Raw genomic sequence first — 288,358 nt, forward strand, 5'->3', positions numbered from 1 at the left:
AAAGTAATGGAGAGAGTCACTCTCAGCAGTTGCTAATGGCAGCTAATCCATTAGAGGAGGGGAAGTAAAGAAGTGTCTCATCCAACTGATACAGGAAAGAGCTTTTGAAGAGTTAGATCATAATTGTCCAGACTCGAATCTGGCTATGATGGTGCATTTAGCTCCCCTAATCTAATAAGAAGAGCCATGGGATCCTTAGTAACCATGTGAGTGGTTAGGAATTTGGTTTGATGTCTTGTCCAAAAGAAGTTAAAAAAAAAAGGAAAAGGAAGGAAGATGTGGGTACCTGCCAGTGCATGACTAAATCAGTTGCGTTCATTGCATGTTTTCTTACTTTCTCAGGGGCACCTGCTCAGGATCCTTTTCATTGTCACAATTTTTCTGCTGACCAAGCTGCAGAATTATTATCAGCACACTTGCAGATGGCTTACTTGAAGGTGGCTGATAAATCCTGAGCAGAGATTTAATTGGACACTTGGATAACACAGCCCTTCTGCACATCACTTGTATTTATTATCTTGATTGCAACTGCATTGTGACATCAGTTCCCAACAAGAGACTTTTCTTGCTGGACATAGTGAGGTTTTCTGGGTGCTGGTCTTCCATGGAGGAGGGTCTGAGTGGGTGTTAAGACATGTTGTGCTTTATGGTGTTTGGGAGCGATGAGCAGCTCTGGGAACTGTGTATGCTTCTGTCCTTGAGGCTCGGTCCCAGCTGACCTGTAGGCAGCTGGCTATGTTGAGCTATCTGGTTCTCACTGGGTTGAAGGCTCCCATGTGCTCCAACAAACCCCCATCCCCAAAACACATTGCACAAAGACGGCCCCTACCCAAAGTATCTAGAGTTGCAGTGAAGTGGAAGGGGCGACAGATGGTCCAAAAAATGGTGGGAGGGGAAGAAGAAAGAAACAATAAGCACCTCTATTTCTGGAGGCAGCTGCTGGCCTGGGTGGTGGTGGCAGCCCCTGTGTTAACCATGATGCACCATAAGCTTCCACTGTCGGATTTGCAAAAGCAATCTGCCTCAGGCTTCCCGCATTTACTGCTCTTTACAGGCACCAGATTGTTTCACTTTTTGTGGGTTTCCCCTAAGCTGCTTAATGTTCAACTGCACCTATTTTTTTAAAGCGTGGAAAAGCATTGCTGTTTGCTGAGAAGGGCTGAGAGAGGATCTCATCCTCCTCACCACTTGAAATTTCATGAAGTCCCTTTCCATAGCCATGTTTTTTTTCCTCTATCCCGTAGGAAGAATTACATTGCGATAATGTTAAGACTGAGTGCTGATGCAGGCTGAAATCGGGAATCACTGAAGTTAAAGCTGTGTACACTGTCTTAATGCTGCTTCTCTGTGGGTAGTCTTTGGCTACACAGCCTGGTAGGACAGCATTTCTATTTTGCCCCTGCCCCCCAGGTAATCAGTCGGTTCCCTACCACCTTTAATAATGGCAGTTAATTTTTCAGGCCCTCAGAAGTGGTGACATGTAGTGGCAAGTACATGACAAGTAGTGACATGCTACTTTGTATGTCTATTCTAGAGAAATGCATATTGACCGTTGGGTTAACTGTGCTATTAAGAAGGAAATCCATGGCTTAGGGGTTATCTACATTTATAAATGTTTTGTAACTTCCATGTGACCAAGTGCCTCAACCCAGGAAGTATTGTGGATATTATTTGGGCTTTTTATGGTACTTATACTGGACGTTATTTCTTGCAGGATGAGGACCAGAAATGACATTTGAAATATCACAAGTATCTAAGAATGGTACCAAACTAATTTCCTTTCACACTTAGTACTTTTTTTTTAAATAATGAGAATTTGTTAATTAACAGACTCAATGGCCCAGTCCTACTATGTGCTCCAACACACATTTGTCTCTGAATGTGAGACTTGATTTTTTTTCTTATAAGCTTAGATTTAAGCAGTACAAATACTAGGCTAGGTTAAAAATGTCAACTGTTTTCCAGAGAAAATTTCTCTGCCCACGCAGGAAAAAATACCTTTGTAACTTCCAATGTAAAAAAATGAAAACATCTTGCAGGGTAATTTACGTTTAGGCTAATGCCCCTCCTTCTTTTTTTTGTATAAAAAGTGTGACCAGTTCTATGTACTTTGACAAAATACATAACATGAAAGCAACTAAGTAATCTGCAAGTATCCCTCTCTTTACTTGTCTTTATAGTAGCAAGGTAGTTTCAAATGCTCTATAGTGACTTCAGTTCTTCTGTTTCCAGCTTCTGAATATTAACTAAATCATTGCCATTTCCTACAGCTTTTCCTGTATACTTTGGTACCTGTCATGTCAAGCAGCATGAAATCCATTGCTTGCATGCCATATGTGGGGTTCAACTTTACACCTCTGTGGAGAAGAGGAGCATGGTTTCTCCAGTACCTCAGAGATTAAAATACTTTTTCTTACTCCTAGGAAATCAGAAAAACATTTCTCTGAATAAATGACACATTTGCAATCTTAGCTAAATGTACGAATAATCTGGGATTTTCCTCAAGGTGGAATACATTTATATTCTTCACACATGTAAGGTTGTACTGTGTTTGCTGTAGGAAATGACTTTTTTACCCTTGGTGGCATTCATGGAGATAAGAGGCTCAATTTTGTTATACAAGTAGCCTAAGAAGAAAAATCATCCATTCTGTGTATTACCAAAAGGGGGGAGTGTGGTGTGTATTTTACTTGTTTCTGAAAAAAAGCTGAATAGTGATTTTTCCACCCCCTCTGTGTGTGCTTATAAAGCACATTATTGTGATGAGAAATAGTTAATCAGTGCTCCTCTCTAACTGACCCTGACCATGACCTTAGATTTAAGTCAGGAGCAACTCCGTTTGAGTCAGCACTACTATCTGAACTTAAAAGGAATTAGAAAACAACAAAACAAAACACAACCAAAAAACCTTCCTTCTTCTGATTTTTAAAAGAAGGTGTTGATTTTATTGTGATTTCAGTTCCAAAGCTCATGGGGTGCTTTGGAAACTGGGGGCTTCACAGCCTGTTAACTGTTTACTTGTGTCTTTTGTTTTGTTTGCATTTTTTTCCCTATAATAATGGCAGTGGTGGGAGGACCTGCAAAAATCTTTCTATGAAATTTAAAATTTTCACTAAAATCTTCATCAGTATTTCAGTAAAACTTAAAAAATATTCTCTCTGTTTGGCATTTCTCCTGGTGAGACCAGACATGGACAAACTTCCCTTGACAGTGAGGCTTGCCCTTGGTATTAGTATGGGAAGAGTCAGTCTCAGGGGTGAAGGGGCTGGAAGGGCTCTGTGCTGCTTGTAGGGTGCCTGCCCCACGAGAGAGCCTGCTCCAGCTGAACCCTCCATCATAGCTTACTAAAAACTGGTGAGCCTATGATAAATAATTAAAAAAGTAAAAGGTAAATGGATGTGTCTGCTGTTCTGCAGTGAGACGCGTTGTAAATCTGCTGCCTACAATGAGATGTTGGTAAACTCTGCTTGCCTGCCTTACCTTTGAATATGCTATGGGAAAAGTCACATGAATAATATTTAAAAATCTGCCTTGCCCTCAATCAACAGCGCAAAATGGCCATTTCATCTTTGGGACTTACACTTACTGAGTTGCTTAAAAATGGCAATTCATAAGTTCTGATAATGTCATATTTGTGTAATATTGTGCACATTTTGTGAAATGCTGTGCTTTAAAATTCCACAGTAACTGCTCCCAGTGATGTTAGTGCAGTGTATGAAGATCACTGTGGTTTTGCTGTGGTGATTTGGGTTTTTTTGTTTGTATGTTTGTTTTTAAACTATATCTTAATTGGAACTATTTATTTGCCAGAAGTCTTTCTCTTTTTAACATCACGTGCCATAAAAGTTAAAAGTAGATTTTACAGCTATAGAAAACTATACGTGTTATACTTTCAATTGCCACAGAGTGGCAGTGTTTTAGAAAATTTTATTCAAGTCTGCTGACAATATTGAACCCCAGCAGTGGGCTGATGGTGGAGGGTTACCCTGTAACCCTCTCCCTATTCTACATAATTCAGTGTGGCAGGGACAAGCACCCGTGTCAAGAGGCAGGAGGAATCCCCTAAGATGCTGGGGCAGAGAATTGCAGTGGTTGAGGGTGGGGATAGGATAGAGGGATTTCATTATATTTTTAAAAATTCTCATCATCTTTTTAATTGCATGGGAGAAACCAGCATTGCTGCTCTCTGAGCTCTTCATGTTCTTTTCCTTTTCTCACACATTTACATCCAAATATTCTGTAATGCAAAAATAATATATCATATTAAGGTTCTGAATTGCAATAGGGCTGTTTAACGTCTTCCAAAATTATTGTCTATGCTTGACAAGTAAAGTAATAATCTAGATTCACACAGATACTGTCTTAACCTCTCAGTGGACTGGGCCATCATGCCTGTTTGAAGCTTCACTCAGATAAATGCGTGTGAAGGAATACATGCCAACATAATTTCTCAGATCTGATATATTTGAAAAAGACCAGAGATAGGGCACAGCCAAAACCCTGGATCCCACTAGCTTCAAGCTTAGTCAGATTCTTGTAGCTCAGGCAGCTATTTCAATATTTCCTCAGCATCCAGATTCCCTTACAGAATTATTGAATATTTAAATGCTAAGGTAAAAAAATAAAATTAATGAGTTGGATTTTGGCTCGTCACTGGGATTATGTTTTGACATTATGCCCTGTAATTGTTGAATGTCAGTTGTATACCAGCTCCTTGATGGTGAGTACAAAGGAACAGGAAATCCAGGTTTATGGAAACATAATATTTAGGAAAAGTTGTAACTGATTAGTACACACTGCTGCTCCATGTAATGACATACATTGTGGATGTATAAAATCAAAGGTAGCCTTTCCTTTTCCCTGGATCTGGTTCCTCTTCCCTCCTCTTTTGCCTAACTTTGAGGTGGAGCTCTCGGGCTCTGCAAACACACCTGCCCTGGCCTCACACTCTCCATCAGGTAAAGGGTCTCAATACATACTGGTCCGGACCCTGGGATAACTAAGCAAATTGTTGGGTATGAAATGGAGCCCTAAAGGGAGACTAATAAAGTGTGAAGGTACTGAGCCTGTCTATGTGTACAGGAGTAGTTGCTGATGCATTTTGTCCCCTGCAGAACTGCTGTGGAGTAACACAGGCAAAAAAAGGAGAGGGTGAGGTGTGGCATTAGCAAGTGCTGCTGTGTGGCTAGCAGTGCTTCTGCCTCCATAAGAGAAGTAAAAACAAAGTTCAGGAGAACTGCACTGAAGCTTTTTTCCAGCCGTATTCCTCCACTTCTCTACTGTAATAAATAAGGGAATAAAGGATTAGAGGACTTCAAACTTGTTTTCAGTGGTGTGGAAGATTATGCTCAATGCTTAGCTTTATTTTAACCCACCAACAAGGTCCAGGGGGACATTATGGCTACAGCTGTGAGAAGATTTATACTGTCATTGTCAATTTTTGTAGCACTTGAATAGGTTGTACATCCCTACACTGGTGTATTTTTGTTCCCTCTGTATCAAGTAGTCCGGTGTACATCCTTGCCCCATCCCTCTAATTTCAGAAGCACATCTCTGAATGTCCCTCCCAACCCACGGACTAACCTGAGAAATAGGAATTAATAGACATGTCCCACCAATTCAATGATACTCTTTTTAAATCTTACCAAGTTTGCGCAGACATACTTTAGCAGCTATTAGTTTCCAATGACATTCCTATTCCTGAGGGGATCTTAAATTCAGTGAAGGGTTTTCCTTACTCACTGTAGAATATTAAGCAATAGAGTTATCTTTGATACCAATTTAATTAATTCTGCTGCAAGACACTAATTTATTCAGAAGGCTACCACTGATATTACACGCGCACTGTATTGCTTATAGCTAGTCTAATTTAATGTGCTGCACTTGTATTGATTTTTACTTTAGCAAAATACAGTCAGGCAATAATGCATGGATTTGGAAAAGCTTTATAGTTCATAAACATTGGCACATTCATATTTGACTTTGTCAGCAAAGGAAAATTAGATCAAACAAGGTGCAATGATGCATTTGTTGCTTTGGGAGCCTCTAGTTCAGAACTTGACATTGATAAACTGTTATAATTAATTCTCTCCATTTAATGACATGGTATACGTTATCAGCAAAAGTAAGCTTTGATGTCAACATATTATATTGACCATCTTCCTATATTAATTAGAACGTGCCTTGATGGAGTGTTTCCTTATATACGACCAAAAGGGAAATGTAGTGAATTTTGCTTATGTGCCTAACCAACAACTTGCTTACCCAGAGTCAGAGAATGTTTTTCAGTGATAAAGCAGAAGGAACTGGGAAAGTGAACTTCTTGGCTCTATTCCTGGATTTGTTATTGAGTGAGGCAAGTCATTAAACACAGTTTGACTCCAGCTTACCTATCTGTTTAATGGAGATAGTAATATTTCCCTGTTACAGAGAAAGATTTTAAGGCTTAATTAATTAATTTTGTGGAGCTCTTTGCCATACTCAAATGAAAGTCAAAATATTGCTTGGCATAGGTTAAAGTGTATGAAAACAAAGTGTAATCTGATAGTGCTTTAATTTTATGCATTTTTACTGACAATTAAAATAATTTGATTGCACTGATGCTAACATTCAAATACTTCAGGGTTATTGGAGAGCTCGTACTAAAAATGAGTGCCGTAATAGTTTACAGACTTGCATGTAAAATGCTAAGAATAGCTGGTTACCAACAGTGTTCTCATTTGATGATTTTATTTTGCTTTACAAGTGCAGAGAAAGTGCCAGAAAAATCAAAAATTGCAGGCTGTTTTGACATTAACAAACACTAATAAATGGTACTCAGTGGAGCTGCAGAATGATTAAGTAGGTCAGCTTACTTAAAAGAATAGGAAAAAAAATAAGGCTAAAACAGGGGTTCAAATGGGTAGAAAGCATGAAATCCACAAAAGACAGCAGTATTTGTACAGCTGCGCCCAGGTAATGCACTGGTAACCACCAAAGAGAAATACTGTTAATGAAAAACAGACAGTCTGGCAAAAGAGGGTATCTAAGATATGTGTGTTGGATTCCTACAGCACTGTATATAGGGAGGAGCGGCAAAAGCAAGTACTTTATCAGCTGATGGTGATTGATCTCGAGACCTCAAACTACTATGCTTCTGCTCTCTGCCTGGTGCCACATCAGGCTGTTGCAATGCCCGTGTCTCATTTGAAATCTGGAGGACTTGAATGTGTTGCTACCAGTCAAGGGTTTTGCTTACCCCTCAGGCTAGCTGCCAGACTCTTGCTTGATCACGTTTTTTGGATGAGGACTCTGTAATAATAAGCATCAACTTAAATGTCCACCTGTGTGTATTCTGCATGGATAATGATCTTAGCAGTAAGTTTTTAATTCGTTTCCATTACTCTTTGATCTCCTTTCTTAAAAATATTTTCCAATATTATTAATTCCATTCCAGTGAAAAGAACACAACTATCTTTGGTTTCTTCGATGATGACTGTGCTTGTGAGACTCTTGGAAGAAAACAGGCATTTTCAGGCTCAGTTGAGTCTTTGTGGCTACACAGTCCAGCATTTTTTTTTCCTATCATTGCAACAACGAACTTGTTACCAGCACAGTAACCAGCTTCTCCTTTCTGATTCCTGTTGTGCTGACTACTTGAATCAATGTTGCACCTTAAAATGATGAGATACCTTGATTCAGGTTGGATGGATCAGTGCCATGAGGATCATAGACAGAAATCTTGCAGATAAGTCTCCGAGTCATAGAATGCACTGAAAATTATCCTGAAAATCTGCGTTTTCTGTGTTTTCATCTGGGTATTGTCTGTCTTTTCAGTTTCATCCTCTTTTCCACAGGAATTTCAGTTGACCTCATTATGGTTTTTTTTCTGGCACAGTCAGATTTTTGTAATAAAATGTGTTGCCATATATAACAGGATCCCATTTCTCATCTCTGTCAAATGTAATTACTTTGATGGCAATGCATTCAAATCCACCTTGATATTAGAACATCACTTGTTTCACTCAGTGATGGGACAGAAACTGAAGAGTTTTTTTAATATGCATCCTTTCACAAGGGCTTTCATGGTCAAACATTTGCAACAAGGCTTACTTAAATTTGTGTCTCACTATTCTGAACTCCAGCATCTATCTGTACCTTTCTGTTAACCGTTTATGTGTGTTACTGAAATCATGGAGTCCTCTTAATTTCAAGCTGTCCAAGGTCAACAAGCTCCCCAGGTTAGAAGCAGACCTGAACGAAATTCCTGGAAGCAAATATCTAACGAGACTTGTTGAGGAGGTGTGTTGGGCTGCCCAAGACAGGACGGGTTGAAAACAAGTGTGAACCCCAAAGCTAAAGTATTCTTGGCACATATGTGAATTATTTTCAGCCTGACCTTGTCAATTCCATGGACCGAGTTCTTAAGCCTTTTATGCTGAATAAATGGTATTTTCTCCTATAAATTATTCCATTGACTTGAGTAGATGTTTGTTACAGGAATGCAATGCTCTAACCGAGTAAGCTGTTGTCATAAAGCAGTCACAGCACTTTTCACATTTCAAATGGGGGATTTCGCATTTTCACTTCCTTTGCTGAATAAAAGATGTAAGGTATATCAGATCTCATGAGCATCACCCTTTATTAGTTGCTTCTGGTTACACTCAAGTTCTGAGAATTACTTGTACCAAGGTGCCTTTGTTTTCAGTGTTTTTTAGCCCCATGTGTGTATTTGGGTCATGTCAGCGAGCAGTCTACTTCAGAGGGGCTGTTCCCATGCACAGCCTGCGTAAAGCTCGACATTTAATTATTGCAGCTGAAACTATTATGCTTGTAAACACATTACCTCTGTCAAAGTCCCCATAATGTCATTTTGATGTTTTCTACATTATTGATCTACCTCCTGCTTTGTGCGGATTTCCTAAGCTGACAGAAAATGTCAGAGCTGTCTTGTCCAAAAGCATCGGACCACTACAGCCATTTCGTAGCTGCCTCCGGTTTTACAAGGAGTTCGGCGTGTACTTGAACAGCTCTGTAGATGCTTGTTTGATGTGTAATGTGCAGCCTCCTGGGGCTCCAGAGTTTTACCCCGAGCTGATGCCAAGGTTCTACTCTATGATATAGAAATGCTGAGGTAATTTCATGCTTTGTAAAGCTCTATGAATATTTTTAATTATGACAAAAACGCCATGGAAATGAAGATTGTTCTGGGTTTTATTGTTGCATGTAGTTTTGTATGACTCTAATTTCACAGCAATTTAGTTCGTTTGGCACTTTGAGATTTGTGGGTTGTCTGGAAGCATAAGAAAGTGAACCCCATATTTGTCATGGATTTGATAACCTTGGCTAAGCTAATGCAGGGACTCTTCTGTGAAGTGCTAGCAGTGCTGGGTTTTATTTTTTTTTCCTGCCACCCCCATTGGAGACTGACGGTCTCCAGGCTCTGAAATGCCTCTGAAGCACAAGCTTTCCCCACATTACTTCAGTAGACTTCAACGCTACCCTGTAAGGACCATGTGGGTCAGGGCAGGAGACAATATGTTAGTTAGCCTTTGTGTCAGCTCAAACTGGTTTCTCTTCCGAAACTGTGGGAGTTTTTCCTTATAAAATCCTTTCTGCTTTGCAGTAGACTCAGAACATCAGATGATTTATTTTAGGAGATAGGAACTCCATAACTGAATAAAAAACCCCTAGTTTACTAGGTTGATACCTGCATTTGATTTGAGCAATGTGTGTCCTCATATGTATTATCCTACCTTGAGCATTGGGTGGGCATAGCTTTTGGTGTGCTACCACTGAGACTGGGTAAGGACACCAGCAGGAGTGTGCTTCATGGGGAGAGGACAGGTACCTGGCTTCTCCCTCAGCTGTCCTCATCTAACCCAGGTCAACGTCACTGCAATGACCTCTCATCCTCTGCCCTCCTGCAGCGTTAGTCAAATAGGTTGACTGAAAACACATATTGTTTTTGGCCATGGTGTAGCAACTAACAGCCCAAGCAGAGCTGGCACCTGTAGAGTCAGCCCCTTGGTGTTGCTCAACGGCCGGTGGTGTACGCAAAGCTGTGTGGCATCCTCCTGGTGGGGCTGGGTGGAGAGTGAACACCCGTACAGGCAGGCACTGCTGGCCCAAGGGGCAAGAAGGTTGCAGATGTGCACGGGCGACTTGTGCTCATCCCATCTGAGACTTCGGCTGCTCTGTTGGAGAAAGAGGCTTTGGCGCTGATTTCAGCTGAAGGCAGCAAACTAAGGGCTCTGCTTCTCCTAATTCACTCAGGTGGCATGGCTACATAACCGACTTGCTCAGGTCTGCTAGCTTTCTTCTGATTTAAGGGGTTGTTGAAGATGTCAGGGTAGGGACAGCAAACCATAGCCTCAGAAAGAGCTGGGTATGAAAATATGCTATATGAACTGTGAAGGAGTATTTCTGGAGGTGAAAGTCATGTTAGAAAAAACAGTTTGCTGACTCATCGTATCAATCTCTATTAAATCACTTTCCAAAAAATAAGTGAGGCATCCTATGTCTGCTGAAGTCAATAATGCAACTCCCATTAGTCTGACAGTGTGTTAAGATCATGATTGATGTATCTGACATATTAATGTGCTAATTTATGTAAACTGGATAGACCGTATGTGTTTCTTGAGAGATGATCAAGGAAAAGGAAAGCAGACTATTTTTAATTAAGACTTTGCAAGTAGGTGTGTAGTGGGTCTGAAAAATGGAGAGGAAATTCTGTAGAGCTGTTCTAACACTTACGTATTTGAAAAAGCTTTTGTTTCCCTTCCTACTGTTGGACATTTTTTCCAAATACTCTGGAAAGAGCCCACATATAATGTACAGAAAGGCAGGATTTTTCTTTTTTTCATTTTTGCATCATCCTGTCCTTTGTGTTTAACACTCTTTCTGACCCCTGAGCTCTTGAAATGTTAAAGGCTGAATTTAAAAAGAAAACATTGTTGCCTTAGCTGATAAATCTACAGATTTTCTTCCTATTTCCATATAATATGTAAAATTCTCTTAAATCCTGCTAACTTGTTTTCCTCAGTGATTTCTGCAGCTGAAATTAGAACACCTGACGGTGCCAATAATATATTTGCTGAAGCTTGTCTTTTCTCACTGAATGAAATTCACCCCCTAGGAAGTAAATTGTTTGTGAATGAAATGGGATTTTTATGAATATATTTATGATTTCAAGCGATTTGACCCATTCTTACATAGCTGCAGGCCCATTTTCCACACTGGGTTGCTTTTGAAATTGTTTACTCTGAGTACCCGGTAATTGGCGTGATTAATCAAACAGTGTAACCGATTGCTTTAGTCGCTTGTTGTTGCCTGATTGATTGGCTGGAGTTTTCGTGAAGTGGAGGGAAGATGCTGAGCCCTTTCTTTAAGCAGAGTGTCTCACTGCAAAGCAGTGAGGAAGAGCGTGGTGGGAAGGCAGCCAGGGCTGGCAGCAGTACCCCACCAGCCTGGATCGGGGCTGCTGACCCCCACCTGCAGGTACCCCAGGCAGAAGGGTGGCAGCACGGATGCTGCTGCTGTGGGAATGCAGGCAGGGAGTGGGTAAAATAAGAGGGCACTGCAGCCCAATGCATGAAACGGTTCTTTTGTCTTAATTTGGATTTCATGCTGCTGTCCATCCATGGGTAACTTCTGCTGAGGAGAGATAACAAATCTGACTGCAGACCTCACAAGGCTTTCATTCTATTTGGTTTTGAGGCGAAACTTTGACTGTGAGGTGCTTCTGCTCATGGCCTTCTGACACTATAGAGCATACGAGCTATATATTTTCCTCACCTGCTGAGCCAGAGGAACAGCTTTTCTTGTTCCTTTGAAAAATGCTTTGATTCCTGTGGTTGGGAAGTAGTATGCAGAAGCTAATATTATTATCTTTGTGTAGGAAAGAAATATCACTAATGCAAAAAGGCTGCTTATTGAGGCCATTTGGGAAATGGAAGTGAAAAGGCACTGATTTAAGGCATGCACATTTATATTGGGATATGGTAACCCCATACCATGAAGACAGAGAAAAAATGTTAGCAAAGATGCCAGGGAAGAAAAGAAGGATGTTATCTGTGCAAAATTGCAGCTCCTATTGTAAATTTCTGGGGAGAGAAATGTTTCCTGTAAGTATGACTCAGATTTCTGTGAATCAATAGAGCCTCTGAGGGTCAGAGGAAGTCAGTATATTTTAGAGGTGAAAGGTACTAAAGTCGGTGGCTGACTGGGGCGAGCCAGAACCCAGTCTTTCTTCTGGATGTTTTTCCTTTCGTTTTTTTCAGGGGGATAAAGAGCCTAGATGGTTCTGCAATGTAAAGTACAGTTGAATTACTGAGGATTACCCCCAGAAAGATGTACCCATCTTAAGCAGAAAAGATAACTTGATTTTGTTGTTGTTGTTGTTGTTGTTGTCTTATATGGCCAGGGAAAGTGCTAAAGACAGTCAGAAATTCCCAGCCTCCCTCTTTCTCCAGTGGTGAGTGTGCCTTTGACCCGCTCAGAACATAGACAAAAATGGAGAAGCGAGCTGCATCTGGAAGGAAACGTACAGGCTACAATACAAAATAAGCACGGTTAGAAACTGCAGCAATTTTTTAAATCAACTATATCTGCTGAGACTTGAGGGAGAACTATAAGAGTAAAAGAGATGGTTCCTGATAACAGGCAGGGCTGATCAAATATTTAATAGCGCAGAAGAAGGGTAAACATATATGAATATTTTCTTGATGTAAAACTCCATTCACAGAACTTGCTGTGTTTTTCAGCTGTCCTGTAGCATCCAGATACCTTAGGACAGATAAATAAAAGTTGCATACACTGTTTAAATGTTAAATAATCTCATTGGCCTTTATGAGTATGTTTACAGCTTGCATTCTGCAAAAAAAAACCCCAAAACAACCCAGTTCCTCTCCATATGTTATTTCAGTGAACACTGAACAGTGTTAAAGGAAAGAAATATCAGACAAAATCTTTCACAGACTTATTTGTGAGGAAGAGATTCAATGCCAAAGACAGATTTCTGACTTTTTTAAAGGGAAATGACCTTTTGTGGTATAGTTCACTGCTTCTCTTGCATTGAAAGACTAATAAGCATCTGGAAGCTGATCAGGCTGTACATCTGAAGTATGTCAATCATTCTTGTTATGAAAAGATAGATCTAAAAAAAAAACCAAAACCACACCAAACTGTCAACTTGTTTGTTAGGGGGGCTGTGGGACATACTTTCAAAAGTCACAGGGCGTGTACTTATCAAAAGAAAGCTAAGATAAATTTGCACTTGAACGCATAAGTGGCAACCCGTGTACATTATTCTAGCCACCCTTTGCACTTGTTTTTATTATTGTTTTATCCATTGCTGTCATTGAAATGAAAGAACTTTAGGTGAGAATATATTTAAGAAGGAACCATACTTTTTTTTTCATAAAAACATTTGTCACTGAAAAATAGCTTTGCTTCAAAAACTTCATGGACTACAACTTCTTCTACTTACAGGGTGTTGGTTTTTTTTTTTTCTAAACCTCATTTCATGCCATATTTATCCAGACTTGCTGAGGCCTGTAAAGCTTCATACAAATCTGGGCTTATACTACAGCTAAGAATAAATGGTAATTTTCAGCTTTTCCCCCTAGGCCAGGCAAACTTGGTAGATCTGACTGAGTGTTGCTTTGGGGTTTTCAGGGGCAAGGGAAGAATTTACTGTAAACCTGAAATTAAGTCCATGTAAGCTACAAGCAGGAACACTTTTATAAACATTTGAAACAACAAAACATCTTGATTTTTATTTTTCTCTAATAATCTAGGGTGATATCTGGTATTTAATGCTGGTTCAGTTAGGATGTTACATTCATTAAATCACTGATTATAAGCAACCACGATTGTTTTAATTCATCAGGTCATTAAATTAAAGGTAAAGCTCTAGCGTTGTCACTAGCACAGCCTTCAAGTAGTTGATGAACTACCTGAGAAGCTCTTGACAAAGTGTGTTTGATGTGGAGTCCTGCTTGTAGGTGGTGCTCTTAAAATGCAAGAGGATTTTCTTTTAACGATTTTTGTCTTCTGGTGATCCGTGTCCTATAATACCTTGAAATATCTTTATCATGTTCCTGCATGCTGCACAACACAAAATAACTCATCCCCAGATTTTACAGTAAATCTAGTGAGCACAGACAGAACTCTGGGAATTTCATCTGTATCATAATACTCTGTTATGCACTTCACTGTTGGGTCCCTCTGCTCCAAAATCTCTGCTTCATCGTAATTCTGCCAGGTGGATTTAGAGAGAACCAAAGTCCCTTAAACCTGCTCTGATACCACTGCAGCCCAGCATACATCATAGCCCATGAAAAATTAGGATGCCTTCCAAGTATATGCTTAGAACAGATTCCTAGGGAAAAATGAGAAATGCTCATAATGCAACATGCTCTGGCCATATATCCATGCCATAATGCCACATGTGACCTCCGATAAATTCTGGGAAAAGATGGCAGGGATTCACAAGCATCAGTCTTATGTGAGTCAAGGGAACTTGCTGGTGGAGTGAAGGACTCCCTGTTCAGTTAGCTGCTTTGTATCGCAGGAGCTACACAAATGCAAAGGTCAGGGCTTTGACTTAGCCCTTGCTATAGGACCTTCTCAGTAACCGGGAATATATTTCAGCTTGTACTGTCCCAAGAAGGGGTTTTTCAGATTTCTGGAATGCAAAGGGGTAGGGGGGAAGTTTTAGGTCAAATCACCAAAACCACAGTATCTGATTCAGCAAAAGCCATGTTTGACGTCAGAATGGGTTCCATTTTTGCTGATTTTTATTTTTTAATTTTTCCTCAAATGTTTGCATGTTTTTCATTCAAATAAACCAAATTACAGATTAATTTGTGAGGTATGCTGCTGAATACTTCCTTCCTTTCCCCCTGGAGTGGTGTAGTGGGTTGTAGAGCCCTTAGGAAGCCTTTTGACTCTTGGACTTCCAGAGCTTCTGGAATACCCTTGTATCAGTATCTTTCACTAACGGACCACTTGCAAACACTTACAAATTGCCCTGTTGCTTTTTGAAGGAGTAAATGAAGGATATCTCATTGTCTCATTATTTTTAAAGCTTTGCTGCTTTATTAATAGACTTGCTGTTTTTATTGTTTGGATACTAGAAACAAATAAGGTTGCCCTTGTTTTCACAGTTCCTTTTTTTTGCCCCTCTGGTTTGTATTTACTTTTCACATCTCCTATTCAGAAAAGAAGAAATTTCTTTTGCTCCTCCTTCACATCCTACCTTCTTGCATTCTTAAGAAATGCTTTGTATGACTTTCCAGGTTTCACCCATTGAAAAAGCCTGGAGCCAACCTCTCCAGTATGCCAATCTTTGCTTGTTTGCTTTGCTCACATTATACCTTCTTTCTCTACTTGGGTGTAGGCTTTCTTTGGCAGGAACTGTTCTACTGCCTGTGTCTAACACAATCCTGAATAGTTGCTAGAAAACATGTTTTTAATGTGGGTTTTTTTTTCCTTAAAAAAAAGACTTAATTATCATTTTTTGAAGGATTCAATTCTATTGGCAGATTGGAATCTTCCAAAGCACTGGCACTTTTCGAAAAGGTTGAGTATCACTAGACCCCCATAATTTAAAAAGGATGCAATTCTTGCATTCTCTTGGCTGCATTTTTCTTTGCTGCAACAGCCAGACCAGAATGTTTTAATATCTTAGTCCTTTACTGAACATTTCATTCCAGCAAGGCTTCTCACTTCTTTCAGCTATTGCTCACTTTAACTCTTTGATTCAGATAGTGTTGTTCTAAGGCTAAAATGCTGCTAGAATTATTTTAGAATTTTTTTTTTCTTTTCTTTTTAGGTATCTTTAGCCTTTAGTCTTGTTTATGCCATCATCATTTTAACATCTAAATATTGTAAATGAGTGGAATATTGGAGAAGAAAGACTACATAAAGTACAATCTTAATATCAAAAATCATTGACTACTACAATTTAATTTACTTAGCAAACAAGAAGTTCCTAGCCTAAAATTCAATCCACAGCTCTTGAGTACTGATGACAATCTTAATTTCCTAAAGAAATTCACTGCTCTGTCTTTCAGATAACCTCTCTCTTCATCCTAAACCTGTGTACTGAAGGAAATTTAGCTACAGTTAACCCCTTGCATACCAATTTCAGATAATGCTCCGAACACCAACAGAGTGATGGGTACCCAAGAGAGGCCTGTGTCCTTCACTGGTAGCATTGAGTAGGTCTTTCTGTCCCCAGCTTCTTATAAATGAAGATATGAATAGCATGTGCCTTCTGGAGCTCTAAATTTGGGCTTTGTGCCAGTGTCTACACAGGAGTTGAATTTCTCCTTCATTTTCTGGATTAATCCCCATGAAGTGTGGCAAATCACTGCTCAAGGGCCCATTTCAGTACAAAATAAGCACATCCCTCTCTGGCTTTGGCCACTTTGAAATCAAGCTTTTGTTGACCGAAGGCCCAAATTATATGAAAATCAAAAATACACCACATATAAGCCAGGCAGGGCTCTGAAACGTAGATTTATTATTGTCTAATTTAGTAACGCTGTTAGAAAACAGCTTTGTAATTGATCAGTTTAAAGGACATTCCCACAAGAATGTAATAGAGTTCATCTTGCCTAAATGACTTAGAAAATTTGAAAACAAACCCCGAATCTCCTTGCAGCCATTTTAGTTTTTTACAGAAAAGTGAGGTGGTGGGCCCATTACTGTAAGCAATGGAACCACACCTAGGTCCAGCGCTGCTCTGAAGTTTAATGCCCAGACATAGCCTTATTACACTTACGACCCTATTTTGTTCAGATCGATACTGCTTGTAGCTCTGAGAGCTGCACTGAGGATGCACCCTAATTTATACTGGTGTGAGTGAGAGTACGGTCGGTGACAACCCAGATTCTGATGTTGTCTTCTCATTTTGGAAAGGCTATTTCCACCGTAGTGGTCGAATGGGGGGGACGTATAGGTGTTTTTTGGGGGGTTTGTTTTGGTTCCCCCTCCTCCCTTTTTTCCTGGGGCCATCATCTTAAGCAAGACTCTTGCAAAGATGAATAGTTTGCCTATCCTTAAGTTTGGAGATGGGTTGCGGGGTGGAGGGGGAAGAAACGACAGAGGACGTGGCCCCAGGTGCCCCTCTAATCACTGGGCCTGAGTATCTCGCGGGACGGGATGAGTTCTTCTCCACCCCTTGCAGGCTTAGACCTGTTCCTAGAACCTCTGAAGAGTTGTCCGCATGCTTTATTCTACCTCCTGAGAACAGCCGTGAGGAGGTCTGCGCTGTTTCCGAACGCTGCGTCTGCTGCTGGTATCTGGCTACCGGCTGCAGCTCCGGGAGCTGCAGCTCCAACACAGCCGCGACTGAGGAGCAGCCGTCTCCCGCAGAAGCCTAAAGCCCCGTGCGGGGCCGGGCTTGCCCGGGGCAGGGTCGGGCCCCGTCCTTTCTCTGCTCCGTCGGCCACCCCACCCCCCGGGTGTTCGCGGCATTTCTGTCCCCTGATCGCGGCAGGGGAGGCAGCCAGGAAAAATGACGTTGGGGAGGGACTGCTGTGCGTGTTGGCGGGGGGGCAGATGCGTTTTTGCCTGCCGCCTCTCTTTTCCTGCCCGCGGAGAGGAGACGCTGTTGGGAGAGGGAGAGCGGGGGGCGGGGCAGGGCGGTGCGGGGGGAGCGAGGGCGGCGGCTGCCGACGGGGGCTGGGGCCGCTCCCGCCGCGGGGACCGCGCTCCCGGAGCCGGCGAGCGGCTCTCCCCTCCCCTTCCCGAGCAGCGAGCGGCGCGATCGCCCAAACTCCGGGGAGGGGAGACGCCCCCCGCCGCCACCGCCTCCCCTTCCTCCTCCTCCTCCTTCCCCTCCTCCTCCTCCTCCTCCCCGCCGCAAACCCCAAATAAAAGGGGCGGGGGGCGGCAGGATGCGCCGCTCGGCGGGGAGGTCGGCGCCGCCGCCGGCCGCCTGATGCTGCCGCAATTCGCCATTGCCGGGCACGGCTTGGAGCCGGGCGGGGGAAGGCGAGGGGCAGAGGCGGGGGGCCAGGGGGCAGAGGAGCAGCAGCCCCCCCTGCCCGGCCGCCCCCGCGGGCCGCGGCCGCCGTCCCCCCCGATGCCCGGCCGCCGCCGGCGGGGGGCCCCGGGGGCCCGCTCCTGCCTCCTCTGGCTCTTTGTGTTGCTGAAGGTAAGTGCCGGGGAAGGGGAGGGGTGCGGGTCCCCACCTCCCGTGGGCACCGACCCCCCTCCGCGCCGCCTTTGTTGTGCCTTCCCGGCGGGGCCGCGGCGCCCGGGCAGGGCCAGGTGGCTGTGCCCGCTCCGCCGCTCCCGCGGGGCGCCGGGGCAGGGGCTGCGCAGGAGCCGGGGCAGCCGCGCAGGATCCGCGTGTGGATTTGGCGGGGGGGGTGGGGGGGAGCGGCTCGGTGCCGCCCCGCGGTGCGCGGTCCGACGGGCGGGCAGCCCGCTCCGCCGTGCCCCGCGCCCCGGGGCGAGATGCGCCCCCGCTCCCGTACCCCCTCCGAAAGTGCCAGCAGCCCGGGGGAGCTGCGGCGGCGCTTCCTGCCGTCCTCCGCCTCCTCCGAAGTTACCCGGCTCCCAGCGGGGGTGCCGAGAGAGCGGCCGTGCGCCGTTGCGGGGCTCTGATTGCCCCGCGGGGCCGGGCCGTGGCGGGGCCGGGCCGTGGCGGGGCCGGGCCGTGGCGGGGCGCCGCGCTGTCCTTCAGCACCGCCCGCCCTGGCCCCGGCCCCGGCCCGGCCCGGCCCGGCCCCTGCCGCCGCCCGGGGAAGCTGGCTCCGGGGAAGCGCACCCCGCCGCGACGTGTTCCCCCATCAGACGTCTCTTGTCTTTCATGCCTCCCCCCGCAAGAGAACCGTTGTGAAAACGGAGCTAACAAAGGGGCCGGGGGGTACCGTGTCGGTTTTATCGTGGCAGAATTTAACGTCGCTTTCTGACCAGTACCGCGCTATGTTCAGGCTCAGCCTATCTTCTCGGCAGATTAATCTTTCAAAGTTCTGCTTAATCCTGCAAGCTTGGTTTCACATGACATTTTTTATCTTTATGCTTTCGCTCCTTTAATGGTTTCTCAAGCATATTTAATATGCTTCGTGCAACTTCTAAAAGAAAATATATGTATCGTCTAGGCGAATACCGCTGACTATAAATGTCACTGCCCTAAAGTACAGTGTTCAGCACTACTAAAAACTTTGTTGTATATTTGTCAGTCACTGTTAAGGAAAGCTCCGCAACTAAGGACCTGACCTTTCAGAGTCTTATAAATGTAAATGTTCTACGGAAATCAGCAGGACTCCCTGTGTGAATTAGAGTTTGCAGGATCATGTCCTAGAACAGCAGTGGTGTCACTTCTAAAACTGACATTGCATTGACAGAACTATTTAAAGGGAAGCTTTCACAGCATCTGTTCACATATAGTAGTCAACTGTCAGCTGTCTCATTTTCATAACTGCTGAAACATACATTTATGCAAGATAAAATGTTAATATACAGACAAAATTCTGTTCCTTGGAATTTGGTGTTTTGGTTTTTTTTTAATTTTTATTTTTAAGAAAGTAAGGCTGTGGCTGTTATGGCCCAGCAGAAGGATGAAGGTTCTAGTTTGTTCTCTAATATAGAAATGCACACAGTTTTAAGTAGCTGTTTTATCCCACAATCACAGAGTTCGTATTACTCTGAATCCTGGCTTTTTTAAAAAATCAAGGTGTTTTAGTGGTGGCTGGGGTTTTTTTGGTGCTGTTTGGGGGTGGGGTTTGGGTTTGTTTTTTGTTTTTTTTTTTTTTTTACTAGCAGTACTGTGACAAAAATTGCTGTGGTAAAGCAAGACAGGAAATAGGTAGTTTAAATTTTTAAAATACTATACTTGTAAAATAAATAATAAATCTCAAGAAATTTGGTAAGGTTTGAAGGTAGCCAAGGCCTCAGGTTTTCATTCTGTTGGGAAGTAACCGTCACTTCTGAGCCAGATAAAACTCAGACAGACCCAGGACTGGAATGACAAAGAAAGCTGATGAGCATTAGCAGAATTTTGTAGTGTAAGAGAAGGTAAAGCTGTAGCTCAAGATAGAGGTGCATTGGTAACACCATGTGTGTCTGGATTATGACTTTGGTTAGATAGCAAGTCTACTGTAGTAAGTTGTCTTGTACTTTATTATTGGACACTACAATAAGAGGGGAACTGAGACTTCAGAGGACGCTCAAAGTAAATGTGGTTACAGGAAAGAAGCAAGAGCAGTGCTTGTTTCAGATCACTGGAATAGGACCATTTTCCCAAGCCTGAAATTCAGTGAGTTTTCTTTAATGTCTGCATATTTTTTGCAGAGACAAATAATTGAAAACAACTAATTTCAAAACAAGGCATTTCCCTAGTTTTGTGCTGTTTAGTTCTGCCAACTTGTTGAAGCAATACTAAAATTATCCAGCCTCAAGTTATTAAACTGATGTTTCACCTGGCAGTTAATCTCACTGAGAAAGCAGCGGTGTTGAACTGATGAATCTGAAGACAGGCAAAACTGATGTCTGCGTGCTTGCTGTTTCAGCGTTAGCAGCCCAAATGTCAGTTGCTAAGCTGTATCTGCTTGATGTGGCCTTGATGCCCATCTGGCAATTTGTAAAATCATCAGCAGACTTTGCACAGTGATAAAACTGCTCAAAGCACATTTTCTCTTCTCTTCCAATTGTCGTATTTCATGGTGTGAAGTAATAGTGCCAACTTGTTCCCACTCCTGACATTTTCTGAGGTTGCTGGTACGGTCAGTGACAAAAGGAGATTAAACAGAGATATTGCCCACTGCATGTCATGTGCCTGATATTGTTGCCGACGGGCTAGTAATGTCTAGTTCCTTCTTTCACGGTGTGATGTGAATGCTTTCTGTGCTCCAGGGTAATACCACAATCTTTTTTTGAAATACAGCAATATGATCTTGAACCTTTATCTTTCTCTCTCTTCAGTGGTTTTCTTCTGTGATGGCTAGTTTACAAACTAGCAGAAGAAAGGCATTGTGTGCGAGCTCAGATATTAATATGGATTTACAGTACTTGGGAGAGGGACAGGGCTGTGTCTTGCTTCAGAGAAAAGCCTCCAACCATTCTGCTGTAGGAGTCTCTTATTTAATATATTGCTGTTTTGCAATGGGTCTGCGTTCTCCGGTGTTTCAGTCTGAATGGCTGGAAGGTGTAGTCTTTAGCAGCTTGCTTTGTAATTGTCTCATTTTGGTGTGGCCAAGGCATGGCTGATTACAGCTGAAAGGAAAAGCTGTACTTCAGCTAAATAAAGAACAATAAAAAGTAGACACATTCCCTGATCCCAGTGACTGATGTTATCTTTCCTATCTCTTCTAACTGCAATCCAGCAACCTTCCCTTAGTCATGTCTACACTGAGCTTTGACCAGTTGAAGTTCTTCCCTGGACTGTGTGACCGATATGTCAGATGTCCCATGCTGTTAGTAGCTTGCACCTGGGTGATTTTATGTTTCCTTGCTGTATTATTTGTGTGGGACAAGGTAGAGCTTACGTAGAGGACAAAAGCATCTTAAACATGCCAAACCTGATGCTGGGACATCATTTACAACCTGTTACACCTCCAAGAGGGTCTGACCTATGCTCTCAGTAGGAAGACAATGAGAAAACTGGTTGTCATAGTAGTTCCATGTATGAACTAAATAGGAGGGATGACACTCTTCAGGAAAATTGTCTACAAATACAAATAAAAAATGCATCTCCCATTTCCAGGAGACTGAGGTCTTTGTATATCAGTCTTATATATGCTCTTCAGGGTCTGCATGTAAAGCAGCAACACCCTCTTTCTTTCTCTTAGCAAGGACAACTTTTTATGTCTAGCAGGGTAGACTTTTGTCCACTACTACATCAGTTTATGGAGTTTGGTGTCATAGTGAAGTCTAAATTCAGGTTTACATGGACCAAGGCATTCAAAGAGGCATTCTGGACCAAAGGCATTCTGGACCAAAGGCATTCTGTAAGACTTTACTCAGCACAACCTTACCCAACAAAGGAGATATGTTTCTATTGGTGTAATTTTCAAGAATATCTGCATCTAATGTTAATAATCTGAAGCAAAAGCCATACCATATGCCTCTCTCTGTGGGAGAAACCTTTTTAAGAGAAAGGCTGATTTCACATCTGGGAGCCCCAGTGCTTCACCACTGTTTCCTCCTGGCTGGGGAAAAAAAAAAAAAAGGACACAATGTGAATTTTGGTACAGAGTCCTTTTAGCATCTCTTCTCTCTCTAAGACATGCTGGCTGAAGCTGTTATTGAGAAAACAAGTTTGTTTTTTTTCCTCATGACCGTGTCCTATTAGTATCAAAATAAAAAACCCCTATCTTACCAGTTTATTTTTGTTTGCAAAACTAATGTAAGGTTTCTTCATGATGGGACAGACTCAGAGGATCTACTGAGGTAAAACAGTCTGAACTTTTCCGCCTACCGCTAGTCTGAGACTATCCAGGCCGTATAGGAGAGAAAAGCATCCCCCCAGCAAAACCATACACTTTTCTTTTAAAAAAAGTTTATTATGAATGGTCATCCTTAGCCCAAAACTTCTACAAGTCATGTTCTCTCTCATTTAATTATTTTCATGTATTATTTCTAGACCAGGGTGATTCTAGAGGGCAAAGCTAATGAAGAGGATGCTTGGATGCCAACTCACATTTACAGAAGTGTAGTAGGCACTTGCAAAACCTTCTCTGCCAGTGGAATAAGAGTCTGCTATTACTCTTTGGCAAATTTCTGACTTCATTGTGGTGAAATGATAGTGGACCGTTGAAAGAAAAGATCTTTCACCCCTGCAGGAGTTATGAGCCCCAGACTCAAAGTGCACGAGGTCAATAATGCAATTTCTAGGTTGTATCACCTCAGTCAGAAGCTGCACTCAAGGGTGATCCCTCACTGGGGTTAAGGCAGGGACCATGCTGAATAAAGATTTACCTGTGAGGATCCTGTGGCAATTCATTAAAGGGCTCACAGAGGGTGTGCTGACTGAATTTGAGAAGCCCACTAATCTCTGCATTTCTGATGTCACCACACAGAGCAATCCAGGCAGATGATGAAATGACCTTACAGAGCTTCAGAATGAATGTTAAACTGAACGAAGTCTTGTGTAAACCCATCTTGAGACTTATTTTACTAGAAAGTCTCAGCTCTGGAGAAAAGAGCTTTTTTTACTTAGGCATATGGGTCAGGACAATAAATGTCAAAAAATAAAGCTTTGAAAACAGGTCTTTTTGCTGAACAACTTGAAAGGCTCATAGTTAACTTTGATTTTAAGTGTTCAAAATTATTTGCCTTTTCCATTGGAGAAGTATGTATCATTTTTGTCATCCTGAGGACTCTTATCTTCTGGTAAGTTAGTGATGGCATTTTCATTACTCAAGATTTTAAAGATTCTATTCTTGTAGCAAAATGTAATTGGTTGCAGTGTAAAGAAAAAAACAAACTTTGATAAACATTAAGAATGTTTTAAAATTAAAATCTTTATACAGAGCTTAGTACCTAGGAGTCTACTAAGAAAATGAAGAGAATGGCTTATTTAATATGTTCTGCACACAAAAGCTATTACAATTTTTTTTTATTAAGCTTCTATCAATGTATAGTTGAAAACAGGAAAATCTTTATGAAAGAAATGTGGCAACACATACTAGCTGCCACGTGTGCAATGTGTAACAGATGAATAGAGAATGGGAGATACTTGAAACAGAAAGGTTACCTTGCTTTTCATAGCACTGTATAATCTTGAATGAATACAGCCAGTGAAGGGAGCAACTCCTAAGGAAGAAGTCTGCTCTCTTTACGGTAAGCCAAACACGATGCATTTCATTTCTGGAACTCCTGCATTCTTATGCTAGGAAATTACAGTAGCTTTTAAATGAAGGAGTTCCAGAAATAAAATGATATGCATCATGTCTGGCTTGCCATAAAGATAGCACATTGTACCAGAGCAAAAGCAGTATGTGCTGTGCTCAAATTACTATGGTTATCTTTGCATTTTCTCTTCTGTTGTATGCGTGTATTTAGAGAAGAAATGCTTTACAGTAAGCATCGGTGACGGGGAAAGTTGGTGACGCAGCTGATAGTAACAGGGAAGAGAGCTATCAGGAGATATGTTTTTAAGGGAATTAATACACTCAGCTTTCAGTATGCTGGTCTTGAGGTGGTAGCATGGACATGAGAAGAGAGTATGTGGGATAGGCAGTGTGAATGGGTAGAAAACATAATGTTGGGGATGGAAAAATTCAAGTGGGACATTTAAGCACAGGGATTGAGCACTTCAGAGGAGCTGAATGGAGATAACAGAAGTCAACAACTGTATGTACTATTCTATGTCAGCCAGAGATTTAACACGAGGTAGCTGTTGGGTAGATATGAACCTCTTGGAGGATAAAAATCCTAAATTCCTTTTTAAGTACTTTGGGAAAACCAGATAACGTTGCCTGTCAATCTAACAGCTGTGATTTTGAAATGACTGGGCCTCAGTGCTCTTTAGGAGGTTGAGACATGGGTCTTCTAGTCATGTCAGAAGGGTTTGAACAACTGTAGCTCCTTTGTGTGCTACAAACCTGTAGGTCCTAAATTTAGTTATGTTGACTTCCAACTATATAATGCAAAGGCCAAGTCTTTGGGATGAGAGGTAGGTCCCAGTCACTAAGCTGTCGATCAGGTCAGCAACTCCTTCAATTTTAAGAGCTTTCAATTATTTCCTTGACACATCCCTAGAATCAACCAAGAAGGGGCTGTTCTTCAAGGCTGAAAGGAGTCCCCAGAGCAGACCACAGACTGTCCCAGCTGCCTTGTTACCTTTGTGTAATTTGCTGTTTGGAATGTGTCTGTTATCTGCACCACAGCTTTTCAGGATCATTTCTTCGTTGTTAATATGGAAGTCCTTTTAATATGGAAGTCATTTAACATGGAAAGTCTTTACTCTTCATTGACCTATCAAACAAGAAGGAAGGGTCTAGTTCTCATTCCACTTACAAACAGCAAAGAAATTTTAAACTCGAGTAAGAAAAAAACAAAGCAAAAAAACCCACCCAACATCCAATTAAAATATAGTGAAGAACAATAGAGAGAATTGGTGGAAGAAATTCCACAGAAAGAATGCTAATTAGTGTTTTCCCAAAGTACTGCAAGGCAGACTTAAGAAAAAAATGAACATTTTCCAACAGCAATGAAATTAATTTATTTATTATTTGCTTAGCACTGCTGTGCCTAGCTTTGTTCTGTATGCAAAATATCTGCAGACTCTGCCTGAAGTCTGAAAGATAGACACATCAAAATAAGGATGCTCTAGATAACTGAGAAATGATTATCATATATGCCAGTTGCTGGTATTCTCCAAGGGGCACGATACCTTCCAAACAGAAATAAGTCACAATTGCTTCCCCCCAGAGCTGAGCAGAGGGGTTTTTTTGTTGTTGTTGTTTGCTTCTTTTGTTTTTATTCGGTATTGATTTCTACAGGATGTTGCTCATCAGAGCTTCTGGACATTTACATCAGTTTAAAACATCAAAAATTAATTAATAATCAATATGACTTTAATCCCTTCAAAGAGAACCCATTAACCTACAAAAAATGCTATAGCTCACAATAGTTTCATGAAAGTAACTGTAAGCAGGGCAAGAGATGAGAGAAACATCACTCATATCTTCTTTTTTTAAAGACAACTTCTATTCAAAACAGAGAACACAGCTAATATTTTATAGCAGTCTGCTTAGTGTAAATTAGGAGGTTTGTTTTTCATTAATTTTCTTTCTCTAACTTGGCTGCCTCTGCCTAATCTTGCACTGATATTATCTTGAGTCATCACTGCCTGCTTCTGAGGGAAAGATTATGATGTCACAAAATCAATATCAGAGGATCCTATTCTGTAATCCCTTTTCAGGGAAGTCCATTAAATCAATGCTTCTCCTTCTGTGAGTAATGACTGTAGAATCAAGCCTTCTAATTTCGCTGTGTGAAGGAATAAGCAGATGGGATGGGATTTTACATAATTAACTAGCAGTTATTAAATACAACAAGAAAAATTATGACGTTTTCTGAAGGATAAATGAATACGTAGTGAATGCTTAAGTGTATTTCAGAATGATCTCTGGTATAAAAGTACTTCTCAGTGGGTTACAAAATAATGTGTTAAACCAAAAATACTTTTTTATTTTTAAATCTTTTTTGAAAACTAACTCAAGACTCCATAGGCTCCAAAGCCCCATCAGGTTTTCTTGGCAGCATTGTGGGAAAGCATGAAAACTACAGAATGGTGATACCATATGATGTCACCAGCATTTAACTGAAACAGAGGCACTCCATGAATACGGATAATAATTTTGTCATCTCACCTGTTGTTTATGTGCAACATAGACCTCTGTTAGCTGGAACCAGAACTGATGGGTTGCCTCTTATTCTTAGGATGCTAGAAGCTATCAGAGAGTCTACTGTGCTTCTGGGAATGGGTCCAAAGGAAGTCAATGGAAGTCTTTATGTTGCTTTAAATGGGCTTTGGATCAAGCTGTAGCGGGAAGACCTGCAATCTCAGCCGGGGATGCTGTGAAGTTTGACGTGCAGCACAGAGCTAACGGTGACGTGCCAGTGACCTTGGGCTCGCTGCAGTGTTGGTAGTGCAAACTGGAGGCCACGGGATGGGTTTGATTTTTAGAATCTGAGCATCTGATAGCTTAAAGAAACTCTGAATCGGATAAACCTTCAGCAGTTTTCTTGCTTAGGGAGTAGCTGTATTGGCAAGAATTGGTGTGTTGTAATCTGCTGCTGGAGCTAGTGTAATAAGAGCACGCTTGAATGCTTCTGCTCTTACAAGAGGAACTTCTTTGCAGGAAACTTATGTAACTAGTGCTACACAAAAATAGGGTGGTTTTCTCCAGGCAGAGCCATCAGTCTCCTCTTTCTCTTCCTCTGCATATTTCAGGGACTGTTCAAGTAAGAGTTCGGATTTAAGTACGTTTCAACCTATAGCGACTTTTGCTGGCATTGCTGCATTAACCCAGATACCTGGATGGTTGGAAACCAGATTCTACATCAATACCAAGTACTTACTTGTATATGGATCTGAACAATAAAGCTGGTCCCTGCTTCTTTAATAGGCTACCTGAGTCAAAATCGATACCAAAACCCAATGATGATCTGGGGCCTTTGAATTTCAGAACATAAACTCTCATCCTGCTCTGCTCAGGTGTGATCTGAACACAGCCATTAGTTCCTAGACTCTTTCACTTACACTGTTCCAGTTAACTACCGAACAGCAGACTTCCATATCTGTGATCACACAAATGGAAATACCAGTTCAAAATATATTCACATGCTTATCTGAAATGCAGAAAGGAACCAGAATTTGAAAAGTAATTTAAGATAGGTGTCTGGAAAATAATTTTTCTCTAAAGGGCAAATGCACAGCCAAATTAAGAGCTGTCAACAAGTCCAAGTTATGTATTGAGTAGCAGAGCTGCTCTTGCTTGGAGGAATTCATGGTGGAGTCAAATCCTCTGAATTCCTTCCATGAAGAAGAGAAAACTAGATGTTTTCTTAGAAGTACACACAGAGTAACTGTGGAGATTAATTGAGCTCTGTCTGTTTCTACATGGACATGTTCCTCTCTGGTTTAAAACTTGAGAATTAGAGGGGTGAATAGTCAAAAGAAGTTGACAATAGCAGCAAGTAAAAAAAAAAAAGTTTTGGCCCTTTGACTACAGTGCTTCGCAACAGCTTTAAATGGGATATGCATCCATATCTGCTGCATATTGTAAATATTCTTTAAAAAGAAGATAGTTAGTTTTTCCTTTTGATCATGAATGACTCGAACTTTGCAGGAGCCTTTTTGCAAAAGTAACATGCCAGAGACCAGTTGGCTATGGTAGACATCATGCTTGATGCTGGGACAAAGGGGGTTTTATGTGGTGGCATAACAGCCTAGCTATCACATACCAGTTTTTCCTGGTAGGCATTACTACACCAGGTGATGGACAGTAGCAAGTCAAGATACTAGTAAGTGTCCAGGTGGAGGAAACAAATTCTGGAATGTCTGTTATAAGATGCATGAACATTCGGCTTGGAGCAGAGCTAGAATGCCTTCCCTATGGCCTCACCAGAAGGACTGGTGTGACTGGAATAGTTGCAGGTGACATTATTTCATACACAATTAAAGTATGTTTGTGAACATTATGAGGTTAGGAGATAAAATGGAGAAGAAACAGAAGCATTTTGGAACATGCTGGAACATATCTTGCAGGCTTTGTCTGTTCCAGTTATGTACATGGTTATTTCTGCATCCCTTTTCTTTCTATACCTAACCTTTAATAAAGATGTGACCTGTTTGGAGACTGGCTTTAAGTCATGGTGTCTTGTAATGGTTGTATAGGATCAACTGTTTATGGTCAATATGTACTGTGGGGGAAACTCATCTGCTGATCAGGATATTTTTATCTTTATCTGCAAGATTTTTTTCTTTTCATTTTTTCTGGAGGTAGGGATTTGTTTCCCTTATAAGTGCTGGTTATATGATTAAAGCACATGAGGGCTAGTGGATAGCTGAATTAGCATTAGTTTTAACTGGAAGAATCAGTCATTGAAATGTTTGCCATTTAAATGTTTAGAATAGTATGATTTGGTTTTCTAAGCTGATAGTTTACCATCTCTGCATTTGTCAGCTGTCCTGTAAGGTGTATAGGTCTCATATGGTGCTTAGAAAGAAAGGGTCAAATTTTCTCATGCTTATTTCCCAGTCTGATAACTTACTGCATTGAGGTTCAACAACACAGCAGAACTGGGCTTGCAGCAAGCTATCTCCTCTAGAGCGAGGAAAGCCAAGGGCTGCCGCGTTGGACTGCCTGTAGATGCAGCGGTAAGGCTGCAAGTCAAAAGCAAGGAATGATTCTCTTCAAAAATGGTGAGGCAAAAGTCAGGACGGTGTTATAAGCTGGACGTGGTCTGGCTGGATATCACTGGACAGCTTTATGTTTTGCTGCCTACTTTTTGAACTATCATAGGCATCTTCTCATTTATCCTTCTAGCTGGCTCTAGGCTGACAGTAAAGCTGATATTCCTTGCTCCACTGCATAGCTGGGAGGGTGTACAGGACACGCTGCCCAATTACGGCATGAGGGGAAACGGGGGAGCAAGAGACTGCAACAGGCCAGTGGAGAAAGCAGGCGATTCAGAATTGTCCCCTGTTGTCAACAAAATGGCAAATGTTGTAGTACAGAACGGGGACTCTGCACATCTTTGAGGATACAGGGAAATGTGTAACTGTTTAGAGTCATACAGTAATTTAGGCTGGAAGGGACATCTGGAGACCATCTGATCCGAGCCTCAGCTCTAGGCAGGGCCAAGTAGGTTGGGGGCTAAGGGCCATGTCTGGATGAGTTTTGAGTATCTGTGAGCATAGAGATTCCACCACCTCTCTGGACAACCTCTTAGGGCCCTACAGGAAAGGAACGACAGTCAATTAAACCTTTTTAAAAATCACAAATTGGGACTCAGAAAAGCATGAAACTGTCTTATTAACCCGACTGTTTTTTTTTTAAATTAATTTAAGGAAAAAAAATAATTTTAGGCTATCCTTCTTTGTAGAATTTAAAACTCTAGGTTACAGTCACAAGCTTTTTGCTGAAGTCTGCTGGTTTTCTTGCATTCAGCAGTTCCTTGGAGCTTAAGCTTTAAATGTAACATCAAGGATCAAATTCTTAGAGCTGCCATTGTTAGAATGTGCCTTAATTATTATCACTTAAACTTTCTGCAGAGTCAGGCAGGTATCTGCCATCACTGCACATTCATTTCACAGGTTCACATTTCTCAAGAAGGCTTTTTGATTGAGATTCCCCCCCTCCCCCCCCTTCTGACTTAGACTTCTGGGAGGAGAACCATGGCTTCATATATTTTACAAGCTTAGGTCTTAGGAACCATTAAAAGCAGGAACCATTAAAGCTTCACCGTGGGGATGCTTGTGAGCAATGTGAATTAAAGGCTGTTGGGGCAGGGCTGGCCTCTGTCCTAGCTGGCTTGGTGCTGGAGCAGAGGAATCAGTCATCACTGCATCCAGTTAGAAAAACTTGTAAAAATCAAGGTGGAAAAATACGTGTCTCAAGGGAATATGTAGAATGCTTTCTGGAAATTTCCCTTATGCTTTTTGTATTGATAACTGAACCACTGCTCCTAAAATCAATAGAAGATTACAAGGACTCGATACACTTAATGAGCTCCAAAGGAACAGTTACTTTGGACTGTGATTACAGCTTCTGCTGCCTGACGCTGCATCATACTAGCATTTTATTACTGATGATTTATAATGTTGGAGGGTAGGATGAATTTGGCGATTCATTAGTTTTTTCACAGATTTTGCCTTGAAATGATGTTAGCTTATACTTTCAGATGTTTACTAGTCCATGCTAGAATACAGATTTCTTTTTTTTTAACTACAGGATACAGAATAATAACAAATACCCTGCCACACCCAAACAAAAAAACCCACAAAAAACCCCAAAACCCAAACAAAAAAACCCTCCCCCCCCCAAGTCTAAAAAGTCCCTAAGATGGTCGTTGTTCTATGGCCCTTACTTCTTCCAGTTCTGTTCTGTGAATCCTGATTTCCAAACAATATCACCATAAAAAAGCCTTTTGCTTATGGCTTTAAAAAGTCAGATCTTCTAGTAAGTAACACAAAAGCATATCTTACAGTTCCAAAATAAAAAATAAAATTAAAAAAAATCTCATAATGTCATCTGTTAGAGAAGCAAAATGATGCTTTTTCCCTGAAGATCCTACAATGCCAGATTTAATTTATTTTGGGAAGGAAGAAAGACTATTCTGTGGAATGTGCTTACCACTTGTGAAGTGAAAGGTGTCGGCAGAGAGTGTGAAGATATCCTGGAGAACAGAGCTTACACAGAACCAGACGAGTTTATAGAAAAAGGAAAAACCTCTGCACTTCTTTATATTTAGCATAAAGGAAATGGATAGAAGGGCTTTCGAGATATCATGCATGGCCTAGGGGGGATCAGCTGTGCTCAAGACGGTGGGTTCGGAAAGTTCAGTTCTCTAATCCCAACTCTTTTCAAAGCTAGGTTTAGCTATGCCGAACTCTCTGGCCTCCACTGCACAGGGAGGGTGGTGTGAAGGAGGAGACCTTGAGGTCCACTTCGTGCGCTGCCGTGCCCAGCAGAGCTGCAGGGCATGTGGGAAAGGGCTTCAGACTGAAATGGCTCTGCCACAGAGTCCCTCGCCTGCAACACAATTTAAATGCGCAATTTCAGTTGATGTTAGTAATTTGGAAGGTTTATAGATTATTGAAACAGGGATTGTCTGACAGTTGCATGTCATGTGGATACAGGAGTTTCACATATGCTCTGGTTTTCCACAGTGTGTTGTTTCTTTGTGTCTTTTACAAGTTTAAAGAACAAAGTCTAGTGGTGTCAGATGATGCCTGGGATTGATCCTTTATGTTTTTGCCCAGAAATGTTACCCCCTCTTCCTACAGTACTATGTGATGGATGGCTGGTAATTGCTGGATGCCCACTGTGAATTTTTGCAATGATAACAAGAAGTCTTTTTGCATTAGGAGATGAGCCCCAACCTGAATGAGGGGAAGCAAATGGACTGCAGAGATGTGTTTGCATCCTGCACCCAGGAATGCACGTGCTACGTTAAAAAGGCTAATAGAGGGGAAGGGGAGTGTCCCCTTCTGCCCCCTGATAAATCCATCTCTCTGCTGTCAGAAATGGCTGTAGAATGGGAGCTCTGGGATTTTTCTCTGCTGAAATGGTCTAGTCTCATTTATCTCTTTTCCTCTTTGCATATTGGCATATTCCTTCTCTGCAAGTATTTATCCAGTCTTTACTTGGAGTGTCAGACTAAAGGTCATACTCATTTTTTTTCTCTCTCTTCCTCTCCTTTTTTATTTAGTCCCTCTGTTTCTAAAGATGTCAGATTAAATAACTGATGATTTCTTCTGATGCCAGAAGGCCTTCACAATATGCATATTAGGGTTTAGTGTATTATTCTTTTCTGCATCCCAGTGCTTTCAATTTGTATGCAGAGCCATCCTCTTACTATGAACTCCTATGCCCAAAGCTGAGGATTATGTTCTTATCCAACATATGTACTCAGCCTGAAATGCTAAATCTCTGCTATTAGAGGAATGGAAAGATGTTATGGTTAAAGGAGCTATGTCAAAGTAACCAGTCAGATCAAACTATAAATCGTTTCTGGTGAGAGGCGAGATAAAGATACTCCCTGAATGTTTGCATCTCCTGACCAGCACCAAGTCATAAATTTAGATATTGCTATTCTGACTGCGAGGGATTAAACAGATATGGTTTTTAATTAAAAAAAAAGAAAAATCAGTTTTGTGGCAGTGATGGAGGAGTCTCTGCGGATGCTGTTTTCTACAGAAGCAGTCAGATTTTGGTAGCCTGTAGCGTGGGGACTGTGGAAACAGAGGGTGACAGTGGCATAGTGGGGCCTGGGTTGTTCCTCCGCTTCTTCAGCCAGCCCAGTCTCACTGGGAGACCAGAAACAGTTCCTGCAGGACTAAACCTGCTGGTGTCCCTGTCCCATCCTGTCCGTATTGCAACAGTTCAGGTAGGAGGAGAAGAGAGGGCAGAATATCTCACCTGGCTTTGTAGCTCCCCCTGTAATATGTCAGGAGATGCCCACTGATGTTGGCTGTTGGCGCGTACGGCTGCAGCGCAAGGGTGGCTTTGTGGCAGAGCAGGTGAAGGTGGTGGCAGAGACCTGCCCAGGTGTTGGGGAGGATCCATCTGCTCTTACATCCCAGTCTTGCCTGCCTGTGAGTGATGCTGGGGCTCATGGAGGGAGACTTGCTAACATTGCCATGCTAAAGGTGCTCTTCTGTCCCTGCAGCTCTCCTCTGGAGAAGAGCGCTGTATCTTCCCGTTTTCAGAGAAAGGCAGCTTTGCTGGCTGGAGAGAAGAAAGCAGCACCATGCTTTCAGCTGGTCCTTTCTCTTTGAGGTTTTTTGTATCCTGAAAGGGAGGAAGCAGAAATTGTGTCCTCCTCCATGGAGCAACTGGACTGTGCTAGTGCATCCCTCTGATACACAACTGGTACAAGCCACAGAAGGATTGCTATGGTACCTCAGCTCAGATGTTTTCTGAGAGCTTACGTTACCATTCACATTATCACATTGTCATAACAGAGTGCTGACTGGTACCTAAAATGCTGGTGGGGAGCTTGTCCATGCATAAGCTGCAGTCTAATCTGGTTTTCAGTTTGTAAAACTAGGGTCAGTACTTGAGGGGGAGAGGAAGACCACCTCTGAGGCAGCATCTTGTTGGAGAGTTGGAAGATATTCCTAGGAAAGTGAAAAGAGACAAAGAATCTTTTCCTTTCCCTCATGAATTAAATACTAGATGATTATTTTTTTTTACAGTAATGGGTAGAGTGTGTGGATGTTTTATTTATTAATGCTGTGCAAAAAATATTGTGGAGGTTGGGTATTCTGAAGGTTTGAGAGGCAAAATAACCATTTGGATTAACCTACAAGAATTATTTTGTAGTTCTTGCTATGACAGAAAAGCCTGAGAAGCTTCCCAGCAAATATTTCGATTCTCCAGAAAGAACATTTCAATCCTAAGCTTTCAGCCCTCTTTAAATAAAAGAAAAATGGAAGTAGGGACAGTCAGTCAAGGAAAATTCAGTAACTTTAACAACCAATTGCAGATATTAGCAAATAGTTGCAATTGTCTGAGATCCATATTTTTCAAAGAATAAAATACTAGCCCATTTCTCGCATTTATCCTTTCTAGTGTTTGTCCCCTTGCTATTGTTTCCTTGTCCTCTTTCCTCTCCAGCCCACTTCTTCCCCTTCTGTTTCACCTTTCATCTCCTCCTGTCATCTCCTGCTGCCATGCTCAGCCCTGATTCTCCTCCACTCACGCTTAACCCTGCTCAAGACCCTTTGGCTCACACCCAGACTCTAACACACCTTCCTCACCTAAACTGTGTAACCTCATTTCTCAAGTATTTTGCTTTTCACTTCTATGTGAAGTTGTCTTTCTCCAGTAAACATTTTGGATTGCATTTTATAACAGTTAAAGAAAAGGCTTCTTTGCACACACCATTTGCAGCCATTTATCCCAGCTCAATAGTTAACTTCCAGTAGAATGCTAAATAGTCACAAAAAGACTATGATTACATGAAAAGACTATTTTAGTGAAAATAGCTGCTATTCAAATAGAGATAATATTTCTCAGGGTAAAAAAGGGCCAATTACTGTGCTTAGTCACCTACACTGTGAATTCAAATGAACTTCATCTAAAGCAATGGTGTTACACTGATTTTTACTGAATGTAACTAAAATCAACATCAGTCCCTGTGACTTTCAGCTCAGCTGGCTGTAACTGTGCTAGGGTTTCATAACCTTGTCCTGGTTACAGTTCATAGTATCACAGGATGGTTGAGGTTGGAAGGGACCTCTGGAGGTCATCTGGTCCAACACCCCAGCTCAAGCAGGGCCACCTAGAGCTGGTTGCCCAGGACTGTGTGCAGACAGCCTTTGAATATCTCTAAGCATGTATCTCCACAACCTCTTTGGGCAACATACCACCACCAGTTGGCCATATACTACCACTAGCTGGCCCTGGGATACCAGCACAGAATCAACATGTAGCAGAGCCTTGATAGATATAGATACATTACTGTAAAATATAAATAGATCAGCTTTTTTTTTCCAAACTAAAAATTCTTTCTCCCTTAAAAATATGTGGTTGTTTCTCTTAAAAATATTGTACTGTAATCTTAGAAGGGTGGGGGCTCCAAAGTCTTTGTGAAGAGCTTAAAATTGATTTTTATTCTCTCCCCCTCTTCACCTTTTCTTGGAAAGCATTTAATGCAAGTTTGCTTGGGTATTTTTGTCTATCTGAATTACATATATTCCTTCCATTAATCATACTCCAAGATTTCTGGTAGATAAATTGGTCCTCCTCTACACCAGGACAAGTTGATGGCCCATAAAATAGATTTTCCAGGACTATTGGTATGGCTATGTCATTTATACCAAGGCCCTCCCTAAGTTCTAAACCCACAATTACTAACAACAGTGGTGCTCCCACACAACATATTGGGATTTAATCAGTCACATTATTAGCAAACAGGAATACTTTGTCTGGAAGGTATATTACCTTGCTTTTTAATATCATCATTTTAAGTTCTTACAATTTTTGCTAGAAAACCAGTCCCTCCATCAATTTGTGAAAACAAATAAATAATGAACTAAAACCACAAAAGCATGTTTTGTGAAGGTCATCCTCAAAGAGTTTCACTGGAGGTCTCCAATCTGTGGATGGAAAGCTGGTGGCTAGGTACAGGCTCTTCTGTAAAAGGAACTGGAGCAACAGCTGTAAGCTGCAGCTGGGGATGGTGTGAGACCCCTTCAAGAGAGGTGTCCCGCTAATGGCACAACAGCTCTGTGGCTTTGCTGGTGTGTGTGGTTCCCAAGCAGGTGGTGCAGCTGGACTGGTGGCTCTGGAAGAGTGTTGAATGGCATGCAGGTCACGTAGCAGCAGAGAGGGGCTGAGCTGCAGAGGTGAAGCAGGGTGTTGTGGGTTAACCCCAGCTGGCAGCTAAGCCCCACACAGCTGCTCGCTCGCTCCCCCCGGGGTGGGATGGGGGAGAGAATCGGAAGAGTAAAAATGAGAAAACTCATGGGTTGAGATTAAGACAGTTTAATAAGTAAAGCAAGACCTGCGCACACAAGCAAAGCAAAACAAGGAATTCATTCACTACTTCCCATCGGCAGGCAGGTGTTCAGCCATCTCCAGGGCTCCTGGAGGGCTCCATCACGCGTAAAAGTTACTTGGGAAGACAAACACCATCACTCCAAACGTCCCCCCCTTCCTTCCTTCTTCCCCCAGCTTTATATGCTAAGCATGACGCCATATGGTATGGGATATCCCTTTGGTCAGTTGGGGTCAGCTGTGCCAGCCGTGTCCCCTCCCAGCTTCTTGTGCACACCCAGCCTACTCGCTGGTGGGGTGGGGTGAGAAGCAGAAAAGGCCTTGACTCTGTGTAAGCACTGCTCAGCAATAGCTAAAACATCTCTGTGTTATCAACACTGTTTCCAGGACAAATCCAAAACATGGCCCCATACTAGCTACTATGAAGAAAAATTACTCTACCTCAGCCAAAACCAGCACACAGGGACACAATGGTAAGGACAAATGAGCCAGCCTCGGGTGGCCATGCCAAGAGTCACGTGGCTTTGCAGATATTTCCTCTTCTTCCTTCCAGAAATTTTGTCCAGGTGCATTTACATGACTTTACAAATCTTCCTGAGTTTCTGGATGTCTGATAGCCAGAGCAGGTTGGATGCTGCTCATAGGAGAATTTACTGTCTTCAATTATTGCATTGACTTCAAACTGTTTTGCAGGCCTCAGGGCCGACAGACTGCAAGACCTGTATATGAAATGAGGAGAGATAAAGTGTTTTCCAAAGTACAATATCTGTGATGACATTACCTTGTGTTTAGTGGCAGCGCTTATTATGGTGGTGTCAGATCTTAGGTTCACCTGGCTCATGTTGCTTCATCCCAGTAGGCTGCTGGTTCCAGGAGGTTTCACTCCTTTTGGCTTCAGTCCTGCCCTCTGCAAAGCCACTGGCCCCTCTCTTGCACCACCTCTGGTGGGCCCTTTTATGGAACCAGCCCTGCTCACTGCTTCAGCTGGGGTAGTTTTGTGGAGGGTTAGCAAGTTCAGCCTTCACAACGAGTGGTCCAGCAGGCAGTGGAAGGGGTGGGAGTGGATGGCTGGGAGGAGACAGGGGAAACAAGGAGCAGTTCCTCCTTCCTCTGCTGACAGCAGGCTGTTGGGTCCGCACAAGCCATCTCATGTCTCTTTACTTTTAGAAGTAAGAGCAAACCCAAGCAGTACTTGAGCAGGAACCCACCTGGAAAAAGCACTTCACTAGGAAGGAAATTTTCTTGAGTTTCTCTTCAAGAAGAGTATGAACTGTACTGAGTCTTCATTAAATTCAAAGTCTGGTTGGTAAAATATTGTTTGTGTTTCCAGCTATGTAAAGTCCCTTGCCAGTGTACCTGGTGCTAGCCAGTGTCGATGCACACTGGCCCAGGGTTGTTGTGTCCCAGAAGACTGCTGTGAGTCATGTGTGTGTCATTATCAGCACTAGTAAAAAAAAGGGGGGGGGGAATTTTAAAAAAAGCAAATGGAGATGCTCCACTGCCTCAAATGAATAGTAGGCAGGTGTAAACATGTTTTTTAATATAAATAAAAGTTTCGGGTAGGTTTCATCTTGCAAATATTTCAGTGTGTCTTATGTAATTGTTTTTGGGAAGTCTGAGGAACTCTATTGGGAAAAATGGATTCTGTATCAATGTAGGGCGTTAGAGTCCTATCATGAAATTTGTAAAGGGATCATGCTGGGACTACTGCCTTTCATGTCCTGTAACAGATTTCCTAGATGGGCTTTGTGAATGGGGAATAAGGACGGCCAGTTAAAGGATGGCTGAAATTTTGATGAAGACCAGACGAATTTTACCCATGGGAGTTCTTTTACCTTCTGGTCATTTCTAGAAATGATTTAGCACTAAGTAAGACTGTTCTAGATGTAGACATCAGCTGTCAGTAGAAAAAGAGTCTGGAGGTGAAATACATTCAAAATATCTGCCATTATTAAGTAAATAAAGTGACCTGAACCGGAAGCATTCATTCAGTCAGCAAACCGATTACTACTGTAAAACCTTGCTTGGTTGCATTTTGGTAAACTGCAGTTCTGCACTGGAAATGGTTATTTTTAGGTATTTACTTCAACAAAGATAGATAGGAGATTCTGCTGAAGTGGAAGCATCTCTGCAGGTTAGTATGGGACAAAGGATAATTAAATCCTGACACCTAAAGATGCTGAGAGGAGTACAGACTATTAGAACTGGTGCTCACATACTTGCTAATGTATATCTCATCTCCACAGGAAAATGAAAATTAATGATGCAGTATTTTATATGTTAATGATTCCATACCTGTGTTTAATTGCAGTTTGTAAACTACAAATCTTATCTTCCTGTCATTAACATACAAATAAAGATACTGAGTTTTATTTTCTAGTTATTTTTTATTATAGATTAACATGCAATGCTACAGGCTTGGAGAAGAGTGGCTGGAAAGTTGCCCAGCGGAAAAGGACCCGGGGGTGTTGGTTGACAGCTGGCTGAATATGAGCCAGCAGTGTGCCCAGGTGGCCAAGAAGGCCAGTGGCATCCTGGCTTGCATCAGAAATAGTGTGGCCAGCAGGACTAGGGAAGCGATCGTCCCCCTGTACTTGGCACTGGTGAGGCTGCACCTCGAATCCTGTGTTCAGTTTTGGGCCCCTCACTACAAGAGAGACATTGAGGTGCTGGAGCGTGTCCAGAGAAGGGCAACGAAGCTGGTGAAGGGTCTAGAGCAGAAGTCTTATGAGGAGGGGCTGAGGAAACTGGGGTAGTTTAGTCTGGAGAAAAGGAAGCTCAGGGAGACTTTATCGCTCTCTACAACTACCTGAAAGGAGGTTGTAGTGACGTGGGTGTGGGTCTCCTCTCCCAAGTAACAAGCGATAGGACGAGAGGAAATGGCCTCAAGTTGCGCCAGGGGAGGTTTAGACTGGATATTAGGAAAATTTCTTCACTGAAAGGGTTGTCAAGCATTGGAACAGGCTGCCCAGGGAAGTGGTTGAGTCACCATCCCTGGAGGTATTTAACAGATGTGTAGATGTGGCACTTAGGGACATGGTTTAGTGGTGGTCTTGGTAGTGTTAGGTTTACGGTTGGACTTGATGATTTTAAAGGTCTTTTCCAACCTAAATGATTCTATGATTCTATGTCTTTTTGAGACAGCTTATTGGTAATTGCTAAAAATCATTCTCAGATTAATGTACACATTTTATAGATGTCTAAGAGGAGCCCTAAAATGAATGTGTTTTTGGAGAGTTTGGGACCAAGCTGCTCTTTATGTCTTCAAAACTATATGCTGGGTGAGCTAGGTAACCTGCCCATGGCACACCTAATGAATGCACTTGCAGAGAGGAGCGTAGGACCCAGGAGAGCGAACTGCTGCCTGTTCTGATCACAGGAATGAGTGAATTACTGAATACAGACTAAATTTCAGTCATAAGTAATGCATTAACATCGGTATTACACCATCAGCATTGCCCTTTTGCCCTTAGTAAAACTAATGGAAGTTCACCTTTTAAATTGTATTCAGATTTATAATTGAGCGTTTTGAGTGATGGCTTCATCTACTGCAAGCAAAATGAAGTGATTTGCAATGTGTGTCAGTAGAACATTGTTATGTGAGGAGAGATTAACAATCATAATTTCAGACTCAACAGTATTTATAATTCTGAATTGTCTGTTTTAATGCAAATGCTGTCTTAAATACTGTGCTCTGTCTTAATTAGATAAAATAATCCTTCCTTGCTTGGGTAGTCTCCTAAATTAGTGACCAACCTAACATTCTCAGGATCATGCTTTTGCATTGTTTAATCCATACTGATTGTACAAACTGAAAGAAAAAGAGAAGAAACTGGTCTCTTACATATGCAGCACAAGAGGCATAGCTTCAGATTTAAATTCCTCTGGATTCATTTCCAGTTGTTCATTTCAAGAGGGGGCTCCTGTAGGTATCAGTGGGCTCACATCAGACTTCCCCTGGTTGAGCAGCTTCTGCACCGTGCTTTTTGGGGTTTTCTGCACTGTAGAAGTGGCGTCAGTAGCGAGTTAACCGAGGAAGCATCAGCCCGACCCAGTGCACCGCTGACATAATGAACAGAGTACGCTCAAGCAAGGAGGCAAGATCTGGGACTGGTCCCCTGTGCTGGTAGCAATTACTCACCGACCCTTTGGCGGGTGGGTCTGCAGTGCAATGGGGATACGTGGTTACATCTCAGGTACTTGGGCCTAAACTGGTTTTAATCTAATCGGGTCAGCTACGGTTAGCAGCAGAGCTGTGGTGATGTGGGCTTCAGCTGCTGAGTATGCAGCTGAGGTGCAGCCTGCACCAAACCTGGTGTTTCCATGGCTCCGTAGCTAGCGGGCATGGGGCCAAACTCCCTTCCACGTGTGTAATCCTGTTAAACTCAGGGGGACTGCTTCCATGAGGGAAGAGCAGCACAATTGGACTGTGCAGCATAACCGTATTAAAATTGCTTGGCAATGGAGTGCAGCTGCATTTGCAATAGGAGCGCCTGGGAGCAATGGATAACCAGCCCGCGTTGGTGTCGGGTCCTCCCCTCACAGAAGGAGAAACTGCTTTCTGGGACTTGTCCATTGCAGCTGAGGCCTGTGTCTGTGGTGAGATTTGTTTTGCCTCACATTAGCCATTAAAAAGATGTGTCTAGCCTGGGCCTGAGCTGTAGATTTTGCGCTATACTCAGTGGAGGGGAGTGGATTGTCCATCCCAGATGTTTCATGTAGGTGCTAAGGTGTGATAACTTACCCTCCAGACCCGGTCACCTCTGTCCAGACAGCATGAATGGAACTTACTCAGACCAGATGCCCCAATTTTGGATAGTTTCAGCTGGGGGTGAGATGAATTCCCTGAGGAAACTCGAGGCTTTCTGGCAGCAGGTCTGTAGTGTCCAGGGGCGCAGCCAGCCCCCAGTGCCCGGGAGTCCCTTCCCTTATGGCTTGGATTGTCCTGTGCTGGCTTTTCTTGCCCACATGACAGCACAGGCAGAGGGATTTGGGGGCAACAGATACCAAATAAAACACAGCGCTGGAAATTTCCTGGCATCCTTGAATACTGAGATTCAAATGAAATTTCGTTTAAAAGCTTTCTGTAAATTATATGGAAAAGTGAGGGGTACAGTTTTTCTAGCAGTGCATGGCAAGATCTTTAGAGGTTTTTTGTGCTTCAAAAAATCACGATGTTTTGAGAACTGATAAAAACTTTAAACTTTATTAATAGCACAATTGCTTCTAGGGGTTTGGTATGTGGTGCTGGAAGGATAGGTGTCTGGAAACATCGTACAGTCATTTTCCCCTCGTTATTCAAGAAAAAACTTTCAGCTACTGGGGAAAAGGGTTGTTAGTATTTTCTCAGTGCCAGGTTTTTCTCCAGTGGTGTTTTTGTTTCTGCCCCCTTTAATACAAGGGGAAATATAGGATTGTGTTCTGTATCAGCCTACAGCGTTGCCAAAACCTGACATGGGATTTGCACAAAATTCAGAGCTGATATTAGAAGCTCTATCTGTAATATTTATTAGGCATCAGAGTGAAACCTGCCTGGCCTCTGGTTCCACTATAATTTTGAAACTCCCATTAGACTCGTTGGATGTTGTAACTGAAGTTCATATCTCTTAAATGCACCTTTCGGGCTGCATATGATTTCATGCTGCAAAAAGCAGAGGAATTTCAGTACCTCTTGTTCATGAAAGCTTCTGGGTAATTTCAGCAGTTTTGAATGAAGTCATTTGGACTAAGGTTTTCAAAGCTTTGGAAGAGATTTAAGAGAACATTAATAGGAGGTGAATATTAAAGCATCAACCCTATGTTTTAAATCCAGAACTGACTTCCGCTGCCTTTGTAGAGTTAGGATTTCACCCTGAAGTCTTAATGATGATGGCTGAAACCTAGTCAGTCCTCTTTCCCTTCTACATATTACAGGTTAAGACAAGAAGGCCTGGATGAAATAAAGAAATACCTATTAGTGACTTTCCACTTCATTTTTTGGAGGCAGAGAAGAGTTTGGCCAACATTTTTTGGTTGTGTTTCCAGTTCAACGAGCAATTCTTCTCCAATTAGATGTAGAAATACTGAAAAAGCATGAGAGAAACAGTTTTCTGGCTAGTAGCAGAAACTGCCTGGAATAATGTAAAACTGCATGTCCAAAAAGTCTGAACAGGCATACAAACTTTGAGTTGCTTATCTAACCTGTTAAAAAGATTGTCTATTTTATATCATTAGCTTTTAATCTCATGCATCCAAAAGCAAGGCTTTCTTACGCAGAAGAAAACAAGGCTGACGACCCGTATCTGGGATATGTTATAATGTACCTGTTCAAACTGTGTTGCATTATTCATCTAGAAGTAAACAGGAGGCTTCTTGACAAACACTTGATTCCCTTCTCTCCAAAAACATTAACATATTTAATTACACGTTTTAAAAAAATCTAACTTGGTTTTTAGAGAGCATACAAAGCCATGTGATTAGTCAGCTCTGACTACAGAAAACATAACCTGTGTTGGATTCTCAGTATCACAAGACAAATGCATAAGGCTTGGAGTACAGTCATAAAGTCATTTACTCCATCAGGCTCCAGCTTTTGGATCTCCACAAAACGTAGAGGTTTCACAAATTATTTGTGCTGGTTATTGTATTGTTGTCTGTAGACTCCTACTTCTTGTATTAAGCCCCATGCAAGTAATTAAGAAAATGTCACTTATTTTGGCAAGCAGTTGATTAGACTTCTCTGAAATCTTTTAATTGGTGTTATCCAATCCATGAAAGGCGCTGCAGGAAGTGGCACAGAAATCTCATGTTAAGCTGAAGGAGAAACAATAGCATCGGTTCCTTCTGTGCTTAATCTGCTTATTAAAAATTACTCTAACTCACATAAGATTCATTTGTAAAACATCCTCCTCCCTCCTCATAAGTTGAAATATTAACACCAGAAGTAAAATCAGCTTTAAAGTGCTTTCTTTTTCATTCATGTATTTACTTAGATGCTTCTTAGAGGACACAGTGAAACTACATTGTTTCGCTTCATATTCCTTGCTGGGTTCCATTTAGTAGTTTTATTTCCTTTTTTTTTTTTTTTACTTGATTCTTATGGTCTAACATGGTGTTGTGGTGGTTCCTTTATACAGAAGAAAAAAGGTGGGGATTTTGGGAGGTTTCTTTGGTTGTTTGGCTTTTTTTAAAATTACTTTATTTTTGGGTTTGTTCATGTGTATTGTGTGTTCTTTAAATGTAATAAGCATTCCTAAAATATTTGTGTTCACATCAGGCTACATAATTTTTTTTCCTATTCTCTGACTTTGTTATTGTTGCTATTGTTTTACAAAACACAGTTTGGAGACTCAAACAAATTGGTACGCACCCTTTGAAGGGCTGAAATTAGTCTTTGAAGTGCAGCGCGATATGGACTTGACAGCTCTTTGAAACAAACAAGGCTGGAGATGTGGTTTGCAGAAATTCTCCTGGATGCAATCCATTTCTGGTGCCTGGGTATCGGGGAAGTGGGTCAGCAGATTGTGCCAATGGATAAAATATGTGGATAGGATTGTTTGGTTGCTTTGGTTTTGGGGATGGGGCAGATTTGTGTTTCTTCTATCTCTTCTTGACACAGGCAATTTTATTTTCTAGATTATTGGTTCAGGTGTCTTATTCCTTTTCAAATCAGAATAATACCTTGCTTTTATTACAAGTTGTACTTACTGTATGTATTTCTATTATTCATAACATGGCATAAGAAGTATACATAAAATAGTATGGGTAGGAAAAAAAAAGCTCATGCATTGCCTGAGAATTAAACATATGTCAAGACCCGTGAGTTGTGAAATTTCATAAAGTAATGCCTGAATCCTATGCTAATATGATTTTAAACAAATATTTCTTGAATAAACTGGGTGGCTAGGAAAGGTTTTTCTCTCTCCAAAACTGAGTAATAGCAGCAGTAAATGATAAGAGTTAATACCCATGTGAATATTTCCATTTCACCTGCCAATCTCGCACTACTTTACAGAAAAGAATGAGTAGCTTTTCTCGCTGGGTTTATAGGAGGGAGTTTGCTGTACCGCATACATACTTTACAGATGGTTATAATTTCTAGAGCCATCACTCAATTTAGCTTGATAGTAATTTAGCCCATGGGAATCCTTCTCACTTATGTTGCTCTTCCCTTTGTTAACATCAAAAAAATCAAGAACCGGGGAACTGACACCAAAGCCTCATTTCTATGGAAAGGCAGAATTTCCTTCCTGCCTTGTGCCACCGCCCTGGTCCATAACTACATCTCTGGGCAGACATAGCTTTAGTTAGTTACCCGGCTAGTGAAAGCTGGACTTCTCCTTAGCGCATGCAAGTGAAATACTTCCCTTGCCGGTTCCCCCTTCACCTCTGCTGAGGCTGCTGCTCATGTTGCAGCCCCCCTGGTTTTTAGGGATAAGCCTTGTAGCTGCAGGTCACAGACCGGCTTATCTACTGCCGCAAGAAAGCAGCAACATTTGCCCTCTAATGACCTTGGAGCTGGATTAAGTAGTGACCTATAAAAGAGGTGGTATACCCACTTTCCAGTCCCTTAAAGCCATTTATTCCTATTAGTGTAACTTTTTTGGCATCAGTTTATTTTCATTCAATGAGTTAAGATCACTATCAAAATGCAGTGAAATTAATTCAGACAAGAATATGCAAAGGAAATTTTCATGGTTCAAATAAAAGCAGCCTCCTCCTCTTTTTTTCTGCCTTTCTGCTTTTTATTTTACTTTTATGACTGCAATTGGAAATCTTAGGCCCTCATTTTTGCTAAGTGTAAGAACAGCTTACGTGTTTCACTGGCAAGTGCAGAGGTCTTAATGTGACTATATCTTCACCTTGTCAGAGAGGTATTAAAAGACCTGTGACAGATGTCCTGGTTCTACCAGAATGAAATTTTAAACAGGGTGCAAGTGAATGTGGCATGAATGTTGTAACTGTTTAATGCCTGTTTTATGCCACTTTGGAGGTTTTTTTCCTTTTTTTTTCTTTCCCATAAAGTTCTTTTCTCGCTTTCTTCAGAAATCAGTGGGTTTGTAATTAGCGAGACAAGTTAGCATCTGAATCTCCTGATTTACTCTTGATATAGGTGCTGAGGTTTGTAAACATAAGCAGAGCCAGGGACTGGTAACACTAGCTGAATTGAGAAAATTCAGAAGAATCAAGGATGTATCTGAGTAATGTATGGAGTCCTATAGGACCTCAGAGTAGATAATTGGAACTTCATGGCTTTTAAGACTGCTGATGTATTTGGAAAAAATTATTGCCTTGTGGAGAACCAACAAAATTTGATTTCGGCTTCAGGACAGAGGCATCTGTGATTCCTGTTTTACGAAAACCAAGCCCCATCACTGTGAGGGGCCATAGTGTAAATCAGTGCCAAATTTATTTCATCCCCCTTGTGTTTACATGTTGAGTGGCTGAGAGCAAACATTTCAGCACCTTGGAATTCTTCTAGTTACTTGCCATTTAATGCTCTTATCAGACAAACTGTAAATAAGAGTGTAATTAATTATTCTCTACTTACATGACAAGTTGCATATAAGTTCCATCCCCCCAGGAGTCTATTGTTTACCTGATCGTGAAGGGAAATTACTGCAGGGTTATCTGGAGACTACCTGGAAGATGAACGTGAGTTTTGCATCCAGTTATTTGTACATCCTTTCCTACATGATAGCTAGATTTCACTGAAGAGCCCACATAAAGAAGGAAGAATTAGAAGACACCAGCTCTTACAACTGCAGCTGGCTTATTTTCACTAGCCTGGAAGAATCAACATACGGCAAATTCTTTATTCCTAACTAAATTTTATGCATAAAAAAGCTTCAAATTCATAGTTCTGGAGACAAAATCCCTGTGCTTATCCACACTGAAGACGCCACTAAAAGTGATGCCAACTCCACGCACTGCAGTTGTGTCCTGGAGGGTGCTTTCTTGGGGTGAATCAAGTACTTTGTGTCCATCGCAAGATCCTCTGCTCACTCCTGCTATTACTATTGGGGAATGAGTGTTCTCAGGGTCAGGGACTGCATCATGTCACTGCATGGGTCGGTCATGGTATACATATGAAACATCAGCAAATGTAATTTTCTTCTCTAACAGCAGAACTGCAGCCAGTCTTTTCAGTTCCCTGATTTTGGCCCCTCTCTGCTTCCTGAAGTCCTGAAAAAATATTTTAGGCATAAAATCGTAAATGACAAAAGTGTAGCTACTGAGAAAAATCCTCCAAAAAGTGAGACAGGAGAGACATTAAGACATTTGCAAAAGAGGAGAGGGACTAATTAACCTTTTGCTTTGTCATTGTCATGGCTTTGCCTTGAAATTTTGTGCATCTTCTGAATTTCAAAACAAAGATCTAATGCATGAATAGACACAAAAGTATCTCCCCCCCCCCCGACTTCAGTGTTTGGGGAAAAAAAAAAAATCATAATTTTGGCTCAATTTCTCTTATAGTACTGTAAATTAGAAGTGATTACATAGAGACCACAGAAACCTTAATTAGACACTTCATTAATAACTACTGTAACCTTTATAAATGCTTTAGGATGACCCAAGCGTTCAATAAGTAAACCTTTGTATAAAACTTTTCCCAAGTGAAGTTGGTAGGAGCATTACCATTGACTTCACTAGAGGTAAGTCTACACTGTAGCTTTTTAGTATGCAGGCAACCTAATTCAAGGTTGTGTGACATAATGATTTTTTCTTATCTTCCTCCAGCTATTCTGTCTGTTTTGTAATTACCTACTGCTTCTCCAGGCACTGGAAACAAGATTGTACTTCTAATAGATATTGAGAGATTTGGGGCTTTTCTTAATAGAATATAGAAAGACACTTAACATGTTAATAGTACACTATGATCTGAAAACACTCTTTTTTAAAAATTGAGTTCACAGTTAAAGCTCTTAAACTGTTTCCAGGTTGATCAGTTGGGCTTCTACTAAAAAGTCTTGCAAAGAGTATGACGGGCTCTTTACTGGAATTGTCATTTTGGTTTTCATTTGTAAATGAAGGAGATTTGGTGACCATCCTACTGATACCAAATGTACATTTCTTGCCATCCAAACACAACCATCTTCAAATTTTGGATGACAGAGAGGCATTAACTTCTCATCTTCTCACCCTTTGCATCTTCTTAACACCTCATTACAGAGGAGCACAGGTTCAGTATTTTACCCACCTGAATCACTCAAATAATTTAATTGTGGGTTTCCCTTCCTCTTCCCAGATAGTTTTTGGAGGTCATTAACCTATTGCAGGGAAGCTGGCTAGCTCTGGTCTGCTGTTTGGCTTAGTAAACAGTCTGGTGGTCACTTTACCAGACAATAGGGCTCTTTTGAATTTATTGTAAGGATGGTTTGAAGCCAAAAATCCTCTGGAAGATCCCACCAGAAACTGCAAAGCAGCGCAGGGAGGGAGGGTGGAGAGAAGGAGTGGAGTTTGATCTGTACCCTTGAATGAATATATGGTAGATAATATACAGTAGAATAAGGCTATCCATATGGGAACTGCATGCTACTTGTTGTCTTTGTCAATAGCTTTCCCATTTCCCTGATAGCTTGGATGTGAGATTTCCCCGATACCTCAGCTGTACTGCAGAGGATTAAAGCCTGTTGGAGATGGTCTTCAAGACTGAAAGACAGATGTTGTGCATCCCTCTAACTAGTTCGGTCCCCTTCTGGTCTGCCTCATTATCCATCACTTACAGCACAGTGCAGCTCTGCGGAGCAGGCTCTATCAGGACCAACTGGTGTGGTAAAGCCAGCTTCTACACTCCACCTTTACCAATTTTCCAGCTCTTCACAGAAACTGGATATTCACATAAGTGTATAGAAACTATGGAATTTTCTTTGGCTTTCTGTCTGGAGAAATTTTCCCTGGCTGATTATCTCAGTATTATTGCAAATATTACACATGGCAAAAAAAAAAAAAAAAAGACAAAAAAAGACAAATCTACAAATCTGAATGCTGCTTGAAAGAGAAGAGGTAAACTAAGTAGAAGAAACGCTTTACAAAATAGATATAGGATAAAGAAAAGTACCTTAATTCAGTAACCAATTGCCTAAAGCCAATTTTAACCATGAAGAGGTTTGTCAGTTCAGCTTAGAATAAAATTGGGTGGGAAAAAACCCCCAGAAATGAAATGTTTTAGGTTTCCAGGGTGAGGAGAGAGCTGTGAGACTGCAGCAAACCAGCACAATTGCACACCACCGGATAGCAGGAAGCAGTCAGAATAGCATTTCTCATTTACCTGCATGCCAGGGCATGATCCTGACTACAGCTTTCAAGGTTTATGGGGAATAGGTCCTCAAATCTCATTGCAATTCAGTTGGAGCTGGCTGTCTAATTTCCTCCTCTGTAAATCTCATTTTATATGAAGGACACGGCCACAGAGGGCCAAAAGCAACATCCCTCAGGTAACAGCACTGTGTTCAGCATGATGCGCTCTGTGCTATGAAGTTCACCCTAAGAGCAATTGTGCTTTAAACTGACAGTACCAACAGGAATGTGACAACAGGCTTTATTATTATTTAAGGCTGTGATTTTAATAGTAATTTCCACAAAACAAAATTTTGCGAGAGAGAAAATAATGTTTTACACAGGGCCACACAGGGCCAATGTTTTACAGAAAGCCACTGAATGAAAATGCTAAATTCCCTTCAACCCTTCGGCGGTGAAAGGACATTTTAGAAGCTTCAAAGTTCTCTGTTATTGTATACGAATTTGCATATATCTCTCATCCCAGAAATGAAAATACCAAATGCCTCAAGCCACAAAATACTCTCTGTGTATTTCTGATTTAATTGTGACAAAGAAGCTTTGGAAATCTCAAGGAGTTGAGAGTGGTCTCTGGGGACTCTACTCTGATTTCCCTTAGAAGTTGGCACAACATAGGTGTAAAATGGCTTCAGATGAAATGATTCATGAAGTTATTAAAAAAAAAAAACTGGTGAATGAGGTATCTTCAAGCCATAGTCCTATGATGTAGGTGAGAATTTAACCAATATTCAGAAGGAAATTTTATGACTTGCCTTTTTCTGTGGATTAGCTCATGGACTCTTCGACCTTCACTCTCACACTTCAGGGACTGAGTACTCCCATTCTCTTTGCACTGCAGTTGGCTCTTCTGTTGAGTTACACCCATTTGTCCTTTTTCAGTCCACTAAATGGCCTTCAGCTTCTTGTGAAGGTCAGGAATATGAAGAGGATTGCAATAAAATAGCATTGTTCCAAAAGACTCTTTTTTTATTAGCATTAAATCTTGGAGCAGCTGCTAAGAGGAAAGGATCATAAACATTATTGGGCACTTTTAATTACAGTAAATGACAGTTCCAGGTTGTATTATCCTGTCCTTCTCTATATTCAGCATGAGTCTTTCTGGAGTAAAACTATAATATTGAGCCCTATCAATATAGTCTTATCTGAAATCATATACCTATGGAAGCCAAATCCTGTTTGCTTTCAAACCCAGGTAGACCTATCAACATCAATAGAAATATCAAATAAGTTAAGTGAAAGGAATGTGGCACTTGCTTTTTTTGGCATGAAGTGAACAATGCAAATGACTATAATTTACAGTTTATAAATATTCATGAGGAGAAGCTTAGATTCTGTGACACACACTAGAACTGGGTTGTTTTGTTGAATTTTTGCACCAAACTCCAGGGAAATTCAGGTAAAGTAAGATTAAAAGAATAAAAATAAAACCAGCAAAAATGGTTTTATCAGTGATTTGTCTCAGTGTGGCATCTGTTCACAATCCTTGGGTCAGAGCCTGGGCTTTAAACACTAGCTTGACTTGTGTTTAAACTGCTGAAGTGACAAGCCTGGACTCCAGTTCTACTGACCCAGTTCTCTCATTGGAAAATCTCCTGCTCCTGCAGAGCGAGCGATATGTCTGCAGCAGGGCAAGCCTGTGCTCCGCTCCTTACGTGATCAGAATTAGCTAGTATTTTTTGTATATTTTAATTTTCAAGCCACTTACAAAGTGATTTTTTTTTCTGCGTCTCTGCCACGTGCATTTATCTTTAGACTGACTTATTTCTCAGCATCACTAGTACTTATCTGCCGCTTCACAGACTGATTTCTCATGCACAAAACCAAAGCAAAGCTTGGTGGAGTTTCAAATGAAGTGTAAGCAGACAGCTGAAAATTAGCAGCTATATGCCTACCCAGGGCTATGAGATAGGCAAGGAGAATTGACTCCTAACTCGTTACTAAGAAGGACTGGTCCAAAAGTCTGTTGGTTGCTCTGCTCCCTTCCGCCCTGTTTGCTTAATCTTTGCTCAGAGGGTCAGCACTCACTTAACACAGCAATTAGCCAACCAATACCCCCTACTATGCAGCAGCAGCCATATGTCTGTATGGGGTATTTGCACCCCATTGCAGGGATTTTGCTACATGGTTGTATTTTCTCTTTTGAGGGTAGACAACCTCAGATGCACATATAACAACCTGGACACAAATGACTGGGTCACCTACTTCCATGGTGCACGTGGAGTGGGATTCCATCGCAGCTGCACTATCAGAAGTACCGAAGTGCAAATTCTGGTTCCCACCTTGGCTTCCTCTGATCAATACTATATTACCTGTTAATGACCTTTTCAAAATGGAAAGTGGGATAGTTTTACTGAAGGATACTCACAGGGAAATTGAAGCAGTGTTGGTGTTTCTGACCATGTTAAGTATAACTCTGTTTCTTTGTAGTGAGAGAGTACGTTCCCCCTTTCAAAGAGATGCTGAAAAGGGGCTTAACAATGTTTAGTAACTTGTAAAGTCATTTGTTTTAAAGAGTATTTTAGAAAATATCTGCTTGTGACTTATCAGAGCTTTTTCCATATCTTGATGAAAAGCATTTTCAAGGGCAGCTATAGAGGAAGAAAAAGTATTGGTTGCCTGGTATTAATTTATCAGAAAAAAAGAAAAAGCCAAGTGATTAGAAAGAGAAGATCTTGTCTGAACATGGCCACCTCTGCAAAGCGTGGGCACTTCTGCTTACAAGTGATCCTCTTCTGACAACCCCCTGCTGCCAAACCTATCTGCAAGGTTTTGGATCCTTTTTCCCAGATGTTGGATCTCCTCAGGTGTCCTCAACCCACTTCCCAGCTGCCCAGCTCTTCTGCAGCCCAGCAAGTCATGCGAGCCAGGCCACATCCCTGCTGCCAACTGCCCTGGCATTGGCACTGAATTGGTGAGGGGGCAACACTTTTGTTTTATAATTTCATTACGGAATTCAGTGAGAACCCAGGGTGAACTTCTCTCCTATAAATCATGAGTAATGTAACCACTGGCTTGGTGCAGTCAGGATTTAAATTAATATTCTCAGTGTTTGTAGGTTGGTTTGTTAAAATTACTTGCTTTTTGTTGGATCCTGGCTTTCAGCAAACTTGTATAGAGCCCTGGAGGTAGGGACAGCTTTAGGAACTGGTGATGTAGCTGACAATCATAACAAGATGATCTACGAATGAAAAGCATTTTTTATTTCTTGGCAATCATTACATCTTGATGAAATCAGCAAGAGGTTTGACTTACACGAGGGAAGGGCTGAGAGAAAACTATTGTTTGATACACCAGAAAATAGGCCAACTTTGGCATCATCTGTTGGTTTCATTCCTTTTTTACATTTTGTGGGGCTGGCCATGTCTACCTTACTTGTCAAGTGCAGGTCCAAGTCTGTTTTAAAGTCCAGCTGCGTTCACCCTCTTTATTTGCTTATGCAGAAGCACAAACTTAGGAGGGCCCTGGGCTGAGCTCCTGTGCTTGCTGAAAGCGGAGAGCCAAAGACACCCTGTGCTACAGCTTGAACACCAGGTTTACATCCCCTGGTCTATGTGAAAGGGGACCTTGCTTTACCCCTTCTCCTCAGTCGGTCCCGATCTTCCTCTGCCAGACGGGGAGAAGTCAGACAGTACTGCAGGCAAGCTGGGAGACTGTCTTCAGAGCCATGGCAAGATCTGGCAGACTTCTTCAGTTTCAAATAGTAGGATTATTAATATGTTATAGTTCAAATAGTAGTATTTTTAATATGTTAAATTTAAATGTTGCCTGCCGTCTTCCACACCATCTCAGATCAGTGTTAAAAATTTACAGATACTCTAGTAGTTCCTGTTCCCATTGGCAAAAACTAACCGGGGAATTTCTTAGGGGGAAGGACGCAGGGAAGGTGGGCCAGAAGGAAAACTGGAACTTCATGGTAGTCCTAAGCTAAAACCCGCTGAAGTAAATAAGAGCTCTCTATGAACTTAAATGTGTTCAGTCAGGAAGTGTAAGTGCATTTGTACATACTGAAGCACAAAAAGAGGCAAACAATGTGCTTGTGTCAGCTTTGCTTTTCCTGAAGGTACATGAATGGCTTTTGCTTTGTGGGGTTTTTTTTCTTTTTTCTTTTTTCTTTTCCTTTTTTTTTTTTTTTTAAATTTTCACAAGAATATATGCCCTAGGGGGTGATAGAAAGAAAAAAGTAATTTATCTGGAAATTTTTGTTATGGATTCATTCTCCTGCTGATTAAAAAACCCACTGAAATGTGAAAATTTTCAGCCATCTCATTTCATTTATCTGTGAGCATCCATACTGCACGCTGAGGTCATTAGTATCTCAGGTGTATTACTTCACCCCCGTCTGTTGCTATGGAAATAGCTCCAAGCATCTTCAGTGCCTTGGCTGTATACTGCACATGCATCTTGGCAAGAAACGCTGTGCACAAGAGAGGAAACTTTAGTTTTAAAACATACTGATACAAATTTAAATATTTACAGGTATTTCAAATTCTTTACTTGCCTGTAAATCCACCAATACTTAGTGGTGATTTTATGCAGATGTATTTCCTTCTCACCTACCTGATTTTTGTCCCTTCCATTTGTGTGTAAGTGATTTCTGAAGAAAAGGAACGTCCTATACAGAAAATAACAATTATATAAGGAAAAAGTTTTTTCCTCCCATGTGTCTTTCAGATTTCTAGGTATTCCTGTGGGTGGCTCCCAGCAATATAGCTGTACAAGCACTGCATCTAATATACTACTGTATTTAATAATAGATCAAGCTGCAGATAGTGTCACGTTCTCCCTGAATTTACTGTTTTGACTTCCTCTTTTCATACTGCACTGGTAATTATCGGATGGCTTAAGCATAGTTAGTTGCTCTTCCAGGCTGCTTTGCACCTTTCATTTAAGGATCTTGAAGACCTTTATACAAGTTAAGACTGATTTAAACGGCTGTTACCTCTCTGAGGGAATATGGAAGAATTATCACAATATTCTCTCTGTTCCAGCTGCAGGCTGCTGACTCTGTGGCTTACAACAAATACCCTTGGCTTAAAGGGGAGTGGAGCATTTCATGTACATGGACTATCTGGGGGTGTGCTGTGCCCCCGTGACAGCTAGGAAGGGAGACAGACTAGCGTGGCCGATGAACCCAGGCTGCCAAGTATCCCCTGGAGAGCTGTCTGCAGCTGGCTTCAAATTAAAGGCAGCTGTGAGGACTGATCTTAAATTTCTGGAAGACTGAAGTGCTCTCCTTTCCTTCACAAGCTTCAGGGCTGGGAAAGCCTAAAGGTGATATAAAACAGAGAGGGTTTTTTTTTTTTGTCTGTTCCCCCCCCCCCGCTCCAGTTCCTTACTTTAACTATGAGGTAGCATTCTTCCAATTAACCCAGTGGTGAGAAAGTTTTAGATATTTTTACCAGAGAAAAACAGCCAACTCCTGTACATAGGAAGGGAGCTAAGGCATTAGCGGAAACACCTCCTCTGTGTGAGATGTGCCGTAAGTGTCCATTACCTGTGTACTGTCTTTGCCTTTCTGCTCCCACACTGTTCCCTGTTGCCACTAAAGTTTTGAAGCTCTCCCCCACCAGAATGCCTTTCAGAAGACCCTGAACAATGCAGTGAGCAAGACTTACGTTTTTAATCTACCTGGTTTGGGATGTGCAGTGAGCAGCCCCCCTGTCATTCCTTGCTCATTTGATTGTGCTGTAAGCTTATAAACTTCTGTTTGGAATAGTGCTCTGGAGACTTGCTAGCAGCCAGCTAATAATTTCTATAATCCTATCTCCCAGACACAGGAGTGTGGGCTATATTCTGTTTCCACCATTTTCTCAGAATATAATCACTTCCAGTGGGGACGGACAGATGTAATAGAGAGACAAATTTCATCTACACAGCTCGACAGACCTCGCAAGGTGGTTCTGTTATGAAACCTGTGTATCAGTGATCATCAGCAGGTTGAATTAGTCCAACAAACAGTTTCCTAGTACACCTGCCTGGCTGTTGGTATAGGTAATGGGCCCATCTGCTGGCTGAAGCAGCAGCCATGCAGCCTGAGATGACATAAAACCCCATAAAACCCCCTAGAGCACAGGTTTGTTTGATACCTGGGAGAGTGGGAGAGTTCATAGGATTTCTTTCTAACCTTTGCTAGTGGTAGGTTTAGGCTTTGAAGCTGTGAGATTTGATTACCTCGGGTTTCCCCCCCACCTTCATGCACCTAACACACGTGCTTTTCCCCTGATTCTCTTAGGCATAATTGGCTTGGAGAGGGGTGGTAAGGATGAAGGGGCAGCAGTAGCACAGAATATCTTTCCTTCTTAACATCCGAGTCCCAGTCTTGCTGTTATCCAAGCATACGTTTTATGCTTGCACTTGAAAGAGAAGACTTTTTCAAGCTTTAAAATTCCTTAGAGAAGAAAATACTGGGTTTTTATGGCCTTCTCTTTTCATTTATCATTTTTAAGATGTGCAGAAATGGACCTCTTGATGAGATCCTCGCCTGACAGCGGCTGGCAGTACTTCGCTGACTTTGAAGAGTCTCTGCCAAGTTACACCCAATATGACCAGGCTCATTTTGGAAGGAACTGTGCAAACAAATTATCATGGAGTGAGATGTCGGAGTTTGTGATGACACATACGTAATGTTGCACCTAATATTTAGCAAAGGCATTTGGCTTGGTTTTCGGTGTTCTTGCTGAGTATGACATCTGGTATGATGGAAACTTATACCCACATTATAAAATTTAAGAAAAATATTATCAAATTAATTCTGGTGGCTGCTACCTTAAAGTTTCTGATTTGGTTGGTGGGATGCAGAGTTTTTACTGGGATTGTAAATAGAAGGCATTGGTATCATGCTTATTGCAGTTGATCGAGCTATACGTGTCTCCAAGGGGCAGTTAACCCATATCACCCCCCAAATAAGGGGTGGGGGGGAAGAGATCAGTGTCTGCTCCCAAAATGCTGACTGTAAAGCCTTTATGTGCAAGCATTTGTTACAGACTAGAACTAGGCATTAATAGGAATTCCTTCTATGAAGAAGCATACCCTTCCTGGAGCATGTCTTTCGCTGCCAGTATCTTGCAGTGAGTGAAACGACAGGCAGTGATGGAGGAGAGAATTGCCAGGGCTGAACGAGAGCTTTTGTTTTTGATGAGATGCTGCTTGTGAGCAAATCCTCAGGAGTTCGGCACTAAAGCGTGTGGGTGCCAGGGTGTCACGACTTCTTCCACTAACTTTTGTGTTGATGTATAAACATGCAACTCTGCCAAATAGAAAATTTTCTTCTTTTTTGAGGATTTCGGGGGGGAAATGCTGACTACTGCAGGTGTCACTAAAGTTGATTAGTAGCAGTAATAGAGACATGGATCCCAAGCAAAAAAGGCCATCATCTTCCAGCACCTTTGCCTTTATAGTTGCTTCATACAGCTTTAAATAATTATATTAAGTACCTACAGGAGACTGTCATGCCAAGGTCCTGCTGATGCTGTTGTCAGTGGAGCTATACCATTGTAGGAAATGGTGGGCAGTCCTTTTCAGCAAAAAGCTCTTGCATAGACTTACACTATTTACAGACGTCATTGGAAAAAACTTACATTTAGAACAGACTAGAATGAGAAAGGTACAGAGTTTGCCAGCAGGAATTCGTGAAACCCATGTACTACTGGTTTTATTGACAAAGACATTGAGAAGTGACAACTGACTTTGGGCAAATTAATTTTGGATCCTCAAACAGAGATGAGTTAAAAGCTAGTGACATGCAAGGATTAGACACTGAACACCTTATAATGATGTGGACATCTATTTTTCTGTCTGTTTATAGCCTACTATATGCTTGCCACTTTCCAGTCATATTGGTCTATCCCACGCAAACTTGTATCTGAGAAAAGCTATGTGTAAGAGAGAAAATAACAGACTGAATATGCTGTCTCCAATGTCAAATGCCTTGGAAATAGAACCTCATTCTATTTCTCTTTCTATGTTTAGAATGTGTCATATTTACTCACAGAACTATACTGTATTTTCCTTCTTTTTTGACACAGAAGAAAAGCCAAGATCCAAACAAGAGTTTAAGGAACGGGGAAAAAAAAACCCCTCCCTTCTTTACCAATACTGTATATTTCAATTACAGAAGTGTAGTCAGATCAAGTGCAGGGCCATTTATTTCCTTTAGCTGTCAGTTTTGCAGTTTTTTGTTTATGCTTACTAGGGATGAAGAATGCATCCATTTTTTAAGAACTCTGTAGAAACCACTAGTGTATCAGTTCTGATCCTGTGGGGTATTTTTACATTAAAATTTTCACTGAAAACATGAGGACAAAGAAGAAGTCAGAGTCAGACCCACAGCCAGAAATATGTGAGAACTTAAAAGCCAAGCAGAATAATTGGATCTTTGCTAACAAACTGACAGAAACTGTCATAGATAATCAGATTAACATGGCAGAAAGCCCTGAAAACAGTGACAAAGTAATGTTCATTTCCTACCCACAGGAAACTTCGAATTTAACAAGCCAAAGAACAGGCTAGCTGTGCATAATGTCATTATCAAAGCCAAAGTGATGTTCGCTGTCACACCTATATCTCTCTCTTAAACCTCTTGAAGAAATGGAACACCTACAAGTGCTTTCCAGAGGAACCTCGTTATTTATCCCCGTGCCCAAGGTGCGTGCTGCCTGCCTTCCCCAATGCCACCCTTCACGGCCGAATCTGCCTGCTCAGTCGCCCCTCTCATTTTGCAGAGGAGCTGGTGCACCACGGTCACAGCCAGAGCTGGACCGCAATGGAAGGCAATGGCCATCTGAACCTCCTCTCGGAGTGGCGTGTTCTGAATTAACTGTAAAAGGTGGCAAGTGTTTATTCAGTATTTTTAGCATGGCTGAGCCTGTTGGAAAAGCGTTCTCCCAGAGCTGTTGTCTGCTGATAAGATACGTATGCAAAAGACTTGCGTGACCTATTTGATTGGGCCTTTCACAGTCAAAATTAAGATACGCTAAGGAAGAAGAAAAGGGTAAAAAAGCGGCAAAAAGACAAACATAAGCCTATTTCCAAATCCTTCCCCTTTAGATATCCAATATAGCGATAGCAAAATCCTAATTCTCCAAATGTGTATTTGGGAGCTTTTAATGTGTGAAGAGACTTCTTCTTTTTAAGCATGGGCTTTGTGGAAACCTGCATTCAATTTCTTCAAACTGCGTCTGTTGTCTCAGGCAAATCACTTTAATCTTCCCCTGCCTCAAATCTCTATGGTGTAGCACAGATAGATTAAGTTTACCGCAGATATCCAAATTATCAATGGCACGAACCCTCCAGGAAAAGACTCCTTTGATCATGCAGTAAGAAGAGCCCTACTGAAGCTAATGAGACTGAGCATGCAGGATGAGTGCTGCTGTAGGTATAATAAAGCTACCGGCGAGGTGGGAGGGAGAGTAATTTTTCCTCTGCATCTAGATTGCATTTTGTTGGTGGAGGGAAGGCAGAAATCCAAGTGGATCCAGGTTTGTATCTATGAAATGTCAGTACATTTTTGTCAGGCTGCTTACGTATGCATCCTGCTCTCCCTGCGTTCCTCGTGAGTATATAAGCCATCCTCCTCCAGTGACCCAGCAACGAGTAATTACCTCTCCTCCACATCGTTTAATCATGCTGGTATTTTACATGGCACAGCTGTGTTGCACTTGCTGTTGCTGGAATTAAATGCGCCTTATGGCTTTCACCTCAAAAAGGGCTGATCCTGCAAGGTGTAGCCTGCTCTCCTCGCTGAGAAGTGCCGGCTGGCACTCTGGGTGACACCTCCCTGCTCAACTGCGGGCGGTGGGGCCAGGTCCAAAAATTGGTTGGCTGAAACCTGTGGCCTGTGTGGTGCAGGAGGTTGGCTGAGGAGGTCAGAGTGCCTCTAAGACGATCAATCTGTGCAGCCCTAGTGCTGAGGTGTTCAGACTGAAAGTGGAGTCCCTTTTAGCAAAAATTGTTCCTGCAAAATGGTACTTTAAGAGTGGAGAGCATTGTAAAGTTGCAGACTGTTATTGGATGTATTTATTTTGCTAACTCTCTGTTGTCAATCTGTCTACATGATGTTGACGGAGATTTGTTAAGTGCTGCTTTTCTGTCCTTTGTCGTGCTTTCTTTATATTCTGAGTGCTGTAGGAAAGACGCTAAGTATATGGCCATATCCTTTTTTATGGTTAGACACGCTGTCCAAAAACAATCCCTGAGACCAGAGATGGTGTGAAATAATCTTCTTCTCTATTTTTCTCTATACAGTTAGTTTTATTCTTGATTGATGGGGAGATCCCTCATTAGTCATCAATGGAGTTACAGCACCATAGAATAATTTAAACAGGAAGGGATCTCTGGTGGTCATCAGGTCCAACCCTCCATTTAAAGCTGGGAATTTTGTAGAAATATTGTAGAAATAATGAACTTCTGGTTAAAAAACAGAAATTGAACTTTGAAGATGTGCATTAACGTTTCTTCTCTGCCTCAGATTTATTTCAATAATCTCAGTCATATTGTTTGTGGTAAAAGACCTAAAGATATTTTATTTTCTAGGTCCTTTTATACTGTGTTTGCCACTTTGCTCAGCTAACGCTTCCTTTTCCCGCACTTTGTCTATTTTTTGTGATAATCAAACTCCTTTAGGGAAAGGACTAGTTGTTACTCTGTACAACATCTAGGGTATTTGAATCTTGATCGTGGTTATCTTATAGTAACAATACTCTTCAAAAAAGATGACACCACTACCTCTAGACAGGTCTCTCGTAAGGATACTCGGTACTAATTTTCTATGACAGGACTGTAGTACAGGATGTCCAGCATCAACCATAAAATGTTCTTTCCTGAAGCAATGAACTTTGGTAATAAGTTAGTCACCACTGTCTCTTGTACATGAAAGAAAATGAATGTTAATCATGGTAGTGAATAATGACCCCAGGATGCATCTTATGGAAACAAATGTATGTTATTTTGCTTGCTTCAATAAGGGTCATATTTGCCTCAATAAAAAAATACAAAATGCTACAAAATAAGTCTGCTCTTAGCTGCTTGTCTGCTACCCATCAGTGGTTCATTACTGTGTTATGGTGGTGTTATGTACAAAAGCATGTGTACAGCATATTGGATCCCTACCTATGTTGAACACTTAAATGAAAAATGTGCATGAAGGCAACTACAGGCAGCTTGTCAGGCTGAGGTAAAGCCCCCTTCAAACATGTGCAGGTTCAAACAAGCTTTTTTAATAAGCAAGCTCTTGTAATTGCAGTTTTGGTCAGCTACTGACCTGGTTCATTTGCAAAGCAGGGGCTCCTCTACAAATTGGTCTGTGGACCACAGGTCTCTTGTTCTAGGCTTGTCTTCCCTCCTGGAGAGGGAAAGGCATGTCAAGGCCCCTAAGCACAACAAGGAGTCACAGAATCACAGAATCATATAGGTTGGAAAAGACCTTTAAGATCATCGAGTCCAACCGTAAACCTAACACTACCAAGACCACCACTACACCATGTCCCTAAGCACCTCATCCAAACGTCTTTTAAATACCTCCAGGGATGGGAACTCAACCACTTCCCTGGGCAGCCTGTTCCAATGCTTGACAACCCTTTCAGTGAAGTAAAATTTCCTAATATCCAGTCTAAACCTCCCCTGGCGCAACTTGAGGCCATTTCCTCTCGTCCTATCACTTGTTACCTGGGAGAAGAGACTGACCCCCACCTCTCTACAACCTCCTTTCAGGTAGTTGTGGAGAGCGATAAGGTCTCCCCTCAGCCTCCTTTTCTCCAGGCTAAACAACCCCAGTTCCCTCAGCTGCTCCTCATCAGACTTCTGCTCTAGACCCTTCACCAGCTTTGTTGCCCTTCTCTGGACACACTCCAGCACCTCAATGTCTCTCTTGTAGTGAGGGGCCCAAAACTGAACACAGTATTCGAGGTGCGGCCTCACCAGTGCCGAGTACAGGGGCACGATCACTTCCTTAGTCCTGCTGGCCACACTATTTCTGATACAAGCCAGGATGCCATTGGCTTTCTTGGCCACCTGGGCACACTGCTGGCTCATATTCAGGCGGCTGTCAACCAAGACCCCCAGGTCCTTCTCTGCCTGGCAGCTTTCCAGCCACTCTTCCCCAAGCCTGTAGCGTTGCATGGGGTTGCTGTGGCCCAAGTGCAGGACCTTGCACTTGGCCTTGTTGAACCTCATACAATTGACCTCAGCCCATTGATCCAGCCTGTCCAGGTCCCTCTGTAGAGCCTTCCTCCCCTCAAGCAGATCAACACTCTTGCACAACTTGGTGTTGTCTCCAAACTTCCTGAGAGTGCACTCGATCCCTTCATCCAGATCATTGATAAAGATATTAAACAGAACTGGCCCCAGCACAGAGTCCTGGGGAACACCGCTTGTGACCAGCCGCCAACTGGAGTAAACTCCATTCACCACCACTCTTTGGGCCCGGCCATCCAGCCAGTTCTTTACCCAGCGAAGAGTGCACCCGTCCAAGCCATGAGCAGCCAGTTTCTCCAGGAGAATGCTGTGGGAAGCAGTGTCAAAGGCTTTACTGAAGTCTAGGTAGACAACATCCACAGCCTTTCCCTCATCTACTAGGCGGGTCACCTTGTCGTAGAAGGAGATCAGGTTGGTCAAGCAGGACCTGCCTTTCCTGAACCCATGCTGGCTGGGCTTGATCCCTTGGTTATTCTCTACATGCCGTGTGATGGCACTCAGGATGATCTGCTCCATCATCTTCCCTGGTACTGAGGTCAGGCTGACAGGCCTGTAGTTCCCCAGGTCCTCCTTCCGGCCCTTCTTGAAGATGATTGCATTGATGCTGCATTGATGTCATAGCATTGATGCTGCAGTCATAGCATTGATGCTGCAGGTCTGCCTGTGCTTCAGCATTTACATTCCAAACTTGGCAGAAACTGAACTATCAGGGACCTGTGGGGTCACCCTCATATCCTGAAGTTCAACTGGCCTGCTTACTGGTTGATAATGTCCTATACATCAAAGGTTTACAGAATAAATTGACAATGCCAAAGGGTTTGCAAATGACCTTTTAAGCAATCCTAGCCATCAGTGCAGGCTGAAGGCTTACAGTCAAGGACTATGAACTGTTTTGGTTGGTTTTGACTAGCATGGATCATTAATGTAGTATGTCAAGAACTGTATGTGAGCTTTTGTTTTGGTATAGTTTTATTTCTGTTCTCTGAAATTACTTCTGCTTCGGACTAGTGTGTAGCACACAGGACAGTATGTAAACTAGCTAGGGTTAGATCTTTTAAGGCTCTGCCTACAGCAGGAAAAATAGCTTTTAGCTTCCTAATTTAAAAAAAATCATGTGGAGTCTCTTTCTGTGTTTCATATTTCCAGATTTTGGGAGATTTTTATATGCATGCAGTTTGGGGACTTAAATGGGTGAACTTGTGCTGGGTGCTGTTTAAACACAAATACAGAGGCAAGTTCTGCCTCAGAGATCTACCTAGGAAAGACAAAGCCAGGCTGCTTGATCAGCAGTATTGCAGCTGCAGGTGGTTGAAGATGGAGTGATGCCGTGATATGAGCTGACAAGACTAAGCAGATGTGCAGCGTAGCTTAACTGTTGGATGCAGGGGGAGAACGCTATATACCACCAATATAAATATCTATTTTCAGAAAATCTGATTGGCAGCAAGAAAGGCTAGCAAAAAATAAAAAATACAGAAGCAAGGAATACAGAGAACCACTATGTGAGTGTGGGTTTTATTGTTTTTTGGGGGTTTTTTTTGTTCATATTCAAAGACATGACGCAATGCTTCATCTTCCTATGCAAACAGCTGTGTGTATATGTGCCTCAAATTTAGCTTCATTTTACAAATAGTTTCTCGGCTAGTTTTTTGCTTCTTCATCAGAACTCTGCTTAGGCGTGTATCAATTTCAAGGAGAGTTTCACTGGAAAAATTTACTGGGTGCAAAATGAAATTCCTAGTTTTAAAGAGAGACTGATTCTGGAAGAGGTAGTATTTTAAGGACCTGAGCATTCATCTGAGATGTTCAACCTTCAGGTCCTCTGCCTGTTTCAGCAGGCTGCCAGTTTACAAGCAAATGCCCTAAATTATTGATGGTTTAATGATGGCGCGCTCAGCCTTTGAGGTTGGAGCTGCCACAATCTGTGTTTATAATATGCATTGCTCCAACATAAGAGCGACTGAATTTGTAGCCTGGGAATCAAGCCCCTTGTGTGGGATGCTGTGAGCAGAGGGACCTGAACTCTAATTTTCCACCATTCATCCCTGTTCTTTTGACTATAAGCTCAATTTGTTTCAGGCCCTGTTAGCGTGTACGTACACAGAAAGTGATGACTCCAGCAGATGAAGCATATGAAACCTACACCAAAATAACAAGTTCAACTGCAGTTAAAGTCAACAAGAACTTGTCAAATGGAAACGTCTTACCTTCCCACCTCCTTCCCTTTCTTTTAATCTGGCTTTTCCTCCTTTCCCTGCTGCCCTCTTCCCTTCCTCCCACCTTGTGTTTCTTGTCTTCCATGGAAAATGTTGCAACCTCTGTTTCATCTTGGTGAAGAACGGGGAAAAAAAAAATCTCAATTCCTTTCTGCAAGATGAAAGAACAATGTCCCATCACTTTTACTGTGTTCGAGTCAGGCAAAAACTAAAGAACCTGCATATTTAGCAAGCAAAACAGATTGTAATTGGTACTCCCACTAGATGCAATAATCTTTGAATGCTGCCAAGCAGTGCTTAGAAAGGTGAGAATTTCTTTCCTAACACTTGTGGAAGAAAAATGCAAGGAAATAAAATAATTCTTGCTGTGATTCTTATTAAAATATCCAGCAATTTTAGTAAAAGTGGAGAGAAAACAGAGCATAAGGGAAGAAAAAGAGCACAGAAGAAAAAGAGCCTGTTAGAAAGGAAGATATGATTATGCCTTTTAGCAGTGTCAGTGCTGGCATAATTAAGCTGGTGTAGGGCCTGGTTTGTGAGCGGTTACTACAGAAGAAGCAGTGTTTTCTTTGTACCAAGTCTGGTTCCTTACCAATGACTTATTAATGCTTCCACTCGCTTTGCAGAGGTGGAAGCGGCTGCACAAAGCCTCCACCAGCAGAGGCGGGCGAAAAGCATGAAACGGGTGCTGGGGAACAGTGAGCGGAATTGCAGAAAGAGTGAATTATTAAGTCAGCAAACTTATAACACCTTATTTTAAATTGGCTGGCAAGATTTGGGTAGTTCAGGGGATGATTAATCTAGCAGACTCTGTCTGCAAAGCAGGGGCTTCGGCAGCCATGCAGGCTTTGGGCTTTCCCCACTTCCCTTTTGTTCTCACCCCGGTGCCACAGCAAGACCTGACCCTGCTGCTTGCCAGCCTTTGCTTTGAACGGTGTCATGATGTTGGTTACCATTCCCTTCCCTCCCAAGGCTTTTCCTTCTCCTTCCATGTGTGTTTTTCCTTTAACCCAGATCAGTTTAGTGGTTGGGTTCAGAGCAGGGTCCCAGAGTGGTCTGCCTGGGGTGGAGCGGGTGGGCAATGCCGGGAGGAGGGCAGGAAGGAGCAGTGGAGCTGCAGGAGCACCCCAGTCATGGCACCGTGGCCTTGGAGCTTCTCCACTGGCTGCTTTGTATAACGTGGCAGTTTCATAGCTTTTCCTTCGGTGCTGGCTAGAGCTGTGCCAGGAAAGCAGCCCCTTTTTTGCTCCCCCCCACTGTACCCTCCACCTGCTTATTCCTGCCTACACCCCCAGCCATCCTGTGCCCGTGCCTTCATTTGTGTGGGTACACAGAGAGGGAGACTGGGGGAGAGTTTCAAGTTGGAAATAACCACTCTGAGAGATGCAATGTGATGTGCAAGTATTGTGCCTCCAGGCCATGGTATGGTCTCTCCTTGTTTATCATCATTGCTGGTATAATTGTAATTTGTGCCACAAGAGAAAGGGCCTCCTTATATCCAACCTCTGTCCTTCTCCAGGTGGCTGAATAATACATCCCTAGAGCTACCTCCCAGCTCAGACTTCAAAAGTCTTGTTATAAGCTTGTGGAGCCCATTAACTGAACATTGTCTGAGAGAAGAATATTGTTTCCAGGAGCCTCTGGCTTTATCTGGGCTTTATCTTACCCTGAAACCTCAGATACATCCAGTAACTGACTATTCAGAGAGGAGACTCATCATCTTTCCCACTACCATGTGGCTTAAAGTTTCTCCTGTCCAAGGAGACGGCTCAGTGCAGAAGAGATGCCAGATGGGGAGGAGGAAGACTAAGAGGGCTTCTTTGGATTTGAGGATGGTGAGGGCACTGAGAGGGTTGGCAGAGGGCAGCTGGATCATGGTTCCTGAGGCATTTCCATCTGGGGTAGATCAATGCAAATGAATAACAAATAGGGCCCCTGAAATGTTAGGAGAAAAAAAAGACTATCTCCTCTCTCTCTCCAAGCCACTGAAAACCTAAGTCCGCAGCTCCTTCTTGCTTCAGCACCTCCTTTAGGGAACCCCTCTCCTTTCTCTTGCCTCACAGTACTGCAACGCAGAGGTTGTGAGAGCGGCTGATGTTCTCTGCTTTCCTGAGGCATAAAATGCAGCAGCCTAGAACGCAAGGCAGTTGGGGCCACTTCAGAAACACTGAAATTAGTTTGCAAATGTGTCAGTTCATTCATTTTTTAACAGGTGTCAGAAAAGGTAGCTGTTGTTTCAAAAGGCATTTAATTGGCATTCCAGTTTGTCTTTTTTTTAATTGCACAAAAATGCAGCGAGAAGGAAAACTGTGAGTGGGAGATTAAATAGGACAGTCGGTCTGCAATAAAATGGAGTTTCCTTAATTAAATCTGCTCAGAAGTTGCTAAAATTTTGTCATTTGCTTTATCTCACCATTTAGTTTCTGGAAAGAGGAGAGAAAGTGGGTATGTTCACATAAAAAATTATTAGTATCACCTTCTGTAGATGTCTAACAGGCTGATGTTACAGTAGAGTTCCTGGCAGAGAAATAGGTGACTCACAAAGGCTTTAAGTTTACTTAGAACTTCTGCACAGTAAATTCAGGAATTCTTTGAATGCTCAGCATCTTCATGTGTCATATCCGAATCCATGTGCTGACTTCTGAAAAGCACTTGCTATTCAACAGCACGAAGCAAGACTGTAAAAGCTAAAGAACATGAACCTAATCCCTGGCTATTATAGTGATATATTCCCTACTGTTTGCAAAGGAAATCCACAGATCTGTGACTCACCAATTCACAAAGTACATATGGACTTCTAGAGAGACAAATTTGTGATGGTACCCAAATGAATGTGTCTAGCTGCACTATAGGGTTGATGCCTACAGCCCACGTGTGTCTTAATGCCTAATTTTTAATCAGTGAAGTCCTATTAGTTACCTCTATTGTGAGTTCCTGCCCATGTTTTATCTGAAAAGCTCTACACAGCTTTTAATCAATTTTATCACTCGGATACTTTTATTCGAAATTTGCTTTCTGAAAAATATTTTCTTGCATGGACTAAAAATCATTATTCTGCAAGCTACTTTCTCAGAAAATTTAGATATTTGCTGAAATACGAAATAGCTACAGTGACATTTAAAGCACCTTTTTTTCTAAACTAAATACCCCCTGGGGAAAACTGTAAGATATTTGTCCCTCAAATTCACCCATTACTTTGGTGAGCGATCATCTCAATTTCTTTCTATTAAAAGTCTGACATTAGCTACAGCAAAGCAATTGTTATTGACACATTATTTGTTTTATGGAAGTATCCAACACACTGGACCCTGTGCAAATACGCACTGAAAACTGTCCTTTTCTTAGGAAGATAAATAGAGAAGGTAAGCACAGAGAAACACAAAGAAGCATAGCTCTGAGCAGGTAGTAATGAGCTAGTTTTAAACCTTAGCTTTCAGTCGAGTTGTTATAGCACTTAGTTTATATTGCATGTATTTTCTTTCCTCAGCTTCTTGCAGAGGATGTTTGTTGGACAGAATATAAATATATAAATTGAAATCTGGCTGAGATTTTGCTCTGGGCACCCAGCTGGCTATGGAAAGTTGCATGCTTTTCGGACACCAGCATGTTCTCAGCATGTTCTCAGCTCCCAGCTGGCTATGGAAAGTTGCATGCTTTTCGGACACCAGCATGTTCTCTGCTCATGGTGCTTTGGGTGCCCTATCAGATACGTGCAATATTCCAAACTCTGACCCTTGCTGATAAAGAAAATGGCACTTCTCATTATTTAGGGCTCAACCCTGAAATCCATCAGCAAGTCTTTTATGCCCAGCGTGGCTTTGGTGAGATTCTTGCCTGGGTCAGCTTGTTGGGGTTTGCCCTTGGGGAGTGGGGTTTTTTCAGTGTTTTATCCAGACTGTGGTGTTTACTCTTCTATAGAAGGAAACCTATAAATGCAGGTGAAATTTCTATAGCCCTCACCTGACATGCGGCACATAATGAGTTGGGTTAATGATACTGCTTCCTCGGGAGCAAATTGGAGACTTCGCTGCTGCAGTTGGTAATTAGGGATTTCAGCTGTTCTGAGCAGAATGAAGTTGAGCTGACAAAAAGGTAATTACACTGCAGTGCATTAAAAAGCAGGTACTGCGCGTATAATTACTGGAGACTTTGTGTGTGTGTGTGTGTGTGTTTTCTTAACTTCATAGTCATCCCCTAACAACAGAACCGGGGACGGCTGGCGCAGGGTACTTGCCAAGAAAAGCAAATTAGGACGGTTATTACAAAGCAATGTCTTCCTGTGTTCAAAGCCAAACTTAACAAATGCTCGCTCACTCCTGAGAGGGGGAGTAAGGAACGGAAAGAGAAGCAGAGAATTTCTGAAAGAAATTGAAGTAGTTTGTTTATGTCTACGCAGTTATGTTCTGCCCCTGCTTTACCGCTACTAATAACACAGCAAAACGGCAGTATACAAAGGAGCTCAGAAGACCTTCAGTATTTATTTCCATGTGGTGTTGTCTGCTGTGCAGTGGCCGTCTCTACGGAGCCGGGCTGGAGTGCCGGCAGCCTCGGCGTTAGCGCTTCGAACTGCAACAGCCAAACTGCGCAGAGGCAGATGTCCCCTGCCCGGTGGCTGCAGCACCTCGTCGTGCGGCCCCTCTGCTGCAGGACTCGTCCCACGGGGCAGGCTGGGGAACGCCAGCAGTTTAGTGATGGATGTTGTGAGTTACCAGAAGCACTCTTGTCTGTCCTGTGGCCTTTTGGTTTTGGCATTTAATCTGTTTAAGTTTTCACTGGATCTTCCTTTATCATTTGGTACATGCTATCGGATGTCTTCATCTCTGTCGCATCCCCAGCTTCTGCACGGGAGCAACCCCCTCCCCAGCCCTTCTGCCTTTGCCTTTCTGTGGACAGCTCTGCTCCTACCGCCAGGATTGGTGATTCTCTTTTTCTCCTCTCCTCCCTTCCATCCCCATCTCTTGAAAGGGTCAGGAACATGACAGCAGCTCTTCTCACCTCCAAGATCATTTATACGTAGGGCATCCTTGCCCATGCAGAGCTGCTGGCGCAGCCGAGAGGAAAGGCCATCTGTGTCAGCAACGACAGTCATTTTCTGTGAAGATTAATTTGGAAGTTCCCATTGACAGGACCCCTTTGCTGCGGTGCTGCGTGGCCGCCGGCAGCGAGGCGGTTCGGTGGCAGCCCGACAGCTCACCTCCTGGTGCAGTGAGTCCTGGGCCAGGGCACTGAGCTGCCATGCCACGCTGCCGCCCCGCTTCCCTCCAGCTTGGCAGCTTATGCATAGCCTATCTCTCTGGTGTTTAAATTGCTGGAACAATCAAGCCAGAGATTGGTTTGATGGAGAAATTAATGGCATTTGTGAGCATATTCAATGTATATTCATTTTCTTGCGGAGCAGGGCCGTGCAGCCTCTCAGACCATGTGGAAATGTAAGGAGCTCTGGGCTGGGTTTCCTCACCAGCTGTGATCACTGACCTGAAGCTACTTCCTTGATGTTCTGCATTAGAAATGTATAAATTCAGCAAGTTAAACACTGTTAAAGGAGCCCAACTGCCGGTGAAGGGGTGCTCAGCAGTATGCCAGGCACTGCTCTTCTTCCCACCCCAGAGAGCATGTGCTGCATCTCTGAGCAGGAAGGGAGGATGGAGAAACATCTCCTGCCGTTCCCCAGGCTTTCAGTGTGCATACAGAGATGATCAGGAGTGACTGCATCTAAATTAAAAGGGAAAGTGATGATAATGCTCTGGTATCATGACAGGTGCTTCATCCATACCTGGGTAGATCAAATTAGCCTCGCAAGACACCACACAGCAAAACACTTCTAGGTACAATACATAGAAAATGAATTTGTAGTTGCCTTCTGTGCCTAAGTTGAGGGTGTTAGACCTTGGAGATCACAATTTGTATTGTTCATCCTCTTTTATCATACAGGAGTGTAAAGGTGAAAGAGAGGGTTAGTATTCAAAGATACCACACTTGACTGGGGAGAAATTCCTAGAGGAATTATACTTCTCAAGCATGTGTTTAGGGTGAAGTTATCACTTCAAATATGAGCAAAGAATGGAGATGCCAACATTCTACTTCTGTATCTGAAAAGCTGCTAAAGATTTTTTCCCCATGTATGCAGGGAGAACAGCAAATACTACTGCAATGCCTTAGAAGGGAATTTCTTTCCATATACAGTACACACTTAAATGCAGAGAAAATAATGGGCTAGTGAAATGCTTACTTGGTGGTATCCATCAAACTTCCATAAAAACCTGAAAGCCAACACTGAAATTTTATAGCCTCAAAGAAAATAATGCTGAGTGGCATGCTGCAACGTAAAAATATGCAAAATGTTTTCATGATATAGATACAAGTGTAAAATAAAATTCTTTTCTGTGTAGCCAAATACATCACATAGAAGTAAATATAATAATTTGCTGTTGATACATGAACCTCTCTCAGGGAGAGTAATTTCCACCTAAGGAAAAGCACTGCTCTATCATTAGCAAAACAAGAGTAAGAGTGAATGCAAATGAGGTCATCTTTTTACTGATGGTCCAAATTGTGAGTCTGCTGCTGTAGTCATGGCAGTGAGCATCCTGCCTGAGCGAGGAGCCCCGAACTGCATTCTGACAAGGTGGCACAGAGAATAAGGGCAGTCTGCTCGTGCTTCACATCCTAAATTATTGATCTAGCTCCTCCTGCCATTTTAAAATTGTAACCTTATTTCTGAGGTCGTAGGGCAGGCAGGTTTGCTCTGCCACCTGGAAAACCTCAGTTTCTTTCATGTTCTTCCCTCCACCCCCCCTACAAAAAAACCCCTTCAAAACCCTGGAGATTTTTATAACCAGCACTAATAAGCTACTCTCAGTTGTATTTTCTTGAGTACAAAGCAGTTACATAGTAATTCCATGGCTCTTTGGACATAGGAAGTCCTTTTTATACTAGTCTGCGTTGTCTCTAATGTTGCATCCAATTTGCACGTGCTCAGATACAACATTGTCCAAAAGCAAGACTACTGGAAATTGGATTCTTAATAGAGCAAAATGCTTGCAGCAGAATAACTAAGATTATATCTGCAGTTATCACTGTAGACTTTACATCTTAATAATGGAGGAATCATTGCTGATAAAACAAGAATGCAGTTCTACATTACATGAGGTAAGGTTCATGGAGATGCTGGTTACTGTATCGGGCACAGTTATCTGAAAACTGTCCAAAATGTTTAGTGCAGTATAACATGATGCTTCCTATGGCATCCTGACAGTCCTGTTGTCATCCAGGGAGGGTAGCAGTGTTGTGGGGATAGGGAACGCTTTGATTAGACAGGAGGGAACAAGATGGTGCTGATGAAATTCCTCCAGATCAATAGGTCCTGGGTTAAATATTGCCATGAGATTTGTCATTTCAGGGTCTCTGCAGACTCGGGTAGCTTGCACTGCATTGATTTTTTTTCTCCAGACATATTCTCAACTATTTCCTGATCATGAGAGTTTATAAAATCTTTTTTTTTTCCACTCTTTTTAGCAAAAGCTTAACTTTTGGTGCAATTATACAATGGTAGCTGATGTCGTGATGTGTCCTAGGCTTGCCATAGTCCATCAGCAGGTTTAGTTCAGAGGATTTAGGGGGGGAAGAGGCACAGAATTTTAAACAGTTGTTATAATGAACAATCACATGGTCCCCTTGTTTTTTTCCTTTGCCTTCTTGTCGCTATCACGATTAAACTAGAGCCTTGGTTACTGCCACTCTGAGCCATGGCACTTTAAATCCTGTTTGCAGTCCAGGACATGAGGGTCACCAGGGTCTGATATCACGTTAAATGCGTGGAGCTTGGGGAAAAGCTAAGATTGAGACATTTGCTTGATTGCACATTTTTCAGTGTGCTAGCTCCTTCCTTGTGTTGAGAGCACTGAAGTAGCAGTGCTCTGTGCGACTTTGCAGACCTGGACCTTGGGGACAGGGTGGTAAGACATGTCAGGCTCATGTCACACACTGGGCACGTTTTATGATGACCCCATTGCTACTCATGCCTGAGTGCAAAACTTTAACTTTCCCTTAAATTGTTGCTGATTTCCCTCAATGAAGTTAATTCCAGGAGCTTTCCCATGACTTGTTTAATGTGGACTGTCTGAGGGAGAACAGGAGGAGATTAAATTATGTTTTCCTGCTCCTTATTATAGATGTACTTCCAGCCAAGCAGCCTTGAATCTTTCCTGTGAGCAAGACACATTTATGTTTAACAGTTGTACAAAAGAATGAAGATTCCTCACCAAAGGCAGTATAGAAAGAGGCGATTTCTACTCCTCAGTAAAAGCTGGTATGTGTTTTAAACAAACTGGTCCTTGCTAATTCTGAATTTCTCCAGAGATGGATTTTCACCCTTCAGCAAATGTGGGAAAAAGAGAATATTACACAAAACAAACTTTCTTTTCTTAGTATCTCTAGTTCTTCCTAGGTCTCTTTCTGCTGTCTCTGGGTAGTTTAGGTTCATTTCTAACAGAGATCTCCATTGAAGGTTATAGGGTTCCTTTGTTACAAACAAATTTAATTTCACCAGTAATTTTAGCTCTGGGCTAATAAAAACCAGCTTCTGCTGGATCCTATAATGACATCCAACTGCCTGGTCTTATGACTCTGCAAGCTGTTTCTAAGCTGTGTTTTTTATATCTCTTCAAAAAAGCTGCCATGAATTTGGAAAAGGCTTAGGAAAAAAGGTATGAGAGTGATGCGAGACTTGGGGAACATGCCTTATAGTGGGAGATCAAAGAGCTCGGTCTAGTTAGTTTATCCATGGGAAGGGAAGGAGTTAATTTGATTATGGTCTAGAAGAACCAACATGGAAGAGAGACTTCTGATACTACATAGCATTTTGATCTCCATATTATTTTTATTCTGTTAGATCAGAGGATTTGATGCTGAGTTTAATATGAAAAAAAAAAACATTATGGGTAATTAATCTGTGTAGCAACTTAGGGAAGTAGTGGATTCTTCCTCACTTTTATAAGTCTTTAATTCAGTAATACCTACCTCTTTTATATATGTTTTTCTTTAATACATTATAAGGCAAAGAAAAATTCATACAGGTGATGCCAAGACTGGGAATCTGTGTAAAAGTGTGTTATGGCTCAAGCAGATGTTTTAGGCTTAACTTAAGAGAAATTGGTTGGTGTTCTCTGGCCTGGGTTATGTGAAAGGTCAGAATAGACAACCAGAATGCTGCCTTCTTGCCTTACAGAAATAAATCTGAGAATATGATCAGTTAGTAAAATAGGCAGGTATGAATCAAGGGGTACTACTAAGCAAAGAAATATGTAGTAAACATGTACATTAGGAGAGAAATGATCAAATCAAGGATTTTCCTCAGGTGATATATGCCTATCTTGTTTCCTTCCGTCTTAGCAAACCTTGTCAATTTGAATGACTGGTGGTATTGAGCTGATAATGGCCAATTATGTTTTATTGGCTCCGTTAACATATGACAGTTGTGCAGAAGTAAAGCTCTGGTGCTGGTTATCCTGCCAGTGAAAGGCCGGTTAGCCCGATGATTCTGCAGAGATTGATTAAGCAATGAGTCTTGACAAGGCTTGCAACATTGCTGCAAAATAATCAGACCTCTGGGAAATTTTAAGATTACCAGCATGAGCCTTGGATTCCTGTGGGTGTATTTATCACATGGGATCCTCACCATAGAGTGGCTATTAATACGCAGTTGTTTGCATTAGAAATATTTTGCTGCTACTGATCAGGTCCCTTGGAAGATTCATCTAGTCTGTTTGACTTGCTATTAAAAAAGCCAGTAAAGCCACACTGCTGACTTTAAACCTCCGATTCTTATGCTTAATATCGCTCCTTGTCTGCACCCAGGTACAAATAGAAGTCCCCATACTACCTATCTCATCAAATTTACACCGGTGAGTAAAAAAATTTGGCTCCAGCAGTAGGGCTGTTGGGGATCTCTGGCCTAGCACTGATGACCCATCTCTCCTTATAAAGCAGTCAACAGGTGAGAAGGTCTCCCATAAATGACCTAAATAAACTGATATACCCTGTCAGTGATAGCTTGTTTTCCTTGCTCTGCCAGAGGCAAGAGTTTTCCGTGACTTTATGGTCCGACTCTTTTTTTACAAACTCAGTCTATTTCTTGCATGGCAGAGAAAAAAAGGAAACGGTCTTCTCTCCCCATGGCAGGAGGCAGAGACTTTCCAGCAGCATGCCACAGATGTGGCCTCTGCTTGCCAGAGTGGGACAAAAAGGACTGCCTGCTTACACCTGCGCGTAGATCTGTCATCCGTGCAGCAGCGTTGCCACTCGTGCTTTCTTTACCCTTCACTCTCCGCCTGTGTTTGTCTACCTGGTCTGCCCTATGCTCTTGTCTGAGGGAAGATGAAGATCAACTTAGTTACTGAAAAGTTCATGTGCTGCTAGACTCTTGTTTCTCTGCTCATTTTTTACACCTTTCTAGAGCAGAAGAAAATAGCAGAAGTGAAACCGTCAGTCTTCATGTAGGCTGATAACACATTGTACAAGGAGAGTTCTTGGCAGAGCTTGATTAGCTTAAGCACAGGGTCATGTTAATTGTATCTCTGTGGCTCTTGGATGAAGCCAGGCTACACGCAGGCAGCCCAAAGCCTGGGCAAACCAGTTTCCCATCTGTCTGCAAAAAACCTCTGTAGACATACCCTGAGTGACTCAAGTTCTTTCAATTAAAAAAACAATTGGGATTAGCAATTAGCTCTTTATTTCAGTTGGCTTTGTCTGTAGTTGAAGGTATGTCCATATGCAGTACCTAGGAGATACCTGAAATAGATATGAATGAACTGCTTCTCAGCAGCACTAATGAGGCTCTGCAAATCGCTGCTTTGATGTGGCTGCACTGCTGTGTTCCCCGAGTGCCCTGCTTCATCCTGTCTTGTGTAGATGCTTCTTGGAGCACAGTGCAGCAAGTAAAAGCCCTATGTAAATAATCCTTATGCATGCAAGTAATGCTGTTGTCAGCACTGGAATTATTTGCGTGGTGTAAGGCTGGAAGTTTGATCAGTCTTTTCTCCTAATTTAGGATTTTTGTTTAGCTCTTCTACGAGAGTTTTCAGATTATGCATTAGGAGGAATGAACAGGATAACAGACAGAGATCTGAATTTTCTAGAAGCTGGAATGAGAGTCTTCGCAGCTTAATAGCTGATTACTTCTGCATACTCAGTCTGTGTGGAATCTCCCCGGGTGGATCAAGGGAGAGACCTGTAGACTCAAACTACAAACTTTTGGCTGGTGTAGATAGTTTTTTGCACACAAAAGGCAAAAATCTTAAGAGTCAAATTTGAGAATCTTGATCACTTCATATACAGGGTTTGTGGGTGGTTTTTTGTTGTTGCTTTTTTTTTAAAAAAAAAAGGTCTATAGTAAAGAAAGTGAGAGGGGAACTGAGAAAACAGATTGTAGAATATGAATATTATTGGAGCCAGCTTAGTAGCTTAATCTGATTCCAAGAATAGAGTTTAGCAGTATTTCAGTCACTACTGTTTTGACTGGATTTAAGAGGGTTTTACTGGGAGGGAGGGAATGTTAAAGGTAGATGATGTATTCTGAAAGTGTAATAAAGTGTTAGTTCAGTAGCACCCCTTATATGAGAGTGGCCTTTCCAGAGCCAGCTGAAGTGTTATCTATTGAATAATGATGCAGTGAGCAACTATTGCCTTCTTGCTTTAGCATCCGTCAGATTAAATAACTTCTGCATCGGTCATTCTGCATAGCACAAAATGTCATTTTAATAGAGCAGTGACATGGGATCAATAGTGCGTGCTTTGAAAATTAACTATATTTGTCTTTTACTGCTTGCTGGATCTTGAGGAGATGACAAAGAAAGCAGAGAGTATTCAGAGTAATATAAAAAGTGAATAAAAATGTGTTTCAGTAGTAGTATTGAAGCACCCAGCATTAAGGAGTTTTTTGTCCTGAGACAGTATTCTAATCTTCTGAGACAGGCTTAAGTCTATCTAATGAATCATTCACATGTTTGCTAGACACAGATACACACGCAGGCACACCCACATGTGCACACACACACATACAGATTTCCGTGATGGTTTGTGTCTTAATAAATGGCTGTGAAATCTACAGCAATGTTAACTGATCTATATTAGCTCTTGAAAATTAGTAAATATCCCTGGCTGCAATAACAGCCGTAAGTTCAGGTGCAGAATTTCAGGAAGGCACATCAGGAACAGGTATATACATTCAAGCATTTGAATGTATGGTACTAACTAGTGAAAAGTTAAGGGATAACTTGTGCTCAAATTTAGACAATCTAAAACATTTTACCAATCTGAGGTTGTACTTTGTGTGTGTGTGAGTATATACACAGTATGTACATATACTATATACAGGTATATGTGTGTATATGTATACAGGGACAGTTTGAGTAAGGGGTGTAAAACATGGACATTCCTCTAAAATCAGTGGAGAGTCGGAGATCCTAAAGTTCTATTTCTGAGTGAAAGTACTTTTGAATATTGCTTTCTTTCTCTAAAAATATATAGTGTTCTGGCGTTGCATTTATCTGCATTCAAACCAGAAATGAACTGCAATGGAGCACAGTACCGGAACCTTTTTGAACTTGGAATTTATTGCGAGAATCTTAATGGGAAGTTTGTTTTGGTTGTTGGGATCATCCCTGCATGGATTTTCTCATCTCTTTGGAGGACTGGAAGTAGAATTAATGGCTGTAAACTACCTGAGCGAGCAGAGCGAGTGGTGTGCACTCAGCTTTCAGATTCAGCCTTTCTCTCCTCAGAAACTCAGTTCTAATTCCAGAAAAGGATGCCTGAAAAGCTTCTTATGTTATTTCTGTGCTCATCATTGCTCTCAACATGTCAGCAGGATGAAAGCCGCTATAGAAATGTAAAATCATTGTTATCATTCTTGTTTTCCTCAGTATGGAGTGAAAAAGGGGTCATGCAGAATGATGCTAACAAAACGACAGGAGAAAGGCGAATAAAACATAGATGTATGACTTCTAATGAACATTTTGACAGATTAGATTGGAAACAAGATATCAAATATTTCCTTGCTCTGACTGAAATCACTGCTGGCTGCAGCACCACAATTAGTAACAGAGAAATGGCAGCTCTGGGTCAGATGGGTGGACCATGCAGCATTGTTTTCCCTCATCTTGTTTGGCAAAGTGGTAATAAAACATGTTTAAAACAAAAATCAAGAGTAGGGCAGATGCTGATTTCCCCTCACCCTGCTCCATTTTCATTGCTTTTGTATGGCTTTGACTTCAGTGAGGTCCCCGGAGTTACATCTGCTTGCCGCTGCCATCGGCGCAGAGCCTGGCGAGGGGAGCTGGCAGAAGGGGCTGTCAGTATGGGCTCTACCCTGTGTCGGCCACTGGCTTGAGCCATGACCTTGGACTAGCTGAGCCATCTCCCTGTGCCGGTTTTCCCGGATGTGAAAAAAAAAGAGCAAAATAATTCTGAATTACCTTACAAGGCTGTTGGGGGGTCTTAATGAATATTCGCAGAGCACTTCGAGACCCTTGAATGAAAGAATCTATAAAAATGCAAGATGTTATTATTTATTTATTAAGGTCCTCTGGGTTTTGGCCAACAGCATGAATTGTTGACATTTAATTATTGAAACAGTATGCCTATCAGACCCCTTATGGTAGGAAGAGATAAATAATGCAGGAGACTTCAGAAAACCTGGTCAATACCCTCTCGAGATCTGAAGCAAATATACCAGACACGTAGCTCAAGCCTAAAAAGAACTGAATAATTAAACCAAGGAATGAGATCAGTTGTTCTGAATGCTCTTTATAGTTCATGCAAAATGTTCTAAAAGTTATTTATTATTAGTCCATTACTTACAAGCAGCCTTTTCTAAATAAATACTATATGGCTTGTCTATAATGGCGTCTTTATTGTGTGAATGTACTAAGGACTGGTGAAAATGTATGAGCATTTTAAGTTATTTGAGCAATTACAATGTTTCTTCCTGATATCTTGAAGCTTTAAGGGTTTTTTAAAAACCTTATCATAGAACCAATTAATACTTTTAAATATGCAATCAGTCATCTTGATATGAAAAGAAAAAAGGATTTAGATGCTCAGAATGCTTTTGAAGAAGCTGCTTAAAAAGAAGGAAAAGCCTGTGCAGTCACATTAATTATACAGTGTACTTTAGATGATGTTTTTCATCCAAGCATTGCAAAGTTTTTACAACTGTTGAGGCTTAATGTCACTGCATGGCAAAGTACATAATTTACAGTACTGATGGATAAACTGAGACACCGATGTGTTATAAGGCAGCCTGTGACAGGATCTTGGGTGCACAGCAAGGAAACAACAAGGACAATCAATTCCTCCTCTGCAGGTCATACTTCCTCCTCTCCAAACTCTAACTATAGAAAAGTAGCAGTATTAACACTTACAGAGGGCTATTAGAAGAGAGACACACTTCAGGAAACCAGAAAATACAACACCTTTTGCCCCATGTTCTCAATTGCTTGCTCATTTTAATGCCTGGATTTTGGTGGCACAATGATTTATAAATAGGTGCAATTGGCCGACTCTAGCAAGTCCCTGTTTATCCGATGCCATGTTGCAAACTGAGTAAATTTGAGATTAGAACTCCTCCATCTCCGTGACAATGCAGTGATGTGTGGACACGATGCTAAGTGAAACCTCTGTGGACACGATGCTAAATGAAACCTCTGACTGAGCAATGGGATTTTAGCACTGATTTGAATGGAGGGGTTTTTTTGCCAACTCTATTGCAAGACATTAATTCAGGAATTTATCCATTGCAATAGATCATAGCGATTTTGACTAACTTAGAGCTGTTCATTAAATTCTTGTATTCTGTCTGTCACGTAGGAACAGTATTTCTCCTTGTTTCCAGCTCCATGGCAATTATATCACAGCTGACCATACTGAAGGAATGATGCTCCGTGCAGAATCATGCAAAGTGTAATTTGCTGTCCATTGATTAACTGGCATTGTCTCCATAGCATCTCACCTCCTTCTGGCTCTCTCTTGTTAAAGTACTGACCGCGTCTGACTCTGCCTCAGTTATCAGATATGACAAGCTTACAGCCTTAGGTAGAGTGACTCAGAAATAGTTGGGGGAAGCGAGAACAGCCAATTTTTGTGATGGCTGTAGAAGAAGATTAGTAAATTCCACAGATGTGAGTGATTCCTTCAAGCAATGCGGCTACTGAGCTAGAGAATACTGAAGGAAACTAACAATTCAAGCTGAAACTCCTCTGGCTGGGGCAAACGGTGCTGCTGGCTGCTGCTCTTCATCTGAGTGGGGGCTGAAAGGATGAAAAACCATATTCTCCTTCACTTTTCTTGCTTTCCTAGCTGGTGTATTTCAAGGTAGCCATTGTACATTTATATTTGATGATATTTCCCATATATTTGTAATGTAAGACTGAATGTTAATAGTTCATCTGACACTAGCAGAAAAAAAAAAAAATTTAAAAATTGTGGGTGATTGTCCTCAAACTGTTACTCTGAATTTACTCCAGCATAAGTTAAAGGGGTTTTCTTCTCTTTGTATTCTGTTATACAAAAAAACTACAAATGAATGAACAGATTTTGAAGTGCTTACTGATGTGTTTGGCTCAACTCTTGCAATTAAGCTTTCAAAACATTTGCTGTGATATTTAAATGATAGGCATTTCACACGCTGCAAGTATATGGCATTTTGGAAGAGTCCAGCTATAGCACTGTTAAGCATGGCTTCCATTTGACTATATCACCAATAGTCACCGTGGTTAGTGTGAAGTCCAGGAATTAAATTGTCTATGCCATAAACAAGGGTAGTGGAATATTGAAAACAGAAGCCATACCCCAAAATACATCCTGTGCTTAAAAATCCAATGCTTTCTGGGATCCCTGACAGAATGCAAAAATGTTCCCATGATCAACGCCTTTCTCTAATGATTCTGGTTAATTGCCTTAAAGCTTAAAGACAATGGGGGGGGGGGAGAAAAAAGTTGTTTGGGGGGCTTAAAAAATGGATGGGAAGACCTAGAGTCAATCTATGGCTCAGGCATTGACTTAGCTCAGTGATGCTAAATAAATCAGATTCTCTGCCTTGCTTTATTCATTGAGAGGAAGGAACGAGCATGTCTGTACTTGTGTAGTTAGATGGTGTGCCATCTGGGACAGGGAGCCTGTGACTGTACAGTGTTCAATACAGTGGTTCCCATAGCTTGAATAATATTGTGAATTTAACACAAACTTTAGGAGTACTGTGGTACGGGGCATGGCAAAGCAGACAGAAAAGGACTGGGATATTAAAACTACTGCAGGTTTTGAGAACCAAGGTCGTGTATTAATTTCTTCCTGTCATTAACTTTCCTTGTCTTACCAATATTTTCTGTAGGATGTGAAGTCATATTTGATATTGATTGCTGTGTAGTCTGAAGCACAGATAAGTGTCAGCTTGCATTAAGCTGTAGTTTTAGACCTCTCCTCTCCCCCCCAGCCCTCCCCCTTCCCCTCAGTGCTTTAATGCTGTAAGTAGGTCATTGCAGAACTGGAAGCCGTATTTTTTCCTTCTCCCCCATGTGGCTGCTGGAATACATTTAATTGCAAAGCAGAGCATCAAAGCTGGAGTAGCCAAGCTCACCTCCAACAGATAATTAGCGAATCTCTGTTTTTGTGCAGTGCGCTGGAGGGTGAGCTACAATTAGAGATAGATAAATACGCTGGTGTTTGGAGTCCTCACGTTTTTAAAAACAATTCCTGTTTGAGACTTCAATAGATGCATGTTTTATTGGGTCAAAGCAATGCTCACATTCCCAGTTCAAATGCACTGATGGGTATATAGTCAGGTAATGGGGACGCCGATGGCTTCAAGTGCTGTATTTTGGAGGCTTGGCTAAAACGTAAAACAGAAGTAACAACTGAAACTGAGGAGGAGGAGAGAAATGAGGTTTTACTCAAAACTATGTCAGGTGAAGTGCCAAGGGCCAGGAGACACGTGGTGAAGCTGTGATCCAGCCAGCGCTGGTTGGTTTGCTTTTGGGTGTTTTGGCACTAACCCCATTACTGTGAATATATGAGGACAGTTGTTTGAAAACACCCAATTTCTGGATGCATTTACCATAATGACTATTTAAGCTTTTAGAAGATTGAGATGGAGAACTGATTGGACTAGGGTTTGTTTCTAAAAGTTTAGACAAGCTGCTAGGTTTAAGCACAGGATAAGAAATTAGCATATCTAAAGTCTCTACCTGACTCTGCTAAGAACTGCCTAAATGAACTCCCTGTACGAACTTGTGCAGTAATGTAGCCCCAAAATAAAGATTCTGGTATTATTTTAAAGGCTTTAGTAAATCATTGCACTCTAGGGATTATGAGATAAACGGATAAGCAGTGTCACAAAATTCTTTATTAACAAACCAAATATAGACTCTCATATTGCCACTGTAAGCATTATAACACCATACTTTTTGGTGTTTGGTTCAGTTTGGTGGTTTGGGTTTTTTTAAGTGGAACAAACTTCCTTATCTTGGTCATATAGATTGTCTTAATAACTGGACAGTTAAATGATGGAAGTTTTATCCAGAATTCTTTGCGGCCATAAATACACATGTTGTCATTCATCACTGGAAAGGGCTAAATCTGCAGGGACTACCTGTCACACTTTAATAACGCTAATTATGTTTCACTGGCAGCTACAGCCAGAAGATTTTAATCCAGATGGCTTCCTTTCAGGTTAGAAAAAAGTATACATAATCCTAAAATTAAAACCCCTAACTTTTATCTATACATAGTATGCTGAGACCTCACGTGACCATTAAATGAGAGATTACTGAGGGCTTTCTTGGAGACAGCTGGGAAATTCTGAATGGGCCATGACTTGTCTCAGGATGGGATGTTCAAAGGAGCTAAGGGCCCCGAGCGCAGCAGACGCAGGGGAGGTGCAGCCGCGTGGGACCTCCACAGCCTCTGGCGTTCTGCATCTTGCCCCGTGGACCAGAGTACAGAGCTTGGCAATGCACATCAGATTTGAAATGGTGGGTCAAGTTCAGAGCTGAGGTGAGTCTCCCCTGAAGCTATGCCAAGCTGGAAGTGGCCCTACCTGTTGTAACTCTTTGCAGGAATTACATTAGAGGTCTTTTTATGGGTCTTTATCCAGCCTTGGAACAAATGTGTGTGCTGGCATGGTGCTGCTGGCTCTTGACTGCTACACTTTACTTGTTTTCTGAAATAGGGTAATAGAGCTAATTTCATATGTGCTTTTTTGTTCTGGGCTGCCTTGTCAAAAGCAAGGCTAGTTTATTCACTTTCAGTTAAATCCAGATTGACAAACGTAGGGAAGATGTTAGCTCACAGTAAAAGATACCCCTGCTCCACTGGAAAATGTTTAGAAACATGTAAACTCTTCCCTCTTTTTGCTATCAGATCATTCTGATCACTTTGCTTTGTTTGGATATAAGGTCTCCAGTTCTTGAGTTTTCTGAATCATTTTTTGTAGGTTTCTAATCTGTGCGAAATCCTTGTGGATGTCTTTTTTTTTTTTTCTTTCCCCTTTTATGAGAGCCTGTCCCTGGATCTGCCACTAGCTCTGCTGGTTACATGTCCCGTTTTGTGCCTTAATTTGTGGAACAGGATAATGCTACTTTCTTCCTTTGTAAAACCATTGAAGAGTTACAGCTGAAAAGAAAGCTCGGTATCATTATTTTTTCTTGCTGTATGGGGAGCTCCTTTTCTGTGGCAGAAATAACAACATTCATTCTTCATTAATTTAAATTACAAATCGAAAATCAGTAGGTTCTCTGCAGAGACGGTGACAACACCGCAGCTCTAAAGTGCAGCATGCAGAGTCAGAGCCTTGGCTGATGTAGCTCAGCATATTCCACTGGAGGTAATGAAGCTGTGATTTACAGCAGATAAGCATTTACAATATCTCTAAAAGCCCTCTCCACAATCTGTCACCTGCTATTGTGGGCTCAGCAGCAGGATGAGATAATAGGAAAGATAAGGATTTATGGAAAGGCTCATTTTCTTCTAACATAGGAAAAGGAGCTTGGTCAGAAAAGCAAGGCATGCGTTAGTTTTCCAAGGAGTGCGCACTCCAGACCCTGTCCAATGCTGGTTGTCTTGGTCCTCTTATAGTTTGCTAAAACTACAGGGCCAAATTTTCAAGCAAGCATTTCAGGTACTGGTTAATGGGAAAAGGGCGCGTGACAAAGTGTGCTAAAATGAGTTCCCTGAGTCTGTGCAGCACAGCCGTCTTTAATTGGGGGGTTAGGATAGCTCCAACCTACGTTTTCCACCCATAGCATTCAAAGACAAGCTTGCCCCGGCTCCAGTGGGGCATGCCGGCAGCTGCAGGAAGGGCAGAGGAAGGTGCCCATGTTGGCTCTGCACTAGCTAGGAAAATCCTGCAACTTTCCTTGCTCTTTGCCCAGTCGGAGTGATGCAAAAAGAGCAGATGGCATTAAATAATTTGGCCGATGCCGTTTTCATTATTCATTCCGCTGTAGAGCTTTTGCATAAAATCTGTGGCTTGGCACTTGCTATAGCTTTTCAAAGGAATAATATGCACATGGTTGCCAAAACAAAATATTGAAGAAACATTGGTTTTTTCTTGTATTCTTGGTGTCTCTTGGAGTTGAGATGTACCATCTCCTTTTCACTGGAATTTTCAAACTATTTTTGTGTTTATTTTTAAATTTACTGTGAATATTTTTATCAGAAAGTAAGTTCAACAATCAATAGCTTTTCGGTTTTTGTCAATCGCTTTTAGTTAAATAGCCGTAGAAGCCTACAACTTTTGTATTTTTAAAGGTTTTTTTAAAAAAAATCATGTTATGTGTTTTACCTTTAAAAGCAAAACTTTTTTCCCCCAAGGTGTGAAAAACTGGTTTTCATTTGTGTTAAAAGACAGAAAATGTTGACTGACAGTATTCAGCAACTATCTTCTGAAGCTGTGTTTCTTTGTTTTCTATTCTTGTTGAGTGACCATGGAAAGCTAATTATTGTTTGGTTATACTGGCTGAAACGTGTAAGATATCAGTGACAAGAAAGTGGTGTTTCCTTTTCAGTGGGCATCAAACAGACACTTCATGAGTCTAATCTAACACCTCATCTAACTAATTTCCTTCCAGATATTTTATTTCTTTAATTCAAACTCCAAATATACCACAATTTTTCCATGTGCTTGTTCTTTTGGACATCTCCTACTCAGGTGACAGATCTCTATTTCATATAATTAGAGATGATATAAAAAGCTGCAGATTTCAGATCTTTCTCTTCAGGGAACTGTCTCCTGGGCCACAAAGAAAAAATTGACAATTATGTATTTCCTGTAAAAGATAATTAGACCACTTTAAAGAAATTCCATAATGAAATAGGATCTTGAGTTAGTGTACAAAACCACACTAGGTGTTTCCTGGAACTTGCTTAGAGACCATAGAGAATTATTATTATGTGGCAGCTGATATTATAGTGCTGTCCTGTCGTTATCTTCTTTCTGAGGTCCCATAACTGGGGCTGAGCTAAGCAGTTTCAAAAAAAAAAAAAAAGAAATTTCCTCTTTAATCCTGCAAATAAACTTTGGCTGAGTATTAAACCTGAACTTTTTCCAGCCACTGAATTTTTGGAGTATGTTGTTTTCTATGCCTGATATCCATTCAAGACAGGAAGGGGATAAATTTGAACCTGGCTTGTGATCCTCAGCCTACTTAGATGTGCAGAAATGTGTTTAAATAGACAGAATCTTTAAGTGATTGTCATACATATATATGACACGCTTAAATAAGACTGATGCATTTCCTTTCCTGAACTGGGAGGGAGATTAGCTCTAGGCTTTTTTTGTGATCTTGACATAAAAAATTAGATTTTGTTACTATTACAATTTGCATTCCTGAATCATCTTGAGCTGTGCATCTAAGACAACCCTGTTTTATGGATATTAAAAATGTTAACAGATTGACATAGTTTTTCCCCTCTCTAGAGTCTAAGGAAAGCAAGCCCTTTTGAGGTCAGCTTAAACACTGAAGTCCTGCCATTAGTATGTGTAGTAGGAGAACAGCAGGAGAGCTACTAGCCTATCTCTGACAACTTTATCACCCTTGACCCTTACAGGTGCCTTGAGGTCCACTCTGAGACACACAGAGCTGTGTGTACCAAAACTCAATAGAAAATTCTGATTTTTGTATGTGATCAGACATTCCCACCAAAATAAACAATCTGTTGAGGCCCTGTATATAAGGTTGACCCAGGGACATGGGTTTTAAGTAGAGAGTTTTATGATCATTTAGAGAAAGTTTATTCTAAAGTTTCCTACTTTGGGGGCATAAAACACTTTAATACTGCACTGATGCTGTAAACTTCCTTTTGCTGTCTGTTGACTCTGCACCTTGATAGGGAGGTGGAATGGATGAGAAGAAATGTTCTCCATCTATCTGAAATGTAAAGCATATAAAATGGAAACCCACATTCCTCTTCCCCCCTGCTGGAGGGCTGGTGAGGTACCAAGGGGACAGGCAGTCAGTTGTTCTACTTTTGCAGATGTAACTGTATTAACTTTTCATCTTTGAAACCTTCTTTTGTAACTTATTGACTCCCTGTGAGAAAGGAGCTGGGTTTTGAGGGGTCATTTAATGCTGGTCTCTAACTGACCCATGGGGGCACAACTGACCTTGACTGATTCACTTCGGTGCTGAGTGCTGAGCTTTCTTATCAAACAAATTTTGATTGCCTTCTTTTCTTACCCAATAAAAAGAGAAATACTGGACTACATTTGCTGCAGCCTGGTGGTATCTGATCTCCATGATGGTTACAAAAATATGATGTCTACAAGGGGAAGTGAAATTGGTAGGGAGGTCTTCCTTTTAATCCTCTGAGGAGTATGACAAGAACATAACAGTCCCTAGAAGCAGTGATTTATGCTAACCTCAATACAGTCACTTCATTTAGATCTTCCTATTTAGTCCCTGCATAGAGTATAAAATGCTTTAGGCTGTGCAGTCGGGTTCATTACAGTTAGTGCCTTTAATCTATGTAATACACTCTTGTTCAAGTTACTTCATACTCTATCTTTTTTGGATGCCCCCATGATCATAAAGAGCTTGACTGGATTGGGTCTGTGTTCTGGGGATTTATGTTCCCTTCTGAATACAGGCCTCACTGCAGGGTATTTTCCTCTATAAATATCTAATAAAAAAAATAGTATTATAAAGCCTTGGCTGGCAAAGCCCCTTATTTAGTTAACCAAAAGGTATGGGATCCAGAGTCACACTGCATTTTTTTTAAAGTTGTAACATGAGGATTTGTAAGAATCAGGAAGAAAAAGGTTCAGAAGGGCTGAGAGCCATCACCAATGGGTGGCAAAACCTGACCTAGATTGTCAGTTTACCCTTTTTAGTCACAAAATGTACATTTTTAGCTGGTAAGACCTTCTTCTGTCAGATTTTTTTGGGGCTTGGGGATTTGCATTTATTTTGAACTAGTCATTTGAATGCTCTTTGTGGTTTTTTTGGGGTTGTGCGCACACACACACACACATATATATATATATATGAGATGTTCTTGACAGATTTGCTAGGTTGTATCACGTACTCTGTTTCATGCTTTTCTTTTTCTTTTGTGGTACATGTTGTTTTGTGCTGTGTCACATAGGATAAATTGGAGATGACAGTAAACAACGTGTTTGACGTAGTAACTTGTACGTGATCTGAGGGCAATGTCGATTCCACCCTTCAAGGATTTCCCTCAAGACCTGTACCTCAGCCTCAGATGTGGCAGGGGCAGAAAATGCTTCCTGTCAGAATGAATTCCTTTGCGCAATAAAACTCTACAGTAGTGACACACTTGCAGCAAACTCTGTTTAAAATGAAAGTCTTTTTTCCAGTGAAAGTAGAATAAATTTGATCAGTTTAGTACAAAATGCAAAATCCACTTCCAGTTGCACAAATGCATCTTCCCATCCTGCCTGCGAAGGGAATCTCTCCTTGCAGGAGTGAATGTTACTACCCTGATTTATCATTACTTTTCACCTATAATTTATCATGTGTATGCAAAAGGGATGTAGCTGTATCTATTCTGATGTATCAGCATACAACTTTTTCCCACTCTTTTTGGGTGGTGCAAATACCTGAATGAGATGGAAAAATAAGAAACAGGTACAAGAAACAGCAAAAGGTTCAGACTATTTGTGATCCTTATGAGGCCTCGCTATATGTCTTGATAATTACTGATGGACTGTGGGTCGTTGCAGAACTATGGGGGGACCATTGCAGCTTTAACGTGCAGGACATTAGGAAACCACAGGGCTCGGATATATTTTTATTACCGTGATGTCTCAGAGCACCATTCATGGTGAAATGACTATAGGTGAAATACATTGCTGTGAATTCACCTACAGGCAAGTAAGATTCTCAGGCTTTCTGAAAGATTAGACTATGCTGCAGTCACCTATAAGGAACTGGCTCAGGTGCTGCTAGCAGCCTCGAGCATGCTAAACCCTGCTGGGAAGCTGTGGAGGACACTGTGGGAGTTAGTGCTGTCCTAAGGCAGGCACCTGAAAGCCAGCTGGGGTGAGCCTGGCCAGGCAGAGGGAGGGGAGCAGACCGAGGTGGAGAGCCTTGCAGCAGGCATTGCCCAGGCACCATGGGGTCCCGCAGGCTGCCATCTGCTCCCAGCTTGCCCGTGGCTGGCACTGTGCTCTGCAGCAACCCTCACTTCCATGACAGAAAGGGACTATTTTGGCTTTGAGGGGTCCAGAGGTGGGAGACAAGGCTTGGTGGTGCCCAGCACCTGGAAAAAGGGAACAGTGGTCTTGGGGCTCCGCACTCCAAGGGTTTTCCTCCCTCTTGTCTACTGAGCGCCTCATCACGCGCCATGGTAGCACTTCGTTCATTGGATCAGGAGTCATGGTTTTAGTTAGTTCTGTTGTAAAAACCTCATTGTTGTAGGTTTTTTTTTTTAAAAAAGGTGCTCACCTTACTATGAATTGAGCCCAGTTTCAATATAATTCTATGTATGTAACAGCATGAATGAATGAATGTTAACTGAGACTGATGCATAATGTTGTGAGGCTGACAGATAATTTCCATCCAGGAGCAGGACTGTGTGCAATTAACTTGCTGAAGGAATTACATGGACAATTATTGTATATTTTGGGTAATGAAGAAATGCCAACTCACTGAATGGATGTCTTCTGAGTAAACAGTTATGTTCAGTTCAAACCTCATTTATATAATGAATGATATTCAAACTGCATTTGGACTATAATAGATATAGCTCAGGTCACCAGCTAATTCAAAACACATGTAAATAATACAACTCCCTTGCAGATGTCATTAATAGAAAGGACCAAATTTGGAGTCTCTGGACTTGAAAATGGGAGCCTTAAGTTCAGAAACACTGCTAGACTCATTTGGCAAACCATTGCACAGCTTCACCCAACCTTTTGCAGGTCAAAGGAGTAAGTTATTGTTCCCACCACATGAGACTTCATCTCTTTTCCCCATCTCCTTAACCAAGAACTGTCTTTTTCTTTCCTCCTCTGAAATACAGTAGGGTCCTAAGGTAATTTCTTTCCCCCAGGAAGTTATTAACTCTTGAGAATAGGGGCCATTCCAATTTTAACTGCATCAGGTCTTTCACAAGACCACTGCTTTTTCCAAATTGTACCCTCCTACAAATAGCAATAAATCCTTTCAGGAACCCTTTCAGCCTGTAGAAGCAACTGTCTCCCAGACACTCTGTGATTGACCAATCCCAGTGCACACTGGGATCCAGTTACTCTCAGGTTGTCTCTCAGTGATCGCACATGCTTTGTCATCATTTTTTTTCTTAGCTTTTCATGGATTAATTGTCCTTAGCAAGTCAGTGGCTAGTAGGGGGAGGGCTGTGCTTTGTTGCTGCAACATGCAAGCAGATGCACTTGAATTTTCTGATGTTTTCCCCACTGTTTCAGCTGAAAGTTTTGGGGATGTCAGAACATCTTTGTACTGAAAAAGAAACAGAATGCATCCATGCAGAGCATTTACAATACAGCAGACCAGACTAAGATAGAAACATTTTAAATGGCAAAGTTTTAAATTCAGTCTTCAATTACTACAGGAAAGGCTTAAATGCATCCCTCAACTTGGTTTAAACTTTAGTGTGTTTTTTGAATTGTCAAAGGCAGAGAGTAGATATTTTTCCATCTAAATCAAAATTTGCAGACTTGAATTCTTAGCAATCATAGCAACTTACAGAATGAAACTTGTAGTGGTTATGGATGGCGTAGAGTTCAGAGGTAGATTCTAGCCACAGAATCTGCTCTTGGATTTGAATATTGAGAAGTTCGGAGTTGTTTAGATTCAGGTTTAGAGAGAATGGCTCATTCACAAAGCCAAGAGAAAAGTATGGGTTTCAGTGTGGAAAGAGTGGCATTCTCACTGATCTTTATTAGCCACTAATTTCATAGATTAGAAAGCTTTAATTAGTATTAACAGCATCGAGCCACCAAAACATAAAAGGGAAACAACTAGTTTACAATATTATACTTATGTTACTGATATACAGTTAGGAGCTGAAACTCCTGGGGTTCAACTGAAGCCTAGAAAGCTACTCTCTCTGTCTGTCCTCTCATTTTGATGATAGGAAGCATCTTCCCCTCCTCTTCCTCCTCCTTTCTTTGCTTTGGGAGAGCAGTGCAGTTACTGGGGATTTCTCCTTTCTTTCCACCCTGTCTCAGTGCTCTTGCCTCTGTGAATGTTGCAGCAAAATTTGCCTTCCCCGTTTTGACTGAATTCCACCACAACAATCATCCAACATTCAACAATCAGGAAAGAAAGAAATCGCTATGAAATGGGTGGCTTGATCCAACTTTCTTGATTCCACGGAGACTGGGCTAAAGAATTCTAGTTACTGTGATTTCGGCTTTATTATTTATCCTCTGTGGCGCCTTTAACTGTTCATTTAGCTTAATGATATTACAGACAGGCATTAGCTCACCTACTCATCCTCTAAGCTAGCAGGAAGCTAGGCTAGCGCTAACCCCATGCTAATATACTTGACCTCTCATCAACACGTATGACCGTAGCATCTTATTTATCTCATTTGAATAACGTCTTTCTGGCTCACAGTTCCTGTAAAGTACCACGCAAACAAATCCTTCATGTGTCTTGGTTATTACTCTGTCTGTAGAACCTCTTAAACTGGTAATTGCCACAGGAGCAGAGTGAACACTTTGAAATTACAAAGGGCTTTTCAGGAGCTCAGTATTAATAGTTAATTAAGCTAAGTAAAAACGTCTTTTAGTTAAGGGCATAGGTAAATTTAAGAGATTATATATTGCTTTTTCTCCTGCTTTATAATTAAAATCAAGTCCCACAGAGGATCTATACCTTTTGTATCCATATCCGCCCCCCAGCAAAGTTCCTTGTCTTCCTTACACCCTGCTATAGACCATTGGCATAGTATGGTACGTTTAGCATAGAAGCTGCTATACATTGCTTTAGAATTTGTTTTCTTGTTAGGTGAATGCTCAACATTTTTGGCAAGAGAGCTATACTGTTGTTGCTTTGCAGGGCAATCATGCAATAGGAGGGTTGTGGTAAGCAGGGAACATATCTCTCAGCCTGAATCTCTCTAACTAGAGCCAGCCTTGAGGCAGATTGACCCCTGAAGACACAGGTATTGCTATTTTGGCTAAGTTCTCACAGAGTAATTTGCCTGAATGCTGCTTTGTCACTCTTGTTCAAACAGCGGTGTAGGTGATGTAAAATTAATAAGCCACATGACTCATACACACATGATATTGTATTTATAGCATTCTTGTGAGGTCTCATTAACATGTATTAGAAAAGTGCTTTGAAATTCTCCAGTGAAAGATATCGTATCACAGAAATACAGAACATTTTCCAATCTTGACATTAGCTTTAATCAGCTCTTCAATTTAAGTTGTCTAGATCTGAACTTCAGTTTGGGATCCTCTCCTTCAGGGTCGCAAGGTTACAAGACCGAAATGCTCCCAAACTTCTTGGAAAATTGAGTAAAGATTCAAGAAATCTGTGGCTTCAGCACTTCCCATGTTACATTTGTACCATAACCCATGCAGATTTTCTCTAGTCTTCCCCATTCAGCTGCAATATCAACAGTAGAGCCACATAATTAACCAAGAAATATTCTTTCATTACTATTCCTTAACATAATAGCTGGGAATTTAGGCTCAGATAGTCAACCAAAACATACTCCTTTGCTACTGCATTCGGAGTGGGAGAAAGCGTGGTGGGAGAGAGAACATGAGTACAAATTGCCTTTTCTCCTCCACTCTCATTTGTTCTCAGTACTGGGCGGGATTGCTGCCTTCTGAAAGGGAGGGAGACAGAAGCAGGGAGTTAAGGCAGCAAATGGGGATTAGTCACTGCAGCGATCATGCATAGAGGAATAGATGATTATTTCAGGCTGACTTTTCTTGGTCTCTTGTCAAAAAGCACAGTTTCTGTGCACAGAGTAAGTGGAGACTTAGCAGGATTTTCTGTGCCACCATTGCTGACATTAGAAAATAGTTTCACAACTGAAAGCTTTTAAAAAAAATTACTTGTGGGGTTGTCGTGTTACTTCAGGTCAAGGTCTTGCATGTTAAGGATTACATGCTTCTGCACAGAAGAGAGGAGATACAAATCCTCTTGGGGAGCAAAGCGATGAAAATTAAAATAGATTAATTATCCCATAGCTGTGCTTGATGCCTGCAGTGCAGACTGGAAAAGCAGTGAGAGCTCCTGTTAGGACTGGAAACCCATTGGGCTGGTTGCTGTCACCACTGGATGAGGTAACCAGCTTGGTCTCCAGAGGAGCAGCACCAATCCACATCAGTCAGGAGCAAGAAAAAAAAGGATACAGAAGAAAGAGAGAGACTGCAGAATGCAACACACAGATAAATCAGTCAGTGATAAAAAACACTTATGTTTCTAATCTACTGGTTTTTAAAATTTATTTTAAAGGTGAGGAACGTGGGAGCAAACCACATGGAAGTTGTATATGAAATTTGTTTCCTATTTATATATTTTCTAAATATATACGTGAAGCAAATTGACAGAAGCTGTTGAGATTTATTACAAACCTCTATAAAAAGATGCATTCTTGCTTATTTATGGCAAGACAGTGTCATGTACAAGAAGCAGTAAGGAAAGAAGCAGAAATAGGTACTTGTGTCTCCTGTTACTGGCAGAACAAATGGCAGGTAACAATATGGAAAGACTAGCATGAAATAATGGTTGCAAAAGTCTTTGCGGAAAAGGACAAAAGATTAGTCTGTGCAGGATAACCAGTGAAGGGATTCAATAAGTAAGCTGACATCATCAAAACACACAGGAAGCATTTTAAATATTAAGTGTTCAATTCAACTCTCAATTATCTAGGATAACAGGAGCTGGGATAAACCAAAGGCAGGGGTGATAAAACATTTATAAACAGGGCTCTAAGAATATGAGCAATACATCCACCTTGAAAACGTATAAACAAATTTCTGTAGTGAATAGGTGTCATCTTGAACTGGAGCCAGCGGAGAAGGGAAGAGCCTGAATGACTTGTGCTGTGCATCTGTCCTTGTGTGGCAGCCCAGGGCAGCCAGCAGAACCGGGGAAAAGCAAAGCCAGGATAACGAGAGCTTCAACATCTGCCCGTAGCCAGCGCTGACTGCGCTGTGTGGATGGAGCCCCGAATTTGATCACCCAACATATAATAATAATTCTGACTAGCACTGGCTCTAGGGGATTATCATTCAGAGCAAATAATGCTGTGTCAAGCCCCTTATGTTTCTCCAGTTTCTAACATGACACACAGTCACTGAAATAGTCCTTGTTTTTAGGAACCTTGTGCTGCTCCCACAGCAGAACAAGCCCTCCTTCTGTTAATTGAGACACAGAGAAATGTCTTCAACTTCTCGAATTACTGAATCAATTTTTTCCTCCTCCCCCAACTTCCTCGCTTCTTCCTTCTGCCAGAGATCACTGTAGCAGGAAAGAAGTCAAACAGCACACTTAATGCAGATAATTACTTCCTGGATGGGATCATTTTTCTTTTGGATATGCTGCCTGACAGTTAAAATCTCAAAGAAAAAGAGTAAAAAAAAAAAAAGATCTGAGACGTATTTAATTAAATCCCTCTTAACAAAATTCTGTCTTACCAGGGCAAAATCCTTCTTATCATTTTTTGTGTATGTAGAATCAATTAGTTATCACAGTTGTAACTTCTTCTGCCCTTTGAGGAGTTTTGTTTGAATTATAATTATTATTCTATCAGTGCTCTTGGTCTTTCTCCCTAGATCCTCATTCTGAGCTGCTTTTGCAAAAGCATGCTGGAATTTCTTGGAATAGCTAACATGAAATACTTAAAATGAAACAAAACAAAACCCACCATGTAAGGTGTGGATATCAAATATGTTCTTAATAATTTTTTCAAAACATAAGTTTGAATAAAATAACAGGCAAGTTTTTCAGCTTCAGATAAAATACTTGAGTTCTCTTAACAAATATAAATCAACCGCTAACATCAGTGAGTTAGTCTAGCACTGCAAGAATCATGCTTTGGCCCATGGTATGGAAGTCATAAGGGCCAGATTTTTAGGTCTGTGAAGGTACAAATTGGTGCCAGTGGAATTTTCAAAAGCAAAAATTTATATACTCGATCTGTAAATACCTTTTAAAGTCTCAGAGTGCTTTTCTCCTAGTGCAAAATACACTGCCAGTACTTTGCCTAGCCATGAGGGCAAATCAGAGTAATGTTGGGGTTAGCCACAGCGAGGGTTGGCACACTTCTGAGACCACGTGTCGAGATCACAGCTTCCCTGGGGTGAAATAAGGAAGAAGGATCTTGCCATTAACCTGGCAGACTGGGACCCAAGGGGAACAGATTGGATTCACATTTGAATGGACAAGGTGGCTTTGTTTCCATCCTCACATCTACAGTTATCAAACTGTGCTGTAGCAGGTGATGATGAGAATTGTATACGTTTGATTTCAAGCTACATTCATGCCAGATTGGACAACAGTTTTTTTTCTGACCTGCATCTGAATGATAGCTACTGGCTTTTCTAGGACAGCTTAATAAAACAGCATGGTCTTTACTTTCCAACTTCTGTCTTACCATGTGTAGATGCAGACTGCTTTTTGCTGGCAGAGACGTGTTTTTGTGTCATTTGGAATTATTTGTAATGTGATTGTAGCAGATTTCAACAAAGAATGGGGCCTCATTATTGTAGGAAGTACACTTTTTTTTTCCTTTCGGTATTATTTAATTTGATATGGAAGAAGGATTTGCTCTGTTAACCCTTAAAACTTACAGGTAACACAAAAGCTCATGGGCTGAACAGGCTCAACTGCACTGCTCTGCACTGGGCACAATACTGGACCTCGTTTTATTTCTCAGAGCTGCAAAAGGAGAAAACTTGGATTATTAAGTGAAACAGATATGACCTTGAATCTTTCTTTAGATCTCAAAATCTTCTATTCTTCCACAAACTTCTTGTCAGGTTAGGGAACTAGCAATGGGGAGAGAGTCTGGGATAATAGCACCTTGTATCTCATAGTGGCGCGAAGAGGAAGATTTTCAGGAGCTCAGATGTGTCAGTGTGAGGCACAGAGCCTCGTCTTAGAGAATGAAATTGTTATGTGCTCATAAAGAGCACTCTGAATTGCAAAGCTGTCCAGGACTATAAAGATGTAGCTCTTTCATTTTATTTTTGCTTCTGCATGCCTCGGTAACAATTGGTGTGGTGTGATTTTTTGATTTCACACTTGCTAATTGCTATATGTTTCAGGAGCACGTGTTAGTTTTGTTTCACAGCAAGAGCCCTAATCGTGAATAACTCCTCGTCGCTGCTGTGCACTTCCAAATCTATTCTAGGTTAGCTGAAAAAGTCACACATTATGACATAGGAGGCACTCGGAAAGAAGCCTGTTTTTATGACAGAGGTGAAGACAAGTTACACCGAGGCAGTGTGTTTGGAGAGAATAATAGATCTCCCAAATCTGTATTCATCTGCACATGTTACTTTGTACATGATGGGACTTTCATCTGGCTCAAGGAATACAGGACAAATTATTTCACAAGGATGATATGTCCTTGTACTGTCTTTCCAGTGAATTGGACACAAATAGGTCTTCCATTACCATCACTCATGCATGTCTTTTTTTTCCCCCTTTCAAGTAGAGACAAACAGGAAAAAAAACCCCAACATTTCTCCAGATTCTGTTTTTTCTGTGGCCGATACTAAGACATTCCTGCTCTTTGGGGCATTATCTCTAGTGTTTAGGTCTAGTCTTTCCCACTTATGCAGACTTTCTGCACTTGTGTGCATCTTTGTAAGGACATTGATATTCTTCTCTTGCTGTATTTCTGGTATGCAAAGTGTGAGAACTGAATGAAGAGCTTATAGGGCTAATAAGATGAGAAAGAAGAATACCATCAAATGGATTATAGTTTATTTATAAACATGAAAATACTTAATGCGAGTATGAATGTTCACTCTTTCACACACATACTAAGAGATGTATTTGCAACAGCAGGGATAAGCAGAGCATGGCCAATTTGGTTACTGTAGATAAATACATCTTTGCTTCTAGGCTGAACTGTGGTAACTGATTGTGTTTATGATCCAAATCTTTGGGGTAGTTTAAACCAGTGATGGTGATTGAAGTGAACTCAGAGTATGCACCCAGTCTGTTACTGCTGGTGTTTCATTAAGCTGTGGAGAAGCTGTTGCTCGCAAATGACTTTTGGTGCTGTGAGATGTAGGGAGCTCACAGTGCTGTTGGGTGATGAGTTTCTCCTCTGAAGAAAACACGATGACAACACTGAGCCATAATTTTATTCTGTGTGCTCTCAGCGCTCTTGGTATCACTTGAGAAATCATCACAAGAACATGCCTGGAGTTGTAATACTTAATATAACCTATTGTCATTTAGCCACAAAAAAACCCCCAACAACCAAACCTTCTCCCTTCTCTGCTGCTTTAAATTTCTAAAGGCTGATGGGAAACAGCTTGGTCAGGAGCATACTTCTGTCCATTGACTCTCCTGGCACCTGAGTTAGGTGGCAAAAATTACATCAGGAATAAACCTGAGCTGAGAAACAAAAATGTAGTCTGATGTTGATAGTAAAGGGGTTTCATTGATGTATGGTCACCCTGGAGTGGAAGTGGAAGAAAAACTGAAAAATATCAGTAAGGACCTGGTGGAGAGTAAGTCAAGGACGTATTTAAAATTTTAAAAAGCTAACTAACTAACAGAAGCCACTCATTTGGTTTGGTTACCAAACAGCTCCCATTGCCATGGGGGCTCAGTGCTGCCAGTGTGCATGTTCTTGCATCTTTCTGATGAGTAGGTTGCATATGTACGCATACATAAAGGACCATGCTCTGCAAGTGAAGAGATTTAAAGGTGCACACTTGACTTAAAAAAAATATCTTGGTGCTCAGCTCCAGTTTTTTTAAAGATCTTGTAGATACTTATCTGCATTGAAAGACGCCTGTATACCTTTACAAAACTGATCTTAGTGACTTTTCATGGTCACATACGTGGAAAAAGAAGAACCTGAATTTTGGTATTCTGAAGTAGAGGCAGGTGTGCTCACAGGAGGATCATGAAAAATGTTTGGGTTCAGTCAAATAGTTGGGCAAGAGCTTAGGCAATATATTTATTGCTTGAGAGTGCAGGAATTGATAAGAGAGATTTGTATATTTGCATTGCAGTTAATGAGAAAAGACCATGCTGAGACTGGCAAATGGCAGCCAGCCAACCAGACTAAAATATTTTTTGCCTGGATTAGTGTAATGCAAAATGACCAGCGCTTATGTATGGAAGCACCACTTGCTGTGAATTAAAGAAAAAGCAAAAAAATCAATGTCATCATCTCCATCTTTCCCTTTCACTGGTGACAAAAATACTTTATAAAATGGAAGAACCAAACGACAACATAAACCAATATATGGTGAACTCATATCTAGAAGTTAACTAGGAAAGAAAATCATTATCACTTTTAAACTGTGCATATTTTTATATGGCACAATGATAATATTATATATTGCATTGTCTAGTGACCTGAAGGCTTTTTATATTACCAATGAGTTAATGCCTATGAAATAAAGCTCAGTAAATATTTACTGTGGGGTATGTCTGGGAAAGGTCATGTTGATTCATTTAAGGTCATGCTGTTTTTAAAATCATCCTTTTCAGAAGAGACAATAAAGGATTAGCATCCTGAGTTAAAATGAGGAAACTAAAATTATATCTTTTTGTTTTACAGTCAGCCCTACTTTAGGGAACAGACTGCCCATTGACGATTTCCACACACCCTTTTTTCAGCTGACTTTCATCTCTCAGTGTATTTAGCCTTCTCTTGCCTGGCTAGCCATTGTCATGGGAAAAAGCTCTGTCAGGTATTAAAAGAGAAATATATAGAAGAAAGCTAATGGCTAAAGTTTAATTCTATAAATTCTGCATTCAAAGGGTTTGTAACTGCCAAACCAGTTAGAAATTTAATCTGTATGCTCTCCATACTATTACTGCTGAGCTACCTCAGCCTAAGATACTAGGCTGATGAATGTATTTATAAAGGTTTGTCTGCATCCCTGTTGGCCACTGAATGACTGCCAAGTGTAAAAACCACGACAGCAGCACGGAATAATAACTTGTATGAAGAGAACCTGCAGGACAGGGTTCTCAGCATCACCTAATGAACCAAGACTTTTATTATCCTTTGAATGACTTTTTAGCAACCTCACTTCATAAAAGACACAAAACAAAACAGAAGGAACTTTCAGAGGTTTATTGCTCTTGGGCAACTCAGGAAGAGAGACCTTGATCTCCTGATTGATTCTTGTACACAGGGCCAGCCTTTGTCACATAGGCAGAGGATTTATGAACATGCTTACATCTTTTGCTGAGTGGGACATTTTGTATGCTTAAAGTTATATGCCTTGCTCAGTCATGGCCATCATGCCACTTTTATATTGCTGAAAAAGAGACTAGCTAAACAAAATGTAAACCTTATAGTATCAATTTAGACAAAAAAAGATTAGGAGCCATAATACATAAAAATGGCAATACAAATCTGAGTTGCAGCTGCCTTCATACCATACACAGCTGATGTTTCTGGTCTCATCTGACTCTCGATGTTTAAAAGGAAGGTGCACAGAGAGAGCAAAGCATCTGCAGAAGGCAGTTTGTTTAATCTTAAGTGCATAAACCAAATTCTTCAGATCTGTCTCTCCCTACAGAGTACAGAGGGAGCCTAGATGATAAGATTTGACTGTATGCCCAATTTTTAGTTTGATAAAACGAAGCCAGATGAATCCCAGACCAAGCACAGAAGTCTCAGCGTAAAAGTTCTGACCCCTATGTCATTAAGGCCTCCTCACTTTGAAGGTAACAGGATATTCACTATTTTAGTTATACACACAGAGGTGTGCAGAATATTTAAGCAAGTTCTTGTGATAGCACACAAGTGGATCCCAATGAAGGATAAATGTGGTGGCTGTGTATCAGAGTAGAAGTAGAAGGAATTATTATTTTCTTGATCTGGTAAACACAGTTGCAGAAGATTCTGCTTTCCAAGTTGAAGCCATTAAACTGCTAGGAGAGGACATTGTAGCAGAATTATATCTTTCATGAAAGCCATATAACACTCAGTAGCCTGGGCTGTCATCCCTCCGATAGGTAATGGCAGTCATTCTCCCCTGGCTGGTCTCTTCCTCTGGGCAGGTGGGGTGGCATGTGTTACATCTGAAAGGACTTTACCCCACAGCTCAGGATCCTGACTCCATTTCCTAAGCTCTTTGTATTGGGTCCTCTCATTCACTTCCTTCAAGTCAACCTGCGACAGCTGTACTAAAAGCTAAATGCTTGATACACTATGACCAAATAAATCCTGCTGGAGTTATCCCTGCAGGGGAAGGTGGCAGTGACAAGCTATGAGTTTTTGCAGCATTAGAGAGTTTGGTAGTGTTCGTGACTACCGAGCAGCGCGTTGCCAGCAGTAGCATGATGGAGAACTCTTCTGTGGGTAGGAATTTATCAAATCAGTACAAATGGCTGAGCTGAGCCTAAAGACACACTAGAAATGAATTGAAAATCAGGCTGTAGCGAGAACTGAAATGTTCTGTGTGGTTTTGCAATTGACCCTGTGCTGTACAGAGAATTACAGAGCTCATCTCTTGCTAGTAATCAGGGAAGTGGCACTGGCTGCTTGAGCACAGGTTGGGAAAAAGCAAAAAAAAACAAAACAACCCACCAAGCAAAACAACCGATCCCTCAAAAACCTGCACAGCAAATACTTTAGCAAGAAAAAAACCATTCAACAACAGGAACTATGTATAAATAATATGAGAAAATCTCAGCAAGTTATCTGGTCAGCTCTTGCCAATTTAGAGAACATATGAGCACAACAGGGTAATCAAAGGGCAGAATCTCAGGTTCCACCTGGATCTGAGAACAAACCAACCTGTGCTTGAACCTGACTAAGTAATCTTTCAGGGGATAGCCATAGCTACACTATGATATGGCTTTGGGCAGAAAGTTAGTAAGTATTTTAGAGCACAGAGTAGGAAGACTGGTGATCTGGATTTAGACTTTTTTTTTAGACCGTGCCATGGCTCCTGTGACCTTTGAAGAAAAGGTGGTGGGTGTTAGGGGCTTTTTTTTCTGTGGAGGTTGAGGGGCAGGGAGTGATAGAAAAATGAGTGGCAATAAGGCAGACCACTTGTTTAAGGGGAACTCTAGGCCAAACTGAAGTCAGCAGCTTAGAAGGGGACAAAACGTACCCCACATCTGCTTCTGAATTCTTCATGTCAGAAAAACTGATTTGAAACAGAAAATGATTATTTTTTTTCTGTTAATGGCTCTTTATTTCAAATTTCTAAATCTCTCTAGTAGTCTCAGAACATATTTGAAAAAATAGAGTGTTTGAAAATACTAAGAGCACTTTGATGCCTAATTCCCGTTAAAATAACTTGGAGTTATGGAACAAGGAATTAGGCTTCTGGAATAGCTCCTATCTATAAGTTTATGCATTGGTGTCTAGTCTGTTCTCTTATTATTAACACAGGGCGGGGGGACGGACCAGAAAGTCTTGTTCTCTTCCATCATTTCCCACTAAGTTGCTTTGTGATTTCAAATTAATTTAATAAACCCCTTGGTCTCCAGTTTCTCAGATAAATGAGAACTCTAACTTCCTCCCAGCTGTGCTCTTTGTAGATAATGCAAATAGCAAAGCATTGCACTCTGTCTTTAAGAACTAGTTCACTCGTGCACGCACATACGAAGAGTGTATATACACCCTATCAGTCCAAACTGAAGGCATTTTCACTTTTGTAGTACCCATAAGGCTCAGTCTCTACTCCTCTGTCATACTCTCTGCCAGAGCATGTAAGACGAAGTTCAGCTGACACCAGTCCAGTCCAGTTCCTCTCAGCTGCACAGCAGTGATGGAGCATGTCATGGTCACAGTTTTCTCATGGTGCAACATCAGTCTTCACATTCTCTTGAACATCAGGAATTTCCTGTGTGACTTTCTAATGTCACCTTTCAGCATCAGTAGCTGTTCAGAAGCTGTTTCAGCATCAGAAGCTATATTACAGACTTCCATCATTGGCACAGGTGAATCCACAATTTTGGAGCTGAAGCACGAAACAGCATGAATGAATTTGTCCTTCATCATCCAGAAAACACGTCTCCTCCAGTATTCCTTCTCACCTCCCATAGGGCACTTTGAAATGTAAGACACCGCAAAGATCGTTTGACACCATGGAAAGAGAGATTTCTTTCTAATAATCCAAGTTCTTCAAAATCCACATTAATTTCTCTCTCACTCTGCATTCTCCTTCAGCATTTTCCTGGGGTGATCTGTTCCATCTTCTTTCCTCTATGATGGAGAGGGAACTGAAGTATAGTCGGATGTGTTTTGACCTGTAGTCTGTGTGCTGTGAAAGCACTTACTCTCAATTGATGGAGAGTATGTACATTCTTAGGATAATGTATATGTGAAGCATACTGTTCAATTAACTCCTTTTCCTAGAAAGTAATCTTTCTTTTTCTTTCCCCCTAACTTCTCCTTTTTGGAATTTAACAGAGGAGCCACCTAACATAACTTGTCTTCCCACCTGGTCTATGTACACCTCTGATCACATTACATTTGTTCAGGTCGAAATTTGCTGTAACTGTTCTCCCAAAGACAGAGAGCAAGTATTGATTGGAGAAGATCACTACAAGGGCCAGTTTGACTGAATTAAGGGAACTGATGAGGCAATGTAATATGTTTCCTGTGCCCTTTTTGTTTTCTGTTGTTCACGTACAGGCTCAAGAGGGAAGATGCATTTTAATTAAAGCACATGGTTCATCTGGCATGTGTATGTGTTTGGGTACATACACAAGGGATGGCTACATTTTAATTGCAGAGACTCTAGAAAGGGCTGAGTGGATAGATGAAAGTGTTAGTGGTTGGGGAAGGGGACCAAATTCATATTGTCCTTCAGAAGAATTATCCATTTTGACATAATTTTAGTACTAGAGAGAAGCTAAAAATCTACAGCGGAGAGAAACCAAACTATATCTGCCCAAGAGTGAATTCCTGTTGTATTTGGGGTGTATATGTGAAGTTAGGATCCATAATAGGGAGAAATGCCATGCGTGAAGTTCTAACCTAGTTTTAAACTTTGTCAACATCAAGGTCTCTGGATCACTGTGCTTGGGTTTTGCCCTCTCCAGTTTGCACTAGAAGGATGGGATAGAAGTATGTATTTAGCAATAATTTATTAAATATTGGATATACTAACAAGGCGATGCATAAAAGATATTAACCTTACTGAATGCAAACATTTCCTTTTCACATATTTACCATTCTGGCATTTACTTAATGCTATCGTAATAGCAGTTGATAGTGTCAAGATTTCCTTCCAGTGGCTCTAAAGTAGGTTATTAACTTTAGGATGGTAGCAAAACATGATGGACTGTACATACCATATTGACGTTTGTTTAAAAAACTCCCTCATATTCTGAATTGGTGCGCAGAGAGGGAAGAAAATACCTGTCCCTTTAAAACTGTCTCCCAGAGCAAAGAAATGTTGAAGCTCATTTATAAAATATGACTAGCAGATTGTTATTACTGGCTTTTTAAGACTGAGAATAGCAACAGTGCTGAGGACACTATTCATAGAGCATAATGCCAGAAATGGTGTGTTAACCTGAGTCAAACATCATAAATTATTGAAAACTGCTGCTTTTGCTATCTTTTCACTTCTTAAAATATTCCTTTTTGCATGGAAAATCTTGAAGATAAGGGTTTCATTTCTCCCATGGAGTATTTCTTCCAAAGAGTATTTATTAAGGGAAGTTCTCTGCACAACCTGTGGAGAAGTGTAGATAAAAACAAAAGCCCCAGGAATAAATATCCTTATTTTCAAAAAATCTTTACATTTTTGTTACAAATCTCTAACATTTTTGTTCACACTCTTGAAGACCATTTCAAGCAATCTTTTCCTCTTGTAGTCAACACTCGTCAAGTCTGCGCCTGCTCCAGAATTCACTGGAGCATGTGGAAAGCTCAGGACATACTTTCTTCCCTAAATTCTATGATGACTTTGCCTTTTTTGTTAAAACTATAGGATCTAATAATGATAGCTAACAATTTCAAAGAAGCCTCAGTGTGGGGCAGCTTCCACTCTGGCCTTATGTGTGCTCAGAGAGGATCTTTCTCAGGTCATGGCTATGAGAACTGCTTTTTCTGAGAGTGCTTGTATCTTTTTGTGAAACCATATCAGTTTCAGTCATATGAAATGTTTTTTATTGAGATTCTTTGAAACAAGAGTAAAGAGGCTGGATATGGAACATAAACAGTGTAAGGTTTGATGTTGCAACATTTAGCAGAAAATACTCTGTGAAGAGTATGAGCAGGGAGCTGTGAAAATAAGAAATATATGGTATTGGGCTGAGCCAGATGATGCAGTAATGATGGAAGCAAGGTGGGAACCTGAAGGGTCATCTACAGTAAAGGTTTAAGTATTAATTTGTACTTCAAAACACAGCTAAATTGTGTGAAACCACAGTCTGTTGCCTGTTCTGGATGATGACTTCACATTGCAACAGAAGGGAGTTTTAGGGACCTCTCTTTTTTCTAGCTGTAAATGATTGGAAAGTGGCTGGGATCATCCCAAAACTGTAAAGTCTCTAGCCTGCACAGAGAGAGAGAGAATTTTATAAAATAGCGTAAATTACTAAAACAGTTTAAATATGCCAGAATTTGACTCTGTTCCCTGCACAGTGACTCACATGAAACAATAAATTTCCAACAAGTGCATAGTAGATTTATTGGAGATAAGATTCCAATTTCTGAATAAAAAGAATGTTCACCATTTTTATTGTAATTGTTCTTCAGTATCATTTCTCACCATCAGAGGAAAAACATATTAGGAAGCTAGTGCAAAAATACTGTGACGTGACTTTTATGCATGCTTTGCAATACTATTTATGAAATTTCTTATGTGCTTTCTGTGGAGGTACCACTGCAAGACTATAGCAGAGGCCAAGATCCTGAAATCTGGATCCCAGTCCTATCTTTGTTATAAGGCTTGGACTCACTGCACCCGGTGAGAGAGGACTGCAGGAATTTTGCCGAGCCAGGAGCACGGACCCTTTGGCTGTTCAATGCACTTTCAAAAGTAATTCAGATCTCAGATGAATCCACAGGTACTCTGTCTGAAAAGGTCATCCTGGCTCTCAGTCATTCCGTTTAAGTACCTAAAATTAAGTAAGATGAATCTTGGTGAGAATGAGTCATCATGTGATTTAGAATGAAATTAACATTATTGGCCACTGGAACAAAATATATCTGAGTATACTAGAATCACTCACAAAAATAGCCAGTATTTCATCCAAGAGGTCTGGATATAGTGTTCAGTATTGTCTTGTAATACTTACATTGATGTTATTTTTGACCACCATTATACACTAGATGATCATAATGGTACTTTTGCCCTAAGATTTAGATCCTCATAGCTTTAAAATTTACTCCTGCTTTGGGATTTCAGATGCCCACTTTGAAAACTCTGTGATACTTCAGGTTTTACTCTATAAGAGCTGACAGAAGTTGGATTTGTTCAGGGTCTTAGTTCCACTTGTCTAGCATTAGATAACATGATGCAGTTACCAGTACTTTAATTTTACAGAGCTGATGAGCATCCACAGCTCCTCCTAAAGTCAGCAGAACATGTAACTACATGCACTTTTGATAACTGGGTCCTGGCCCAATGTGTTTCAGAATGTGACGTTCAAAAGCTAAGGTACATAAAATTAGTAGCTGGTTTGCACCTTTGATCTCTTCCTCATGTGTAAAACTCATACTGTTTTAAGGGAATAAACTGAAGATACAGACTTCTGAAAAGAGAACTCTGAGCTCTGCTGCACACCATTTATTTTCCTATTACTCTTTGAATATTGTTTTTTTGACATGTTGTATATCTCCTTGCCTCCCCTCCTTTTTATTTTAATTGGGACCTGGTTATTGGCTGGAAATTCCACTAGTGTGACTCATCCTGTGCTGGAAATGACTGTGAACAGGCATCACATTGTGGGATTTACTTCCCCCCCCCTTTTTTAAGTGCTTTAGCGTGGCACGAGCTTGTAATAATAAACTAGGAAGGAAGTTGGAGCTAATAATTTGGTTCTGAATGCACAAGCCCTGCCAAATTTCCCCACAGGCATGAAACAGCCGCTCAAGCTGTGACACCAGCAAATTAAATCCTGGAGGTAGCTGACCAGAAGTAATGAAATGTGTATTTACCATACTGATGCTGTCAGTCCTAAGATACACTGGCTTTACAATCTAGTTAAGTGGGGCATGTTTGTCACTTCCAGTGGTGCTTAGAAAAAATACTCAGGTTTGTCCCTAGCCTTCTTCCCAAAATCACAAGCCCGGTCCTGGCTGCTAACGCTCACCTCATGCAACATGAAGAAGAGGATGCCCAGGATGGTCTGTTCTTTTAAAACCCTGCCAAAGTGAAATCCATATCCCAAAGGAGATAAGTGAGCTCATCTTATGACGTGTTAATTGCCAAGCCTTTTTATTCATCCCTTATCTGCCACCGCATTCTATAAACCAAACCTTAGAACTTAAATGAAAGAATAAAAATTATTTCAGGAGCCAATGGATAATAAACAACAGATGCCTCCCACAAACCATGTGTCCCATGCATGCAGCAGCTTAAAAGCCTGGGCACGTACAGGTGTGTGGAAGAGAGCCACATAATCACTGAAAAGAATAGGTACCACTCAAGGGAGGGATGCATTATGCAGGTGGGCGCAGGCGTGGGATGGATGAGCTACACCACTACTGAAGAGATGTCACTCAAAAAATGCCTGTGCATCATGGCAGCAGTGGTTCAAAAGCATCTGGAGACAGGCACACGAAGCAGGGAGGCTATCATTTCACAATCCCCACGTGCTTAGGAGATAAAGGACACAAAAAAAGTTATTTTCCCCAGTCAGGTGTTGTCATAGGTAACAATAGCATATATCAGTGAGGCTTCTATCTATTTAGCTAGCAGAGGCACATTACGCTAATTGTGTGAGAACTATTGAAGAAGGTTAGTGGATCATTCGCTGAATGGTACTTGCTGTGAATTCAAGAAAACATTGCGAGGGGAAAAATAAAAGTACGGTCTTCGACATGGTTAATACAATACCAGTAGAAGAATCAAAGAATAAAATCACACCCCGTATGAGCAGTCTGAAAGCACCTAATTATATCCTAGGAATGTCTATAACTCTGCAATTATATGCTTAATTTCCAGCTGTACTTGATTAACATCACAAATGATTTATAATACCACCAAACACAAGGAACTTGCTTTGAACTGTTTGTTGGCACGTATACATTTGTTGGGCTCTTTTGTCTGTCTCTTCATAGCAAGGTAGGCATGTTGAATTAGTACTACGCAATTCAGTGACACAGCCTACGGAAGGCTAGAGTAATTTTAGAGATAACACCATTCTCTTTCCTGTAGTGAAGCATTCAAATGCAAGTCTATGGAAGGTCCAAACCCACTGACTTCTGTGGGATTATACGTGCACTTCAAGCTTAATATCTAGAAATAACCTTACTGAATCAGGTCTGTCTTTCCTTGCTTGGCCTTGAAAGACAACCATGCTTTCTGTGATACAATAGCCCACATGCTTCTGGAAAGCCAGTTTGTGGGTGCCTTCCTTCTCCTGTCTTCCCACATCAGGAGAGCTGAAGTAGGAATCATTCCACATTTTCTTAGTGTGGGGAGAATGGGGAGGAAGAAGGATAGGAGAACCTCTACTTGTTTTTGACCAGGCCTAAACATAATCCCCAATTAAAGGTTTGAATCTGTGTGGATCCAAGTGCTGGACCAGGATTTAAGGCAAAATACAAACACTTGAAATGTGGTATTTTGATCTCCTCAATGGTAAGCCTGTTGAATTCAGCTGAGGCTAAGGAAAATACATGGAAGCTTTTGCATAATTGTAGTCTTACATTGTAAAACCTTTGGGAGCAATTGCTCTTCCATCTTTGAAAAATTACCCAGAATTCCACACCAAAGTATTCATCCATTGATAACATTGGCTTATATCATTTTAGCAATTTAAAAGTTTTTTTTTAAAAGGCTAATCAAAGCAAACCTCAAATCAGCAGCTGGAGTTGCATTGCCTCTATTTTTAATCTCAGGCTTGAAGCTGTCTAGACTGGTTATCCTATTTGGGCTGGACTTATTATACACTTGTTACCTTGTTCTCATGTTGAGTCAGATGAGTGGGTTTGCTTAGGTCCTTTCTTCTCAAGCTTATAGTTTTGCCTATAGGGTGATATGACCTTAGGTACACTGTGAAATCAGAAAGCCCAATGATAAAAGCATAAATATATGTAAAGGCAAACTGCTGTTATTTAAAATTTTACAGTCCTAGAACCAATTCTTTGTTCTTGGGGGTTTTTTTGTTTGTTTTTTTGAATGCCAGGAGTTGGCAACACCATATGTGTGAATTCCAAATAGGGAGCCTGGCTCCTGCAGCATAAATCCAAAAAAGATTATTCTCATGGAAGAATTCCCACTAAACAAAACTACAAGAAGACAGAAGGTAGCCAAACTGCTAGAATTAATGTCTGAAGGAGGCGTCTAGCTCTTTGGTACAGGAACAACTTCACTGAATAAGTTGCAAGCTAGCCGTGGTTGCCCACCCTGCCCTCCAAATAGAGCTCTCAGCCTGTGAAATATGAAGGAGAAAAAGATACCATGGAGTTGGGAATTGAAAATATTAGATATTATAGTTTGCACTGGGGGTAAAAAAAATTTAAGCAGCAGCATGGCCTAATAAACAAAAAGGCAGTGCTTGATTAAAGCTTGAACTTTTCCTTCTCACTAATTACCATGAATCTGTTTTGAAATTCCTGTAGAGAACAAGTGCTTCTTGCTGACAGCTGGTTTGCAATTAATAAAAAGGAAAGTGTTTTCAGCTGGCAATGACTTAACATGCTCGTGATATATGAAAACAAGGTTAAATTGCTCCTTTCTCTCTACTACTAATAAAAGAAATATTGAAAATGAAATAGTGTAGCTTAGGAAATGAAAAGTGCCAACTAGAGCCATGGACATAGTGCTGAGAGCTGCTTATCACCTGGTACTTGCTGGAACGGACATATTTGGAAAAGCTTAGTCAGTGCCAAAAATTATTCTTCAGTTGCAGGCTTTCAGAATATATTGCATTGAAGAATATATGATTCTGTTTCTGCAAGATAAAAGAGCCTTGATTTAATCATCTCTTTTTTTGGATTTAAATGACTTACACTTTGTGGCTTTATTGGAAATCCTCCTGGCCCTGATACCCTTTTTAATCTCATCCGTCTTCTGCTCTACTCCACCTTCTGTCAGGAAAGAATGGCAGAGGCTTTGTTCTTCGGGATGTGAGGGATGGAGTAGCCAGAGCATCAGAAAGCACACGGCAGGAACCAGCCTCTGCTGCAGAGAGACTGGCCTGATAATCAGATGCCTGTGGACTTTGGCTGTCTGGGAATTGTATTCTGAAAAAATTGCTAGGGTTTGATGTTAACTGTCTTGCAGAATATGAAACATAACTTTATCGCAAATATAACATGAGTGTCCTATGAATACCAAGGGAAGTGGGTAAAAGTGAAATAATAGATTTTACTTCAGCAAAGTCTTTATTCTTGTCTTGTAGAATGCAGAACCTTTCCAGGTTACTGTCCGAGAAGACAATTGTATCATTGTCTCACTGGAAGCATCTGATGTGGTGAGCTCATCCTCTGTATATGTTGTGAAGATAGCTGGAGAATCCAAGAACTACTTTTTCCAGTTCGAAGAATTCAATAGCACTTTACCTGCCCCTGTGGTTTTTAATGCCAAATACCATGGCCTATATTACATAGTAACTCTGTTGGTAGTGAACTCAAATATGGTTTCCAAGTCAGCAAGATCAATCACTGTGTTAACCAGTAAGTAACACCTTATTCTTTTTGTCTTCTGTTTCTTCTCTTTGTGTGTGTTTTTTCTCCCCAGAAGTTCTTCTTTTGGAGAAGATTGGGTGGGGTTTTTTTGTTTTCAGTAGGTCCTCCTTGTGTGTAGGATGAATCCCTGTGTGAGAACAGTAGGGAGTATGTATTGAGAAGGCTTGTGAGTGTTCACAAGGTCTGGGCAAGAAGAAAGGGACAGCTGTGGGTTTCCCCCAGGTGACCCCTCCTGAACACTGACTGAAGAGGTTTAACATACTGAAATAAGTGATGGATGAACCTCCTTTCCAGATGTTCATCTTAAACCCTTTGAACCAGGAGTTCCAAAAATCTTGTAAAAGGCATAAAAAGCATTGACTGACATTTCAGTGTAAGCACTCCTGTTAAATGGTAAGGTATATTCTGTTTTAAATGCTATAACAATGTTCTTTGGTTGCTAATATATTGAAGCAGTACTAAGCCTGGAAAGCAGACAGTAGTCACCATGTGTTTCTGCTAGTACAGCTGAAGGTTTTTGTGATGGAGACCATATTGGTAGTAGTCTGTCTCTTACTACTTCCAGGTGCATTGATCCTGGAGGAGAGGTGTGATTTTGCTTGCTCTGTCATTATGCGAAGCACCACAGATTTATCTGTGATTCCTGCTGTATTTCTGGTTCTGCTGTTGCTCCAGAACTGTTACTGTGTGCCAATCTGAAAACAATTTGCAGAATATAAAATTTCTTCATCTGGAACACAGATTCAAGAAAAAACAGACCAAAAAATTATTTGGATGGGGCAAAACCAATTTCCAGATTTTTATTTTTTTTTTTGCTAAATGGTACCTTAGAATCTATGGACAGTTTTAGTTGGCTTGCAGATGAGGAATGGTTATGATTTCGTGTACTTATATTATTCTGTCAATGAGGAACGCCATCCACTGTAATAACATTCAAAGCATCTTACAGTAGCCTCATATGTTACTGAGTTAGGTGCTTGAAACTTAGGAGTAAACAGATTTTGCATCATCTGTACATTCTTCAGCCTTCCCTTGTGTGCTCAGGTTGTGCCCTGATGAGGACAACCATGAAGGGTCCCATGGGAAAAATATCATGGGGTTGGGTAACGCAAGTCTTTCATAAGGCATAAGTGCAAGAACATCTCTGTGTAGCAGACAATTTACGTGTTCGTAAGCAGTCTGAATTTCCTTTTCTTTGACTGCTTTAATCTTGCAGACAAAGTAATAATTCTAATCCAATTTCCTCTTTTATGGCTTGTTTGTTTTCTTAAAAGAAAATAATGGAAGCATCAGGTGTCATATGCAACTGAAAAAAATGCCTCACTACGCATTTCCAGTGGGTTTTGAATGCTGCACTGGCAGTTGTGCAGCAGGGCTCATTGCTGTTTGATTTCCAGAGCCCACGAGGGTCACTGGTAGCAGGGGAAGGTGTGATCCAGGATGGCAGATGGAGCACACACTCCTGTGCAGGGCATCTCTGAAGGAAGAAAGCAGCCGGTGTCGCTCAGCCCATCAAAGCCAGCCCCAGACTTCCCATTTCTGGCTCAGGGGGTTTCCACAAGGTGTTCCCGAAAGAGAGTGAGGCTGATGGCTCCAAGGTGCATAGCCCACGTTGCTCTCACTCCTCCAAGGCTTGATGGTGTCCTTTCCAACAGAAAGGAGCCCACCCCTTTTCACCACCTGTCTTATGCGGGTGCGCTGGCAGCATCTCAGGTTTTCCTGCTGTGGCCTCTGCTGCTCACCCAGACCTTGGAAGGACCAGTGATTTTGGCCGTCGGCCAGTGCTGCTTGAGGAACTCATATAACGAGACGGGAACAGCAAATTTCACTGGTTTTGTCTCAACAGAAAGACAACCTGATTCATGGAAAAGGAAGGGCATTTTTGCAGGCAGGGTTGAAGGATGCTGTACTGAGCACTAAAAGCATGCTGTAAATGGTGAGCTTCGCAAGGGAAAGGGCCCCGTCTCCTTCCTGGTATTTTCTGTTAGGCGGACTGATGAATGCTAGCTCTCATGTAGCAGCCTCAGCTACTAACATAGCTCATCTTTTTGAGCAAAAGGCTACAGGAATGAAAGTAGATTTGGAATGAAAAGACAGCGTAGCAGCCTGAGCTTTTTAAGGTATATTTCAGTACAGTGCTTTTGGGGAGACATCTTAAAACTCATGTAGTGACCATTGGCTTCTCCTGCAAAACTCCATTAGATGATAATTATTATTTTTTCTTTTTTTAATTTTTCGTTTTATTGGTATTGTCCACTGCCTGTTTTACATCATTTTCTGGCTATTAATTAAGTTGATTTTTTTGGGCAGACAATAATTAGGATAGATTCATATTTTTCTTCATGCCATATGCTCTTTCTGCCTGTTTAACATCCTTAGTTTATTTAAACCATGCAAAGACATATAACTATCTAATTTATTCCGTCTATATCTTACACATTAAAAAATGGCACATTGCAGCTAGCTTCCAGGACCAAATTAATTCCTGCTTTAATTTCATTGGTATCAGGAGAGCTTTACCAGTTGCAGATTGGCCCCATTCATTAGGCTGCCACAAGATAAATCAGGCAGGATAGCCAGTGATGCCAATGTGGTTATTCCCAAGGCTGTACTTCAATATTTCACAATAGTTTTCTGGGATCTCCTGATGTCTGCAAAGGAGTCGGTGCAGGGAGATGTAGTTTTTCAGCTTGGCCATATGCTGGAGATCTGAGTTTCACACAGAGCAGTGTATATCCAAATTGTGCATATCAAAATGAGAGCAACGTCTTTGAAAGAGATTGCCTACTTAGAATTTCAGTGAGAGTCATGAAAGACCTCTGCTTTCCGATGGTATATCTTGATGGCATTTCCTTTTTCCTATTCACATCCCTCAGCAATGTGCTGCTTCTCAGCATATTGGCAAGAAAAAGGTATGTGTCTTCACAGGTTTAAACCTCATCCCACTTAAGTCAGAGAAGACTTTTGTTTTACCCCTCAAAGGTTTCTGTCCAGAAAAAAAAGATTCCTCAAGAGAAAGATGATTTAAAAGCTAACAAAATATATATTTTATACATTATATATATGCATATAAAATTATATATGTGTAAATATAAATACATATAAATATATGTGTGCATAAATATGCACATATAAAATATAAAATAACATTATATAAATATACATATATGCATGTAAGTATGCTACCATTTGAGGCTTCTATTGTTAATTTGGGCCTTCTCTACAAGTCTGAACAGTTTATTTTCTGCTTGTCTCTGACTGGAATAATTTCAGGGCTTTCTCATGTTAATCAAAACACCACCAACTATAGAGTTTCCTTGTTTAGGTTCTGTAGTCCAGATTGTTGTAATGCAAAGTATGAGCTATTCATTGCAATATTTCTTCTCAGAGCCCAAGGGTTTTGTCAGCTTGAGCACAGCCCACATCCTTCCATTGCTTCCTGAGCTGGGATGTTGGAAGAATGAGATGAACAGCGTGCATTCAACTCTTAGATAGGAAACCTGTGAAATAGAATTTGAGCACAAAATAGCACTTTTTCTTCTGATTCTGTAGCAAAGCTGTGTTCAGCAAATTGGGCTCAGTACTTCACTGAAGGAGAAAAACTGAAACCCTGCCCACTTACTATTAAAGATCCCCGTGATGGTTTTCACAAGAATAGGTGTGTGAATCTCGTTGTCCCAGCCAGATTCCTGTGTGTGCAGTTGTCTTGTGCCTATCAGAATGACCTTCCTTCCAGTTTTCAGTCTGGACAAGGTTAGAAGTAGTTCTGGTATCTAACAGAATTATTTCAAGCCTGCTTTCTTCTGCTCTTGGAGTTTGGGCTTTTCAACGGGAGTGAAGTAAATCCAGAATTTATATCATTAATTTAGTGTTTTGCAATATTTGAAAGAAAGTTCCACCTTATTACTAATTGGTTTTAAAGTAGTTTATGAGAGAAATAAAGAGCATGGATGTAAAATCAGTGACTGAAATTCTCACTCATTCTCCATTTTCCTAGCTTGAAGTCTTGTTTTATTCTTCCCAGGGTGACTCATACCCATATAGTCTTTTTTTTTCAAATTCACTGTCATTTTTTGTTGTGAAGGAAAAAATGTTTGTACATTTGAAGGAATGGGGAAAGCAGTAGACTGCAAAACTATTGTGTGCTGTAGGAAAAATGTGTCTCTGCTGGGAATTGGAGAAATCAGGATCTCAGGATCTCTGAGGGTAATTAAGAGCAGCTTTGCCTGACTTTTATTTTAGCTTGTGATTAGGAGTTTTGAGTGGTAAATGTCTCATTGTTTCAAAAGCCGATGATTCCTTACATAAATGACTGTAAAATATATTCCCTTTAGGGAGAGTTCTGCCTCTGTGTCTTCTACAAAAAATACTCTCCTCAAGAGACCAGTGGGCCTGCTGCCTGGGACTCTGATCTCTTCAGCTCTCAGAAAGTAATTGGCATTAGACCTAGTTAATGCTTGGTTGTCATTGTGCCAGATGCTGCAGGAAGTGATTCAGCAGGTCGAATCCTTTCCTCTGGCTCATTAATGGATCAGAGCTGTTGAAGTAGGAGCTTCAGAGGGTTTTTTCCAATGAAATGTAAAACTTAAGCCCTTCATGCTTTTCTTTCTCAAAAGATGATGTGGCACATCTTTAAAAAGGCTGCTTATCCATGGCAGCCCTAATTTTGAAACGTAGCTTAGAAGAACACCTAGGTCCATTAGTGCTCAGCTTTCCCCAGCAAACAAATTAAGTTATCCTCTTTTTAAGGTGAAAAAAACCCTCCATCAGAATCAAAGAAACAAAAAGAACTGCAACCATATGAGTATTTTTTCCTGCCATAATTTCCATTGGAAGGCTGATTTAAAGTATTAGCCTAAATCTGTTCAAGAACAAGAGATACACCTTTGTTCTTGTGACAACCTTATTTTTTAGTTTGTATTGTCTTTTTATTTGTCATCTTATGTGGGCATCTAGAAATTACAGTATATACCATCATTGCTCAGATACTACTTTCACTTACATTCCCCTTTCATAAGCAACTGCACATGGTATCTTCTATTACATATCATAAAGTTGAACATTATGTTCCTAGAGTATTAAACAGCAGCTGTTTAATCTCAAAAATGGTTGCGTTTTAGCAAGAGATAAAATGATCGTTAAAGTTTATAGCATAATGGAAGCTTTACCCTGGCTATGACTTAAGCCCAGTAACTATATAGATATGGAAATAGTGTCATCCTGGGGAGAAAGTTACATAGTTCACAACTTCTTCATGCGAATAAAGGGGGCTACCCATGGGAGTTAGGTCACTCCACTAATGGAGCTTCTTTTTTATAAAAGTCATGATACGAAGGTAAATCATGATTAATTTGGGTATGAGTATGAGAAGCAACAGAGTTGATCTCAGTCCCATTCAACCACCCCCATGTAATACTACATCTAAGCTACCACAGTAATCAGTCATCAATTGAATCTGTAGAGTGACCCGATCTACAAATATTAAAACCAAATTGATTTGGACTGGAATATGGTACTTATTTTCAATGTACTTTTTTTTTCCCCCTGAATGGCAAATGGTAATGTGTCTGGCACAGATTAAATGCATTAATGGAGGATTTAGCATCCAGAATTTTCCAGGGCATTTGAGGAAGGGGTTAGGAGCATTTATTATGCTATCTTGATGTTTTTATAATGCAAGCTATGTGCTAAATGCAAAATGCTGTAGAGTCCAGGAGAAACACAGAAGTTAAGTTTCTCATAAACAGATATAACAGGAAAGCAGTTGCTATAGGAGCAGCAAATTCTGAGACACTAAGAAAAAAAGGCAAATTTAGGTCTTGATCCTGCAAGCTTGTTCATGTGCATTTAATATAATCTGCAAGTCTACAAATAAAGAGATTGTACAAGAAGAAGTGCCTTAAACATGCTATTAGAGGGACACTGAAATCCTCTAAGTCCCTTCTGTAATATGACTTCAGACATCAGTGTAGTGCAGTGTTTATAAAGCTCTAAGTTTTCTGAAGGTATTATATTACACTTTCTTGAGAACCACTGAAATCTGTGAAAAGCTGGATCTTAAATACTGAAAACTGTAAAATTAAAAAGACCAGACTGTTTATGCTCTGAATTACAGATAGTGAAGAGTGACATTTTACATATTCTTTAAGTTTAATAACCCTAGGAGCAGTTAGTAAGTGAAAAACAGAACATGATTTTTATCTACTGAGTGTCCTTTTAATTTCACAGTGTGCAAATAGCTTTTGATGTGAAGATTTGGTGCCGAAGGAAGTAAGATAATGGAAGAATCTTTAAATTGCATTATATCACTCATGCTACTCTGCTAACATCAGCCATGAGCAAGGAGAGGATAGTAAGCGGAAGATAACAACAAGAGGGTCTGTGGTGGTTACTGCTTAATTCAATTATTAGTTAATTAAATCAAAGCACCAGGAGGAAAAATCATTTGGATTAAAAATGAATATAACTTCCATCCTTTATTTGATTTGTTGTAGGAAGGAATAAATGGGGTAATTTAATCACTGACATAAGAAAGTTTCAGTAATTCTTTCAAAAATAAGGAGACCTCAGATGAGAATGAGATAGCAGAAGAAAACCCAGGGCACACCCGCTAACATGAAAGATGACTGCATGTAAGAGTTGTGCTATTTAGAGATTGTTATTGTCATTTAAACTACTATCGTGTGCTGTGTGAGCTGTGATATGAACCCTCCGGTCATGTGGATAGTCAGATCAACTATTTATTTCAGAATGAGCCATGGGAAAAGCCTCAGCAGAAAGAAGAGGGTAGGCTTTATTTCCCGTGATCTGCTTTACTTCTATTTATTTCTAGGCTATCACGAATGTCAGCAAAATTTTCACAGATCCCATCACTGAAGTGCCTGTTGGTATCTGTGAGATTGGGGGTTTCTATTTGTAAGTGCTTAACATACAAATATACTGATATTTACCTGAAGCTAATGAGGCATCTTTGCCATGAGAAATAGTTTAATAATCCCACAACATCGCTTTCCCATGCTCTGACAAAGTTAAAAATGACAACACAACTTCTTTTTAAGACTCGGGGAGAGATTCTGTTTGCATCTGTGGCTTTTGTTCTCAGTTGTTTTTTCTTCTCTACTTCTCATCACATCTGGAAACTTAGTACTGTGGTGAAAATACTGTGCTATTAATTGGGACTTAATTTTCACTTCCACTACAGCCTTGCTTTTCCATCTTTGATTAACCTATTCCACCTTCTGTGGGATAATTCCACTTTGGAAACTGATACTGCTCTTCCCTTTCATCTACTCTTTCTCTTGCTTATTGTGACTCTGGGCTCTTTTGGGAAAAATATCTTATTAGTTTTTCTCCAGGGCCTACCGCAGCAGAACTTTGAACTCATGTGCTCCAAGTCCATGCTAATGAACAGCTTGAATTTTTCAATCTGTTCCCTACAGTGTGCAGGAACTAAATCAACACAATAATACTTACAAGGATGTAGGCATAATTACTGAGGGTGTTGTGCATTAACTACCTCTATTAAAATATAAGAGATTATTAAGAGAATATATTATTAATTATATCTTAATAATCTAATAATATATTAATAATATATTATTATTATCTCTTAATATATAATTATTAAGAGAATATATTAAAATAAAACAAATTTCAACTAACTGTAACCTTGTTTTGAATATTTGCTTGGCACTCTTAACCAATGTATAGTTGGGTTGCTATCATTTTTTTCTTGTGGAGGAGAGCATCGAGCATCGAGCAAAAGGCTAATTTTTAAAAAATTTTTCTTTTTTTTTTTTTTTTTTAATGAATAAAGAAGGCTGAATAAAATTGTGACTCTCTTATTAGCAACAATCCAGACTCCCAGCTACAGTGAATTGCCACAGCTTTCCTTAGTCAACAGAAAGACACTGGTCTAGATGCCCCATCACAGGACACAGGCTATTTTTCTGTGCCCACTTTTTATAGCCCACCTGGCTCAGAGTTCAGAGCACTAGATCGGCAGTTCCACGCTTACCTCCTTTCTGCGCACAGGCTTCCCCTGTGCCCTCCAGTAAACCACTTCTCCATACCTCAGTTCTTCATCTGTAAAATAATGGTAATGGTACTGCTATATTTTCTGGAAGTTTGGTGTGGATAAATACACTGAAGACAGTGGCCCTTTCAGATAGGGTAGGAATGGGGACTGTGTAATTACCCATGAAATAAAGAAATGAATACATATCAAAACAGAAGATCTTCATTCAGGTAGCTTCCTTTGGCCGTTAACACTGATAAGCTTCTCAGCTAATCTTAAAAGTTCAGATTATGCCAAAGTTATGAGCAATTTTGAGTGTTTTGTTGCTTTTATCTGGGCACTTTTACATGATTGGCAACCATTAAAGATTATAATCTTTCTGGGGTGATGACTGTGAGTGCTTAAATAATAACTGCTATTTCAACCTTATTTTTTATGGCAAATAAGGAAGTTTTTCTGTTAATATGTAAGCGTCAAGAATATAAATTGTTTTGTGGGGGAACACACAAGTCTTGGCTTTAACAATGTCCCACGTAGCTTTGCCCCAGACCTCCGTGAAGCCCCACATATCACCTGGTAGATTTAAGAGTGCCTGTGCCATACCTAGCAAAACCATTTGTTTCTTTGGTGTTGTATATGTGTCAAGAACTCCGTTTGCCTATTAATCTTCTCCTTTCTTCCTTTTTTCCTTTTATTTGTATATCCTTTAGAACCCCTTCCTGTGAGCAGTGTTTCTATCTATGATTACAAACCATCTCCAGAAACAGGAGTGTTGTTTGAAATTCAGTACCCAGAGAAGTACAATGTTTTTACCAGGGTAAATATAAGCTATTGGGAAGGAAAAGACTACCGAACAATGCTGTACAAAGGTAGGAGGAAACTATTCCACTAAAACTTAACGGTAACTCTGCTGGAAACATTTTAAACAGTGGTCTTAGGTGTGATTTTGGCATGTATTGGTTATAATGATTTATAGTTCTGGTAATGTGTCTGTTTATATAACTTCTTTATCATGAAGTAAGGGATAGGTCTTCAAATTGAGCTAGTGGTTCACTTTGGATTTAAAGCTGCTTCCCATCCTAGTTGTAGTGATGCTTCCTTTCTTTTGGATTTTAGAGGAAGACTGGGCAGTCTGGATTTTTTTAATCTGTTCTGAAATCAACCTGGGAAGGGATCCCCAATTGCTGGTGCTTCCAAATAAACATGTACACTAAAATCGAAAAAACTTTCCACCATTTTTTTTAATCTTCCCTGCTGCTGTACAATCCAAAACAAAAGAAAAGGAAAAAGGAAAGAAACCCAAACCTCAGTAGGAAGGACAGAGATACATTTTTGCTTTCTAGATATGCTTGTTGAAATCCCTGGATGACATTCTCTGTCAGTTGAAAGCATTAAAAATGTTCCCAGTCCCTTCCCTTTGGCGAAGGTTTCCTCTTTGGTGAATAGCTGATAGGAGAGTTCTGGGATGCCCCAGAGCTGGGAAACCCATTCAATATACCTGATTCCAGGTGCAGGATTTAAACCTGGTAGTTCTGTATCACCATACAGTGCTAATAGTACTGTATCATAGTCCTACCATAGTATCACCATACAGTGCTAATAGTACTATGCTGTGTAGTACTGTATATTACTGTAGGTTTCAGTATTGTCCCTGAACTAATAAACGCTGCTGCATATTATAAATTTCATTTTTCTTAAAATAATCTAATCAAAAGCAATCAATCTGACAATCTAGACAGTCAGTCTAAACAATTTAAATAACCAATCTAACCATCTAAACAATCTAACAAGAGAAAATTCTGCTTTCTTTTTTATTTATTTAAAACTGAACTCCCATTTGCCCTGAAGTACAGATTAAGCATAGCATTTATCTCAAAGGTGTAAATGGGACTGTCCTATGGAAAGCATCCTAAGAGGTGAGAAAGGCACCTGCATACTCTGCAGGCCCTGAAACCCCATGGTTTAACATTGCATGGTGGCAGTAAAATGCCTTTGAGTAATCCAGTAGGTGCTGTATTGAATTTGAGGCTCCCAAAGTAGAAGTCTGGTCACTGTAAGCTCTCTCTAAAGTCAGCAGAGGGAGATACGCACCTCCAGAAGGAGGTCAGAAAATTTTGGAGTCTCTTTGCTTCAATACAGAGTGAGGCTAGAAATCACATTTTCAATGCTGTGAAGTGCCAGAAGTTAGGAAGGGTGATTCTGGATCATAGCACAAAATATAGGTGACCTCTTTCCAGAGAACAAAAGGGATACCAGCAGTAATTTTTGTCTTCTACAGCTAAGACATGGTTCCAGGGGCTGTAATGCTGCAGCTGCAGCTGCTGATTAATAAAAAAGTCAACCTGAATTAAGAGATTCACTAATCAACTTGCACAGTCCTTCCGTAGCCAAATAGCCCTAAGCAACTTCTCTTCAGCCTGCACGTGTCCTGATGGTGGAGATGAGCTCAGCTCTCAGTGCCGCGGCTTGCTCTCCGTTGCACGGGGGATGGCCCTTTGAGCATCTGCACGGAACGTTGTGCCTCAGTCAGCAAAAGACCAAGGAGGCTTTTGCGTGCAGCAGTTAAAGGTCTGCAGAAACTGTCAGATGCTCTTTGAGATATTCAGTGCCATGTGGAACAGGTTGCCAGATTCAGTTCCCTTTCCTGTGAGAAGTAGTTCATGTTTCTTGTGCTGGGCTTTTTTTTTGAGCAAAGTGGCTTTGACAGCTAGGAAAAATGTTGGCAAACTGAATTATTAGAATTTTGTGTCTCAGACCAGGCTGAGCAATGTTTAAACATCTGAAACACTGCCAGTTCAGCATGTGCAGCTGCATTATCAGAAAGTGAACATTTGATGTATTTTCCTCTTTTTTTCCTTTCTTCTTTTCTTTTTAAACCTTCTGCAGATTTCTTTAAAGGTAAAACAGTTTTCAATCACTGGCTACCAGGTATATGCTACAGTAACATCACATTTCAGTTGGTATCAGAAGCAACCTTCAACAAAAGCACGCTAGTGGAATACAGTGGGGTCCAGCATGAGCCCAAACAGCACAGAACAGGTGAAGAAAATGATTATGTACCATTTGCTCCAGGTCTGTCTGCTTTCCTTTCTGCCATGGGGAGGGGATTGATCCCACAGAGAGGAGGGTCTGTGTGGGAGCAGTCCTGGGAGCTGCTTCTGGCCAGGAGCATGGGCGGAGGATGCTGCAGCTAGTACATAGGGTTATGTGTACAATACAGTGCAAAGGGAAATTTGCGTGAGTGTTTCTGTTATAAAGCTTGCTTCTTAGAAAATAAATTCTGCTTCACATGAGATATCCTAGGCCTTGTGCTAGGAATTAATTTTTAAGCCACAGGAATAGCCGTGCTGAGCGTACTGTTGATCTATCTATATTGGTCTGTCTCCTTGCACAGTGAATCATAGCTAAACTGTTGGAGAAGGCCTTCCTCATCGTGCAGCCTTCTATCATGGAGAAGAAGAATGACATAGTCACCCCACTTGGTGGCCAGTTTATGCCCTGAAGCATGAACTTTTAATTTCCAAGACAGCAATGTTGCAAAGGCTGAAAATTACATTTGTTCAGGGTCCAGAAGTAATTTAATTTGATCCTGGGATGGTGCCCAAAACTTTCCTGTTAATCTGTTGGACCACAGACATTTTCCAGGGTCCAAAGTGAAATGAAGCAGTGGTAAAATCAAAAGGCCAAATCTTCAGATGAATACACTGATTTTGGTCCATTGCCTTGGACAGAGCAAAGCCAACTGATGCCAGCTGAGTTCTGTCCTGAGGATCCTAAATATAGTTATTGAGATATTGAACCATAAGAATGCAACCAACAGGATCACATTTTTCTTTCCTGCTGCCCTCCCATCCCTCATTTCTTCGCACAAACTGCAACAGGATTGTAGTGTCTGGTTTTGTATTAGTGCCTGTGGCTGGGACAGGGGAGGTGAACAAATTAGTGTGTTGTAAGGTGCCAGCTTAAAAGGTGCCAGTCAAAATTGTTTGCAGAGGCTACTCACACTTAACTGTGTGTAAGGGCAGACAGACAAGCAATTACAGTGAGGCAGACAAAATGCTGTGTGTTAACCTCCTGGCATAAGTAGAAGTAACTTCTTTGCGTGCCAGAATTTTGTCTTCTGGAGACCCAAATCCTAAGATCAAGCTTTCACAAATAGTAAAATTTAAACTGATGTTTAATTCTTGTGAAAAGGTGGCTGCTAAAAGCGTATGAAAAGCCTTACAGCAACATGAAGATCGTACTTTTTAAATATGAGGTGTGCCATATGTTTGTTTTGCATATGTTTTTCAATTCATTTCTACAGAACTATTTTTTTCCATGATTACGATCTTTCTGGAAGACACAATAAAATAAATGGAGATCCACTCTTACAAATTCACACTCGAGTAGCCTTGCTGCTGTAATAGCCCTGAAGTCTGATTTACTGTGACTTCACAGCTACTTTTCTTCCTGGTATTCTTGAGTTGTGATTCTTCTGTGAATTTACACTCATCTCGAGCCCACTAGAATCACGTCTGCTATAAGTATACGTAAGAGAAGGGATAATCTTAATAAGAACAAGTTACTTCAAAATATCCCTAGATGCATTGTTTTTCTGCAAAAAATATTTCTCTGGGGAATTAACGCATTGTAAAGGTGCACAGAACATACCTATTAAAAGACTAACCCTTGCTTCTCTTTTAGTTCCTTACCCACCTCGAAACATTTCTGTTCAGATTGTACCAATCAACAGAAACAACTGGGAAGAGCACAGTGGGAATTTTGCAGAAGAATCATTCATGGGACCACAAGAAATCATAAGGAAAGAAAAACTTAGCCTTTTTTCCGACAACCCACCTGACATTCCAGCAGTGAACACATCTGCAGCCTGGCCGGACTACCGCTATAACAGCACTGAGTACGAAACCACGTCGCAGCCGTACTGGTGGTCTAACGAAGCTGAGTCGTCGGAGGGTGAAGAGGAGTTTGTCAATGCAGTTTCCAGTGATTACGAGGCCAATGAAGTCAACACATCTGGAAAACTCACGCCAGAGCCCCCCTCCTTCCTTCCTGTACAAATGGTGCTGACCTGGTTACCACCAAAGCCACCTACTGCATTTGATGGTTTCCATATCAATATTGAAAGGGAAGGTAAAACAGAGCCTTATATGCTTTCCATACCCCTTTTCTGTAATTCCATTGGTGGGTTGCCTCCTCTACAAATTATTAATTACCTAGTACTCTGCTTCAGCGGGCTTTGTTAGATCTCCTGTATTTCTTGAGAAGTTCCTTGCATTGAATATCATTTAGTTCTGGCTGGGCTTCATAAAAGTAAGGGAGGAGGGGTAAATCGTGGTTTGCAATTCTCTTTTGTTAAACAAGATTCATAGTATTGTACATATTGCCGCACTGTTTACACTGCAGTTATCATAAATCCATTCTGGTACTGGAAAAAGGAGAAACAAGCTGATAGAAATTTGAGACGAAGAAGGTACATTCTATCACGTAGCTTTGTCTGCCACTGAGAAAGGTTCTCAGGGGGACCTGAACTGGAAGGGCCATACAGAAAAGACGGTCTACATTCAGAATAACAGTTGTCTCAGAGGACAGCTACTGAACGTATTCCTTAGGCCACAAGGAGGTTGTGGTGGAGAATGGGGAGACTTTTCAAGTGATGGAGCTACAAGAAAATAGCCATGTTGCTTAAAGATTTTCTGTTTTAAAATCTATTTTCTCCAAATTAATTTTATTTCCTGACAAGCAGTTTTCATAAGCCTTTGCACACTGAGGGCAAATACTTTTTTTTGCAGAATAAAAAGGCAATAGATAGAAAATTGGAAGCTCCTTTTCTTCCATGCCGGGCTGTTTTTCACTTGCACAGTCATGGCAACCCTATTTTATCATCCCTGTTACTGAACGAAAATTTGGCCTGGGCTTATTGTTCTTCTACACCTATACTGCAACCTTAGTCATTAATTACTCTTGTGCTGATGGCAAGGAATAAAACTACCCACATAAATCCTGTCCTTTTGGATACCTTTTAATCCCCCAGCAGAAACAGTATTAGCATTTCTGATATAAATCATTTTCTCAGTGGCTGGAGCCTTTCAAATTTCAATTAATCTACACTTTTTTTCCCCCTGATTTAGAGAACTCCACGGAATTTTTGACAGTAAGTGAGGACACTCACAAATTTGTTGCTGAACTGAAAGAACCAGGAAAATATAAGTTGTCTGTAACAACTTTTAGCTCCTCTGGCTCTTGTGAAGTTCGGGGAAGTCAATCAGCAAAAACACTTAGCTTTTACATCAGTAAGTATCTCAAGAAATCTGTCTTTTTCTCCCAGACCAATATAACTTTAATGTACAGAGTTTGACCACTGTGTCAGCTATGGCATCTGCTGCAGGATCAGAAGAGTCCGGTCTTCTGGAATTCCCTGTGCCAGAGAAGGAAATATAGTGCAAATATGTTATACATTATATAGTGCAAATATTATATATATTGTATATAAAGGCCTGGATGGGCCTTCATCATGCCTTCTTGGCAGAGCTAAGAACTGAAAGCAGGTGAGGTATTTGATAGAGTCATTGCCCAGTGTTCAGAAGTGGCTCACTGAAACAGGTTCCCCTCTTGCATCTTTCAAAGAGAGGATTTAATTCCAAGAATTAAATCGGTGGTTATAGAGATTCTTGAAAATATTTAACTTCCTTACTTCTGTAGGCTGTATGCACTGGGTTAGGGATGAAGGGCATCTCGGGTTGAGAGTGTGGGAATTGCGCAATTAAACACTGAACTCTGAAATTACATGGTCTCTGAGAGAACACAGGGCAAATTACAGTATATGAAATAGTTCAGCCTGCTGAATTCAGAGGAGAAAAAGTAATTTATTATTTCCCTGTAGAATCCCAGGGTTTCTTAACTGAAGATTTTAGTAAAAGACAAGGTAATAATACACTACTGTGTAAACTAATATCATGACTGACAATTAGATCAGCAAGTGAGACAGGTGTTGGTGAATTCAGATTGCTATCCTTCTGATGGCTGTGGTCACCTTTGTACCTTTTTCTGCAAAAGGAAATAGATACAGCCTACAAAATGCCCATACAATGAGAACAGGGGAATACTTGCAGCACTAGATAATTTTACGTGTGGGAGGATAGTATCTCCCCCGACTCATGAATGCTGCAACAAGACACGGTAGCTAAAGCTGGCAGAAATATTCATATTAAAAGGAAATGTACTCAAGTACTTAAGTACATTACTAATAAAAATTGTGTCTTTCATAGCTCATAACATTTACAAATAGTAACTATTTGGGCTTAAATTCATCATAATGCTTGACTGCATGTAACTGAATTCCACTGTCACTCCTATGTTTTTAACAAGTTTATAGTTGAAAGAAACAGTACTTGGAAAACAAAGAGAAAAGAGGAAACAGCACATGAGAGAAAGGGTCTCTGCTGTTGTAATTTCACTGTCTTCTGGTTTTCTTTAGGAATAGTTATTAGACAGCTTCATTATATGGAAAGCATTAAAGTGTATATAAGTATACAAGTATATCAAATAAATTATGTAGCATTGCTATTAGTACCAAATGGTATTCCATTTTACAAGGTGTGACTTATTTCCATTAAGCAATCTGCAATACAATGTCCTCCATGAAGTCTACTAACTGGGGACAGAGACCTGAGAGAAAATGTTAATCCAAGTATAGGTGTATGGATTGCTAGATTAAGGATGAACTTGAATCTCATTGGATATAAAGTATTAAGATGTCACAGGAACGTAACAAATATTTTCATTTTACATGTAACACACGGGAACGTTTGGTTTTTTGGGTTTTGTCTGTTAGTTTTGCAGGCTTTTAGAACCAGATGAGGATTCTTGGCAGTTGTCTTACTTATTCTGTCAAACACAAGATCCTTAGTATTTTAGATAGATTTTATATGTATTTCTGGCAGTATGCCAAATCTGAGAAGTGCACAAGTACTCTTAAGGTGAAATTGCTTTTCCATTTCTCTTCATGAGTCTGATCAAGTAGGCCTTTTGTGTGGGGACTACAGCTTTGGGCCGTGACATCAGGTAGCTCAGTTCCCTTAATGCCGATGCTGAAACAATTTCTGAATAGTAAGAGCTACACATAACATCCACTGGCTCCAGAGACCAATCTAATGATCAAATTCCTCTTTTTACCTGAGTAGGTGTGGGTCTGCTGTCATGAATAAATTTTGCTAATAGCTTCAGCCTTATCTTATCTTTGTAGCACTCAATCAGTGAATCATCCTGTCAAATTACTGGCTTGTATTACACAACATTTTTGTTGCACCCAGATAGCAGTATGGATTCTCAAACCTTATAGGCTGATCTTACACCACATTCTTGCTCTGGCATTTGTTTTATTTTCTCCATAAACGTAAAGTACCATTAGAATTGCGTGGAGAAAGGAATGTCAAGGAGAGAGCTGTCACAAACATCACTTAAAAGTGACAAGAAAAGCTGATGATTTTAATGAAATCTGAAATTTTGACCAAGTCTAGCTGAAGCTACTTTCCAAATTGTTATTTTATCTACATTTAAACCTGTGTCCTCTACCAAGTGCTTCAAAAAGTCTGATGGAGAATGAGATTCTTCACTGTGGTAACCTCTGTGGACTCGATTTTCACGCTTCAAGGCTGTAGTACACTTGGAGGGTATGTTAGTATGTGGAGAGGCGAAAAATTTTGTGCGCTTATCCTTTAATATTTGTCAATGATCTGTACATTATTGGATATCACTGCTTTTAAACATGCCCTTGGAGCAAATCTGATATTGCTGGGTGGTTTCTGGTAAGCAATAGAAAATACTGCAATCCGAATTTTCAAACAGTGATGTTTCTGTCATCATCTGCTCTGCTACAGGTGAAATAGCACCGGTCACAGGCTGTTTCCCAGGGGCTGCCATCTTTGCTGCCTGAGGGCCGTGGAGATGGACAGCTGTCAGTCCAGCTTCTTTCACTAGTAGGAAAGAATCCCGTGAAAGAAGGATGTTTTAACATAAGTGCCTCAAATGCATAGAGTGGCTTGCTCACACGTGCTTTTGGGATATGTCCCAGGCCCCACAGGTGAATGGATAGAAGAGCTCACTGAAAAGCCCCAGCACGTGACCGTGACGGTGCTAAGCTCCACTACTGCCCTGACATCCTGGACAGCATCGCAAGAGAGCAGCAGCAACAGCACCATCGTGTCCGTGGTCTCCCTGACCTGTCAGAAGCAAAAGGAAAGTCAAAGGCTTGAAAAGCACTACTGCACTGAGGTAAGGGGCAAAAGCTGGAGCCTTTTCAAATACAGGAAAAAATTGCTAATCATCCTGCTGTTTGGGTTCATCGTGCCCAAGGGCCCTATCAGGCTCAGGGCTGCAGAGCACAGCAGTAGGTGTTCCCTTCTGCAGTCTGAAGGGAGATGGCTGATGCAGAATGGAGGGGAGAGCACGGCATTCAGGAAGGAAAGGGTGCAGTAAACCATAGCAGTGTTAAAATTGTATTTCTGTTGGAGTGACTGTGGCCAATCCTTTGTTCAAGCTTGTGAGTTATGTTGTACCCTTAGAGACATTTTTGTGGCAGTGGACAAAATGGTGCCATATCATAATAACACTTAGGCATATGCTGTAATCCATTTGTATTAAGCAAAGTGCTCACATGCTTGATTATCATCAAATTTGCATAAATTCTTTCTTACATTTCCTACATATGAGTACAGAACCTGACTCTAAACTTTCTGGAAGTTTAGAGGTGATCAGAAGTCAGCTTTTCTTTTTATCCATAAAAAAAGGTGTCATCACTGGGAACTAAATAATAATCCAGACTGCCTGTGATTTGGATGGACAACAGTTCTTTAGGGCTGCCATATGGGATGTGTTTATAATGATCAAGAATCCTGAACCCCGAAATATGGCAGTTTTCTGTTACTTGAAACCCTAGGTGAGTGCAACCCCATGTCAGATCCTGTGGCTATGATGGATCAGTGGCATGTGGCTTCAATTAGAAAGAGGTTTTAGCCCACATCTCAGTTACCTTACCAAGATGCTGATAAGGCCCTTTTCTGAGCAGTGCCACAACTTCTGTCTGGCTCCCTAAATGAGTGTGATTTAGGAGTCTGAAAAGGGCCGCAGTGCTGCCTTGCTGCACCCTCAGCTTGGCCCTGGGAATGGGAGGAGGGCACTAACGCACCCAGTAAATCTTCACCTCCTTCAACTTTGTGATTAGCCCTGCAAGTTAATTAATACAGGGAGTCTGCATCCTTTAAAAATGTCTTAAAATGAATCTTTGTCAAGATGTTTTGAGTTTTATTCCAAGAATGGCTGTGAACGTAAACGTTTGGAAGTGTCTTTTCATGACAATTTGAGAATTGTTTTTCAGAGTCAGCTTGTAATCTCATTGAGTTATTTTCCTTCCATTTATTAAAAGTGCAGGCATTTAATCAGGAAGCAAAACAATACAGTAGGTGATTATAAACCAAAGATAGCAAGTATATATGATTAAAGTCAATACTACAGGATTCATGTACAAACTCAAAAACAAGTACCTAAAGCTAATCTGTGAATAAATATCTGTAAAAGTAAATGTATATTTATTGCAAGTAGGTAGAAAAGTCTAAATACTGTTATTTGTTTCTTTTCGTCATGACAAATATTCATACCACCTCTAATCAATTTTTATCAGCTTATTATACCTGGAATTATTAATGGCTGTTGGTTTGAATTCTCCTTGACGAGCTGAAAAGCACAAAATTCAGTGCAGAGTTCTATCCATTTCTACCATTGTGCATGATGTAAAAGTGATTTAGCTTTCCAAAGCAGCTGTTAAAGACAAATTCTGTTTCTCACTAAATCTGTGCTGGCACTGATGTATTCACGTGCATCACAGTAAACCACTAGTGCAAAGGTGGCTGTGATACAGACTTTGGAAAGGTTGCAAAGAAAATATTAGTAGGAAATATCAGCCTGCAGGTCTAGAAGGGATGCATGAAGTCCTTTCCTCAGAGCTGCTCTATGCCTTTGCTGTTAGCTGGCTCTTCAGGAGATAAGACTTTTCATATTGTACCAGTCCAGGAATCACTTGGTCAGGCATTCTGCCTCCAGCTCTGACCAAAACCTGGTGTGGCACAGCAGAAATTTTAATGGTGATATTTCAAACTGAAAAGAAGAATCACAAGGTCCCTTAGTCAGGTTTTGTAGTGCTGAGCAGGAGAGGTGAAAGAGAGTAATTCCTCTCTGATTTCACCATGCAGTCATTTAACACTTGCATTCAGAGACAGCTTTCCCATAATGCTGCCTTCAGCTCACATAGCTGCAGATGAATCAGATGGCGGATTAAAAACCTCAGGCTTTTATTGAAAACACGCCATCTAAATACTCCAGCCTGAATAATATCACCTGAATATGAATAATGTAGCCTGAATATTTCAATAAACTTTGACAGTAGGAGAGAGTGGGTCTGCAGTGTGACAGCTGACCTTACACAGCAAGGCAAGTGTGATTCTCTGAGTCAGATCATTTGTCAAGTCAGTCCTGACCACTTTCATGGTTTTGTCATTTTGGGCTTAATGAATGGAGTTTTAGCTGCTGATGCCAGTGTCCTCAGAATCATGCCTTTTGTAACTGGACTATTTCATGTACAGTCTTAATCTTCTTTTAATCAACTAAGTTCCTCATATCTGATGTATTCCCCTCCTATTAGGTGAATTCAAGCAGCAGCCTCATTGAAAATCTTGTTCCTGGTGCCCAGTACCAAGTTGTGGTTTACTTACGGAAAGGACCGTTGGTTGGACCGCCTTCTGATCCTGTTACATTTTCCATTGGTAGCCCCTGCATCTACTGTTTGATACATGTTTTGTTTTGTTTTGTTTTGCTTTGTTTTTAAATATGTGTAGTGTATTCATTAAGCCCTAGAGCCCATGAAGGAGTACAAAATTGTCATGTTGGTTATTTCAAATGTAATGAACACTTATTGAGAATATTTTACTTGCATTGTCTAGCCCATTACTGAGGTGGGGAAAATACTCCTTCAGTGGAAGATAGATATTTCACATTTAAACATTAAGTTATTACCAAACCTAACTAGAGAGCAATTATAGTCAGGATTCACACACAGAGGCCCCTGTGGAAAGAACCGTCTTCACCCTTGGACACCTGAGTATATGTTTGTCTCTAGCAGTGCTCATGGTCTATGTCATTTCAGGTGGGAGTCACCTCATTTAGGTGTAGCCAGCCTGAGCTCCAGGTGGTCTGTGGCTCATGGAGAAATGTGGGCACTTCCTAGAGGTGATTCATTCCCACTGACTCATGAAATGTGTGGGACTGCTGTTAAGACGTTTGTTGCAAATGTGCTTTATGAAGGATGTAATGTGGCCCAGTTTGAAGGCTAAGGGTCAGGACAGCTGGCTTATCTCCTATGGTACTACATGACCTTCACCAACTTCAGTTGTGTATGCCTTGATTTTCTTGAGTTTATCGGTGGATCTTGATGTTCTCTGCTTTGAGATTTGAAAATAAGAAGAACCCTCTGAGACTGAGAGTAGCATTTTCAAGAATGTGGTTTTATGGCCAACAGGCAGAGCTGCTGCCCCCATGCCTATAATTCAGGATTCCACCAGGTTCCTAGTGAGCTCCTAGAGAGTCACTTAGGATAGAATTCGGTATCTTTTAGTTTCAGTATCATTTATTTTTTTTAAGGTTACCACTTTAACAATTGTGTTAAGAAGAGAAAGGGCGAAGAGAAAGAGATTTGGTGCATAAAGTTACGTTTGCAGAGAAATATTTAGCCTGAGTCACCCAGCTTCTCGTTTTGACAAATAGTCTGCCTGAGAGCAGGTGGCTGAAAGCTAGAGATCTTCAGTATTTTTCATTCTGCTTCCTCTCTGTGATGTAGGGAAGAAAGTGAAACAGAAAAAAAACAAAGTTAACCTGTTAAGAATTGAATCCTTAAATGAAAGCAGATATGTGGGCTAGTGAATATGGTGAGAGCCTTTTCATTCTAGGCAATCTCGTTATATATTTTCATAAATTGGGTCTGAATAAAACTTTGAAAAGAGAGTATGGTATATTTCAGTACAGGAAAAAATAATAAGTAAAAAATATGTACTGTATTATTAAAATCTCTATCATTCGACAATTTTTACAAATGCTTTTGATTTTCTTTCTCACTGTAGTTACTTCAGAAAGCTGCAAAATTCTATTTTCACTTGAGAAAGTAAAATAATATATTCCCAAAGTAAGTAAGTTCCTTCATTATCTCCACTTTCATGTGGCCTCACAACCATAGAAGGTTCTTACTAAACTCAAAATGGCAATCAGTTTCTAAACAAAACATCTCATAGGTTTCTTATTATAAAGGGGATGTTTTTATGGAGTAAAACAACAGTTGTATGAGTTTTCATTTCATAACAGGATATTGAATTTGATATTAAAATAGTAGAACTGCAAAACAAATTGTTCTGTGAAATTATCAGTGGTGGTTAATGATGAATGAAACTGAAATAAGATAAAATACACTTTAAAAAGTATTCAATTCTCCCCTTGGTTATCCTAAGCCTCACTTTCACTGGGTGAGTATTAACACTGTAGAGAAAGCAAAGAAAAGATGGGTAAATGATTTATGAAGGGAAAGGCAATCATGTGCTAACATGGGCTGAAGTAATCCGGGTGCTGGTCTTGGCTCTGACCCGGCGTGCAATAGCTGGGGCTCTGCAACCCTTGCAAATGTTAGCAAAGTACTTATTTAAGTAGCCTCAGTTAAGTCATGAAGAATAATTGCTTTCCAGACAAGTAAGGGTTGCAGAAGTTGACCCTTATGTGACATTTTTCAAATCACTTGACTTCTCTTTCTCAGTGTCATCATCTGTGAGGCAAGAATAGCAACACATGACAGCACCTTTAGGTTCCCCAGGGAAGGAGGGTTAGACATAAAAACTGTTCTTTCTCGTAGTCTTCATCTTCCAAAGTGTTATGGCTTTTGATGCTTTTGTTTTTGAGCAACTTGAAATATCTCCTAAACATCCTGATTTTTCAAAGTAGAATGGAACCCTCCATTTATGAAAAATCAAGCCCTATATTTTATCTCAAGCTAAGCAACCAACACCAAGTAGCCTGTGGTCATTTCTGAAAAAGCAGATAAAACAAACTGGAGAACAAGTGCGGAAAAAATGGTATCCGTCTGCTTGTGACAAGGAAGCTCTTGGGAATTAAAGTCAGGAACAAACCAGAAATAGGTAGAACTTGCTTAAGGAAAGGTATTGTTTTAAAATAAAGTGTAACTGATAACACACACATTACTAACCACAATTTCTGGTTTATAGTGCCCACTGGAATAAAGGATCTGACGCTTTACCCTTTGGGACCTACTGCTGTGGTTTTGAGCTGGAACAGACCTTTCCTTGGGGTGTTCAGGAAATATGTTGTAGAAATGTTTTACTTCAACCCATCAACGATGACCTCTGAGTGGACAACCTACTATGAAATAGCAGCAACCGTCTCCTTAACTGCCTCTGTGGTAAAGTGACCATTACTGACTTTCCCATGCCTGTGTGGCCCTGGCACCTTGTGACATTTCTTTGCCCAGCCTTTCCCCCATGAATATGTATATATGCCTTTAAGCCTGGCACATTTTTCCAGGCAAAGCAGAGAAAATGGTCAGGATGCTAGAGGCATTTTCTGTTCTAAAGTAAGGGAATGCCAGCTGAACCATGCTAAATTTTAAACAGAGCGATGAGATAGGAGATGAGCCTCTTCTTTGTTCACAAATGGGCATGTTCAGCAAGTCCAGAGGCAGCTTCAGTTTGTGGGTCAGTTTGTCAGTCAAGGCTTTAAAAATTCCATCGTCTCCTTGGGGGGAGTAGTCCAAAGCCTTATCTACATAATTAATATTGCTAATATGGATTTGGGGCTTGCGGGCTAGTCTTGCAGTGTGCCATCTGGAAGGCTTAGCTGCAGAGACACTCTTGTGAAAATAGCCTTCATGTTTCTGAAGCTACGAAGACTTATGCCAGGATTTCAACTAGGTGGAGACTGCTCTCTAGAAGAACGCACATACACATATATGCACACGCATCTTTGCAGTAATAAAGTGAAATTTTCCTCTTCCTTTCCATTATTTCTTGGAGAAGGTGAACAGATTTTATTCAGACTTCATTGTTGCGCAAGACAGCAAGCAATTTTAGCTGAAAGTAGTTGTTCAGAAAGTTATGAGTATGCAAAAAGGATAGCAATAACTTTTGCTGCTTGTGAGAGCCACAGTGATTTACCGTAATTGATTTGCATAATACCATTTGTGGAGTCATTTTGGCTACAGCGGCTTAACTGTAATTGGGTACATGACTGTAAATCTAGCACATAAATCTCCAGGGAAATTAAAAACAAAAATAACTTACCAAATGAGTAATTAATATCTTGTAATCATGACTCAGCACAATTAGATTAATACCTGAGTGATCCGAGTCCTCTTAGAAGTAATGCCATCTTCCAGAGTTAATGTGGTTCATTAGAAAATGAGATGATATTTTCCCCTACTGTTGCAAATCCTGTTCAAGGAAGCCAAGCTGGAATTCCTTTGTCTGAATTTCAGTCTGAAATGTGACAGTGTTGTATCGCAGCTAAAGTGAGCATTTCTTAAAGAATAATTTTAAAGAGTAAGTCTGAATTAGAAAAAGAGTGGCTCCGTCTTCTTCTATTATGGCATTTAACATACAGGTAGGTTTTGGTGAACTTTTGTTTGGGTTCTCTATCGGTGCTCCGGAATCCCACTATGTATGTCCCACAAATTTCCCTATGATCTACTGACATCTCTGAGTGGTGTATTCTGGAGCAACAGCATCAAGCCCAGTGAGACGGCAGGGGAATCAAAAATCAAGCTATCTGACAGCTTAGATCAAAAATTATTTCCTGAAGGTTATCACTTGATGAGAACCTTTGGAGCTGAATTTGCCCCTTCACTCTGTTTACTTGCTTTGTTCACTTTGTGCTCTGCATCTTATTTTAAAATTGTCAAAGCAATGTTGGTATTTTCAATATTACACCAGCGGCATGTCAGAAGAAGTCCAAGCATCTTCAAGGTTTTGGTGTTAATCGGATACAATTTATTCTAAAAAGCATAAGGAGAATAGTCCACAAACCCTATATTTGGATTGCCTTATAGTATCTGGGAAAAAAAGGCCACTGCAAACAGCAGAGATCTGTAAAAATAGCAATTTCTAATTTGTTGAAAATTTTCATTATTTCCAGTTTGATTTTATTTTGAATTTTAAAAATATCATGAGGCTTTTCATTTAAACATAAAATTAAATATTTGAAGTGTTTTGTGCTGTCAATGGAAGTATTTGAATTTTAACTTAAATATTGAATATGATAATACAAAATATATTGCATTTTGTACTTCATTTATATCTCATTTGCATTTATATATATAATTTATGTCTCATAAGTCATTTATGTTTCATTCATATTTCATTTATAATAAATGATAATACAAAGTGAAATACACTTTGAAAACTGGAAAAAATAAGTCATTTGCAGTGACAGTATCTGAATCAAAAACATTGTTTCTAATTTATCCTCAAACCCTATTTAATCAAAATAGAAAAGCCTACATTTTTCCCATTAAATGTTCTGCCTTCATCAAATCAGAATTTTGTGATGGAAGATTGCTCTGCAGGAATCGTTCTCACTGCCCTGGAAATCAATGAGAGGTTCCTGTGGCGGGTAGGGCCTGGGGCCACGTGCATGTGGATAAGAGCAGAGCCACCACAACCGTGTTTGCTCTCACTGCACAGATTTTTGAATAAATTGAAATCCCAAAGTACAGAGGTTTCCACTGGAGTAAGGAGTGGGAGCTCAGTAAAATGGGCCCATGTGTGGGCACTAGATTTATAAATATTGTCGTGTTTTATAAGTCATGCTGGTGACTTTTCTCCTGAGCTGCAGTTTCTCTTTTGTCACTTTACAGAGAATAGCTAACCTGCTGCCTGCTTGGTATTACAATTTCCGGGTCACCATGGTGACTTGGGGGGACCCAGAGCTGAGCTGCTGTGACAGCTCCACCATCAGCTTCATAACAGGTGAGCAGCTGCCTGAAAAGACCGTGGGATTGCTCCTGGGAGCAGAAGGGCTGAGAAAGTCCGACTTAGATGTTGCGTTTCACCTGCACGTACTTGCAAGTTAGGGTATTTAACAGCTAAGTGGGGTTTTTTGTTGTTGTTATTATTATTATTATTATTAGTATTAGTATTAGTATTAGTATTATTTAAGGAAAGCTCTGAGGACTGCATTAAATGAATATATGTAATTTTGCTATGCAAAGCACAGTGTTTGATTCCTCTATTCCAGTCCTCTCCATCAGCTGAATGCATGGTTTCAGTGAGGGCCAGTGATCCTGCTTGTCTTTTATGACATTGCATGTTGTACACATTGAGGAGTTAATGGGTAAATAAGTAATCTGAATTCTTAGGTTTGATAAGATTAGGAAACATTTTTCCGTATATTTTCAATGTTTCCAAATGCTTTTTCGTCCTTTTTCCCCCTCCCAGTAATCCACAGGTCAGACTGTGACTGTACCTTAGCTAACATGGAGTAGAGTTATGCACTCTTAGGCAGACCGAGGCAGCTAGTATGTTCGATAGCACATTATTCTTGTCCTCTAGCTTTTCCTTTTCTACTGGGTGTTTTTTCCTTGCTCACAGTAAGGAGAAAAGGGTGCTCCTGTGATCAAGGCATTGTACCCCCGCTGGGTAGATTGGCATTGGGAAACTGTGTGGTGCTAGCAAGTCAATCGTAATCCAGATTCTCAGCTGCAGTAAATTGATATAACCACATGGATCACGCTCTACCAGTTGGGACCGGCTGTGCATTTAACACACTCCGTCATCTCTTGTCAGATACTTTGGGTTTGAATCTTCAATGTATCAAATAGATTAGCTGTAGAGGGAACAGCATACAAGAGGTCCTGTTAGTGCCTTGCCACATGCTCCTAGCATCCAGGCTGGTTAAGTCAAATTTCCCTATTGAATCATTTTGCTTTTATGCACTGCTGTTTAGTTCACCTTGCAGAAGGTGACTGAAAGCAGTAAATAATTCAGATGAACCATGAGAGGAAATAAAGTATGACTCACACTTCTTTTCTAGATGTAGAAATTAAATTACGAGGAAAATCAGCCTACAAGGTCCCAGTCACTCCCTCCAAAACAAATACTAGCCTAGTCCCAGATTTTCTTTTTGGGGAGAGGCTAAAAGGATTTATCTGAGGAAGGAACTGAATAAGACCCATTTGCAATGATGATTAATGTAGTGCCTGTGCTCGACAGTACCACGACAGAAAAATTATTAGTGGGTTAAGTCCTAGCTCCACTGAAGTCAGCAGAAACTCTCCCATCCTGAGATATCTGATCCCAGGCTACACTGCCGATAAATTCTGGTGCTTCTCCAGTCTATCAGAAACTCATAGCACCCACAGGGGCCCCGTGAAGGGTCTCCAAGGATATTCATTGTCCTTTGGCATCAATCAGCTTTTCTGTAGCACTATAAGGAAGCAATTTTCCAGCTGGTTGGTTGCTGTATGAGGGGAGAAATGTCTTTTCCAACTGATTTGGCTACCAGGTTCAGCATTTTAGAACAGAAATGTTCCAGTGGGGCCCTCACACTTCAATACTGCATCTCCAGAAACCTGCAGCAGAAATTAGGGAGACTAAGGTTGTTCTAAAATATAAGCCATCATCAGGATCAGTCTGCATCTCTGTATGGGGAAAGTAAAGACTGTTATTGCTATTAGATGAAAAATAGATCAACTCCTTAACTAGCAGATGTAGACAAAAATGAGAAATGGATGAATCTCTTAGATAATGTCATCCATTTATGATTGGAAAAACCTCTCTTCCAAAAGGTCGTCTAGTCTTAAGTGAAAATCTCCAGAAAATATCCAACTGGAAAGTTGTACCAATGCTTAATTCCTCTTATTATCAAAGGTTTATCCTTTGCTTCTGATCTGAATTTTTCTAGTTTTAATATCCAGTCCATAATTCTTGTTACACTTTTCTCTTGTTGATTGAAGAGACACAAAGCTTTTTTCCCCTCTCTATAGAAAATTTCGTTTCACTCTTTTCTGTTCATAAATTGCTTCCATTGAAGTCTTCGTGTGCTTTCACAGTAAGGCATTTTTTCATGTCACTTTTTTCTCCCACTCTGTCTCTCTAATTTTTACTGTTTTTACCAAAGTACATGAAAACTGAAAGTGTAATACCAGCCTGCTGAATACTCCTACAGAGGCAAAATCAACTCCCTATTCAGTGCTCTCCTGTTTGTGCATCTAGATGATTGCATTTGCTATGGCATCACGCTGGAGGTCTGTGTTGATTTGCTTCTATTCTGTGGCTTCTTACTCCTTCCTAGAGTAGCTGCTTTCCAGAATTTATCATCTGGGAAGTGTTGTCTGCATGCCTTTTTCCTAAAGACTCAACTTTGCACCTGGCACTTTGAAATACATTTTGTTTGAACAGGCCCAGTGTAGGGGCCAATAATTCAAATCACAGCCCTGTCCAAATCCTCTACTCCTCTGCCAGTTGCCATGTTACTTGCATGGTTCGTCAGTGGTGCTTTTACTTTCAGAGTATGGATGAAAACGTTGAATAGTGGTGAGCCAGATCACAGCATTTTAAGGGAAGAGTCCTAACAAAGAAATCTGATTTGATCAAATTACAAGCGCTTATCAATAGATGGTCACCATTGAATGTGAGCATTAAATACACTCCTGTCCTCTGATTGCCTTATTACTTGAAATCTCTTCAGCTTTATCCAGGGACTGCTGTCAGGCTAACTTGTGAGAAAGTGGCATGCCAATTTTTCATGTCTGCAGGTTTGAAATGTTTGTCCCCAGTAGGTGCTGCCTTTTCACTCTTTCAACTTACTAGGGGACTGCAGAGTTCTTTATCACCCTCAGCCTCTTTCTTTCCAGAGAAGGAACAGATGGTTTTATGGAGCACTTGGTCCCTTTCTGCATCATTCTGAACAGTGCTACCTCCCTTGCACAGGTTGCCAGGAATTAAACAAAAAACAAACAAAAAACCAAACCCAAACCCCTAAATTTTAAAATACTAAATAGAAGGTTTTGTAGTCTTCTTGACAGTACACCATCTGTCAGTTCTTCTGTGTATAGCTAGAAAGCTAACCTCTGCAGCTGGAACCTAAGTTTGATTTTTTTAAAACAAAGCAGAAGGATTATCTAGCAGTTTGGGACCACACCTTGCAGCAAGCTCAGGGCAGACAAACCATTTCCCTAACGCAGGATCCCACTGCTCTTGTGGAGTCTATAGCTAGGCTGGGGCTTTACTGAACTGCAGTACCTGGAATGAAAAGGATATTAGAAGAGCCTAGATGATATATATAGCTCTCCCCCATGACAACTGGTCAGATGTCCCCAGGAGAATGGGGGAGATTTGGGGGACCCCAGAGGCTTATCAGAAACAGCATTTGTTCTCTTGGGCTCCTGCAGCAACAGTTGCATGCTGTTGTTTTAACACAGGGAGAGATTGTGGCACCACAAGTGTTGCTGTGGTGACTAATGAGTTTTTAATGCCACCTGCTGTAAACAGCTGGATTTAAGCAAGGGCAATCATAAGCAAGGGCACTTTAGACCACCAATATTTTCTTTTGCAATGAGAATGCTTTTAGCTTTGAAGAAGCAAAAAGAGTAAGACAGACAGACTGTCGGTGTTGGTGAGTACCACCACGTCTGTCCTTGTTGTGAAGCTGCTGTCTGTTGGTCCCCTGGATGCTCTCAGCTCTCACTTTGGGCCAGGTCAGCAATGGGATGTAACTTCCTACACCATCTCTGTGCCACTCAGCTCCCAGTGGAACATGATGCTAGGGGAGTCGATCATGCAAGCCCTGGCCCTTAGTCTCATTTCACACATCCTGGATGTTCATTGCCAGATACCTAAAGCAAACAGCTGTGTGAACGTTAAGAGGGAAAGCATGTCATCAATATTTAGGTATAGGAGGAAATTATTAGTAGTGTATAAGATTCATGCCAGTCGTGACCTTAAATTGTAAGGAATACATGATCCTTGTGTAGTGATGGACTGGGGACTCTAGAAATTAAAAGAAGCATTACTTTAAAGATTGTATACTAAATAAGGTTGCTTCCTCTCAACAGCATAAAAGGGCATTCTCAAGATTAATTTGAGAGAATAGTCTTACTAAAGGTTTCTAAATGGCTCTAAATTGTCCATGCATTGTACTTGCTGCCTTCCTCAGCGATGACTTCAGTAAATCTGTTCTCTAACAAATGTCTTGATGCAAAAGTCATAGAAGTCTTTGTGAAAGCAGCAGTGACATCTTGTGGCCCCTTCAAACAGACCCAAGCTCCGAGTCCGTCCTGCGTTTCATCTCAGCTGCTGGCACCCGCAGCTGTGCTGGCATCCAGGGCTCTGCGAGGGAGCGTGGTGGGAAGGGCCCTTGGTTTTAGAATGGAAATGTTCCAGTGGGACCCTCACACTTCAATACTGTGTCTCCAGAAACCTGCAGCAGAAATTAGGGAGATTAAGGTTGTTCTAAAATACAAGCCGTCATCAGGATCAGTCTGCATCTCTGTATGGGGAAAGTAAAGACTGTTTTACCAGGTTTGACTGGTTTACCAGGCAGCCGCATCTGAGCTGCCTTTGAACAAACACACTGGACTCCACGGGGCTTGTGCAGAGGAAGATCAGTCAGTCCGTATCATTTTCCCTACGGTGCTCCTAAAGAATCTGCCAAGCACACAGATTCGTACACTTCCCCGCTTTATCCAGGTTATGCTATTGATACTACTTTGAGAGGAGGTTAAGATCTTTACCGATAGCTGACTTTCACTTTTGGGTCTCCACTCAGTTTTAACTTAAATCCTAACTGGGGACCTGCACCTACAAATTAGGCAACCAAGGTGAGCTGATCAGCTATACTCCCTCTGCAATTAATAGAGAGGCACCTCCAGGAGGTAATTCTCTTATCTTAAATACCTATTTTAGGAGGAGAAGAGTTGCTCTGGAGGTAGCTATCTTTCTTCTTGGGCTGCACAGGGAGCCAAGGACTTGCTGGCAGCTCCAGCGCAAGACAAGCCATTGAACAGGCTGACGGGGCTGCGGTGAGCCTGTGCGAGGTGTGCAGCGCAGGGGACAGCGCCAGGCAGGAGCTGGGTGTGTGGAGGAAGAGGAGGGACAACAGCTACTTCACCTAATACTTAATAATGTAGCTACCATATGCCTGTAGACTAGACACTTGGTGTTTAGATGGCTCTCAGCTGATGGCTGCCTTCTGTGGTGGTGGGACTTTCACCCTGGGAGCAAAGGTGGCCATAACTTTTCATGCAAAAAGATATTATTTGGAAAACTGCGGGTTTTGGGCTTTTCCTCCTAAGAAGATGCAAGCTGAGTGAAGAGAAGATATTTTTTCCTATGGAAAAGCTATTCAGTGTGACATTTCTTATTTATTTCTCACTGATTGTAATTTCTTTTCAGTGCTATAACACAGTGAAGCAATATCTGAGGCTTTTAACTTGACTTTGAATTCTATTTGTAAATGTTCACTCAAAAAATGGTTTATATCAGCCAGTAGCTTCATGCTTTTTTCTTTTAAACGGAAAGATTGCAAACAAAGGTATATTTTTGTTCTGAATATTCCCCAGGTTAAATGCCATTTTTCATTTCTTTCAGCTAGCACTCAGGTGCAGATGCTTTTACTAATATGTTTCTGCTATATTTATGATACTGTCTTCCCAACACTATCCTTTGGCAGAAGGTTATTACTGGACTTAGTAATTAACTGTGTTAGAACCTGTCTGTAATACATTTGCCTTCTTCCTTCAGCACCAGTGGCACCTGAGATTACCTCCATAGAATATTACAACCATCTTTTGTACGTCACCTGGACCTATGGAGGAGATGGTACTGACCTTTCTCATTCCAGGATGCTGCATTGGATGGTGATTGCAGAAGGAAAGAAGAAAATCAAGAAGAGTGTAAGTATGAGTGGGGAAGGTGTTGCTCATTTCTCTGTATTTTTTTTGCTGAGTTGATAGCTTTGTATTACAAAGTTTAAGCAAGTTGATTAAGATTGGTAGAAGCCTGATCAGTTGAAGTTATTTCACAGTGTTAGCTCGCACTTCCAAAGGCTCAAGCTCTCAAAACAGCCAGTGGACAGAATGGTTCTGTGGTGATCCAGTGCAAGTGTTGATAATTTAGATGAGAATTTAAAAATAGCTTATTAAAATTCTAAGCTGCAGACAGTGAAACATAAAGAGTATTTTTGAGTGATCAGGTATGGTCCTTTCAATTTCTATTTAATAATAGCCAGACTACGCTACTAGCTGAGCTTTTTTTAGTTCATTCAAGCCAGGTACTATAATTTCCCATTTTCTGACTTTATCAAACAGACATCCTTATAAATTATGTGGTTTTCATTTTCTGTTTAAATACAAGTTCCACTAACTGATAGGATGAGGATTTCACCCAGAATGTATGCACTTCTTAGAAAACTTGCCATGTTAAGATGTGTTCTTGGCACAGTCTCTTGACCTCTTTGAGCGTATTTAAAAATCACTTAGAAAAAGAAATCTAGGTTTTCCAGCTATAGATTAAAGTCATACTGCTGCAGGGTACTGAGACGCATGTTTAACCTGAAGCAAAAAAGCAGCCCCTGGACATAGAGTGAGAAGTGTTTGAAATGGTGGTGGAGCACTGCAGCACAGGAATGTATGCAACCAGCAATGTAGCTTCATACAGCCTGTGGCCTGTGACTGTCTTGCACACCACTATTGATCTTTTAATTGTTGGCAGGGAGAAAGTGTCTGGTCTTTTTCAAGGGAAAGGTTTCCCTTCTACAGCTGAAGACTCAGCAGATGCTGAATTGGAAGTGGATTTTCAGCGTAAGCGCAAATTCATCAGCAATTTTTATTTGGATTTATATGAAACACCCTAGTTTTCATTGGATTCATAGCGGCTGCCAGAGTGCACCCATCTGGAGCTTGTTGCAGCATGAATCTAATTACATCATTAGTAGAACTGTTCAAAAACATGACATTTCTGAAGAGCAGGAACTTCCAATATTTTTATCTTTGTTTCAAACAAGGAAGAAAATTCTAATTCCTCCCCCCCTCCCCCAAATAAAGTATTCTAACAATTGAATTTTAAAAAATTGTGCTGTGATATCCCTCCCTTCCTTCCAAAAGTCATGTTCTCTGTAATGTTATTATTCTTCCAGGAAAAAATCTGACTTATGTGCTACTGATTCTGGTAAAAAATATTTGAATAAGAAATTCTTAGATTGAATAAATATAAAATACAGTAAACTTTGAATATGAAATTAAATGAAAATGAATACTGAATATTAGATTAAACAACAGATTAAAAATAGAGGGTATCTGCAAATAAAACTTCAAAGATGTCTTTAAGAGTGTTTCTCTTTATTTTCAGAAGAAGAAAACCCAGCAAGCATTCTTTAAGAAATTCCTGCAACAACCTGTTTATAGCTAACTTTTATGGTACTGCTCATATTTGTAAATATGGGTGCATGCTTGCAGGGTGTACCTGTTCTCCTAAGCTCTGTTAGTCACTTTCAGAAATTGTTTCCCGTAAAAATCATACTATATTTTAATCTCTTTATCTGATTTATTAAGATTGTTAAGATTGTTATTATGGTTATTTTTCTTGTAGAATTATTAAAATAAACAGGTAAAATAATCAAGTAATGATTACTTTTTCTTCCTGGTATTTGAATACTTCCCAAGACTCTGAAGAAGTTGGTCAGTTTTTAGACAAGTGACCAAAATAATGTGCATAGTCCTGTTAGTCTTTATTCAGAACTGTCTATCTCTCTTGGAACGGAAAGCTTCAGCCTGAAAATTAAGTGACTATGAAAACCAGCATGAGATTCCTGAATGTGCCCTTTGTAGATAGTCTACAAGTGCTCTGAAAACAGTCTGTTGCAATGTCTGAGTTCTGCATCCTTCTCCATGACCCTGGAGAAATGGGGAGCTTACTCACCCCTAAAATATTACGAAGAAGTTATTCACAATCTTTTGAAGCTCAGCTCAGTTTTGGATCATATCTGGTTTCAAACTTGCAGATGACTGAGGTCAGGCCTTGAGATCTCTTGCCAAGTCAACAGGTCTCCAGGTAGGTGTTAGACTGGCCCAGCTGGATTTAATTTGCAGGTTCTTAGGATATATAAAGGCTTGCCTATATGTGTCTTGTGTACTCTTCTTAGAGATATCTGATCTGATTTAAATTCCTCTAACATTGCAATGGACTCAAATCCATGGTTTGGTTAGCATTTTGCACAACTGGAAAAATCTAGATGCAAGAGTACTCTCGTTGGTATGAGGGAGATTTTCTTTCTTCCTTAAATTTTCACTGGTCATATAGAAAATATGGCCTAAGATTGTCTTCTCTCTGCATTGTGATATTCTGCCAAGCATTATGGCTTTCCACAGCTGGTGTCAGTGGTAACTGATTCATGTAACAAGCTTAGAGTGCGCAGAAGACATCTGCTGTGATGCACAGAACTTTATTTGTAGTATATTAAGTGACCAGATTAATTTTACAAGAAGGTTATCTGGTTTGGTTCATATTTAACAGTTGGTGTCTATAATTATTGTAGGTAACACGCAATGTGATGACTGCAGTGTTGAGCTTGCCTCCAGGGGACATATACAACCTTTCAGTGACTGCTTGTACTGAAAGAGGCAGCAATACATCCCTGCCCCAGCTTGTGAAATTGGGTAAGAAATGCTTGTTTGTATACTATAAACTCACTCTTTCTCTCCTTTGACTGTAAAAATAACTGTGTCAGCAGATTCAGCATTTTCCTCCCTTTCAGTGTCATGTACCTGTGACCGCATTTCTTTTGCAAAGCTGTAGTTTTCACCTCACCTTGCTGTGAAGATTGTCTCATTCCCCTATGTGAAGCTACTCTCCTAAAATAGTATTACTCAAGAGGAGCAAGAGTAGAAGAATCTGACTGTAAGTGGAAATAGGAGAGTGGAAATCGCTGAATGCCTTGCTGGGAGAACAACTGTGCTTCATATTTGCTTCACAAAGGTCTTGAACACAGGCAGGTTTTGGGAACAGCAACACAGGCTTCACAGCTGAACTTTTCAATAGAAAGCAGAACCTTCCTTGTTTTTGACAAGCCAGTTTCTGGGTCTGCACTCTGACACCTGGTCTGGTTTCCTGTCTCCTCTCCTCTCTCCCTGGACATCTCCATAGTCTTCCAACATCAAAAAGGTACCCTTAAATACAAATCAATGACAGTACTCTTTACAAAGACAGTCAGATTCATGGCTGTGGAACCCAGCATCATTGTAAGAGAAATACGTGTAATCTACTCAAAGAAACAAAAAAAGGCTTAAGAATTTCATCCTTTTGGTAGGACTTTAAAATGTAATTTTCTGCCTAACATCCTCCTTTACCTGTGAGGAAGACTGGACACTGTGCCATTATGCCTTAAGAGATTTTACTTTGCTTTTGCATGCACATAGAATTGTTGAGCCCTGAGTACCTAAAACTGTGAAATTTTGAAGCGTGCCTAACTCCTTTTACAGGCATTAACTCCACTGTGAAGGTGGGTAAAAAAGAGTTAGTAATTTCAAACTGGATTATCTTCTTTACACGCACAATAAACCTTTCCTGAATGACAGTAAAGAAGTGAATTTAAAGGACTCCATAACTTCTAATCGAATTAGAGGTCTTGAAGCAATCATTGTCTATTCATCTTTCTCAATAGCTCTTACTCAAATCTCTTAAACAGTGCTGGGGCAAGCAGTACAGCCTTAAGAATCTGAAGTTCTTCCAAGTCTTTTCATCAAAGGGAATATTTGAAAGAGGTAGACAAATTCCATGGATTTTCCTCTTCCCTATGCAAGGCCTGTCCACTGTTTTCCCCATGCCTTGTGTCTGTGCACAGAGTTACATGCGTGTAACTCTTCCTTCCCAGGACTGAGTGGGTAGATGTGTGAGGGTGAGTATATCCCTCCCACTACCATTGTCCAAATATTTTAGGGGAGTATTTAAAAATATCAGCTAGCTTTATCTTTCAGACAGTCCACAAGTGCCATGTATTATTCATGCTGTACAGCCTGCAGCCTGGTTGTATCTTCCTGTTCTTTGCTTATGGACAGGCAGGCTCTTATTGAACTGGTATAGTTATTTTGCTCTTGCTTTTTCATTCACAACAAAGAGAAGGTGGGATGAATTCTGTTTTGATAAATCCCTTCTAGACTTCTGGGTGTGGGGTTTTTGTTGGTTTGGTTTTTTGTTTTTGTTTTTTCTTTATGCTGCTTGCACTTTGAATAGACAATAGTGAGGGTATTTTACCAGAGGTTTTCCTTCTCTCTGTTTCTGAGGGAGCAATAGGAGTTGTAATTAGCAGTAGTGGGAACTGACTCTAAGTGACAGACGACTCAGCACTTGGCAGTCTCTTAAGCATTCATGCCAAATGTTCTTCCCTCCATGATGTTTCCTTCATCCTGGCAAGTTTCCACTTGCAGAAAAATCAAGCCATTTGCTGGAGGCAAAGGAGGATTTGCTTGGGATGATGCCCAAATACAAAACTCGTATTTTAATCGAGGCCATTTTTTACCTGGAGTGAGGGATGGAATGTGTTTCTGAATCCAAGAGCAGATATATGGGTGTAATTAAGGGAGAGGACGCTTTCCTATGTAGTTCTGGGACAACATGTGCACTGCAATCCCCGTGACACAGAAGAAGCCACGTGAATGTGCCTCAGTCCCTACCCTGCTCTCGTCAATGCTCTCCCTAATGCCAATATAATCTTGGCAGCCTCCAACCTTAGAACACTGATCTGACTGTCTGAGCATCAGATACGTCTCCAAAATGTCTATAACCACTTGAGCAAGTCCTTTGTGCCAAGTTTTTTGTGGTGGATCTTACATGTCACGTCCAGGCTCCCATGACAGCATCTCACAGAAGGAGAATAACAAATTATTTGTGAAGGGAAAAAATAAGAGCAAAATGTTGTTGTACATAGTAAATTGCATGTAGTGTGTCAGGATCCTGGAATCGGGTCATTGTTTGAGAATTACAACTTTCATCAAACATCTGTAGATTAGGAAATGTGAAAACTCTGGAGAACAGCTTGGAAATGTACAACCCAAACTTTGCACTCTCTGAAGGCAAACCAAAGGGGTCCAGGATGCCTGAGGCATTGAAAGCTAGGGCTTGCCAGTACCTGTTGTGTGAGGTCTTCAGGATGAAAATCAGGATCAAGCCTTTGGTCTTGAAATAGTCTTGGGAAAAAACGTACATCTCATCTTAACACCATTCCTAGGCTGTTTGCTCCTCTCCCTGTTCCTCAAGGTTTCCCCTCCTGTTCTTCTGTGCTTTCCTTACTCCAAGTTCGTTCAGGTGGGATTGCACTGAGGGGTGGCCTCTGCTGGAGGTCAGCATGGCCTCCTGCAGACCACTGCCCGCCCAGCCATGGGAATCCACGGGTGGGGAGGTAGCCCTGGAGGGGACAGCAGAGGCCACCCCATGTGAGGCCAGGGGCACTGGGTTCAGACCCTCATCTGTGTTTCACAGTATCTCTGATGCCATCTCTCCCAGGAGACCCCCAATAATTCTCCTGTCACAGGGTTGTCTCCTCCTTGCCATGTAGGAACCTCAGTCCCTTGTATATGTTTGCCCATTGCCAGTTCATCCGGCACAACAGCAATGAAAATCGAAGCAATAAATTGAAGACCCCGAAATCTAGACCTCTGCATTCAGTGAGGAGAGAAGACTCCTGCAGCTAACTGAAACGAGAGCAGACCCAATGGCCCTTACATGTTAGCCTAGAAAAAAAAATTGACTACAAGATTTTTTTTAAACTGCTAATTGACTAAATATTTCCTCTACTACAGTTACATGAACCTAGACAGCCTTCACTTGTGGGAAGCTGCTTCTTTATCGTCTCCTGGGGCAGACCTTGCACAGCAAAGCTTTCTCAGGCCAAAACTGTTGCCAACAGGTGGACAGACATCTTCTCCCGAAAGAGCTTCTGTTAACATCGTTCTATTAATAGAATACGCTGATCATCCTCAAACAAGGGCTCTGCTGAAAAGGGAAGTGAAGTAATTATCCAACTGTCCAAATAGAGAACAGTTTAAATAGAGAAGAAAAACCAAGACACTTAATCATCTTCCCATTTTACAATGGTAGTTTATCATCATGAGAGGCAGGGCTTTACATTGGCAGGCTTTATCTGAAGGACATGAAAGATAGAAGGGCATCAGGCATTGCTTTCATTTTTGTTTGAGGCTTCCTCTTCTCAGTTGTCTGAAAACTTAAGGATAAGCTTAATAAAAGGAGATTTTCTCTTAACCAGAACCAGCCCCTCCAAAATCATTGTTTGCTGTCAACAAGACTCAGACCTCTGTGACTCTGCTGTGGGTGGAAGAAGGAGTGGCTGATTTCTTTGAAGTCTACTGCCAGCAGGCTGGATCTGGTCAGGAAACAAAAGTCCAGGTATGTATGCGTCTCTTCTTTGGTTTCTGCTCTTCATCTCTGAAACTGAGACTGGGTCTTGCATCTTTCTGGTTTGTTGTCTGCTGCTTAGCATTTGTGTGTAAAGCCTAATGACATTTTATGCTCAGTACACAGGTTAGATCATTAAACTAAATGTGGTAAGGTGGTTCAGAATTAAACCTTTAAAAGCTAAACTACTAAAGCATTTCAAATACTAAAATATTTTGTTATTTTTCAATATTAAAATTGTCCTCTGTCTTATTTATGAGATTATAACTAGTTGGACAGAAGCTATGTGCATCCAACAGGGTGTCAGTCTTTGCTAGTCATGAAAATGGCTCCAATATACCATGCAAAATGTAAAAGACCGCAAAACTAAGGGAATGTCAATGGGCAGGAAGGGAAAAAATGGTCAGGTAGCTTGATAAGGAATGGGAAAAATAGACATATTTAGATGCGATGAGAACTTTTATGCAGCATTTATTTCTGGCTTACTTTATTCCTGGTTTTGAGAACTGTTAACTGAAGTTCAATAGGACCTTCACTGCTATTTAGAGAGTACCTTTATGCTGCAAATGTGGCTGCTTCTCATGCATTTTGTCTCTTAGGGTATTTCCTTCCAGACCTGTCTTCTCAGCCTCACAAATGAACCTCCTTTTCTCTCTGTCCAGTTAGGTACCTGTGCTCAGAGGCCACCTGAATATCTGAGTGTTTAGATTGGTAATGTTGTTCAGTGAAGAACAGAGCAGTAGTAGTTTTAATTCCTTGACATTCAATGCTGTGCAACATATGAGGCTTACTTTGTGGCTTAGCTGACGGTATAGTGAATCACTGTGATTACATGCCGTGAAACATCATTCTGTCACGTGGACTGTCACACATAATGGGGAACCATTCAGAAAAAAGTCAAAAATAACCCACTCAGACCACTGATTATCCCAAAAGAGACACATACACTCTTTAATCCTATGGAAGACCAGTCTGAATTACTTAATATTCTTTTTAAATTGAGAAAGGGACTGACTAAAGGAAAAAAAAAAGAATGTTTAAATACACTTTAATCTTTTGGATAGTTTGGATTCCACATCTAGATTCCTGCTTTCTCACAATGAATAGCTAAAGATTCTGAAGTCATTATCCACTTAGAAGAGATTCAAAATAATGATGTGATCAGGCAAGGAAGGTACCACAGGATTTGCAGCTTTAATGCAGAGCAGATCTGTTTTAAGAACATCAGGAAAAGACTGCTCTATTTGGCAGGAGCTTCAGTGGGTGTCTCGTTTGTTGACGTGAACATCTGGCACTGGGAAATGCACAGAGATTGTCAGCTCACCTCTCATTAGATTCGTCACTGTCTTTTCTGTCTCTATTAAAAAAGGGGCAGGGCTCCTTTTTGAACTGTAAAAAGGGATGCTTTCCCATTAGAGCAGTGAAAATTCTTTACTTGTGATTTTCCATGCTAATTACATGAACATTTTTGTCCCTTTCCTCCATTTTTAAATCAGCAAAATGAAAAGCAACAGCTTTCCAGGTTTGAACATCTTGGGTTTTGCTTCGCTAATTTAAATTTCCCAGAGGGGAAAATGGAAAACATCCAACCAAGTTCAGTTGCCAAACTGTGGCCCCTCCTTTCAGCTCAGGGAATAAAAGTCCCCTCCCTTACACTGATGTGCATGTGATTTCATCTGTGTAATGCCCTCAGAATTGCACTGCAACAGGAACCCTTGCTAGTCTAGAAGGAGCCCATGAATGACAACAGGCCACTGCAAAAATCCAGTGCTCAGGACTCGTTACAGCATCTTGCATTCCCCATCCAGAGTGAGTTCCTTCATAAAACTTCTCCTTGTTCCGTTTCTAAACCACAGTGTCCCTATTTTCACATCTGCAACCCACCCTTGGTTCTGCTGGAGAGTACAGAAAAGCTTCTGAGGACCTTAAGGAGCTATATCTTTAAGACAATGCATGTGTTGTATTTGTTTGTTTTTGCCATATCAGCATTTATGAAACACAAGATTGTTTACCAAGGACATAGTAATTAAAACATTGTATAAAGATATTATGTAAAGAGTTTCTACTACCTAGAAAAACTGAGGTGTGGGATACCTTATCATGGTTATTACCCAAAGGCTTTGCTCTAGCTTTGTTTTTCACCTTGGCTGTGTGAAAGGCTCACAGGTCTTCACATCCAGAGGAACTGCCTCAGAGGCAGAGATGACACATATTCATACAAGGGTGCGGAGATTGTGACTACCTTGGCCACACTTTGAATAAAAATAACTTTATTTTCCTCCTACCTGTACGGCTTAGTAACCAGAGCTCATGAGCTCTGCCCACCTCTGGGGATGTCCTGGGGGTCGCAGTGCCTTCCCCCACCATGTATGTGCCTGACCAACCCCCTACAAGGCACCCTCTGCCCTCCCGAAGGGGCCCTGGGGCTCCCTGGGGTGCTCTGGGCTGTTCCTGCTGCTGTTTTCACCACTGTTCCTCTCCCCTCTTCTGCCAGACTGCCAGGCTACCTGCCTATTTTCAAGGGCAGGCCCTGGTTACCTTCCCTGGGTTTCAAAGTGCTGGTTTCTTTCACCAGATCTGACTTTACCTGGTCAAATGTATGGGTGGAGAGGGGAGCACTGATTTGTGCTCTTGCGTTTACAGGAGAGACAAACTTCTGTGTATTTTTCCCCATGTCTGCAGGAACCTGTCACTGTCTCTTCCCATGTAGTGACTATTTCCAGCCTAACCCCTGCTACTTCCTACAACTGCAGTGTGACCACCTTCAGCCACAATAGCCCCAGCATCCCCACTTTCATTGCGGTTTCCACCATGGGTAAGCAGCGCTTCCCTCTTTCTTCTTCCTTCTCCAGGTACAACATCTGTTTCTCCTTGCTTTCTAAACCTGCTCTCGGTAATGGTGGCCCCATGGGTTGCTTGTATCATGGAAAGGCTGCCAGATGTGGATGGGATGGGGAAGCAGCTTTAAGAAGTTCTTAGAAAAATCCCCGCTGGGGGAGTTTGACTTGGAAAAATACAAACTAGAAGCTCAGTCCTCTACTGGGTTTTAGAAATCAGGAACCTAGTTTGTGGTGTCAAGGCTGAACATCAGGGAGCTGCTTGATGACAGTTATGGAGAAAAATGTCTTCTTGGCCAAGCCCAAACAAGAGGAAAATCACATTTATAAGCTGCTAAGGCAAAAAATCACTTTCTGCTTTCAGTGAAGAAGTGGAGATAGGGCAAGAGAGAAGGAGAAGGGCCACTGCAGGATCTCGAGCAGTCACACCCTGAAGGGATAGCTCTTCATGGAGGCTCCCCGGGCATGTCATGAAGCCTGTCTCTGTACTGACTCTGAAGAAAGAATATCAGTGTCAAACTGCCCAGAGCACTGGACTTTTCTTTAAAATCTCCCCTTCAGAATGATCAGTGTCATCTCTGCTTAGTTAGGGAGTCATGGAGCTTTAGTCACTGGTCCTATGCATCATACACAACTCCATGCTGGAGTTCAGTGTCTGATATTAGCTTGAAAATCTCCATGATTTTTAATCTAAAAAATGCTTCTCTAGACAATTGTGGATGTAAAGTTATTCTGACCAAGTAAAGTAGAAAGGGTTTCTTATATAATGAGCAGAACAGGGTATCTGGTCTCATAGTAGTACAGTCAATAAGCATGTAATATGGAAAAAAATAAATCAAGGTTTTGTTATTGAGAGTTGATTCCAGATCTTATTTAAAACAGAATATTTTGTTAAAATTTATTTGTCAAAGTAATTCAATCAGTTTCAACCCAGTGTATTAGAGAGCCTCAGTCTGTTATTTTGCTTTTGGGTGAGAAAAGGTATTGATTATTGTTGAAGAGCAACTTCAGAGTTGAAATGTGCTTTGGTGACATAGATGATGATGAATATCTGTATTTTATATTTCCTTCACCCTTTTCTCTTGTGTTATGAATGTCAGTTAAAAAGGAACAAAAAACTTTGGCGGAACATGCCAAAGTTTAACAAAATGCCAGAGTGAAGTCATTTCCCCACAGAAATTTTTTAAGAGCAATAAGTAGTCAAAACCTCCCTTTACCTCTAGTGGTAGATTTTTCTCTCTGTAACACTCCAGGCTGAATGAGATCAGTTCAGAAAAATAACACTATCAACATTCAGGGGAAAAAAAAAACCCAAACCGTCAGTGCTTCTGAATTGAATAACCAAGAGTCCTTGTTTGTATGTACAGTCACTGAGATGAATCCCAACGTAGTAGTAATCTCTGTGTTAGCCATCCTAAGTATCCTTCTGATTGGACTGCTGCTGGTGACTCTTGTTGTACTCAGGAGAAAACATCTACAAATGGCCAGGTAAGTCCAGATTTATGCTAATTCCAAAAATTTCAGACAACAAACGCATCATGACAATAGTTGCAATTAAGGATGCTTGTGTGCATGGGTGCTGCTCGAGATGCTTGTGAACAGAATACCTTCAAAATAGTTGTCTTGCTGCTGTTTAGGAGTAGCATGTTTTCTCTATCTACTTTCATTCTTGACCTGAGTTATAAGCCTCAACCTTTGTCTCATTTTGAGCTTTGCAAGATTAGGTCTAAGAAGTGCAGTCACTTATTACAAAAGGGTTGTGTCAGGAACCTAAACGGTCATTAGGATCTGAGGCAACTGGGCATGAGCAGGACATCAAGATGCTTTGCAAATCTTTCATATGGTTTGGAACAGGAGATTTTCCATATCAACAGGTAAGATGGTTTGTTCATCAGGTCCAGGATGCTGCATTTCAGAGGCCATGTAAGGCCTGAGCCCTGGCAGCCAAACCCCTAGGACGAGGAAGGTTGTGCCCAGGACCCTGAGAGTCTCTCTCTAGAGCATCTGCCAGTCTGCCCCCAGATCCTGGTCTTCCAGTTGTCCAGATTCTGCATTCCTGTGGCTTCCTTCCTATGGGAACTGCAGCATGGGAAAGAGCATATGTGCTCACCTAGATCTTGTCTTTCTGTGCAGTCAGGATGCAGCCAAATATACACTGAGACCCACAAATCCAGAAGGGATCTCAGGTCCTGCTGTTCACCTATAACATTAATGATCCCAATTTGTTGTGTCATACAGATGAAGGGAAAAATTATCTTGTAGAGGTAAACCTTTTTTTACAGAACCTGCATTTCCTTCAGCTATCTGCACCAATCATTTGTACCTGAATATTGAAATTCAGTTTCCTTTTCCTGGTGGTCTTACCTGTAACAGTTCACTTTAATGTGGCTTATGTGAGTGAACTGTGGAAGTTTCTCCAAACCCTTGATATGTGGTTCACCTCCTGGTTTTGGAAGTGTCCTGGAGTCTCCATCCTTTTATAATCTAATATATTTTATATTAATTTACTGTCCTGTGTCAAGAAAGGAAATGATTTCACGTAAAAAAACTTATGTGAAGAATCTTGCACTTGGCTACTTAGCAGACACTGCATTTTATGTGTCATGTCTTGGCTATGTATTCCATGCAACAGATGACCACATCACACATATTTTGCAGGCTATATCTCTTTCAGCAAACATTATGTGGTTTGTTCCTTTTACACGTAACTGGCTCTGTGAAAATCCCAGCTAAATTCATTCTTTCCTATTTAATTACTGTGCAGGCAGCCCAAAGCTTTTTCTTTTTCTGTTTGCTGCTTCTAGTCACAGAAGAGAAAAACCCCAGAAGGAAATTTTAAAAGTAAATCCAGTAAGAAGCTGCAAGCAATTGTTTGCTTAAATCAAGGAATCAAAAATAGCCAAGTCGGTTTATCATTTATAGCTGAAAATAATGGACTTGTGGTAAACTCTCTGGAATGTTATTCAGGAAATTCAGGTTTTTTCCACAGTTATTTTGTGAACTCAAAATTGCCATGATCCTGTCAAATGGAGACAATTATACATCTTCTCCTTAGAGTTGGGACAGTGAATATTTAGTATAGAAAGGTAAATATTTAGCATGTGTACTTAGGCCAGCAGTATAGCGCCAGACTATAGAAAACCCAAATCTGGACAGAAGATGAGGTCTATTTGAGATCTTTATTAGCAACTTCTCCCTTGTTTCACTCTTTTTAAGCGTTATTAGGAAACCTGATCTCAAGTGGTGTTAAATATTTATTGGTTTTGGATGACTATGTTAAGGGATTTCAGTTATGTTTATCACAGATTATCTCAGACCTAGTCACAGATGTGGGTGTTCAGCACTTCTCCGCAACTCCAAGAGTTCTCTTAAATCAATGTCATTGCAAGCGTTGTGAATCCAAAATGGTAACTTTGTACCTAATGGTCTTCCTGAAACAGGGAGTGCGGGGCTGGAACCTTTGTCAATTTTGCATCTTTAGAGAGAGATGGAAAGCTTCCCTATAATTGGTGAGTGTTTGAAGCAAAGCTTTTAATTATGTTTTTCCCCATCTCTGCTTTTTGGCAAATATGATCTTTAATTTTAAGTGCTTATTTTTTGTGTCATCACTGTCAATCTTTAAGATAAAACTACTATACCTGTTATTTTAGTATTTTATTTCTTGAATGATGACTCAAGACTATGTATTCTGTCACCTGCTATTTTTAGTAGGGAATGATATATATACATGTCAACCAAGTTGCATAGATGTGTTTTGGGAGAATATTTCTTTTCCTTTCTCTTACAGACATATTTCCTAAAATAACACAGGTGTAGAAACTTGATCTATAAATCCATTAGCACTTCCAAAGACATGTATTTACATCCAGGAGTAAGCTTGCCTGTAGATGACCAATTAGCAACTGTCTTCATGCAGTGCCGTTAATTAATTTTTCCTTGCATTGCAAGACAAGGACAAGCCAACTCAAATATTTACTGTAACTTAATGTTCAGTGCTGTTGAAAAGACTCAAAAACCCCCCATATTCTTGCTAGTCTAGAAAACCACCTGCAAGAGTTGCAGGCACTGACTATGGACTCCAAACCATCACTGACACCATCAGCCGAAGAGAAGTATTTGAACAAAGAAGTCTGTAGGATTAGGTTTTATAGAAGTAAAAGGGCTCTGAGAGCTACCTGACTGGCACCAGTGTGGTCATTTCCATTCCTATTTTGATAATCAAGTGGGTGCAAATGACTCACCCAAGGTTTACTGTTTTGTTATTAGCAATCTCTGCAAAAACTTCTCTTTCAAGGCAAGTCCAAACATAGATATTTAAATACTATTTCAATATTTTATGCTGTACAGATATTTTATATCTGTACAGTATATGGGGCTGACAGATATTTTATACTGTCAGCCCCATTCCAGTATGTAGGAAGAAGAAAATATGCGCCTTGGTTTTACACCCATGGTCAGCTTTGCTGACAGCCAAGAAGTTGGAAAGAGGAGTTGGTGTGCAGGGAACTGCTTCTATGATCTCATAGGACACAGTCTGCCAGCAAGGACAGGATTAAATGGATTGACACTGCACCACAACAAGCCTTTTGCTAATAGGCGTGCAAACTGAACTAACAAGCCCAGCAAATCTTGTCAATACCTCACTGTGCTGCTAATTAACTGGATATTAAGCAAGCTTCACTTGCTTGGTTTAGCTTTAATAGCAGCCAGCTGTATGGAGTACAAACTAATCTCTCTTTCAGCTTCTCTTGCTTGGACTATATTAATGGCAAAGAAGGCAGAAGATCAAACACTCATGTTAATTAAATATCCAACCTTGAATCAAATGATTAAACTAGCAACAGATGTTGTTAAAACCATAAAAGGCTGTTTTATGGGAAGGGGAATTAATTAATAGGTTTGGATGTGAAAGTGAAGGTTCTTGTTGCTTGATTTAGTGTATGTGTATGTATGGGTGTATATATATGTGTGTATAGATGCATATATGTATACATACATAAATGATGTTATAAAAATATAAATTGGGGAAAATATTCCTGCTTAATATCTCCACAAATTTTTGGTAACGGAAGGCAGTGTGCCCTAACCTTACGGTTCTGACTTATCTGAGAGTTAGTAAAGCTATCTTGTTTTGTGTGCCTCTGTTGTCTAATGTCAAGACCAGATTCACTGTCCATCCAGGCAGCCAAATAGAAAATATGGCCCTAAAGACAGGTAGAAGGATTAAGAAACCCACTAGCTTCCCTAGGAAGGGAGCTATGGGCGTATCCACTGATTCTTAAGGAAAGCTCAGCTCAGCAGAGTTTTCAGGATTTGAGCAATCTCTAAATCTCTTTCTTTTAATTAAATAAAATTGTTCAGTACATCTGAGCAGTAGGTGAAAGACTATATAATTTGAGGAAAACAATATTGTATTTATTGGGCAATTACGTATTTTTCATATGTTGAATGAAATCAATTGTTTTAGATGTTGGAGTTCCTAATCTGTGAACAATATAAGTAGGTCTGCAAGCACGTTAGCTTGTGATTTGATAAAGTGTGGAAATTTCTCATGATGATTTGACAAAGAAAGAAGACCCAGGCTTGAATAATTCCTTCTGCTGCTGTAGGCAAGAGGAAGTAAAAACCTCACTTGGAGTTTCCCAAAGGAAAGAGGAGTATTCCGGCAACATCATCACTTCTCTCTTCTAAGCCTAATGAAAACCTCTCTGTGGCACTGCTTATGGAAACCCAAAGTTCATCCTCAGTCCAGTCCCGTAGAAACCCTAACAACAGATTAGCCCTAAGGCCCTGATGTTGCAACCACTATGCCATATGATTAACTAGAAAGGGCTCTCGCTTCTGGCTGACCCACACAATCCCTACCAACGCCTGGGGAAGGTGCCCTGCAGAAACTGTGCTGCCCATTTTCTCTTCAGCAGCAAAACTCATTAAAGCATAACTTGGAGTTTTCACTGCCTGGGCAGAAGTTTTCCACCACTGGTTGGAAGATTAACGTTAGAGGTTATTACATTTGATGTGACTTGCTTATCGGGGAAAACACAGTATCTACTGACTACTTAAGAGCCAAGGGTATTGAAAAAGGCAATTTCACTTTGTGGTTCCTCTTTAGAACAGTTGTAGAAGGATGGTATTGCTTTTAGGACAGCAGATTTTCTGACAGGTAAAAAACATGCTGAGGGTGTATTTGGCAAAAAATCCTGCTACTGGGGCAATTTTTGTTTAAGTTTCATGAGCTTTTCACATTTGCAAAGTACCTGTAGCCCACTCCACCAATAGGTAGAACAGGCCTGAGTGGGTTTCCTGGATTAATGCAGAGCAGAATCTGGTAAACAGGTTGCAAATAGAGAAGTTTAGAATTGGTTTGAACTCAAATTTCCTTTAGCCACAGTGAAACCTGCTGTGAATAGTTATTCACAGAAACCACAGTTAGAAGTTCAAATAATGTTTTGCTGAAAACCTAGGAGAGAATTTAAAGCACTTAAAAATGGGACTCTGCAAAATGTAATATGGATGTTTTCAGAAATCTGACTCAATAGAGGGTATTAAGAGATATTGGAATGATCTGAATTTATCTCCGATACAGATGTTCTGATATCCACAGGATCACTTGCAGGAGCAAACGTGGGAGATTATCATAGTTGTACATGGTGAAAACAAACTATGTCTGTTCTGAAATATCTCAAAGCATCAGAAAATAGACTTAGCACCACCTATGTAATGGCCATAAACCTGTGGATGAAATTTTCAAACACATTTTACTCTCTGAAAATCTGCCAGTTTATCAATTGACAGTGACTTAGAATAACAGGCCTGAGTCAATACCATAAAACACATTTATTTTGATCATATAGAGTTTTATGTTGGATAGCTGAAAATCCTGCATAGGCTGTCAGGTTGAGGAGTAAAAATTCTATGGATGCTAATAATATTCTTATGAAGTAAGTAAGAGGAAGCCTTTATGGGTTTAGCTGATTTTTAAAATAGAATTTGCTGATCTCCTGATTTCTGTTTGTCTTACTAACTCTCCTCACTTTTTCATCTTTATGTATGTTATTTATTAATGCTCACAGGCGTAGAAGTGTATTTGCTTTCCTAACTCTGCTACCCTCATGCCTTTGGACTGATTATCTTTTGGCATTTTATATTAATCCTTGGTAAGTGATTTACTTGTTTTTCCATATGCAATGTGTAAACAATGTTAATTTCTATTACATGAAAAATGTGTGATACCTTTGTTTTCAAATGGGTCAAAGCTTTTGAAGATATAATTTTCTTGTACTAGAACATGGATTGGAGAGGATGTGGGTATCAAAGTATTTGCTACCCTGCTTCATCTAGTTTGTCTGTTTATGCTCCAACCCATTTTGGTATTAAAAAGCTAATCCTACAGTGGTCATCATATCCATCTCATTGCTCTCTTTGCAATTTTTGCCACTTCATTATAAGTCCTGGCTTCTTCTGTCCCAGTTATTCATCTGTTCATTGCCTGGCATTGCCTTCTGCTGCTGCTGCTTTTCTATTACTAAAATTGCTTGATCGTGCCCCACCTGTTTGGTGTGTGATATCAAATACCTTAGTTTTTAAAGGTGTGGTTATGCTCTCCTGACATCAGTAAAAGTTTTGCTTTTGGAAACAAGAGTTCACTGAGAATCGATACAAACTAGCAGTCCCAAAGTGTAAAAATTGGGTCACTGTGTGCATGTCTCTGTGTGTATGTGTGTATATTTAATAGTTTAGTCTGTAAATAATTTATAAAGACTTAGTAAATGACTGATTGGGTTTTTTGAAAATACCTAACCAACAAAGCCACAGCGTCTATTTAGAACCAGAACTGGTTTACAAACCGTTTAACAAATAATTATAATTGGCTATGATCTAAAAATGCTTAATTTATATAAAAGAAACTTAAGTTCCTGATGGTCTTGAGTCCAAGGTATAGTGATTTACAAAAACGTGGTACTGGAGTTAAGATTTACTTTTGACCAAACATTTTCCCTGGTGTTACCGTACAGCACCAAAGCCCTGGCAGGCAGTCATCAACATCTTCAGCATAGGGATTTCTGAGACTGGTTTTCCTTGGGTCACATTGAGTCTGTAGAAAAACCCATCTAAATTTTCAGTGGGCCCAGAAACGAGTGGATTTATGTAACTAAAGAAAGGTCCGTTTCTTCTCCCATGAAAATAAAAGCATGTTCTCCACATACACCCAGCTGAAGAGCAGATGGAAGTCTTCCACAGCTCTCCAGGGCTAATATTATATTGACTTGTAACTTGTCTGACATAAACTCAACTAACTATCAGAGCTGCACAGTGACAGAGGATCAGGCAAGCGGTTTATTATTGTGGAGGTCACACTGATCTCTCTTAACTCTCTAATGGTTGAGAAGCCAAGATGGCCACTGTCAATGGCACTGATGCAGAGAGTCATCATCTTTTTTTGCCCCTTTGCCTCTTTTTAATATGCATTAATATGCATTAACTCACCTTTCCAGATGTGTCTTTCTTCAGAGGTTGCCTCTTCAATAAAGCTACCTAGTTTAGGCTAGATGACCAAGTTTAAAGGAGCTGAAGTTGAATGAGAGGAGATTAATCCCTCTCTTTGTATTTTACTCTGTAGGGTAAATGGAAGAATAGATGAAACACCAGCTAATGTTTCAAATGTCTTTGTTTTGCACACAAGTTGGTTTAAAACATTTATGAACATTCAGGAAACAATTGCAATGCTAAGAAACAAAGGCCTCTTGAGACTATCAAAGCACAAGAAATTGTTGCTGAGAAATGGATGTCAATCATTTGTTTTATTGCCTCTTGAAGTGTTCCTTGGAGAAGTGTTCTTAGAAGCATTCCCATCATAAACAGCATTTAGATATTTTTTTCTTTTGAAATTAATTCCAATGTGCCCAACATTAAAAGGTTTACCACAGTCACAGGGGGTAGAAAAGAAATGTGTTGAATAATTTAGAGAAATTAATTTTAAGAGTTCGTTGGAAAAAACCTTTGAAGATGTAGGATAAATTCTGCTAGGCTATGTGTATAGTATAGTAGTACACATGTATGTACAGATACATATAGTACACATGAATGTACAGATACTATACAGATATTATCTATATAGACAAGATGGTAGGCTGAAGCGGTTTATAATATTTGCAAATTAAAGCTTTGCCAAGGAAATCTCCACATTAGTGTAAAGCTCGTATTGCTATAGCTGTTGTTAACTCTGCAGGCAAAGCTCCACATCTAAATGGAAATGTACCTTGACAAGGTAGCAAAATCACTACAGGTTGTGGCTGCTCCAAAACCTGAACATTTTGTAAAACTTAATTTTGGAAATGAATGATTTTTGTCTTTTTTTAAATTTCATTTCTAAACTTAGCAGGGTAGAAAAATAAAAATACTCCACTTTTTAATATTTCTTTCTCTATATTTTCATTGTTTTGAAATTAAAAGTCTTCACCTTTAATTTACTAATTAAAGCTGTGACCCAAGTTATCTAGAAATCATTTTAATATCATCATGAAATTAAAAATAGCATCATTATAATGTGATTAATTAACAGATATTGTTTAATGCCCAGGAGAAAAAAAATGACACTACTAAAATCCCTCTGAGTAAGCAAGAATCTATTTGTGATCTGTAGCTGGTTTAACAGGGGGGATCAGTGTTTTCAGACCTCTAGCCAAATTATTTCAGGGTGCTCACTTTGTGCATTTAATCTGATTGATTGCTTAACTTCTTTGTGGCAACAACAAAATGAACACCCCCCCCCCTCCAAAAATTACATGGTGGTAGTTAGTGTAGTGCAGTTCTTAAGTCCATATCTTATGGGTTATACTGCTTAACACGCTCATAAGCTTGCTCGCAACTGTCGCTAGTGAATTATATCACTTATAAATCATGTGAAAACAGTGTATTACATGAGTGGCATAATTATCTCTAGCTGTTAAGAGTCAATTAAAATTATCTAAGGTTTAAGCTTGAGTCCCCCTGAAGTCAGTAAGATATTTGCCATTGTCTTCATTGATCGTCATAGGCAGGTTGCGAAATGGGTGAGAAAGTGTTCGGGCCCTTTCCTTTTTCCTTCACCCTTCCTTGAATTTGCAAATGGTGGTCTTCTCCCTTTACCCAACAGACGTTTCTCGTTCCTGGTTGCTCTCTAGTGTTGGCATCCAGTTTCCCAGCCCGCTAGAGCTGGAGCAGAGCAGCCCGGGGAGCACCGTGGTGCCCCGTCCCCTGCAACAGCACAGCCCCCTGCCAAGCTCGGCCGGGCTCGGGCCCCGGGGACTCAGCCCCAGCCCACCTGAAGCCAACAGCACTGTTGGGTCAGGATTTGTAGAGGACCCATTGCTTATGTTGGGCACATGTTTTCCCTTTCACAAGCAGGTCGTTCTCAGAGCCACAGAACGGAAAACGCATCCCATTGGTGTCAATGGAAGTTTTGCTATCAGCTTAAAAATCTCCAAGATATTATCACCAATCTCATCCCGAGTATGATGGTGGCCAGAAAACATATGTTCTTAAATCAGTACTAACTTTGAATAAAGACTATACAATAGTTTAATGAATGAATGAAAAACAGTTCTTTTTTATTTACAGGAGTAAAAATGGATTAAAGAAGAGAAAGCTGACCAAGTATGTAACTTCTTTGATATTTAAAGAAATAAAAAAACCAAATCACCTTAGACTAAACATGCATTGTGGAGTACATAGTATAGTGATATTACAGTTACAGATACAGAAAACTTCTTGGTAAACACATCCTGAGAGAGATACCTGAAGGTGGAAAACAAACAATAATTGGACAAAAGCAATTCTTCTCAACAGATAGGTTGCGGTAAAACAGCTCCTTACTGATAGAAAATTAGTCATCAGGGAAAAGATCAATTATCTATCTTAGTGATTCCAACAGAGCTTATCCTTAGTTAAAAATGACAAATGGTGAAAAACTGGGATACATTTGTTTCTAGTGATATTTCCCTCTTGACATGAGGCTCTCATTACGGTTGTTGCTAGAACATTATATCATTAATGCTAACGAGTAAACAGGAGTAATTAAGTGGTGATAAGACAGGTTCCTTTGGGCATATTGCCTCAAAGTAAATGAAAAGATTACTGTGTACATGCTTCAGTAGCTTGTAAATTAGAGCATGATAATTAGGTGAGGGAAGCTGTTTACCTGTGTTTCGTTATTCAGAGCGTTAGCCTAATTATTTCTCCATTATGTTCAGAGGCTGTTCCTGTACTAACAGATAGACCCTCACCTGGTGAAAAAGTGTGTAGAATGATGTGAGACGCTAAATCAAGGCTAATTTATACCTGCTGAAACTCTGCATGGTTTTGTATATAGTTATATGCCACTTTTTTAGCCACCATCTCTCTGGGAGGAGAATTTGACCTCTAATGACAAATGTGTATAGTTCTCAAAGCCAGCAGAGGAAGCAGTCACAACAGTGGCATCCAAAATGCTATTTTAAGGGATTTCTTTGTGGACTTTCTAAAAAAAATCAAAACCCAAATATGAAATCCATTTTTCTGCATGAGCAAAGCTGAGATGAATTTTGCCAGATGTGAGAACATCTGAAAGCAACATTTTACATAGCACAAGAGGCAACTTAAATGAAGCAGCAGCTGCCTTGGTGCCAGAAGCACGCTGGTGGGGTGGTCCAGGGAGTGGGTCTGCGATGGGGTGCTGGATTAACGCTTATTGCGCTGCCACCTGTGCCTTGGGGACATACCCACCTGCAAAAGTTGTTCAGGGGCCAGGGAATCATAGGAAGGGTGCATGGGCCATTCCCCTTGCCTCGGACCAGTGGTTTCCCTTGGGTAGGACAACTCCAACCCCGCCAAACCAGGGTGCTTCCTGTCATCATCAGCACCAGCAGCTGCAGCATTCAGCTCAGCCAGAAGGATCAGCACCCCTCTCTCAGCCTCTCTTTCTGGTGCCGTTATGGTAGGATGCAGGTAATGAGCAATATGCCCACCATTTGGTGGCACTGAACCACAAGATTTTTTTTCCTCTTTATTGTTGCTTTCTAGCATTAACAGTTGTAAATACATACTCATGACTCCATAGTATTCTGGGGGAAAATAGAAATAAAATGCAGTAAAAAAGTTTATTCTTTTTCTTAATTTCTGTGTGTTTTTCTTTTAAAGCCCTGTCCAGTTGGATGATTTTGATGGCTACATCAAGGATATGGCCAAAGATTCAGATTATAAATTTTCTCTGCAATTTGAGGTAAATCTGTGGGGACTCTGTCCTCTCCTAGCTGCCATGCTTAGATCAGCATTTTCCAGATGTTAGGTTTCTGTGGTGTGTTCCTGTATTCTGTGTTGTTTAATGTGCGCTGTTGCTGGGTGGGTCAGCTTCACTTCAAGTTCTGCAGGATTTAAAAGCGGGCCTTGGTTTTGTTAAAGACTGCATTTAGTAAGCTGATTTGAGTGGCTCATCACATTCAAGATGATTGTCAGACTGACACACTTCCTTTAAGTTTAGGACATGCTGGCAGCCTGAACTGGATTCAGGATTTTAATGCCTTTGTTTTGTTTATTTAATGCCCTTAATTTGAGGGGCAGCACTGGAAAGAGAAGGTAATATCAGAAATCTCTTTAAGAGCAAGGAGGTCTCTCTAAGACCAGTTCAGGTACATTCTTTTAATTACCCAGAATTTAAAGTCAGGTTAGTAGTATAAAACTAAAAAGCTCCTATCCTAGAGCTAGCTCCCGAAGATTTAAACATGGAAGGGGTGGGGAGGACTGTCAGTTACCACCGTTCTGGGTGGCTGACATGTTCCCTTTTGACATGTTCTACCAGTGAGAAGTCCTCTGATGCATCATATATTACATGTAACTACTGAAGGCAATGACTAGAAAGATCTTCCAAGCATTCCTCGGCATCAAGATCAAAAGCCACTTGAGGACTTGAAGAAAGCCCTTTAAGTAGGGTGGATGACCACCACAGCATAACTTATCAACCCCTGGTTTGACCTATTTTGGCTACCTAAGTGCAGGTGGAGAGGAGCAGTCTGCAGTCACAGCCTTGGATGGCAGCAGTGCGTTGGCAGCATCTGCAGGAGAGGCCACATCATTGCTCTCTAGCTGCTTGGAGCCAAACTCAGAGGCATCAGATAAGGAAAGTCAGTGTAATCCTGCTGGCAGTTTATAAAGTGATTTATGAACATTTTCAGTCTGGTACCTGCCACAAGTAATCACTTCACAAAGAATTATTTTTTGAGTGTTTGTGAGTTTAACCTTGGCGGTTTTCTTTCTGTTACCCCAGGAGCTAAAACTGATCGGGCTTGACATACCCCACTTTGCTGCTGATCTTCCCATGAATCGCTGTAAAAATCGCTACACAAATATCCTGCCATGTAAGTAAAATACATACAGGCTCCTGCTAAAGTCCCTTGAGAGGGAAAGAAGAGTTTTAATAAGAGAATTGGAGAATCAGGACAGATTTTCTGACTGATAAAAGCCTGTTCTAAAACCTGCCCTTAGGGACAACCAGGCAATAGATGTTTTTTGTTAGCTTTGAAGAGACATAGCTTTCTGGGGATGTTTATCAAGACAGGAGTTTGGAGGTGAGAAACACAAGGTCGTTTCTACTACTGAGTAGTGTTACTATATTTTTCTTATGATTTTAATGAAACCTAAGGGACCCCAAAGGGACGGCAGTTGGAGGGTGTATTTTGCAGAACAGTAATGATGGTGCATCCATGTAGTGTTTACTGAAGCAAGCATTGCTCTCTGTTGGTAAATATGAGCATTCTCTATTTTTTTAATAGATTTTTTTTCAGTTTTTATAGGATTAATTTTAATTTTGCCTAGTTGGAGATGAGTGCTGTGTTTGAGAGCCAATTTTTTTTTCTTTTACAGATGATTTTAGTCGTGTCCGATTAGTTTCAATGAATGAAGAAGAGGGATCTGACTACATTAACGCCAACTACATTCCTGTGAGTAAAGAGACTTGGTCAGTGTAAAGAACAGTCCCCTGCACAGCAGTTAGAGTGTGTCACCTGCAAATAGCACAATGTCTCCGGGAAGCTCAAACATGTTCTCAGCATCTCTTCAGCTTCCAATATTTTGCCTGCAGGGAACTGTACTTTTCACCAGCCATTTAAAAAAAAAAAAAAAAAAAAAGGAGTGGAGGAAAATTTTTGGCAAATTTTGCCACAGTAGCACTGGGTGAGCTGTGTGTGAATCTTTGTGAAACCCAGATTGGACTGGTAGAGAAATGGGGAGGTGGGAATGTTAAGTGGTCCAGTGGCTTTTTAAGTCAGCTAGGAAAAACATAAGGAACTTTAAAGAAATTTTTCCAGGTTTCTACAGCACACGGAAAAAGGATTAAGGCAGACACTCCACAACTGACAAAATGCACACAGCCCAGATGGTGTGGGGAGGGAGCTTCTGCTTTCTGCCTCATCTCTGGTGCTCCCGGTGTGCCTCCCTCTGCCTGGCATAGAGCAGCCGTTTACCAGGGTTTTTGTATAATTAAAGTATACGCAGAGCTGTAGTCAAACAGTTTGACGCTGGGGGTGGGCTAAAACTGCGTCAGCTCTTTCTACTCTCACCTGAGCTTGTGCAGTCACTTAGGCTTATCCCTGCCACTGCCACAAAGGTTTGCCCCTCTGTTACCCCTGCCTTGCTGTGGCTCAGTCTAAGCTGTGTTAGGGAGAGCAGCATCCACTGGGTTGCTCTGCATGGAGAGGAGGCAGGACAGTACAGCATCCACTTAGAAAAAGACCTTTCATTTGGGGACCATAGACAGACGAGCATTTCTGCACCCTTGCCGCGAACAGAAGACACAGCTGGCCCTGGCTGTGCTGGAGAGAGCTGAGTCAGCATTATGAAAAAGGGAGGAGCCCTCAGATGAGTCAGTGAAACCACTTCTTTGCCACTGTGGCGTTGCCCATGCATGTACTGCTGAGCACGTTGCCTGTACTTAGTTTCTATGTGTCAAGAGCCTAAACCTAAACACCCAAGCTGCAAGTGCTTGAGCTCGCAGTGAATCAAGAAAGAAAAATGTTCGAGCCTTCAAAAGCATGACTCACAACTGAGGAAACTTCTCTGACATGGGATTATGGATAATAGGATTTTATGTAGTGGTCCTTTTCAGATTGCTCAGTTCCTTTTTATAGTTTACATCTCTTTAGTTCTACTTATAGCATAATGCTGACCATAGAAACTGGGCCAGACATGTCACCTTAATGCTTGGCTTTTCCTGACAATTGCTTCTCCACTGAGTACCTGCCTCCAAACACGGATACAAGTAGTAACCTGTGTCTCTGTGATAACAGAGGTTTGACACTTAGGTCAGACATAGCCCCTGCAGACAAACAAACAGCAAATTCTGTGTAGTGCAAAAACTCAGAATGAGCTGACTTCTAGAGATGTCTGGAGGAAGCCATTTATGGAAAGTGCTCCCAAATCACTAATATTTTTACAGTCCACATACTGTGGTGGCACAGAAATTGCCCAATTTACATGGAATCATGCTGTGTGTTGGATATATCTTTTGCTCTTATTAGGAATATCAAATAACTTTCCAAATGCAGTTTTGATGATACAATCTCAGCAAATATGGTTATGGCAGATGCCAAAATGGCCATTCTGTGGACCTTTTATAATAGTCTTTATAACAGTCCTTTGGTTTTGGAGAGGGGAAGGAGTCTTTCCAACTAAAAGCATGTTGATAGGGATAGGAGAAGGAATACATGGATATAAAGCATCTGAGCTTCAATAAAACATAGCAATGATAATCTGTTAAGGGTGTTGACTCGGCATGTTCTCTATTATTTTAAGCAGAATTCTAATTAATATTTTACTAATTTAAGTCCTTATGACATAAACACATGCATATAATCCTGTTCATTGCTACCTTCCATTTACATCAGTGACTGAAAATCACCACAGGCACTGCTTGGGATGAGCAGGCTAAGCGTCTGAAATTGGTTTTATGTCTATAAGTAAACAAACCCTTAAATTATGAAATCTGGAAGAAAATGGAACTTTGGTTTAGGATTCTCATTACTTGTTTTTTTAATGTTGCCTTTCCTGCTCTCTGGGCAAAGGATTTGTATAGTAACAGCTTCACCTTCTGTCCTATATTCTAGATTGCTTACACTTTGGGAGCACCAAAAACTGGCAAAAGTTGTAATCTCAAAATAAATACAAAAAAAATAATGAAGTAGTTTCTTTATATTAGAAATAACTTTTAAAAGTACAAACTGAACTTGAGCAAGCTAAAAAATACGTGTGCCAGAGAAAAATATGTGTTCTGAAGCAGTAATCATGTTGCTAAACAGCACCTGTGTCTTTGTTTCTTAGGGTTATAATTCACCCCAGGAATACATTGCAACCCAAGGACCACTGCCAGAAACTAGGAATGATTTTTGGAAGATGGTTCTCCAGCAAAAATCTCAAATTATTGTTATGCTCACTCAGTGTAATGAGAAAAGAAGGGTACGTAACAAAATCTGGCACATAGTATAAAAGAAACTACTCTGAAAACATATTTATTTTCTGCTGAGTTAATTTCTTTGCATTGTTTCCTGATCATGAGGCAGCATCATAACTAGACTTGGAATGGCACTTCATTCACTTATGGCAGGCATTTCAGGATGATTAAGGGACTGAAGCATCTTTCACATGAGGAGAGGCTGAAGAGAGCTGGGACGCTTCAGCCTGGAAAAGAGAAGGCTCAGGGGATCTTGTAACTCTGTATGAATACCTGATGGGAGGGAATGGAGACAAGGGACCCCTCAGTGGTGCCCAGTGACAGGACAAGAGGCAATGGGCACAAATTAAAACACATTAAATTCCATCTGAAATCAGGAAACACTTTTTTACAGTGAGGGTGACTGAGCACTGGCACAGGTTGCCCAGAGGTTGTGGAGTCTCCCTCCTTGGAGATATTTAAAAGCCATCTGGACACAGTTCTGGGCAACCTGCTCTAGGTGGCCCTGCTTGAGCAGGGGGGGTTGGACAAGATGACTTCCAGAGGTCCTTTCCAACCTCAACCATTCTGTGATTCTGTGCTTTTAAGTTTAAATAATAATAAAATACGAGTGTTATGCTTTACATTTTCTTTTACATTATAATAGAATTACTTGGAATATATTTTTTTTATACGAATATTCTTGTTCCCCGTGTTTTGTTCCTTTTAGACCTATTCTATTAGGAAAAGTAACAATCTAAAAAGACAGTATGTATTTCCATTCTTCACTATACTAATGATACCCTTCAGAAAACCAACGTATACCTTATGTCCACAGTTACACAAATAGGAGTGATCAGGCTGAAAGTCATTGCAGGATACATTACCTCTTATTGCAGTGTCAAGTAAATAGTGCTGTAGACATTTCTAAAACTGAGGTTCAGTATACTTTTGATTGTGCTTTTTTATATATGCATATATATATATATTTATATAAATACAAATATGTATGTATGTATTTTCCTTTCAGGTGAAATGTGATCATTACTGGCCTTTTACAGAAGATCCTGTTGCATATGGGGACATCACAGTGGAGATGCTGTCTGAGGAGGAACACACAGACTGGGTTTATAGGAATTTCCGAATTAGCTACGTAAGTGAAACATTTTGCATGGCCCTACTAAAAGAGCAGGAGTAATTTCGGTCCAGCCTTTTCTTTAACTTTTGTCTATTTCTGGCATTCAGTGGGAAATGAGAGAAAGATTGATAGATAGAAAGATTGTGGATCCTCAGTCTACACAGGCAAATGGCTAAATCACAAGACTTTCCCTTAAAATTGTAATTTCTGTGAATTTCTCAGCAAAGTCCAAGACTGAAACAACAGTAGTACCAGAGTTCTGGACATTTCTGTGGTGCTAATAATTAGTGACAACAAATGTGTAAACTTCGTTTCTTTATCTCAGGCATATCTTGTTTCTATAAGCTATTCAAAACTTGAAAATACCAGTGTAGAAATTGAAAATGTTTTTCAAAAGGGCAATTCTGCAATATTCATATAGTCCCATAAAGTATTGAAACACATGTGAGAGCATGCGATTTCCAAATTAAAGCTGTCAGATTTTCAAGCATTTATTTCTAGCTTTGTTTTCCACACCAGACAGTTGCAGGCACCAGCTCGTGAAGGAAAGGTTAGAGATATGGAGGGGACATGAAAAAAGCTGGGCGCTGGCATGTCAGCATTGGCCCAGGACCTTAGTCCTACTCAGCCATGCCTCTCTGCATTACAAAGCGTGCACAGGGTGCAGGCTAGGAGCACAAATGCATAAAACACAATGTGTTGGGCTGTTGCCATACATTGAAAATAATGACGAGACTGCAGTTTGCAGTTTAGGTAAACTGTCCTTTATCAAACGCAGGGCAGCTGCTTTGGGGTCTTTTGTACTGATCTCATTTTTTAATATCCTTTGCCTATGGATCTGCTGTTGCCTGTGACTGGAGTTTACTGCAGGAGGGTTATTTAGCCTGACCCAGAATGGCAAAACTAAAAGCATTGCCTGCCATGGATTTTGGTGATGACACCCCCCACCCCTCCCCATGTTTTGAGTTCCTTTAAGTCTCAAAGACAAAATTAATTGTGTTGAGGATCTTATTTCTCTTAAAGCTAGTAGAGTTTTTAGCATTATAAACCTTTTTTATAATAATGGGTATCTTTCTAAATATTTCCTTTGCCCCTGTAATGATTTTTTTTCTTCCCTTTTGCTTTTTTTTTCTTTGAAACTTGTAAAGAAAAACTCTCAAGAGTCCAGTCTTGATTGTTTGCCAACAGCATTGTTCTTTATCTGTGGCAAAACGAGAAAAGGAGAGGGAATGGAATAGAAAGAGGAAGAAAGCCTAAACTTGAGAAATGCAACAATTCTTGATTTAAAAGCAAAATCAAATCAAACCACTGTGAGGAAAAAAAGCAAAAACCAAATCCCAAACCCAGAAACAAGAATTCGTGCCTTTTTGATAATGATGGCCTGATATCCCCTCCCCTTTTTAATCAAACAGCATGTAAATGCTTCGCCATTTTTTTGGCTGACTTTAATTTCTTAGGCTGTATTTGGGGGAAAAAAAACCCACAACCACAAAATGACAAAAACCCCTCAGTCTGACTGAGCGTGACTGCACTGTTAAAACTCCTGTGAACATGCTGCTGTTCTGCTTTTCCCATTAGGCTGATGAGGTGCAAGACGTGATGCATTTTAACTACACTGCCTGGCCAGATCATGGTGTCCCCACGACCAACGCTGCCGAAAGCATCCTCCAGTTTGTACAGATGGTCAGACAGAAATCAGCAAAGAGTAAAGGCCCCATAATCATACACTGCAGGTAAATGCTTCAAGGAAACGGAGAACTAAAGGGTGTAACTTGTTAAATAGGTTAGGAAACATTGGAAGGAGAGATTTCGGAGTTCTGCTCACCTGTTAGCTGGAGAGCGTTCTCTTTGGTGTTAAGGGTAAAATCTCCCTTTAGTCTCCCTCCTTGACTACAGTGGGGCTGGGATTTCAGCCTGCAGCCATAAACATGAAGGCACTGCTTTCTGGAGTAGACTCAGCTCTTTGGATGTTATAAACTAATGGCTTCAGGAGGCACAGCAGGCAATCCTGATTTACACCAGCTCAGAGCCTGCCCCTGGTCTCTCATTTCCACACCTTCATGATACGGATGGTGTGGTCCGGCCAGCAGCCTGCTTCAGTATGCTGCTCCCCTGCAGAAGTGTGGCTCTGTGCAGATCCTCCTCTGGTCACTTGTACTTTTGGCACTTTCAGGAGGTGACATGAAGAGCACTATCCTGTGCTAGCAGTAATACTGGTATCCCATGATAACAGTTATATGGGTTTTTTCTTTTTTTGGGAGGAATGTTGTTTTATATACCATCAGATTTCTGTCTCGGACATCATCTGGCCTTTTATTAAGATGCTCACTTACTTGGCCTCTCTGGGGGCAGCTGCCATGTTAGTGATGATATCATTGGTTCCTGATGCAACTCTCCCAACTGACTTCAAACCTCTTTGTGGCTCCTAGGGCGAGAGCTACTCACAACAGATTTCTCAGAAATATGTAAATAGATGGGCTGCAGTGGATGAATATGTGTGCATTATGGTAACACACTCCTAATGGAAGTCAAGGCTTGATGAGATTAATCTCGGCCGACCCTACATCACCCACCCCAGAGGCAGCAGTTACGTTGCTGCACAATGTGTCAGCACCCTCCAGCTTTCCTGGTGTCTTTCCTGCTGCTGATGTGATGGCCGGCACTGACTCTCTCTTGCCACCACTTTGCGTACTTTGTAGAGCTCCTTCCCAGAAAACAGTCTTTTATAGTAATATCATTGCTAGTTTCCAGATAAGGCACTTAGTGTTCTACTGGAATGCAAGACAACAACAGCATTTGTAAAAGCAGCAAATCGTGCAGCGCTCCCCTGTAACTTAATGGAGAAATTCATAGGGGATATTGTTCTGGGTGTCCTAATATCGAGAAAGGTGCTAGTAAGCCAGGGAAGAGATTTATATGCAGCATTGTGAAATCAAACCCCTTATATACCACTTAATTGTTCTAGGAAGGAATAGAAGCAAGTATCAGAGAGCTGGTTAACAACTGTAGTCTTTTCTTTTTAATTAGGATGCTTCTAGCAGCAGAGAGAGATATTTTCAGATAGTATTTTCACAGTATACTATAAGTCTTAGACCACATCATAGATTAAAAGTAGCAATGCTATGAAATTAGTGGAAGGGGGGAGAAAGAATGTGTTGATCAACTGCTACAGCAATTGTTCTCAATTGTTAAAGAAGGCACAGAATGAATTTATCAATTAATGAATCTGTCAAATAAATAGATCAGAAGTTCCGTTGTATTAGTCTCATTCAAGATATTGACACTTTTGTTAAACACAAACAAGAAACCCCCTGTTTCATGACAGTTATGTTGAACTGTGTTGAGATGAACTGTTAAACTTTATTGCAAATAGTTTCAAGGCTTTTCTGAAAAAATGTGACAAGACAGCAGAAAGAACTTTTGCTAAGACACACACTTCTATCCTTAGTAGTAGGTATGGTGTTGCAACGCTATATGAAACTCTATAAAACCTCAAAGCCACACTCATAATGAAATCAGACTTAAACTTTACATGTGAAATCATAATGCAAAAAATCATATGCATATAAGAATCTCTAAATCAAAACAGCATGACTTTTTTCTAGTCACTAAGCTTCTCTTGGGGGGGGGGGGTGAAGATTTGTCAGCCGAGTAGTTGCTGACTATTTCTGTCTCATGCTCCCAAGGCAGAAGTCCTGGAGTGTAGACTCTTCTGGGTGGTTCATCCTTTGAGGATGAACTGCAGTAATGCAGTGCCTTTGCAAAGCTGAGAGCTTTGCAGTGTGGAGAGCTGTGGAACTGAATCGTGCAGGTTCAACCCCAGCTGCCTCTGTGCAGCAGTCACTGCTGAGCGGGTCTCTGCAGTTACAGCTACAGCCCCTGTAGTTAGAGATGTTAGAAATCTTTGAGGAGAGCAGTGAAAGTGTAGGAAGAGCAGACAGCTAAGGGTGGGTGAGGGTGTGCATGCACATTCTGCATGTGAGTGCCTGAAGAGGAGTATAGGAAGGTGAAATAATTGCAGAGCCATCCACTCCATACATTCTGCCTAAACAATGGATGAAGAGTTGCACGGCATTAAATCCTACAGATTAACCAGCCTGTCTGACTTCAGATTAGCTACATCTGATTTTGCAGCTGGAGGACACCTGCTTTTTGCAGTACCACTGATTTTCCTGTGTGTCCCCATCAGAAAAACCTGAAATGCGATGCATGTCTCTGTGTGTTGCAGTGCTGGCGTGGGACGAACAGGAACCTTCATAGCCCTGGATCGGCTCCTACAGCACATCCGTGATCATGAGTTCGTAGATATATTGGGCCTGGTGTCTGACATGCGGTCCTACAGAATGTCCATGGTGCAGACAGAGGTAAGCTCAGTTCACTTCAACATTGTGAATGTATCATCGGCTCTATTTCGTACCTCTCTGTAGCGTGTTCATGTCCAACGACTGTTGTTCCCCCTGAACACTTGACAAAATAGCTATGAATAGATGCAATTAAGTTTTCATCTTCACTGTAATATTGTCACATTACTAATCTGCTCATAGGTGAGTCTGATAATATATCTACAATCTCACTGACGTCTTCCAGAGGGGATGAGTTATTCTCACCTTCTGTGAAATTAATATGCAAAAAATGCATTGGAAGAGATTAACATATGAAATTTTCAAACCATTTTGAAAAGAATTGGGCTTGCTGAGGGGATTAATGGCTCATGAAATTATATCAGTATCGGACAGCCATTCACGCTTGTTCAAGAGGGTGTCATCTGGCCAAGTGCAGAAACTCAGTTACACAATGGTACTATAAATAACAAGCAGAACAGACAAAAGGATTGTGAGTCTGCCAGACACCCTTCTTGCCCCTCTCCCTGCCCAAATATCTGCTGGGTAGTTCTTTTTCTGTTTTTAAGGCAAATGTCAGGAGAATAATCATATTCTCAGAATATATAATGGAAAAAAATCACAAACTCTTTTTCCAAAGCAGAAGCTTTTATGCATCTGAAACCTTCCCAGTTCCTCTACTAATGAGGGGAAGATTTCACGCCTGTTGTACTCTTCACTGGTTAGACACAGTATAAGCTGGCAACCTCCATACAGTTGGAAGTGCCACCATCACTGTTTGCAGGCTAGGTCTGGCAGATAATTTGTTGCCAAGGATTGTTGAATCCAGAGCAAAGCAAAGAAGATTTAGCAGGGAGGGGAGAGGAGGAGGAAAACCTGCAGTGACAACAACTAGCATCTAGAAATGAAAAAAGGTCATCATTCTCAGACCATTCTGGATCATTCCTATCAAGCTACCACTTTTCATCACAATTCACTATATTAATCCAAAGGCAGATCCTTATGTAAACACCAGAGAAACAAATCCTGATGGTTGATTTCAGCTGCAATTGCGTTACCACTCCAGAGGTGATGGGATTTATTTTTTTTTTTCGTGTACAAACTCATTGCCTGCCTGGAGCTGATATCAAGGGCTGGGCTTTGGTGGTCGCTGAGCTCCTGCTGCTCCAGGCGGTGGCCAAGTCTGGCCACCGAGGTCACTAGGTGGCACTGGCACCCAGGCACAGAGGCCACTGAAAAGGCTTGCCTTACAAAACCTGATACCACACACAGCTCACCTGGGTTCACGTTGCCTCGCACACTGGAAACTTGGCAGTGTCTTGCTGAGCAGTTTAAAAAAAACAAATGGTGCAGGCCCTAAAAGGGGGTTAGATTGGAGAATACCCTGAATTGAAACTGGTCGCTCCCAATTAGTGGGTGGGAGGAAATCCAGGCATTTCTGTGGACTGAAACATGCTTCAAACTCATATTGTTATCTCCTGACATCAGCAGGCCACTGGGGAGAGGGGCTGAAATCCAGACTCAGGCTTTGGGACAGTTGTTTTTGCTTGAGATGCACTTGCTCCCTGTGCCTGGTGCACATAAAGTTTAGTGTAAGGATTCATCAGGGTTTGCCTTCTCTTTGAAATCTAAAAGTCATCCATTAAGGTTATTCCAAATTGAATTACAGTGTTTAATCTGTATGATGATAATGCCTAGAAAAGCCAGTCCATAACCAAAAGCAAAGATAATCACAGTCTTGTTGCACAAAAACCTGTCCACAAGTATAATGGTGCATGTGATTGACCCGATTTACTTACAGTGTCATTTGCACAGAGGTTGATAACCCCCGAAATAATTAACTGCTCTGTGAACAAAATCAGGTTTCAGCTTTTCATTGGCAAAGAAGTCAAGCACTAAGGAACATGAAGTTCATTACAATATTTCAGGTGCATATGTGGCATGGATGCAATTTGTTGGACATAAAGCATTCAGGTACCTTTCTGGGAATTAATTCATTCTCAGGCAATATAAAGTAGATCCACTTAAGCTCAGCTCCAACTGAACTATTCTCCTCTTCTCTTTCTCTTCTCTTTCTCTTCTCTTTCTCTTCTCTCCCATCCTTATTCAGGTTATTAATAAGCGGTTATGATGCCAGGGCAGCTCAGGTGGATTTTGTGCTTCCCCAGCTGCTATCTGTAACAACTGCAGGCTATTATTTTGAGAGCTGACAACTCACTGTATATTGCGAGGGGCTGAGGAGGGAGAGACGGAGAAGCTGTGCAGGCTGTTACTGTGAACTATCAAACTATTTCACTGTTCAGGTTTTTGTCACACTTTCTGAGGTGCAAAAATGCCCACTCATTTGGTCTTTTCTTCCAGGAACAATACATTTTTATTCACCAGTGTGTGCAACTGATGTGGCAAAAGAAGAAGCAGCAGTTCTGCATCAGCGATGTCATATACGAGAACGTCAGCAAGTCCTAGTTCAGAGTCACAGGTGGTAAGTCAGGCAAGCCCAGCCCTGCCCCATGCCCACAGCCTCGCATCCTGGCTGCTCGGCAGCAACCAGTGTCATGGGTGTTTGCTCCAGGAGCTTTGCTGGCGGTTTGGAGCCTTCTGGGCCTCATCCCCCTCTGAGGTGATGTTCACATGGAGAGCGTGAGGAAAATCCCTCTAGCCTCTTGCAGTAAATAACCCGCTATACTTTCCACGGCACCGTAAGAGTATATTGTCTTTACTGTAAGAGTAAAGATGGCTCACTCATCATTCAAAGAAAAAGAGAATCCGGAAATCCTGAGTGAGGCATCTAACCATTCCCTGCCGCTTGTCCTAACCCTCCTTACAAAGCTGAAAGGTGGGGAGGACTTTAATATCTTAAGTCACTTACCGACTGCCAGGTTACCAAGGCCAGCAGAGGTTTGGGGATGCTCTGCCAGCCCTGCTGTTGTGGCAACAGAGCCTGCTGGAGGGCGAGACGGTAACCAAAAAGCTCTGACATGAAACACTGGCGAATTTTTTTTCATAAATCTAGAACCAGGGAACAGGAGGGGTCTCAAACTGGTACTACCAAAATGACCATCTTGCCTTTCCACTGAGCCCCAGTGCCTGACCTGTTGCATGCAACCAGCCCAGCCTAGTCGCCAGCTGCAGAGCAAAACACAGGGCTCTGACCTACCAAGAGGTTTTCTGGTGGGGACAAGCTGTGAGGACATACGTCACTGTTAAGTTAATGGGCTTTAGTTCATTAGGTGGCAGTAATAACCCAGCCATAACCGTAATGTTTGCTTTTGGGTGAAGCAGGAGGCTACAGACTTTCACCACAAACTGGCTTTTCAAATAGCTGATGGAGAGCTGGGCTGTGGGCACCAACACCAGTCGTCTCCGCTGTGTGTCTGTGGTGGTGCACGTGCGACTCTATTAACCTCTGCGTGCGTCATTCCCCTGCCCGTAAAAAGAACCCCGATTTGCCTCACTTTTCCTAATGTTCAGGTAGTTTACTGTCTAATCTGAGTCCCAGAGCCCAGCTGCTTGTACTGGTGGGCTGCAGTCCCAGCCTGTATGGAGGGCTGGTAAAAATAAATGCCAAGAACCGTATTTATTTCCTTTCTTATTTCTAAACCATTCTGTTTGTTCGGTTCCAGGTGAGACCATGAAGCACACCCCTCTTCCCTTGCTTCTGATTTTTTTTTCTTCTGATGGTTTGAACGGCCAGTTGTTCTGCCACGAGAGACCGCTGCTTTGCAGTACACGGACAATAAAAGAAAGAAACTTTTAACTTTCTGAAGCACTGGGGAGACAAAGCCTTAACAAGCCTGCGGTGTCTTTTGAACTGTTTAATTTCTGGACATTTTTTAAAAATACTGGACCAAATTCAACTGAACAACATGAAGGAAAAGACACTATATGTGCATAAAATAGATTGCTCCAGAGTGTTGGGTTTTTGTTTGGTACTTTTGGTTAATATTTTTAATGGTTTTTTTTTCTGTGCAGGTTGGGCTTAAGGTTAAAGTAAGTGCAATATTTTTTTAATGGTTGACTGAAGAGCTTTCTTCATGTGTCACTGGTCTGTGCCAACGTCCATAGGAGAGCAGGCATTGTTAGTATCTAATAATACCTCATTAGTGAATAGCGAGGCATGAACATACATGAAGAAATCTGGAAATTGTGAAGAGGAAAGGGGGGGAGGGCGGGGGGGATTGCTGGGTACATGGATTTGACTGTTGCCTACAGCACTGATGTACATGGGGTCTGGGGGGAGCACAAGACCCAAGGAACGGACTGACGAGCAGAAATCCAAACCATGAAGCCGGAAGCTGAAGCAGGCAGCCGCCACTGAAAGATGGGGTGGTTTCAGTTCTTGACTGTGCTACTACTAATTAAGCAGAGCGATTGCTCTCTTTGCCAACCTTTTCAGTAACGCCACTGATCAGGCTCTTGTTTTAGATGAATCTAATCAAAGGGCAGCTGAGTTTCAAGCTGGGATATCTTAGACTCCATTACTATAGCATTTAACTGTCCGAGCAGTCTATGGTGCCTATACCCCTCATTTGTTTATTATTTTTAATAAGTATTAACCCTGTGTAAAAATGTGAAGCTGATTCAGGTTGAGGGAGTGGAAAGAAAAAAAAAAAAAAAGTGCTTTAATGGATGTAACTATTTCTCCGAGCCAGGAATTCACGATGTTACAAAAACAAGGTTTTGGCATGTGAAGGGCTGATGATCACTTCATTGCTACGAGGCTGCCAAAGCGTGGGTATGGATTCCTGCAGGGGCTTCGGGGTCAGGGTGGGGGGCTCTTTTGTTTTTCGCTGTCAGTTTCAGTTCTAGCCAGAATAATTAGCTATATATATATTTTTTTTGTCTTTGTATAATTCCGGTACATCATTGTGTATTGTGACATGGATGCTGTCAGAATGGATGTTGATGGCATTTTTGTAACCTGTTGCTTTGTGTCACCTCATTGGAAGTTAGCAGCAATGGTACTCAATGTAAACAAAACAAACTTGAATGGAAAGTAAACACACTGGATTGCTTACCTGTGAAGAAGTCACTATCCGCAAAACACCAAGCGCACCCGCATATGCTTTTTATTCATTCACCCCGGGGCCTGCTATTGCCTGTCAGGGCACCACCATGTAGTTCTGTAGCTCAGCTACTTCCAGGAACCTGATAACCTCCTTCAGATGATATTTGAATTTTTTTCTTCCAAAGAGTTATTCCGCTAGCAGGTAAATAGGTGCATATTCCTTTAATATCTACTTCATCATCGTATTGGTTACAATGGAAAACTTCCTTCAAACTATCCCATATGTATTATGCAAAACTGCATAGACTTAACATAGTCCCCCCAATAAAACAGGTCCTTGTGAAGGGTACTGAAGAAACAGGACTCTACCTCTGATGATTAAATGGGTATGATATGAATTGCCCCCCCTTCTCTTTCCATGCATCTAATACTTCTACAATTTCCACTAAGCCCAGTCCTAAAGCAGAGATGCTGTTTCTCTAAATAAGATGCATAGAGATGGATGCAAAAGGGCAGAGAGCCCCATCTTCAGGGAGCAGACTGCTAACAAGAAAGGCTTCGATGGTACATGTTTCTCTCTTATTTCACCCGTGTGCCTCAGCTGGAGGGCTTGCCGTTTACTGTAGGAACAGCAAAGATTTGTCTGGCCTAATTTGAACAGAAGACAGAATTATAAATGAGCACTTGACCATTCAGACCTTGCCTTCATGCTTTTTTTTTTTTAAATATATTTCAGAGTTTCATTATATGTTTACTCAGAAAATACATTCACATCCCTCTAGAGAACTAGCGGTGGGGCGGGGGGAACCCACAAATGTTATTGCTTTCTCATCTACTGCCTCCTCCCTCCTGCTGGCCATTGCCCACTGAGTCTACATTTATTCTGTATCATAGCCCAGAGTAAGCAGGTTAATTTTAGAACATTCATGTGCACACAAATATCACAGTGTGAGCTGGCTGTAACAGAAGCTTGGCTGAACATGACAGGGTACAAGATTGCTGCAAAGATGCCAAAATTGCATTGTTGCAAACAATACTGCCTGAATAGCCTGAATTTACTAGATAGTTTTTGAATGCATGTCAAAAAATTATTCCATTTGCACAGTAACAGATGTGTATTTTTCTTTTAATAGCTACTTAATCACAAAATCAATTACAATGAAAACTCCTTCAGAAAAATACCTTTTCCTACCCTGTCCAGTAGACAAAACTGCATAACTGGGTGTGCTGGGATGGCAGTGGAAACCACCTAGCCCAGAGTTCAAGACATAAGTAAAGCAATGAAAGAATTTGGGAGACATTGTGGTTCAGAAAACTCACACAGAGCCTTTTAGCCTGAATCAACATGTCATACTTTTGGTTTTACCTTGTCACACTCCTTGAAAGCGAGGCTAAAAGAACAATATTTTTGCACTGATGCTGCATGTTGATATGGTTTCCTGGTCAAAATAAAACTCTCAAGTCATTGCAGCTGTAAAGCTGTCTGAAGCATCAGGTGTTGTAATAGGGTTTTTTTTTTTTAATTATGGGTTTCATGCCCATAGCTCTGCTGACTCCATAGATGCTCTATATTGATCTGCTGCTCTTACAGCATCTACTGACCCAGATGCATGTAAAAGCAGCTCTGCACAGTGAGATACCATTAAAACCAGGGCAGGTTTTCTCCTTGTTGCCTTATGCTGTGCATGCTGCCATGGGAGGAACAAACAAGTAAACATGTCTTAGAAGGACATGTCTAAGGACATGTCTTAGAAGAGCTAAGAAGTTTTCAGAGCCACGTGTGAAAGTGCTGTCTCTCCTAGCATGCCCTGTGCAGTCAGCCCTGACAACTTGGATCTTCAGAACTGTTTCCTTCCATCCTCACGCAAGAATTAAGAACAGGTTGGGAAGCCTTACTTGCGCTTTACTTCATTTTACAGGGTTTTTTTTCCTGCACCTAAAGATGACAAAGTTGCCCCTTGTCAAATATTCAACATCAGAATCTTACACACCAAAAATGGCCCTTCCCTCCCTCCTCGTTCAGTTCATTAACCACAGTCACACCACCTCCCTCCCACTCCTAACCTTTTAAAGGGCTTGTAGGAAAACAGTAGTTTCATTCAGGCAGGCGAAGCCGTTGCTTTCAGCCATTTCTTGTGAGAGAGTAACATTGTTAGTGCTGTTGAAATGGATGGGAGTGGGGCAGGGGGGATTTGAGCCTTGCTGCTGCTGTCACAGGCAGCAGTGGTGGCTAGGAAACATCTAGGAAGTCTCCCCATTTTCTTTTATCTCATCTTTTAATCTACAACTATTATCAAGAATTGGAAGCACAGACTAATATCCTGCTACTGGTTTCGGTCTGGATGCTGAGGAAGTAGTAAAGGGCCACAGTTGCAACCTCAGCACGTAACTTCAGAGAAAGTGAAGAAAGGTACTGAAGAGCCGAAGGCAGCTAAATAGGCACTTATTAGCTAAAACTTAACATAGCAGCAGTAAAAGTTCAAGAAGTTTGTGCAATATTTAAACACAGAACCAATGCACGCTTACAAATTCCCTCGCCACATACATAATGCTGTTGCTTGTATCTGAAGGTGGGAGGCTGGGCACAGAAATCATCTGTCAAATACCCTTGATATGTCAGACTTGAACCTTAGACAGGGCTGCTTGTCTCATGTTTTAGACACCACACAGACTTCACAGTTGAGGAAAAATATCATAGAAAAACTGGGCTCCTATAAAATGGTGGCTTGGGCAGAAACATTCCCATTCATAATCATGTTTCCCTTATTCATGAGAGGCAGCCCAGGAAAATCAGTGGAGATACCTGCTTGAACAAGGGTCTGGTATTCAAGCTATGTCTTGCTTCTGTATATGTCCTAAAAACCTGAAAACTCAAAATGCCTTCAATTCTCACAATTTAAAAAAAAGATAAAAATCTGCTAGTTAGAAGTTTCCTAATTAGAAAGACTTAATCTACATCATACTAGTTATTAATGGGTTTCCAATTGTTCCTTTGGTTAAATTAGCAAAGTACTGATGTTACTGTCCAGCAAAGCACTTCCAGGGACGCTTCCAGAGTTTCACAAACACTGATGAATATGCTCAAAGTCACTGGGAGCTCTGAACATTTCAGAATATCGTATCATTTTGGATATCTGCTTCCCCATAAACCACTGGTTTCTGCACACATCAATAATGTGGAAATCTGCACTTATTTCCCAGCCCGCCAAACCCACCAACTTTTATATAGCACAGTGCTTTGAAGCAATAAAAGTATGTATAAAAATCTCATTTACAGATCAAAATTTGTCTGAGCAAAGCACTGTTTAATATTTGAATTGCTAGATGGTAAGTAAACTGTCCCATGCTTCAATATTGGTTAGAAGTGTTCTTTACGAATTAAATGTGAGGTTTCACAGTGGTTTTCTCTCCCCATGGCATCCCAAGGGAAGAAGCAGACTAAAGGAGTGGGCAGAAGTGCCTTGCTGATGTTAAAAGGTATGTGCTTAGAAAGCATAAAACTGCTGAGTGAACATACACTGCTAAAACTCTCTCCCTCCACCCAGTTAAAAAGGCAGACTCAATGGCAGAAAAACAGTTAAAGTAGTTCCCATGTCATCAAACATGACTCTCTTTTTCTACATCTAATAAGGAACTTTTTGACATTTAAAAAACTGTTTTGTTTCCTTTTCAAAGACACTTTTGACATATCACATCTTTCTAAAATATTAGTATAAACCCCCACATCCTCACTGCTCAAATCCAAAATAAAACATTTTGAATGTAACACTGCATTTTACCACTGTTTTCATTTAAGACACTGAAAATTTTGAAGAAAACATTTTATTTTCATTTGATGAACCCCAAATGAGATCTCTTTTTGATTTCTCATAACTGTCAAGCAGCTGAAAATTCAAAAACTGCACAGCAGAGGGGTGAATCTCCCTGCAGTGCAGGGGAGAATCTCCCTTAAACCATCAAGGAAATTCCAGCAAAAAGGGAAATATCTGCCTTAATGCCACTCAGATTTCACAGACCGTAACTCAGAAATCATAAGTCTAGTTCAGCAAAGTTAAAGGGTAAAATACAACTTGTGTTGTACTGGGTTGTCAAGTCATTAGTAGTAATTTAAAAACAATGAAAAAACCCAGAAACCAACCAACCAACCCACCCCCAAACCCCCAGATTATTCTGCTTATCCCTCAAGAATCTGGAAGGGGTTTCTTGTTTTCTTCCCAAGTACCTCCAAAGATGCCTCTGAGCACACTGACCACGTTCAAACTTGTCTGGCTCTTTCTATACAGCCTAACAGCTATGCAGAAACCCAGCTTCAAAAAAACAGTTGTGAAGCCACCTCTTTTCTCTCAGAGATGAAACATGGGTGCTTCCTCCAAGACCTCCACATGTCAAACTCCACAAAGTCTGAAGAGTCTCAGAGCTGATGCCTCCTTTTGGGCAAAAGCAAACGGTCTGCTGAATGCTAGAACAAGCTTCCAAAAAATATGAATATTGGCTTCATATTTTGGTAATTAACAGGAACAAAGGTGCAGGTAACCACCACAGTGCCTTTTATGGAATCAGACATACTTTCCATGAGAAAATACAGTGATTCTAATTTTTAAATATGAGTTTCAAAGACCTTTTCCAACTCCTGTACTTACAAGTAACAAAGGATCTATGTAAGAGTAGCTTCAGATCTTCCTTTATTTTCTTCGTCATTCACCACCCAGTGTAGGGGACTTTGCTGTACAGTGAACACTCTTCAAGCTATGCATGGATGCTTACTAGAGAGGGTGGGGAAGAGGAAATTTTAAATGTGAATCAGAGAATACATCAAGCCTTTGGAGGACTGGGCTTGACCTTTAATGATAGGACAGGCAACAAGACAGACAATTTTCCCCCATAAAGCTATGTGTATAGGTTGAAAGGATGCAGTTATCATGCAGGTGTGCTGGTTCAGATGTTTCCTATAGGGAAAAAGCAATCAAGAATCATAATTTCTTTCACTGGGTAAGACAAGAATCCATTTCTTAGTGATTGCTATGGCAGTTGGAGTCTTCAGTTTGGGATTCATCACTTCTTGACCCATTTCTGGATAAGACTACATTTAAATGACAGGTGTAGAACCTACGTACTTTTCACAGGCATAAAGAATATATATTAAATGTAAAAATATACATAGACACATAACAAACACACAGAAGAAGCATTTGTAAGGACGTTTACAATAAATGGCACGAAACACCTTTATTAAGATTTTTAATTTTTCTTTTATGAAAAATGAATAGGATTCTTTTTTCCTTTGTATGCAGAGGAAGAGCAAACTAATGGCAAAAATCAAGAACGCTTTCTTATTTCTATACCATCTTTATAGCCACAAAGATACAACTATTTAACAGACAAGAAATACCATTTATTGCAGACTTTGAGCTGATTCATGTGAAAAAGGCACTATGAAACTGAATCAAACTAGACGATTAAATTTGTCTAAATTAAGTGATATTATATATTATATATAATACATATATTATATATAAAATCACACAAGCATGTGAAATAACAGAACATTTTTGTGACAAAAATCATTGCATCTTCAAAAATATTTGCTGGAAGGGATGTTTCCTTTTCTCCCCCTTTTGCCTCCAGGAATCCACTTTTCCAAAAGATTACATTTATAAAGGAACAAAAGCTTTTTACGTAAGGAAAAACTGACATCTGGGATCAACACACAAAGAAGTCTAGATTATACACTGTTCTTTTGATGGGTTAAAGTATAAACAAAAAAATGCAAGTATCTTGGGGAAAAAAAAAAAAAAAATACTGCAAATTGTTTCACGGCTACCTACAGCAGATCAGATCACCTCTTTGAGCTGAGTTGTGTTACTACTTTCTAGTTGTTCCTCCTTGTGCAATATTATAGTTCATCACGAGTGAAGTATTGATAAAATCAATATACAGAGTATTATTTTGCTATAAGCAGCATCATTAGTAATAAAACATCTTGGGAGTGATGCAAGAAAGATTCAGTCTATGTCGGGCTGCTGTTCATTCTCTACACGTTTCCTCTCTGATTGCTGGCATCAACAACTTAACTAAACATCCTGCAGCTGAATCCATGACAAGAAAGACTGAGCCAAAAGGGCATAATTGCAAACTACAGCAAGAGATGGGATTCAGAATCTTATTACTGAAGGGTTCAAATGCTTTTTTATTGCTGGCTCAGCTTCCCTCGGATGAATCACAAACAAAGACATGTTCCAGTTTATCTGTCATGGAATGGTTAATTCCATAAAGCCAAGACTCATCTTTGGGTGTAAACAAATCATGTGCCAATATTTTCACCTGTCAGGAACCTCCACTGAATTTCTCATTTGCTCCTTTTTAATGATGGGAAGCCAGCAGCAGGTACTTCTGTGGAGACTACTGTAAGTTTTCTTTATGGTGGCTAGTTACGTTTACAATATTATAAGACATTCCCCTGCACTGCTTCCTAAAGCAAAGCTAGATGGTATAATGCTATGGACAATGGAATTAAAGAAAAGAGGAAAGACATTTTAGTGGCTGCTTCCTTCATCAAAGGACTCCACACCTGAATCTGTGGCAGCGGCATTGATTTTTTCTTGTCGTCTTCTCATAATTTCTTGCAGTTCTGAACTACCACTGTTAGCCTATAAACAAATAAAAAAGAGTTTACTTGTGGTTTTGACACATGATGAAGATCCTCTGCCAGCATTTTATTAAGATAGATGTCTGAACAAGTTAAACTTACCTTGCAGCTCCAAAACTAATAACACACTAAGAATCTGGTTAAATAACATTTGGAATAGGAAAGGATTTACACTATCCTTAAATGTGGACCAGAAAAGAACCTGCAGACTATTAAAAAGTGTCAGCTGGACTTTTAGCACTGCTGAGCATCTTTAATCCTCACGCAAGTCCCTGGAAGTATTGGATATTTATGTGGTGAAATATGGCCTCAGTAAAAGCAGGGTTAAAGCCCAGCAAGTTTGTTTGGATTCCACCCTTGAGTACCTAAATATCATGGCAATCGTATTTAGAAATTAAAGCACATAAACCCTTGGTGGGTTTAGATTTATGTAAATACCAAATTCATGCATGCACATGGGTTTGCACAGCCAAGGCCTCAATAAGGACTGAGATACCTAATCTTAGTATCCCATGCTACACAATACACCGTCATGCATTTGCTGTTCAGAGACAGAAGCTTCAAACTTGGAACAGTCATAAGAATTGAATCATATTACTATATTAGCAACAGTGTAGTATTGTGAGGACAAGGCCTTAGTTCACCTTTCAGGGTGAAAAACAGGTCTGCTGAGCTAGCTGCAAGCAGATTGCTTGAACAACGTAAATGAAGTTATTAGCAAGGCCAGGACACATATCCACTAGAGCAGAACTTTCCAAAATATGCATGACTTTGAATGAGACTAGAGGATTATAAAGCAAGAAACATAGCTGCTACTGTGTTATTTGGCTATGACATGACCTTCCAACCTTCAAAACGATCTTCCAAAATTGCCTCTGAATAAGGAAGCAGAAACTATTTTTGAAATTTGTAAAATAAATTTCAGGACTGTTAAGGGGAAAAAAAATCCTTCAACTGATTCTGAACTCTGAAAATATATCCCACTACATAAAATTTAATTTCAATTTATCCCATTATATCCATTACAATGCATTATCTGATGCCATTACCTGGCAGACACGTTAGGTGTCCACAGGGAGGGAGGCTAGGGTGCTTCTGTTAGGTAAATTACCATTGCTCTCTCCTCCCAGAGTGGAAGGGCAAAGCAGGGGGCTTATAATTGACTCCCTAAAGGTGAGAGAGCACTTTTATTTGTCTTAATTCATCTTGCCCTTGCCCACCTGGTTTCAGATACAGAGCAAGTGCAGCAGTCACCCATTACTAAGTCATGGATAAAAAACATCAGCAGATACCTGACAACGTGCTTTATCAGAGGTCATGTGCAAATATTTTTCTGAAAATGACTGAGCAGCCGAGGCTGAAACAGTTTACCTTCCTGATAACATTAATAACAACATGACTGATGAGCTTGAAATGCTGCTCAACTAAACAAACTGCAATACATCATGTGGCACAGCACAACAGGCACATCCTACTCGGAGATGGGGTAGCTAAGTAGTCTAGGGCTGTTCTTGGAACACAATTTTTGGAACAGACTGCTAGACCTTGGCCTTAGTGATTTACCCACCTTAGTCTCTAACCAGATGATGAGGTATCAGTAAGCTCCATCGTTCAATCCCAATTCTGTGCCTGGGCCATTCCTTTCACTGAGGTGTCAAAGAGAATAAGCTATTCTTCCAGCCAATTTGATACATATGTTAGATAGAAACCCTTCTCAGTTTCAGAGGGATGTGTGCCCATGCTTCCCATTGATAGAATAGGAAGACAATGAGAATATGGACCTGAAGTGTTCCCTTCTGGAGATGACAAAGGCAGTGTTCAGGATATTGTGTCTCTACGCTTCTCTTCTGTAGTGCTTTTCAACACCAGAGCTTGAAATGCTCCACAAAAGTTAAGGAAATGGACACATAAAAACTCATAATCATGGAAACTATTCATATTTTCACTTTGCAATGAAAAAGTAAATCCATATAGATGACCAGCCAAGCTGCTATAATGGTGTACTTGGTATACAAGGTGAACTTCAACTCTCTGGAGCAACCCCAGATGCTCTGATCAGGGGGATGCTCTGATCAGCACGAAGAGTGTGGTGCATCCTGCCTCCTCCTGAGACACCGCTGCTTCCACCACCATTTCCTCTGGCAGAAATGAGGTGTTTGGCCCTGGCTATGGCCAGCTCTCTGCTGTCTGACACACTGGTCTCACGCAGTCTTATCTTTCTGCTTTTGCTTGGCCCAGCCCAGAAAGCTGTTAAACCCCAAACACCTTCCCCACGCTTGCAGCCTGTTTATACAGGAGCCACAAAACTCCATTAGGAGTCTTGCTTCCTTGGATGTTTTAAACTCTGGTGTGATTCAGGACTGAATGGAGTTACCATGAAAATGAAGCAAACCAGTTGAAATTATGGTACCTATTCATTCATTTTTTTCCTCATAAGGGTAAAATTACTAAATTCCAACAACAATTGGAATTCCAATTACAAAATACTGAATTCCTCTGCCTGAGGCAGAAGAAGACTGAAAGGAAAATTGTAGCTGCATAAAGGTGAAGATCTGGTTGTCCGTATTTGGGAATGCAGCCCCAAATCTGAGAGGCAGGCCTTTCACTGGCTTGCAGAAATGGTATGAATGCAGAAACACTTGTGGAAGACCCCAAGTAGAAATAACAAATAAAGACAAGGCATGGACTTCTGTAATGCTAGAGGGTGTGTGGGTTTGCTCTCTCTCTGGCTATTATTGCTATTTGTACTTAGCACTCAGGCCATTTACTGCAACATGACACCACAAGTACTACATAAAGGATGCCAGAGAACTTCATGAAAATTTATCACTGATTAATCAGGTAGGACAATTACAGTGGTCAAACCCATAACCCAGTAACCACTTATAAAAAGCATTCAATTGTAAAATAGGCCTGACACTGGTACAAGTATGTGTGTACTTAAATACTTCTGGTATTAGAAGCGTTTCTAGTTTGAGCAGTAAGAACATAGCCCTGCTTGGAACATGCAAGCTCATCTTTGCTAGGTCACATGTAGACATTTTGGCTGTGATACTCATTCCTGTAGCTTCTCTTAAACAAGGACAGACTTCCTAAACCCTGCAACTTGAAATATTATAGGGACAGAAAGGAAGATGCAACTTAATGTTTTGGGTAATTCAGCAAACAACAGGCTAAAGCAATCAGGAATTGCATAAATTATGAAGTTCATCAGTTAAACCTCAAACAACTGAGGCAGAAATAAGTATTTCAATTACCTTTTCACTAACAAAATCTAATGACCTTGTTAAACTCTCAGGCCCTGTTTATTAACACTTGTAGAGCGTTTATTAGACAAGTTTTGACTGCTCAGTTTCCTGCAGAGCGAGACCTAACTGAGGCAAGCAGAATAACAGCATGGAGGAAAAAAAGCACAGACTTCTACAATCCAGTGCACCTCTGCTTTTCAAACCAACTTCCACCACAAAGGCACTTCCATCTCAGTACACAGAAGCCTTATGAAACTTAAATAACATTGTTGACATTCCAGAAAAGTTGAAGAATATGCATATATTTTCACTAGGAAATGATGGATTGCTCTGGACTGTAGTGACATATATTCCTAAGAATAAAAGTGAAATATTTCTCCTTTCCTCTCACAGGAAAACAGAGCTTGAAGAAGGGAAGAAAGCAATTTTAACAGTGTTAGAAAGCAATGCTCTCTGATCCACACTGATCAGGTAAACTGCAAAATATGCATCATCATAAACTTGTCTTTAACAATATGCCTGGTAGTTAAAGCTTAAAATCATTTAAGCAAGACACTCCCAGCTTCGTGAGGGGATAGCAACACATTTTAACTTCTTCAAGATTTTCTTTTAAACAGGATGTGAAGAATATAGCTTCTCCTTTGGGTTAATCTCACCTCTAGACAGTATGGAGTCCATTTCTCCACTTGCCACAGCAAGTTTTAAAAAAAGAAGTAGATGCACCTGCAGTTCTCCTGGTTTAAAACTGGTAAGCATCCTCCCTAGCAGAACTCTGTATACAAGCTTTTAAGGTGTTTAAGGAATAATACTACTGTAATTAAAGCAAACTGCCACAGAGCAATGAATACAGAGATACAATACTTTTATCCTTAGCTCAATAATTCTGCTAGCAGTGTCAAATGTGTTTTCCCCCACTTAGGAACCCATCAATACAGATCTCAGCATTTGATCTGAAAGGCCTCAAGATTAAACAGTGAGCTCACTCTACCACTTTCTCACACCTAATAAATCAAGTCTCCTCTACAAAGATAAAGCAAAACTAACTCATCACCACCAAATGTACCAGGAGTACCTGTTTGTCCTAGTAGCAGGCAGAGCAAAAAGCAAGAAAAAGGGCATTTTACTCTCTCCTATTGTTTTTCCAAAGCCCTTTTTGGCTCATTTTGTTTTCTTGAAGCCTGATTACAGCACACAATGTCTTAAACTTGAGTACTAACATGCACTTTTTCTAATGCTTTGTGGGGAGAAGTGGGGAGACATCCCACCTGGTGTTTTGACAGATGCTGTTTAATGGATTAATACCAAATAACTCAGGTACAAATAATACTTATCAATGTGATGGGAACTGAGGAAAAAACAGCTGCCTCACAGAAAGAGCTATTTACTTCTATATATTCAAAAGTGGCGACCCAGCATTAGGTTAGTAAGAAGGGTTATACATACCTCCAAGGCAGATTTCTGTACCGTAATTTGGCTGTAGACTCTAGACCCTTCTGGGCAAACAGTCCTCAGTTCCTCTTTATTGAGGGAGAAAAGCTGAGCACCCGTCAGCACGCCAAGGCTGTTGACAGTCCTGGGGTCACGCCAAGGGAACAAACAAGAAATAAGCAAAAATACACTAGCCAAGGGAGAGAAGTAGGTTGTCTTCATCTCACATTGTCTCAGGTAGGGCTACTAAATCAAGGCAAAACTTTATGCAACAGGACTCAAAGTCAATTCAGTATCTGTTATAACAAGTACCTTTTGGTGGAGGCTTATATACTTTTTTTCCCCTAAATATATCTATTTCTCTATAGGTCTATAACTGCATTGATATATATCGATATATATATATTATATACACTTATATACATAAATATGTATGTATATATATGTAAAAACAAATTATTTTTTCCAAGGGTGCAGCTGACGTGTCTTGATTTTCAGAAGGCTGCTTGATTTTAAAAAGTGGGCAGACCACATCCTAATTACTGACTGGAAAATAATTTTAAGAAGTTTTCTTACATTCGCCCTCAAACTTACACAGGATTGAATCCTTTGGACTGCAACCACGTTTTCACATCCTCAGGCGAAGAGTCGTAAGTGATGTTAACTACCGGGATGTTTGGTCGTGGCACGTGGAACTTCCTCTGGGCAGCGCTCCGGCCGATGGTGAGCCGGTGAACAAGTTCATCCTGCACCTCCTCCATCTGCGATTTCCTGCCTAGAGAGACAGATGCCCCACAGGATTTATTCTCAAGGTTGCTTTATCAAAGCCAGGTCATTTCTTATACTCCACTTTAAATCTTAAACTTTTTTTTTCTTTAAAGATTCATTCACTAGAACTGACTGAATTATTATTCTCCTTTTTCCCCAAGGAAGATTTCAGTATTCCCACTCCTCTCTTTGCAAAATAAAACAAAAGCAAAAAAAAACAACCCCAAAATTCAACTGAGACCCTAGAAAGAGGAGATGAGCTTGATGTTGCACAGAGGCGTAGATCAGTCTGACGGCACCCAAGCTGTAGAAGAAAATGGGCACGGAGGGTTATTCAATTGTCATAGCCTGTGTTTCTTCAAATAGAATTACGATGTTTTAAAAATGAAAACAAAAAAGATGAGGAAGAATATAAGATTGTTTACACTGTGGAAAGGCAGCACTTTCCACAATCATTTTTTAATTGAAAGCTCAACTTTTTAGGGCAAATCAATGTAGGCAAAAAAAAAATTCACTGCTGCTGCCACATATCACCTTACATCTAATAAGCTATTACAATAATCACATTTTTGAAGGGGTGTTAAGAAATTTGAATTCACTGCAAGCCTGGAGTGACTGGTTAGCTGAAACAATTTCACAACTTGCATTTAAAAAAAGAAGGGGAAAAAAAAGTAATTGCCCTCACCAGAGACACAGGAATTGGGCAAGACTTTTTTTTAAAAAAAAAACCCCAAAACTGTAGAAATTCACTATCCCACAGAACCCATTTGGCTGAAGCATTTAGTTCAGTTGCTGGTCATTAGCAGGCAACAAACTGAAATGCTTTTCAGCCATTTCAACAAAATCAGTTATAATGACACTGAAAATTGTTTAAAATGCATATAAAAAGTTCTATGGATAATTTAACAAGTATAGGCAGAATCCAAAAGGGTGTAAATATCTTTTTGGGCACAGAGAAGATAATGATTTAGCAGAGTAAAACTCTCCATGCAGTAACTGTGGAATAACTATAAAAATCCTTTGACACACAACTTTAAATGATCTCAAAAATTCTCACGATTTCCTTACCAAGATATTTTTTGTCATCTCTATTCAACCTTCTCACTTTGATATACAAACAGTAACTACAGCACCTTCTCTGATGCACTTAGATGACAAAAGCTATTCCTTTTCTCCCATTACACTGATAGCAACAGAGGAAAACGACAACTTCAATATGAAAAAAACTGTAAGACAGCAAAAATGTTTCTTTCTCTACTTTCCTCTTATATTCTCCCAAACCCTCTCCAGGAGGATTTGGGAGTGGAAGTTGAAGGATCAACTTCTCTAGCCAGTTAGAAAATAAAAACAAGCTTTACATAGGCTTTTAGGATTACTTTTTTAATCACCACAACAACAAAATCCTTGTTTTAGCCATTTTCCTTTTTCTTTTACAAAATAGCCCCAGGTTGAAAGTGGACAAAATATCTCCAGTAAAATATTTGAGGCATTCAGGCCCTATTGTGTTGGGTTTTCCCCCCCCCAGAGTGTGAATCAGAAGCCAAAATGACATGTGCTCAGTGATATGTGAAGGTCTGAGATGGGATATACAAGTAAAGCCTTTAGGCAATGTTATCGAAGCATGCACCAGTTATTTTCCCAAACAGGAAGAGAGCAAGAAATTGCTATCTTCCTTCTATTTACACAGATTTTGAAAGACTTATGTTTTATCTAGACCAAGACTATATCAAAAGACAAATATTTAGCTGTTAGATAACAGATCCTTACTGTTGTTAGATGCATTATCATAAATAAACAAGATACTCTGGGTGCGAAGCAGGTACTACATCGCACGTTCTTGGCAGGGTTCAGGTGGGTACTTGGGCAGCAGGTGTACGGGGAGGGCTGCCCATTACCTTTGCAGAGGCATCTATTCTGCAAGGACTGTGAGGTATCTGAAGCCCATTAACTGGGCTTGAGCAACAGTTCCTCGGAGGGCACAGGAGCTCTCACGCGTGGACCAAGGGCCTTGAGAGGGCAAGAGATGTCTTGTAACCACTCATTCTACAGCAACCCTTCACATCTCACACCCTGTACCTTAAGCCAGGGTGGTCTTCACATTTTCCGTCTGTAATGGATAGGGAAGGCCATCGTGGATTCAAGGAAACACACCTGCTACAGCATGCAAAGTACTTCTTACATGGAAATAAAATGATCATTTTTGTGCGTGCGGGTGTGTGAAATTCACCCTCACTTTCCACATCTTTTATAACTGCTCGGGTTTCTGTTTTAATTTAAGTAACAAACTGCCCAAAACAGGGCAAAGGCAGAAGCTGGCCCTACTGTTTCTTTGGGAAACGGCAGTGAAGCCTGTTCCTCCTGCCAGGCTGTTCTCCATTTATAATTTCCAGCCAGCCAGTCTGTTATGTGAATATATTAAAAAGGTCCCAGAGCCTTCCTGAGTTCAGAGCTTAGGTGAGAGCTTGTCTACCACCAGGCAATGTCAAAGCAGGCTCCACTGACTGAGTGTGGTTATCCAAGCAGGCATGCTTCCCATCCACTGGGGACAGGGGGGAGAAGCAGCCCTTCTGCAGAAAGGAGTATGCTAGGTGCCAGTTTTTACCTCAGGTGGAAGTGGGATTTTCTGATAAGGCAGGGAGGCAGAGGATGGGAAAAGCTGTCAACTCTTGAACTGCAAAAAGCTCATTATTTTAACAGCTATTACTTTAAAAGCTATAGCAAATGCTTGCCTACAAGTTTCAGCTATTTTTAAGCCAAGCAATCACATTGCTCAAAGTGCATTTAGGACAGAAATTATTGACTAAATAAGTTCTCCTAACCTAGCTTGCTTTTCAGTCGATACGGAGTAGGAGCCTCAGCAGCAGTTAGGCTTTATATTTACAAGGTGGCCTTTGTGAGAGAAAAGAACTTTTCATGACTGCCACACACTGCTGGATGCAGGTTACCATGTTTTTCCAGCTAAAGGGCTATGGAGTACGTTCTCTCGTCCTCCTAAGACAAGGACATGAAAGTTTACTCAGTGGCCTGCCAGTTGCTGTTGCTTTGACGAAGCTAATGGGACCTGATAATAAGACGAGTCTCCTACAACACTATTACAACATGGTTCCTATGCATCAGCCAGACCAGTAAGTCTTCTTGCAAGCCTTGGATATATGTTCCAGAATGGCGCAAACGCCCTAGAAATATGGATGACCGTGGACAGAAGTGTAAAACCAGCCTAACTGATTTTAAAAGCAATTTGGATTGTAATGCGGCAGTGCGTTCAGGTAGAAAACATACATTATCCACAATACCAGCGTGGGCATTTACAGTGTTGAAAACCACTGACTGAAGATCCCAAACAGTCATAAAAGGAGACGATTTAGGACTGGGAGAAGTGCAGAAGTGTTTTGTCCCTACTTACCACCATAATTAGCGAGGGTAAGAACACACATACATAGAAAATGTGTATTTAAACATAGGGTTAAAGCTAAACATGGCATAAACATTTATCTGAAACACAAGGTTTTAAGGAATTTAAGGATTAAGCAAGACACACAGGAATGGGAGAAATACTTTTTTTCTTGCTTCTTAGACAAACTTACGATCCACAGGAACTTGCTTCTGCCTCTGGGTGTCTCGTGCAACACTACCACCGCTGTCGCTAGAGGTGCTGCTTTGGCGGCTGATGGTTGCTGGCGCTTTGGGCACGGGAACCGGTATAGGTGCTGGTGCACTAGGAGGGAGGGGGACAGCCACGGGGACAGGAGCGGGTGTTGGAGGTGGCAAAGGAGTAGCAGGAACTGGATCAGGTTGTTTTGCAACATAGTCCGTCCTTTGTTTCTGAAAAGATGCAGAGAGACTCAGTTCAACAACAAAACTTGGAGAAGACATCAGACAAACTCAGGTTTCTGCAGAAAATGCTGGGATGCTTTGCACCAACTGATTCCATTTATTGCACAAAGACATCTTACTTGCCAGATATGGTTCCAAAATTTGCCAAAACTTGATTTGGCATCAATGTTTGGCATCAATTTCCTTCTCTGTTGGACACAAAATTCACAGCAATGGCATCATCTGAAACACATTTCTTTCCTTCAAACGGATCAGTTCCGTAAATGAAATTGTTTTTAAATCCCAAACTTCTATTAACTGTCACTTTTTAACAGCTTCCAAAGTTTTTGAATTGTTGGACTTTATCAGTGTAAAAATGTGTATTTTTGAGAAGTTATGTAAAAAATAGTGAAAAATGAACATATCCAGCCACACCAAAGCCTGACTAATGTTTTAACTTACAAATGTCACTGAGGTTGGGATAACACATTGTTTCTTGAGCTGCAGACACCATTTAAGAGGTTCCTGCTCCTACCCATTCAGGTGTGCCTTTTCAGCTATTTGGGTGGTCACTACATGCCACCTCAATGCAATAATCCAATTAAAAAACCCCACAATTCTTGGAACAGGGCTGTTGTTTCTTTCCCCCCACTTTACACAATGTTCTAACAACATGCAAATTATCTTGCTGCTAATAACTAACTAGCAGGTGTCTCAAGAATAATTTTGGGGAATAATTTCTTTTCTCCTTCTTTGCCTTTAAAATGGCACCAGTTACAGGAAGAAGCATGTATTTTCCCAAAGCAATCCCAATGATAGACAAGCCCAGAAGCTCATAAGCAACCTGTGCTACCCTTTTCTTTCAAACAGTTCAAACTCCACATCTCACTGTTTTAACAGTGCTCCCTCTCCACAGTTTTGGACTAACACAGCTTGAAAGTTTAATATTAAAGTTTGTTTGCTCAATAGGGATGCCTCATTTCTTAGTTATGAGAAGTCTGCTTACTTTGGTATGAAAATACATGAGTACATTCCCCAGATTCATTGCTCCTTCCTGAAATACTCTTCCCTATTTCCTTGGAGGCAGAGGGTTTATGGCAGATCAAGTAGGGAAATATTTGTAGGAGCCATGTGTTAGTATCTGAGCAGCACATCACTGCCCTGACAACAATCAAACTTTCATTAAATGTCAGCAACTGCCCTTATACAGGAATCCCCAACTCGGTAAGTCTAACTGATGGACAAGGTATTTCGTAGTGAATGTAAACTGAGACCATTACAGCTAAGCTATGCTGAGTTACACCAGCAGAAAATTTATCCCATCAGCTTCTGTGGCCAGTCAGTTAAGCCTAGGAAAAAAGTCTTTCATTTCCCTTCCATAATTTTTCACTTAAATTGTAGTAGTCAGCTATTGAAGCAGACATATAGTCTTACAATACATTCCCCATTAAACCTTTTCAGGTTTTTTTTTCCTTAGCGTTTAGTTGTTCAAAGGCATTAATCTCAATTATTTTGTGTTCACCTTGTGCAGTGCATTGTAGGGAGATTAAAAAAAACCCACATGATTGACTTTTCTGTATTCTACTACTTCAATGTTAAGACAATAAATGCTTTTTTAAATGTCAAATGCCAAGAAAAGTGAAATGCATAATATAAAAGAGAACAAGCAGAATAATGTATATTTAAGAAACCTGTCCTTTGGTGGAAAGAGAGTGCCCTACTAGGTATATAGCAAGTATACCATAATTTATGATATATAGAGGTACTATGGTATATCCAAAATCTTGTTAATTAATTTAAAAATTTCACAGATATTAAAATGTTTTAATGATATTCAGATATTTTTTTAATCTTGTTCACAGATTCCAATTGCTAGACTGTTATCCCCACAATGTACCTTCAGGTATGCCCTGACCTTCTTAAACAACATGCAAGGAAAAAGCACGTCTCTTTTTATGGTATACAGGATTCATTACAAACCAAGGCATCAACTGCATACCACCACAATCATAATCCAGAAAAAGTGCTAGCTAAACACTACACGTAGCTCTCTGATGGATGCTACTGATGTAGTTTCAAAAACATGTTGTACTGCAATCACAAGCCTCATCAAAACGACTTGCCGGAGTGAAAATAAAAATTAAACTGGAAGCATTGCTCAAATTCTAAATTTAAAGATGAAACCATACGGAAATACAATTCAAATTTTGTTGAACAGGGCACAAAAGCCAATTATACATTTGAATCACATTTAGCATTTCTTTTTTTAAACACTTCTTTTTTAAACTCCAGATCTTTTGAGGACATCCACACATTCATTCCATCATTTCTATTCATCACTACAAACAAAACAAGCATGCAATATGGAATTTGGTAACTACATAGTCCAAAAGAGTAATTTTTGAGGTTAAATATCAGAAGAGTAATTTTGTTACCTCTGAAAGCTCTCCAAGCAATTGCTGTGAGGAAAATGGAGTAAATCACATCAAATCGTACTGTTAGAAAGGTAAAAAGTAACTGCCTCGCATATCACTCCTGAAATTTCATACACATTAGCAATTTAAAATAAAAGAACATCAGTGCTAATAATTACCTCTTCTTACTACTAAGCAACTCACAAAGTGAGTTATTCTTATTTTCTTCTTTTGAATAATGGGTGGGGTGTTGGCTACAAAACTTACACATGTGACACCATATAAGCAACGAGTTCTTTTCAAAGCATCTATCCAGACAGAAACTTAGAAAATTCCAAAAAGCTGACAATGGACTAAAGATCGTAAGATGAATGTAGAGAACACTTGCAACTATAGAATACTAAGATTTAAATCACAGTAGGTATCAAAAAAGGAACTTAGTTATTTTAGCTTAGAAAATGAGGTAAAGGTTGCTGCTGACAGACATGTACCCACTAATTTGCTGACAGCCATCAGAACAATGAACAATCCAGGTTTGGTTTCTTTTTCTCCCTTCCTCCTTGTATTTTTTTCTTTTAAGAATAAACTTGCAATCCTCAACTCATGTGAATTGGAACAGATCCTTTACATTATTTGGAATGTTGATGATACACACTCATTAAAAATCTGGATATATCAGAAAAGCTTGCTGGGATTAAATTTTTATTTTCTTTTTTTTTTTTTGACAGAAAAACTTTGTTTTCTACAGGAAAAAAATAGAGGTCCCAAAGCTCTTTTTCAACACACTACAGGCTGCATCTTGTTAAAAATCAAGATTCAGTATGATTTGATCCATTTGTAACGTAAGAAAGATAATAAGTTTGAGCAAAAGTTCTAACAGTATCAACTCTAATTTTTGATCATTGTAAAAGAACAGGGAACAATATATTTTCAAATACATTTTGGCGTCAAAAACAGGGAATATGTGTATTCAAACTATGGCAAATACAGACTTAGCATTAAAGAGGCACTGGATACAACCACAACTAGCATTAGTACTGGGAAATGGTCTCATTAAGTTAACACGACACGGAGCTTCCCGTTTACTCTCTTTCTGAACATTTTAAGTGCCACATTCCTGTCTGCACAGCAACAGGAGTTCACCAAGAGGGCTGCAGAGCATTCAGCCTCAGTTTTGTCAACAGCATGGTGGTTTGGATGGTTTGGTGGTTTTCTTGAGACTCACATTGGGGACCTCTCATTTTGGGACATGTACCTCCCTCCTTTGCCTATATTTTAAGAAAGAAGAGAGAACCAACTACTTGGCTACACCAAAAGGGACAATGAGGTACCCAAGACGGGAGGAGCAAATTTCAAGCGAGGTCTTTCGCCAGAGTTTCCTTTGGTGGGCTCAGCTATTATCCAGAGTCAACCAGCTGCCTATTAAAATGGCATTACAAGGCACCTAACTAGCTCTTTGCTGGGTGTAAGGAATTTATGTTTTTATTGGAGTTACAAACCCACCTTGCTAAATCTTGCCAGAAAGCAAGAAGTACATTAGGATGGAAGAAGGAGAAATTTAGGCAGAATTTACTTATTCAAACTGGTCTTAGCTTGGATTAGTCCCCATTTCTTTAAAAAAAAAAATTATGGGCAAACTGGGGACTTTTAATTCCTATCATTAACCACATCCTTTTTACAACTATTCAGTACATTTTTTATAATAAGTGGCATGCCATAATTTGGGATTGGATCAATGTTGAATTGGACAGGAAACAGCTTTTTTTTTTTTTTTAAAGCCATCAAAAAGTCTTGGTCTGATGGCAACTTTAAAGAGCATTTGATATGAAACGAGGTAAAAGAGATACTGGCTCTTGGTCAAAAATTATGACATCTCTTTGGCCACTGCAAAATGAACACCTGGCAACCGCATCTCTTCATTATCAAACACTTCATGATCTGCAGGAAAGATACCAGTTGGCAAAAGATGAGTATGACACTATGACACTAACCTGGAGCACAAATGCTGTGCTTGAGGGCAAACAACTTCCCACAGAGATATTTTAAGTGAACTGCTAAACAAAGAGACTTGAAAGAACGGTTTTGATGGTAGATTGCCAAGAAACACAAAGGACACTTGTCCCAAGTGTGGAGACTTTTGTCTTGGTGTTTACCTACCATAAACATGCTTCTTACATATACTGTCACACTTCTGTGGACAGTCGTGGTTTTTTAAAAATAAGACTACAGGACTGCATTTGGCTTGACATTTACTCTCTGTGCCTCAGGACTTCATACACATCACTGATGATATAACTGTCTCACCTCACAAAGGGTGTCATGAGATTAATTAACATGCCCATCAAGATACACACCTCTATCCCAATTATGTTCCTCAAATTTCTTTTTCAAGAGCATTAAGAAAGTTAATAAAATGCACAGTAAATAGGAAATATTATGATTAATTATTTTCTAGGTTCACCAGCAATACTTGTATAAAAGAAGAAATCAGACTGCTTGGGAAACTGTTTATGTTCATATATAATGGGATGATGAAGTACCACTCTTGGTTCACAATAAAAAGGCAGACTAAACCACCAACACCACAGGAAACTCCGATAATCAATAATTACCATTAGCGGAAAACATAAACAAGCAGTAAAATGCTCTCCTAAATGTACAAAAGTACCAAACAAGCAAAAATACGGTTTTCCTAAGTCAACTGACCAGAAGAAAGACAATGTCACAGCCTCTGACTCACAATGATGAAATAACTACGCTATTGATTGCAATGTTCCTGCAAGTATCATCTTGGACAATTCAGTGCTTTCAAGTAACTATCTGGGACCTGGATCTTGAAAGGGACTGAGAGAAAAATCAGGATCTAATCTAGTATGTGGACTCAGAGGTCACTAGGAAAGGGAACACAGCAAAAGTAAAATAAACTTTGCAGCTCTGAGAAGAATTGTGATAATGAGGCATCCATCTCTCAGAGAAAGGGTGTCTGTCTGTAGAATAATTGAATGGAAAAAAGTTATCTCTTTCAATAGAATCCTTAATCCTTCCTAATGATCTAGAAACATCCTTTGGTCAGCTGTGCTTTGAAGGCCATTAGTCTGCAAAGAAACACGCTAACCTTGTACGTAACACTTATCTGCGGCACGAAGCGGGCCAGGGTGCTCACCGCAGCAGATGGACTACTTTGAAAGCAGTCTTTTGAAAACCAAAGATGACTTCGGAGACCGGCAAAAGCTGCGCAGCACCAGGTGCTGAGCCTGACCATGTTCGGTGTCTGGCAAAGGCAATGATAGGAACCACTTCAATTTCCTGCTCTACCCACAAGTTCTCCTGTTTGACCTTGGGGCAAGGCAGTCATCCCTTCAATGCCTCATTTCTCTCTGAAATAGCAGCAATGTCTCCTAGAGCTGTTATGAAAATAAATAGGGTTATGCAAACAGATCCCAAATGAACCATGTATCCATCACAGGGAAAGAGACAAATGAGCATGCTTAGGAGTGCTAAAATTATAATAATCACCATAAAGTTAAGAACAACATTACTGACACATCTTGGTAAAGACTCCCTTTATCCTGTGTAATTCATTATATTCCTAAATAATTTTGCTGTATTTCAAGCTCACATTTGAATATGATAAAGCTACAAACAAAACAGACCATGGACTGTAGGGAACAACCTGCCAGAGGGCAAAGAAATAAAATTATCTTAAACATTGTTCTCTGACCCTAATTTTCATAGGTCCATGAAGAATGCTTTGTGAAAATGATTATTTTATTATTTCCCATGTCACGTCACTATTTCAAACAGAAAACTTCAAAACTTGCAGTGCATTACAAAGAATAGCGTACGAACCTCTAACCAAAACTGTACTCAGTCTGCTCAGGAATTCTTGGCAAATTCCAAACACACACAATGACATGCACTCGAAGAAAAAAAGTCGGATCTTTAAATCAGGATTTGAAAAGCACTCTAGATACATGCTTCATTTCACACACAAATGAAAACCATAATCAATTTAGAATGAGCTCATACGTTATTGGCAAACAATTAAGGATAGGAAAAACTCAGAAATGGTCTCATTCAAGCCCACCAAGCTCAAGATAGGTGTACCGCATTATTGTGCCAGAAAGAGCATAGCACCTGTTTCTCAAGAGCTTTTTCATATCCATAGAAAGACTGGAAATACTGCAAAAGCTGCAGCTTTCACAATAGCTGTGCACACAGAATCCAGCACAGCGACACCCTCGGCTGGGACTTTTAGATAACTCTGCAGCAGAGACAGTCAACAGTAACATTATGGCATTTCTCAGTTTTCAGTCATCAGCCAGAGTGTGTAGGCACAAGGAATGAATATTAGATTGAATTAAATTAAATTTAACTACAAGTTTCAACAGAAGTTTGGACTGAAAGTCTGATTCAGAGGCAGGCCTGGAATTTCTGCTTAATCCAAACTTGCTTGCCTAACATTTCAAAATCATCAGATATAAAAGGGAAGAAACAGGTCTTAGAAAATACAACCTCTTATTTTATGAGCCTCTGGCCCACTTAAATGTTGTCTAAAAATACACATTACAACTTTATCCTGTATATCCTTACTCAGATGGACAATTGCACTGACGTAAGATTTTTAATATATATTTTACCCTCTAATTCTGCTCAATGTATAAAAGAAATTACAACAAAAAAAATCTTAATTCCAAACCACAACATGAAAGAAATAAAACTAAAATTAGGTCAGGAGAATAGAGTGTTATTGATGCGTAGGCATAATAATTGAAAATACCTGCTTTGTGAATTCAAAAGCAAAGACACCTATTTTTTATTACTCCAAAATTACGTAATTAAATAAATTCAAAACTAAGATAGAGACACACAAAGACGGAAAACAAAAAGAAAAGCTAGTGTTCACTCTCCTAGGAGAAACAAAGATGACCCTACCTTAAATAATTCAAACTCCTTCTTTGGCATCAACAGCTACCAATCCACAAAGGATATTTGCAATTAGAATAAATGCATACACATCCATTAGGATCAAAATTACCACCTCTAAGCAAATAAGCAGGAAAAAAAAAAACCCTTAAAGGAAAAGATTTTGCTGTATCTTTATCAACTTTATACTTATGTTACTCTATGCAATACAGAAATCAGCCTCAATCTGTAAATGACATATAAATATTTCGACATATCAGTGGAACATGCAGATATTTTAGCTTTCCTGTGAATCTCTTCCTCCTCTACACACACACGCACACTTCAAAAGAAAGTTTTGCTCCCAAGGAGTGGACGGTACCTGGATGGTGCGAGTATATGCAGGCTCTGACCATCCTAGACCACCTTCTTGATTCCTCAGAGGGTCCAAAATGTTGTTTGGCACAAAGCCTGTGCTGCCACTTTTATTCTGAACCTTCCACCACTGCTTTCTGTCATCCAGAATCTGAAATAATATGCCAATTTAATTACATATTTTTTCTGACTTTCCTCCTGCCAATACTTAGACTGTCCATCATTTAAAAAGAAAACCATAACCTCGCCAGGTTCTGTGATTGCCAGCAGATCTTACACAGATGTCCCTAAGAAATCCCTGTAGGCTTCCTTGATTATCAGCATCACTAATCCTACATGGTAGTATTGCACTTTTCAAAACATGACTCTCAAAAAAGGATACGGAAGAAAAACGTGTAATGAACCTCTGTAAATTCAGACATGTGCTAGACAACACAGTGGACTGACAATCAAATACTTGCACAGGGAGGCTGACATCTCTAAAACCTATATGCTGTTGACAAAAGGAATAAGTAACTACTAACAACCCAAAGAAAAGCACATCGTTCTAGGAGAGCACAAATTTGGAGCACACTTCTGAGTAAACAGGGAACTGGAGCAGGATGGTCAGGAGAAATCAGAAATCTGACCACCTGCCGTGCAACCTTATATACAAGATTTTCTCTCTTCCAAATTTGCTCCCTCCCTTCCAAATTTGTCTAGCTTTCAGGGTACCAACTCTTCCAGGAAAGGACAGTCTTTCACTATGCCCTGTGCGTACACAGACAGCATTTGCCAGAGCCAGTTATTTAAATACTACTAAATGAGGCTTTTAAAAGCAACACTAGAGAAGATGGAAGAAACACACAAATATATTTCTAGCATGGATCTCTACAGCATCAATTCATAAATCAGCACAGAATCTCTGTTTATCATGTCTACGATGCAAAACATATTAATTTAACTTTCCATCCTAAGGGAGATAAATCAAACACATTGAAGTAATCATTAAGGCCAGCCATAATGCCCACAGGAAAGGTACCTTCAGCTTTGAGTAGTAATAGAGATTCGTGTTTTCTCTTTGCAAAAAAATTACCTCTACGATCTCTTCTTTCATGACAGAAAGCTCACTGTTGTTTCTTGCCATAAATTCGTACTTGCATTTGGCGTATTTCTTGGTCTGTGCTTTACTGTGTGCTTCATAATTTCTGCAAAGCAAATACCAGACTATTGTTCAGTGAGACATTCAAGCAAATAAAAACAGAGACTAAATGCCCTCTTCCAACAGCCTGCAAAACATTTAAACAAAAAAAACCCATCATAACATGATGTTGCTGTAGAACTACCTATTCATAAAACATTGATTTAAGTTCAAAAAAAAAAGAAACAAAAGAAAGAAGCAGTTGAGCTACATGGATCTCAAGAACTGGTCATCTTTATCAGCTCACTGCTTGCAAGATGTATGATAACAACTAAGATTAGCAGGTGCCATTGTATTAAGATAAACACGTACACTATATTTAGTATGTTTTCCTACAGTAGTTTAAACAATCATTTGCCATATAAAGGACTACACTTGTATATACTTAGTAACTTGTGCTTTGTATGAAACTATTTCTAGTGTTGAGCATAAATTAAGTTTCAAACAAATAATAAATGAATAAAGTTTTGCCATCAACACCAATGGAATTAGACTCTGAAAAATGCTCGCCTACTGTAGGTCCGTAAGACCTTGACCATAAGATATCATCAACTCTAACAACTTCAAGTTACTGTGGCAATTAAAAATAATTTCTTGGCAGTTACAGACAGGGTTCATTGTAGAACAAGGCATACCACAGTATAACTCTGTGCTTTTCTGTTTCCTTGAGGAAAGATCTGTTCAGATTGCCTTTGGGTAACAAGCTACTAGTTTCTATGACATAGTACCTCTTCAAGGTGAGAAGCCCCCCGGTCCCCTCAAAACAGGTCCAAAAGAAACAGTAACATTATTCATTTATTGCAAATTATACCCAACAACCCAAATCCATACCAGGTAGTAAAGTTTAAAAAAAAAAAAAAGAAAAGAAAAGAAAAAAAGGGATAATGAAAACATGGAAGAATCGATGGCTTGAAATGCTTCATACAACATCACAGCACAGGGACACGAATGCAGATGGTTGCTGATGTTGGTGCTGTGTAACCGTGGGTCCCAGGTGTGCCTGAGCAATCCAGTAGTTACCTAGCTATTGCATGGCTGTGGAGAACTGTCTCACTTGACTTGAAGAGCAGAACAAAGGAAGAGTCATATTTAGATTGAAAGATTATTTTGAAAGGAAGACAAAACACTACAAGAATTTAAGGAGAGAATGAAAAACATGGGATGAACCCTAGCCTGAAGAATAGCTGTTTTAAGGTTGAAAGAAGTGTGAGTAATCCCAATTTTTTCCGCCACCCAGTCAAAATTTGTATAATTTTGAACTCCTTTCTTACATTTCGGGGATATGACTAATGTCCTTCTGAAGGTACTTCTACTTTTAGGCTGCCTTTCCAAACTCATTTCACTAACTCTGTCTTCCTACCTTGTCCACCCCTAACTATTCTGATCCCATCAAAAACCATAACTCAGGAAGAATTTTTTAAAAATGCTTATGTTTCAGTTTTATTCCACAATGTTGCAATCAACAGCAACATCCCCAAAACATGGGCCAGGCATTGGCTGTATGCTTCTCAAGAGACCGTAATTCCTCAAGCCCAGCTTAATGAGCCAAACAGTTTACTTGGGGCGCAAATATTCTCAGTGCTTCCCTCCATCCATCCTCCACTGTGTTTTCTTATTGCCTATCAGATACGCTGTAACTGCAGCCCTCTGCTCTCCTGTGCCCGAGAGCCTAGCTAATTGCACAGGCTGCCGGGGTGCTATTTCACAAATGACAGCACAAAACCAAACTACACAGGATACTACTTTGAAATGCCACACAACGTGCTGAAAAACTCTTCAGTACTCTTTCAGCATCAGAGAGAGTCCCCGATACACCTAGTAACACACTGAAAGTTTAAGATCCTGACAGTCACCCAAGGAAAGCACACCTTACGGGAGGTCCTGGCATGTTGGAATAAGGCTCACTGAAGTTCGCTGTGATTAAAATTTCCCTGAACAAGGTGTAACCTACCTGTCCCTCAGAAGGTAGTGGGTGGCTCAGTCACTTTCAGACCACTCATTAGGAATGCCAGCTTTGAACAAGGACCAGCAAATGATAGCTGAAAGGGTCAGCTTGAATTTCTCCCTCCCTCCCCCAAACCCACTCCTCTACCAGCTTCTTCACAGATGCTTTAAAATTTATCTTTAAATGGAAGTTACTTGGGGTAAAATATATTAACAGCTTTCCCCCAATAATGAACTCCTACCAGGCATGTATTATATGTCTCAAGAGCCAATTAACAAATGAAAGTTTGTGTCGTGTTGAACAGACTGGGAGATAGAAGCACACTGTGGGTGTTTGCATCAGTACCAGCCATCTAGACTCCCTCCTGCAATCAGTGGTGAGAAACTGGCACCACTACAGCATGTCTCATTTCACGTCTTTCAAAAGACTAATTTCACCTTACATGAACTGCTTCTTAGAAACACCCATTTCTCTTTACCCGCCACAAAGGAGACTTGGATGATTCTTTCAGTTGCAGCCCAATACACTGCTATCATCAATAGCTTAATGCAATAAACCCCATTCTCTAAACCTGAAATGGAGGCAACAACATTTACATGGAATACTCTTACTCTGAAAGGACAAAACAGGTCTTATCACATTACAGATAAGAGAGAAAGGAATTTAGAGTACAGATCATCTAGATTTCAAGCTGACTGGTCCTGAGACAAGAACCCAGAAAGTAAACAAGTTCGAGAAAAAGATTAGAGACAACTACTACCGCTGTTGTTGTTATGAAGAATAAACCCAGAGTTCAGGAAAAGAATTGAGTCTTCACTCTGCACACCACGTGGGAATATGTTTGCATGCAGATTAACAGGATCTTTTAGCACATAGCTCAAAAACTAGGGGTTATGCAAAGGTTTTCATCAAAAGTGTTATATTAATGTTGTTTTAACCAGCAATCAGATCCAAAAAACTTAAACATCTTCCACGGCACATAAGGTAAAATACTCTTCATATGGTGTATACGGACCATGGTTTGGTGTGGGGAAGCAATTCCAACACTGCTTTACCAATTTACTTCCACAATTTGTACTGGTATAAATTCTCCCCACTGACAAGGCCGAGGCTCCAAAGATCATTGCATTTGATCTTGTCAAGCTATTCAGATTTAGCCTAAAATGAAGGGGATTAAAGAGGATGTGCAAAAAGACACTGGTTGCTATGCAAACATTTCAGAGCATTTTTTGTAATATTTGAAAGAGAATGGAAGAAACCAGGAGTTACTATTCTGAAAGTGGATATTTATGCACCAGCCCAGAAAACAAAAAGCAGGAGGCTATGGGCACTAAGTGAGCCCGTAGTCAAATCAAACAATCATTCAAAACAAGGACAGATGAATCTCAGAGCAGACTTGTCATTCTTTGTAGTTCTGAAAAGAGCAAAGAGTATATTTAAAAACATGAAACAAAGCAGAAACAAAATTTGAACCCAAATAGGAGGATTCTGTGTTCTCAATCAGGCTGGAATTCCACTGTATCATTTTTGACAAAAGCATTGATTTAACAGCATACATAAGCAGGGTAGTTTCATAAAAATTATACTAAAAGAGTCTTAATGATGTGCCTTTAGAGAAGCAAAAGCAGAATACCCACTGCTAACCAGAATCGCTTCCTCATAGAAATAATGATCTGCTCCAGACACAACCAGAGGTAACTACAGACACCGCCACCCCAATAGCAATAAGTCGGGACAGTTATCCACAGCACCACGTACGCCGTTGATTCAGTGTTACCTATCTACATGTCGGCTAACAGTTTGCTTAAAGGCAGCAACAGCCGCCCCCTGGTCCAGCAGAGGCCCTCTTTTGTAAACTGTGTTACTGAATGCATACCCATCGGATGGAGGGTAGTCAGGAACGCTGGGAGGCTGGAAGACAAAAAAGAAACAAAGCCACAAAGTGGATTAGTGTCATCAGCAGCATCACCTAGTTCACTTAATCCAGCACCCCTAGGGTCCCTGTCAGCATTCACGCATCCTCAGGTGCTCACAGTTCTGCTATGAAAAGTTAATAACTTCTGCATTTCAAATACATAAACAGGGAGATCAAAAGGATAAGAATAAAAGAATTTCTATCCTAAGTCATCCCACTGCATTAATATTGCAGTGGATATTCTTTAGAAAAGCAGTTCTCTGGGGCAAGGTCCATGTCATCTCTCAGATATCACTACAGCAACACAACTTATAAACCATGGCTGAATGGCTTTAAAACAGGCTGCACTAAGAAACCGCTTTGAGCTTTTGTTCTAGATGTAACCTTAAAGCCAGAAACCTCTAGCTAGCTAACAGTAAGTCTGTACAAGAAATAAAACCTCCCAAGTGAAATCATCACTCTATTGCAGGATCATAACATCAAGTGGCTCATTTATGTCACCCTCTCACTGAACAGGACTATAGTCAAAGAAGAAATGCAAAAAGGAATGTGACAGTTGGTATAATTAAGGATTTTAATTCAGGAAAATAACCACAATTTATCACAAGCACATATACAAGAATATTCAAGGCTTTAGGAAATTCTTTTTAAACAGCAGTCCTTAAAAAAAAAAAAAAACCTTAAATCCAACAATGATACTCTGCTTCTAAGTAAGAATTATTTTAACTACCATTCCCCAAAACAAAAACAAACAGTTCATTTATGGAGATTATGATATCGAAATTGCTCATTCTAGATATTTTACTTATATCACCATCCAGCTGCACAAGTCAGAACAGCTGAGATTCATCAGAAATTGCCAAATCTCTAAGCCTGGTTTGTTGGGGTTTTTTTGGCATTGGGTTTTGTTTTTTTTTTCCTGTCTGTGTGGCTACAGAAAACCCACTCGCCTAATTTCTGCCTCCAAGTATCTGACCTGGCATCCAGACACACTTGCCTATGGGGCTGAAGGTTTATGAAAAGAAATTAAAACCACACAAAAACCCTCATACACATAGAATATTCTTTAAAAACATATTATTAAGACCTTTTTGAAAAAAATCTCAAGTGTCACCTAGCTTATACCTTACATCAAAACACACCCAGGAAGCAGGAACTCATTTTACTTGACACACAAATTATTTGCATCGCCTTAGCGTCACTGGACTCTCTATCATCAGTTCCCCTTTGTTTCACTGCCATCTGAAGTCCTCATCGCTGAACCAACTCCACCTTGAAACCTCTCGGGCGGGAGCTCTGTGTGCGGCTACATCTTAAGGTTCAGGAATGGAAAGAAAAAAAGGGTTCTCCTGAGCGGGAACCTCCAATGCACTTTGCCAGATGCCGGAGCAGTCCGTGCGCAGCAGGGCGAGCAGCTGGGGCAGCCGCATGCACCCTCTCTCCACTCCGACACCCAGCCTCGGTCCTTGGGAGAGCAATGTCACACTGAGACACAGGGCCAATTAGCAGCAAGGGACGAACACTTAAATTCTCATCTTATTTTTCCAGCACCCTTTGTTAAACAAGCTGTTACAGCAGACTTATTAAAGAATAATTATTCTGGTATCACCCACTCCAGGGCGGTCCTTTTGCTGCAGACAAATAGCATTTTGCGCTCATGCATTTTTTTCCAGCTGAGCACCTGCAGCATTTCACAGCTATTAAGCAGCTCAGTGCTTTTCCCCCTAGGGATGTGCTGAGGAGGCACTGGTGCGGAGAGCCAAGGTACCAAGGTTAAACGACTTGCCCAAGACGTGGGAATCGGCGACAGTCATGAAACCAAGGCCTGACATCCCAGGTGCCAGGCACATAAACACCTTCAGTGAACAGGGATTTATTTTACTTTTTTTGGTCTTTTGGTGATTAAGATGAAGAGGCTAAGCTGGCACAAAGAGCTGCCAATCCAACCAACGTTACTGACACCAAAAAGAATGAAATGAACTCCCTGAAACACAAGCAACCAAAATCCCTCAATGTATTTTCCCCCCCAAAAAAATTGGTTTAACTTATTATATATAAATAACAAATTAAATTCTTACAGTCATCAGAACAGAAAAATTAATGTTCTTTTTTCAATACTATTTTCCTTGGGGGTTTTTTGTTTGTTTTTGTTTTGTTTCTGTTTTTTTCTTTTAAATTTAGAAGGAGCACAATGTAAAAATAAAAACCCTGCATGGAAATGTAGAGCAGCAGTGAAACATTGAGACAACGTTTGAAGAGATTTTTTGGGGAGCTGACTAGGGAAGGGGGTGACAGCAATGGCAACAGCTACATTTCACATTATTGTGCCCATTAACTTTACTAAATGCTTTTTTGCTCAAAACACATCACTGGCAATAACTTAGTTTTTGGTACATTTATTCTTGTATATCTTGTTAGGCATAAGGCCAAACTGTGTTTTAAGTAATCAAATATGTACCATGTTATCCTCCTTTGCTTGGCAGACTTTTTACCTGATTTGTTTGTCTCTATAGCTGAGTAGACTTTTTTTTTTTAACTAATGGAGATTTTCATGAAAACAAAGTTTTATTGTGACAAGCTTTCCATGGGCAGCTTTGATAAACTTTTGCTGGGGAAGCTTTGTTTTCTCCAATAAGAGAATTGCTCTGCAAGAGAACACCATCTCACAACAGCCAGTATTATTATCCTTCCCTTGAATCTTCTTCCATATGTGCATTTTTTCACTAACAGATAAAAAAATATACATTATCTATATTATAAAATTAAGATAAAATCCAGTATCATCGTGTCAAGATGTACTCCAAATACATCACCAGTACTGGTGTAGATTACTTGAGGAAGATAGGAAAGACTATGGACTGAACCTCGAAAATTCTTAGGTGCACTTCCATATTACAGCTGCTAACAGGGGATCCTGGACTAGCTAACACTTGATTGAAACTAAAGCTAGCATAGAAAAAGAAATTAAAATTTTACATTAAAGCTTACATCCTCCCAACAACAAAAAGCTTCCAAAACTAAAACTTCTACTTTAAAAATAAAAGTTTAAAAAGGCAATAGCTTTTTTTCTGAATTAAAAAGCAACAAAATCCACTTCTAGTCTTAAAAATTTCCCATAAACCAAAGTACATTTTCTGGCCAACTCTACTGAAAAAGAGTAGGGGGTAGAATCTTTACAGTCATCCCCTTTGTTTCTCAACAAAGTTAGTCAGAAAATGCACCCCGGTTTCTCTGAAGGCTTTAGATGGTGGTGCATGTTTCCATTCCCTAAACAGAGTAACCTATTTTTTGCTAAATTAATCACATTTCTTGGGAGAAAAGGATGGGAAAATGTTCCTGTGCAATAATTCTAATTGGCAGCTGTTTTTCAGAAGTAGGCCTAAATTACCTGACATGGCGTTACGCTGATAGCACCTCCAAATACTTTCTTGTAATACAGTGAAGGTATCAAGAAATCAATGAAAGGAATATTAAATTCCACATTTGTGAAGAAGCAGCTTAAATCCAAAATTCCCTAAAAAGTGGTGTTTTTTTCTTTTTGTCTGTGTGCCTGTGCAGGGATGCATGTTTGAGAATGCTTTGGTTCAAATTCTACCTGAAGTATATATGATCAAAATCAATGGGATCTGAAAGCACAGGTCAAGAATCAAACTGAACCACAGGGGCTTGGATTGTTCTCCCAACTGAGACAGGAAAGTGCACCAAGTTCAAGGAGAGCAGCAGGCAAAAGCCTTATTTTTTCCTAATCATGTTTTTGTGATTAGGCTGAACACGTATTTAGTTTTGTATAATTTTAATATAAATATAATGAGCTTCCACAGTTGTAGCAGAAGTCAGAGCACAGTTACTCCAACAATGTCACAGGATATTCTCTTTTTGAAGGAAGCAGTTGGTGTTGCCTTCAGCTAATTTACAAAACTCTGTCGCAAGTAACCTACCTCAGTTGACAGTCTTTTCATTTCTTGCTTCCGCTGTTGCTCTGCAACATTCGCCACAGACTCAGCCAAATGATTGAGTTCTTGCTCCTTTGGAGCTCCCATGAAGTTCAGCAAAGGAGGCTCCCAACCATTTCGGAAACGGGGGACATAAGGTGGAATAAAATGGTCTTTGGGCCAATCCGCTCTGTATGAAAAGTAAATTAGAGATCTGTATCAAGGGCCATACAAATATTGGTTTAATAGGTTTCCTAAAAATTGAAATGCTTTAGAATTTTTATTAGTATACAGCAGAGGCTGGGATTACAGTACAGGCAGAATTGTGCTGGAACACAGAAAATGGGCAGAAAACATTTATTGACCACTATGCTCCCTGCTGTGCCCTGCAGAAAGAAATTGCTCCTGCTGTAAGGACTTGTCAGTCGTAAAACACAACAAATTTCTGTCTTGTAGCAAAGGATGAGTAATAGAAGAATCAATCACAAACAAATCTAGGATTTGTTTTAACTGTTAGACGGGGAAAAATATTGTAATGCTCTATTTGTGTTAAAGCACCAGACAAAAGACTTCAAAGAAACAGCCTGCTTTATAAGGAAGTCTGAAAGCAGGTACGAAGCATGGAAGCTTAGGGGGCCTAGCTACACCTAAAAGAAAAAGTTAAATAGCTTCTACTGACAAAAAACCCAACTCTGCCCCAAGACACAAGAATTGTCATCACATTTGCGGTTTTATAGTCCAGATTTATCTTTCTAAAATACTGTATTACTTTTCAGAGCTGCATTAGCATTCCCTATTGTAATACAAAATACCTAAATAAATGCTTTCATGCTCTGCCTTTGCACTGTACATAACACACTGTTCCGCAATATAAATTACTGTCTCTTCACAGTGGAAGCAGAAATGGGAGCGTACATTACAGTCTTTTAACAGTGTCATTGTTGACACTGCTCAAAGTTAAGGGACAAATGCTGCCAGTCACACAAGTTGCAGGAGCAGTCAGCAATTACTAGCCCATTAGAAGGCCTGGGCTAGGTCAGTAACCCTTGAGTTTCATCATTTACCTCTCCTGCTACACCACACCACAGTGTACCCCTGTATACTGAGATCAATCAGACCGTCATTTCTAATCTGCACAGGTCAACCAACTACATTCTAAGTGCTTCATTCTTCACTGCCTAACATGAATTACTTCTCTCTCCATTAAACTTTTTTCAGGATGGACTAAACGAATGATGATGGTAGTTCCCAGGACAAGGAGCCCATTATTTTACCCAGTGATCCATTTTGCCTGCACGGGGCTCCAATGCTATGAGGCAATTTCTGCTGCCAGTCCCACCACAAGCTGCTATGAAACCAGTAGAGCTTGAAGCAGGTAAAGGCAAGCGGATGGTGCTTTGCTGGGGTAAGCTCTCTGGCAATCGCAAGGAGCTGCAATTCCTGTTTGCAGCTCATTTTGTAGTAGCATGCCAAACGATAGGCCTAAAGGACTACTTTGGATGTTCCTGGTTCTGCAGCAGAGTGAGCTCAAGGAAGGGAAAGACCTGCATCAGTGTCCCTACTCTGACGATGTTTGGCACTCCGTGCTCTAGGGCTTTCCATGCAGCCTTCCTTACCAGCAAAACACTCAACTACTTTTTAATCAATCAATCAATCAGTTAATTAAAGAAATCCACTTGGTAGATGTTTAAGTTCCAATTTGAAATCTAAGAGCAAGGATGAATAAACAAAAAATACATGATGCATTTCCAGCCCTTAATCATCATCAAATGTACTTATCTACCACAGATTACAGAGTTCAAATGCACTTTGCTAATTTAAGCTTTTTCTTTTGCACGTGCTATTTACCTAAGTGATTTCAAACCATATACTTACCTCAAAAACAACAAATGCATAAAATAGTTAATTTTTAGCTAAGCCTAACCATAATAGTGAATCCATTAAGTGCAACGTATAGGGTATGCACATGCGACATGGTTCAGCCAATAAACACTATTTTAAAATTATAAGCATTTTCTTTATAGCATTATGATGCTTTTGAAGAACTAAAGACACTATACATTTTTATCTTTTGATAATTATTGGAAATTGAAAATAGAATCTGTATCCTGGTCTTCAATATTTTGTCACTTTTTATTGCAGCTTCTTCAAATTGATTTCTAATGAAGTCCAGATAGCTGGGTTGGAAAAATAACAGTGAAAAATAACTGGAAACATGCAAGGCACAGTTCAGAAAAAATGACTGCAAGAGGTTATGTCAAGAGATTCTTGACACCATGGACAAAACAAAAATTTCTGTCTGCATTTTCTCCTTCCTTGAGACCCCTAAAATCAAACCACTCCCAGATCCTACTGAGGCTGAAGAGTTCCTTTCCAAAAACTTCAAAGAACAGTTCTGAAGAGTCCAAAGCCTAACAAATTAATATTGAGTTTATTGGGGGGTGGATAACCTGGTTAAGATCGTGTCAATAAACTTGAGTTTAGAGATCACCTCTACAATATGCAAAGGCTTTTTCTCACCTGGCTTTGGTCCATGTGTCACCCAATGACATCCATAACTGTCCTTCCTCACTGGTGACAGTATATTGCAGGAAGTCTATAGTATCTTTTGTTAAGAGGGGGCTGAGTACTGTACCAGCAAGCTCTGGACCTCCTGTTGTCTGTACCACCTAAATCCAAGTATTAAAATAATACAAAGAACATACACATTGTCAGTAAGGAAGTTACTGTAAATATAAGTTACCTACAGTGCTGCTAGGAAACATTTATTACTCAACAAAAAAAACACCCCCCCAAAACTCTGAGAAGCTAACAATGTGTCCTAATGTCCTACAGATTAACTAAACCATTTATTGCAGAAGAACTGCTGTTCTGGTCACCAACCATTTTGTATTTAGATCCACTTTTGGCAATGTTATTTTTGCTCTACTGATCAAAACCACACATACTTCCATTAAATAGACATATGGCTATGCTTTCAACTCTCCTCCTGCATTATGTAAATTATCTCAAATTTTTATTTTTAATTAAAAATTATAATGGCAAATTGTAACACACAAAGCTAAAGATTATTTAAATAAATATATTTAATAGATGGGAATATACGCAGAAAAGGATATAAATTATTTTCTAAAGAGAAGCTTATCCAGAGATACACATATTTCTCCTTATTATTGTCCAGGGACACAACATTTCAATCTTGTTACCCTTAAAAAGGTTACAGAGAATATAAATACAAGAGTTCTGAAGGAAAACACTGAGAAAATTATAAAACCTTACCATATGTAGTGGGTTAAAGAGAAAATGAACCAGTTCAGCTGCACTAGGGTTCTGGATATGGAACTTTAATTTGGCCTGAAGGAATGGGAAAATTATACATTTTAAGAAACAGTTAACTTTTATGACAATAAATACTTCACATAAAACACTGGCCATCCCTGGTCAGGCCACAGGTCTGCCTAAGCCAAGTGTTTTGTCTGCAACATCCGCTAAGTGCAAGTGCTCATTCATCCAATTGCTTTTGAATCCATGTATCTCTTTAGCACCTATTGTGCAAAACAAGAAGTTCTACAACTGAATTATATGCTTTGTAAAGAAGCATCTCCTTCGGAAATTTGCCACCTCTTAGTTTCATTAGTATTCTGTAGTTCTTTTCCAAATGACAACTGAGCAATCCTTCTCTACTTGCTTTTTCCAGTGATGCTCATAACCATTTACAGATTTATTACATTATTCCTCTGTTTGGTCTTTTCCAAGCTAAAGTAATTCCTTCAAGCATTCTTGTCCTCCCTGTACCTTCTTCAATTTTGCTACACTGGGAACAAAATAAGGCCAGGGAACATAACGACATATTGATGCTCTTTATTTGTTAATTTCCTTTTTTTTTTCCCTTAATGGTTCTTATAATTTGCTTCGTTGACCACCACTGAACACGGATTATGTTCTCACAGGAATTTGTATTATATCAACATTTTGTTCTAATTTGTTTTATATATGAGATTTTTCCCCACCTGTCCATGCTCTATCATAGCTATCAATATTCAATTTCATCTGTCACTTTATCTGCTATCATGAGATATTTCTACATTTGTAGACTCTACACTCCCCATTTGCCAGAACATCTGTAAATATGTTGGACAGCAAAGGCCTCTGCAGAGGCATGTGTGGGACTTCACTGCTGAATTTACTGCACTTTGAGAACCAGCATTTTAGTCCTATAATTTGTTTTCTATTTCACCAAACAAGAATCTAACGAGCTACATTCAACCTCACAGTAGCTCAATTTCTTTAAGAACTTCAGGGTGTGCAACCTTGCTGGATGTGTTTTATAAATCCAAAGAAACAAAATCAAAGAATTGATGGATTTGTAGATGTTATTTTGTTTTGCAAGATGAATGTTTGCTTCTTTCTCAATTTAATATACCTGCCTACAAACTGCATCCCATGTGCAGGCACCTCAGGGGTACCTGGTTGCTGTAGTCCCTCAGATCATTGGAATGACTTTAAAGATTATCAGCATTACCTTAACCACTTCTTTCCTCTGGAAAAAAGGAAGTTTGAGGGAGGTTACACACCATACTGTGTGGTCTGCTGACTTAGTTTTTGGAACAGATGTATGAACAATCCCTGTTTAAACAGGGCTTCTATTCATCTGCCTGTAACTTGCCATTTTGATTTGCTGTTCTTTAACCCATTACCAGTTCTTCAATTTGAAACAGATAATCTCTTGTGCCCCCCATAAAAAAAAAAGGTTTTCATGAACATATTGTCCACTATCAAGCTTTTCCAAGTAAATATATGCATAAAAAAAGATCATGTACTTTCTCTGATACAGCTTCTTGGAGGATTTCTTTTATTTACTGATCACCCATTGGCCCTGCAGGCTCCAGAAGTAAGAAGCATGCCAGAATGTGTTTTAAAAAGTTATAGTAGTTTTTATTGCATCTTGCGTCTGTTCCTCAAACTGCTTTTGGCTAGCCTCCTTCTACTTTTACATCTAGCCTTCCAGAGTGTGCATCCAAATGAAGAAAGGAGGACGGTGTGTTTTTACTTCTAATAACTTCCTATACATTGTTCTTCAGTCATAACAACTTTCTTTCAGTCTTTCTAAAGTTTTTTTGGCAGATGGTAGGCATTTCCTAGGAGCTTCCAGCACAGTGTTTTAAAACAGTTTCCATTCTACTGGTAAAGATTTTATTCTTCTAGCCACTCCTTTTATTTTTAAACTAGATTCTTCATTTTATACAGTTCCCCATGTCTGACTTAAAGCACCAGGAAGTGAAATTTCAGGCTTTTGTGGCTCCTGCAATGATGCTGAAGTAAAGCACTGTTACAGCACAGCTCTTCAAGAACAACATTAGAAACCAAGTCCTAGATGCTGCTGAGCACCAAAACAAGAACTGCTGCTTCTTCTGCACAGAAGATAAAGATTCAAAGATGCACACATTATTCTTGGGTGAAAAACTAATTTAAATGCAGAATGTGGTAAGAAGTAAGAATGGGAAAAAAATGAACATTACAAGCACTATTACTGAGAAAGATCAGCATGTTCCAAGACATCTGTCCCCCCAAAACCAGCAATCCTTTAAGGTCAGAATCACAGCATTCAATACAGGGTTTAAAAAAAAAAATACATATTCTTAACATTTCTAAATATCTCCTACAGCCCTGCAATCAGAATTCATTCCCCAAGAGGAAGAAAAGGCTGATTTGACTCAGTGAATGCAAGAACAATTTTCCCCCTTGGCGTAGCTTCCCTAGCAATTGGAAGGGACAGTCAGTATCTGAAAGTAAATGCTTTGAAGGTGTCCCACTTGCTGCCTTCCTTTAATAGCACTTGCAGAAGAGGAGATGCCAGGACAACGCTCTTGAATTAGCATCTCCTCTTGTTGAGAACCTATAAAGCAACAGCAATTTGTCAGATGGAGCGTTCTGAGCCCAGAAAGGTCCTATGTAATGATGGCAACAAGCATAGAGAGTCTGATGGGCATAGCTGAATAAAACTCAATTAAGGCCACAGCTGGTGATGCTGGCAAGCATGCAACAGAACCGTGATCCCAGCAGACGTTCCTAGAAATTCTTTTGCGATTTAACCTCAAATTTCCCAAGTAAAAGGCTTTAAAGAACCAGGAAAAGAAGAAACACAACAATGCTGAAACAGAAATATGCTCATCTAGTCACTGTGTAGAGCCCTTGATGACCAGCATCCCAAAGCTGGCTTAAAGACCAGCCTAGGCTAGAGGTGGCCAGCTCTGCTCTTGTCTCAGTTCAGCCTTGGATGGAGAAGGAAAAGGTGAATGTCCAAGATCAGTCAAGTATCAGCTGAGCTATCTTCCTGTGTGTCAGCCAAGGACTAGACAAGATTACATTTCCAGGTATATTAGCATTCTTGAAGAGGATACTCGTGGGTTTGCTCCTTCTGAAAAAGCAGAGGAGACCAAGACAACACAGACCCAGGCTCACAATTCCCTGGATGGCATGACCACATCTGCACAGCTGGCAGCAGTAGGGCATTTAAGACCCACAAGGTTTCTCTACATGAACAAGGCACCAGGAAAGTTAGACAAAAGGCAGAAGACTTGATTAATACATTCCCAAAGACAAGATAACCTTCTGCAGCTCCCTCAGGGGAGTCAACAATAAAGTATCTACACCCTCTGGAATAGCAGGAACCTCCAAGAAAACTCAACTTAAAAATAACTACAAAGCAAATCTGTTGTGTTACCAATTCTTCCTTCTCTTCTTCATCTTTCCCCAGAATTTTAGTTCTTCACTGCATACTAGTGAAATAAGACATAGGAAAACCAATGCAGCAAAACTGACACCCAAATTAATTTGTGGTGGTGGGGAAAACAAAGATCATGTTATCCTTAACATCAACTATCCCAGGAAAAAAACTGTTACTGCATGCCTCACACCACCATATCTGCTAGCAGTCACTTACCAGAAGATTGAAGCCATGCTTGAATTTTTGGAAGCAGTCAACAAATTCATCTGGAGGTGGTGGTTTTGCACGGAGAGTAAGAACTCCCTCTGATGAACAAAATGAGATTTTTATATATCCATTTCTATGTTATATAATTTCTATGAATATTACGGGTATAGTAAACATATAAACACATAATAAGTTTACCAATTTGTAGAATTCTGTAAATATAGAACCACAACAGTGAGCATATTCTGCAGTCATATCTCTAGCCACTGCTCACTGACTTCAAGCAAACAATTTTCATCGGTTTCCCTCTAAGAATATACTGAGTAGGATTTTTTGTGCTCAAAGTGAAAGAAAATTACTACATTAATGAAAAAACAACACAAAAAGACACATTTGCTAGCTACTTCAATGATCCTTAGAGAAACAGAATTGCGTGCAGTAAGAAATCCTACCTCCAGGCCCTTTCTTTTTACTTTTCTTAGTTTTCTTCCTCTTTGAAAGTTCAGCAAATGCTTCAGCAGCTTTTTGAAGTTTGGTAACAAAATGCTCAATGTCATCCAAAATATGGTTCAGAATTTGCTATGGGAGAAAAGAAAAGTAACAGTTTCTCTACAGAACCTATAGCAGAAATACTCCAGAAATCAAAATCACTACACTCCCTGACACCAACAGCTTCCTTGGAACAAAGTCCATGCTAGAACATTGCTTATTTAGATTCATTATGTTCTTAACTTTACAACCCTGTAAACTATTTTAAATCTTAGATTTTAAAACATTTAGGGCCACTGGAAGTTTTTTAAAATATAAGCATATAGATTATTAAATTCAGATTGGAATTACACAATGCGTTCACACATTACATTTTCTCTCACTACACATGAAAAAATTCTAATTATTTGTGTAGGACAGCATTTTCCTAAACAGTATAACTTAATACTTTGTACTAAAGGAGATTATGAAGCTGTTTGTTGAATGTCAGAATGTAGTTTTAAAGAAGAATTACTCTTTGAAGAATTGTTTTCAAAGAGCAAGTGGAGGAGAATGAAGGAGCCCCTGGGGAAAACATGTATACACCAATTCAGCATGCCCCAACATGCTTTCCTCAAGACCCTCAGATGTTGCTGAGGGCAACATCAGAGTAGAAAAACAGAAAGCTGGAATTGACAAATGGGGCAATATTTGATATTGCATACATCATAAGACCTATAGGCAATATCAGAAATGACCATATATTCATTTTCCAGATATGGCACATATCTAGGTCCCAATAAATTAATGGAATTTAAGTTTATCTTTGCATAGTTTGATGAATTTGGTCTACCACATAAAATTAGTATTTATATTTCTAGCTCTTCACAGCAGAAAACTTTGCATCAACATTTAGTCCTCTTTTTTTTTACTTTTTTCTTTTTTTAAAGAAAAAAAAATAAGAAAAAGAACTACTGCCTATTCATTTTTAGGTCTACCACACAAACATAGGCTGCCTGGAAAGCTTTGCTCCAGAACTGAATTTCCCATGTGGAAAAAGCCTTTCCACAAAGCAGAGCTGCAAAATTTCACAGACATTAAGAAATATCGCTTGTAGTTTCTCACTTACAACATCTCTGTCAATCCTGGCTGCTATCATCTCTGCTGTTTCTTCATGATCATGGTATTGTCTATGTTTTTCAACTGCAGAAAAGGGAAGAAGAGAATAAGACACCCATATATGCAGAATTAGTAACCAACACTGCCTACACAGCTTATGCTTGAAATCGTACTGCTGTAAGAAAAAAGATGGGCAATGTTTGTACCATTCACTTTGCAAGGACTCCACACAACCTGAAAATCTTGCACTCTAATGCCTGATCCTGCCAAGTGTCACAAAAAAAAAAAAGCTTAGGTGTATGCTTTCAGTCAACTGAGCTGCATAAATGAAGGTAACCACAGAAGTGTGGTACCAGGGTCTAAATAAAAAAAATTAAAGCAGAATGTGGTTGATTATAAATACAACATAATGAGAAATCATCCCGTTTTGCAAAATATGCTGAAAGCTACTCTGGCAGAAGTGAGCAAGAAGGAAGAGCGTAGCCATGACTTCAAAGACAATTTTGATGTAAAAGGTAATAAGCAAAAAGGGATGTAGGAATTTGGGCAGAGTGACCAACTCTGGCAACACAGAAATGGGCGATAATGATGTGATAAAACAGGTATTTCCAAATAACAATGGATAGAGTCAGTGACTTTTATTTGGAAAAAAAAAAAAAAAAAAAGAGTTAACACTTTGAGAAATTATAAGCTTTACATTTTTAAGTTGCACTAAATACTGTATTGCTTTTGTTAACAGGTAGAATTTTAGTAAATACATTTTAGAAAAGATCCACATTAATGGAATAAAAGGAACTGCAGGAACTCAGATCCGCAAGTGGTCTGGCAAGACAGACCACTTGACAAACTAATGAAACTTTTCTGAAGTGAGGAGAAGTCAAACAGAAGAACAAACTAACCTTTACTCAAGATAGATGTAATACTGTAGATTAGTAGACAAAAACATTCTTAACGTTACAGATTTCTCTAAATATTTTTAGTTGCTTTCTTTACATAGTTGTGTACTTTGAGTGATACAGTTTGATAAACCAAAAATGATAGACTCCATAGTTAATGACCTCTAATTCTAAAATGTTAGTATCTGTTATTAAAAAAAAAAACAACCCAAACCAAAAAAGGCCTCACCTTAACCAAGATGATTCCCCTAATACAGCCTGTTTTAAAAAAGGAGCTTTACTGTTTCTAAAGAATATTTTTTTCAACAAAATCTGATCAAAATAAAAATATTTCTATTAGAGATTTAAAAAAAACAACCAAACAAAAAAATCCAAATGCATCAGAAATGCTACGGCATTCCTTAGTTCAGGCTTAAAAAAAAAATAAAAAACAAACAAAACTGGTTTAGCCATACAGGCCATTATAATGATAAATATAAAATAAATAAATAATGCTGATCTCCAGTCAGCTTTTAATCCATGATTACATTTTTTAATTGTCCGAAATATATGGCCTATGCTCTCCCTGTTACTAAAGACAGCATCATTAACTTACTAGATTTATGACAGTACTGACTACTGTGAATGTTATTACCTTCACAAAAAAGCCCAGGTTAAAATCAGTAGCCTACACCCCCATCCAGACAAACACAAAAAAACAAAGCTCTGAACAGAAATTCAGAAAATGGATAAGTACAAGTAAATGACAAGTCAGATTATGACAGTCAGGTCTTATTCCCCAGATCAGGCAATGGTGGCTTGGGGCATTTCAAACTAGACTGGGAGAATAATCCTGTCTGCTCTCAGCGAGGACAGAGGGGTGACCTCATACAACAATTTCTGTATCTGGATTCAATTACTGTAATCTTTATGAAAGTGGTCTTTCCAAATTATTTTTGTTATTACCGAGGCTCATATAAACCTACTGCCCAGAACAACTGTTTGTCACCGCACTTGCGGCAGCAGGCTCCCAGAAATACTCACACTCCCCCTGCTCTGCAGCCCATGCTGACCATGCTGCCACGCGGCTTCTCACATCCACTTGGGTGATGGTCCCCGGCGGCACAGGGGCAGGTGCCTGCGGCGGCGGAGGGATGGTGCTGTCAGCTTTGGATATCATCCTAGAGGAAGAGAAGAAAGCCCAGAAGTGACACTTGAAGGAGAAACGTTCTATTTTCTAGTGCTTAATCAGAGAAGACAAGAAGGCTTTACAAGGACCTCTTCTACTGTTGAACATACTATGGACTTGCCAAGTAAGCAGTACTCAAGACCATGATGTGTAAATATGTTAAACGCAGTAGGAAACCCACTCCATTATGGGGTTAGCAAACCTTCATCACCTGGCCACATGGGAAATCCCCAAGCAGTGCCACAGAACATGATGTCTAGAGACCTGCCAGTTTACACAGGTAAATACAGTGCCTTGGGTTTAGTAGGTGGCATTTTTACCACCACACGAAGTTCAATGGCTGGACTTCCATTTTGTGTGAAAGTCTTAATTAGAAGTTACCTTTCAGTTGTCACAATTGAGTATATATTCCCTAAATTTGACAGGTTGCCAACCGCCTGTTTCTTAAAACAACAAACAATTAAATTCACAGGCTAACAAAAACAATTAAACTACTAACAAAAACAATTAAATTCACAGGCTGATTTTCCTTTTTATATCAGTGGCCTGTTCATCCTGTCTTGATACAAATGTATCAATGTTCCCACCTGCAATTTTCCAGTTTTCCAGTTCTTAATCTAATTTTAAATACCATAAGGAAAGAGGTCTTTGAAGTCATTCTGCAACTTGATACCAAGAGACAAAAAATCCCAACAACTCCTGTCATACACGCATCCCATCCCTTCCCCACACCCCTATTTAAAAGCAAGATCTTCACCTTGAATTCATCTCTTTATAATCTCATCTCATTCATGGCATTCAACAGCAACACAAAATGTCAAGCATTATTTGGTCTTTGAACACTGAACAAAAACATGTTTCCTTCACCTTTCCTTCCTCCAGTCTCCTGGGCACTGTTCTCCACATGTTCCACACTTCTACTTGTCAATAACCTTGCAGCAACTCGATAATGAAATGTCAACCAGGAGGGTCCTTCCCCGTGACCCGATGCCAGCACGTACATGATACGATAGTGAGTAACCAGCGCTAAGCTGTCGCACACTCATGACCTCTTGGCCTCGTAGCCCTCGGAGACTGATATCTTGGATTATTTTTCCCACCAGATGTACCGACCTACATGCTTTTCCCAATTAAATCTCATGAGTTTCCCAGCACATCCAGTGTGTTTCAGTCTTCCTGGATTGCCTCTTTGTGCTTATACCTGTTTGTTACAGCCCCACAAACGGTAAAGTCTACTTATTTAATTTTAAACCTGCAGATGAAGTTAGGCACAGTTCAGTTTTTGTTTTGTTTTTATAGGAGTGTCCATTACTCTAGGGAAACTTCATGAGTTGCGCATCAAAATTTAACAGGTAGCTAAGACTGTTATAAACTCATTCATGTAATGGTGACATTTTTACTGAATGACTTTTGTCCAGCAGAGACTTCTCTATCTGGACCACAACACTAAGTGTTATTGAGAGGCACCATCAGGACTCAGTTACATACTAACTTTTCAACAAACTACCACCATTACCGTTCAGTAACTAATATATCTGTCCCCTTGTTTCTATGCCTCTGTTGGCTACCTCTCATTTCTGTATTAATCTCCTCTGAACCCAACAGACTCTTTTCCCCCACATTTTCCAACCGGCAGAGATGCTTTCGCTACCAGGGAAACAAGGAGTCTTCAGCATCATTAAACAGGCAGGCAGGAATATTATTCAGTCATCAGTTGCTGTTTCGTTTAACATCTTTAGATCCCCAAACCTTTTATCATAAACTTATTTACTTGGAGTTATGGGACATTTATGTTTTTAATTTAAATTCTGAACTACTTGACCCCTATGCAGAACTGAGACATGCAATGCTATTCTCTGGCAAGCGGTATTAATGTCAGCTGTTCCCATCACTAAGGTGGAATCAGGAAAGGTAAGAGTGACACTATAAATTGAGAGAGCTTGGGATAATCCTTAAAGCAAGGCCTCTACACGTGGTTTTGGAAGTGTATTATCAACTAGCAGTAAAGAGTAAAAAACAGCAGGCAGACTTGGAGAGCTTCTGAATGCTGTAACACTATTTGGTGACCCTATATACTGCCAAGAAGTTAGGTTTTTACCTCAGTGTTTCAAGCCTCTTCTTCTGTTTCCCACTCTTGCTGTCACTGATTGCACTTTCAATATCTTCATGAATAAAGCTAGCCTAAAGAGTCAGAAGCAGAAACCATCAGTTATCAGCTGTATCTCCTCATATACCTTTCTTTTTTTAGGGCATCTTTAGATTCCAGAATCCCTTATCAAATCCCATTTATTTAAGAGTTCTGGGATAAATTATTTTACACATAAACAGAATGAAGAAACACACAGTACTATTGTCTGGGAGTCAGTATTTTTGTCACTGTTCCAATCTCAAGCATTATCATCAGATGAGTATGTCATCTAGATACCAAATTTGTCTGAACAGCTGCAATTATCTCAAGTCAACCATTATTGAATAAACTATTTTTTCCCCTCCACGTATGTCATTTTTGTTTCTCTCAAGCATGTTAGGGGAAAGACATACTATTAAAAAAACCCACTAAATATAGTAGCAGCAAAACTACTACAGATAGTAGCAGCATAAAGGATTAGGAAAGTAACTTGCAGTGATACAGTTTCCTTTAAGAAATAACAATAGTCTCCAATTTCTCTTTGATTTAATAGAAGATGAATTTTTCAGAACATTTCCTAATCTGTAGGTTCCTGCCTCTTCTTAACTGCAGTCGGTCTCCACCAGTGGCCCACAAGTGAAATTTTGATGCATGTCTAAGGCATTATTTTAATAGATCTTGCATTAAATAGGTCACGGCTTCTTGTAGGATTTAGAATGCTCTGTTACACGTCTTCAGCTGACAAATTAATTTCCTACGCAGGTTGTCAAAGCCCAAACCTGTCAGTGTCTGGCTCACTTTACAAGGTCCACGTCTTTCTTGGTACCCTCATAATGAAGAAGTATGTAACTTTTTGGGAGGAATATGTAACTTCTGCTGGGACCAGAAGACTTTGTTGAATTTAGGTTCCAAGGGGATTAAAGGACTTCTCAGGCTATAATGAACTGCACTACAGAATATGGACAAGGGATACATTAAAGTTAAAGAATTAATAGAAAAAACTTACAGGGATTTGAGGAACTTAAACCCAGAAGAATTCCATTAATCATACTCTTGATATTTATTTTTTAACAATTTTTTGTTTAGAAAATATTGAATGCCCCAAATATTATTGATTTTGACTAATTTTTTATTGCAGAGGCTCCTGAGGTTCATGGTAACTTCTAATCAAAAGCAGGAAAAAGGCAAGGGAGAAAGACCTAACCTTTCAGAGCAGCCAAGTCTCATGGATAATGAAGAAAAGCTAGGGTATGGTCACAGACTCAAACAATACCCCAGAAGAAAAGGGGGATCCTGGACTTCCAAATCATCCTTATGTGCTCTGCGTTTTTATTTGTACACAGAGGAACAACTTCAAAAGATGAAAGTCTGAAGAAAAGAGACCACCTCTACCCTTTGGGAAGCTGGATCCAATCAGACCTCAAAAAGGATCCCTGTATTATTTAACATAATGCCACCTGAACTACTCACAGGATCCTGATTTCCATTGAAACAGCAAATTCTGTGCAACGAATCACACAATTAAGCCAGTCATCTTCACACCACTCTCTATACCAATTTCAAAACAGTTGCACAGTGTGATTGTGTGATTAGCAATCTGTTGTTTTAAGACAATGATATGAACTACTACAAGGGAATTTAAAAGTACCCATGAAATTATCAATTGGAATTTAAAGAAATAACAATTATATAGAGTAATTAACTGATATTAAAATTTATAACCCTGGAAATAAAGAAGTATTGCAGAATACATTAAAAAACTTATTTACGCTTGAAGGAAATATTTTAATCAGAGATGAACAATCTCTTTCCTTGTTTTGCCCCTCCTGCAAGTAATATTTTCCTTTTCATTCTCGCTCCAGCAGAGCAGAGATGCAGAGGTGAGAATGTATAGAAGGTTTAATTGTTCAGTGACAAAAAGAGCAGAAAAGGGGAAAGACTAGGTAAGACTCAGAGCTCGGATGAGTTCTTTGCAGATTATAAAATAAATTTGAGGTAACTCAAACTATTTTACACCACCTTCTTCAGAAGCGTGAATGCAAACCATATACATATTCTAGAGCTTTACTCATTTGCAAACCTAAATGAACAGCTGCAGAGCCCAAGAATCAATATTTACAGTAACAACATATTTGAACATGCACTAAGGATTCAGCTTACATACTGGACTACTCTCTTGCAAGACATACTACACTACATTTACTAACATACTATAAGTAGTGTTGATAGAATAAGTGTTTTAAACTTAAAGCATATTTATAAAAGTAAAAGAACAGAATTATTTTCTATGAATCAGCTCATTTGATTTTATCCACTGTACTTGCCAATTAATAAAATTTCCCCTATTCAAATAAGTCATAGCAGATCTCCATTACTATCTTACCTTAATCTCATCACATTGGAAAAGATGCAAATCAGGCTTGGTTTGGGTTGGTTCTTTACATACTAATGCAAGAATTGAATTGTAATTGCATGCATTCATCACAGCTTGGCAATGCTGAATTGTGCTTAAAGGAAAATTCTCCAGTTCATTCTGCCGGAAGAGGAAAAAAAACAAACACACACAAAACACCACCTTACTATACAGTGTCCTGATCTCAGAAAAGCTGCATGAGTTAAAAAGGGAAAGTGATAATAAGCTAATTAAAATACTGAATCTCACATACATCATTTTTCTGTCCGTTCCCTTTTTTTCCTCTCTCTCTCTGAAAATGAGACTGCCACTCACAGATCCTACCTTTGATTCCAAGTCCACCAAACTGACAGCTTTGTCATCCACTTGAAGAATCATATCTTGAGTCCACACTTTGCCTTTGGCATCCAGCAATTTCAGCTTCCTTATTCCATCATCTACTGTAATCATTGCCTCTTTTCGGTCCAGAACAAAGGTGGTCAAGTGCTAGTGAATGGGATGTACATTTAAAAAAAAAATAATTGTAATTTTCCCTATTGCTCGGCAGTGTCAGTATTCAAATTGCCAGGAAATAGCAACACAAATTATTCATGAATAAAAGTGCCTTTGTATTTGACAGATCCCACCAATAAGCCATAAGAGAGGTTGTTTAGTCCATAATGTCATTTTATGTCAACTGGTTTTTGTAACTCACTGTTTGTCATCCTCTGTTATTTCCTCACTACAGTAAGCGGTTAGACTTGAAGGCATATTCTGACATATTTCAGGTATCAAAGCTAGAATTAAGCCCCGAGTATTTAATTAGCTTTCTTGAGGAGTGAAAACCTGTCTTTCTTGGCAAGCTGAATCCAGGAAGCGTCAGCAGAAGCTTCCCAGAAACACCCTGCCAATGTACCTCCATGACCACCCTGACCTGGAGTGTCCTCATCTCTTCCAGAGCTGCCAGCTAGCACGCTGATGGCAACCATGATGGGCTTGCATCTGACTGGGATACCTTATGGACAGGCTAGTTGCTTCTTTTATGTGGTTCACAGTAGAAATGTAGTATACTAACTACTTTTGCTCACCATCAACTTGGAATATTCTCCATACTCAATTAATGGGCTAGAAATTAAATACTGCCTCACAGACATCACCTCAACTAGCTTCCCTGTCATTATGGCTTTGACAATTTCTCCTTCAACATGCCAACCATGCAAGACAACCCATAAAATTATTTCCTTTTATCCAGACATAAATCCAGCTTCACATTCTTATTGAAGACCTGGTTACACTCATTCAAGCTGAATCAATTTTAATATATGCCCGCACATCTATCTTCTAAATAACTTAAAAAAAAAAAAGAAAGAAAAAAAAAAGAAGAATTAACTGTGCTTTCTTCTATTATAGGATAACAGCACTTAGTAATGACAGACAAGAAAGTAGATATAAGCTGCATATAATCAAAGTGTTTAAAAGAAATGAAACAAACTCTCTACTGGCTGCTCACACAGGAATGCTTAGACTCCAAATACAAGTACTAATTTTTATGCCAGTACAGTACCAAAGCCATTATGAAGAAACCAAAGAAAAATAGACAGACAATTAGAAGCAACACAAGTATTCATTTGCAAGCTGATCATAGGATAGAAGCACTTGAAATCAAGACTCTTCTGCATGTGATCTCATAATTTACAGCTAATTTAAAACCCAGCAAAAAGGAGCTGAGAATCTATGGTATTTGCAAGCCTTGGCTTAACCCATGACAGTGGCCTGATGGCAGTGGGAGAAAGTTTGTGCCAAAGTAAGACTACAGAATGAGGCATTGCATCCGAAAGTGCTTAACAGGCTACATACGGGCACCCAGGCTTACTTTGCTGAATATTTTAAATGTATCTATTCCTGGATAAAATATGATAGCAGCATGCGGTAATTCTGCAAAGCGGCTTAAGACAGGAAGTAGCACACTTTGCACTTCACACTGGGGAAGAATCTGTGCAGACAAAATATATTTAACTAGTACATAGTAGACTAACTGGGGCTTTTAGGGGTTAATGCTCAGCTCTTTCTGAATATTCTGTCACTTCTGCTGATTATAACCGATCAAAGTATTAATTTTAAACATCATCCAGTGTGCCTCGCTAGCAGCACAGGGTTTTTCAGCTCTGCCTCATCCTTGCAACAAGCCAGGTTCAGAGACAGGGCAGCATAACACGTTGAACTGATATCCCATTGAGAAGTCCTGTCCATCTGCCAAACTACACACAACTTTGCTTACATTCTTCTACATAAAAATTTCAGCTCATTATGGCAGAGCTATAGAATTTGAGACATTTCAGTGTAATCTATTCTGAAGTGACCTCAGGCTGGCAGGATATTTTGGAAGATGTATATGCCTTCAAGCATATGTATCCTCAAAAATCAAGTAGGCAAAAATAACTGCATGTAACTGAAAGCTATAATTGGTATATTGCTCCTCGTCTTACCTCTACATGATACTGCGAAGTTTCGGATATGCTGCTGGCACTGTCTCGTGCATAATTCTTCCTTTGTTCTAGAGATGGGAGGAACAGAAAGAATAATTATTCATTCAACTTCTTATCATGCTGTTTTGAATACTTCTCAGAGACACTTAAGACTAGTTGTATATACGAAAGCAGAAGACAAGCTGCTGATAATTTCTGTATTTGGACAGAAAAAACCTTCACCCCCACATAGTCCAGCACGAGGATCATACTTACATCAACGGTGTTAAGAGAGAGCCGGTGGGTGCAAACAAAAGCCAGTTATCTTGTCACAGTGAGTCAGGACACCGGAGGGGAGCAGTGTTCTGACTGAAAACGCTTCACTGGGAAGCCTGATTATTAAAATCAGTGGCTTGCCACTTTGGTAGCAATAGGTTAACCAGCATCAGGCTTACTGAATTTGTATGAATGCACTTGAAAGCGTAAGTATTTTCTGATATACATGTTAAATCTGCAAAACAACAAAGCCACACACAAACCAGACCTGACGCATCCTTTATTTCTTCCTAAAGTATTCAATTTGATGAATTACTAATGTAGAAATATGCATGGAAAGGGGTAAAAAAAAAAACCCACACCAAATATCTCTAAACAGAAATATTTTTCAGCTGAACAAAACACAATGCTGCAAAATCAGAAACATCATTTGCCTTTTACTCCATACAATAGATTAATATCAAACCAGGAGAGGAGGGAAGGGAAAATGCAAGAAGACACACACCCACACCACAAAATAATGAATTCAGATAAATACTGAAGACAACTTTTCAACTTTAGTGGAAAAAATTTGAATGCAACATTTGGAGGGTTTTTCTCTTTTTTCACCATAAGCTCTTAAGGGCCCGATCTGGAACACCAGGAGCTTTGCCTAAGGAAGGAATTCACTCAGACTTGGCCGAGAGAGGTCCAAGGAAACTCTGCAAGGAGGCAGTTCTTTTGTGTCCATTTCATTAAATAACTTGATTTCTGATCTTCAAGTAAAATAGGCAGTTTGATTTTGTTCAGAAGGAAAGTACCTGATGTACACACAAAATCCATCAATTTCATCATACTCTGAGTACTTGGGGGAAAATAAAAGTGTGTAATTCTGTTAACAGGAAAGATAAGTTACTTTTTGCAAAATAAAAAAATTGCGACTACTACCAAGCACATGATCTGTGACATACGGAGATCTGCAGTGAGGACACCATAAAAGCCACACTGTAAAAGGCTCTTCTGTGGCCAGGGTTCCTTCAGACAGGAATTTCAGGTGCTGACAGATACAGCAGTGCCCTCATTTTCAGGTGTCACCTGTAGAAGTATTTGTCACCTTTTATAATCATGCCCATTTATCTCTGCAGTTCTCAGTGACTTCCATGAAAGACAATACAGTTTCTGAAATGCCTCGCTGGCTTGAAGTCCCCCTCCCATGCTGACGAACACTGCTCATGCGACAGAGCCATCCTGCTACTGTACAGCAGCTGCTCAGTTTGCTTTAGCAACAGAAGTGTGCAGTGCAATCAGCCAAATTCAGGAACCCCATGGATTATCAGAATTTTTAACTAGGTGTGTGAATATTTTAGAATAGATGTCTTAATTTAATTATCCATTATTCTGAAATGCCAGGGCAGAGGATCTGCATTGATTCCCACTGTAACTACTATTTCTGCTTTTGCAGCATGTTAAAGTATTTTTTTTGGTTGATTTTCTTTTAAACCACCATAGACACACACACACACCCCAACAAAACAGTCAGCAAAGCAGTACTGTCTGATTTGCTACCTTTCTTTTTTTGTTTGGATGATGATCTGAAGAAGTAAAGTCCATCTGTTCCTAACAAAACAAGGGAATTAAAAAATAGTATCTAGTTTAACCCCATAGAATTATCTGCACCTCCAAGGGGATCAGTTAACAGTCTTCTGTTATGGGCTGTAAATGATAGTTAAATGCTGTCCAGTAAGAAAGAATAAATGCTTAAAAAAATAGTCACTTGTTTCAATTAACAATGCATCAAATATTCAGCTTTGACTGTCATTATCTTTTTTTAGGTGAACAAAAGTATTACTTTTTTATTGATATCAAATTAAACCAGGATAAGAAATTTTACATCCACTGTAAGGTTTATAAATCCTGCAAACAATAACAGTTAGTTGCTTTAAATAAATAAAGAATATGTATAGGCTCCAAAGAATTAAGAAGAGAGTAACTTTTGCAAGAGATTCTTTCCTCTGCTTCACAGAATTTTTGTCCTGTGTTAAGACAGGATATCCAAAACCATTTGTAGCACTGATTAACACATCCTCTTCCACAGAGCAGCCCTAACACTCACAATAGACATGATAGCAAGGTTTTCAACACACTCTGTCATGGTAAGAACACTAGTGTTTACATAAGAAATAGAGCTTTCTGAATACTAATAAAATCTGTGGTTGCCTACGCTTGAGACCCAAGGAGAGCCCCTCAAGTTCTGCATTCTTAATTATAACAGAATAGTAACAAGAACTTCAATAAAATTTCCAATTAGAAAAAGTCAATCTGTGTTTGTGTTAATAAACAAAAAGTATGGTCACCACAACAACTAACGGTCCATACTGAGTTCAGCAACAATTCCTATTTACCTATTTATTTCTTTAATGCAGGTAGAATGATTATTAGAACCTGCTAGAGATCCAAGTTATCACTTAGAATAGCATAGAACAGAATATTTCAGCTGTACAGGACTTACAATGATCATCTTGTCGAACTGCCTGACCACTTCAGCGCTGACCAAAAGTTAAAGCATGTTATTAAGGGCATTGTCCAAATGCCTCTTAAACAGTGACAGGCCTGGGGCATCGACCACCGTTTTTTGTTATCCTATAGGCTCTTCCACCAAAACCACCATGTAATGTATGTCACTTATGCAAACTTGGAGATTCCCTTTTCTGGGAGTCCAAGAAAGTGATGCAGTCTAAACTCTGCAGTGAAGCATGCAAACTAAACTGGGGAGACTTCCAAGTCTTATTGCAGCTACAGACCAAACCAAAACAAAAGAGAAAGAGAGGGTACCTCACAGGCTTTTAATTACTGCTCAGTGCTGCAACTTTTATGTGGCTTTGGATTAATTAACCCAAACTATGGTAGAGCTATGAGCTATAGCAGCTGTGAATGTTGTCAACGCTGCTATAGAGGAGCTGGAGGTAGATACTATGGATAACTGCTCCATCCTGAAATTATTCACCCTTCAAAATACATCTTCTACTAAGTATCCTAGCATCAGGCAAAATTCTTCCATTGCTTCTGGAAGGGTTTTTCCTCAACCTTTGTTTTTCAACCCTTTTACATTTCAATAGTCAGAAAGCGGGTCTCCTTTCCCATACAGAGTCAACCCAGCTGCTAATAACCCAGGCTCCCTGAGAGATAGTTTTCTTGGCTGCCTGGCATAAACTGCACTGAAGGAAGAACGAATAAAGTCCCCCCATGATGATATGAACATAACACAAAGAAGGAAAAAAAAAAAAAAAAAAAAAAAAAAAAAGACCGGCATCTAGAATGCATCCCCTTTCCCATGGTTTTTGCCAGTAGCTCAACATTAAATCTCAGCCTCTGCTTTCTCCTAGTGCCTGGCTCACGTCCCAGATTCTACCTACAAACCTCCGCAAGTTCTCACCTTGCCCTCAGAAAGGAGGACACAAACACTTTTGCACCCCCTTGTGCTGATGTGCTCCACTGCCTTGAACTTCTAGCAAAATTGATATAAGCCTGCAAGCCTGTTCTGCATCCTTCTCCACCTAGATGATGCAAGAGTCTGCTGCTTCTCCCTACAACACTTCTACATTTCCACTTCCAAGTCAGATATATCTGAGCATATTACTCTCTCAGTCTTTGTCATCCATATACAGCTCCTTATTTTTCTTCTTTTCCTACAGAGTTGCCCATTGCCATTCTTCTGGAAATGTAGCTTCCATCTCCTCAACTCTTTCACTTATCAAAGTGGCTGATTATTATTAATCAATATTAATCTGACTGCTTTTAGAGAAACCCTGAAAACGCCTCTTGACTTATTACATGATCTTCAAATGCAAGTAACTCACACCCTACTATTGAAAATGAGCAACAGAATTTGCTGACTTACTGAACATATTGGGTCTGGCTGGGATGGCTTCTTCACAGCAGCCTGTATGGTGCTGTGTTTTGGATTTGTGACCAAAACAGTGTTGATAACATCGGGATGTTTTAGCTATTGCTGAACAGTGTCAAGGCTTTCTCTATTTCTCACTCTGCTGCCCCAGGCTGGGGGTGCACAAGAGGTTGGGAGGGGACACAGCTGGGACAGCTGACCCCAGCTGACCAAAGGGATACCCCACATACTGTATAATGTCATGCTCGGCAATAAAACCAGTGGGTAGTCTTTCCAAAGTAGCCCTTGCTCAGAGACTGTCTGGGCATTGGTCTGCTTGTGGGAGGTGGTGAGTGATTGCCTTTGCGTTACTCAGGGTTTTTTTCAGGTTTTTTCCCTCCCCCTCTCTTTCCTTCATTTATTGAGCTGTCTTTATCTTGATCCAATTCTCTCCCCTATCCTGCTGCAGGGAGGAGAAAGGGGGAATGAGCAAGCAACCGGACAGGTCCTTAGTTGCTGGCTGGGGCCAGCCCCTGACACTGATAAAAAAATAATGTTTTGTATGCTCCATTTCACTCTCTTAATCCTCCCGATCAGTCTCAGCCTTCATGCATGAAGAGAGTTATTGAAGCTAAAGCAAAATTCTGAAAGCAAAATTCTAAAACAGAGACTTCCAGACAGGATGTATAAAACTATCAAAGAATGAATAAAACTATCAAAACTCTTGAGGTTTTTTGTATTTACTCTACTTACTGCAGCTCTTACATCCAACATGTAAAATACAGTGCAGCCTTAACACCGCAGTTAGCTCAAACCCTGCTGACATGCTGCACACAATTTACCTAAAGTATTTTCCCTCTGATAAAGGAAAAAAATAAAAATAAAAAAGGATCATGGCAGAAGACACTTAAGTTAAATTCTTAATCACAATCTATAGCAAATGCAACCCAGAGGAATTTGAGCAAAATAAAATCTTTCACAAGGCAAGGGCAATAAACTTAACAGAAGCACAGCGTTTCACTCATAGGTTCTGACTGTAAGATCTACTAGCTACTAAACCTTTCAAAGGAACACAAACATTGACCCACGGAAACTAATACTCTTCCCTCTGTCTCATGTGGAGAGACGCTACTGCTATTCATGTCTTTGTGAACTTACTGAATTTGCCAATCATCAGGAATGGACCATGTTTCTGGTTTCAAAATGATGTGAAAAGGTACTGATTTCATACCAATTTCGGAAGCAGCCAAAACACCAGAAAACAAAAAATGACCTCTTGACCAAAGACTTTAGCCAAGCCAAGAATACACTAGACAGTACATGACACAGACAAACAAGACCGGAGATTGCCATCGCTCATTCTCTTCCTTGCCCTCCCTACACTAAGAACTCTGCACTCTCCCCACTTATTTCTGTGAGGGACTATTTCATACTTTGGAAAGGTAACTATTCCACAGTTTCAGACAGAATCACCAGTGTGGCCCAAGGTCCCTTCAGGCGGAGCTATGAGCAGAACCTGACAGAGCTGAAGTTAGAGTCCTGTCTCCCCCATTTTCTAACTGGAAGAGGGTACAGCAATATGGCAAATTAGAAAGCTGCTTAATAAACTCTACCGTAGCCTGGCTCTGTGCCACTGTCCAGAAGACCACACAGAGAAATCTATCTGTACTGGTTTTGGCTAGGATAGAGTTAATTTTCTTTATAGTAGCTAGTATGGGGCTATATTTTGGATTTGTGCTGGAAACAGCATTGATAATACAGAGATGTTTTAGTTATTGCTGAGCAGTGCTTACACAGAGTCAAGGCCTTTTCTGCTTCTCACCCCACCCCACCAGTGAGTGGCTGGGGGTGCACAAGAAGCTGGGAGGGGACACGGCTGGGACAGCTGACCCCAACTGACCAAAGCGATATCCCATACCATATGGCGTCATGCTCAGTATATAAAGCTGGGGGATGAAGAAGGAAGGGGAGGATGTTCAGAGTTATGGTGTTTTGTCTTCCCAAGTAATCATTATGTGTGATGGAGCCCTGCTTTCCTGGAGATGGCTGAACACCTGCCTGCCCATGGGAAGCAGTGAATGAATTCCTTGTTTTGCTTTGCTTGTGTGCACGACTTTTGCTTTACCTATTAAACTGTCTTTATCTCAACCCATGAGTTCTCACTTTTACCCTTCCCATTCTCTCCCCCATCCCACTGGGGGGGAGTGAGCGAGCAGCTGTGTGGGGCTTAGTTGCCAGCTGCGGTTAAACCACAACGCTATCACAGCAAGAGAAATCTAATTCTTTATCTAGGTAGGGAAAATTCTTAACAAAAGCAAAACATCTCAGTCTGGGTCTTACCAGATGACCTGAAGCACAGGTGGTGCTGGTTAGGGCTATGATACCTTTAGCACAACAAATTTTCAGTTCCTAAAAGCCTAAAGCAGAAATGAGGAATTCCGATGCCTAGACTTCCACTGATGTCTTACAAATAATTGCATAGGCCAGATGTAATAAATGTTATCAGCGCTATGGTTATGGTAGCGCAAAGAAGGATAATGGTGGATCCCACCCTCCCCTGCCACAGCCAAACTGGAAAATGTCTGTACAGCGCACAAAGAGACAAAGCTCCGAAATCTGATGGCAATCCACGTGGAGATGGATTAAGAGTCTCCCTCACAAGCTGTCCTAAGAATCCTGGAGTGACAGTATAAGTTCTTAGCACACATCGTCCAGCAGAAAAGCCCAATACTTCGTTTACTACTGTATATTTGTAGTTTACATTGGACTGATTGCTGACACCCCTTTAAGAATGTATTGCAGCAGCTGGAAACACTCAACTTGAGACTGAGAGCAAAGTGCAGGGGACATGACCTACACATCCGGGGAGAAAGGTCAAAACTTGAGTTCAAAAAAACCCTCAGTAAGTGAGGAGAAAACACTATCTCTCTCAGAGCTTGGGGCACAAGCTTCTCCCTGATGGCTATGTGGAACTAGCTATCAGAGGAAGTGTATTGTTTAGAAGTCAATTGTCACTTTAATGAATTGCGTATCAAATAACACATGCATGTTACCTGGATGGCTTCTTTTAATGGACTCGATTACCTAGTCTATGATCTGCTTGTGATTTCCTTGAATTTATTACACTACAGTTCTTGCTCTGAATGAGGTATTTCAGCAATGCAAAAATACACATGCAATTTCACTGCTAGCACCTAATCACAGCCATGAGAGTATAAACACAATATATAAAACACCTAGTCTTTTCTGATGCAGTGTGAAGCCATTTTTAGTAACATCTTTCAATTCTGTGCCGTATAATAATCTAACAATTTGGAGCAAACCACTAGCTCACTACTCCTGGGGAATGGGGCTGCTCCACACTGTGTCACCCACTGGCAAACCCCCAGCACAGCCCTGGCTACTGGTGCTGAATGACGCTGCACGTCTCCCGCAAGCAGAGCTGCAGAAGACAGATGGAGAAGCCAATGCTAGAACAACAGAAGACAGTATGAGCCAAAACCCATTTGAGATGGAAAGATCAGAAACGAAATAATGAAATAAAACCCATAAGAATGTGTAGAGGACATCTTCCCTCCCAGCTCAGTGAGAGTTTTATCATGCAGCTAGAAAACAGTTCATTTCAAGAAGGAAATGAGTGAAAACAAAGAGATTATTTGACACAGGAAAAAAAGCAGTGGCAGGGAAGTTTTTGCTATCAGATAACGACATCAGAGATAGCAATGTCTCCAGTCTAGTTTTTAACTGAACTGTCTGTAACACCAATAAATCTCCAGCCTCCTTTCCCACTGGCACTGTGGTTAACGAAAGGACTGAACAATCATGAACCACCTCAGCACTGGGACTCAGGAGATAAAACTTCATGCCATGACATATACATGTGTGTGTATATATACACACACACATATATATACATACACATTATTAATAATAATAATTTTTTAGTCTTTACTGTGCTTGGAAGAAGTTGAATTCAAGCTCTTCACTTGTTGATACCTGTGGATGGGTGCTTTAGTCCATATGACATTCGAAAGTCTTCCAAGAAAAGGAAGTTTGTCATGGACAAAGTTTGCTGCTTAACATTACATTGTCGCATTTTATCAAAACAAAAAAACATCGTCCATTTTACTTTTACAGTAAAATTAGATATTTTTTTTCCAATATATTATAAGTGAATCTATTAAATACATGAGCTTTATGTATTTACATAAATAAAATATGTACATTTAATATACACTTACATAATATATGAAAAAGTCTGTCTTATAGGCTTTTGGTCTCATGGATCTCAAATAAAATACTTAAGTTAGCTATCAATTATAAATCCATTATAAATAAAATATTTTATAATAAGCATTTTTAACACATTTTAACAATTCCAATATCACTCAACTGCTTTCCACCCCTCTTGGGACAGCATGCACAAAAATCCCTAACATCACGAAGGAAGGAAAGACACACCTGGGATGCAGCAGAACTGCTAAAATTAAAAAAAGATATAATTGCCCTGAATTTGAGGAAGGTTTTAGGCGTCTTCCTTGTTTTCTCCAGTTCGTGCCTTTGGCGATACTGTCAGCCTAGTTCTTTACGCATACAAAACAGAGAAGCAGCAGTAAAATGTGCAAACTTCTCTGTAAGAGCTGTGCCAATATATCTTTACTCGGAGCTCCAGGATAATTGAGTCTTCCACTTCATTCAGCTCCTGGCAACTGCAACTATAGTTTTGTGATGTATCTACCAGCAATGGAAGTGAACCAAGATCATTTTACAGGAGCCACCACACAGAAGTTATATGGTAAGCATTTTCAATTAGTACCTGAATTCAATTAAGTATTTTAGAAGTAAAAGGCTGTTTACCATTATATACCTCAAATTTACTCACTTGTCCCCATCTTCTACTGACATATGACTATTCCATGACATGTTTGATATGAAAAAGCTCAGAGAGGTATTATTTTAAAAGCCCACAAAGATTAAAGGACATGGTTAAGACACTTACTGATACTGCCACACTGTTCAAACCACGTACTCTTAAAAAATTACGATGATGATATAAAATGACAAAGAAAAGTGCAACACTCTTATAACGTCTCATAAAGAAATAATCTGTTAAGAGTTTTTTGCAATGTCTCTTGCTGGTTTCTGTTACCACCTACTATTTCTGTCAACACGTGCAATCAGTTTGTTGAGTGAACCCATACAGGATGCAGAAATCATTGTTTAAAACGATCACTTCAGAGTTTTCCTCAGTTGCAGTTCCTGCCTTTAATACTATGTCAAGTGACTGACTTTTGTAGCATACCACTAAAAAAGATAAATTTAAACTTAGAATGATTCACACGCAACATCATTTTTAAATGACAAATGTTTCAAACGCTTTCTATTTCTGTCTTAGCTGATTTTTCTAGAAGTGGACCTTCACACTACTCTATCAGCCTTCAGCCACCAAACCACGTCAGCTTTTTCACACCATTCCTCTTTTCAGAAGACACAAAGCTAGGAGACGTCCCATCTCCTTCTTAGGCTTTTAGCCTCATGAATTTCAAAGAAGTTCGAAAGCCAACAAGGCAACCAGTACAACAAAGTTCTTCTCATGTGCTCACCACTGAATAACCAAACTCGAGGCCTGAAGGCTACCCTTCCAAGGGCAAAGTTAATGCTGTTCTAATGCCACAAAGCATCCTGCCCTCGCTCCCCTAACCCCCAAGGCCACTCCCAGTCATCACACCACCCAAAACAGGAGGGAGGAAAGATTAGTTACTACTAAGGATGTTGCGGTTACTAGCCACTGCTCTTTGAGCTTCCCAGTTTGTTAACCTGCAGAAGAGGTGGTAGGTGCAACAAGGGAGAGCAGGCTGAGGTGCGAGGGGTCCTGCACAGGACTGGGTTCTCACTGCAAACCTCATTCTTCCACTCTTATCAGTTGTACTGACTTTCAAAAGAGCATTTAACAACAGGCACAGGTTTACACAGCAGAACATCTCTCAACTTCATTGCTGCTTGTATTTCCATTACCAGCACAGCTATCAGCAGGATGTATTCACAGTGGAGGTGGACGACCAGGAAACGGTGCGATTTGGCTGGCAAGGAACATGACTACGTTCTGCCTCCACAGTGATTTGGCCATGGGCTAGAGAGTAGCATATACAGCCAAGACAAATACTAGCATCTGTAGTTGGTAAGTGCAAAAACGTTTAGGCGTTTATAAGTAACATCACATTTGACAGTCACAAACCCTGTCAAAAACAGCAGGTCAAAGAGGGCTCCTAATCCATTACATCAAATCTAACCTCCATGAAATCCTTGTGTCAAACAAGAGTAATATTGTAAATTCCTTTTCTGCTAGCAGGGGATAAAGGTGGGGAGTCAGGGGGAGACACAGGTCATGAATCAAACCTATAGCACAGCTAGATCCCTGAATGCCTTCTCCCTGGTACATACCTTAGCTATAGAATCACTCTTAGTTTTTGATAAATGCTTTATACATTGCTGCCTTAAAAATTAGCAGGTGGGAGTTCTCTGCTTAATAAACCATAAAAGCATTTTCTAGCTAGCCTAGTTCATTTTAGCAGGAATAAAATCACCTTGTTCTTTAATTTTGTTTATACATACACATATGTATGTACATACAGTTTCAGATTTATATGCATAAAACATTTTCACTATGACATCACAATCAATACTTAAACAACAATTTTAACATAAATGTTTAGAGACTTTATGCCACCTTACCATAAAGAGCTTTTGCACTTGTTCTTGAATTCTGCTCCCTCTCCGCCTGAGCAAACGTTGGTGAACCATAGCCACTGGAAGAAAACATTTCTGGTTAACTTCTGTATAGGTGTATTTGCCACACAGAAACAGGCACTGAAAAAAACCCTCCCCTTATGTAGGGCTGCACACACCTACGGTGTTACTAAGGGAGCTAATGATACTGGATATTTGTTCCACACCATGAATATGATGTAGCATGTTTCACTTAGGCTGGAAGCCCTTCTCAGCTATTTTTTGTTTCATTAATACAACATCATGCACAATGGGGGTGTGGTGTACACATAGATACTACCATAATGTAAGCAATCAATATCACTAAATAATACTAATAAGCCAAAGACTTGGTAGGCTTTTTTCCCCTGCATATACAAGTATTAGTTGTTTTTAACAATTTTAACTGCTTTTCATAAAAGACTTAAAAGGACTGTTATTGCCTACAACAAATGAAAAAGCAATCCAACATCCTTCCAGTGTAACAACAAGAATGAGTCGTATACAAATTCACTTTAAAGGGACAACAATATGAGAAGCAGATGACAGCACAGAGGCCCTGCTCCATACAGGAATACATGTTCTTGGGCATCAGATTAGGTCACTTCTCATCAGTGCTGCGAATGAGCCTAGTGCCACGTTTCTGACACAGGGAGCATTCTCTAATCTCAGACAAGGTAACACTTTCAGGTACCAGTTGCTCAGTTCTGTTTACTGGGAGATGATATTTTCTCACAAATGGAAAGGGCAGCCTCATCTTTTATGCATAAAAATGCTTTCACTCAGAGCTAACCTTAAACATCTCCAGTACATGAAGAACTCTTGGAGTAACGTAATAAGTATGTTATGGCTACAGCAACTTATTTTTCTGTTCCAGATGATTCCATTCAGCAATAAAGCCTTACCCTTACACTAATACAAAATCAGTCAGATGATATCTGTCAGTTTGGTTACATGGTTTGGGAACTGCACGTTCTTTTACAGAAACTGCCTTTGTATTATTCCTATGGGATCTAATAATTATAGCTCTATCAGAAATGAAAGCATAAAGAAGAAGATACAACACTATTTTTTGTCCCTAAAAGGAAAATCAAAAGCATAACCTTACTTCATTTGAGGAAAATAACTTCCATATCCACCGGGAGGGGTGTTTGATATATGTCCATTCATTCTTATTGTCACTTACTGAGGGAAACAATCTGGGGAAAGAAACAACAGCATATGAATTGAAGTCTCTTAAAAGATGAAGGTTTAATACAGTTGTAATACAAACCTAATGAGAAAATTATGGTTGAAATGGGAAAGTAATTGCATCAACAAGCTCAACTGTTATTATTTGCATCACGGTGGTGCCTTAAAGACCTGTTATGGAACTTCCCCCAATTGCAATTTGATAGTCATTGCTTCAAATAATTTATAATTTAGTGAATAAAGCTATTATTATTGATACAATGGACTTTAGGAATAGCTTTAGAAATAAAAGGCTGACTAAATGAAGAACAACATCTACTCCAGAAGTGAACAAGATGTTCCAAATGGCAACTTTAGTAGTCAAGCATGCTTGGTTTTAACCCTCAATTCATTCTTTCAAATGAAACTCTTTAAATGACCTTTTGATACATATTCTACGAAACTTATCAGCTGAATTGTTAGAAAGGTGCATTATGAAAACAAAACACAATTGTTAGCACAAAAGGAAACTTGGTTAGCTATTTTGGGACTACAAAAAGCCTCTTTTTTTTTTTTTTTTTTAAGCAGCGTTTTACATCCTGAGAGTTTGGCATGCCAAATGAAACCTCTCTCATATAACAGCAATACTGAAAAAGCTATGATGCAACAGTTAAAAGAATGCCTTCTCCCTTTCATAACACGCCCACTGAAGTTAAAATTGACTCTGGAAAGTGACTTTCATAAGCCTGTAAACAATTAAATCTCTATTCAAATTTACCATAGGCAAATATTCTTTCATTTATACATATATGAATAATATATATTTGAATATTTCTCTACATCTCAGCCATCAAATAGAAAAAAGATTTCTTTTAATGCTGCAAAATAGGCAAAAGTACATCAGATAAAATTTGTACCTAACAAAAGCTCCAGTTCCAAAGTAAACACAACCTGCTTTGTTGAACTAGAGCCACCTTACAGCCAGCTTATCTTCTGAATCACTAAGTCAACTTACTGCCTCACTTCAACTGTTCTCCTCCTGTTTTAAAAAGAAGCAGCACCTGATTGACCTACAGTACAGCACATACTGTATTTTGTATCCCCGTATGTTTTGCTATTTTCCTCTTTCACACAAAAATACAATCACAATCAAACTCTTCTCAGCTCTCAAGTCTTCTGTCATTTCAAGAGATGTGCAAGCTCCTTTTGGTCTTCTGTACTGAGAGCAGAGTCATTTTTATACCTTTCTGAGGAACACCTGACATCTCCCACCTGTGATAAGGTTAAGAAAGCTAACTAGAACCAGGCTGCATTGATTACATGCCGGATGTAATCATGTGGAAGTGTAGTATTGCCTTCAGTGAGCACATACTTGGTAATTTGGCTTAGAATCTCTTGTTTTTATTATTTTTCTTTTAAATCTTTGTTTGCTCCTTGCAAAACATCTGTATTGACATATCCATGTTTTACTTCCATTTCTCCTGCACATCCCCACGAATATATCACATATCCAACTTGGTAGCCTGTTTGGCTGCTCTAAGCCATTTTTTATAGAGTGCAGTACTTAGCAGCTGTCTCCAGTAAATTACTATCTGTGCCGAGTGCTGCTCAATTCATTAGCAATTACAACCCTTGGGAAGCATCCTGAAATTGTCCCATGACTTGAAAGAATAAAAATATTCGTTTTCTCAGCAGAATTTGCCAGGTCACTGTGCACTCCTTGTTCCGTTTCAGCGACTGCTGGACCAGAGCTACTCAGAGTGCACAGCTCCTGCTGCCATTAAGCTCTTCAACACTTCCTATCAGCTATTAATTCTTATCATCTGCCACTGTTGCTCAATCTTGCTACCCCACTTAACAGTTTCCCCTGTGATTAGCTTCCTAAGAGTGATCAGATCCAAAAAACTCACACAAATTATGTCCATTGCTTTTCAGTATCCCCCCACTTCCTCTACTTTCCATACACATTTCTAAAGATAACACTTATTTAATAATTCTATTTGCCATACCCTTTTATAATTCGTGATTTTTTCATGGTCCTATTTATAACAAATTCTGCAACTATCTGCTTTAAAGTAAGATCTGGAAAAAAACGTGTTTTTAGACTCCCACAAAATTATTTCACTCCTCTGACACCTTAATCTGACAAATACTTGATTTGTTACTTGCACTCCACTTTTATGAAAGTGGTGAAACAAATATTTTAAGTAGAAGGAATGTAATATATTAGAACTTAAAGCTTCAGCCTCTGAAGTTAGCATAACACACTGAGCTTTAAAGCAGCAATGAAGCTGAACAGCAGATTTTCACATTAGGAGAAGAAAACATGCCTCATGACTAAACACTTGCCCACTGTAAGGCATAACACTATTTAGAGTAAACATAAAAAGCTTTAAAATTATATTTTGAATCAAATGATAATGAAAATTGGAAGTTGGAAATTTTGTCTGTTTTTCAAAAAGAAAAAAAAACAACCCAGCTTGTTCTGCCAAGTAAGCACAAAAGTTTTAGTGAGTTTTAGCTGATATGCAAACAAAACACCACTTGCTATTTGATAGTTGAGTAAAGCCAACAATATTTCCTGTTCCTTATGCAATTTTCCACTGTTAAAAAAAAAAAAAAATCAAATGCTTTTGAAATGCCAAGACAACTACTTTGACATGACAATTTCAAGAGGCTATGCAATGCTTCTATCCCTTGGTTCAAGAAAGCTCCCGAATACAAATACAAACAAACCTTTTACAGTCATTATTTATAATTAGGCCAAATATTTATACCAGCATCAAAAAGCTACTCCTAATTCCCCCAAATTATCCGGCAATTTCGTATCTTTCAACCTAAATCTTTCAAAAAAAAAATAAAAAAAAAAAATATTTAGGGAAACACTTTAAAATTCTTAAGCACATGATGGAGAGAAGGGAAAAAACATAAAAGGATAACAGAATGTGCAGTGCTTCATTTATTATTCACTTATACAGCTTTCTCTGCTGTATTTCTCATCTCAAATGCTCTTTCATCTCTTACAACCAGTCCTGTAGCAAAAGTCAACCCACGCACACTGCGAAGCCATTGTCATCCAGGAGTCTATTAATAAACTCCACTTCCTCCTCAATCTTCCCTTTCACCTCAGCCCAGCAGTTCACAGCAACATATGCTGGTGTCCTAGACTTTAAGATAAACATCCTTCAAAATTAACTGTATGATTCCTCTTTAATAGGTCCTGAAGTATCAACAGTTTACTTGTGAATATGCCCAAGAATGGTCATGTCTTTCTCAGGATCTTGAAAGACATCATGCCTACTCTGAACAAGAAATATGTAAAAACAGGAAAGCGAAAGAAGAATTTAAGAAGAAAAGAATAATAAGAAAACAGCTAAAAGAATAAGAAATAATAAGATAAATATTAAGATATTTCTCTTTAAATATATTAAAATAATATATTATTAAAACCAGTAAGAAAATAGTTATAAACAGGAAATTCCTAAAAACAAATAAATACTAAATTTTCTTCCCACAGTATCAGAGACTGAACAAAAATAAATCCACCTAGGACTTCAGTGCTGCCATCAGCTTTATTTTTGAAGGGACTCCAGCATATTGATAGTAAGCAGCAACATAAGTGACAAGGGTCCAGCCTTTATAACAGACAAACCATTTCTGAGAGATGTACTTTGGTTCTTTAGTAGTCAACAGTTACAGGTGGTCTAATCCCAAACATGGGGAGTATTATACCGGTATACAACATGATTACATCGGTTATAAATAGTCATTTAAAAAAATGCCCAAACGCTAAAATACTCTTCGCCTTCCCCGCCTTGTAGCACAGCAGCCTAATGAAAGCAATACAACCTGTGTGTAACAACAAGCTGACACACTGACAACTCACATGCCCTGCCATTTAATTTCCTAGTAGGAGTTTGAAGGTAACAAAATCCCTCAATTTATTTCAAAAAAATCCCTCTTCTAGAAGGGCATAGCTATCTCATTAAAAAATGAGATATTCCAGAGACCGATGTTCTTTTCCACTCATCCTGAATTAATCAGTCCCACCCAGCAACAGATCACAATATCAGACGGAAAAAAGAACAGCTTAATGCCATGGGTATTTTAGAAATTATGTCGGGGGCAGGGAGGGGGAAGGGTTAAGGAGAGGAGGATGTAGGGGAAGGAAAAGGAAAGCCAAGAATGGCTGGAACAATAATTATCTACCGATTAAGAAAATATTATTAGTAACAAGTCATTGTTATCACATGCCTCAGAAAACCCCAAGAATTCTTCCCCAGCTAGATAGCAGGCACAGGTTGTTAACTCCAGCCTAAACAAAAACAAGTGGACTATTACAAGGTAACACTTATCTGTAGTGGATCTGACAGCGTAGCAATGTCAGAAAAGGACCCGCTTTCTCCACCCTTTCCCTTTTTAAAGTATTACAGAACAACAAAAAACAACAAAAAAAATCAGATGTATCCATGCTACACTGTAACTTACTATGCAGTCAATAAAAATGCCTCATTGCTATTCCACAGCACTCAGTACTGCTGTTCTACAGAAAGCAGAAAAACTATTTAACTTGCTGTATGACTTACTATTTTTCATTTGTTTCTTCTCGTACCTCACCCTGTTCACCCACACACACTTTCCTTCCTCATGCCAAATTTTTTGAATAGTTATTACTTTTAACCCCCTCGTTTCTCCACGCTGAGGTAATTTCTTCAGTTCTTCTTTATGTTCTTGTATTTTGGTGTCTTCTCCTCTTGTGTCTACCTTGTTGTTCTGACCCAATGCTCTCTTACTTATATCTTCACTCTAGCCACAGATTTTACAAATGGGAAACTCCTGATAGAAATAGGTCCCACAGCATCAGATGAAATGTTGCTGCTGCCCTCTGCTTCAGGACTTGCTTCAGACAACAACCAAGAGCAAACACAAGTTCTGCTGGCTGTTCAACATCTTGCCTGGAGATAAACACCAAGATGCACATGCATGCATAAGTAAGTATTACTTCGGAAGTGATCACTAGGGATTTTCCATCCTCGGTACACTGATATCAGAATTTCTCTGAGACAAACTGCTACTGGTTCGGCTGGCAGTAGCTTTGTACTGTAATGTTTTCCATTTTCTATTAAGGGGATTGGAGCATCCAGAGGCTGGTCAAAAAGACGACAGCAAAAATCACACAGAAAATTGAAAGCTAGACCCTACAAGTGATGCAGTTTCAAGACAAAACATTTGGACTTCATTCACCACTGCTCTGACTGTTGTTCCCTTTGCCTCTTTCAAGCCACTTTTTATTAATGCTGGGGGGGCTGATGCTTTCTGAGAAAGGAATAGGTACTCCAGTGTACACTCCCGTGTCCAAGCATCAGGACTGCAAGCAAACATGTTACTACAATAGCTGCAACAAAATCGTTTTGAAAATGCTGTTACTTTCAGGTCTTCTCTGGATTCAGAGAATGGAATCAAACGTCCAGCATGGCCGTTAGCGCTCATTACACTGCATCTTAGTTCATACAAATCTGCACTGAGTTGGATGCTGTGCTTTGATTTTAGTGCATCCCCAAACAACCCTTCTGCTGGATGCGACATTAGCTAACTGGCATTCTTGCTAAAGAAACCTGGGGCTGAGGAGGAAAGGACTGGATGTGCCCCCCTCTCCCCCCTGAATTTCACTCCTTACAGAAAGCTGAACTTAAACTCAGAATATTATTTACCTTTGTGTCTAAGGGGGCAGAGGGGTAGGAGCATTTCAAGAAACTAATGACCACGACAGACAAACAAATATGGCTCAGGCCAGGCAGGGGACAACACCGCACGACCGGGGACACAGCACTGCCCAGGAGGAGGGACTGGTAAGTGTATTCCCCCCCACCTCCACAGAGCAGTGCAGCAGATGAGCTCAATCAACACTGTTTTTTCCAGTTTCAAACAGTGTTTTGATTTTCATTGACACTTTCTGAAATCTAGTATTTTTCCTCAGTCCTTCAGTAGAAGGAGTACGCTAAATTCATCAGCAGTATTCCTTTCAGCAGGAGGGACAGGATAAAGCTATTAAGAAAATTTGGTGACATAATTATCATTCAAAGTAGGAGACTCAATATGTTAATGCAAGACCAGTCTTCAAAGCAAGAATTGTTAGCTAAAAGAGAAGCTTTCTGTTGCGAAAACTAATAAGATAAAAAATTCCCTTTAAATCTTCTTTATCCTACTATGATATTCTCTAGCAATTCACTGTTAAGGAAATATTCTAACAATACAATTAAGATAGATATCTTTTATTTTGAGAAAGGGGAGAAATATGAAGACCAACAGGAAGAACTGAATGAATAAACTTCAGATAGATCCTGTTCATAGATTTAGCTCTTATTATTGCCACACTAATAAAGACTCTGCTTGAAAACATGTTCTTATTCTGGCATGGCAACCTATTTCCATTCATTTCACTCAGGTCTGGGCCATGATTTATAATTAACCGTATTGAAAGAAAATGAAACAGCTTTACAGATACAAAAGCTTCAAAGACTTAAAATCCCTATTGCAACAAAGGAACGTTAATAAATATGCCAAGCACTAAAGCCACCACTCACTGCTATTTTTAATTAAAGAATTAGCCACCTCATCTAAAGCAAGATGAGTATTAATTACCAAGATCAGGATAATTATGCAGACCTTGCAGAAAGTATCACCACAGCTGGAAGACCAGTATCTGGTGTAAAAGAAAAAAAAAAAAAAGAAAGAAAAAAAAAACCAACACCCAAAAAACCCAAACCAGAAACACTCCACACATACAGAAGAACAGTCTAAAGAGGAAGGTCTATGGCACATGAAGGAATTTGTAGGAGGAGGTAGAAAAAGGGGATTATAAAGTACCATAAAAATCAGTGTCTCTGGTAAGTCTACCTCAAGTATTTGAAGAGGATCAAAGAAGAAACTCTTCCAATGGAAGAGGTCATGATTTAGAGAGCCACTGACATACTGCACCAGAGCTTACTTTGGCATCTCATCTACAGCACCCAGGAATCCCTGCACACCCACGTGGACTCGCAGAAAGGACACTGGGTAAACATTTCACACGGGACAAGCCCCAGCACCATCACTAACTTCTCCCTTCCAGTGTTCAAAGAACAGCTATAAGACAGTTGCAAGAGAGAAAGCTAAGAACTAAAGCTCTATTTGAGTTCAATATTTATTGACATTCAGAGCAGGGGTTCTCAATTCGTACTTGCCTTTGAAGGCTACTGCTTTTATTTTAGACCTGAGGCAGGGGCCAGGTGCCTGGGAAGTGCCAACTTTATTTTTTTCCCCCCAAGTATAGCAGTGAACTAGCAAAGGATACTATTTTTACTCACAAATCCTAATCCCAACATGGCTACAATAGTGCGCTCAATATCTCCACCTGAAGACAGATGTACACTAATTTGTTCTGGTTTGGGTTTTGGTGGTTTTCTTGTTTGCTTTTTTTTAAAAAAAAAAAAAAAACAAACCACAAACAAAAAAAAAAAACCAAAAACCAAAACAAAACTGACTTGGAACCACTGACTGATGAATACAGCTGACCTAGCACAGATACCACAGTTTTATTTCTCCTCTTCACACTCTCAGATTTTTTTTCATTACTTCCTTTTATTCCTTGTTACATCATACTTCAAACAAGATCACTAGATTTCAAATGAGGGTACTCCAGACACTGATTTGAAAGTCAGCGTGCAGTGTACAACCAACACGCCATCAATCTGACTTTAGAAATAAGAACTTATAAACAATATCATAATACTAGTGTGCATGTTTAGATGGGCCAGCCGAAAACTCAGCAAGAAATAATGTGCAAAGGGTGCTTCTTTCCAGATGCCATATAAGCATGCTTCCCACCACCTTGAAGACACCACACGTCAAAAAGATCATGAAATTTGGACATATTTTTCCCTTTCACGTTGAAAACAGGCTGTGAGTGTAGCTGATGAAATATTTCTGAACAGTTTCTTGCGCTGAAGTGCTTGTTAAAATGTTAAGAAATGATAAGGCTTACTGTAGTGGTACTGTAAGTATATAGAAATGAACAAGACAATGTCTTTAGATGTTGTCTGTTGTTTTAGATAAAGTTTTCCTCTCAGTCTGGCCAAAAAATGAGTGAACTCCCAACATAGTTAAAATACCGCTTGCTGCTGCAAGCTGACCAAATGAAACTGGCTTAACCACCTATCCACATCTACCTGCAAGCTTAATAGCTGTGTCATGACACACTGACATTATTAAAATCGGTGTGGTAGAGCCCATAACAAAAGCTGAACTGAAAATATATAATAACATACTCCAAACAGACCATTAAAATTAACACGGAGGAGGAGGAGAAGGAGGAAAAAGGACAGGAACACTCATCAATGCCTCTCTAGTTTAATAGAAGCGTGGCAAGGTCTAATTCTTGTTTTCGCAAATTTACTTTCTTCAGTTTTGGTGAAGTTGCCGTATTAGCTTTTATCCTGTAGGCCTTGTAGCCAGACACCAACACTGCAGTTATTGTGGTCTCAGACACAGCAATAGATGACTCCCACTGCAAGGCTTTCTTATTGCTCCCTACTTAAACTTTCACTCTAGCCCTATTTAAAAAAAAAAAAAAAAGCCAAACACAAAAACCCCACACAGGTAATATCTATTCTTATTTATTCTTAACATGGCAGCACACAGAATAAATCAGGACAAAGGCCCATTTCCATTAAAATCCATCAACTAGTTACTCAGAAGAACCAGTTTCTAGGTTAGTAGTAGGTCACAATCTTGAATTAAACAAGACAAAAAAATTGAGTAGGAGCAACATCCACTGGTTTCCTGATTATTTTAAACACCCAAGCTCCATACTATTGTGGACCACCCTTTGGTGGTATCCTTTGATGATATGGACCCAGCATCATTTATGAAATCTTGATCTCTTCCACCAATAAAGTGCTCCAAATGCCAATTCACACCTCCAAAAAGCCTCAAACTTTACTACGGGAAGGGTTCATACTCTGTATCTTACTGTAAGATTTACATTTCCTATAAGGTTAAAAAAAAAAAAAAAGGCAGTTTGCATGCAGTTCAGTGAAAACAGAGAAGGCTATGTTTAAAGAAGGTGTAGGTGTAAGACTTAAAAGTTATTGATCAGACCACAGCAAATTAGCAATGCTGAGCTGAAAGGTAAGATCACAGCGGAGCTCAACAGCAAAAGTAAAACTTTTAAAACTTAATGTATGAGTACATGCTATTCTAATAATGCTGATTAACTCTTCAAACTTCCCTATTAAGAAAGGCCTAAATCAAATAATGTGCAAACAAGGCAGCAAAGGAAGCTTCATGAGGCTGATATGCAAAAGCTCATGACTTTAGGTAACACGATTTAAAACACCATCATCACACGGTTTTGGGATTAAACAAGATTTTAATGCTAGAAAAGTTAGTAGAGTTTTCATATACTCAGAAGTAATTTAAAATATTCCCCTAATATTTTTCAATGTGATTGCAACATCATGTATACATGAAAGTATTAAATTAACACATGATACCTGGAAAGTATTTGAATTAATTCTAAATCTAGCCAGCATGTCTCCTAAAAGGGACCGGGCTTTCACTTTTCATGCACACATAAAACACGTAAGAAGTATAATTTGTCCTCAAAGCCGTGTAGTTTTGAAGCTGTAGTACATAGCAGCAACATTGCCAATACCTGTGAGCCAAACCTCCACGCCCTACCTCGGTACACAGGTTTGACTCTGAAGCTGGTCTATAGACACTAACAACAGAAAACTGCATGTTACCTTTAAAACTTAGCTTGTGTTACAGGAATCCTATTTCTCTCAAACTCAAGGGCCTAAGAAAATTACTTTGTCTTTAATCTGTGGGCAAAAATGCTGCTCCTGAAAGTTGGTATCTAAGCTGCCATCCAGTCACTCAATTGATCACTACCTCTTGTATTTTTCATTAATAGTAGGAGACATTGTGAGAAGAGGACTAGGTACACAGTGTCCACACAGTAAGATAACAACAAAAACAAAACCATAAGGACTCTGAAAATAAGGCAGAAGAGAGAAAAGGCAGAAGAAAACAAAATTAATTTTTAAAGAGAACTGGAGAACAAGTTGCATTATAAGCTATTTTAAGACCTAGCACCAGCAGTCACTGACTTTTACAAACCCTGTTCGGTTTTCCTGTCTATGAAAGAACGAACCCATATCACCATCACTCCGGGGTGCTAAGTGAACCAATTGAGATATTCAACTTAATACTGTCAAAAACATAATGATTTCAACGTCACTAGAAAATATGCACTGGAAAAAAAATATGTTTTTCAAGGGAACATTAGTTTTTCTTTTTTCCCTTCTACTTGAAATACCTCCTTGACACTAATCAGGTAATCTAAAATCATTTTCCACCCCACAGCAGAGTGGAGTAATGTAGAGATATGAGAAGAGCCGTGTGACTTGTTCGCTTGTACAGGATTGTGAAGTCAAATGACCAGTCCCTCTATCTCATACAGCATTTCCCTGATGTTTTTCCTTCTGAACCATAAATTTGAAACAATAAACCTCAAGGACAATTTCCCCTCACCTAGGGTTAAAAACAGGCATATGACTGCGCAGTAAGATGCATGACCTTGAACATAGCCTACACAGTTCTCAGCACTTTCAGACACGCAATAACTCATCTGCATCAAAACATCAGCTGGAGATGCTTTTTTGGGTCACCAAAAAATCTTGAGCATCAATTTTTGTTTGCATTAATGCGCACGTAACTTGAAGAGACTATATTGCAATTCAGCAAGTAAACAAAAGGCACTATCTTAAACTTCTAAGCATAACTGATCAGTCCACATTGGGGCTACAATTATTCACCACAAAGCGATTCAAGTGTAAAAGAACTTACTGAACTGAGGTCACAGCTGAATGAAGTCACACCCCGCCGCCACGGTATTAACAGTGCACTTCAGTAACTCAGCATTTGTTTTGTGGAAGAAAATAGACTGAACACTAACAGATTCCACAATTTGTGGGAAGAAAATTAATTTAAACTTTTGGTGGTTCATGTCTCCAATTTTCTAGTTTCAATAATTTATGTTTCCCTGTACAGATAGAATTTTCTCCTCCATTAATCTGGGCCAAGCCCTTCCTCTACATGCACGACAATAATGAAAACATATATTCAACTAATGTCAAATTTTTAAGGTTTTGGGGTTTTTTTCAATTACCTGATCAAATGCAGAAAGATGAATTTTTCTTCCAAATCAATTAACAAATTCACATTTCCAAAAGCAGGCTCTGATGTGAATGCCCAGGCTTGGCAAGTTACAGGCTTGACTTTTAGAAGTAGAAGTATATACTTTTTAAAATTTCAATGTCCTTATAATCACTCGGTTTCCAGCAAACATCCAGTGATTAAAGATGACAAAATTAGAAACCTTTATAAAAGAAAAATTATAATCAGCGCAAAATGTTTTTGGCTCCAATTTCCTCTAATTGTGGAGTTTGCTTTTTCACATATTACAAGAAAACTTAGTCCAGGAATTTGTCATTGCTGGTTACCAGGCCAAATTTAACAAGCTATCACTAGAAAGGGATTCTGAAATACTGCAACCAAGTATTTTATTGCAATTTGCTCATTCATTGAATGGAAAACATTTTGCTGAGGCATTTACAATGTCAATTTTTTTTAAACTGATGTCAGATAGGTTCCCAATGGAAACCTCAGTATGGGACAGGAGCCCAACATACCCTGCTCCCAGGAAACCTCAGAGGAGCTCTATTTTTTGGAAATTTCCTGCAGGTTTTAAAGGAAGCTAACTTTCAAAAATCTTCTAGAATATAGATTTACTGTTTTCCACTCAGTTCTTTTATTATAAATAAGGGTGTGTGAAATAAGTGTGGGTGGGAAGGTGGAGGGGAGAAAGGGAAGGAGCTAAAAAAGCCATATGCGGTAATGCTTTTTGATCTTTTCCTGCTTGGAAGGGTGACGGATGAGGTTGGGGAAATCTGAGTGCACCATTCATTTCCACACACTTCAAGAATTGTTCCAGAGCTGATTCTAGTGATCTTAATATGACGTAAGAAATACCCATCTAAAATCTTTTTTCAAAGATAAGGTTTCCCTCCTACAGAGCTAAGAAAGAATTAAATAATCTCTTTACCTTTCAAGATGAATCACTACTTTATAAGGATCTTGCACAAATGATACTCATTGGAGATACCATAGGTTGGGTGGAGTTTTCTTTGTCGTCTTTTTTTCTTCCCCCCCCCAAAAAAGCGTATTTGGTCCACTTTGTACCTTTTTGGTACTTCTAATACATGATACTGAAACAGAACTGTCAGACTTCACAGGCTGCTCAACTTTCAATAGCAATGATACTACTGCAAAGTGGGTGACACCTTCAATTGGAATAAGAAGGATTACCCGTGGAAATAGTCCTTAAAGCAATGAATGTTATCTAAGAACTATTTTCCATAAGGCCCTTATCCTCCTGGTTACACCCATGTGGCTAGAAAACATGTAGAGCCCTGCAAAAGACGGTAGAGAGAGGGCATCCACAGAAACTTTTGGAAGGACAAAGGCCTATATAAATAGAGCTTTCTCCCACATTGTAGGCAACTAAGAAATACTGTTTATTATAAAACTTCATCGGCTCCTCACCAAAGATAAAATTTTGTTTATAGAGCTCTGAGTTGCCTATACTGTTATACATTTTATATTTGAAGAGATTGAGAAAGATAATTTTTCCTTTTCCAGAAGCCACACTAGATAAACTTTAAACTTGTACCCAGTTTCAAAGGAAAAATATTTGTCCTACACAAAGCCTCCATTCAGAGTCCCTGTTTTTACCACAGTAAGAAAAATAGCTGTGCCCTGGATAATTTGTTCATGTATGCCAATAAAAGCACATTGGATTAGAGCCAGCACTTCTAGCAAGGACCCAAAGACTTCTGAAATCCTATGAAAAGCAGAACTCTTTTTCTCTACTTATCCTTTTTCTATTTGTCATTCCCAGTACTTATTACTTGTTTCCATTACATTTGTCTTTATATTACTGTGAGAAGCAACTAGAAGAGGAAAATAAGACTAAAGAATAAAAGCAAAGCTTTTAGAGAAACTCTTTTATGAAAAAAAGCTTTCAGATATCTTTATACAATGTTTAAAATGTTAAGCATGTACCCTTTTGAACTCCACTCTAATTAAAAATTGTAAAAGAGACTAAAGTATATTCATGTTTTAGAGGTATAAAGAATTAAGAAACATACTGACATAGACACTTAGGTACCTATGCTTTCATGCAGGACTCTGATCAAGATGCTTGCTGCTTAACCTAGGGCAGGTCTGCGGCAGAGCTAGGGTATAAAGGAACATGGAGAAAATTCTTGGGAAGTTATTCAGATCACAGCAGCATTTACCATGCATATGTGCTTCCCCAAAACCCAGTGTTTTTCTAAACAGTTGCACAAACAATCACAGAAAATAGGGCTGAAAAGGAAAGAAGTCATCTCCCATCCTCAGGGCAGGAGCAACTGTGCCAAGGTAGTATTTGCCCAATCTCTTCCTTGAGCCAGCAGTGAGAGAGGCTAAAACCCAAGCCTGGGGAAATACAGGGGCTCATTAACCTTACTCTAAAAAAGTTTTTCTCAATAAATAGTCTAAATCCTCGCTGGCATTTAAACTCACTTGATACTGCTTCTACCCACAAGCATACCCATGAAATACATTAGGTTCTTAATTTTAGAAAAAGAAAAAAAATGTAACAACAACACGCATCCAATCAGTGTTAAAATGGGCTTATAAAAATATCCTGTTCCTCAGTCTTGTTTCATAAAGAATAGTTGGCTTACTGCTACCTCCTCTTTCTTTTATAACTTATCACTCATACCAACACTGCAATAGGCCTACAAGGATGTCCTCTCATGCATATCATCTCATATGTTTTTCCAGCTAAGCAGTCCAAAGTAAGCAGACGTCAAATTCTATTTTCCCACAGGAGCCCACAAGGCAAATTTCAGGGGGAACAATATTACAGTTACTTCATCTATATATTATCTTTCATTATCTCAGTGTTTTTCTAAGCCGTATCCCCTTGCTTCTTCAACTTTGTATAACCTCTTCTCTTTCCTCATATTGTTTAATTCAGCCTTATGCTTTTCTCCTCCTTCTCCTTTTGTCATGCACATCTACAGCAGACTTTCTGAAACAAAGCAATTCAAGAAAAAATAATCCAACTCCAGCCTCAGAAATAGTTCCCGATGTTGTCCAAGGCCTTTAAGACAGGGACTCAGCTTGCCATCCACATCGTGACCGTCCCTCATCTCCTGTCTGATTGGGTTGGATGACCACTGAGTTAATTAACACTGACAGTTGTAAAGATTGTCTTTCCCAAGTGAGGTAGCAAAAGCATTAGAGGTAAGTTTTTTTGTGAATGGATGTGGTAATTTATATTTCCAAGCTATTGCTTTAAGCCTTCTGAAAACTCGCAGTCATTCACAGACATTTAGGTGACACAGACACAGAGATTTAGGTGAAATGGCAGAAGTAATTACTGCTCTAATTGCCTGTGCCCTCTTTCTGCCTTTACAAGGATGCAAAAACGTGACATAAATATCTCAACTTCTCTCTGGGAGCCAGAGTTTGAAATCCAGCACAGAAGAGCGAGCTGCAACTTACAGTTGTTGAGGTTATGGCCCAAATAAGATTCAGCACAGGGATAAGGCAGTTCACTGGGACAGCAGGAAGGCTGACAGATGTCCCATCTTTGTCCATCCACAAACAGCTTAGATAGTTCCCAGGCTACCCACACTTAGGTCACATTTAAAAAATTTTCTTCACAAACCAAGGAGGAAGCCCTTAAGAGACTCCCTAGCCCAAACTGGTACTTTGCAAAAAGCCTGCTGAACGGGGACCTGTTCTCATGTTCCTCAGCCACTTTCTTACGCTCTAAGAAACAGATCTAAACAGCTTTTAAAATCTTCTGTTCTCTCTAAATTTGCCTTTACTGCAACACCAGCTATCCATACGTTACTTCACAGACATGCCAGCCCAGTTTTATTGCAAAGACAGGACACAACACCATGGAAAAGCTCCACAGAGTGCAGTCAGCAGTGCAGAGCAGTGAAGCTTTTGCATCAGAGGCACCATGTCTCCTGCTGCTGCAGTCTGCAGCTGGACACTCTCTGCCAGACAGCAGCACAGCAACAGAGCCTGGTGTTAGGGACGGGGACCAGAATGGAGCCCTCATAATCCAGGGGGAAATGGTTAGCGACCTGCTGCATCACTGAGACACTCACAAGTCTATGGGGCCTGATGAGATCCACCCAAGAGTACTGAAGGAACTGGCAGATGTGCTCACCAAGCCCCTTTCCATCATTTACCAGCAGTCCTGGCTAACTGGGGAGGTCCCAGTTGACTGGAGATTAGCAAATGTGACGCCCATCTTCAAGAAGGGTCGGAAGGAGGACCTGGGGAACTACAGGCCTGTCAGCCTGACCTCGGTACCAGGGAAGATGATGGAGCAGATCATCCTGAGTGCCATCACACGGCATGTAGAGAATAACCAAGGGATCAAGCCCAGCCAGCATGGGTTCAGGAAAGGCAGGTCCTGCTTGACCAAACTGATCTCCTTCTATGACAAGGTGACCCGCCTAGTGGATGAGGGAAAGGCTGTGGATGTTGTCTACCTAGACTTCAGTAAAGCCTTTGACACTGCTTCCCACAGCATTCTCCTGGAGAAACTGGCTGCTCATGGCTTGGACGGGTGTACTCTTCGCTGGGTAAAGAACTGGCTGGATGGCTGGGCCCTAAGAGTGGTGGTGAATGGAGTTTACTCCAGTTGGCGGCCGGTCACAAGCGGTGTTCCCCAGGACTCTGTGCTGGGGCCAGTTCTGTTTAATATCTTTATCAATGATCTGGATGAAGGGATCGAGTGCACTCTCAGGAAGTCTGCAGATGACACCAAGTTGTGTGGGAGTGTTGATCTGCTTGAGGAGAGGAAGGCTCTACAGAGGGACCTGGACAGGCTGGATCGATGGGCCAAGGCCAATTGTATGAGGTTGAACAAGGCTAAGTGCCAGGTCCTGCACTTGGGTCACACCAACCCCATGCAACGCTACAGGCTTGGGGAAGAGTGGCTGGAAAGCTGCCAGGCAGAGAAGGACCTGGGGGTGTTGGTCGACAGCCACCTGAATATGAGACAGCAGTGTGCCCAGGTGGCCAAGAAAGCCAACAGCTTGTATCATCCTGGCTTGCATCAAAAATAGTGTGGCCAGCAGGACTAGGGAAATGATCGTGCCCCTGTACTTCTCATTAGTGAGGCCGCACCTTGAATACTGTGTTCAGTTTTGGGCCCCTCACTACAAGAGAGACATTGAGGTGCTGGAGCATGTCCAGAGAAGGACAATGAAGCTGGTGAAGGGAGAACAAGTCTTATGAGGAGCGGCTGAGGGAACTGGGGTTGTTTAGCCTGGAGAAAAGGAGGCTGAGGGGAGACCTTATCGCTCTCTACAACTACCTGAAAGGAGGTTGTAGAGAGGTGGGGGTCGGTCTCTTCTCCCAGGTAACAAGTGATAGGACGAGACGAAATGGCCTCAAGTTGTGCCAGGAGAGGTTTAGACTGGATATTAGGAAATTTTACTTCACTGAAAGGGTTGTCAAGCATTGGAACAGGCTGCCCAGGGAAGTGGTTGAGTTGCCATCCCTGGAGGTATTTAAAAGACGTTTGGACAAGGTGCTTAGGGACATGGTGTAGTGGTGGTCTTGGTAGTGTTAGGTTTACAGTTGGACTCGATGATCTTAAAGGTCTTTTCCAACCTATACGATTCTGTGATTCTGTTACTGAACCTCCTCCAGCCTGGTCTGAAACACTACGTTTTGTCCCATTTCCACAAGCAAGTCGGACAGATGCAGCCTACTGCTCAAGTAAGACGAGCCTCCCTAGTCCACGTGCTGATCGCCCACCCCACAGCAAAATGGCCCCGGGGCTTCAGCTACCCAGGCGCAGCAGGACTTGGGTGAGGGCAGCCTTCAGTCATACCTTGAGCTGGTACTTCAGCAACAACCTGCCCCATATTGCGCTCAGCAGACTGTTCAGCCCTACAAAGCTGTTTTTGTAAATATCCAAGTAACAGCCAGTGATGGTCTGTAAAAATATCTCCCGAGGCAGAGCTGCCCCAGCACTCAGCACCATGCTTCTTTTCCCCTGACCTCGCTTGCTACTGCTGCAAGACCTGGACCCTCAACCTGGCTCCACATCCCACTGAGCCACCTTCTCTAGAAATGACCCTGCGGGCCACCCACCTTACCCACCCCGCGGCCATTGTGGCCGTTTCCCTCGTCAGCCATACAGGAGGGCAGGTGGGAGCAAAGCCGTTAATTGGGATGTTGCATTGCGTGGCGGGAATGGAGAGGTCACCAAATCATTCACTGCCCATGCATAACAAGATCAATACTCCTAGCCAAAGGCATCAACACAATTAATATCTAGCCAAGCTGGCCAAGCCAACTACCTTTGTGCCCTTTGTCGAAGTGAAAATAGCATGGCTGGAGTCCAGAGCTCTGAAGGTGACATTTAAGCAAAATACATATCCAAAAAAAATTTGCTCCCTTTGCCATTATTCAGCTTTGTGACTCAGTACTTCCGAGCATATGTAAATCACAGCCAGTGCCAGCCTCTCAGGCAATGCTAACAGGAGATACACACACCCATTTTCTCTAAACGAAGTTAGAAAAGCGGAATGAGATTGCTGCTCTAATCAGATTGGGGAGGTCAAGGACTACAGAAATTCGAAAGGGAGAAGGCCATTGGATTCAGCCCTTTTCCTGCTACAAGGCCGTTCTCCTGGGCACGAGCTTTCCAGTTTTACTGCTGGAGCAGCACTTCTTGAAAATCTTACACCCAAAGGAAAAAAAAAAAGCAGATGAGACACGAGAGAGTCCTTCTGCCAGCAGAAACATGGTGCTGAGAGCACAGCTGTGCTGCACTTCCCCTCCTGCCCATGCACCCCTGCATGGCACGCTTGCTCCTGCCACCCAGGAGTCTCTCTTGTACCTCAGGAGGGGCCCTCGGTTTGGATCTTCACACCTGGCTAAAGGAAAGGTATGCCGGGTTTCAGCTGACAGCCTTGAGACTTGCTAAAACCCACGCTCATTTGGAGAAAATACTGAGAACTTATTATCCAGGGATGGGGAGAAAGCTCACGCTCTTTTAAGCTCAAATAAGGACACTTGCAGCCCATAGTCTCAAAACCCCTTATCATTTCTGAAAGATTGAGCCCTGTTACCCCCATCTTCCTCATTGCCCCTTTTCCAAGTGAAAAGCACGTATAGCTCAGTTTAGAAAAAGTCCCCAGAATATGTGAATGCTTCTGCAAGGAACATATTAGAAAATCATAGATTTAGGGGAGGGAGGAGATCCATTATTCTACAAACAGGGAAATCCCAACAAATGTCCTAACACCTTTTCCTGCTGCCCAGATCGACTGGCAAGCACCAGGGGCTCCTGTGCAGTCCACTGCTGCCAAGTTTTAGTATTGCTTAGCAGATGGCTACTTCTCACTGTGCCCAGGGCCTTCCCCTCGCCGGCACTGAATGGTTTCACGTCAGCTAGGAGCAGAGGCACCAGTTTGCCAGCCTTCACAACCAGCTCCCTTCACACCTGCACCATCAACAGCATGGCCCACTCTCTTGCTCAGGCTTGGTGCAATCTGGAAGCTCAAGAGATGCTAAGCATCCACTTTCCTTTTAATCAGGAGCAGAAGCAGCATCACAGCCTTAACGCACGCAGATCAGACGGCTCTGGCACATGATGAGAAGGACAAAGTGCTCCAGTAACACAAAACCAGCAGCAGCGATGGCTCTCCTTCAAAATTTCAGGTGTACATTGCAAAGCATCCTCATTCCCAGTAATGAAGTCTAACATACTGAACTGCGGCAGATGACACGTGCTTTGAATAGTTAACACACAAGTCTTTAGCCACTGTAAATTGTCCTTAGTACATAAGATAGTAAGGCAGCTCTAATGAGGGAAGAGATGATACTCTCTTGGACTTGCTCTTGAAATGGAAATATGTAAAATGTGATGTCATGTAATTTGCACTTCCCTAATACTAGGCTGTTCTTATCTAATGTTCCTCTCCTTCTCGTGTTCTAGTGCACTCCAAGGGGACAATATCCAAGAGGATAACACACACGATGCAGAAAACTAGCCACATGCAATATGAGAACTAAGGCCAAACTGACCACAAATGCTTTTCCAGAGCTGATTTCCAAAACTCTCCAAGCGGAGGCAAGGAATGGAAGAAATCTCTCACTCCTGACTCATGCTGTTGGCCTGAACATGAGGTGGTTCGTTACTCAGAAATGGCACTTGGACGCGCCTCTCCCCAGGAGCAGAGTGCTGCAGAGCGGGGGGAGGAAGCATCCAGAGCTCCAGATTTGTGGAAGAGAAAAGATTGCACAAAACTTGAGGAATCTGGGCTACGTTTCAAGCCACAAGAGTAATGAAGGAAATTGTAAGCAACATAATGATTTTTTGTGTAGTTTTGAATTATCTATAGAGAACTGTATCTCTACAATATATTTTGCCTACTGTCCACATCCTGCAGAGTTTGAGTCAGCTGTGTTGCTCTCTCCCAAGCCTACAAATAAGGCCAGGGGAAAAACATTGCTTCCACTTTATTTTTCATTCTGTTTTTTTAATCCCTGTTAAATTTTAATCCCTGTCTTGTTGCACACAGAAAACAGACCCTTGACATGTGATTGCTAATATAAGAAACATTCAGAACAACAGTTAAATACTTAAAATCAAATTACAAAAGCAGAAAAAAGAAGTCCATAGGGTTACCAAAATTCTTGGAAACTCTGTTAGAAGATGGAGATGACATTTAAGAACTATTTAGAAGTGGGATGCAAGGGTTAAAGTCACGACAGTGTACTGAGTCTGAGACTGCCTGGACACTGAAATAGTTATTCAGCACAGATAATCATTACAAGTCAACTATGAGATAGGCTAACTGATAGCTTGAATTAGAAGTGAAAGAAAACTCTAAAAGAAAAAGAGCATTATGAGATGCAAACCAGTTTCTCTCCAAATGAAAGCTACAGTTTTCTCATTTTTTTTTTCCTTTCCAGGGATTTTTAGGGGAAAAGGGTGAAAGAACCATAGGTCAGTCAGTTGCTCAGCTTCCATTTGTCTTTTTTAAATACTGATTTTGAAAAAGATTCAAAGAATCAGAAAGGATGCAGAGACTCAAGGCACTCGCATGCGCCAAGATGATTCTCAGAAGAAAAACATGGCGTGAGTAATATTTGTGTGCGCAGTAGTGCAGTCAGCTGGACACTTTTGTCATCTTTAACACTCACTTCCAAATGCCTCAGTTAATAATTTATTTCACCACAATATGCTCCCAGGATTAAATCCCACACTGTGTAATTTGAGCATTGCTGTTCACAGATCGGTCTGCTCAGAACTCCCAAAGTATTAGCCTTGCCTGATTAAAAAGCCTAAACCTGGAGAGACGACTGGCACTCTTTGAATACTCCAAACCTAAAAAAAAAGTTTTAGAAAGGAAATGAAGGAAATTTACTCTTCTCAGAAATTTACAATCCTCCACCTTCATCAGCTACTCTTGAAAAATTGCACCCTCCCATGTCTCCTCCCCACCCCCTTTGGATATGAAGGAAAAAATATCTCAATTGCCAATATCAGGGTGGTCAAGAACAAAACTCAGATGCCCAAACTTAATAGTTTTGATAGACAGGAATCAATGAGCTTGAGAGCCTGCTCCTACTTTAAATTGTTAGGCCAAGCTGGATCTGAAGCTTGGCTGTTCTGCAGTTATATAAGGGTTGTTTTTTCTTTTAACTGTGCACAGAGCTTACTGTATTGTGTACATAAAAAAGGTATGCATAGCATTTAATTTTGTTTGTTTTGACCACCTCATATAAACAGAGTCTCTGGGAAAGGAATTAGAAGTTAACTGTTAAAAGATTACAACTAGAAATGGCCTGGGTTGAGGGAGGGTTCCACAGAGGTAAAGCTTAATTATTTACAGTTTATTTCCTGAGAGACTAGGTCCCAAGGTCATTTATTACCAAGAATGAATATAAATCACTGGTTTCTATTTTTGCAGTGCAATCACCAGCACTCAATAAGAGCTGTAAGGTGAGTAGGAGGAGATATCCACCCCTAAATAACACCATGGGATGGACTTTATGAGCAAGAAAAATGACAGAGGATAAATGTATCTGCTTAAAAAGAGGAGATATGTTCCAAAACAAGAAGAATTGACATAAGTGGTCAGCCCCCTTCCTGAATCTTCAAGTGTGAGTAGTTATTCAGAACATGCCAGCAGTTCTCCAAGCGAACCATGAAAGCAAAAGCTCTCTGGAGTAGCAGGAGCTGATGCTTGAGCCCATGCTGGGGAAGCTGGAGCCACTCTGCTCACCCCGGTGCCCACAGGACTTGCCACGCACTGGCATCAGAAAGCCTGGGATCCCCTCCTGAAGCGCCAGCACAGATGCAGTTTGCTGGCACAAGTGCCGGGGAGATGCCAGTAGGCTACAGAGGCAGGAGCAGCACGAGCAGCAGGCACGGGCTCCCACCTCTGCGCAGGCGCACACTGGGGAGGAACAGGAAAAGCACGGGCGTGTGAGTACAAGCAAGTACAAAGGTTTCAAAAACAATACACCTGGGAGCAGGCACAGCAATATTGGCTGGCATCAGCTTTTAAAACAACAAAACAATCCCCAGGACCAGCAGGGATTTTGGCTGCAGCTGGAGCGTGCACCCAGCAGTGCAGAAGGACCTACATCCTCCAGTGACAAGGGATGCTTGAAACTGTTGGTTATACTCTACGGCTTAGACTAGATGTCATTTGTATTTGTATCTTCATTGCAGCAACCACCATGGCCCTAAAGGTATCTCCCACTGCACATAGGAACAAATTATTTCTCCCTACTTTGTTGTGGTCAGAAAAAAAAAAAAATGAAAGAAAAGAAAGAAGAGAGAATTATCATGAGAACAATCATGAACATAGTACTAATTAAGGCATAGTTCAGGGCAGTACCTGGACTCTCTGTGGCATGGCTTACGTGAACAGCCCGCATCACTGAGGCCAGTACCCCCACACACTCCCCAGGGTGACAGTGGCTTGGATAACTTGCAAAGAGGATCCAGAAAAAAAAAAAAAATCGAGGTGATTTGGGTGTGTGTAACTTTGTAATACAGGTATTAATCATACAAGTCAAAAGAGCATAATTTTCAGTACCTGCCTTCTGAAAATAAAGGTAGTTTCAGGTAACTAAGATCAAATATCACGAGGTATAAAACATGCACTAAGTCCTGTGTTGATTTGACTTCCAAGGTATTTGTACCATTTCAGATCTGTATTTATTGTTCAAGTTCCAAAAGCATATGATGATTCCTCTACTTCAAGGAAAAAAATGCCATGTTATGCTTTAGTAGTTAATGTACATTGGACCACAAATCACCATTTGTAGAATAAACATATTAGGAGGGTACATGTCATTATAGCCAAGCAATGGTGTTTATGCTTTGTGATGAGAGCAGTAGCAAAACAAATGCTTGGTTATACAAGGAATGAAAGTTCAATGATTCAGTAACATAACAAGTCAACTGCAAAATGAATATACACAAATGTATCACTAAGACTGTATCATTGCAGAAAGTTTTATTCTGGTGAATAAGTGGGATCACCCTGTTGTTACTGAGTTGTTTTTAAACAGGCATAAAGGAATACAAGTATGTTAATGACCTATCAGAGGTGATAAAAAGCTACAAGTTAATCCTTTTTTTATACTTTGACCCCACCCCCACCCCCAACACACAAGTTGTGTAGCCTAGCGGTAAACATCTTACAGCTAGCTCTCTTTTAAGGAGAGTTAAGAATAAGAACTTTAAACAAAATTCATTCCAAATATATACAGAGGCCTTTACCTCTATGAGCTATCAATTAGACAGTGGCTTATCAAGATCCTTTGAATACCAGCCTGTGCAAATATATTGAGTTGCAAGAGAGAGATACATACTTAACTCCTCTCCATCTTTTAGCCCATGAATCACCTATTGTTTCCTGATTCTGTGCTATGCTCACCAGTTCTTTGGCCTGTAGCATCTACTCCTTAACTGTATTATGTTTACATCACTATGTACTATGTACTAAATCACAATTTGTAGAAATTGCAGAATAATTTAGGTTGGGAGTGATCTCTGGAGGCCATCTAGTCCCAACCTGCTGATCAAAACAAGGCTAACTTTGAAGTTAGACCGAGATATGATCTATGAGTTACGTACAATAATCACAACGACTCCTCAAGCCACCAGATATTCAGCAAGTGATCGATAAATAGCTCCTGACCACCAGTAAAATAAACTCTCCCATTTTGGTCCCATGCTTATGTCCTGTTACATCTGAATGGGATCAAGAACAGAAGTAAAGTTCTTGGCAAGAGCACAGCTGCCAACCTACAACTCAAATGCAGTTCAACAGCATTTTAGGAAACCTGGTGTTGGGACAAACTGGCTGAGGAGGAGGCAGCATAGCAAGGATAGATAGCTGCAGGAGCCCAGAGGAGGAAGGTGGACAGCATGGCAGGGGAAGGACGATGGGTGATGTCAACAGAGCATTTCTCTGGAGGACAGCAGCACAGCTCAGTTGGCTAACACATGGAGAGGTTGCTGCAAACCCATTTAGTATGGCTTGCATGGTCCCTGGTGACCCAAAGATCCCACTTCACGAAGACATCTGTATTCGCAACAGCCTTGCTGCAGCTGTTTATACACTTCCCTTAACCGAGGCCTCACTATGGGGCCGCGGGGAGGAGAGCGATTGAGTTACAACAAGCTCTGTCCTCTAGCTTAGAGGAGAGGATGAACATTTACTATCTAGCACAGACAATTTGTCAGGCTCTAAATTGATATCATCGTTTGGGATTAGCATAATTCACATATATATACACATATATATTTAAATAAGAATTGTAGTACCTCAGTATGCCTCAATATGTTTGGCTTTGCCTCTTTGGACTTGGCATATACATCGAGGCTACAATAAGGAGCTATGCCAAGTGCAACAGGCTGTACATTATTAATGGTTCAACCATCCTACACCAGTTTGTCATGATTCCCACATGTGGAAACAAACCCTCTTAGCTAACAAGCCTGAAAATGGTCACTGAGGATAGTGTTGAAAGCAGCCTGCATTAGAAGGTATGTCCAAAAGATAGGAACAAATTTTGCTGTTCACACTTTGACCATACTGGAAAATTGAATAACTGCTTCTGCACCAGCAACAGCAACAACAAGAATGTTCTGAGCAAATTCCAGGTACTTTAACAAATCACAGTGCTTAAAATGACCCACTGCTTCAAATCCCTAGTGGCTGTAGCGGCTCCTGGCAAACTGAAAACATTCTTCCTTCTACACTTCCTCTCTGCAGTACAGCTGAATGACCTTGGTGGTGGGAGAAGGTCAGTGTAGATGAGAAAACAGTCTTTAAAACACTGTTTCACTATTTGATTTTAAGAACTAACTTCACATTTTGGAGACAAAGCCAACTGTATTAAAAACATTGAAGTCTTGAGACTTAAAGGAAGATGCAGGGGTTCCAAGAACAGGAATTTGAGCCCCCCTCAAACAATCCCTTCCTGCAAGTCAAAGAAGCAATAGCATGAACGATCTCAAAAACATCAAACTACTAAAAGAAAAAAATAAAAAATCCACACCACAAAACAAAGAACACACAAAAGGAAAGGGATGGGGCAGGGGGACACACACTTCTAACTTCACATACCCCTCACTTTGCACTGTACATTGCAAACTAACATAAATCACTTCACTCTTTTGCAGGTCACTTAAGATCTAGTTTATTTGTATTTTTGCCAGCCTCTCACAGTCTCCCATCCTCCATGAATAAGCAAAAACTGTGACTAGTTCACAAGTGAGTTCAGACAGCTTCTCAATACCCTAGAGCAGTGACTTCCAAACTTTTGGACAGGAAGGTCTCAGTATTTTTTACAGACAGGCATCCCTACCTTTAAATTGATTGCTTTACCCTTAAGAGAAATACTTTCAAATTAATTTTAAGCAAAAATTTACTGTATGCCACACACGCCCTCTAGACTCAGGGTATGTCTTAAAGCCAAGCTAAGAAGCTAGGTGAGGAGCCACAGGGTATACATTAAGTAACATAAAAGAACAGTTGCCCCAGAGACTGCAAGCTCGGTACTCAGTGTGACTGCAGCAGCATCCCAGGAACCTCTCTCTGCTCAGGGTGAACAGCATCAACTCAGCTCACCTAATTACTCTTGCATCTGTTTCACCCTGTCTCCACCCCCACACCTATCCTCTTGTTAGAACGTTATATATTTAGAAACTAGTAGCAATTATTCTTTTCAACAATTAACATCAAATCCCAAACCTCTTACAGCACCCAGACAAAAATATTACTCTAATATAATTAATTCCATGTAGCTCCTCCTTCCCTCATAACTCTTTGCTCATTTACAGCATAGTTGCATCTTCTTATGTGCTTGCTAACAGTACCAGCATTCTTGTAGTTCTGGCAATAGACAAAATGATAAAAATGAAGTCAATAAAATTTGCATGTACAAAAGATAAATAGCAAAGCTAGGAAAAAAAAAAAAGAAGGATTTGAAAACCTTGCGCTGGTCTTGTGCTACACTCTAGCTTGCTTCACTTCTATGCAGCTGACAGGTATTTTACTGCAGGTGTTTTACCAACAGCTCTAGGGTGTTATACAGATGACTTCAATGAATAGAAAGTGCCTTTGAACTTATCTGATAAATATTGAAACAATGGAGAACATAAGGGAAGTACCTTCTCAAAGCAGGTTGAAAGCACTTTTTCTGAATGCCGTTTCTCCTCAAATGGGTTTATACTTCTCTTCTTCTATAACAGTACTAATCTCCAAAATAAATAAAATAAAATAAATGCTTTGAGATTAAAGGCAACAGTTCCGGTCCGATAAATAACAACATAAAAACGGCACCCTTGCACTCAGCAGATCTGCCTCCGGTGTGCAGTCGGGAGTGATTGCTGCTGACTAGTGAGATAAATAAGGTTCTACTACTTTCATGCTTGTTTGAAACAGGATATTCACTGCTATTGTTGTGCAGCAAACTGAATACTACTGTCTTCTATATAAAGCTAAGTTCTTCATTAATTTTCAATTACATATCTGCACAGTTCTTGCTGCACCACTCAATGACAGGTAATGGGATACAGAGACAACGTCAAAGTATGCTTTGCTCTGCACAAACTTCATGATGTGAAAACATTCCGGAAGGGAGATCGGTCTATGTGATTTGCAAATGGTTAATTCAGAGCCAAATAGAAATTCCAGCCTTGTAAACCTGCTTTAAAACAAGTACTTTCCAGATTCAAGGACTGCAGTTTTTCTTCATAAAACGCTACAGATGCAAGCAATCCTAAAGGGGGGAACACTAGAGCAACGAATCAGTAAGCAAGTGCATTGGTATAAGAGATGTAACAAGCAGTTTTCACTGCCAAAGTTCAATGTCACATATGTGGGCTGCAGGTATAGTACATAGAATAAGAATACAACATACACATATTATACATAAATACCAGCTCATCATCTCAATGAAGACTATAGACCAGAAAAACTATTTTAACTTATGATAACTCCTTTAACACACAGAATATGGCTAAATTGTATTTTACAGGACTGGTTAGTAAGTGATTGAAAAGAAACAGGCCGTGCAAGTTCTCAGCATTCAAATTGGCAAGCTACCACTTCTTAGAAACTATTAGGAGAGAAAACATATGCTTGAAAGTGAGAGTTTAAAATATTTTGGAGTATATTTTGAGAATACTTAGAATAAATAACTAGTAATAGTGCCTGCTCTTTGGAACCTTGAAGTCAGAGAGATAAGGAAGCCTCTGAAAGAAGAAATGGATGGGAAAACAAGAAGCCTGGCTTCCAGAGTCTCCCAGGATGCACAGACAAAATACATCACCATTATTTTCTTACCGTTATCTGACTTGAAGCTCCTGAAAGCCAACTATTTCTCTTAAATCAAATACAGCATACACCATATTCCCATCTGGAAATGCCTGCATCTTTAGTAACATCTCAGTAAGAAGTTGGTGTTGCTGCTGTGTGTCACGCTGCCATTTTTTTCAGAAAGTCCACCCAAAAATAATTATATCAAGCCTGAAATTTCTTATAAAGAAGCCAAACAGTATTTTACTCTTTAAGCTAAGAAGGTCTGCCATATTAGTTTTCTTTTTTTTATATTGGTTTCCTGTTTTAAAAAAAAATAGAAGCCTCAGTGAAGTAGTAGTAAAGACTTCAATAAACTCCATTGTACATCTTAATGAACAGACACAAATATTGAATTAGTAGGCGATATTTCTTCTAAAAAAGCATTATTAAAAACACTTGATTTGTGCCAGTAATGATATACATGCTTGTGATATGTCAGATCCATTTCATGCCACCAAAGAACAAATCAAAAACTTAAGGCAGAGAACAGAAACAGAACCACTAAAAGTTTCATGTTGTTACTAACAGTCAGAGTTTCCCATTCCTTCCATATTTCAGAGGATGGTTGACATCAACAAAATATTTTCCTTACATTGAGAGTCCTAAAATGGTGCCAAAAAAAGATTAGAGGAACTTGTTCTCTTTTTTGTTGCATCTATAGGTCAGACACTTTAGAGTTTTTGGCACAGAATAAACTAAACTAAATCAACTTCTCTCAAATTCATGGCTTTTTATGACTCAAGCTGCCAAGCCTTTTAGTTATGTCAAGCTTCTGCAAGAATTAAATGCTGTTCAAATTAACCTGGCTTAAAGGGCTGGGTCCTTATCGGGTGAATACCAGCACAGCTATCACAAGTTCAGCAGCTCTGCAGCCATTGCACCCTGGGGCTCAGAAGAGCTGTCTCTGGTCCAGGACCAAATCCTGCCAGTGCTCCTCTTCAAGCCAAGGTAGCTCTGGGGAGAAGAGGGAAAGCTTCTCTCACAGGTTCACCTTCCCACACTTATTTATTACCGTTGCTACATCCTTCATCCTGATAATAAAGGCAGCTGTCCGAGCTGCTCAGAGATGGGCAACGTGAGGGTGAATCCCAGGAAGGGTACTAACAGGAGGTGGTAGGACCGCAGGCTTGCAATGCATCTTGATGCAATCGCAGGCCTGGGATGCACCATTTTGGTACAGGAGAAATGCTATTTTTAAACACCTCTCTGTTCATACGTAGGGATACCACCTGTGCAACATACGCTCACATACGTATATGCTCCAAACATTTGCACACCAGAAACAGTTATAGCAACTTATTTTCATGATATGCATATGATGATATTTGGTTAAAAATAAATAGATATTTTGGTGAGAAACTGCCATGGAAGAAAAAAGTATCGCTATTCCACTATTTCAAAGCGTGAAAAACCACTTCTATCTATCCCTCCCAGGGCAGGTTTGGGATTATCCCTGGTCCTTTCACCAACTGCAACTTCGTTAGCCTGGGCTGACACATTCCACCTTTCTGAAACATTTTACATCTGGCTTCTTTTACACCTCCTAAATCATGGAGTGCAGCACATCTTCCACAACAGGAGGTAGATGATTTCTCTCCATGCTTTACTTTCTCTCACACGAGACTTTGCAAGCACGTGTTCTCAGTCAGCAGGCAAGCGACAGGCTGATATTGGGAAAATGTCCTTTTACATCCCTGACAGTCCAATAGTAGCATATGGCGCTCTCTTGTTTCACAAGGAATCACCGAGAAGTATTTTTTGCCAGTTCTTATGACTCAAGTAGAAGACAGAGACAAACTGTCAGAGTGTATCAGCAGATGTTCTCTTAAATTCATTACTTGTTTCCTTGTTTGGGCTTGATGAGCATAACCTGATAAGTGGCATTTCTCTACCTGCTAAACCAACCTACTGTACAAATAGCTTTTGCCTTTGTGCATGGCCTCAGTTTGGATCACATGCATACGGTACAATGAAGAAATACATTAAAGTTCTCTCAGGTAAGCCGGTTCATCCACACAGTGGTACACTGAGATTTTCGGTCCAGTCTAAAAGCAGCAATGCCTGGGCATCGCTATACCAACGCTGCTGTGTTGTCGCTGCTTGTGCTGGCTAGATATCTTAGTCCGTAGCTACACATAACTGTTTTGGTAAATGTGACAGAGAACTTCCTTTGGAAGGGACCTGCCTGCAACTCCGCAATCAAATACCACACGCTGCAGGAGTGGATGGATTCCTACTGGGCAGGCACTTCCCAGAGTGCAAGTGCATCACTGTGTTAAACCTAAACATAGAAAACATGGATCACAAAACTCAAATCACCTTATAAACCTAGTATCCTGGTTTCAGCTGAGATAGAGTTAATTTTCTTTATAGTGGCTGGTATGGTGCTATGTTTTGGATTTGTGCTGAAAACAGTGTTGATAACACACTGATGTTTTAGGTGTTGCTGCACTAGTCAAGGACTTTTCAGCTTCCCATGCTCTGCCAGGTGCACAAGAAGTTGGGAGGGGACACAGCCAGGATAGTTGACCCAAACTGCCCAAAGGGCTATTCCATACCATATGATGTCATGCTCAGTATATAAAGCTGGGGAAGAAGGAGACGTCTGGAGTGATGGCATTTGTCTTCCCAAGTCACCATTACGCGTGATGGAGCCCTGCTTTCCTGGAGATGGCTGAACACCTGCCTGCCCATGGGAAGAAGTGAATGAATTCCTTGCTTTGCTTGCGTGCGCGGCTTTTGCTTTACCTATTAAACTGTCTTTATCTCAGACCATGAGTTTTCTCACTTTTACCCTTCTGATTCTCTCCCCCATCCCACCGGGGGGGAGTGAGCGAGCAGCTGTGTGGGGCTTAGTTGCCGGCTGGGGCTAGACCACAACACCTAGCACACAGCTGAGCTAGCACATTAACAAACATTAAGGACTTCAGCACTTCTGTTTCCATACCCCAGAGTACCTCTCCTGGCTATCATCATCTATACACCTCCCTAAGCAGCTCCCTCTATCATCACCTTTTTCTCCCCTTCTTGAACCGCTCACTTGCCATGGAGAATCAGGTGAAGCAGCAACGTGTTACACACGCAGTAAGAATCCCTTCAATTCCACCTCTCAGAACTTTAAAAAGTTGTTCTGCCACCTGCATTTCCAATCCGCAGTCAATTTTTGCTTTCTGAAATGACTGTGAATAAAGCTCTATGGGGCCCTGTGTTTGTTAAAACACTTCAGAACCTTTGCTCTTTGCTACTCAACACAGTTCTTCAGTAAGAATCTGGGTACTTTCCTAGCCTTTCGGGGGGGGGGAGTTCTGAAAACCACCTTTTTTCCTGAAGTTCCACTACCCCATCCTCACTTAGGAATAACAGCAGGGAGAAGTCTCTCCAATGCCTCCTCCCGAGCAGGCCCAGCACCCCTGCAGGGGACAGGGAGAGGATGGACACACAGACTACACGGCTCACGTGCAACCTGTGCAAGAGCTGCTGCTAATGGGCATCAAAGCTAAAGCTTCCTCTGTCCCTCTGGAAAAAAAAAAAACATGCCCTTGGTTGTTTAAAGGTTTCACGTAAGCATTTTCAATCTTGAAACAGGAAAAATTTTCAGCAAAAAGCTTTGAAACTGAATTCCTTTTCAACAAAAGTGACTGGTTTGGAGAAGTGATTGCTCAAGGTATACAGGCCCCCTCACCCCACATCACTGCAAACAGATTCTCAAAGAGCTTCGGCTCTGGATGGGCAGTTTCTCCATTTAACACATCCACTGATCTGCTACCATGTTCTCATTTTGTATTTCTGTTTAAAAAGTTAAAAAACTATGTGTCCTAATTCATAAGCAGTATGATAGTTCTGGATTTTTCAAGCATTTGTTAGTACAAACAGAATTAAAATATGTTTAAGCTCAGCTGCAAACAGATTTTAGTAGACACTAACAACTCAGGTAGCAAAATAAATAACAATATTTTTTCTAGGCTAACCCTGATGTTTGGACAGGTGTCTGGGATTTATATGACATGAAGTATTCACATCTGTGCATTAAAGCTGTCATCAACTTATAATACTTTTCCCTCCCTCCTGATTTGGATAAAACCAGAAACAAAATACCCACTCACAGTTCTCAGAGTTACCTCCTTGACTGATCACAGAAGTGAATAACCGGACTGATTTTTTTCTTCCAACTCAAAACACATAAGTGATTAACAGCCCCCTGCACTTTGATACAGTGCTGAAAGGGGGTCTCTTTCTGAAGAGAAGACAGACCTTCTGTTTCTTTTTACAAGCAAAGAAAAAAAAAAAAGAGATGGGAGGAAAATGAAAAAGGAAGCTCCCTGAGGAGAAAGGGTGCTTTTAGTTTTGTTTCTCCATGCCTCTTTCATCGCAATTTAAATTTGCATACCCTGTTTTTCCTGAGAAGAGAATGGGTGACTGGAAAACCAGTACACTGATATACATTTAAGAAAACATTTAAACCAAAAAACTCATTAAGGTTGAAAATTTATTCATAAGACGCTCTACTCGGTCCTACTCTTAGAGAGGCTGCTACAAGTCAGACTTCCTCAGTGCTCTTCATTTTGTCTGTAGTCCCGCACTTTCATTCACATGATTTCCACCAGCCTCGCTCTCCTTAAATTATGAGCAAAACTGGCAAACGGCAGGACAGCAAAGGTGAGGTTTACGAGCTCCAAAGGAAAAAGAGTCCAACCTGGCCCCAGCTGGGAGTGCTGGCTCATGGGGAAGAGGCAGAGCCCCGTTTCATTGCTTCCCATCCATTATTCATCCCTCCTCTATTTCAGTATGAACCAACTCTGCTAAGCCAGAGCACGACCAGGGCCCATCATGAAGGATTTGTCTCTAAGCTCAGTTAATTAGCCAGTGTAATCATCAAATGTCTCCCTTACCATTGGTTTTCTCTTTTTATATCAACTTGTAGCTTAAGACTCTAGCCAATGTTATCTACTTTTGATATTTTATATGTTGTGAGTTACTAACTACATGGATTTAGATACATGCAAGCCACCTGAAAAAACTCAGGCAGGCAGAAGTTGCTGATGGCAGAGCTGAAACCACTGATACCTTTGACAGAGCAGAATTTTTAAAGACTAAGCAGGAGCAGATGGATGGCAGCACCAGCTTAAGCGTACTATAATCACTCAGTTTTAGACGGCTGTTAAACCAATGAATCTCTGCAAAAATCCATGCAGGATACTGTAAAATAATCTGAGTATTTACTGTGTATTGTAAAGTTATAAGGTGTTATATTTAAATAAAAATAAATCAGAAACCATAGTACAGTGAGATACTTTGGAATAAAAGTAAACAAATGCCAATTACAGCCCTTTTACTAAAACAAGCACTTAACTAGTATTGGCAGAAGCTAGATAATGATAAAGACACACTAAGATGCTAAAATGGTACCTGATTTGTTCTTGGTGAATATCTAAACACTGACACTTATTCTGGTGAGTCCTAGTGCCTTGTACATTTTGATTCTAGGTGTGCTTTCATAATCCTTATAAAAAACAGGTTTGAAACAAAAATGTTTGTAACGAGGAAGCAAAATAGGGACTAGCATCCCTCCTGTATACCCACTCCAAAACATCTTCAGGAGCATATTAATCTCTCTCAGACTCATAGCTGCTATTATCCAAAGCCTTCCTTTCTCAGTGTTTTGTGACCGAAAAAAGAAAAAGAAAAGAAAAAGAGATCAAATTGTTAAATCTAGCTTTTTCTGCTTCACTCTGTTTAATTACTTATTGAAAGGAATTCAGACTTCATGAGTTTGAAGCAAGCATTCTTCAATGCCATACACCAGTGTAAACCCCAGAACACAAAGCATGGTAACAAGGAAAAAAAATTAGTTTCAGAAAGAAAAAAAAAAGAAAAGAGTGTAGTTTTTCCATGTGTTCAGGTCCCCAATTACTATTTAGTTACTTGAAAGCATCCCCTTAGCTCATGTTCACAACTTGTCTTTGGAAGCTCACTAAAAGCTTTAAATAGTGCATAGTAAACAAATACACACACTAAAATAAACCAAAGTTCTCTTTCTAAAGCAAAATAATTAAAACCACTGCTGTAAAAAGTAACTTTGTTTCAGTTAAGTCTGATGAACTCCAAGTAGTATTCCTTCTTTGCACTAAAGGAAAATATACAATATTTTAAAAATATAGAGGAGTTGACATTGTCTTTTTCAGGAAAGGAGGAGGGGGAGGCTGGGTGCTGCAGAGAAGGAAATTGAGGGATAGAATAAATCCAAAAGTAGGGCAGCCATCAGTGTTGCATCTGAAGTAGTCATCACCGCTCACCAAGCTGCTGCAGTCTATGCACTAGTACTCTGAATTCATGTTAAAAGGCATTCAGATGCAGGGGAGCTGCAACTGGGAATCCTTTAACGTGACTCAGGATGCACAGCACATAGCTGTTAGATTCAGGGCGTTTTAAAAATACATAGAAAATTTCTAAAAATCCTCTTAAAAACATCAAGTAGGGTTGTTGGCAATTTAATAGCTTTACTGATATGTTAAAATATTAATACTCAAACTATTTAACACAAATATTGTAAGATAAAATATTAAAGCATCAATATTAAACATACTTAACTGTGCAAAATAAACCAAAAGTACCAATATCAGGGTAAGGTGACTAAACACAGTTTTTTCCCAAAAATTTGGGAAGACATTCAGGCCAATTTACAAATTTTAAGAAAAAAATAAGGTTATAAGCAGCTACAGTCAGATTTAACCTGAAGTAGAAAGCACAATTTGCATCTTTAAAACACTTCCTATTAATATCAACTTCACTTCTTTTAATAAAACCTCAAACTTCAGTATCACTGGGTTTTTAATTCAGAATTCAAACTTTAATAATGTTCTCCAAGTGCCAAGACAGGATCTCCTGAAGACATATCATTCCACAGCAATATTTTCTGAAATGTCACATCAGCTAATAAAAAACAACACGTAATGAGAAGCAGACTGTGAAACAAATGGGGGGCCCGGGGGGGGGCGGTTCAAGTCTCTCCTGTGTAGTTTGAACCAGATTTTGAGTATAAGGAGTTTGAGCAAAAAGCCACTGATGCTGAATCACAGTGTTCATTCCTGGGGCTGGCTGAACACGGGAGGGGAAAAAAGTTGCAGCTGCTTCTGCAAGCACTAGGACTTCCAGAGGTCTGTATTTAGCACCATTACTATACACAAAGTTATTTCTTAGCAATTTGGTCAAACACAGACTACGTGGTCAACCCACTCCTTAATTAGATGACTAATTCTGAAGGACAAACAGTAATATCCAGCAGCACACTGACATCCGAAGGATGAAATGACTGCTTCTAGCAAATGAACTGAGAAGCCAAACCGGTCAAAAGGCAGTATATCCTGTGCTTGGGAAAAAAATATTACCAAAACCAAAATTAAAATCTAGTGCAATTAAAAGGGCCAATGTCAAAACAGTGGGGTAATACTGCAGTTCAGTCCGGTGTGGCTCCACTAATTTCCCACAGGCTGATTCCAGATGGCGAGCAGCTCCTGCCCCGTGTGCCACCTTCCCTCCTAGGAAAAGGGGAGCGGGTACTTGGGAGCATCCCTGTGTCCCACGTCCCTACAAGCCCTCCTTTCCAAGCAAACAACCTGGCACTCAGACCCAGCTTGCTCCTCTCTTCATCCCCAGCAGGACCAAAGCTGGTGACAATATAGGTGTGGCCCCACATTTACATCTGTGAGTCACTGCCCTGTGACGATAACCACAGAGCACAAAGGGACTCTCAAAACCCCAATCTCTGGACTGCCCAATCATACAGCTACCGAACCGAACTTAACCTACCATTGCTCAAAACTTGAGTATGATTTTCTCCCATCCTGTGGCACCCTTTTTTGCTGTCCTCTTTGACAATTTAGTTGTGTGAGAAGAAAGCAAGGGTTGGTAGCTTTATCAAATTAACACCCAGGTTTCCTCCAGCGCAAACAGTAAAGGATATACTACACGAAACAGTCCTCAAAGTTCAGTTCAGCAAGAGAACTTAAAAAACACAAAAAACCCCCAAACTACCACCATTTTCAGCTTTGTCATTATGAAAATGACTGAGCCAAAGATAGCATGATAGGTGGGCCGGCCATAACCCTGTCTCTGCCGTTCAGGTGACCAGAGTACAAAGTGTTTCACACAATCTGGAAGGAGTTTCTATTATTGGAATACAGCAAGATATAGGCTGAACAAGGTGTCATAAGTTACCTCGGACTTAGGCCTTTCATATTGCTCAAGAATGTATCGATAAGTACTTTAATTCAACCATTTCCAGTTAGGAAAGGAAAAAAAAAAAAAAGCAAAGCTTAATGGAGAAATATTAGCAACAACAGTAAATTAAAAGCAAACGTACCTGGATCCACTGCAATGTATTTCCTGCTCTGGGGCCAGAAGCCCCTTCCTTGTCTCTATGGGATGGGCAGCTGCTCTGTTCCTACTTTTAAGATCTTGATGATCTTACCAAATGTTGTTAAGAGCTGGGAACAGGCAACGTGCCAGGCAGAAACAATCAGCTGAGCCCCGGGCGGTGGCGGGCTGCCCCGAATCACTGCCCGCCCGTGCCCTTGACGGGAGGGTCTCGGGCACGAGGAGCAGGCTACCACCCGGTCGCCTGCAGGAGATTTAGGAAGCCCGGGTAGGTGAAAACTCTCTGCATCACCAGTGTTATACGGTTTAAAGTAAGAGCGTGAGATAAATAAGTTGGCTTTTTTCCTCAGCTCAAATTAAAAATGTAGATAGCGGCTGGCAAAGGGTGTTTTCCGAGTACTGCCTTAGGGATGGGTGAAAGGCAGTCAAGGTAAAAGTCAACAGGACCTTTAATTAATTCTTGATCTCAAAGTCATCTTTGTCACTATCACAGACAGCAAAATGAAAACCAACACGCAGCTCCCTAGCCATTATCCACATTGGTCACAACTATTTATCAATATCCGCTGAAACAGAAGGGAAGAGTGAAAACTACTTGGGGTCTTGGGTTGAGAGACTGGACCCCATATCAGGCACGTGACACCTGTGCCCCCACATACCCCTCCTGCACTCCTTGTTCTGGGGGAGAGGGGTGGCATTTGGGGAATATTTTTCCTTTTCCATTTTCCACAGGAAAAAGTTCTACCCCACACTTTATCTCCCAACTCCTTATGTAGGATTTGCATTCTCCTATGAGTGCAATAACACCCACAGACATTAATGAGAAGTAAATGACGGCTGCACACAGGGATCCACTGCAGGCACCCACGGGCACTGCACAAGGGATGGGGTCTGACCCAGTCCCACACTCATCCAAACCAATGTTATGCCCCTTTCCAAAGGGCGCTTTCTCTTACCTCCCTCCTTCTCCAGTCCCAGCAGGGCTATGGTCCATGGCTACACATCACCTCTTAAAAAAAGCTCCTCCTCCCTCCTCCCAAATTCACAGCTATCTTCAGTACCTATTGACAGACTTAAGTCCTGTTTAAAGGTTACAGCTGAAACCAGTGACTGCGCTAAGTCAATGGGAAAACATTTGACTAATCTGTTAGGCTAACAGAAAAGCCCTCAGAGAAAAGGCCCTGCACGTTCCTACTTCCTGCTCGGTACCACTGATGCTTGATTTGCTCCGAGCTGAAACAGAAGCTGCTCCTGCAACAACAGCAAGCATCGCACGTGCCGTGGGCACAGCTCAACAAAAGTGCAGGCATCACTTCAGGACTTCTCCTAGACCAGAGGCAGCACTACTGCTTGTTGCCACCTTGGAGATGTCCCAATCCCACTTGCACACGTCATCCCTAAAACAGGTTATCTTGCGTAAAGAAAATAACATCTCAAGAAAGCTGTGTCTCATTCTCCCCCTTAACTGGATTCACTGTGGACCCTCACTAATTCATATCTCAATGACTCCTTTTCCCAGCCTCTAAAACCAGGAATGTTCCTGCCTGCTCTCATCACAGGTTGGCATTAGAGCTCCTCTCTCAATGGTTATGACAATTCCAGGTGAAATTTAGTACGGAAATATTATTTTAGTACAGCACTTAAAACAAGCGATTCACTATTCAAAAAGAATTTCAGTTCAATTACAAATGATATATCCACCAGTGTAAAAAAAAACAAAACAAAAAATCCCACAAACAACAGATCAGATTTAAGCCAAGTTCTTTCCTTCAATACAAAACTCAAAACAAGTCTTCTACTGCAACATCTACTTGCAAGTCTACACATTGCCTCCAAGCCTTTACTATATGCTGAAAGTCATTAGAAGCAACATGCTTCATTACTTTTGGGACAAAAATCCTAACCCTTAGAAAGAAAATCCTTAGGATTAAGATTGTGTACTCACAGCTAAGACCAACCTGAACTGGACATTATTTTATCAACAAAATAAACCAAAAGTGTGTAAACCTTGTAGTTTGGTGTCAGGAAAATCACTTTGAATGAAGCTTAAGATTGCTGGGATAATCACATTTTCATCATCTCAGAGGAAACAGATTCTGAAGGTCTACAAAGTATAGGTGATATTAATGCTTTAAATTCTCACAGAAGTAATCTTTTACAAGACACTTTACTGCTAATAAGCTATAAATGGTCAAAGGGCCAACAGTCTAGTATTTATCAATGTTGTACACCATGCACTAATTTTGTTACGTACTTTGACAAACAACAATCAAAATCATTAAAATCCTCAAATAGCAAACAACACATTCTTTCATAGTTAATAATACATTATTTCAAAGCTCCACCTCAAAAAAAAAAAAATTAACACAGAGTCAGGCAGTATGGACACTCAAGATATTGCTTCACCTCTTCCCTAAATGACAAATAACTTTGCATATCAGCAGAGGTGTCATCTTCTTTATGAGTTAGGTATTGTATGAAGTTCCTCATTGAGTTTTCCAAGGGCGTTAACCAAGAATTCCTTTATTTACCAAGTAAATGGTTACCTCGTTTCTGTGCAAAATCTATCTATTGCATTCGAATTTTACAGCGGTGAATACCATTGCAAAAGGGAAGAAGAGAATCAAAGTATGGCTACTCACAGTAGTTTAACTGAAGGAATAATGAATTTAGTATCAACAAAACACTAAACTGCTGTATATTTCAATGCAAATAACATCGCTTTACAAGGTAAACATCGAGACAAGTATTGCAGTCTTTTCAAAGCCCCTGTGACCAAGGTCAATTTTATTATGCTGTGATACCACAAACAAGGACTTTTAAAAGGTACACTTGCCTACTTATTGCCATTTTTTAAGCATGCAATGTGAAAGAATAGAGAAAAAAAAATAACCTAAACTTTCAAAGCAGAACAGAGAACAGCGAGAATTCCTAGTGAAATGAATACTGCTTGCAGAATTATGTTTTCTAGTCTGCTTTGAAAAATCTCAACGCATACATTTTGGAACACTGTTGATATGAAATCAAGCACATAAGATCACTAACATGTATTATGCCAGAATCCTATAACATTTCAACTGCACTTATTAAATCCCTACCAAACTTGTCAAAGGGATTTTCTACAGAGATTTTTGTGAGCATCAGGAGCATTATATAATTCGATACCACCTCTGTGGCTTCCTATGTAAACCACAAAGTTCACCTCACATTTTCTATCAACAGCACAGGGTCACGCTCTGCTACTTCAACAGCAAGCATAGCACCTAACACCTGAGCATGGAACGATTCAAAGCACCAAGTGACAGGTTACACATATCCTGGAAGCAACAGAAAGTCAGACAGGACACACACAGCCAAAGCTTCGCTTTGCCAGGCCACCCAGGTCTTAGGTACCAAGCCAGAAGACTAAAGGGCTGGTTAAAAACACTTGGGAAGTACTGAGCTCACCTGCATAATTTTGAGGAAAAGCCCAGAGCAGAGAGCAGCTGCTCAAACCAAAGGTGGAGTGTCTGAACAGCAACAGATCTCAGGAACTCCTTCCACTTACAATCACCTACAGGAGCAAGCCTAATCTCTAAGATAAGTTATAAGCAGCACCTGAAATGTTTTGCTGGTTCAATAATGAGAGTTTCCTTGCCAGCAAAGAATGGAAATAAGCCCGGTGAAGAGCCAGGAGAGAAAGTGATCCCACACACACACATATGCAGGAACACTGAGAAGTACAGAACGGAGGAACTAATTGGAAGAAGGAGCAGGGAAAGGGGACTTACAGTGGCTTACAGTTCCTTGACTAATTGTATTTTCGATCGATAATGAATCGATCGATAATGAATTTAAAAAGCAGGTTTAACGGAAAATGTTTAAGTGATGGGAAAAAATACATCCTTATGAGTAAAGATGAACAGTGTCATTCTAAACACCTTCTATGACAGCACAGAGGAAGATTTTTCAATTTGGTTGTTTGTTTTTAAATAATACAATCCATTAGGCAATGAACTAGTTTAAAATGAGACACTGCTTTTCTAAATGGTCACATGGTAGAAAGGGTATTTTTTCCACTTTTTTTTTTTTTGTTCTTAAGAAGTCAAGTAACAATAATAAGAAGAAAGAGTTCTGGTATGAATTTCTTCGGGCCTCGCCTTCTCCAAACAAGAATAAGAAGAATGAGAAACAATTTAGCACCTGTAGAATAAATATTCTGTTTTTTTTTTTTCTTTTTTTAAAGCCTAAATATAAGATTAGTAAGAACTATAAGAAAAATTCATTTACACAAGAAGGAAAAATCAACAGCTTTATTTAAATAAGAAAAGCAATAGGACAAGGAATAAGAAAAAATGAGCCCATCATTGCAATACACAACCATGACGAGTCAGATGTTTGATCCATTTGCTTTAATATTTTGCATGTGTTAGCAGCCAATGCTCCATGGTTGACCACAATATAAAGCAGGTGATCTTTGTGACCTCTACTAAGAATTTCAGAGAAACTCCCTTCCTCACCCTGCAGAGGGATCAGCATGGAAACAGAAGAAAGAATGATACCCTTTCTCTTTAAAACCTGAAACCTTCAACTGGTGCTTGCAGTTCAGCGTTGTAAAGCTGTACAGGTGTATCAATGCCTTGTCAGTGTCCTGAACTTCAACTCTTCCTTTTCGCAGAAGGAATGTGCATTTCCTTATTTGCTATACAGGCCATATTTTTCTGCACTTCACCTCTGTTAAAGGAATTATTAGCTGCCACCAGCCACACCTCCCTCTAAACAGGCAGGTGCCAAAGTTCATGAGTTCCTGAAGCTCTGGGCAGCTCATAAGCCTACTCAACACAATTTGATAGGAACATATCGATACTGTGTAAGCTGTCAGCTGAATCAGATCCCTATTTATCAGCAATTAAGTCTACCAAGAAAGTAGCATAGCAGTCTCCTCTTTGCCCGAAATGCTGTTCAGCCACAGAAGACAAAACATTGATGAAGCCCTGTGTTACAAGGTGCACGTTGCATGACCTGCGTGAGAGCTACGGTATGTTAGCAAGGGCTCTTAAGCCATGGAAACAACGCTGACAGAGATGAAATTGGATGGATATTAGGAGCTTGGCAATAAATATGATGCCTTGCCACATACCTGGCTTCAAACAGAGCAGCCTGTGCCACAAAAGCTGGTATTGCAGGTTTGCCTTGACCTAAGCGTAGAGCAACTGAGGAGTGAAATGTAAATTACGCCAGCAGAAAAGTGGGTATTCTTTGAAATCGCAGAGTGTGATTCAGCCAGCCATGCCCTCTCTTACTGACACGTACATGCGTTTGAGTGACCAGCTGCAAAGAGGAGACCAACAGCAAGCGGCACGACGCTGACTACGACAAGCGTGCGTTCCTCTCCTTAAAGGAAAACAACAGATAATTCCTAAGGTAGCTACCCAGTTACTTAACATATACTGCCCACAAATACAAAAAAGCAGATGGTAGAGGAAATGGATACAGTTTTGTGTGTCTCTAAAACACACATACACACCATCACAAGTGCGAACAGCTATAACTCGGTATTTAGCTGGCTGCTGAGGATTTCAGCGAAGTGGCAATCTGCAGAGGCTTCTGTGCACACCTCAAACAGTCAGGCCACCAAAAAAGTAAATTTCGTACAGCCCAGTGAAATTTCACATGGTACAACTTTATTGCAGTAGTGTTTGACTACGCAGGAGATGAAAGTAATTTGGCTCCAGGTAAATAAATTTAGTAATTAAGTACCCAAAATGTACTTAATTTTGGATACTTACACTTGGAAACAAACGTAACCTTTAGCTCATTGCTACTACATGACAGATGATATTTGGTTACACAGTATGCTACTATATGGTGCTTTTGGGGAATACTGTATGTGAATAAATAGCACAGAGCAGTCTTTTTACTTTTCCCCCTAAACAAGACTTCCCAGATGCAGCAGAGAACATTAAGAAATTCTGCATGGCTTATAGCGGGCTGTATTTCACCTCACTTACTGAAAGGATTTCCAAAAAAAGTAAACTCTCCCATCTATAACCTAGGCTGCATTAGAAGAAATCTTATAGGTAAAGATATTGGCAACAACAGATCATAGTAAACATTTTCATAGTTTACTTTTTCTATATGTCAACAGGTCATTCATATAGAATTTCTAAATAAATCAATAAAGTGGAAGAAATTTCCATCTCCAAATAATAGAGTATTTCAGCTTCTGCTATAATAGCTACAAAATAAACTGAGGAACTGCAATAATGCTGACATAGGATCACTTGCTAAGATGTGCTACATGAAAATTGGGTTGCTAGCATCCTCAGAATGTTTTGCTGTCTATCACATCCTTATTGGCTCAACCATTACAGTTTCAGACCTTCACCAAGAACTGCAGTGATAAGAGAGATCACAAAACCGTTCAGTCAGCACTGTCTGTTCCTTACCCCATTCCCAGCTCTGCATTTCCAGGAACAAGGTATCTGTGCACACCTGATAAAAATTAAACCAGATACTAAAATGTTACTCGCAACTACTCATGAAAATACAAATCAGAAAAAAAATAAAGTTTTACACAGCACTATTCATACTGCTCATGCTATGAATTTATCTCAGCAATATAAACATTAAACCTGTATTCAGCCACAAATATTCACAAAACATATTATTCATCTAGTTTCAAGTGAGAAACTAAAGATACAGAGTACCCAAACACCAATCAGCTTTTCTGCTTAAAGCATACCATGGTGCCAAAAAGCTGATTTTTTTAACCCAGTTTTAAAAGCCAAAGGAAAAGAACCTGGTTTTAAAAACTAATCATTTCATCCTTAATGATCAGTACAGTCTAGACAAGGCATTGAGAATTTCATTCATAATCCTCTTAGATATTGGTGCCGCCTCTTCAAATATCCACGCAGCGGTGGGCTTGGCATCGCTGCCTGTTCATACTGAGCCTGGAGAAGGACGCGAGAGCCGAGCGGGCTGGTGCTGCCCACAGACACCCCCCGAGCTTCTGCGCGGAGACGTCGCACCGCACAGCTCCTGCTGATGTGGGAAGCCCGTCCCTTTCAGCGTGCTCTCCACGTTCGCCTCCATTTCTCTACGTGGGAAGGGAAAGAAGAGTTTTCCTCTTTCCTCTCCTGACAAATCCCTCCCTTCAGGCCTAACTCGTGAAGTCTGAAAAGTTGAAATCAGAACCCAGCAGTTTTCAGAGGTCTGAGCGCTCCCAGTGAGGAGGGACACATTTGTCTATGGCTTTGCAGAACAAGGTTTTTCACTTGCTCACTGGTGCACAGCTTTTACTGCTTGTTAGGTTAAATGGTGAAGGACCAAATACTTGCTCTGTGTCTGCAGCTAATTTACAGATCCTGTGTGTTTATAATCCAAAGTCCCAAGTGGGCGTTCAACTGAGTGCCAGATCTTAATAACTGTATTTTAACTCTATTAAGTATTTTAAAGGAAGACAACAAGACACTGTCAGCTATTAAGCAGGGGCATTCCCCTGCTAAGTTCTCCGATTAAACACATGCAGGAAAAACAATACACCTAAAGGAAAAAAAGAGCATGTATTTACTCCTTCTGTCAGCCATATTTTCTTAACACAAGCCAACATCAATCAATCTCTTCACTCGATGTGCAATTCTCACCATCTCCATGTGGAACACATTAATGAGTCTACATTTAAAAAAAAAAAATCATCTGTATTTATCAGGCACACAGCGATAACAGGCTCTGGTATATACAATGCAGCTTTCTATACGTCAAAGAAAAGCTAAGAGGTTCTTCTCTTACAATATGATACTGGACACTTCACTTCAATGACACTGTACTAGCTTTAACTGACATAAAATACAAGCTCACAAAGCCACTCTGGGTGTTCTGTTTTGTTGTGGGGTTTTTTTTATTTTTTCCCCCTTCCTCTGTGCTTCAGCCAGCACTGAATTTAGTGTTAATTAAAGTGCTGGCTTGGCACTTGCACTGGGAATGCAGCGGCGATGCAGCTGCACTGTTGAGCAGCAATGCTTGCAGACTGCAACAGCAAAAAAAGAGACGGAGAAGCTTATAGCAGAGAAACACGGGCAGACTTCATCCACTGCGTGAGGTCTCCTGCTGCTGCAGGCGATGTGGGCTGTGGAGACAACGTTTATCTGACCACCGACAAAGGGGAGTCTCTGCGGTTGGAGACCATGACCAAGCCTAGAAATAAAATATGGCCCTCCTACTACAAAAATAAAAGTTTTGCAGTGGCAAAGGAGGCTGCACCACTGTTCTGCTCCTCTAAGGAAGGTTTTTCTTTCCTAAAGTGAAATGATATAATGAAAATGACATACTTAGGTAAACATGCAGTACTCTGGTGAATAAGCTTCTGCTGGTAAGAAATGCTTTTCCATAGAGCTATACACACATCCCAGCACAAGCCCAGTCCTCCCCACAAAACTCTTGGTGAGGAACAAACTGGGGAGAAGGAAAACATGAGAAGTTACCTGTGGATAAGACCAACGGACTGCAGGCCATGAATCAGCTGTTTTCCATATCCAGGATGTAATTTACAGAGAACATTACGGACCAAAGTTTTCACATAAAATTATAAGAACAATTAATGCAGTCAGCAAATGACCATTTGTTGCTCTCAAATGTTGCATTAAATGCAGTTTGCAAAACAGCCTCAGCAGACACATTTCACCCTCCTCTACTTAAAAATGAAAATAAGAAATGATGCACATGTACTGGGGCAAAAAAAAAAGAGGCAGTGTTGTCTCCTTTTGCTGATTTGAATAAGCCGTATCTTTTCCTCTTCAGCTCATCCTCTGAAGAACATTAATCTGCCCCAACGCTACAACCAAAAAATGTAAAGTGCTGGTAACGAGGTTCATCAAAGGGTCAGGATTAAAAAACAAGCAGCAAGCACTGTATGGTTTCTACAAAGCTTACTCCAGGTCATCTTCTAATTTCAGCCTCCATCTGAACACCTATCTGCATGTCAGTGCAAAAGTACTGCTTGTAGCCACTTTGCTCTCCTCTCAGCAGGCTAAATCATGGCTTTACAGAAGAAACTGCAAGGGTATCCCAGAGCCCATCCAAGCACACTTCGCTTTGATTTTTTTTCTTCTCTTTTTGGCAAACAGCGCCCAGATAGTGCTCTGGTGTAATCAGGTCTCCTGACAATGTGAAACTCGCACTTTAAAGACCCCACTGACAGATGGATTCAATTTAAAGCATGACTATGAACAGCTGCTGCTGATCACCAGCTTGTAAAGTGAACTCATTCATCACAAAGTATTTCAAAAGACTGAACTGAAACGGAACAAATGAATTCAAAGAAGTACAGGAGGTGCGGTGTTAGCCTTGGAGAATGTGTCAGATGTAAAAAACACAGCTATGGTACTGCTATTAATTTATTCCTGTGAATGGTGGCTCCACTCTATTAGCAGCATTCTCCAGATTCTCAAAAATCCAGGAGGGGAGCCTGAATAAGGTATTAGAAGATGTAATTAAATACTCCTTACTGAAGGTGATTTTAACTAAGTGAACCACTAAAGGGAGCTGACAGTATGTTTAAATTGTGCTGGGGAAAACTTCAAGATGCCAAGCCTCGAAAAACTGCTGGAGGGAGAGGAGGTTATTTCCCCAAGTGCTCTAACCCAGCAAGAAGTCCCATCAGTCCCATGACTGATGGGAAGTCCCAGAAGTCCCATCCCCCCGCCAAGGGGGGCACGCACTCTGTCCTTGCCACCTTCACTTTAAATACTGCGAGAGGCCTTACTGCTTTTAAAACGTTTTCATCTTCCTCTTTGATCGTTCAGTATGGCTGCAGTCAAGAACAAGACAACCTTCAAAGTACGTAGCCTCACAAATGAAACCACCAATTATGATGGTCTCTGAAGAGATGAGGAGCTGACACAGAACTGAGTAATTCACACTTTTTTTTTTTTGACATTCAGGAATTATGCAGCAAAAGCAGACATTTTAAACTTCACTGTATTTGTCATGGCCACTGGATCACCTCCGAGTGACTCGGTTTTTCCCAGAGTACTTCCTACAAGTTATGGATGGGGCAGTTTCACACACATCGGGAACGAGGGTGATATGCAGGGAAGAAAATTCTCCATGAGCTGCCTCAGGTGGTAATTCATTCTTGCCAACCCTTGCTAGGGTTTCCTAGCAGGGGGGAAACAAAGTTTCCAAGACTTTCTTGAAGGCAATTCTTTACCTGGAAGTGATATTTATAACATCTTCAGACAAATGTACCATCAAAACTATACTTGTACCAGTGCAACTTCATGAAGAAAGCACGAAAGCCTCATGTAGAATGTTCATAGATATATTCTAATTTTCACAGTCACTTTTGTATCAATATGCAGTTGTTACATCAGATTTTCATATCTTCGTATGAAAAACACACTCATCTATTTTGCGCTGCAGTAAATTTAATAACAATTTGTTGTAATATTTATTGATAAATGGAGAATAAAAAGAAACAATACTAACCCACAGATGGTCCCCAGGTTTTTTCCTCAGTATAGAAAATGTAATCTTTGCAATGGTAGGGGGAAAAAAAAAAAAGGAAAGCCCTCTCAGATAATAGCATTTCCCTCTTTCCTTCTACAGAGTACCGCTGTCAGTCTATTTCTCTACCTACTATCCTTCCGCAAGCCCAGATAACAAGACAAAGCTCAGGTGTCATAAGCTTGCGCAAGTAAGGCGTATCACCTACCCTGCAACTCCCCTTCCATGCAATGGAAAAAAGCTACCGCTTTGCCACCACCCAGTCTCCTGCTACCTGGTATGAAAACAACGCGAGGAAGTGATCAGTAGATTAACACCATGTCAATAACTAGCTCTAAGACAACAGTTTTGTTATTTAACTCATTTTGGGGAGCAGCCGACCATTGCCAGGATATCTGCTCAGATGTAGGGGTGAAAAGCCGTGCGCTCAGCAGCATCGTTTTATACGCAAGAACCAAGGCACGCACGCACTCTTGCTCACACACCCTCCGCAAAGGTTATTCATCACCACAGCAACCTCCCAAAACAAAGGTGGAAGCCAATTCAAACAGCCCCGTTCCTCTGATGACGGAGGATGAAGGGTGCTCTCCGCCTGCACCCTACAAAAGGGCTTGTTTGCTTGGGTTTGTTTTTATGTCATTGGATCTCATTTATTAATTGAATTTTCAGCAGCCCAGTATGCATGCCCAGAGCAGAGAATGGCCGTACTTATGCATTAAACAAAAAAATTCTTCTATAGCCCCGGTTAAAAGGACAGAGAAGAACTGGCTGAGGTACAATTCCTTCTTGCCACATGGCTGAGCAAATGCCATACTCTATTACACGTACCCACTGTCACCCCACCTCCCCTGCAGCCTTCCCTACGTACCAGGAATAGCCGCTGTAAAATAAACACCCCACCTAAAACCAAGAAAAACCCCAACCTGTTTAACTACCATTTCTTCCTTCCTCTCCCCTCACTGCTCCTTTTCTTCACATCCTCTTTCACTCTGTGGGAGTTTAATGATTTTGGATATGTTAAGAAAATCCGAGACAGTAAAATAATTGTAAACTCAGCACAAATGAAAAGCCGAGTGTCTCTTCTCTCCCCGAATCTGGAAAGAACAAACCCCAATGCTTCCCCGAGTCACTTGAGGAAAGAGATTATGATCATTTCTAAACCTTTTCAACTGCAAGCCAGGTGGAAAAAAACACTGTCTGTAATGACAAGCTGTCAACACTCAGCGAGCAACGTGGTTCTCATTCGTGACACTGATCCTTCGCCTGCAGAGCGGGGCACGCGGGCATCAGCAGCCACACCACATGCAATGACAATACTCAAAATGCCCAGATTTCTCTGTCTCTCCAAAAGCAAATCCTCCATCTGAGCAGCCAGGTCTTGATGTGAGAATGCCCTCCCTATCTTCAGGATTTAAAAGATAGGGTAACCATGTGTTTTGAAATACAGGATTAAAAAAACCCAATAGATTCTAGGAATTTTATTTTTTAAATGGAAAACACAGGTGATTGGAGCAGATAACACAAAGTCTCAAAGGTTAAGTCCCATTTACTCCCGTCAAGAAATAAGTTAAATTTTGCTGTAGTGAAACCACTAGAAATACCCATCTAGCTTCAGTGATTCCATGGATCTAAGCAAAACATATGCTAGCAAAAGAGTAGTTTGATTTATATCGACTGCTTAAGCTAACAGTTTTCTTAAGTTTCACAATAGTCATTAATAGTTGACCATTAATCATTTGCAGGCTTATGATGGTTTGCAATTTCTGTCAGTGTGTTTCAGCATCCCAGCAACATAAACACCTGGGGCAGGAGGTTCATTTACCTGATTCTGCAATATTTGTATTAGCCAATCACTTTGGTGTAATACTGCTCTGACACCAAAGGATGCCTGTAATTAAGAAGAACTAGAAATGCAAAAAAAATAAAAGGATCAATAAAAAAAAGTATGAGAAAATTCAGGTTACAGATAAAGATTCAAACTGCAGTCTCAAAAGAGCACACTGCATTTGCAGGTAGCAAAAAGCAATAGAGCCGGATTGAAAGCAAAGTGCAAAATGCCGCCTAACCCCAAGCACAGGACACTCTCCACAGACGCTGCACTTGAAGCTCTGTGCTCTATTACTACCACACTCAGAAACAGAAAAAACCTGCATTTGAGCTCACACACTGTCCTTGTTTCAGCTGAGATAATTTTCTTTATAGTGGCTGGTATGGGGCTATGTTTTGGATTTGTGCTGAAAACAGTGTTGATAACACACTGATGTTTTAGGTGTTGCTGCACTGGTAAAGGACTTTTCAGCTTCCCATGCTCAGCCAGGTGCAGAAGAAGTTGGGAGGGGACACAGCCAGGATAGTTGACCCAAACTGACCAAAGGGATATTCTATACCATATGGCGTTATGCTCACTATATAAAGCTGGGGGAAGAAGGAAGGAAGGGGGGGACGTTCGGAGCGATGGCATTTGTCTTCCCAAGTAACCGTTACGCATGATGGAGCCCTGCTTTCCTGGAGGTGGCTGCACACCTGCCTGCCCATGGGAAGTAGTGAATGAATTCCTTGTTTTGCTTTGCTTGCGTGTAGGGCTTTTGCTTTACCTATTAAACTGTCTTTACCTCAACCCTCGAGTTTTCTCTTTTACTCTTCCGATTCTCTCCCCCATCCCTCTGGGGGGAGTGAGCAAGCGGCTGTGTGGGGCTTAGCTGCCGGCTGAGGTTAAACCATGACACACACATTTCTTAAGTGCAGCCACAGGCAAACCCATCAAATTTGGATGCATTCATAGCACAAGGTGATTTACGTCATGGTGTAATCACTACTTGACATGATAAGCAGGCGTTGGCTCACTCAATCTTTATTTGCACAGTGAATTTTCAATGTACCTTGCTGATGATCTTGGGTTTTGAAGGAAGTCTCTCCACATGGAGATGCTTTTCCACCCACGCTGCAGGAGAGCAAAGGTTTTTGCCTTTACCCCATGCTGGCATTCAAGCTTGTGAGTCAGACTGGGACCATAGATATGACAGAGCGCAGCTAGTCTTAAATTTAGGACCTTCCTGACCAAGACATAGACATGCTTCCACTGTAAGAGAATAATTTTATCTACATGAAATTATTAGGCTTCTAGAAAATCTGTGGTCTCTAACTTCTAATAATTTAGAATACTGGTGAAAAGAAGTGCACCTACCCAAGCAATAATGCTTTTAAATAAAATACATCGCTTCAATTACTACCTTGCTTTCTCTATTTCTACACGACCAGAAAATCAATTGCAACAATTTTAAAACCTTTCTCCTCCAAAGCTGCTGGAGTTATCACTGAAGTTGCTATATTATTTAAGTGCTGGGGTTGAGAGTTCTTGAGCAGTATAAAGGAACTGCATCTACCTTCAGCAGCTCCCAAGATAGCAGCTGTTATGCTTGAACTGAAGCGGGAAGAGCAGCGGTAACGAGAATGAGGGGAACTTAAGGACAGGTATCTTCCAACTTGCAAAAATACAATGGATACTTGACAATAGCACCAAATTTGGTTTTCCAAACTTCCCATTAACTAAAACCTACTTGTTTTAGCCTGGTTTAATAGACTACTGGACCTTGAAATAATGTACCCGAGTTCCTTGTTCTGCCTTTGCCTCCTCCAGCACAAAGCCAGCATTACCCTCAATTTTTCAGGCCAGAGTAATTTTCCAACTCCGCTGCTAATCAAGTTAGCATGTATAGCTCAGTATGGCACTGACCTCCAGGTTTTTGTCCAAATATTCTAACGAGCACTCTTAACAACACGGTAAAAACCTGAAAGAGTCAGACAAGAGCCTGGGACATGTATTGCCTTTCCCGCGCCCATCCTTACAGGGGCCGCCTCCTACCTTCTCAAGAAAATAACTTCAAGTGGTTCTGTTTAAAGCACCAATCTTCAACTCTGATACTCATAGGAAGATTCAGTATGAGATGCTGAACTGTTTTGTGCCAATGCTTTAATGGGACTCTATCCACGTACAGAGGGGCTACTTCCCCCAAATTTCACAGAGATGTTTAAATGATTAGCAATAGTGAAGGGCACATATGTTGTTTTTAATAGTGAACGTGTGCTTTGCAGACCAGGCTGCATCTCATCAATAATTCCTTGGTGCAACACTCCTGGGAAGACAGCAGTCAGCCCAGCATGACAGTGTCTTAAATAAAGCAGGGTGTAACAAGGTGCAAGGCAGCACTCCACACATTTGCTGTCAAAGAATCACAGCATTTCAGCTGCTGGAAGAAACAGATTGCCATTGTTTTATCAAGGAAAATCACAGATGGGAGAAACTGACTGGAAACCACCTTCCTCTCAAAAAAAAAAATTGCTAGCTATTATCTTTTGCAGAGAGGGTATGTCTAGTATTGAACTGAAGACAGGACCACGCTTTGGAGGTCAAAACAAGCACACTCTTTTCTTTACAAAGTATCTTCAAAAAGAAGCTGGGGATGAAGTTTTTCTGTGCACAGCCACACAGAGATTTAAACAGGAAAAAAGAACAAAAAAAATGCACTTACATAAAAGGCTTTGGGGAGTTTCATTTTCTATTCAGCTGGAAAGGGAGTGAACAAGCACATACACACACACGCACTTTTAATCATCCTCATGCTGACACCAGCCAGTCTCTATTTCTGTTATCAGAGCCCCACAGCTTGTATTTCCAGGCTACGAAGCGCTAAGGCAGAGGGTATAAAACCTCCTCTGATTAAAAAGGCACGGTGATACTGTCTAGTACAACACACCAACCGCTACAGATTTGAAGCGGCTTCACCAGGGTGTTACTCATTCAGTGGAGGGAGAGGAAAAGAAAGATAATCCATAAACATACAAACAAATAGTAAGGATTTCCTAAGATTAGCTGGTAACCTGGATCACTCTCGTTTTCTCTAAGCTCGTCAGTCATCCTCTGGGAAAAACAAGCAAGGCAGGCGAGTCTTTGCATCCAGAAACTTACAGTTTGCAACAAGGTGCCAGTTGTTAAAGAGACAGAGAGAGAGAGAGAAGCTGCACGTACGTACAACTCACCAGCAAACACTTCTGCAAATGCCGCGTGCCTGGATTAAAACTTCAGCCTGGGTAGATGCTGTCCCTGCCACTGCTTGATTCCACTCAAGTGGCTGGCATCTCTCCAGAGTCACTCAGAAGGCAGCTGCCCAAAAGGACAAATCACTGAAAAAATAGAAAAGAAACAGGTTCAGCTTTGCAATTCCACTGTGCATTATACAATCCGTTAGACTTGCTAAGCGCTGACTTCTTAAAATGTGATTTCCCTTATTACATGAGAGAGGAAGTACATTTCTGATTAGAGTTGATCCACTACTGTCAAATGTGAACTTTCTAAATAGCAGTAATACCAAAAAGAACTCCTCTGAACAGCTAACAGGATCCTCATCGTCAGGATACCTGGACAACCTCCACCCTAAACCCTGCTTTCAAGCACAGTTTGAGGCTGGATCCCTCTTCAAGGGTGGGGTGAGGACTTTACAAAGCCATGGACCTGACAGGCTCAGCAGAACTGAGAAGGCTGCAAACCCAAAGGGAACAAGAGCGTAACACGTTCGTAAACACATTTTGTAAAACCTTGGTCAAGCACAAGGATGGAGGTATGGGTGAGAGCGGAGCCCCTTCCTCACCTCACATCCCCATCCCCGTCAGGAGGCAACTGCTGCCCAGGCAGCCCCTGTGCTCCTGGAACTCAGCTGTGGCTGAGGGGCAAGCAGCCCAGGGCTGCGCTCACAAGCCACCAGCAGCCACGTGGCCCAAATGGGAGAGAGATGGGAAAAAAGGTGTTTGTATTGAGAGAAACTGGGGACAGCTCAAAAAACTCCCCACAAACCAGTGGGGCTGGAGCCCATGGGGCACTTGGGGAAGGAGGATGCAGAAAAGGAAAAGTAAGGTGAAAACCAAGACAAAAGGCAGAGGAAGGAGACAGCAAATGCTGTATTATTTTTTTAATTTTTTTTTTTTTTTTTGAAGGTGCCATTATGGTATTCTCCCATTTTCTCCTCAAATTTTTGCCACCCCTCAATTTTGAATCTGACATTCAAGAGTTCGGACAGGCTTAGTCCTTTTCTATTTAATTTCTTTAGTCATATCCAACACTTAGTTCTAAC

At 40.4% G+C, this 288,358-nt stretch overlaps 2 protein-coding genes across 5 annotated transcripts in view; one reads left to right on the top strand and one right to left on the bottom strand.

Moving 5' to 3' along the window:
* Positions 1 to 17,932: 17,932 nt before the first annotated feature.
* On the top strand, positions 17,933 to 173,236 carry PTPRO (protein tyrosine phosphatase receptor type O). The gene is given in 29 exon segments (XM_072849884.1): positions 17,933 to 18,052; positions 18,054 to 18,093; positions 18,096 to 18,148; positions 106,561 to 106,834; positions 115,574 to 115,732; positions 117,750 to 117,902; positions 119,550 to 119,996; positions 120,995 to 121,156; positions 123,937 to 124,136; positions 126,559 to 126,679; positions 129,176 to 129,369; positions 131,818 to 131,929; positions 137,702 to 137,853; positions 140,493 to 140,613; positions 144,216 to 144,355; positions 147,047 to 147,179; positions 148,569 to 148,689; positions 150,642 to 150,710; positions 154,275 to 154,358; positions 157,801 to 157,836; positions 159,358 to 159,439; positions 160,481 to 160,571; positions 161,077 to 161,153; positions 163,528 to 163,662; positions 164,667 to 164,789; positions 166,353 to 166,507; positions 169,003 to 169,138; positions 171,476 to 171,596; positions 172,738 to 173,236. Coding segments are annotated over 28 exon segments (3,795 nt in total). The 3' UTR covers positions 171,581 to 171,596; positions 172,738 to 173,236.
* A 5,783-nt stretch (positions 173,237 to 179,019) lies between these two features.
* EPS8 (EGFR pathway substrate 8, signaling adaptor) overlaps positions 179,020 to 288,358 on the bottom strand; it is a 143,065-nt gene continuing 33,726 nt past the window's right edge. For 3 of the 4 annotated variants that reach the window (XM_072874226.1, XM_072874236.1, XM_072874217.1), the window contains exons 2-22: positions 287,271 to 287,414; positions 236,273 to 236,363; positions 235,132 to 235,205; positions 224,283 to 224,350; positions 222,142 to 222,303; positions 221,788 to 221,937; positions 219,375 to 219,457; positions 217,132 to 217,268; positions 215,223 to 215,296; positions 214,078 to 214,204; positions 213,635 to 213,723; positions 209,971 to 210,045; positions 209,212 to 209,360; positions 206,698 to 206,881; positions 202,622 to 202,755; positions 198,795 to 198,906; positions 197,727 to 197,870; positions 189,797 to 190,034; positions 186,039 to 186,219; positions 185,460 to 185,589; positions 179,022 to 180,769 (exon numbers count right to left, since the gene is read on the bottom strand). In XM_072874226.1, coding sequence (XP_072730327.1) covers positions 180,656 to 180,769; positions 185,460 to 185,589; positions 186,039 to 186,219; positions 189,797 to 190,034; positions 197,727 to 197,870; positions 198,795 to 198,906; positions 202,622 to 202,755; positions 206,698 to 206,881; positions 209,212 to 209,360; positions 209,971 to 210,045; positions 213,635 to 213,723; positions 214,078 to 214,204; positions 215,223 to 215,296; positions 217,132 to 217,268; positions 219,375 to 219,457; positions 221,788 to 221,937; positions 222,142 to 222,303; positions 224,283 to 224,350; positions 235,132 to 235,205; positions 236,273 to 236,334 — 2,487 coding nt within the window. In that variant the 5' untranslated portion in view covers positions 236,335 to 236,363; positions 287,271 to 287,414 and the 3' untranslated portion in view covers positions 179,022 to 180,655. Of the gene's footprint in view, positions 180,770 to 185,459; positions 185,590 to 186,038; positions 186,220 to 189,796; positions 190,035 to 197,726; positions 197,871 to 198,794; positions 198,907 to 202,621; positions 202,756 to 206,697; positions 206,882 to 209,211; positions 209,361 to 209,970; positions 210,046 to 213,634; positions 213,724 to 214,077; positions 214,205 to 215,222; positions 215,297 to 217,131; positions 217,269 to 219,374; positions 219,458 to 221,787; positions 221,938 to 222,141; positions 222,304 to 224,282; positions 224,351 to 235,131; positions 235,206 to 236,272; positions 236,364 to 287,270; positions 287,415 to 288,358 lie in introns of all 4 variants that reach the window. The other variant, XM_072874245.1, reaches the window with a different exon arrangement.

Source organism: Ciconia boyciana, chromosome 1, assembly GCF_034638445.1.
Source record: "Ciconia boyciana chromosome 1, ASM3463844v1, whole genome shotgun sequence".
In the NCBI taxonomy this organism is placed as follows: Eukaryota; Metazoa; Chordata; class Aves; order Ciconiiformes; family Ciconiidae; genus Ciconia; species Ciconia boyciana.